Source organism: Globicephala melas, chromosome 12 (assembly GCF_963455315.2).
Source record: "Globicephala melas chromosome 12, mGloMel1.2, whole genome shotgun sequence".
Classification (NCBI taxonomy): domain Eukaryota; kingdom Metazoa; phylum Chordata; class Mammalia; order Artiodactyla; family Delphinidae; genus Globicephala; species Globicephala melas.
Genome location: NC_083325.1, coordinates 26693869 through 26945110, shown reverse-complemented (window position 1 = coordinate 26945110; position 251242 = coordinate 26693869). Strand labels below are relative to the sequence as shown.

The following is a 251242-nucleotide window of genomic DNA, read 5'->3' as shown; positions in this document are numbered from 1 at the left end:
ATGTGCCTCCTCATTGCCTAGAGTTACATTTCAGAATGACTGAATGCTGGAAATATCGTGTGGCTCAACCTTAAATATCTGACAGAAGCAGGACTCAGACCCAAGTCTTTCTGATTCTGGGGCCCATGTTATTTATCACTGCACTCACATGTTGCCCCACTCCGGGTACTCAGCAAACTCTTAAAGAAAAGTTGCTGATTGATGATGAATTAAATAATTTCTCTCTATTTTTACATTAAAGAGTCTCTTCTTTCAGCACAATCTAATACTGACACTGAAACCAAAGGTCTCCATTAGCGGATTCTTCTCTCTGTAGAAGTGAGAACTGAGCTGGGAGACAGCACAAATAAATTTCGCATGGCGTTGGCCTTGAATGTACTGATGAAAGGCATGACCTGGAGTTCTTTGGCTGGGCCCCGCAGGATAGCGCACTTGTGGCCTTAGAGGCATGGGACTGGGGAACCACTCAGAGAAAACTGTCAAGTGCACACACAGCAAGAATGAGCCTCCACCTCGGATGGCCTTGCTTGGCTCCGTAATCGTAGCCCTTTTAAGGGATCATAGCAGAGACAGCAAATTCCACATTAATCCACTTTTTAAGAATAGAAGAGATGTTGTTCAGTATGAGCCAATAAGCTGTCGTGACTCAAAATGGGTCACAGACATTGCCTTTTGCCCAGGTTGAAGGCCAAAAACATACTGGGCATTGTGTCCAAAATGGGAGTAAAGTAGTCTAAATCCAGACAGCTTACATCCTTGATTCTATGGCTTAGTCAAGCATTGTGTTCATTGGAAATAGAATCTAGATTTCCTCCTACTTATCCAAATCCTGAAGTATTTGTTTCAGACACAAAATCCTTGGGACAGTTATATATTTCCCTCTAAATGCTCTGTTGCTTCTTTCTAATAACATAATGAAAAAGCCTCAGTTAGACACTAATGGTAGTAAATTTTTAGTCAGGAAAATAGTATACGCTCATAGTTGAATTTTCAAATAGTATCAAAAGGTCAAGAGGAGCATCCACTCTGTGCCTGCTGCTGGACCAGGACTTTTATCCGTTTGTGATGTTTTCTCATGGATGAAACAAACTCATCCCGTTGTAGGAGACGGGCTGGAGAGTGTGACATGGAAGGTCTTTCTCTACCTCCAGGGACCTGGGAGACTAAGGAAGTCGTGAGAAAGAATGGTTCTGTCACAGGGTGATGCTGTGTCAGAAATGCTTTCCAACTCAGCCGTGCTGGATGGGAGGTCTGTTTTGGGAAAGTGGCTGAGAGTGTGTGTCACTAAACTTATGTATCATTGGTCAGAACTGTGTCACATCACCACTGCTAGCTAGATTGCAGCTAGGAAAATTGAATACTTAGTGTTCTTGTCTCTATGTTAGAGTAAAGCAAAGGAGAATCAGTGCTGACTGAACCAATTCTTGGTTAAGGCAGGGATAGGGGAGAGAAGACATCAGTTATAACCTAAACATCGGCCAGGTAGCCTAAACGTTAGTAATATGAAAACTGACCCAAGAGATGGGATAGGCAAATGAAGCTTCCATAGCAGCATATGCCTCCAGGGGAGACAGGTCCCTCCTGTATCATCCACAGAGGTTCTTTCTGCACCCATGCTGCACGCCTGCTGACCACAGCAGCTGCACTGAGCCGGGCCCCATCTTGGCCTTGTGGGTTTGGTGGTCAGGGGCAGGTGGCAGCACAGTGGGATGCTTTGGTAGTGAATTAGCCAAGGGGGGCAGGCGGCTTTTACTCTGAAACAGTGGCAGTTGCAGGCTCATTGAAAGTATGCAGCCACCTGTGGGGCTGAGCAGATTTTCTCTCTGTAAAACGAGGGCTAAATATTTGAACTGGGGAAAGCCCTGGGAGGAGTGGTAACCTGAAAGAGGCCAGAAGAAACTTCTTAAGATGATAAGGTGAGGGGGCTGGGGGTGGTTAGAGAGGTTTAATTTAATTCAAATAGCTGGATTTGAAGTTATTTTATACCCTATCTGGGTAAAGAAGGAAGACACCCATCACTGCCTTTAATCCTCAAAATATTCACTGAGGTCCATATTATTATCTACATTTTGTGGATGAAGAAATTGAAGCTGAAAAAGATGAAGGGGCTCGGCCAAGGTCACGTGATTGGCCGGTAGGTGGACACCAGTTTGGCCCGTAAGATGCGTTTTTACCACAAGCCATAGCATCTCAAGACTGAGACATGCTACATGCTAGCCTGAACGTGCTAGTTTAGGGGCTACGTGCCCAATTTTACCAGCATGAATATCCATTCCTCTGGGCCACCTGATAGCCAGGAGGAGCACATAGCTTGGCAAGGAGATCCTATTACTGTGTTTTGTAACAGGTATTATTAGGGCAGAGCGGGATGACCTAAGATGTGGAATGGAGTTTGTCCAATGTCTAGGAGCCATTCCTCTATCCTTAACCTTTCTCAAAATCATCAGGTCGAGTCTGGTTAGGCTATCATAGTAGAGCGAAGGTTCACTTGCCTTATAGGCAGCAGTTGGCAGGGACCCCAGTTAACTGTGTTCAGAGACTATCTCAAAATTGTTTCAGGGGTTGCCAGTAGCAGTGAAATTATACTAGGGTAGAGTTTCTGAACTTCATATTGTGACAGTCCTGTAGTCAGTGACTCCTTAAGTGCCTGCCTCACCATGAACTCCCTTTTGAGAAAAGTGCACGTAATTACATACTTTAGTGCTTGCCAACTCAGATGCCTACAAGGGTCAGGCATGTAAGTAAATCAGTGAAGCTGGTTGACAGTAGGGATATTGGAGACTATGTTGAACTGAGAGCTTATGGGCCTCTAAAGGGGTCACGGGTCACTCACTACTCAGTATCTGTTGACTGTGGCTAGTGTTGTCTGATATTCCAGGTTTTCAAGGGCAGCTGGAAATCTGGAATTTTACATGAAAGCTTTCTATTTAAAAATGTTGGTTGCACATTAACGTAAAAACAACACTGTGTAAGCTTTCATGCTCCACCTAAAGCACCACTGTGCCGCCTTCTGCTCTCCGGGGAGGAAATGTCATTGGGGTGATGGCAAGTCTCTTTAGCTTTTGCCCAGAAATGACCCGTGGGAAGCATGCTCTTCAACATGGAAGCCTAATACTAGAAGGTGACTGCTCGGCTCAGTCAGACCCTCGCTTTTGTGGAACTGGACCAGAAGATAGAGTTATGTCATAATAACAGGAGGAGAAGAAGCAGACCCTGAGACTTAATGCCAAGAAACCTTAATGGCAGCGCATTCAGACTGGAGGCCTGCTGCTGAGAGGCTATCACGTGATGGAACGGCTAGTGTTTTTGCTGTGTGCAGTGCATTGCTAGAGCTAATGTTTTCTGAATGAACATCAGGTTTTACTTAGTGTCCCGTTTTATCTTTACAATAAAACCCACTGCCCAGGGTAAACCTGAGTATGTCTGGGGATCTTGTAATTTCAGAGATGCTGGTCAATGCAGCAACCTGTGCCCAGATACATATATTTGTTTGTATTAGAACGCCCATTCTTCCTCATGATGATCGGCTCTGAAGACCATGTGATCCTGCCCCTCCTGCTGATTGGATAAGTGGGGACTACGTCAGCCAAGTTGAACCAATCAGATTTTACACCTTGTGAGTTCGAAATCTTATTAGTTCATTCATGATGAATGCTTGAAGAGATAATATAAACGCAGGACTTGAGGTTCTTCTGAGGGGATGGCCATTTCTAGTAAAATTCATTAACATAGTTTAAAAGGTCCAGCCCGAAGTGACTTCTGTTTCCTTTTCTAACCTCATCACTCACCAGTCTCCCTGACACTCCCTCTGCTCCAGGCGTCCTGGCCTCCTTTCAGGTCTACACAAAGCTGTGGTCATCCTGCCTCAGGGCCTTTGCACGTGCTATTCTTTCTTCCTGGTGACCAGTTAGCTCCTAGGCAACCTTTCAGATCTCAGCCCAAAGGTCACTTCTTCAGAGAGATCTATTCTTAAGCTTCAGGTTAGATCAGATCCCCCCATTCTTCCTTTGACCCTCATTACACACTTCTGTGGCACTATACATTTTCTGTTTCTTCATAACATTAGCTCACTATTGCCCTTCATTATGGTTTTCCTTCCTGCCTCTTTTCCTTGTCACAGAAGTAGTTAAGAGCATTACTCTGGGGTCAGATTTTTGGGCTCAAATCCTGGTTCTACTATTTACTAGGTAGGTGACTTAGCACATGTTTCTTAACCTCTCGTAATCTTAGTTTGGTCACCTATGAAATAAGGATAGTAATGATAACCAGAAAACTTCCTGTATTCTCATTTGGGGCAGCTGCTGAGTTTGAGTGATTTTTCCATCTTTTTGTGTGCCCTCATCTTCTACCTGCAAAAGACTAATGCTTTTTGGAATGTCATTTTAAACGTTTTTATTCCTAGAATTTCGTTCTGCTATTATGTAACAGGAAAGAGGTTCTGAGCTCGTTGTCAGGAATATGATGGCACATCAGAAGGCGAAAGAAAGAGTTTTTCCTTGGTATTTGTATTTCAAAAGCATTTGTATTTCTAAGCATTCAGAGGGAATCTGAAAGGATGTGTATGAACAGACTATCCCAGAGATTTGGGAAAATGCAAAGGAGGAAAGAGTCATAAACAGCCCTACTGAGCTTCCTGTAGTTCTGTCTGGCGTAAGTATGAAGAATGACCCTGAGTGTTTAGGAAGTTAGCCAGGAGAAAGCCTAGAGTCAAGAATGGAGACCATAGGGACTTCCCTGTTTGGTCCAGTGGGTAAGACTCTGTGCTCTCAATGCAGGGGGCCCGGGTTCTATCCCTGGCTGGGGAACTAGATCCCACATGCATGCTGCAACTAAGAAGTCTGCATGCCGCAACTAAGAGTCTACAATCCGCAACTAAAAGATCCCACATGCCGCAACGGAGATCCCACGTGCCACAACTAAGACCCGGCACAGCCAAAATAAATTAAAGAATAAAGAATGGAGACCATTCTATTCCAAACATGATTGAATCAATGATTGAAGACAGGAAAGGGGACCTAAAAAGGGAGACAGCTCAGTTGATGCCTGTGAGGTTAAATAAACCAAATCAGATGCCCTCATCCCAACCATGCAGGATGCAGTAGCACTCCATAAAATCCCCTCAAATTAGAGGTAACCCCTTTCAAAGGAGAGGGACTCCTCAATTTCTTAAGATTAAACCTCTAGTAATCTGGGAAACTGCAATAGAAATAAAGTCAAGAAATTAAAACAAACATATTTCTCACACATTTGAGCTTGGAGACTACCTTTCTGACATACTTTCTAAGGAGAGTATATAATGAGGTTTTTTTGGCACCATTTGATAAGAATCGCATCATTTTCCCTGTAGTTCATGATAGTTGTTCCAAAGGTAACCAGACCTTGTACAGCCCCTTGGGACAGTCTTGTCAGCAATGGCAAGGGTGACAGGTGACTATACCTTATTAACATTAATGACAACTCTGGCAAGGAAGGCCACCTGGGACCACTTTCCTAGAAGAGTGACTGGGTTTGTGGCAGGCACTTAAGAATTTATGAACTCCTTAGAGATAGGGTATCCTTGGGCCATGAGGCTTTGAGGAGAGATACAGGACATTCAAGTGGATTAGGATGCATAATAGAGAGTCCCATTGGGATCTCTGATTAATTTCATAGAGGTTTTGCTTAGTGCTTTCAGACGAACATTGTTAGAGATTTCACACTCTGTGTGAGGGTTGCGAGACTCTGAGGCAAGGTTGGGTGCCCATAAAGTGGAGGTTTCAAAACATAGGATTGGTGCAGAATGGAGAAATCTTAATTCGATTTTTGCTGCATTAATAGATTGAGGATGGTGAGATTTCCAGTCTTCTTGGTGAGGCCAGATGACAGTTGAAGAGGAACATGTATAAAGTAGAAAGCAATTAAGAGAGTGAATCATGTTATATGAAGGATGGCTGAAGGATCTGGGAATATTAACCCACAAGAAAGAGAGCTCCATGTGACACGATTGTCAGCTTCAAATATTCAAAACCCTGTCACTTGGAAGAGAGATTACACTTATTCAGTATGGCCCTAGGCCACATCTAGGTTCAGTAGGTAGGAGTTATAGAAAGGCAACTTTTAACACAGAGCAGACAACTCAAACAGAGATGTCTGAGGATTGGATAGACTGAGTTCATGGCCAAAAAAGGAAGTCAAGCGTAGGTTGACAGCAGTATCATAGAAACAAAGTGGTGCAGTGTATTAGTTGGGACTTCGGGATGGAATTGAGTTCCAGTTTTGGCACTTACCAAGTATAGGACACATAGTAAGTTGCTTCATTTTTCTGCTTCAGTTTCATAATCTTTAAAATGAAGAAAAGGCATAATTGTTGGCAAGGCTTAAATTAAATAATTAACTTTAGTTCTTAGTTCTTTAGAAAGGAGGTGTGTGTGTGTGTGTGTGTGTGTGTGTGTGTATGTATGTATTATTTGTGTGTGTGTGTTTGGCATTTCTAGTTCCTCTTAACCTGAAATTCTATGATTCCAAAGTCTTTGTAGAGAAAAGTTGAAAGAATAAGCTATTCTGCCTTCCTTAGGTACTGCTCAGTATTTTGAAATGAGCTTAAAAGCCTTTGGAAGTGCTCCAGTTTCTTATGAAATTGTTTTGATGTGGTTTTCTCCAATCACAAATTCAGTTTAGAACAGGTGGAAAATACTTAACTCTCATTCTAGTGCCATCTAAGACTGAAAAATATCCCTCCCTTCGCCTGTGCAGAATGAGGTATGAGGATGTTTTACCGAGAAGTTGAAAAAGACAGAGAAGGATGAGCAATCACAACTCGATCCCCTGGTTAATAGTACGATTTGGTTATGTTTACATATTAGACTTGTGTTTGGGGACCTCTGAGCCTCTGTGCCCGTTTATCTAATTGCAAACAGCACCACTTATGCGCAGCTGGTGATAAAGTACTACCACACAGTTGAATAGCTCTCCCAGTAGAAAATTATTATTTCCCAAGATAAAAGCTGGCTACATGATGCCAAAGCAATTCATCAATTCAATGACAAAAAAAAATCAGACAAACCACTCTTTTGGTATAGTGTAGGGTGAACAATTGGTTGATTGACTGGGTTTTGGCTGCAAATACAGCCAAAGCAAACCTAAAGCAACATTAGTTCATGGGAATTTTCATTATAATGTAATTTTTCTGCTGAACTTTCCAATTTGCTCTCAAGTTAACTGTGGGAGTCGAAGTTAGGTGTTCTCATGACCATTAAGGGTATTGTGTTTGTTTGCAAAGAGGAATTGTGGTTTTCATTTCCAATTTGATGGTACTGTGCCATTTTCCATGATAATTTATCTGGACAGGGAGGTTTGGTTTGTAAAGGAAGAAACTCTATCCTGATATCAATACACCGCAGAGGAGACATCTTAAAATCTCAGAGCAAGTGCTGTTTGAGTTTTGTTTTTCTAGCCACAAGTAAGGTGGAGTAGGATAACCCTGGGCTATGAAGTAAGAAGGAACTCATTCATTTGCTCATTTACTTAGCATATGTTCATTGAGCTCCTTTTAATGTGTCAAGTACTATGTGAGGCTCTGAGGATTCAGCAACAGACTGACAAGCTGCTTGCTCCCCTAGATGTTACAACTTCTAGAACAGTGGAGGTGGAGAGACCAGATAATGAACATACAAATACTCCTTAAATCTTGGCCTCTGTATTTGCTTTCTTTTCTTATTTTGTGCCCTAGGGTAAGTTATTAACTTATGCAATAGTGTCTCACACATAGCAGGGCTCAGCAAATGATAGCTTTCTCACCTCCTCTACTCCCTACCCTACCAGGCTGTAGAAAAAGAATAAACTGTCTCCTTTTCAGTTTGGTTGATGCCTTTCTTGAGGCCAGAAAAATGAAGATCCTTGTCATCTTATGAACTGTAGATTCAGGATGAATTGGGTTATTGTCTAATGTTCCTGTGAGGGTCTGTCTGTCTTTAAAGTCTTAGAGCTAATCAACCTTTTTTTTTTGGCTAGCCAAAGAGTATACTTCCAGATGAACTACTTTCAACCCATAAATGATTTTTTTTAAAAGCACCTACTGCAAATAGCTTGTCTTGACTGTAGACCCATTCTATCTTTTCCTGAATTTCCATCAGTTAAGGTGTTTAAGGAAAGATGTGAAAGGTAGTGGATTTTATAATCACTCTCCAGGAGGTAGAAGTTGCTTTGGGGGTATTGCTGGGATGACTGTGTAGTTACCTGGTTAGAAATTGGGACACAGAAGAACTAATGGTAAATTGATTGATAGGGAAATAAATATCATTATTAATAATTATAATTTTAAGTGCAAACACAATTTATGATGGATAAAATATGTAGCCATAATGCTGTTTCTCAAATAAAATATGTCTGGTGTTTCACACGATTGAACTGAAACAAATATTTGTACTACATTGGCAGCCCACTGGGAAGTTGAGGGAATGAATAAGATGTGAACTGAATATTCCCTTTACCCATCTCATTACCCTTCCCATGCTCCAGTACTTATAGTTTATCCTTCATCCTTAGTATAGATTTCATATGTGCTACCAAAATCTTTTCTCCTTGAAAACTGAGTACATCTATATTATATAGAGAAAACATTATTTGAAATCTTAACGTAACTCCCACTCTCCCCAGAAGATGCTTGTGCTTCTCTGATTGATAAATCAATCCAGCTCTTTAGCTGTGTTAATTGGACATGGTGCCAAAGGGAAATCTGGAAAAGCCTGGAAGAGACAACAGGGATTTTCATTGGAAAGGCAGAGTTATTGGTAGGAGGGAAAATATCCAGAAAGGATAAAGGAATCCAGAAAAGATGGAGACAGGGAGCCTGTTGGGAGAAATCTTGAAAGCTTGGGATGGGTTGAAAAAGATTTTGTGAGTAGCTGCCATATATGGAATACATAGAAAGAATGATGAAGGAAAGAGGATTTTAAGAAGTCTGGCTCTGCATTGAAAATGTAATTTGCTCCTGGCCTCTTTTTAGGAGAATACAGTAAAGACGTCAATTACATTCCAATTATTGTGGCTGCTGGGTAGGGCTGTCTTTTTTTTTTTTTTCCTTATGCAATACTAAGGAGAGATGGGTCCTCAGAATGACTTTATAAAGTTTAACTTTGATAAAGCATTTAAGCCATTCTGGCATTTTTTGTGCCTTAAAATGCTTTGTTTCTCCAGGCATCCTTTAAGACATTTCTTCCAGCTATAAAATAAATAAGTAACGAGATGTATTGTACAGCATAGAGCATATACTCAATAATATCGTAATATCCCTATATGGTGAGAGATGGTAACTAGATTTACCATGGGGATCATTTTGCAATGTGTAAAAATATGAAATCACTATGTTGTACACTTGGAACTAATATCATATGTCAATTATAACTCAATAATAAAAAGGACATTTCTTCAGTGTTGAGGAGAAATAGCTAAAAATCCAAGGTCTTTGAAGTTAGACAAATCTGGGTTTGAATCCTAACTCCTCACTTGCTAGCTTGTCTCCTAGGACAAGTTATGTCGCCTCAGTAAGCTTCAATTTCCTCATCATAACATGGGGTTAAGAGTACCTACCCTGTAGGACTGTTGTAATCACTGAAATAAAGGGACATCTAGAAGAAAACCTTGAAAGGATTGGGCTTCATCAGCCTGAGTCCCTTTAGGAAACAGATGGTCCATTCAAAGTAGGAAAATTTGAGGAAAGTGTGGTAGCAGGACTATTTTAAAAATGTATATGCAAAGTGTAGGAAAACCACAAAAGATAATGCAATACTCCATTTACAATAGCCAAAACATGGAAGCAACCCAGGTTTCCATCAACAGATGAATGGATAAAGATGTAGTATATATATGTATATATATATATATGTATATGTATATATATATACTACAGATGAATGGGTAAAGATGTAGTGTGTGTGTGTATATACACACACACACACACACACACACACATACACACACATACATGCAATGGACTATTACTCAGCCTTAGAAAGAATGTAATAATGCCATTTGCAGCAACATGGATGGACCTAGAGATTATTGTACTAAGAAAAACAAATATCATATGATATCACTTATATGTGGAATCTAAAAAATGATACAAATCAGCTTATTTACAAAACCAAAACAGACACACAGACAGAAAACAAACGTATTGTTACCAAAGGGGAAAAGCAGGAGGTGGGATGGGGTGGGATGGGCGGGATAAATTAGGAGTTTGGGATGAACAGATACACACTACTGTATATAAAATAGACAAACCACAAGGACCTACTGTAGAGCACAGGGAACTATGTTTAATATCTTGTAATAACTTATAATGGAAAATAATTTGAAAAAGAATATATATATGTATATGTGTAACTGAATCACTTTGCTGTACACCTGAAACAAACACAACACTATAAATCAACTCTACTTCAATAAAAAAATAAGATAGTGCATTACTCTTAGGGATACCAGCTCCAGGCCTGAAAGTCTGGGTAAAAGCAGTGTTTCCTGGGACTTGGAGACGGAGAAGGCTGTGCCGAGGGAGCTGCCAGAGAGGTGCTGAGACCTCCGTGAGAGATATTGCCAGCACTTGGCAACAACTGGGGGCCTGGGAAATGAACAGAGTAGCTTCCCTCCCTCCCTCTTGCTTTCTCTCCCTCCAATTCCTTCAGAATTCTCTAGTGGCCAAACCCAACTTGAATCCATTTGGTAAGAGAGTCCATTAAGGTCACAGGAAGTGATCTGGGGAGCAGAGTAGAGAGAGATGGAGAGTGGATCTGGGAGCAAATGGAACATGCCCAGCATGCTCAGTAAGCGTATTTCCTTTCTTTTTCTCTTTCGGAGACTGTAAACAAGAAGATGTCTTTCCCTTGGAAGAATAAGCATACAGTAGAGCTGCCACTAGCCTCTGAAAGACTGTGCCTTATATGTGAGTTCTATAGATTATGACACATCACAGACATAGCTCTGGAGTTGGAAACAAACACATATTAATCTTTATTTAAAGGACAATGGGAGAAGCACAGATGGTCTAGTGGTTGATTCTCTAAGAGAGTGAATGATGCAAAGAATCTGATATTCTGGTCAGACAAAAACAGGAGCTCTTGTTTCAATAGTGGCTTTTCAAGTTTGCCTCTTGGCATGAAGCTAACTCTGGCAGAGGGTATCATATAAACAGGGCACATGCCTAAGCATGTAAGCCAGTCACTACTTGTTGGATACATTTTCACCCTCTAGCCCATGACCCACAGTTAGCTGACAAAGCTGATGGCAAGGCATCTTTTCAGAGAATGTGTTATGGACCACTTAGATCTTTTCAAAATTTGTAAATGAGTTGAAGGTCACCTTTGAAAAAGAGTGCTTTGTCATCACTAGTGGTGCAGCAGGTCTTTGATTCATTCCACTTGTAAGCCTTCTGACCTTCGGGTAAATAACTCTTCTCCTGTCAACACATAAATAAATAAATAATCCTTCTCCTTTGCCTCTCATAGTGTGCTCAATGGTGGCCCCCCAAAAGATATATCCATGTCTTAATCCCCAGAACCTGGGCAGGTTACCTTATTTGGCAAAAGGGTCTTTGTAGATGTAATTAAGGTAAAAGACACTGAGATGAGAAGATCATTCTGCATTATCTGGGTGGGCCCTACATCCAATGCTGAGTATCCTTATAGGAGATATGCAGAGGGCAGGCACAATGAGAAGTCTATGTAAAGATGGAGGAAGAGATTTGTGTGATATGTGGCCACAAGCTGAGAATGCCAGCAATCACTGGAAGCTGGAAGAGACATGGAATGGATCCTTCCTTAGAGTCTTTGGAGGGAGTATGACCCCTGGTTGTGGACTTCTGGCCTCCAGCATTGTGACAGAATAAATTTCCATTTTTGCAAGCCGACAAGTTTGTGGTAGTTGTTACAGTAGCCCTGGAAACAAATACATTTCTTGTGAAACCATCTGTGCTGACACCTTGATTACTAAGCAGATTGAGTCTTCGCAGCCTGGAGAATTACAGAAATAGTGCAGAGAGAGAACATCTTAGAATACATATTTCTGACGATTATGAGAAGTCATGTCAAATCCAGGGAAGTTGTGCTATCTAAATTACACCTTAAGCACTTGCAATGAAACATCATTAAGTTGAAAGAGAGGCAGAAGAAAGAGCATTGGAGGAAGGAATCAAGTGTCCTGGATTCTATTACTGGCTTTATTATTCACTGGCTATTCGACCTTTGAAAAGTCATTCAAATAGTCCAAGCCTAGATTTTCTTATCTCTAAAATACTTGTCCCACCTACTTTACAGTGTTGGCAAGAAGGTTAAATTATACAAGGTGCTCTGAAATAGTAAAGTGCTATCCATTAAACTGAAAAGTAGTATATGATACATTTACTTATTCATAATATAAATACGATATGTACTTGCTCAGCTAAATTAGATCCTATAACTCAGAATTTGCCATGATTGGGAAAAGGGATACATAGGAGTCAGGAAATCAGGGTTTTCGTCTTGGCTCTAAAGACTAAAGAGCCAAGTAGTCTTGGACAACGTATTGAACCTTTTAGAGACACAGTTTTCATAATTGTTAAGTGAAGGAGTTTGACTGGATGATCTCTAACGTTGCTCCCATATCTCTCATTCTATAGAATTTTAAGAAAATTATGATTAGCAAGATGGTTCTCTCCCTTGGTGAATTTTTTTCTTCTCATGGATTACATTTTCACTAAATTCTGTCAATCCTGAACTTGTCTGCTGAGCTTCAGATTTATATAACCAAGGATCTGGATGTCACACATAATATCAGCTGAGAAACTCTGAATATAAAGGAAAGGAAAAACAAAATTTACTTACACAAGAAAAAAAAGAAAGAAAGAAGAAAAAGGAAAATAGAACTTATTGGCTCACTTAATTGGAAAGTCTATGAATAGAGTTAGTTTTAGCTACAGCTAGATTTATGGCTTAAATAATGTCATCTAGATTTACTTTCTTTCTATCTCTCAGTTCTGTTTTGCACAGGGCGGGCTGGCTCCATTCTGCAACTTCATATGGTATAATAGCGCTGTTGCATTATCTCTTAATTACAAGTATCAAGGAAAAATAAAAGTATTTTCCCAGATGCATAACAAGAATCTCTTTGCATCTCATTGGCTCTGATTGGCTAAAATGTCCATCTCTGAACCAGTCACCATGTTAAGAAGAAATTCAGTGTGCTGACTGGCTTAGATCTGGGTCATGTGATTCATTGCTAAACCAGAGATATAGTCCCATTGTACCAGTTGATTATAACATTCCAGTAATTTTCTGAGTTGGTTGTTAAACTGTTGGGAGCATTAAATTTGAAAAGGTGGGAGTATTCACACTACAAACTAGGGCTTTATTTGTTTACTTATTTTGGAGAGATCATTTACCAGCACATCACTGGGTACGGCCCTGCCCTGTCCAAGCAGAGTGGGTGAGGATAGGATCACCTTGTAAAAATGAGGCTGTTAACAAAATAAGACAAAAATAAATGCTGCAGTGGCAAGAAAAAAAAACAAAAACAAAAACCTACCACTATTCATTCACTAAAACTGGAAGCTCAAACTCAAAATATCTAATGCTGAATTTTCTCTTTCTCCTCAATCTGCTTTGTCTCATGGATTTTCCATCTTGATTGGTAACCATTACTCCAATCAGACACTCAAGTCTAAAATATGACATTTAATTTTTGAATGCTTTTATTTCTTTCATAACACAATTTTGCCTCCTTAGCATTTTTTAAACCCATCTCATCCTCTGTTGCTACAAGTCACTTAGACTTGTTTGATCTCTCTTTGGGATATTTCAGGACTCTTCTAATTTGTCTGCAGACCTTCAGTCTTACCTTTCTCAAATCTACCCAGCGTATCACCAGCAGGGTGATCTATCTAAAGTATGTCTGACCCAATTATTACTTCTTCCTAAATTTCTTTCCATTGCATAATAGATAAGGTCTGTGATGGCTTTCAACATGTTCACAAATTCTTCTCCCTTTAAGAGCTGGAGCTTAATTCTCTGGCTTTGAGTATGGGCTCAATGAATAGAATATAACAGAAGTGATGGTGTGTGGCTTCCATGACTAGGTCATAAAAGGAGTTGCAGTTTCTTCCTTGCCCTCTCTCTTGGATGACCCACTCTAGGGGAAGCCAGCTATCATTTTGTGAGAACACTCAAGCAGCACTGTGGAGGGGTCCATGTAGCAAAAAACTGAGGCCTCCTGCCAGCAACTATCTTGGAAGCGGAAGAGTTTGAATGACTGCAGTCCAGTCTGATGTGGTGACTGCAGCCTCATGAGAGATTCTGAACCAGAACCACCTAGGTCACTCCTGAATTCCTAACCCACTGGAACTGTGAGAAAGCAACTGATTATTATTTTAAGCTGTTAAATTTTGAGCGTAGCAACAGGTCATTTGGTCTCAGCTTAACACTTTATTTTTCCTCCATCACTGAACTTACACTTTACAAAACCATATGGATTTGTCTTCCTCATTATAGTCTGAGCTTCCTGAGGGCAGGTACTGTAATTCCGAGCTCACTGCTGTATCCCTGAGTAGTAGATTGTATTGCTATTTCACAAAGATGGCTGCAACAATATCTCCTATTTCAAGTATTCTTCTAGAACCTTGTCACTTCCCCATCCAGAGGTGGATTCCCTGTCTCCTCCCTTTGAAACTGGATGGAACTTTGTGACTGTCTCAAACAGTAGAGCTGAAGGGATGATATGTTATTTCCAAAGGTAGGTCATAGAAATGCCATGCACATTTGCTTCTCTCCTTTAGACCCTTGCTGTTGGAATCCAACCACTGTGCTGTGGGGAAACTCAAACAATCTGTAGAAATGCCCACAGGGATAGGAAGCATGGGCCCCAGCTCACAGTGGGAGCCAAGCTCCCAGGCGACAGCCAGTGCTAACTAGCCATGTGAGTGAACCATCCTGGAAGTCAATCTTCCAGCCCCTAGTTGAATCTACCAAGCCAATGCCACATGGATCAGAGATGAGCTGCCCCTGCTGAGCTCTGCTCAAATTGCAGCTTTGTGAGGAAGATAAATGATTGTGATTGTTTTAAGCCACTAAGTTTTAGGATAATCTGCTATGCAGCAGTATGTAACGGGAACATCCAGCACAGTATCTGTGACATCACAGGCATTTGACAAGCATTTGTAAACTGATTGAAGATCCTAGTTTCCTTATACAGCTACTTTCTGGGCACATTAGTACACGTGTCTTTCTTTAAACAAATCTTGAACTCATCTGACTCAAGATTTGTGTTCAAGCTGTTCCTTCTGCTATGAATTGTCTCCCTACTTTCCGTATACATTTACCTGCTCAAGTCTTATGCTTCTGAAAAAATGCTGTTGAAACTTCCTTTCCTCCCTTCCTTGCATCCTTTTAATAACTATGTCGTGAATGTCTACTATAAGCCCAGGATATCATATGGAGCAATATAGGCAAAATCCCCATCTTCCTGGAGTTTTACATTTCAGTGGGGATCCAGTCAACAAATAAATATGTCATTAAAAATTATACAGTGTATTAGCACCTTAAAGGAATTAAACAGTGTGCAGTAATAGAAAAAAACGGGGCGGGTGGGAGGGGCAGGAGGAATGGGGTCCTATTTTAAATGAAGTGTCTTGGGAAGATCTCTTTAAGGAGGTGATATTTGAGATCTGAACAATAAGGAGGAACAAGTCTGGAAGAAAAGACCATGGCATCCTGGGCAGAGAAAACAGCAAGTGCAAAGCCATGAGATGAGATCAAAAATGTTTTCTGTTGGATAAAATAAAGGAGGCATTTATGGCTGCAGGATAATGAGTGGAGAGAAGACATTGACTAGATGAAGTGGGAAAAATAAGCAGACACCAGATCACGTATACGTAGAGTCATGGAAAGGAATTTAGATTTAATTCTAAATACAAATGATATTTACTGGAGGACTTTAAAGTGGGGGAGTGCCACAGTCGGATTTGCATTTTAAGCTTACCCTTGCTGTTGTGCAGATAATGGATTTTAGGTTGGCAGGAAGGGGTGCAGGGAGATCAGTAGGGAAACCAAACTGAACATGAGATGGTGGTACTTTGGGTTAAGGTGGTAGCAGTAGATAGATAGATAAAAATGATGTATTGGGATAAAATTCGTGGCTATAACTTATAGGACTTGTTGGGGACTCAAGGAAAAGGAAAGGAAAAGAGGATTTCCGGCTTTGGTAAAGGGTTTGTACTTTATTGTAAAGCAGTGAGGAGCCATGGGTGGATTAGCAGGGCAGTGCATGCTCCACTTTCTTTCTTCAAGAAGTCTCTCTAGATGCCTCCTGATAGAATTAATCTCTCTCTCTTCTGGGTATTTATTCATAGTTTTGATTCTCACAGGGAATGTAGCATAAAGTATGGATTAAAAGCGTAAGGAATTTTGGGGGCTGAATTGATATGAGTTGATCTGGGTTCCACCACTACTTTATGTGAGGTGTAAGACTTGGAGAAGCCCATTCATCTCTGTGGCCTCAACTTCTCCAAATGTGGGTAGCATCTATGTTACAGGCTTGTTGGGTTCATTAAATGAAACTCTGGAAGAGAAAGATATACTTCAGAAAGGATAAGGAGAAGACCTAGATTTACATTAACTTTAAATTCACTTAATAACTAACTCTATCTAACATTTGTGGAGCACCTACCCTGTGCCTGATACTAGGTGTTTTACTCTTCATAACAACCTTGTGATTTAGCTACTTTTGTCATCCTCCTTTACAAACAGGCACAAAGAGCTTAAAAATGTACCCAAGGTCCTGCTGTAATGCTTAACTTGTATAGATTTGTCTTTCTATATCCCTATTTCTCCCCATTTCTCTCAGATAACAGGGAGTGTGTGTGTCTTGCTCACAAATTTCTTCCTTATCTCTGACACATGGCAGAAAGTAACTTCATGTATGCTGAGTGAGTGAACTTTCAGGCATTGACTCACATGTCAAAGTTGACAAGACAGAGGTCAGAGTTATGGGGTCTTGACAAGACAAAGGTCAGAGTTATGGGGTACTGGCTTTACTTGAGTGGGTCCACCCAGATGAGCTGGGGAGAGTCCTGAGCCAGACTAGCTTTGAAAGCTGATCAGATCCATGATGAGATCAGATCCTCATGTGGTCAGATCAGATCCCCCCTGCTGCCTCATCTGCAGTACAATGATAATGTGCCTAATTTACTTGTGCTGTTTGGTTTCAGAAGTGTAGCAATGGCAAAATACAACCTTTATTAACAAGACTACTGAGGGAATGGCGTATTCCGACTACTCAGGCAGAGATGAAAGCTCCTTTGTTTAAACCCTTTTGGAAAATCTCTATAAGATGTAGTGGCTGCTGTTTCGCCTTAGGAAGGACTGTGCAGTGAATATGATTTGTGTCTTGAAGTTGAAAAGCTGCTGATCCTCCTGTCTTACAGTGGTCTCCGTGCTTTATTCTAAATATGATTATTTCGCAGAGGAGAAGGTGGGAGGAGATTGGGCTAAACATATTCTTAGATGAGGCACTACCTTGATATGCTCATTTTAAAATAACATTATGATATGGGCTTATGTTCCTTCAGAATTAACACTGTCCCTTAAAAAATAAAGTGATGGAAAAAGGGAAAATTAATGAAAGATTCTGTTCCAAGTCTTTAAGTCTTCCTGTAAATATCAGCTTAATTTCTCCCATAAGAAGACTGTAAAATGATGTTTACTTATCAGAACTGGGCTTGCTCTGTGTGGTTTAGTATATGTAACATTTTCCCCCTGGTCTGTAGGGTACAAAAGAAGACAAAGGAGGTATTCACAGATGAGGGAAGAGTCGAGAAGGGACTGTTTTATATCCTTTAAAAGGAGTCTTGAGTGGATTTACCAGGAGAGCAAAGTGCCTTGCGATAGAAGGGGACAAGATGTGATTTTAGCAGGCACAGAGAAGGTCCTTCTGCCAAAAATAGACCCACCTGCTTGTGGATGTGTGGCATTCCTTTGACTGGAGACAATGCCAGAGAGGGCAGCTGTTCCCTCAGATACTCCTCCCACAGTCTGGCTGAGACCTGAAATTCCAGCCTTGAGCTTAAGGCTGAATTTTCCTCCACAATCTACCCTAAAGCATGTGCTTCTCACTTCCTCCCCTTCCTTCTCACTCTAAAACAAAGGTGTTACCAGCTATTTACACTGAAGTATGAATTATATAGATTTGTGCAAAGAACAGAAATTATGGAAGCGGGAGAATCCTTGGTTCCCTCCTCCCCACTTAACTCTGTGACTTTTGGTCAAGTCCTTAACTACTTATGCAGTAGTTTCTTTTTCTATAAAATAAGACTAAGCCAAACCAACTGGACTCTTGGGAGGGCAAAATAAGACAAATGTAGAGAACCAATTAGCAAAAAGCTAGAAACAACCCAAATGCCTATCGAAGGGAGGCTAGTTAAATAAACTTTGGAGCATCCACACAATGCCATATTATGTAGCTGTGAAAAGGAATCAGGAAGACCTCTGCGTCGTAATATAGAGTGACGGCTGAGACATATTGTTAAGTAACAAAAACAAAATGCATCATGGTGTTTGCACAATGCTATAGTTTAGATAAGAAAGGAGGAGACATAGTAAATACATACTTATTTGTAATTTCAGTAGCTGGATAAACCAAAAATTAATTAAAAATGGGATGGAAGGAACAAGGAATTAGAGGATATGGAGGGGACATAGACTTCTCTATGAAATTTATTTTGTTTTTTTGACTTTGGAATCATGTAAATATTTTACATAATTAAAAACAAAGTTAAATCAAAGAGAAAAGCAACCAAAACACAACAAGCCCTAAAACTTTAAAATAAACTGGAAAAAAGTGAACTTAACTTTATATCAATTCTGTGGCATACCCATCTCAAGAATTATTTCAACTGATTTTAAAAGACATATTTCGATTTTACATTCCTAGGGAGATATATCCTAAGGACAAAAAAAAGTATAAAGATCTCTTACATAAATGTTCTACGAAACAGATACAGACTCACAGACGTAGAGAACAGACTTGTGGTTGCCAAGGGGGAGGGGAGGTGAGGGAGGGATGGATTGGGAGTTTGGGGTTAGTAGATGAAAACTATTATATAGAGAATGGATAAACAACAAGGTCCTACTGTATAGCACAGGGAACTATATTCAATATCTTGTGATAACCATAATGGAAAAGAATATGGAAGAATGTATATGTATATATAACTGATCACTTTGCTGTACAGTAGAAATTAACACGACATTGTAAAGCAACTATACTTCAATAAAATAAATTTTAAAAAAGATCTTTTAGATTGAATTCTTTCAGCTAGTTGTTAGTGGTAATATTCACATTATTATTTTAAATACCATTATATAGAGAGCAAGATAAAGCAACGAAGAAATTAAGTTAATACACTTAGGAGATAAGGTTTTCAGAGTAAAAAAAGACAAACAAAATAAAAGAATTGAAGTAAAAATTCTGTAATCTTTGATTTGAATTAGAAATATCAGTATTTATGATTTATTTTTCTCTTTCTAAAAACTACAAATTTCCTAGTCCTGTCCACTGAAAAGGCCTAGAAGCATGACCAACTCAGTTTAAATGATCACTCTGGGTACCCAGAATGTAAAATCTAAGTACCACTTCCATCTTAAAGGGAACAGGGCTCCTTAGAAAAATGCCTAATTTTACTTCTGGGGAAGAAAGTGTTCGAGATGAATTAGGGGTATATTATTATGCCCCAGAGCAAGATTATATGAGCCAACTTGAAGGATTTCCCACTGGCCAAATTTGGGAAGAATGTAAAAACAAATAATGATTACAACACTTTGAAACACATCAAGTATGTAAAATCAACAAGTTAGTTTGGAGGTTGTGTGGGCACCAGCTCACTATTCTGAAAATAGACAAATAGACGGTAAGAAAGAAGCATCTACCCCACCTCTTTTGTTTCAGGTAATTCAACAATTGTTGAGAGAACATTCTTTATTGGATAATTCTAGCTAATAAATGCAGGAGGAATGATAGGTTTAAAAAAATCTCCATTCTTGGTGGAGATCGTTCTGCAACATACAAATGTATCAATTCAGCAGGCAGCCGCCTTAAACTTACAGAATGTTATCTGTCAATTAAATCTCTATAAAGCTGGACATTTTAAAAAACCCCTCCATTCTGATGACTCCATCCTAGTCATCAAAGTCTGCCAAAACAATTAAGCGAAGACCTATGAGAAACTTTACGATGGAAGTGGCCATGTGATGCTCAAAACAAAACAAATAGCAAAAGCAGTTTTATTACTACAACAGACAAGGTTGTAGCACAGAAATGGCTGTCTCTACTGTAAACACAGACGTGAGCTGCCCAATCATCGTGGGTAGTGGTAGGGAACAGTTGCAGGCTGTGGTCTCAGTTTGGCAGCGGGTAGGACCCACGTTTCTCCACCTCCCACTCTTGTTTCTTTCCGTCAGCGGAACGGGATGGAGAACCACCTATCGGAGGAGGGGGGCAGGTGCCTGCGCTGAATTCAGAGCCCTCAGCAGCTGGTGTTATCTCCTCTCACTTTGCCACGTCTTGCCCTGGAGGAGGAAAGAGTCTTGGTCTTGGACCCTGAATTTCTTTTTCCTTGTTTTTTACAGTCTTTATTGAATTTGTTGCAATATTGCTTCTGTTTTATGTTTCGGTTTTTTGGCTGGGAGGCGTGTGGGATCTTAGCTCCGCGGACCAGGGATCCAACCCATAACCCCTGCTTCTAACATGCTGTCCTCGGGAGGATCAGGTGAGTTGATGGAATTCAAGTGTTTAGCACATCCAATGCCTGGAGAGCTTTCCCAAGGCCAGAGACAACTTGTGGATCTCTTCATTCAGAGAGAATAGGAGCCAGGGGTTGTGTCCTTGCTTCTACATAGGCTTTATTTGCATACTCCTTTCTCTCTCAGAGGGACAATTGTGATTGGTCAATTAGAGCAGAACGCTGGCTAAGAGAACTCAGCCCAAATCAGTGAAACAGCAGTTACCGATTTTGATCTTTTGGATAAATCACTTTTTTCTCTTTTTACACTGGCTGTTTTTCTTCTTCAAGCGGGCCTTATTTTATTTCGTTCCAGCTTTACTTTTGAAAATGTCTCCCTTCTCCTCTTGTAACATTGTCCTTGGTTCCACTCAAAGGGAGCAAACTTAAGTCTTGTTAAGTCTATACATGTTAAAATGTTACTTAGGTAACATTTCACCAAATGTATCCTTGAGTTACCTAAAATCATTACTTACCTAATCTTAAAGCAGATGCATGATCTACTGCAAGGCCATATTTGCTACAGTACTTTATACCTCCAGTATCACTTGAATAGTCAAAGGCCTGTGATACAGCAATGGAAGAACACTTTGACAGCATTCTGTTCTTCAGGGGATATTGTTCTGTTGTTCTTTGGAATCCTCACATACTGAATACCCAGGGGCATTTTTTTCCAAATGGGCTATCAGATGGGGAACAATGGAGAAAAATGAAAATTGAAGCCTATTGAAAGACTATTTCGTGTGACTCACCTTCCACGCTTTACTTTCCCAAGTGTGGACCCGGCTCTGCCTTAAAAAAAAAAAAAAAAAATCAGTCCCAGCCTGGACTACGCAGTTATTTGCCAACTGCTGTCATCTAATGGTGATATGTAGTAATGCAGGATGAAGTAAAGACCTGGGGTGATTTTCTGTTCCCTGGAATACGGGTAGACTTAGACTTACTGATTATATGATGTCATTTAAAGGGTGATAGGAGAGCTGCAAACTCCCTAAACACCATTTGTACCTACTGATTGGTGCCAGGTAGATCAACATTGGGCTTTGATTTTCTAGCTCTGCATTTTGAGCCCATTATCTTTGGGAAGAATAACCCTGTGTCAATGGGATGCTAACATATCCCTTAGGGGCTCATATCAGCTGAAGACAGTAAGTTTCCTTCATGGCAGGTGCTAGAGTAGGATCAATACCCACCAATTCCTGAGGAAACAACCTCAACAGTCCCACATGTCACCAATATATTTTTCCTCTCTCTACTTTGGACAAATAATGTCACCTGCTATATCAGTAAACAAAGGATGTCATGACCATGAAGACATCAGCCCCTGAAGCTGCCCTGACTGCACTACATGGGCACCTACTACGTGCTGAGGACTTTGTGTATACCATCTCTAATCCTCAAAACAATTTTTATTCCACTTTAGTATGAAGACTCCAAAAACTCCGATTAAATGCATTGACTACAAACACAGTGTGTTATGTTGCATAGCTGTTATTTATCTTAGTTATGTTTATTTTACTAAAGAGGCCTGTCAGTTTCCTGCATTTAATGTCATTAATTGGGGGAAGGGGATCCAATTGCTCCCCCCACCCAACTTACCCAATTTTTTTCTTTTATTGAAGTCTAGTTCATTTACAATGTGTGTTAGCTTAAGGTGTACAGCAAAGTGATTCAGTTATACATATGTATATATATCTATTATTTTTCAGATTCTAAAAATATGGAACACTTCATGAACGTGCGTGTCGTCTTTGCTCAGGGGCCATGCTAATCTTCTCTGTACTGTTCCAATTTCAGTATATGTGCTGCTGAAGCGAGCCTCTAACATATGTTCTTTCAATTAAACCTATCCCTTCTAAAAGAAACTCAAATACTATTTCCTCTCAGCTTAATGCTGATGTCTGGGTAGATCAGATATTTTCTTCAGATGATACTCTATGTCTTTTGTGGGGATCTTGCCCACTTTCCATGGGGAAAAAAGTGAAAGCTTGGCTCCTTTTTGAGTCCAGAGTGGGATAAGTACCTTAGTTTAGACTAGTATAAGACATAAATTAATATATTACATATATTATGTTGCCATAACCAAAGATTTCCAGTTTTCTCCTGGCTGAAATTCTTTAAAGTCAAATCCTTTTAAAGTGAAATCCTTTGGTTCCTCTTTGAGTTGTGACTTCTACTGCAAATGTCCTCAAGAAAGGGAATACATTGTCATAGCTGTAGTGTCAATTTTGTTTAAATCTAAAAACTAACAGCTCTTTATTTGACAAAATGTTTGATTTTGGGTTGATCAATGGGGCAAAATGCTAGACATGGGGATGAACTAGATTTCCCATTATTTGGTCATATTAATCATGGACATTTTTGTTCCCTGGAAGCTATTCGTTTCCTTATTATGCAAAATTCTGCAACCCTTTCCTCCAAACCTTAAAATCAAACATGTTGTCTGACATTGGTTTTTGTTCCCCGCTCAAATGCCAGGGACGGTCTGAGATATAGTGTTTGAACGTCAAAGTGTTGGTTTTAGACATTATGATGGTGTGTAACACGAAGATCAAATACATTCAATCTCATGTCAACTCTGTTTAGCTGCTAGTGGTTGCCCCAGTTGCAGGGTTGAGGAGGATTCTGAAGCTGTGTCTGGGCTCAGCAGGAAAGAGCGATAAGTGATACCTGTCACAGAGGCTGCAACCATGGAGTTGTGGCACAATTTTAACCCTGTTTCTGAGGATTGGAGGATAAAGTATTTGAAACCAGAAATGATCAGGAAAATCAGGACCATAAAAGTGTTAAGTCTTTTCTTGGAAATCAATTTTTCTGTGGTTGGTGAATAGAATTGTGGAGATGCAGAGAGATAGGGAAACAAATGATTATTACGTGAAGGCTGGTGGGCTGATGACAAGACTTAGGAACTCATTGCTTTCCCCATAGAGGGCTCTAGACTTTGTAGGTCTGGTAATGGTGGAAGTGGTAGCATTAGATAGAGATGGTGGTGATATGGAAGGTGAGTGGAGAAGGAGCTCTGATCATCTCTGTTCTTCAATTTCAGAAATTTCTCTGATACTGACTGAAGGACACCAAGGAAGGCCAACCATGGAACTACAATATCAGACACAGTGAAGGTTTTCTGTTTTTTGTTTGTTTTTTGCCTCGAAGTCCATACTACGAGAACTGACTGATATTTTGATGACTGATTAGTTTTGAGTGTTGATATTTTTGGCTCCAAATCATATTTTGTACAGAAAATTCTAAAGCTATCAAAACATCCTTTGCCCTATGTCACGTCTCTAAAAGTGTGAGCTAAGATTAAACTTTTGTCATAAGGGAGGAAGCTATTTATTTATTTATTTTAAGTAGGTGTTTCTAAGTTATGTAAGTGCAAAAACAGTAATAAAATTTTATTTGGTGTCACATGACATTTTTCTACACCCTTAACCTTCAACCACTTGAATTGCTTAAATAAATTTCTTTGGCAAATAATAAGACCATAATGTTCCAATTATTGTTAGTGCTTTACAAATAAATCATATAAATGCCTGACATTTCCAACTTTGAAAAATGCCTGAGGATGGCTGAATATATGGTATATAAGCTCACCTACTGGTTGAAAATCCAACCTGTCTCTTTAAGGCTTGTAATTTGTTTATTCTTTTTCAGTGTGTGACATAAATTTTATGATTAGCAAAATGAGGCAGTATGTGTTGGAGGCTAAAATGACTTGTCTCCTCAATGAAAGAAAAAAAATCCAACAAGTCTTTGGGAAGAATAATAAACACTAAAGAGTAAAAATTGTATTCTTGTTCCAGATTTGCTGATAACATGTAGGTAAAGACTTGGTTTGTCCATGACAGCAACATATCTGAACAAGGCATGAAAATTCCATTCTGGTAATTCATCTTATGATGTACATACCTGATTTCAACGGGCTAGATTGGAAATCGAAAAGTATAATTGAGCAACTAATCATCTTTTTGAGAAGATTAAAGAGTATCACCTAAATCAGTGTTTTTTGAGATATTTAGATTGAGGCGCACTGTAAGAAACGCATTTTACATCACAATACAGAGAGTGCTGAGGACTTAAATAGACGCGTGCGCGCACGTGCGCGCGTGAAACAAAGGTTTACTTGAAAATATCCTTACTATGTGTACCTATATGGTGTTTTACATTTTATCTATTTCACTTATTTATTTATTTATTATTTATTTATTTTTGCGGTACGCGGGCCTCTCACTGTTGTGGCCTCTCCCGTTGCGGAGCACAGGCTCCGGACGCGCAGGCTCAGCGGCCATGGCTCACGGGTCCAGCCGCTCCGCGGCAATGTGGGATCTTCCCGAACCGGGGCACGAACCCGTGTTCCCTGTATCGGCAGGCGGACTCTCAACCACTGCGCCACCAGGGAAGCCCTATTTCATTTTTTTAAAAGAAGCTGATTACCATTGACCAAATTGGTTTCACAACTCCCTGATGGGTTGCTATTTCCCCTAATATGAAAAACAACTGGGTAGGTGATTTGAAATCTTACTTTTCACTGATCAATTGTTTTGGCATCATCTTGGTGCAGTTTGGGTGTAATGATCAAATTTGAATCACAGAGATTAAATCAAGTAATTCTGAATGAGAGGTACATGGAGGGGAAGAAATGAGAAGTCTGGGTTCAGATTCTGGCTTCCAACACTTGCCTTCTGTGCACAGCTAATTGAGGGCTAGTTTCCTGTTGTGACGAAGAACACAGATTCTGCAGTCAGACTGCCTGGGTCTGAATTCTGGCTCACACAGACTGCATGAATGAACATGGACGAGCTACTTACCTTCTTTGGGCCTCAGTTTCCTCATCTGTAAAATGGAAATAATATTACCCCTTTTTGACATATTGTGACGATTTAACATAAGGTGGATAGAGTAAGCACTCGATAGTAGCTATTATTATTGAACAATCCCATAAAAACGTAAGAATCAAGGTGTTTTCAAATCTGTGTCTATAATGTCACATGGATCAAAACTGGCATAGGGGGCTTCCCTGGTGGCGCAGTGGTTGAGAGTCCGCCTGCCGATGCAGGGGACACGGGGTCATGCCCCGGTCCTGGAAGATCCCACATGCCGCGGAGAGGCAGGGCGCGTGAGCCATGGCGGCTGAGCCTGCGCGTCCGGAGCCTGTGCTCCGCAATGGGAGAGGCCACAACAGTGAGAGGCCCACACACCGCAAAAAAAAAAAAAAACTGACATAGGTAATAGCTAATGTTTATTGGGTTTTTTTATGGAAAGATAGTTGATTTACAATGTGTCAACTTCAGGTATACAACAAAGTGATTCATATATATATATATATATATATATATATATACTTTTTCAGATTCTTTTCCCTTATAGGTTATTACAAAATATTGAGTAGAGTTCCCTGTGTTACACAGTAGGTCCTCGTTGGTTATCTATTTTATATATAGTAGTGTGTACATGCTAATCCCAAACTCCTAATTTATCCCTCCCCCCCCACACTTTTGTATACAAGCCACGTGCCTGGCACTGTGCAAAGCACTTTATATGCATATAACCTTTGCAACATTTTATCCCCATTTGATCTTCCAAGAGTATAACAAAGAAAGCATTTTAATTCTCATTTTGTAGTTGAAGAAATGCAAGCTTGGAGAGATCAAGTAACAGAGTTGGTAAATGATACGCTGGGGTTCTAGCTCAAGTGTGTCTGACTCCAGAGCCTGAGCACCTCTGTCTCTTAGTCCCCTTTGGGTCTGTTTTCCCCCTAAAGCCACATGACTCACTCCCTCACTTCATGTCTCTGCTCATTTTCATTCTATCCGTCCCAGATAAAACAGTAATGCCCTCTCTCACCCCCATGCTTCCTATCTGCCACATCCTGCTTTGGTTAGCACTGTAGCACCCAATCCCAATTGGCACTTTATATTTACTTGTTTATTTCTGGATTGTTTATCTTCCACTGAAACAGAAGCTTCATTGGTCAGGAGCTGCTGTATCTCCCACCCACAGAGTGCTATTTGGGGCACATCATATATGTTCAATAAATATTCTTTGTTGAATGAATAAATGAATTAATTGAGGTAAATGAAACAGAAGTCACAGGAAACTTAATATTAAGAAAACTTTACTTACAAATGTCATTATTTTTAGATTTGTTCTGAACGTTTTCAGGTGTATCTGATCTTTGTAATGTTTGGAATGTTCTATGAGCCATTGTTTCCCCTCGGAAGAATTGGGAAACCTCAGTTCATACATTGGGCTTTTCCCCCTATTTAATTTCACTTGGTTCGTTGCAAATGTACCAAGAAAGTGAAGTTACTGTTTGCAGTTACTGTACAGTTGAGAGAGAGGAAGAAGGCGTCAGAAGCCATCAGCTGCACTATCCTTTTACGCCACAAGATGGCGCTCCTATCATACAGACATTACCTTGTATTTCCCGCTCCCCACCCCCCCAGCTTCTTTCGCTCACCCTGCCTGTTATTTCTTTCTTTGTAATTTGTTTGTGTTTGTCTCTGCCTCTGCCTTTTCCTTGAAATTTTTGTTCTCCGTTTCTATTTCTCTTCTATCCTCTTTCTTTCCCTTCTATTTAGACCTTTATTTATTACCTGGGCAGTCTATTATATAAATCTCTTTATTGTTTAACATAAAAGGTGACTTTCATGTTTCTTGATCTTATCTTTAAAACCCACTGGATGCACCATAATATAGATTATATATTTATTCCTCTAAGGAAAACCAATACCTAATTAAGTTGCTTCTGAAGTCACTCATGTGACCGTTGACTGTTTTTTTTTTTTCCTTTGTTAGGTCAATTTTGTAAGTTTTTAAAGGAGTGTTAAGGCTTAAAAGTTATGGGGTCATTTGTCCCAAGTTCATACAGCTTCCAGGAAGAACCCGCTGACCTGAAGTCTACCCCACACTCCCTCTGCCTCACAGATGTCCTGCTCTTTGATTCCTTTAATCAATCCTAATATTCAAGGGAGAAGTTTAAAAAGTAGATTAATGAAAAAGACAGAAGGAGATGATTACTGACAACTGAGACAAAACCAAAACATGTAGGTCAGCTGCTGTGATCCATCCACTGTTTGTTTTTTGTTTGTTTCTCTTTTCCAGCATCCCTTCCTTAGGGGAAATGTTCTTTACCACTTTTACATAATTATGGTAGGACCATCAGGACCCTCAATCCTGGGGTTTGGTCTCCTTCAATTAGAGAATGTGTAAGTGACTCAGACTGACTAATCAGACAAACTTTTCTGTGTGGGCTCTATGCCTCTTAAAATACTTTGTGTGTCGGTGGGGGGCATTAATATTAGTGTGATTGGGGTTTGTAAACAGTTCCACAAGTAACTGTTTTCTTGATTGAATTAATTGAATACAAAGAGGAAATAACATTCTTTTCTGCCTACTGCTGTCTTCTTTGATGTGTCTTTCTTCCCTGTCCCTTGATAACAGCTTGGAAAAAATCCCATAGCTGCCAAGTCACTTTAACAGAAAGAAACAGTCTGATTTCAGGTATTGAAAAATATAGTCTGGTCCAAGTCAAGACTTCAATCTTATATCCTAATCAGAGTTGTTTCCCTTTCCCCTCCATCAAGCTCAGACTTGCTCTGTGGTCCACGGTCATATGACGGGTAGAGGCACCCCACCCTCGACTCTGCTGCCTATCAGGTTCTCTTCTTTCTTCTCCAGTTGTTGGGTCCAGGACGAACAGATGGGGAAGAGCAGGAGGGTGTCACACGCTTGGTGTCACACTGACCTTCCCAAGATGGCTCTATCAGAGACGCCCCCTGGGTTTTCAGATCCTTGACGTGAGCAATGCATGATACGATTGTCTCTGAAGTGGGTTCATCCATCTTGTTCTTTGTTCTCTGGGGTCCAGTCCCTGTCTCTGGACTTTTCAGCACCTTAATAATTGCTTCTCACATCTTGCCTTTGTTCTCTCGGTTTCAAAATGTTTCAGGGTGGTCAGTGATTTTCGATAGCTTTTTTCTTTTATTTGTTTTTTTATATAGCAGGTCCTTATTAGTCATCAGTTTTATACACATCTGTGTATACTTGTCAATCCCAATCACCCAATTCATCCCACCACCATCCCAACCCCCCTGCGGCTTTCCCCCCTTGATGTCCATATGTTTGTTTTCTACATCTGTGTCTCAAATTCTGCCCTGCAAACCGGTTCATCTGTACCATTTTTCTAGGTTCCACATACATGTGTTAGTATACGATATTTGCTTTTCTCTTTCTGACTTACTTCACTCTGTATGACAGTCTCTAGATCCATCCACCTCTCAACAAATGACCCAATTTCGTTCCCTTTTATGGTTGAGTAACATTCCATTGTATATATGTACCACATCTTCTTTATCCATTCGTCTGTCGATGGGCATTTGGGTTGCTTCCATGACCTGGCTATTGTAAATAGTGCTGCAATGAACATTGGGGTGCATGTGTCTTTTTGAATTATGGTTTTCTTTGGGTATTTGCCCAGTAGTGGGATTGCTGGATCATATGGTAATTCTATTTTTAGTTTTTTAAGGAATCTCCATACTGTTCTCCATAGTGGCTGTATCAATCTACATTCCCACCAACAGTGCAAGAGGGTTCCCTTTTCTCCGCACCCTCTCCAGCATTTGTTTGTAGATTTTCTGATGATGCCCATTCTAACTGGTGTGAGGTGATACCTCATTGTAGTTTTGCATTTTTCTAATAGTTAGTGATGTTGAGCAGCTGTTCATGTGCTTCTTGCCCATCTGTATGTCTTCTTTGGAGAAATGTCTACTTAGGTCTTCTGCCCATTTTTGGATTGGGTTGTTTGTTTCTTTAATATTGAGCTACATGAGCTGTTTATATATTTTGGAGATTAATCCTTTGTCTGATGATTCATTTGCAAATATTTTCTCCCACTCTGAGGGTTGTCTTTTCGTCTTGTTTATGGTTTCCTTTGCTGTGCAAAAGCTTTGAAGTTTCATTAGGTCCCATTTGTTTATTTTTGTTTTTATTTCCATTACTCTGGGAGGTGGATCAAAAAAGATCTTGCTGTGATTTATGTCAAAGAGTGTTCTTCCTATGTTTTCCTCTAAGAGTTTTATAGTGTCCAGTCTTAAATTTAGGTCTGGAATCCATTTTGAGTTTTTGTGTATGGTGTTAGGAAGTGTCCTAATTTCATTCTTTTACATGTAGCTGTCCAGTTTTCCCAGCACCACTTATTAAAGAGACTGTCTTTTCTCCATTGTATATCCTTGCCTCCTTTGTCATAGATTAGCTGACCATAGGTGCGTGGGTTTATCTGTGGGATTTCTATCTTGTTCCATTGATCTGTGTTTCTGTTTTTGTGGCAGTACCAAATTGTCTGATTACTGTAGCTTTGTAGTATAGTTTGAAGTCAGGGAGTCTGATTCCTCCCGCTCCATTTTTTTCCCTCAATACTGCTTTAGCTATTCGGGGTCTTTTGTGTCTCCATACAAATTTTAAGATTTTTTGTTCTAGTTCCATAAAAAATGCCATTGGTAAATTGATAGGGATTGCATTGAATCTGTAGATTGCTTTGGGTAGTATAGTCATTTTCACAATATTGATTCTTCCAATCCAAGAACATGGTATATCTCTCCATCTGTTGGTATCATCTTTAATTTCTTTCATCAGTGTCTTATAGTTTTCTGCATAAAGGTCTTTTGTCTCCCTAGGTAGGTTTATACCTAGGTTTTTTTTTTTTTTTTTTTTTTTTGCGTTATGTGGGCCTCTCACTGTCGTGGCCTCTCTCGTTGCGGAGCACAGGCTCCGGACACGCTGGCTCAGCGGCCATGGCTTATGGGCCTAGCCGCTCTGCAGCATGTGGGATCTTCCTGGACCAGGGCACGAACCCGTGTCCCCTGCATCGGCAGGTGGACTCTCAACCACTGCGCCACCAGGGAAGCCCTATACCTAGGTATTTTATTCATTTTGTTGCAGTGGTAAATGGGAGTGTTTCCTTAATTTGTCTTTCAGATTTTTCATTAGTGGATAGCTATTTAAAAAATCTTTTTTTATTGAGGTAGAGTTGATTTACAATGTTGTGCCGATCACTGCTGCACAGCAAAGTGACGTAAAATCTTTTGGCTTAAAGTGTGTCCTTATCATTTTCAAATCTCCACCTCCCTTTATGCTATTTTAACCTAATTTAAAATTACTTCTCTTTTGGAATGAACAGACTAGGTAGGTTTTAATGAATGATGTAACTTTTTTTTTTGTTTCCATATTACACAACTGATCACATCACTGTGTTATTTTATAGTTGACTCTATAAACACTACTTTTGTGAGGTTTTTGTGGGTTTCTGTTTTGTGTTCTGTCAGATCTTGACATCAAGATCAGTGATTTTTCAGCCTCTGTATAGTCATATAATCTCATTATACCATGATTTAATTACACAGACTGTTTTAACTGTGGGTGAAATTATGATTCTCATTATTATACCAAAAATCTGGCAAAGAGTAATTTTCCTATAGTAGCTAGGTTGGGTTCTGTTCCCCTACCAGAGTCATAAAAGACCCTCTAGTCCAACTAGACACTTTGGACTTGCATTGTGTTCAAGTTTTCTTTTTTTCTTTTTAATTTTTTGATGTATGGCTGCGTTGCGTCTTCATTGCTGTGCGCAGGCATTCTCTAGTTGTGGTGAGCGGGGGCTACTCTTCATTGGGGTGCGCGGGCTTCTTGTTGCAGTGGCTTCTCTTGTTGTGGAGCATGGGCTCTAGGAGTGTGGGCTTCAGTAGTTGTGACATACAGGCTCAGTAGTTGTGGCTTGCGGGCTGAGTTGCTCCACGGCATGTGGGATCTTCCCAGACAAGGGATCGAACCTGTGTCCCCTGCATTGGCTGGCAGATTCTTAACCACTGTGCCACCAGGGAAGTCCCACATTGTGTTCAAGTTTAATTACTGGGTTTAAATTGTCTTTTTTAAAGACTGGGCCTATGGTAAAATATCAATAATATGATTGGGTAAACAGGGGACTATCTAATCATCTGATTGTTACTTTAAGAGTTTGGTAATTGTTTCGACTAAAATGACTGATTTTCAACAGGTTATTTTAGAGTCAGCCTGACTCGGCCCGTGTGACCCTTCTAACTCCAGGACTCTAACTGCTCTCCTAAAGGGATGCCAGTAATGCCTTGGGCACACCACCTGCCCCAGCATCAGCTGCTGTTCAAATGGCTCTGTGCTCCCAGACGCTGCACCAGGTAAATTACCAGCTTCGTGTTCACAAGGTGCTGCTCTCTACAAGCCAATACCAGCACCTGGAGGCTTGTACAGATGCTGCTGCACAATGTTGGAAATCCCATGTAAAAGTAACACTTTCCTTGTTTTCATTTTTTAATGCATGTGTATAAACCTCTAACAGTCTACTACCTCTTAGGGTTTGAAACCCTAAAGACAAACAATATTTCTTTGCCCAATTTACCATGCCTTATAAACTTAGTGGGGAGGGAGACCCAGGAATTAAAGATAACATATGAAGTTACATACAATGCCATGTAACAGTGAATTGCAGGATTCACTGGAATTGCTCGGAACATGGGATGTTGTGCATTCCAAACTCTGCTAAACCAGGAGGCTTAGAGAGACCGTATTGGAATTCAGGGGTGCAAGATCCATGATTATACCATAAAGATAAGACAACTCTTGACTTGGAAACTACTTAGCAGTCTGGTTTGCTCCATTCAGTTCAAAGCAATTCAATTCCATTCTGTTTCATTCAATTCAATTTAGTGGATCCATTTTCATGGGTGTTTATGGCCCACTGCTTCTGTGCCAAACACTGAGGGGGATGCAAAGAAATGTAGAGCTAGGAAAACCTCTGCTGGTGCTGGTACCACTCCAAATCTACCCTCCCTTCTTCTCCACCCTGCTCTGCACCCTGGAAACCTGGTTTAGATGGACCACATCACTGTACTTCCTTGTCCTGTGGCTTTGGATTTTTTCAGGCAATGGAAGACGCCAACAGGAGATGGGGGTGGAGAGGAGGGAGAAGTTCAGGTATTCATTCCCTGACTCCCTGCTGAATTGCAGTTCATATCAGCTTTTCTTCTGCTCAGGTATCCTTCTCTGTGCAGCCCTATCTCTGAGTAGATCCTGACCGAGGCTCCCTTCTGTTCCCCTTTGTGCCTTGGGGTGGTAAGTGCTTCCTTAGGTACATGTCTTAGGATGCTGTTCCACCCTTGCTGCTTTCCTTAGGCTGTGCCCACAGTTTGGAAAAAATACACCTTTTATTCAGTTCTTTTTGATTATTCAGTTTGTGTCCTGCAGAGGACCATGCCAGATACCCTTAAGCAGCCTTCAATCCAAGTTTAGGAATTCGTTTATAGTCAAATCCTCATTATGTATTTATTATTCTTAGTTAAGTGACTAGGTGCTAGGTCTTGAGGATATAAACCCATGTAAATATGGCAGATGCAATTCTAACTCTCAGTGGAGCCTATGAGAGAGCACAGAAATTAAATCAGTGATTGCAAAATAGTATAATGAGTGTATGACAGGTGATGGAAGGGTCCATGGGGCCCTTGCCCTGTCTCAGGCGGGGGGCCTCCCTGAGGGATTGTAATAGATTAGACTGCAATCTGAAGAATGGGCAGACACTGATTAGGTGAAGGGGGAGGCAGATGTGATAGGACTGGGCATGGCGGAGCGTACGTTGGAAAAAGGGAAGACGTGTGTGGGGACCTAATGTGGAGAGTGCGACTAGTTGGAGATGGGTAAACATTCAGTGCAGCTAAGATGGGAGAGGAAGTGGAGGACCAAATGAAGGTAGACACTAAGGAGAAACCAGATGCCATTTCACAGCCCCGTGAGTAGCTTTGGAGCTTACCCTCAGGGTGCAGGAAATCACTGAAAGGTTTTTAAGCAATTGGGTGTGGGTTTTAGAAGGAGTCCTTGGGCTGCAGGGTGGAGAATGAGTTGGAGGAGAGTGGGAGGCAGGGAGCTGGAGGGCGACAGCTCACGGGGACAGGAATGAAGAGAAATTGAGGTGTCCAGAGGCATTTAGTTGCCTGCTCTGTATTCTAACTCTTTTTCCTCTCCCCATGATGGATAAGCCCCGGAGACCTCTATCCTGAATGGCTTAGTTGCTCGGATAGAAGCCTCAGAAACAAAAGGCTCTGGCAACATCAGAGTGGTGGAGAGGAGAAAGGGTGCAGAAGAAGTGGGTGTACAGGCAGATCTTGCAAACCAGGGAGCCATGTGAAGAGGGCTCTGCGGGTTCCACCAGTGGAGCCTCCTGGGCTCCTGGCCCCTCAGAGAGGAAAAGCTGCGTCCATAAGAAGGACAGCAGGGGGTATCCCAGGAGCCACCGCGTCCTTCCCCACCTCAACCTAGAAAGATCAAGTGCAGACCACGGCCCCCTCTCCATCTGAGGGCCTCCAAGCTGGGGCATTGCCTGGGGTTGGAGCCGGAGAGAGCCCCAAAGCAGAGAACAGACTCTGTTTTAAAATGAAAAGACTGAGTTTCCAAATCACTGAAAGAGTCCAGAAATTATGGACTCTGCCTAGGGTATCAACATGGGAGGGAAAAGGGAGATTTGACAAAATAAGAATGAAATGATTTCTTATTTATGCCCCATTGAGTTTAAAATTCTCAATAAACACACACACACGAATACATACAAACTTAAATGTGCAAAATTTAAAAAATCATTTATGTGTATGTATATATATATACATGTGTGTATGTATAGCAATATATGTGTTTATATGTATGTACATACACACACATTGTCCTGTAGATACTCACTGTAAAAATTTGGAAAATATAAACATGTAAACATGTTTACATGTATACATGTAAACAAAGAAGATGAAAATCATCCTATCACCTAATAACTGCCTTGCGTTTTATCATATAAATGTAATGTATTTTTAAAACACTTCCCCACTGAGACAAGTTATAATGACATTTTTTAAGGTGTTTGTTACATATTATTAAAGTGTTTGCTACAGAATTACTCAGTGCATTCAGTGTTGTAATAGTATTGATACAACTAAAAAACTTTTGTCAATGTGGTGTGTGAAAATAGAAACTCATAGTTTATTTAATTTGCATTTCTTTCATTATTAGAGAACCTGTATTTTTAAATTAGATGTATTCTTCCCCTATCTATTACTTCTGTGATTTGACTGTACGACTGTTGAGTATATTTTTATATTGAAGTGTTGATTAATATTTTTATTTCAGAAGAAATATGTATATACTAAGACTATTTATCTTGCATAATGTATTTTGGAAATATTTTTCCTGTTTGTCTTTGGATTCAATTCATAGTACTTTTTGTGCTACAGATGTTTTTAATAGGTATGCAGTCAAATATATCAATAATGTCCTTTAAGATGCTTCCTTTGTTTAACTTAGAAAGGCTTTCCCCACCCTGAGATCAGAAAAATCTTGCCTATATTTTATTCTACTTTGTTATTGCTTCATTTTTAAACGTTGAACTCTTTAATCTACCTTGAATTTATGTTGATATATGCTCAGTGGCAGAAATTTACCCCTCCCTCCCATAGTTAAACCGTTTATTATCAAGTAACGTTTATTAAAGTGTTTTCTGATTTAAGTCCATTAAGTGTATGTTTTTTCCCCCATTGCAGAGGTGGATATGATGTGGGGTAAAGAACATAGACTTGGCATTCCAAATGATCTGGTGTCGCATCATCTTGTTTTTCTAATTTGTTAGCTGAGACACAAGACAATTTACTTGAAATTCTCATTTACTTCATAGTGTTAAATAAGCCTAATAGTATCCCAGATGGCTATGAAGAGGATTCAATGAGATAAGGGGTCTATAATACTTCATTAGTAAGTGTTAAAGCATTTGGTTTTATGCTTTTGTGTGTTGTTTACTTAAAAGCATTCTGGGCTGGAGCCAGAAAGTCTGAGGACATTTACAATGCCATTCTTTTTCTAAGCACCTCAGTTCACTTTTTTCTGTGTTCAATAGCTGTTTATGTCACAGAGTTGGAGAGCTGTTTGTTTCATTTTAGTCTCAGTTGAGAATGATTCTCTCTTTCTCTATCCCTCTCCACACACACACACACACACACACACGCACGTGTATATATGAATGCGTACTTATATATATGCACATGCTGTGTGTGTGTGTGTGTGTGTGTGTGTGTGTGTGTGTGTGTGTGGAGAGAGAGAGAGAGTACTTTAAAGCCTGGGAAGTGCCACACAAATATAATGTACATTTACAAAGATTTCCTTGAAGATGGGAAGCATAGACCATCTTTAGAGACTAGTTGCATCCTTGAGTTGGCTTTATTAAACTGAGAAAAAAATGAACCTATTATGCAGCTGCTTGGTTTCAAGTATCAGAAACTGACTCTGGTTAACTGATGCAAAGAAGGAATTTATTGGAAGGATGTGGAATTACTCATGGAACAGAAGGGAGGCTGATGAACAGGACAACAGCATGCGTCTGTGTGTGCTGGGGGCAGTAGAAGGTGGATAAGTGGACTCTTTAGAGCAGGAACTGATAATGTGTCTTCCCCTAAACAGTCCTCTTCCTCAAGAAAAAAATCTGTGTTCAGTTTTTCTAATCATCCTGCTGAAGAGTAAAATTTGGGGGAGGGAGGGCTTGTGGCCCCAGCTTATGTCATGTGCTCACCCATTGGTTAGAGGTGGGCAGGGTGATTCGTGGCCAGTTGCCAGTCTGTGTCTAGAGAGGGTAGAGGGAACTCCTTAAAAGCCTATTGAGGTGACATTTGTATAAGAAGAAGGATATGATTATTGGGTAGCTTACATACAATAAATGTCACAAAGCATCCTCAGGCCTGTTTTCCTGCTCTAGCTTTAGGCTGGCCCAACAGAGAGAAGCAATCAGGAGAGGAGACCTAGAATAGAAGCCAAAAAGCTCTTAACCTAGCGTATCTAATGAAGTTCCAGCCCTAGGATGTAGCCAGCATTGCCCTTGACCCTGACTCAACAACACACTGCCTCTTCAAGAAGGTAGAGTATAGGTAGAGGTATCTGTGATGCTGATGCTGTGAGGCCCATGAGGTCCGAGCTGAAGGAAGGTTGGATATTGGGATACTGTAGCCTAGGAGCATGGCTGCAAGCAAGTGTCAGATTCCCCACAGCTGAGAAATGGCAGAGAGGGAACACAGTTGATTGCTGTCTTAGTCTTAAGACTCAAGATTTTTCTGCTTCAGCATAATTAAATCTCCTTAAGTCTGTTTCTAAAGAGAAGAAAAGAAATGGAAACAGGAATTCGTAAGGCTGCAACTTTCCCCCTGTGCGTATTTCCCTGGGAAGGTGATCCATTAGAAACAGAGGCAGACATGCCAAGAGCAATAAAGGGGCAGGCTCTGTGGGCTAAGCAGACTGTAGTTAAAGGCTTTCCCTGAGAATCCTGCTCATTCATTAATTCTAGCCTTGGAAGTGGGCCAAGCCGTGTGGTTTCACCACAGCAAGGGGCAAGATCCTAATGATTTAATGCTCTTTGTTGCCTTGCATTTCACTTTTTCTGGTAATGCACTTTGAAGAATGGAAAATTGAGTTTTCAATACTTGGTTGTTTGTTGAAGCTAAATCTAGAGGTAATTGAAGCCAGTTGAAAGCTGAGGGGAACAGCCAAGGTAAAGCTTCGAGCACAGAGGAGGCTGGAGGACTCAAGTGTGGTGCCTTAGTGTGTCATGCTATCGCCTTCTGTGCCATTTCTCCCTCTTTCCTGTGTTGGAAACTGTAGTGAAACTCGTGTTTGGAGGATCAGGTTATTCATTGGAGAATAAATTCCTTTCAACATTCTCTTTGGATAAATACTTTAGTGTGTACAGAAGACATAGGACCAGAGTAATAAATGGTTTCCCAATGGACAGTCAAGTGTCATCATTCTTTGCTTAAAAATCTTAAGCAACTAGAGTATGCTTTTTACTTTTTCTGGATAGCTGACCAGACCTTAATTTAATTAAATTTGTATTCCTATTTGATCTCCAGGAGCACATGAGAGTCATCTTGAGGAGATAAAATGCTTCTGTTTGATGTTGTCCAAGTAGATCAATAATCTGAGTATATGCAACACTTGGACTAGTGCTTGGCACTGAGTAGGTGATCTAAAAATATTAACTAAATGAATGAATAAGTTATGTTATGTTTCTTTTCTTAACCCATAAACACAGAGGAAAAATTCATTCAAACAATGGTGTGACTGAATAAGTCATTAAAATCTTTTAGTCTGGTCACCTTGTTAAAACAACGTTCTGATCTTCAGACTGTTTGGTTGTGTATGGAAGAGAGTGTGTGTATTTGTAGGTGAGAGATTATTGCTTATTTAGACCAAAGAGCCAACCAGCAAGGGGTCTAGTTCCTACGCCAATACCTACTGCAAGAAAAATGTCCTGACTTTCAACGTCTTTAGGTTGGCTTTGGCACTTGATTCAACTTGATTTCTGGCTAGGAGGGGAAGGAAGACTCTTTGGCAATGGCAGGACATTCCAGAGGAAAAGTTAGGCTTCTCTATTTTGCTCTTCATTCAATAGCTACATTTTGAATGTTTATAACACACAAACCAATATATTCGACATCCCAGCCAGGAACCTAGAGTAGATGTAGTTACCATTCAATACACACATACCTAGTTTTATTGTGTTTCACAGATATTGTGTTTTTTACAAATTAAGTGTTTGTGGCAACCCTGAGTTGTCAGATGATGGTTAACATTCTTTAGCAATAAACTGTTTTTAATTAAGGTACGTACATTTTTTTTTAGACACAATGCTATTGCACACTTAACAGACTACTATAGTGGAAACGTAACTTTTATATGCACTGGGAAACCAAAAACTTCATGTGACTTGCTTTATTGTAATATTTGCTTTATTGTGGTGGTCTGGAACCAAACCTGAAATATCTCTGTAGTGTGCCTATATATTCTTTGTAGACAGCTTTATTGAGATGTAATTTACATACCATACAATTCACCCGTTTTAAGTGTATAATTCAATGGTTTTTAGTGTGCTTACAGAGTTACGCAGCCATCATCACAATAGAATTTTGGAATATTTTCATTACCCCCAAAAGAAACCTCACACCAGTTTACACCTCATCTCCCCGCCACTAGTTCTTGGCAACCACTAATCTATAGACACTTCCAATCTCTGTAGACTTGCCTATTCTGGATATTCCATACAAATAGAATCACACATGTACATACTGCCACATATAAAATAGATAACCAACAAAGACCTACTGTATAGCACAGGGAACTATACTCAATATTTTGTAATGAGCTATAAGGGAAAAAATATGAAAAAGAATATATATAAAACCTTTATATATATAACTGAATCACTGTGCTGTACACCTGAAATTAACATGACATTGTAAATCAACTATTCTTCAGTTAAAAGAAAATGGAATCATACAATATGTGGTCTTTTGTGTCTGGTTTCTTTCACTTAGCATATAGTTTTTGAGGTCCATCCATGTTATAGAATGTATTAGTACTTCATTTCTTTTTATCGCTGAATAGTATTTGATAGTGTTCATTCATCAGTTGATGGACATTTGGGTTGTTTTCACATTTTGGATATTATGACTCAAGCTCCTACAGACATTTGTGTACATGTTTTTGTGTGGACATATGTTTTCATTTTGGAGGGAGTATTTACCTAGCAGTAGAGTTGCTGGATCACATAGCAATCCTATAGTTAACTTTTTGAGGAACTGCCAAACTGTTTTCCATAGTGATTGCATCATTTTACGTTTACATTGACCATGTCTTTATTTGAAGAAAAAATGAGAATCTGTTACAAGGCTTAAAGGATTTCTGTACTCACCGAAGACTTATTATGTTTATAAAATGTTTAGCACAGTGTCTGTCACATCAGATTTAATCCTCATAGTAATCCTATAAAAGTGGTATTGTTATAAAGTTCATTTAAAGATAAGAATGGTGAGCAGTGGAGAAGTTCAGCGACTTGCCCAAGGCCACACAGAATGTGGGATTCTTAATATTTGTCTATCTGGCTCCAAAACTAAGCTTTTAACAATTGTACTATAAAGCCTTTTTCCCTCTTTTAGTTCTGGAGGTACAAATTAGCATCACACTAATCACATGCTGGGTGAACAGGATAAACCTATTTGGGGGGATATACTTTCTGGAGCCATGGGCCACCCTCGTGATATAGGATGAGAGGCAGATTCTACCCACAGATTGATCATCATACTGTAGTGATTGATGGGCTCAACATATTAGAAAGAGGAAATTTCTGTCTGATCCATTATGCAGGCCCTAAATCTAAGAAAACAAATGGGAAAATAAAATGTCTTCTTACCTTACACAATCCAGGGAGTGCTTACCAAGCACTATGCTGAGTGAGCACATCGGTTACCCTTAGTCCTTTAATCTCCACAGCAACACTCTAAAGCAGGCACTGGATTTGTCCCCATTCTACAGATTGGGAAATACTGGCTTAGAGAAAGTAAATCCCTTTGCCCTTGTTGCACAGCTAGCAGGAGTGACAGAACTGGAATTTAAGCATATGCAACTTGGCTCCAATGCCTAGGCTTGTAAGCACAATGCCATGAAATCCTTTCAGAAGCAGCAACCACTGTGAAATTTACTCTGATATGAGGCTTCACTGTAAAAAATTGGTCTGTGGTTACTTTGAAAATAGAGGTTTTTAAATCTATGTCCAGTAAATGTAATTTTAGTTTTCAACTTCAAAGTAGTATATGAATAGAATTATAGCTTTTTATTCTTGACAGATGTCACCATTTGATGGTAAACTTTTAGGGAGAAATGTTGTGTTCCAAAAGCTGCAAGGACATTAAATCTTTGGGTCAAAAGCCAAAAACCTTTTTCTCTCAGTAGGGTGTTTTATTGTGGAATTCCTGGATAACCCACAGCAAGGATTATCTAGAAAGTGAGATAATCTAGAGACATCATACAAGCCAAAATAACAGCCCTTAGGTTGTCTTGCCAGCAAAGGCTGGCATCCTGGGGGACAGCTCAATTCTGCTACTGGGATAACTGGTAGAAGATATCCTTTGAGGCTGATCTCAGAACTTGGCTTTAGGGTTGCACGCTGAGTTGGAAGGGTCCTGGGAAGTTGTCAGGATCAGGGACTGGGGGTGGGGGGGCAGGTTCTGATCAGACACACACTCTAAAGGGTGTTATTATAAAGCCCATTTAAAGATAAGAATGTTGAGCAGTGAAGAAGTTCAGTGACTTGCCCAAGGTCACACAGAACAAGCTGTTTGATCCTTCTGGGTCATGTTTTGTCTATCAAATAATAGGACTCACTTCATAGAGTTGTTTTGAAGATGAAGTGATTTGAAACATGGACAGCATAGGGGCAATACTGAGCTCTTGGCTGGCTTTGTGATTACCAGTGTTTAGAAGCATGGACTCTGGAGACGGACAGACCTGTATTGGAATCATGCCTTCGGTACTTACTTTTTGTCTAGAGAAGACTGAAGACACAAATATTTGTGCTTCCATTCCATAGGACAGAATTATGCGCAGGAGGTGGCTGCCCAGCCAGGGTCTACATTCCCCATTTCTCCCTGGAGTTAAGAGTGACCACGTGTCTAAATTCTAGACTATGGAAAATTAGCGGAAGGGATGTGCACCACTTTCAGGTCTGGCCCACTAAATCTCCCATGTACCCGTCTAAATCCTCTTTCTCCTCCCTATTTTATTAGAATATACATGTTGACAGAGCTTCTGGCAACCTGTGTCTCTGACTTCCTGTTCGCCTACTCAGTATTATTATGCAAGCAAGAGTGAAACTTCTCTTGTGTTTGTGACATTACACAACTTCGAGTTTATTTGTTAGAGCAGTTACACTTGATATGTAACTTGGTTACACTTAAAGTTGGAGGAAGTTATCAAGAGGATGTGACTGCTGGTTGACCAGAGAGCTGGACCCGGGCAATCGGAGGCTCCTCACCCCCTTCTCTGTCCTTGAAATATGCATTCCACCCATAGTTCCCATAACTGGAGCCATTTCAAGGACTGAGCCTTGAGAGAATTTAGGTATCGGGACTATCTGCCTGGTATATTGACTGAAACTGGTTAAGGCCTCTCTCTGTATATATATATAAACTTTTAAGATTTTGGAAGGCGGGTGCTGAGATCTACGCATCTTGTAGCCACGCAAGACGAGTCTTGTATGTAGGTTCCCTTGATTATTACACCTGCCACCTACCAATCTGGAGGGCTCTGTCTCTTTCTTTGGTCTCCCTTTGCCCTCCATATATGGGGTCACTTTCAAATTTTACCCAAGAAGCTCCCGAGGTTGTGAACAGCAATTGAATTCCTTCAGCCAGGAGACAAGAAATGGGTCTTGGGATAGATGCACCCACAGAGGAAATCCCGAGTTGACCATCAACCTCTATGTGGGGAGGGGTGGCCAGTATGTCAGATGTTTGTGGACCGCTGAGCAGGTATTGGGATGTCCCAAAAATGTTGGCTGGTTTGATATGCTTGTTTGAGGAACTTCAAGAAGTTCTTTGCAGGAAGGCAAAGAAGGGAAATGCCTGGCTGGGCGGTGGGCTGACCTCCACTGTGGGCAGTCCTGTGGCCACTGATGCCCAACTAGAGGCTGAAGATCTTGTGAGAAGGTTGGAAGAAAAGCTGAGGTTGGAGAAGGACCTGCAGTGTCCAGTGCTCTGCTAGCTTTGGGCTGGCAGACAAGGTGGGAGAACAGGCTGATAAGTCAGAGACCTTGGTGTGCCATTTTGCAAAGCTGGGAGGGCGAAAGCTGCTTGGATTAAGGTCTGAGCCCTTGTGACACAGCCTGATTGGGATGCCAGGAGGCGGAATTCCTGGGAAAGTGAGAACAAAGAGGAAGATGCTGTGCTGGCCCCATGCCATCTGATTTCTAACACAAGGGAAAGCAAACGCACAGCAACAACCATGCCAGCCAACAGGGCAGTCCCTAATTCAGGAAGTGTTCATGATGAGAGAATATACTCCTGCTGAGCTTATCGGCTTAGCTGCCAAGTTCCAGCAAAAGGCCAGGGAAAGTATCCAGCCATGGTTAGTGCAGTTATGGGATACACTTGATATGTGACCTCGGGCAATTATTTATCTTTTCTGAACTTCAATCTGTAAATAGAGGGTAACTATACTTGTTTTTGCAATTTTGTTGTAAGGATTAAATGAGATCAAATATAGAATTTTCAACATGGTAAGGTTATTATTATTACTATTATTATCTGTATCCAAATTACATCCAAGAGCTGAAGAGTTAGAAGCCATTTAACAGTCCATTTACATGGCTGCTGTAAAAATTCTTTTTCTCTCAATTGTGTGCTGGTCCAGAGCTCTGAAGGAACAATGGAGGGAAAGTGTAACTATCCCTGTTATCATTGTTACCCAGATTGAGATCCTTTCTGCCTAGAATCTAAATTCTATGAGGGTTGGGATTGGGTCTTGTCTCTCTTCCACAGCAGCTAGCTGAGTTTCTGGTATACAGCAGGTGATTAACAAATGTTTCTTCGGCTTTTTAAATTTTCTAGTATTTATTATTTACTGTGTTCCCACCACCATACATGTGTTCTATTTTCTTGCATTATCTTCAAACATAGCATCTCATGTGAACCTCACAGCAATGCTGTAAAGTGAGCTGTATTGTTTTCCTATTACAGAGCTAAAGTAATAAAGCATTGAGCAGTTAAGTTACATGTGGGTCACATAGCAATGATGGAAGAATTAGGATATGATTCTAGGTAATCTGGCTTCAGAGTCACTCTTCTGCCTCTTGTAGATAAATAATGTAATATTTAGCTTATTGAGTACATATCATGTAAACGCTAAACTCCCTACATGTGTAAACTCATTTCATACTCATTGCAAGAACTGTACATTAGGTGAAATTGGGTTATTAAAAAATGCAAAAGGATGCCTTAGTGTGTGTGGTCTTTGGAAAAATACCCACATCAGAGGAAAAAATCTACCCATGAAAATTGGATAATCACATGGAGAAGAAAATTTGCTGTGCATCCTGTTACGAGAAGTCTTAAATTCTCATTCATTCCTTCATCATTGAATGAGCACCTACTGTGTGTCAGGCGCTGAACTAGATGCTGAAGATACAACAAGGAAGAAGTCAGTCCCTGCCCTGAAGGTCTTTTCTTTCTAGTGGGAGAGGGACACATATACACCTAGTGAACCTAAGGCATATCCAAGCCAGAGCCAGCTGAATTCCTTATGCCAGAACAGGTGGACTTAACATGGCCAGTTTGCACCATCGGAAGCAGCCTAATAGGAGGTAACCACTGTGCTTATACATAAAATGGATGATTTATGAGTGTTTTTTGGTTGTTGTTGTTGGGGGCAGGGAAGCAAGAAAAACAAATGTGATTTATAAGTATTTGTTGGGTTCACTTATTTTAACATTTCCTATATGCTCAGAAGACAGCATACATGGAATATATTTTCTTGGTTACATACTGAAGGCTCTGGCAGGTTTTCCTATTTACTCCTTGTTATGATGTCTGCTAATATTTGTTATACATTTGTGCAAAAACTGACAACAACAAAACACATACACACAAGGAGGACAATTCAAATGGTTTCTAATCCACATTTTTCTGGGAGTATATTTGCTATAAGGAAGTAAATTAATTCTGTAGGATTAAAAATTACAGACCACTAAGGTATATAGCACTGCTAATAAGATCTTTGATTTTTAGAGCACTTTGGAGCCCCTCAAGGCTTGCTGTGTACTTGTTCATCTCCTGCCCCATATAATGATTTTGGGAAGTTTGCAAAGCAAATAAAATTATGTTCATTTTCAAGGAAGCAAAATCTCAGAGAAGCTAAATTACTTGTCTCAGATCAGATTAATAGTAAGTTGCAGAATCATGATTTGAACCAAAATCTTTCTATACAACTTTGTTCCAATGCTGCAGTTATATTGATTTGAATTATGGCCAGAAACCAGTGTTTTAATAATTGTCATATATTTTTGTATCAAAAATTTTACGATTTAAAAAAAAATTCCTCCTAGACTAATGGTGCTTTGGGTATTTAAACAGATCCTGCAAGGGCATTAAAATTTTTTTTTCCTGCTTCCTACCCATCTATCAATTTAAAAATTGATGCTTTCCTTAGTCTTTTATGGAAATTATGTAAAAAGATTTTCTGGGTGAGTTTGCCCAGCTCCTGGCAAGGATTAGGTGTTTCAGACCCATCTACATCTCAGCAGCCCAGCAGTTTGACTGAAACAAACATGGGCAGCTCAGGGTAGGTCCTTCTGTTCTCCACCATGACAGCCATGATTGTACCTTGCTGACAGCTCCCCTGTGGATCTTGTTAGTGGGGGTCTGTGCTTGTTCATTGCTTGGCAAGGCACAAGAACAATCTTTCTAATCTTGGCATTGAGTTCTCCAGGAGAGCTGCATGAATATTTATGAGCCATCCACCCAATTTCCTAAGAGGGTAAATATTATGTTAAGTTTTCTTAGTGCATGGGTGCACACAAACACACACACACACACGCACTACTAAAGAGGGGCAGGAGGGAACTTTAGGAAGTGATGGACGTGTTTATGGACTTAATGCTTTCATGGGTATATATTTATCCCCAAACTCATCATGTTGTGTAAATTAGATACATATAGATCTTTACATGTCAACTGTACCTCTCAATAAAGTGGTTTTTAAAAATTAAAAAAAAAAGAAATACGTGCACTCTTGGCAATTCTTTTTCATTTTCAAAGAAGGAAGGCCACTGCAGTGTCTTCCATCTGTCTCCTTTCTATCTGTAGCCTGGAGCTCCAACTTCTTACCCTTGGACATTATTAACTATTTTCTGATAGTTTTCCCTGTCTCTGGTCCCTTTCTTCTCTGATCCATTTGCCACATTACAACTGGAGTTATTTTTCTCTCTGGAATCCTAGAACTGATTATATAATTCTCCTACCTAAAAACCTTGGAATGTTTAGTATATCCAAATCAAGATAAAGTCCAAATTGAAGGAATTCAGGCTCCCATGACACCCCAGTAATTGACCTTAAATGACCTTTCTGGGTTCATCACTACCACGTCACCTACAGCACTCTGCATTCTAACCACTGTAGCTTTCCTGCCTCTCCTCTATCAAAACCAACATTCTCACATCACAAATTTTTTCTTGTGTAGTTTCCCAGCCAAGAATGCATTTGGTCACCCTCTCTCCCTATAAAAATGTCTTCACTCATTTAAAGTCCAGTTTAACTACTTCCTATTGTCAGCTGCTTACCCTGATTATCCTTTAGAATTACATGTCTATACGATACGTTGTTACTTGTTCAGATGTTTAACATAAGTTCTTTGTTGCTTTATCAGGTAGCTAACTTGTGTCTATGTCATCCACTAGATTATGAGGGCTGGCTTCCATGGACATGAGTCGCACAGTACTCCGTGTTTAGAAGGACCTCACATTTAGTTGAATGTTATGTTATCATCATCTTGAAAATCTTAAGAATTTTCCAACAAGTGGTCCTGCATTTTCATTTTGCACTGAGTTCTGCAAATATTGTAAGTGGTGCTGTCCATACGGAGAAGAGCTATTTCAGATTCATCTTTATCTGTACCAGCACTATGCCTTTCTCCTAGTTGCTGCCTATTTTAAAATGCTTGTTGGAAAAACCATGGAAATGAGTAGTCAAGTAACTTGCTTAATTAAAACATGTCAAAGCAGAAAATAGGCTTTGAACCCATCCGAGAAGGCTGGCTATCAAGGGAAATAAGATATCCCAAGGTCTAGTCTCTATGGCATTAAGTTCCAAGGATGTTCCAAAAACCACATTTACTACTTATTAGGGAGCAACATATTTCTACCAGAAGCAAATAACAGGCTTCAAGTTGAAGCTACCTCTGGGACTGCCCAGTGAAGCTCTGAGCCATGGGATTGGAGTCACTTGTAAAGATGGGACGCAATGAATTTCCTTCCAAAAGCTCACATGATGTGAGAGATTCTTGGCAACTAGCCCACACATTTGGTTTCCTAAGGAATCATCTTTTGATTGTTTCTAGACCAAGTTGCTTCAGGGAGATGGAATAGAATTATTCCTGGAAAGGATTCCCTCTGAGTGAGAATGAGTATGAAGTATAGGAAGCAGGAGGTAGAAATCTGTAAAAAGAACAACCGTTTTATTTCTAAACAGCATAAACATTCCTCTCAGTCATGTCTAAATTACTATCCCCAAGATGAACACAAGGATTTCCCTTTACCTTTCAGAGTGTTTGAAATTTAATGTTCTTGCTCTCAAGAAAAGAGAATTATTTTTTTAAAGCAATTGCTAATAATTCCGGGTGGTTCTTTAAGAGACTATAAAGATGGTGATTTTTTTCAAAAAAGGGAAAAAAACTAGACTGTTTGGAGGGATACAGAGATTTTGTGTTGTGGTCTGGGGGAAGGAGGCACCATTCAGGAGAGCAAATGGGATCCTGTGATACAGTGGTGGGAAGCAACCATAGACAATATGTAAATGAATGAACGTGACTATTTTCTAATAAAGCTTTATTTACAAAAACTGATGGCAGCCTGGATTTGACCCTTGGGATGTAATTTGCTGACTCCTGCTCTAGAACAACTGACAATGATACACTGGGAGAAGCTGTACAGAAGTGCTTCTTTTAATACTGTTCATAAGAACAAGGATCTCAAATGGCCACATCACCAGTAGAATGGTTACACATGTTATTTTATATTCAATCGGTGGAATGCTAGATAGCAGTGAAAAGAAGTGATCTCCAGCCACATACATCAACGTGAACTAATTCTAGACACAGTGTGGAACAAGTGCAATAAGGCGCACATAACATTATTCTACAGTTCAGAGCAGGTAAGCCGACTATAAGTGTATTTAGGGATACATATAGGGGTGAGGAAAGGAAGGGAATGATTAAGAGGGGCTTGGAGTTACCACCACGGAGGAAGGGAATATGAGAATGGGTCAAGTTCTAGGATCTTCAAGGGTACTGGTCAGATGTATACACTGATGTGTATAAAATTGATGACTAATAAGAACCTGCTGTATAAAAAAATAAATAAAATTAAATAAAATTTTTTAAAAAGAAGGTGGACTTTCTTCTAGTCTTAGGTAGAGTCAAACCTTTTCAAATCTCATGTTTCAGACTCTTCTGATAGAGGATGATAAACTGTCTTTTACACACAGGTAGTTCAAGTGCAGTTGCATAGTACATAGTTAATACATAAAGTCTGAATTCAGAATCAGAGACTGAAGTGTGATCATTCCTTCATCACTCAATCTATCTCCTAAATCAGTGATTTAAACCCTTATATACAGGCTTCCATGATGGCACAGTGGTTAAAAATCCGCCTGCGGATGCAGGGGACATGGGTTCGAGCCCTGGTCCGCGAAGATTCCACATGTCGCAGAGCAACTAAGTCCGTGCGCCACAACTACTGGGCTTGCGCTCTACAGCCCGCGAGCCATGACTACTGACTGCCCGCCCCGCCCCCCCAAAAAGAAAGAAAGAGTACTGGTCAGTTCCATTTCTTAAGCTGGTAGGTTGAACAGAAATTTCAATATTTCCTTTAAGAAGCAGGGTTCTTCCTCCTCCCCTTCCACCTCCCGGGCTACGGCGGGCGAAGGGCTGAGCGCTGTTGTATTTTGTCCCACGAGGCGACCCCTTCTCCCGCGGAGGTTGCGCGCGGCGGCGGCGGCTGCCATAGCGGTGGTGGCCACGGGGACAGTGGAGCGCTGACAGCAGGCCTGGTCGCCCACCTGCCCCACCCTGTCGCCGGGGGCGGGGAAGAAGCACACAGCTTTAAAAACGCATTTTGGGGTAAATATATAGTTTAAGATAAAGTAGGGCTAAGTACACCCATCCCTTGGCCGGCGGGGTATTGGTTTCAGGACCCTTCACAGGTACCAAAATCCGAGGATGCTCAAGTCCCTTATATGCAATGACACAGTACAGAAGGCGCTCTTTATCTGCTGGTTCTGCAACCGCGGATACGGGGTGCTGACTGTAACTTTTTGAAGGCTTTTTAACTAGGAAGTGGCAGAACTGGGATTTGAACTTTGGTCTCTTTGGCTCCAAAGCTCAAAATCGTTCTACTCACTCCTCATGTTCCCGGGTTTAAGCCAGTATTATTTTATTGTAGTCCTTGGACTTAATCACGTCTTTATATCTACCGAGATACTACAAAACAGATTTGTACAGTCTCCATTTCTACCCGAATCAGTGGAGCCTGTCAAGTTAATTGGTTGTGACACTCAGCTTCCAGAATGTGTAATTATCAGCTATATTGAGTGGGAAGCTCAGATGACGGTTAATAGTACATGTAGACGGAAATCTGTGTGTTGCAGTAACTGAAGAACGAGCCAAGAATGTAACATTAATCAAAACGTCCATATAGTGTACCAGAAAGTTTCTATGTGGAAATGCAAGCCAGAGCGTTTCTATATCTATAAACATTCCTAATTATAATTCACAGTTAATCTCTGTGCATCTTGTTCTCCTTTGAACCGCAGATATGGAAGACCAGTATATCCAACTGGGCACAGATGGAAAAATATCCCTATCCCAGCTTCACAATGAAACCAGTTTTTGTGCTTGACACCTGCAGCAGCTGATAGGTGAGTGTGGCTGATCAGTCAGCTAAGCAACTTTTCAAATACGAGCAGCCAAAGCTCTGGAAATAGCATCAGGCACTTGATAATGTGTCAGGAGTTCTTGTACCACAGGCAGTGGGTGGAATTTTGCAGCCAGACAACTAGAGTTTGTGTTCTGCTTTTGCCACTTGAAAGATATGTGCTCTTGAGCAAATGACTTCGCCTGAGTCTGTATTCTCAGTGGTAAAAATTTGTAAAATAGCTCATAGTTTTAATCCTGGCTGCTCGTTAGAAGTTTTTTTAAAAACCACCAATACAATGAATGGTTTCATCTGCCCTGGAGCAATGACCAGTTTGGGGAGAAGAGGAGAGTCCTGGGTATTGGCATTTTTGGAAAGCTCAATAAATTTTATAAAGTGGATCAGAACTTCTGCCTAATGGATGGCTGTGTGACTCCTGCCCTGGAAGAGAGGACCTTACAAAAGTGTCTGTGTTGTTTCTCTCCTTTATGATGGGAAAGTGACATCCAGAGAGGTGAAGTGACTCAGCCAGTGTCCAAGCCAGTTAAGTAGCAGAACCAACTCTAGACCAAAGGTCTCCTAACCTGTAGCCTTATTATACTCATTAGAGAGACACTGGATCTTCAAGCTAAAAACACCAATGAAATAGTATACCTTCTCACTTTCAAAAATGTCTGGTTTGGGTGATAAATTATATGTTACTTATATGTTAAAAAATGCATTATAGGCAAACAAGTAAAACATACTAAGTGCTTGTGTTCGTGCATATGTGTGTGTGTGTGTATTTGGGAAGTACTAGCAGTGAGAAATAGGACTTGAGAAGTTTTGAAGAGAACTGGTGTATATTAGTCAGCTTGGGCTGCCATAACAAAGTACCATAGATTGTGTAGCTTAAATAACAAATATTTATTTCTAACAGTTCTGGAGGCCGGGAGGTCCAAGATCAAGGTGCAAACAGGTAGTTTCATTCTGAGGCCTCTTCTCTTGGCTTGTAGATGGTCATTGTCCTTCTCTGTGCTCATATGACCTCTTTATTTGTGGGAGTGTGGAGAGGGAGAGAAAGCAAGCTTTCTGGTGTCTCTTATAAGGGTAGTAATCCCATCGTGGATGCCTCACCCTCATGACCTCATCTAATTAGGTACTAATTCCAACTTGCAGGTCCCACCTCATGACCTCATGCAACCCTAATTACCACCCAAAGGCCCCATCTGCAAATACCATTATGTTGGGAGTTAGGGCTTCAATATATGAGTTTTGGGGGGGGCACAAACATTCAGTCCATAACAAATAGTATGTAAATCTCCTTATTTTCAGAGTGGTTTTTGCTAGACCAAAAATTATGTCTATTATACTGGTCCATGGAATATTATAAAAAATCCTATGTTAGCGATTCTCAGTCTTGGATGTAAATTAGAATAACCTGGGAGCTTTTATATTGTACTAATCCTCAACACCTCTTCTCCCAATAACTAAATCAGAATCTTGGAAGAGGGTTGGGGACCAGGGTTGAGGGTTACAGCCGAGGTTGGGAACCACTGATCTCTGGGCAGCTGGGCCCTGGAGTAGAAGGAGGTAGTCAATGACTTGTCACCTAGTGACAAGAAGGAAGTGAGACTTATATGCCATAAATGTCTGAATAGAAGGGGAGAAGTTTCTCCAAAATCATCCCTCCTAAAAGAGGAAGGATTATGTTCCAGTCCTTGCAAAGTTTCTCATGTTATTGGGCACTCTCTCATTTGCTGTGTTTTGTGCGATGTTGATTTTACATCTGTCTTAACGCTATGCAAATTCAGTGGCTTGGGATTGCTTTATATTTAGACATATATGATTTATATTATCACCAGGCCTTCCTTTCTTTTCACCACACTCCTTAACTGACACATTAGCAGGTTATGTACCGGTCCACAGACTTTCAGGACCTTGAGCAAGTTACTTCTCCTCCCTGGGCTTCAGTTCTTTTCCTCTCAAATAATGAGGGCATTGAGCAAGACTAGGGAATTGATAAAATTATAGAAGCCCCCAATCATAGTAACTCTAACTGTACCCTTTTATCTCTTCCACACATATGCCTTAGGCACACCATTTATATCATTTTATTTTTTCTTTATGTTTGCCATTGTTCACTGTGGAAGATTGTATTTTATTCAAAATACTTGCTGCCCCTCCTTGGGGGCAATTATACTTTCTCACCCTACTGAACTCAGGAGTGGATATGAGACCTTGATTTAGCCAATGAAAGGTGGGCAGAAGTGACATGCATCATTTCTGAACAGAAACTTTTAAGAGCCAGCTTATGTTTTTGCAACATCTCTTTTTTTCTTTGCCAGGAAATCATCAATAACCCAGATAGAAAAGTGACATATAATTTATTGTCCAAACCAGGCATTTTTGAAAGTGAGAAGATGAACTCTTGAGAGTGAAAAGATAAGCTATTAATAATTACTCTGGGACATAGACATAAGCTAGGACTGTGTTGGATAAACTGGAATGTGGAGTCCAGATAGAGGCTGCTTTGTCACCTTGGCTTCTGGAGAGAAGATGGCAGGGAGCAGGGCCAGAGCCGGCCCATAATGGACACACATGAGAGAGAAATCACCCTCTGTAAGTCACTAGGATTTTGGGGTCCATTGTTACTACAGCACAGCTCAGCCAACTGGTAACAGAAGTTTAATCAATACAGCTGATTGATGCAGAAAACTCATTGAAAAGTGGCCTTCTGTTGGCCTGAGTAACTGGGTCATTCAAGTGACTGTTGAACACTAAAGATATGTTCAGAGGTTTCTGGAGTTACTGGCAGCTTCTTCCAATTTAAAACAAGGAAAGCTATCCCCTACTGTCTAAATGGGCCTTGTTATTATGTCCTGGACAGACCAAATTTGAGAGTACCTGCATCACCCAAAATATCATTCCCAGGGATTTCTTTTGTAAACATTGATGTTGATTCATTTGACCAGTTTACTTTGGCCAAAGCTGATAGAATCATGGTAGAGACTCAAGTGTGAGCAATCTGCAGGCTGGCCAGCAGCCTACTTAGTGGCATTGTGTAAATGCTTTGCTAATCAGACAAGATATTACCACTGGAGTGTTCAGATCCTCCCTGGAAAATATCTGACCTAGATACATGAGGAGATAATGTAATGAGTTTGCAGAAGTTGAAAGTCACACAGAAAAAGGGGCAAAGGATATAATTGAGCCATGCTAACAGTGGTTAATAGAGCATGGTTTAGCAAACTCGGGCTGCTGAAAATACAAGCAATTTACTTCACTACTAGAGATGTTGCTAAGTGAAATCTGTGTATATCCTGATCTTGATGAGGCTGTCATGGTGGTTCTTCCTGGGTTCCCATGAAACTTGACTTCCCCTCTTCCTTGCTCTCCCTAATGCTGGTAGCACAGATAAGATCCTCGTCAGTCTTCCTTCTATGCGTCCTTTCAATGCCATCCCTTCTCCTTTCCAAAATATGAACCAGTATGTCCCTGTTCTTGAAACCACAAAATGTTCTAACACAGGCCAGAAAGGACAACAAAGGCTAATTACAAATATCGTAATTGACAATAGCAAAACGACACGTGTAAAGTTAAAATTCTTGTCTATTTTGAGAGTGGAGCTTCTGGGTCCAACTCAGCAAGAACCTTGCACCATTTGCCTTCCCCTAAATGAAACTGCTTTGCATTGGAATGGACTTTTACTTTGTCTGAATTTTGTTTTGTTTTGAGGGGTTGGCTCGAATCTCCTCATAAAAAAAGTATTTCATCTTACTTCATGTGGTTTGTCCCATATCCAGAGAGTATCCTTTTATATTGTTTCTGAGCCAATATTTCTTTTTCTTATGTCTTTAAAGCTGTTGCTTAGAAATGCTGTGGCTCTTTCCTCCTGGCCTCAGTTAGGAAAGGGATTCTTGTAACTAGAACTTCATTAGCATGTGAATTAACTCTTGCAGCACACAGAGACTTAGGTCATTGCTTAGCTTGTTGATCTCTTTGAAGCCCTATAGTATGTTAGAATAGGAAGTGATGTCAGAGATCCTTGGGTTTAAGAGTACTGAGGAGTAAACTTACACCTTTATAGCCACATGGCTAGTGAACGGCATAGATGGAGTAATGCTCAGGTGTATGGATTATTAATGCAGTGCTATTTCTCCAAATCAGATTCTTATTCTCCTTTGCAACTTTTATATTTGTTTAATTCATTCATTCATGCTATGTATACTTTCCTTCAGATACCTTTTCTAATCTTCATAAAAGCTATATATGCCAGGTAGAGTGCCAAGCACTGGGGTTACAAAGATAAAGATAACACAACTTTTACTCTTGAGGAATGGCAGGAATTGAAAAATAGACATCACAATTCAATGTATCAAGTGCTGTGGGAACTCAGAGTAGAAATCAACCAACTGGGCTGCCGGGAGTGGGAAAAAAGAGCTTTTGTAGAGGCAGTTACATTTAGCAGTATTTTGAAGAATGTGTAAGAGATTGACAGATGGGGTAGGATTGGGAAGAGGACAGAAGAGCAGCTTGTACAAAGGATCATGAAAGGAATGGTGCTGATGCCAGGTTGGCAGAAGTATAGACTGTGATAAGAGAAGTGAGCTAGATGCGCTTGGAAAAGAAGGTCAAGAGAGTGTCAGGCCTGACCTGTCATTTAAGGAGTTTGGAGTTTATTCTACAGGAAATGTAGATGAGAGATCCCTAAACAAGGAGAAAGGAGAGGTAGAAACAGAGGGACCAGTTGGGAAGATGGTACATACAATTATAAGGTAAAAAGTTCCAGCTCTCCCAAACTACCAGTGGTAGGTAAGGTTTGAGGCAGGGGGCTAAACTCAATCAATCTTGAAACAATGTATTATGGGTTGAAGGGGAGAAGAGGATGAAAGATAACTGAGGATATGAATTTTGGGGACCTGTGTGGGTGATGTCAGCACACTGTGAAAAAAAGGAGCGGAAAGAGCAACAAAGTTTGGGGCAAAAATGATCGGAGGTTTAGATCTGTCCTAAAGAAGGTGATGCTGAAGTGGTAGTTATAATTATTTGATTCTCATTTGCTGAAAAGGATCAAAATAAGATCTGGATTGAAGGAAGCAGTAATTAACATTTTAGTTTTGGTTCTAAATTTAAAAGGAGAGAAATAAAGATACTTGAGTGTTCTTCCAAATTTCCCAGGTTAGGTCACATAAAAAGAAGGAGAAAAGGAATTTAGGGCAGTTTGTACAGTGGCTAAGCATAGGAAAGGACCTTAGCTTAAAAACTGCATGGTCTCTAAGTTAATCACCTCTCTGCAATACATTCCAGGACTGTGATGAGGATTAGTAGAGACATCAGAAAGGAAAGTGTCCTAGACAACATAGGCTCTGCTCCATTGTGGTAAACAGACAAACAAAACTCCCCAAATTGCAGTGGTTTAAGATAACCAATGTTTTCTTTCACTTAATAACTTTATGAAAAAGATAGATCATCTTCATTTGTGGATAAAGAAACAGACTTGTTCAAGAGCATACAAGAGGGAGAGCTCTGAGATCTCTCATACTCCAGAGGCTGGGTATTCTCTTTCCATTCCATTGTGCAGAAATGCCTCTCACAAGGAGGTACCCCCAGTCCCAGACTATGTGCTCCTGGCCAGAATGGAGCTCTGAAGCTGAAATATCTACATTATTTTCTTTGTGTTTCCTAACTGTGAAGTTCTTCCCTGGGCAGAGAGGGAGGAGAGAATTTATCTCCCACCTCCTCTGTCTCATTGTTTCCCAAGGAAGAGGGCAGGGTAGGCCAGTGTCCACAGAGTTGACGGGGTAAGTTGACATATTTGGGTTTAAATCCTGATTAGCTGCTTGTCAGCTGTGTGGACCTAGATAAGATACTTAACATCTCTGTATCTCACTTTCCTTGGACTCTGTAATGGGAGTACTAATGGTATTTATTTCAAATGTTTGTTGTGAGGATTAAATGAAATAATACACCTAGAGGCCTTAGCACATTACTTAATGTATAGTAAATAATCTGTTCATATTTGCCACTATTATGATGACTGTTTTAGAAACTCTTGACCTCTTGCTTTCCATTTCTTTACATGATGATTTCCACAAACCATTGACCACAGAAAGCTGAATTGCAGACAGTTCAGCTTATATTTATGAGTGTTTTTTTGGAAAAAGGTGGTCTTTTGGGTATGGAGTATGAAAATGTTCTGTGTGGACGGGTGAATTCCAATCATACTTATGTTTATTCTAAAGTCACAGAGTTGGTTATATGGAATCCATGAGTCTTAATTAGAGGTTTGAAGAAGGATGTGGATTTTTTGTGTGTATTTTTTATGGAGGTGTAAAGTACATTTCGTAAACTGAACAAATCTTAAGTTACAACTTGATTAGCTTTTACCTAAAGTGAACGTATTTGTGTAATACTCAAGTGATACTCCCGATAAAAACAGAGAATGTTGCCCATACCACAGAATATCCCCATGCATCTCCTGGTCAGCCCCTTCCTCCACCAAAGGTAACCACTCTGTTGGCTTCTATTGCCCTAGATCAGTTTTTCCCCTCTTTGAACTTTATAAAAAAGGAATCATGGAACATGTATTTTTGATCACTATTATGCTTGTGAAGTTCATCCATGCCATTGTGTATAGCAGTAGTTTATTCCTTTTTATTGTTGTTTGATATTCTATCATATGAATCTACCACCATGATTTTATTTTCCAACGTTTATGAGCTTTTGCATTGTTTTCTCATTTTTGGCTATTACAATGACTACTTTGAATATTCTTAAATATACCCTTTTCTCTTATGTGGACACATTCCTTTCTATTAGGAATATACCCCGGAGAGGAATTGCTGGGTAATGAATATGTGTCTCTCTTCAGGTTTAGTAGATAGCATCGAATAGTTTCTAAAGTAGTGACAATTTTCACTCCCACCAGTGAGATAGGAGAGTTCCAGTGCCCTATACTCTCTAACACTGATCCATTCCATTGTTACTGTTAAATTTTAGCCATTTTAATGGGTATGTAGAACTTTTTGACTGTGATTTGAATCAGCAGTTCTCTAATGCCTTGTGACGTTGAGCATCTTTTCATGTGCTTATTGGAATTTAGATTTCCTCATTTATGAACTGCCAAAGTTTTTTACCTATTTAAAAAACTTGGGTTGTCCTTTCCTATTAATATAAAGTAGATTTCAAAAAAAATCTGAATTTAAGTTCTTTGTCAGATTTATGTAATGCAAATATATTTTTGTAGCTTTTTCACTGTCTTAGTGATATCTTTTGATGAATAGAAGTTCTTAATTTTACTAAAGTTCAATTTTCAATATTTCCCTTTGTGATAGTGTTCAGTTGTCCTGTTTTGTATGCTGGATATTAGACACTTGTGAAACAGCTACTGCTGCTGATGGGTGATTGGAATAAAAGGGAAGAGATGAAAATGGTTGATTAAACTGAAGGGAGTGAGGATATACTTTTGAAGCCAGAGGGGAAGAACATCACAAAGACCAGAGGGGTCACGATTTGAGGTCAGGGAGATACAGTAGAGCAGGACAACCTTGAAGAGACTGTAGAGGTCCCACATGGGCAAGGATATGATTACTCCTTTATTTTGCCAAAGAGAGACATTTTTTAGACTTTAACTTCAAGACAAGACCCTGGATAGAGTCCAGAGTTATAGTTTGATTTTTCTCTTTATTTTTATACTTGTGCCCAATCTATGGCAAGGTGGTACAGTGCTGATTCAAAGCTTCTGAAGTCTGAGAGGTTGCATATGGTGTAAAACCAAACCTAAATTGCTTTCAGGATCCAATGAATTAGCAGAGGTCATGTTCTCATGCATTATATGCTTAATAAATGCCTCTTCCTTTCCTTGTACATAATTATATTAACTTAAGTAGTAGCATGGGGGTGATTTAGTATTGTGATTGGGCGAAAGCCAAAATAAGGTTTTTGGTTTTTGGTTTTGTGCGTGTGTGTGTGTTCTTCTTATTTGTTTTATTTAAAGCATGGACCATAGTTTCCCTTTTATTTTAAAAAAGAATCTCCCATTTATTTAATTAGTATTACTAATTAGTATTACTAATTTTACATGTGTCACCTAGGTGCTTTCACATAGGTTATCTCATTTAATCTCCACAATAAAGGGTGTGTTATTGTCACTATTTTACAAATGGGGAAGTAGAGGCTAAGAGAGATGAAATTATTTGCCCAAGAACCCTTGACTAGTAAGATATTTAAGAATTCAGATTTAAGCTATATTTTTGTAATGAAAGTCTCTGTCACAGTTTTGAATTTTAGGATTAAGAATTATTCACTTTAAGGGAGGGTGGGAGAGAGACACAAGAGGGAGAGGATATGGGGATATATGTATACATATAGCAGATTCACTTAGTTATACAGCAGAAGCTAACACAACATTGTAAAGCAATTATACTCCAATAAAGATGTTTAAAAAAAGAATTATTCACTAAAATAGGCCTCTATTTTATTTTTATTTATGAATCACAACTTATATTTTCAATTGTTTGAATATTCTAGTACTATTAATAAATTATTTTTGTATTTCATAGGCTCCAGAATATAAGCATGAATGTGAAATAGAGCCTCACTGTATAAAATATAGCAAGAATAACTTTTAAACATACGCTGAACTCAATGGTAACCATATATCCATGGATAGGTAACTTTTTAGGAAGACATATCATGATAATAGGGGAAATTCTGGAAGGGTTCTTATACCTTGCTTGGAACATCAGCTCAATAGGGAGAAATGTAATATGCTAGTGTGATTAAGATCAAGTGTCATTCTATAATTACAGGGACACATATAGTCCCAATGGTCCCAGGGCTGACTTTTCCCTAAAAAAAGTAGTTGGGCTGGATTTTGGTTGTCAACTTTGCACTGCCGTCACTCTCTTCTAAGGTTTTCTCTGCTTTCAAGAAGCATATTTGAACAAGATTTCTTTACAAGATAGTTATGAGTTAGGATTTTCCAATGATAGGTATTTGAACAATACTTGGAAGGTACAGAGAAAGAAAGGCTGTTATTCTCAGGAGCTTACTGAAACTTCGCACTCATGATGGCGTCTCAGACATCTCTTTCAGCTCCTATTTTGTGGCTTGGATGACCAGAAATGGTAGATTTTCATACTTCTCTGCAAGTACCGTTTTACTCTTTGGTGGCCAGATGTGGAGGCATCTCCGATTTTCCCATGAGCTTCCACTTCAAGGACACTGTAGGCAAGCACAATAGTTTTCTGATTTCCCTGGGCCCTAGCATACCTACTTGTGCTTTTGCCTTAGTAACTCTATCTCCACTATTTTGAACAAGCCTCTATTTTAACGCACCACATTTCAAAGCACTCAACTAAGAGGTTGAGTCCTCAGCTAAAATTCTCAGTTGCTGACTTATGCTGATTTAACTAAGCTATTCAGCCTCTGTACCTCATTTTCCTTAATTGTTAAATGGGATTCAACAATTCCTACCTTAAAAAGTAGTTCTACAGGGAGACCTTCAAGATGGCAGATGAGTAAGATGTGGAGATCACTTTCCTCCCCACAAACACATCAAAAATACATCTACATGTGGAACAACTCCTACAGGACACCTACTGAATGCTGGCAGAAGACCTCAGACTTCCCAAAAGATATCTATTATTTTTTCCTTTTTCTCTTTATGTGAGTGTGTATGTGTATGCTTCTTTGTGTGATTTTGTCTGTATAGCTTTGCTTTTACCATTTGTCCTAGGGTTCTGTCTGTCCATTTTTTTGTATGGTTTTTAGTGCTTGTTATCATTGGTGGATTTGTTTTTTGGTTTGGCTGCACTCTTTCTTTTTTATTACTTTTTAATTTTTAATAATTTTTATTTTAATAACTTACTTTTTCACTTATTTTTTTCTTTCTTTTTTTCTCCCTTTTCTTCTGAGCCATGTGGCTGACGGGTTTTGGTGCTCTGGCTGGGTGTCAGGCCTGTGCCTCTGAGGTGGGAGAGCTGAGTTCAGGACATTGGTCCACAAGAGACCTAGCTCCAACTAGTGACAGGAACACAACCCCATGCATCAGCAGAGAGGCTACCTAAAATCATAATAAGGTCACAGACACCCCAAAACACTACCAGACGTGGTCCTGCCCACCAGAAAGACAAGATCCATCCTCATCCACCAGAACACAGGCACTAGTCCCCTCCACCAGGAAGCCTACACAACCCACTAAACCAACCTAAGCCACTGGGGACACACACCAAAAACAACAGGAACTACGAACCTGCAGGTTGTGAAAAGGAGACCCCAAACACAGTAAATTAAGCAAAATGCAAAGACAGAGAAACACACAGCAGATGAAGGAGCAAGGTAAAAACCCACCAGACCAAACAAATGAAGAGGAAATAAGCAGTGTACCTGAAAAAGAAATCAGAGTAATGAGAGTAAAGATGATACAAAATCTTGGAAATAGAATGGAGAAAATACAAGAAACGTTTAACAAGGACCTAGAAGAACTGAAGAGCAAACAAACAATGATGAACAACACAATAAATGAAATTTAAAATTCTCTAGAAGGAATCAATAGTGGAATAACTGAGGCAGAAGAACGAATAAATGATCTAGAAGATAAAATAGTGGAAATAACTACTGCAGAGCAGAAAAAAGAAAAAAGAATGAAAAAAATTGAGGACAGTCTCAGAGACGTCTGAGACAACATTAAATGCACTAACATTTGAATTACAGGGGTCCCAGAAGAAGAGAAAAAGAAAGGGACTCATAAAATATTTGAGGAGGTTATAGTTGAAAACTTACCTGATATGGGAAAGGAAATAGTCAATTAAGTCCAGGAAGCACAGAGAGTCTCATACAGGATAAATCCAAGGAGAAACACGCTAAGGCACATATGAATCAAACTATCAAAAATTTAGTACAAAGAAAAAAATATTAAAAGCAGCAAGGGAAAAACAACAAATAACATACAAGGGAATGACCATAAGGTTAACAGCTGATCTTTCAGCAGAAACTCTGCAAGCCAGAAGGGAGTGGCAGGACGTATTTAAAGTGATGAAAGGGAAAAACCTACAATCAAGATTACTCTACCCAGCAAGGATCTTATTCAGATTTGACAGAGAAATTAAAAAGTTTACAGACAAGCAAAAGCTAAGAGAACTCAGCACCACCAAACCAGCTTTACAACAAATGCTAAAGGAACTTCTCTAGGCAGGAAACACAAGAGAAGGAAAAGACCTACAATAATAAACCCAAAACAATTAAGAAAATGGTAATAGGAACATACATATTGATAATTACCTTAAATGTAAATGGATTAAATGCTCCAACCAAACGACATAGACTGGCTGAATGGATACAGAAACAAGACCCATATATATGCAGTATACTGGAGACACATTTCAGACCTAGGAACACATACAGAATGAAAATGAGGGGATGGAAAAAGATATTCCATGCAAATGGAAATCAAAAGAAAGCTGTAGTAGCAATTCTCATATCAGACAAAATAGACTTTAAAACAAAGACTGTTACAAGAGACAAAGAAAAACACCACATAATGATCAAGGGATCAACCCAAGAAGAAGATATAACAATTTTAAATATTTATGCACCCAACATAGGAGTACTTCAATACATAAGGCAAATGCTAACTGCCATAAAAGGGGAAATCACAGTAACACAATAATACTAAGGGACTTTAACATCCCACTTTCACCAATGGACAGATCAACCTAAATGAAAGTAAATAAGGAAACACAAGCTTTAAATGACACATGAAACAAGATGGACTTAATTGATAATTACAGGACATCCCATCCCCAAAAAACAGAATACATTTTCTTTTCAAGTGCTTATGGAACAATCTCCAAGACAGATCATATCTTGGGTCACAAATCAAGCCTCGGTAAATTTAAGAAAATTGACTTATCAAGTATCGTTTCCAACCACAACGCTATGATACTAGATACCAATTACAGGAAAAAAACTGTAAAAAATACAAACAGTTGGAAGCTAAACAACACACTACTAAATAACCAAGAGATCAATGAAGAAATCAAAGAGGAAATTAAAAAAATACCCAGAAACAAATGACAATGAAAACACGATGACCCAAAACCTATCGGATACAGCAAAAGCAGTTCTAAGAGGGAAGTTTATAGCAGTACAATCCTACCTCAAGAAACAAGAAATATCTCAAATAAACAATCTAACCTTGCACCTAAAGCAATTAGAGATAGAAGAACGAAAAAAAAAAAAAAAACCCCAAAGTTAGCAGAAGGAAAGAAATCATAAAGATCAGATCAGAAATAAATGAAAAAGAAATGAAGGAAACGATAGCAAAGCTCAATAAAACTAAAAGTTGGTTCTTCAAGAAGATAAACAAAATTGATAAACCATTAGCCAGACTCATCAAGAAAAAAAGGGAGAAGACATATCAATAGAATTAGAAATGAAAAAGGAGAAGTAACAACTGACACTGCTGAAATACAAAGGATCATGAGAGATTACTACAAGCAACTATATGCCAATAAAATGGAAAATCTGGAAGAAATGGACAAATTCTTAGAAAAGCACAACTTTCCAAGACTGAACCAGGAAGAAATAGAAAATATAAACAGACCAATCACAAGCAGTGAAATTGAGACTGCGATTAAAAATCTTCCAACAGACAAAAGCCCAGGACCAGATGGCTTTACAGGTGAATTCTATCAAACATTTAGAGAAGAGCTAACACCTATCCTTCTCAAACTCTTCCAAAATATAGCAGAGTGAGGAATACTCCCAAACTCATTCTATGAGGCCACCATCACCCTGATACCAAAACCAGACAAAGATGTCACAAAGAAAGAAATCTACTGGCAAGTTTCACTGATGAACATAGATGCAAAAATCCTCAACAAAATACTAGCAAACAGAATCCAACAGCACATTAAAAGGATCATACACCATGATCAAGTGGGGTTTATCCCAGGAATGCAAGGATTCTTCAGTATACGCAAATCAATCAATGTGATAAACCATATTAACACATCGAAGGAGAAAAACCATATGATCACCTCAATAGATGCAGAAAAAACTTTTGACAAAATTCAACACCAATTTATGATAAAAATCCTCCAGAAAGTTGGCATACAGGGAATGTACCTCAACATAATACAGGACATATATGACGAACCCACAGCCAAGATCGTTCTCAATGGTGAGAAACTGAAACCATTTCCTCTAAGATCAGGAACAAGACAAGATTGTCCAGACTTACCACTATTTATTTTTATTTTTAACATCTTTATTGGGGTATAATTGCTTTACAATAGTGTGTTAGTTTCTGCTTTATAACAAAGTGAATCAGTTATACATATACATATGTTCCCTATCTCTTCCCTCTTGCGTCTCCCTCCCTCCCACCCTCCCTATCCCACACCTCCAGGCGGTCACAAAGCACCGAGCCGATATCCCTGTGCCATGCGGCTGCTTCCCACTAGCTATCTGCCTTACGTTTGTTAGTGTGTATATGTCAGTGACTGTCTCTCGCCCTGTCACAGCTCACCCTTCCCCCTCCCCATATCCTCAAGTCCGTTCTCCAGTAGGTCTGCGTCTTTATTCCTGTCTTACCCCTAGGTTCTTCATGACATTTTTTTTCTTAAATTCCATATATATGTGTTAGCATACGGTATTTGTCTTTTTCTTTCTGACTTACTTCACTATGTATGACAGACTCTAGGTCTATTCACCTCATTACAAATAGCTCAATTTCGTTTCTTTTTATGGGTGAGTAATATTCCATTATATATATGTGCCACATCTTCTTTATCCATTCATCCGATGATGGGCACTTAGGTTGTTTCCATCTCCGGGCTATTGTAAATAGAGCTGCAATAAACATTTTGGTGCATGACCCTTTTTGAATTATGGTTTTCTCAGGGTATATGCCCAGTAGTGGGATTGCTGGGTCATATGGTAGTTCTATTTGTAGTTTTTTAAGGAACCTCCATACTGTTCTCCATAGTGGCTGAACCAATTCACATTCCCACCAGCAGTGCAAGTGTGTTCCCTTTTCTCCACACCCTCTCCAGCATTTATTGTTTCTAGATATTTTGATGATGGCCATTCTGACTGGTGTGAGATGATATCTCATTGTAGTTTTGATTTGCATTTCTCTAATGATTAATGATGTCGAGCATTCTTTCATGTGTTTGTTGGCAGTCTGTATATCTTCTTTGGAGAAATGTCTATTTAGGTCTTCTGCCCATTTTTGGATTGGGTTGTTTGTTTTTTGTTATTGAGCTGCATGAGCTGCTTGTAAATTTTGGAGATTAATCCTTTGTCAGTTGCTTCATTTGCAAATATTTTCTCCCATTCTGAGGGTTGTCTTTTGGTGTTGTTTATGGTTTCCTTTGTTGTGCAAAAGCTTTGAAGTTTCATTAGGTCCCATTTGTTTATTTTTGTTTTTATTTCCATTTCTCTAGGAGGTGGGTCAAAAAGGATCTTGCTGTGATTTATGTCATAGAGTGTTCTGCCTATGTTTTCCTCTAAGAGTTTGATAGTTTCTGGCCTTACATTTAGGTCTTTAATCCATTTTGAGCTTATTTTTGTGTATGGTGTTAGGGAGTGATCTAATCTCATACTTTTACATGTACCTGTCCAGTTTTCCCAGCACCACTTATTGAAGAGGCTGTCCTTTCTCCACTGTACATTCCTGCCTCCTTTATCAAAGATAAGGTGTCCATATGTGCGTGGCTTTATCTCTGGGCTTTCTATCCTGTTCCATTGATCTATCTTTCTGTTTTTGTGCCAGTACCATACTGTCTTGATTACTGTAGCTTTTTCGTATAGTCTGAAGTCAGGGAGCCTGATTCCTCCAGCTCCTTTTTTCGTTCTCAAGATTGCTTTGGCTATTCGGGGTCTTTTGTGTTTCCATACAAATTGCGAAATTTTTGTTCTAGTTCTGTGAAAAATGCCAGTGGTAGTTTGAGAGGGATTGCATTGAATCTATAGATTGCTTTGGGTAGTAGAGTCATTTTCACAATGTTGATTCTTCCAATCCAAGAACATGGTGTATGTCTCCATCTATTTGTATCATCTTTAATTTCTTTCATCAGTGTCTTATAATTTTCTGCATACAGGTCTTTTGTCTCCTTAGGTAGGTTTATTCCTAGATATTTTATTATTTTTGTTGCAATGGTAAATGGGAGTGTTTTCTTGATTTCACTTTCAGATTTTTCACCATTATTATATAGGAATGCCAGAGATTTCTGTGCATTAATTTTGTATCCTGCTACCTCACCAAATTCATTGATTAGCTCTAGTAGTTTTCTGGTAGCATCTTTAGGATTCTCTATGTATAGTATCATGTCATCTGCAAACAGTGACAGCTTTACTTCTTCTTTTCTGATTTGGATTCCTTTTATTTCCTTTTCTTCTCTGACTGCTGTGGCTAAAACTTCCAAAACTATGTTGAATAAGAGTGGTGAGAGTGGACAGCCTTGTCTTGTTCCTGATCTTAGTGGAAATGCTTACAGTTTTTCACCATTGAGGATGATGTTTGCTGTGGGCTTGTCATATATGGCCTTTAATATGTTGAGGAAAGTTCCCTCTATGCCTACTTTCTGCAGGGTTTTTATCATAAATGGGTGTTGAATTTTTTCAAAAGCTTTCTCTTCATCTCTTGAGATGATCATACGGTTTTTCTCCTTCAATTTGTTAATATGGTGTATCACATTGATTGATTTGCGTATATTGAAGAATCCTTGCATTCCTGGAATAAACCCCACTTGATCATGGTGTATGATCCTTTTAATGTGCTGTTGGATTCTGTTTGCTAGTATTTTGTTGAGGATTTTTGCATCTATGTTCATCAGTGATATTGGCCTGTAGTTTTCTTTCTTTGTGACATCTTTGTCTGGTTTTGGTATCAAGGTGATGGTGGCCTCGTAGAAGGAATTTGGGAGTGTTCCTCCCTCTGCTATATTGTGGAAGAGTTTGAGAAGGATAGGTGTTAGCTCTTCTCTAAATGTTTGATAGAATTCGCCTGTGAAGCCATCTGGTCCTGGGCTTTTGTTTGTTGGAAGATTTTTAATCACAGTTTCAATTTCAGTGCTTGTGATTGGTCTGTTCATATTTTCTATTTCTTCCTGATTCAGTCTTGTCAGGTTGTGCATTTCTAAGAATTTGTCCATTTCTTCCAGGTTGTCCATTTTATTGGCATAGAGTTGCTTGTAGTAATCTCTCATGATCTTTTGTATTTCTGCAGTGTCAGTTGTTACTTCTCCTTTTTCATTTCCAATTCTATTGATTTGAGTCTTCTCCCTTTTTTTCTTGATGAGTCTGGCTAGTGGTTTATCTATTTTGTTTATCTTCTCAAAGAACCAGCTCTTAGTTTTATTGATCTTTGCTGTTGTTTCCTTCATTTTTTTTTTTCATTTATTTCTGACATGATTTTTTTCCTTCTGCTAGCTTTGGGGATTTTTTGTTCTACTTTCTCTAATTGCTTGAGGTGCAAGGTTAGGTTGTTTATTTGAAATGTTTCCTGCTTCTTAAGGTGGGCTTGTATTGCTATAAACTTCCCCCTTAGAACTGCTTTTGCTGCATCCCATAGGTTTTGGGTCGTTGTGTCTCCATTGTTATTTGTTTCTAGGTATTTTTTAATTTCCTCTCTGATTTCTTCAGTGATCACTTCATTATTAAGTAGTGTATTGTTTAGCCTCCATGTGTTTGTATTTTGTACAGATCTTTTCCTGTAATTGATATCTAGTCTCATGGCGTTGTGGTTGGAAAAGATACTGATACAATTTCAATTTTCTTAAATTTACCAAGGCTTGATTTGTGACCCAAGATATGATCTATCCTGGAGAATGTTCCATGAGCACTTGAGAAAACTGTATTCTGTTGTTTTTGGATGGAGTGTCCTATAAATATCATTTAAGTCCATCTTGTTTAATGTATCATTTAAAGCTTGTGTTTCCTTATTTATTTTCATTTTGGATGATCTGTCCATGTGTGAAAGTGGGGTGTTAAAGTCTCCTACTATGAATGTGTTACTGTCGATTTCCCCTTTTATGGCTGTTAATATTTGCCTTATGTATTGAGGTGCTCCTCTGTTGGGTGCATAAATATTTACAATTGTTATATCTTCTTCTTGGATCGATCCCTTGATCATTTTGTAGTGTCCTTCTTTGTCTCTTGTAATAGTCCTTATTTTAAAGTCTATTTTGTCTGATATGAGAATTGCTACTCCAGCTTTCTTTTGGTTTCCATTTGCATGGAATATCTTTTTCCATCCCCTTACTTTCAGTCTGTATGTGTCTCTAGGTCTGAAGTGGGTCTCCTGTAGACAGCATATATAAGGGTCTTGTTTTTGTATCCATTCAGTGAGCCTGTGTCTTTTGGTGGGAGCATTTAGTCCATTTACATTTAAGGTAATTATCGATATGTATGTTCCTATTCCCATTTTCTAAATTGTTTTGGGTTCATTATTATAGGTCTTTTCCTTCTCTTCTGTTTCTTGTCTAGAGAAGTTCCTTTAGCATTTGTTGTAAAGCTGGTTTGGTGGTGCTGAACTCTCTCAGCTTTTGCTTGTCTGTAAAGCTTTTAATTTCTCCATCCAATCTGAATGAGATCCTTGCTGGGTAGAGTAGTCTTGGTTGCAGGTTTTTCTCCTTCATCACTTTCAGTATGTCCTGCTACTCCCTTCTGGCTTGTAGGGTTTTTGCTGAGATCAGCTGTTAACCTTATGGGGATTCCCTTGTGTGTTATTTGTTGTTTTTCCCTTGTTGCTTTTAATATGCTTTCTTTGTATTTAATTTTTGACAGTTTGATTAATATGTGTCTTGGCGTATTTCTCCTTGGAAATATCCTGTATGGGACTCTCTGTGCTTCCTGGACTTGATCAACTATTTCCTTTCCCATATTAGGGAAGTTTTCAACTATAATCTCTTCAAATATTTTCTCAGTCCCTTTCTTTTTCTCTTCTTCTTCTGGAACCCCTATAATTCGAATGTTGGTGCGTTTAATGTTGTCCCAGAGGTCTGAGACTGTCCTCAGTTCTTTTCATTCTTTTTTCTTTATTCTGCTCTGCAGTATTTATTTCCACTCTTTTATCTTCTAGGTCACTTATCCGTTCTTCTGTCTCAGTTATTCTGCTATTGATCCCATCTAGAGTACTTTTAATTTCATTTATTGTGGTGTTCCTCGTTGCTTGTTTCATCTTTATTTCTTCTAGGTCCTTGTTAACTGTTTCTTGCATTTTGTCCATTCTATTTCCCAAGATTTTGGATCATCCTTACTATCATTATTCTGAATTATTTTTCAGGTAGACTGCCTATTTCCTCTTCATTTGTTAGGTCTGGTGCATTTTTATTTTGCTCCTTTACCTGCTGTGTGTTTTTCTGTCTTCTCATTTTGCTTATCTTACTGTGTTTGGGGTCTCCTTTTTGCAGGCTGCAGGTTTGTAGTTCCCGCTGTTTTTTGATGTCTGTCTCCAATGGCTAAGGTTGGTTCAGTGGGTTGTGTAGGCTTCTTGGTGGAGGTGACTAGTGCCTGTGTTGTGGTGGATGAGGCTGGATCTTGTCTCTCTAGTGGGCAGGTTTACATCTGGTGGTGTGTTTTGGGGTGTCTGTGGCCTTATTATGATTTTAGGCAGCCTCTCTGCTAATGGGTGGGGTTGTGTTCCTGTTTTGCTAGTTGTTTGGCATAGGTTGTCCAGCACTGTAGCTTGCTGGTCGTTGAGTGAAGCTGGGTGCTGGTGTTAAGAAGGAGGTCTTTGGGAGATTTTCGCCGTTTGATATTATGTGGAGCTGGGAGTCCTCTTGTTGACCAGTGTCCTGAAGTTGGCTCTCCCACCTCAGAGGCAGAGCCCTGAGTCCTGGCTGGAGCACCAAGAGCCTTTCATCCACCCGGCTCAGAATAAAAGGGAGAAAAAGTAGAGAGAATTAGTAGAAGTATGAAGAAAGAAAGAAAGAAAGGAGGGAGGGAAGGAGGGAAGGAAGGAAGAAAGAAAGAAAGAAAGAAGCAAAGAAGGAAAGAAGGCAAGAAGGAAAGAAAGGAGGGAGGGAGGGAGGAAGGAAGGAAGGAGGGAAGGAAGGAAAAAAGACAGAAAGAAAGAAGATACAGTAAAATAAAATAAAGTATAATAATGTTATTGAACTAAAAAATAATTATTTAGAAAAAAAAGGTACGGATAGAACCTTAGGACAAATGTTGGAAGCAAAGCTATACAGACAAAATCTTACACAGAAGCATACACATACACCCTCACAAAGAGAGGTAAAGGGGAAAGAATCATAAATCTTACTCTCAGAGACCACCTCCTCAATTTGGGATGATTCGTTGTCTAAAGGAGGGAAGGAAGGAAGGAAGGAAGAAAAGAACGAAAGAACGAAAGAACGAAAGAAAGAAAGAAAGAAAGAAAGAAGGTAAAGTATAATAAAGTTATTAAAATTAAAATTAATTATTAAGAAAAAAATTTTAAAAAAACCATGGACGGATAGAACCCTAGGACAAATGGTGGAAGCAAAACTATACAGACAAGATCTCACACAGAAGCATACACATACACATTCACAAAAAGAGGAAAAGGGGAAAAAAATCATAGCTCTTGCCCTCGAAGCCCACCTCCTCAATTTGGGATGATTCGTTGTCTATTCATGTATTCCACAGATGCAGGGTACATCAAGTTGATTGTGGAGCTTTAATCCGCTGTTTCTGAGGCTGCTGGGAGAGATTTCCCTTTCTCTTCTTTGTTCTCACAGCTCACAGGGGCTCAGCTTTGGATTTCGCCCTGCCTCTGCGTGTAGGTCGCTGGAGGGCGTCTGTTTTTTGCTCAGACAGGACGGGGTTAAAGGAGCCGCTGATTTGGGGGCTCTTGCACACTCAGGCCGGGGGGAGGGAGGGGCCCAGTCTTACCACTATTATTCAACATAGTTTTGGAAGTTTTAGCCACAGCAATCAGAGAAGAAAAAGAAATAAAAGGAATCCAAATCAGGAAAGAAGAAGTAAAACTGTCACTGTTTGCAGATGACATGATACTATACATAGAGAATCCTAAACATGCTACCGGAAATCTCCTAGAGCTAATCAATGAATTTGGCAAAGTAGCAGGATACAAAATTAATGCACAGAAATGTCTTGCATTCCTGTACACTAATGATGAAAAATATGAAAGTGAAATTAAGGAAACACTCCCATTACCATTGCAACAAAAAGAATAAAATACCTAGGAACAAAACCTACCTAAGGAGACAAAAGACCTGTATGCAGAAAGCTATAAGACACTGATGAAGGAAATTAAAGATGATACAAACAGATGGAGAGATATACCATACTCTCAGATTGGAAGAATCAACATTGTGGAAACGACTATACTAGCCAAAGAAATCTACAGATTTAGTGCAATCCCTGTCAAACTACCAGCGGCATTTTTCACAGAACTAGAGCAAAAATTTCAGATTTGTATGGAAACACAAAAGACCCCAAATAGCCAAAGCTATCTTGATAAAGAAAAATGAAGCTGGAGGAATCAGGCTCCCTAACATCAGACAATACTGCAAAGCTACAGTAATCAAGACAGTATGGTACTGGCACAAAAAACAGAAAGATAGATCAATGGAACAGGATAGAAAGCCCAAAGATAAACTCACACACATATGGTCACTTTATTTTTGATAAAGGAGGCAAGAATATACAGTGGAGAAAAGACAGCCTCTTCAATAAGTGGTGCTGGAAAAACTGGACAGCTACGTGTAAGAGTGAAGTTGGAACACTACCTAGCACCATACACAAAAATAAACTCAAAATGGATTAAAGACCTAAATGTAAGTCCAGACAGTATAAAACTTTTAGAGGAAAACATAGCAAGAACACTCTTGGACATAAATCACAGCAAGATCCTTTTTGACCCACCTCCTGGAGAAAGGGAAATAAAAACAAAAATAAACAAATGGGACCTAATGAAACTTCAAAGCTTTTGCACAGCAAAGGAAACCATAAAGAAGACGAAAAGGGAGCCCTCAGAATGGAGAAAATATTTGCAAATGAAGCAGCTGATAAAGGATTAATCTCCAAAATTTTCAAGCAGCTCATGCAACTCAATATCAAAAAAAAAAAAAAAAAAAAACAACACAATCCCAAAATGGGCAGACCTAAATAGACATTTCTTCAAAGAAGATATACAGATGGCCAGCAAACACATGAAAGGATGCTCAACGTCACTAATCATTAGAGAAATGCAAATCAAAACTACAATGAGGTATCACCGCATACCAGTCAGAATGGCCATCATCAAAAAATCTACGAACAGTAAATGCTGGAGAGGGTGTGGAGAAAAGGGAACCCTCTTGCACTGTTGATGGGAATGTAAATTGATACAGTCACTATGGAGAACAGTATGGAGGTTCCTTAAAAGTCTAAAAAGAGAACTACCATATGACTTAGTAATCCCACTACTGGGCACGTACCCTGAGAAAACCATAATTCAAAAAGAGTCATGTACCACAATGTTCATTGCAGCTCTGTTTCCAAGAGCCAGGATATGGAAGCAACCTAAGTGTCCATCGACTGATGAATGGATAAAGAAGATGTGGCACATATATACAATGGAATATTACCCATAAAAAGAAACGAAATTGAGTTATTTGTAATGAGGTGGATCAACCTGGAGACTGTCATACAGAGCGAAGTAAGCCAGAAAGAGAAAAATAAATACCGTATCCTAACACGTATATATGGAATCTAAAAAAAAAAAATGGTTCTGAAGAACCTAGGGGCAGGACAGGAATAAAGATGCAGATGTAGAGAATGGACTTGAGGACACAGGGAGGGGGAATGGTAAGCTGGAATGAAGTGAGAGAGTGGCATGGACTTATATATACTATCAAATGTAAAATAGATAGCTAGTGGGAAGTAACCTCATAGCACAGGGAGATCAGCCCCGTGCTTTGTGACCACCTAGAGGGGTTGGATAGGGAGGGTGAGAGGGAGACACAAGAGGGAGTGGATATGGGGATATATGTATACATATAACTGATTCACTTTGTTATACAGCAGAAACAAACACACCATTGTAAAGCAATTACACTCCAGTAAAGATGTTTAAAAAAAAGCTACTGATTAGAAAAAAAACTGTATCAAGATGGTAATTGTCTATGTTCAAGAAGAAGCTACTTAATAAAGTACAGTAAAAACAAACAAACAAAAAAATTGTTCCACATTTGTTTATTCTTTCGTTTCTTTTTTCATGCACATATATGCATTCATTCAGTCACCCACAACCAAATGATGAATGATTTCCTTTCACAGCATTGCCATCAAATTACAACTTGGTCAAACTCCTTAATGTAATGCTTAATGACTGTTTGTGGTCTAACAGGCTTAGGGTAACCTTTTCTCTTCCATTCCCACCTCTTCCCACCCACCCACCCCCCGCCCCGATTCAGTCAGGAGTCAGTCCTAGTCAGGTCACATTCAACATGCTTTTCCATATTTTCAGCTTCTGCCATTCATATCCTTTTTTCTATTGTGTATTTTTTTAAACCCAGCATCCACTGTTCTGTGTTTTATTTAGATAAGTTGTATTTAGAGAATTAGTCCTCTTTAACTCTCAGTCTATATCATGTGGGCAGAGTTGACCCTATCCTTGGACTCCAGCCATAAGTACATGGCTCAATCCTGACCAGTCAGAGCAATGGCTTCATGATCTTGGTCACAGTGATTGGTTCAGGGATGGGCAAATGATACAAGCGGGGACATAAGAGGAAATCCACGGACTAATGAGCTAGAATTATTGGAAAAGAGGTTTCTTTACTCACCAGGCTCGCTAAGTTAATAGAATATAAGTTTGAAGCTGCTTGAAACCCATTTTGCTAGCTCCAAATGCGAACCTATCTGAGAATGCAGCCAAATACAGAGGAATGCTGAAGCAAGGCTGGAGAGACAAGCAATATCTTAATGATATTTTTTGAGGCGTTGGGTCCAGTGATTCTTAAAGTTGGGCACACCTCTTAAATATATCACTTACAAGAGGCAATCATTGTTTCAGCCAGTTTGAGAAAGCTTTCTGTTACTTGAAACTGAATAAGTTAAAACTGGTGGGCTTGTCTTCGTGAACACTGAGATGTCCCATTTCTTCTCATTTCAAGGTCTTTGTTTTTTTTACCGTAACATTTAGGAACTCAGTGTCCACTGATGTCACTATGCTGTGCCCCCTGTTATGGTTACTACTGGCTCTATCGGTGGAAAAACTCTACCTGAATGATTATCAGCAAAACATGTATTTATTATGCATGTCCCTGACTGAAGTTGGTGAGAGGCATGTTTATAAAATTAGACTTAAAATGAACAAGACTTACCTAATCTATAACGATTTCGCCAATTTCAAATCCTTGCTCAATTGCCTATTTAATATTCAAATCCTTGAAAATAAAAGCCATCAACTGTTGGGCACCATGTACAATCTGTTGTGCAATCTGTTGTCCTGCGATGGCACTTCTTACCTTTCAGTTTGTAACTGGATATTTAAAATGCAGTCAGAGTCTCAGTTCATCTGTTCATTTGTTTAACATTCGCTAAATGCCTAGTTGGTACACTGGGGACACATAGTGATAACACAGAGTGCTTGCCCATATGGGGCTAATGTTCTGGTTATAGCCTCTTGCTTTCAGAGTCTCATGCAGCAGGTGTATCTCTCTGTGCGTATGTGTGTTGCAATGTCAAAATTTATATTTTTGGCAGGGATTGGCAGGACATTGGCAATTGGCAGGACAATGTCATTGGCATTGACATTCATTTAAATAATCACAGGCATCTTAAAGCTCTAGGACTCTGGTCAGTGAAAGGGCTGCAGAATAGATGCTCAGAATCTTCTTTTTGTTGCAGTAGCTTTGTCACCAGGATCTCTGTCTCTGCCTTTCATAGAGGGAGTATTGCCTAGTTCTTAAGAATGCAGGCTTCCATAACACGCTGGATTCAGCTCTCAGATCCAATACTGTGTATACCTAGGCAAATTTACCTAACCCTGGTAACTCTCAGCTTTTGCCTTTGCAGAATGAGATAACATGTCTACTTATTTGGGTAGCTGTAAGGATTAAGTGAGGTAATGCATCTAAGCACTTTGCACTGTGTCTGGTAGTAGTCAATCCCAGCTAAATGACAGCTATTGCCTTATTCCTACCATTCTTATTATTTGACTGGGAAGGTAGTAGTCTGCTTGTCCTTCAAGAACCAGCTTAAATGCTCTGTCATTTTTAAGGAAGTTAGTTGTATAATTCTTCATCATTCATTCTGGTCTTACCTTTATTATAGTGGATATAATGATTTTTCCATAATTTTTTCTGTTTTCTTCACAAAACAGGTACAATGTCTTTGTTATCACTTTAACACCAATACTTGAAATTGTGTATAACTTATGGTAGACATTCATTAAGTTTTAAATGTAATGGAAACTTAATTTACTTTGAAAGGATGCTGTGACTCTGTTGTGCATGGACTTGTGTGGGTCAAGGGCAGAAGCAGGAGATAAGTTAGATTACTGCACAGATCCAAGGAGAATTGATGTTGGCACAAGCTGGTGGTGGAGGTAGAAAAAACTGGTTGTGTTCTGGATATGCTTTGGAACTGGAGCTATATATTTGGAAGAAGAAGAATGAGAATAACAAAAAAATAAAAATAAGAATAGTAAGACATTAAAGAAAAAAGCCTTCCTGTTCTGTGATGACTAATTCAAAGAATGAGTTTTGTTTGATGGTAAACTGATATGGCCTGTAGATGGCTCCATTTTCAAGAAACTTCAGGATTCTTTGTGTGTGTGTTCTAGAAAATTTCAGTGCTGCTGCATGTTTGGTTTTCCCAGACTGATATTATGGCTTCACTGTAAATTAATAAGCAGTTTTGTCTTTCTTTGTTCAGATAGAATTATGTATATTGGCTCACATATTTAACATAAATTCTTCATTTTTGAGCCACTATTTAAGAAGAACTAAGAAACTTGAGAAGCCAGGGAAACCTTGTGTAGGTTGCTTACTTTAATGGGTTTCAAAATGTTTTCATTTACTAATTCATTCACTTATTTATTGAATGACTTCTGTGTCATTCCAGTCACAATGTTAGAGGCAGTGAAAAATATTACTATGAATAAAAATATTTTTTCTGTCCATCTGTTATGCTTTAAATAAAAGCACCAAGATACATGGTTTTAGGTAACATTTATATTAAACATACACCATGTGTAAGGCACATTATCTTAGCACTTTAAATGCATCCTTTCATTGAAATCTTCAAAACAACCCTATGAGGTAATGTTGTTCACATTTTACAGATGAAAAAACTGAGGAACAGAGAGATTAAGTAACCTGGTGAAGTTCAACCTGGGAACTTTATTGTAGAAACCAGTCCTGATTTACCTGCCTCTGAGTCATTCTCTCTAAGCTTGTGCAGACCTGCAAAGTCTGAGCAGCAGGGATAGCTCCTCTGATCAATCCTCACAGAAGCCTTCTGTCCTTCTTTATTCCTTTGCATTCACCTCAAGTCCTACTTCTTTTGTAAAAGTATTCCAGATTACGTGAGTTTTTCGCCCTTCTCTGAGCTCTTCTGAGCTACTACTGCACAGACGCAGAAGAGCCTCTTTATTTGTGGTACGTGTGTCTAACAGAACAATGGAGAATGAGTCTAATCATTGAAACTTCCAAGTGGCAGATGGACTTTTCTGTAATTTGGGAAAGTGTCCTCTTGGAAGACGAAAGGGAGGCCTCGGTGTAGAGGAAACTCTTCCTAACGAGCTGACAGCTTCAGGGTGTCAAACTAAAAATCAGCTCAGGAGAACGTTCCTACCTAGTCATTTGCATTGCTTCTCTCTGGGAGTTTTTTTACTCCTTTTTCCTCTCTTGGCTCCTATTCTGACCTAATGAGTAATGGTAATAGAGACTGCTGATTCTCCATCACTATACATCTGTCTTCTTCTTCATTTTTTTTTTTTTTTTTTTTTGCAGTACGCCGGCTTCTCACTGCTGTGGCCTCTCCAGTTGAGGAGCACAGGCTCCAGACGCACAGACTCTGCGGCCATGGCCCACGGGCCCAGCCGCTCCGCGGTATGCGGGATCCTCCCAGACTGGGGCATGAACCCATGTCCCCTGCATCGGCAGGCGGACTCTCAACCACTGCGCCACCAGGGAAGCCCCTGTCTTCTTCTTTAGTAATAGAACACTGCAGTTTTAGCTAGACACATGGCTACACAAGTAACATCTACATATTCCCACTATCCTTGCGACCCCGTGTGGCCATGTAAGTCCAGTCCAATCTGATGAACATAGAAAGTATATATTTCTGTGCTTATCATTAATATGAATGTGTCTATGCTGCCATTACCCATTTCCTTCTTTCTGTCACTTGGGAGGTGATGAGAAGTGTAATGGTCACTTTTAGACGTAGAGTTGAAAGTTGCATGTCGAAAACATCAAAGCTGCCTGATTGAAGGACTGGACTGCTATGTAAGAGACAAATGAACTTGACTCTTGCTCAAGCACTGTATTTTGGGTCTCACGTAATTGAGTTTGTTTTCTACAATGAATATGGAAATCGATACTTAAAATTGGACCACTGTCCTGACATTTAGCTTAGCATTTGGTCTTAAGGAGTGGGGCACACATGGTAAGCTAGAAAGCTGGTGATCTGTGTTATGCTTTAGTAAAACGTTTGATAAAATTCTCAACTGCAATACCTTGGAAGGCAGGCCATATGTCAACAGAGTCTTTATCTAGCTAAATTTGTCAGAAAAATTACACTGTTGATGTGTGCTGGCTTCTTTTTGCTACATTTAGCAAAGTTCTATAAGAGAGAGTTGAAGTTGGGCTAGTTATTAGGGGTTGTGCTGATGAAACCAGTTTTACAGGGGTGGGCCTCAAGCCTTTAACACTTCCCTATCATTACATGTTATTCAGAAACTGGCAGATAACCCAGTGTCAAAGATCAGATAAACAGTATTGACTACCCACCTAAACCCACTGTTTCAAATCATCTCAAGGTAGAAACAATTATATTGAGAGAAAGAGAGATGGGAGGGAAACTTCTGGCTGTGGTTACGTATACAGGAACTAACTGAAAACAAATAGGTCAAATGCCTACAAAGATTATGAGGGAATATTACTACCAAAGAAACCAGAGCCTGGTCTGAAAAAGCTTTTGATTCTTTGATGAAGAGGCTCCCAAACACATACAATCTGTGAGTGGGATTGGGGCTAGTGTAGAAATAGAAGTTCTTATAATCTATGCCACTTAGAATTTATAAATCTAGCTAACAAAAATATTAAATAGTACTTTTTCTATTCTCCTACCTTGAAAAACATATCTTCATAATGACCTGGATATCCAAGTCAGAAACTAGAACCTGAAACTCACTTGGAGCTTCACTGTAACAGTGCATGGCTAGCCACCCCATGGACCACAATGTTCCTTGTTCCCCACTCTTCCAAGTCTTATTTCTATCCTGCATCATAGGGCCTTGTAAGCACATGTAGATGTTCTATTCCTCACGCCTGCATCCAAGATCCATACACAACCCTTGTCTCTTCCACCACCACAAGTAGCTTAAATGCTTAGCAAATTACCATTAATGGTACTCATGTGTCACACATTTCTGAGTAATGTCTCAGGGCTGCTTATTATACTTGGTTTCTTCTTCTTTCTCTCCTCCATTCTACTACTTCCTTGTTGTTATTACCATTACAGCCATCAGCAGCAAAAAATGCTGCTGCGCGTCCGGAGCCTGTGCTCTGCAATGGGAGAGGCCGCAACAGTGAGAGGCCCACGTACCGCAAAAAAAAAAAAAAAAGTATTCAGTGAGTACTAGTTGATAATACATGAAAGAATGAATGAATGCATGAATAAATGAATGTGTCTTCATATTGCTGGCTCTGTGCAATAAATTGGAAACTTATGAAGGCTTCTAGGGTTTCGCATCTAAGAGAGATTACACTAAAATTTGGATAACTAGATTAAAGTAGAAGGTTTAGAAATGTGTCATCCATGCAAAGACCTGAAAATGGGCAGCCCTGCTTATATTTCAAATTGCCCAGAAATACTTTGTTTTGCTTCAGTTCTAGGAAGGGCTCAGGTTTGGAGTGAGGTCACATTTTTATCAGCAACAGTTCACTTAATATTGCTTATACAAGCTTTCTAAAGCAATGACTAGAGCATATGTTTAGATTTTCCCAAGTGTTTGGACTAAAGAAACCATATATATGTTAGTGTAGTGATTCTCAGTAGTTATTCCAGAGGCTCCTAAGGTAAGAGGATCACATTGTATGGTTTAGTAACACTGAAACCTTTCCATGCTGCTGTCATTTTATCTTTGTTCTCTTAGAAAAACTCAGAATGGTACAAAACATATCTTTATTTTCACATTTCCAACTTTCTTTACACACATATACTGAAACCATCTGTCTAAATTGTGGCAAAATCTGCCAGCTCCAGATTGGCCTCATTAGTCATCTGAGAACACATAAACAGAGGAATTTGGAAAAATAAATAGACCTTGGATAGATCATCCTGGTCTGGGAAGATTTTTCTTCTTGCCAGACATGAAAAGGCACAGGTTTGCATCTTTAAAACATTTGGAGGAGTTTTTGCTCTAGAAAGTGGATAAAAATGTCTTAGTGACCCACTTGATATCCTTTATCATATGACCAAGTCACTTCAGCTACAAACCAAAGGGAAAACTAACATCTAAAGGAGTTGGCAAGGTCTTTCAGAGTGAAACTCTATGAATGTTGTTCTAATAGAGAGGAATATATCTAAGAGGTGACATGAGAGATAAGGAGAGTGTGAGAGTGCATGAAAGTAAATTTTGGACATTATCATCAAAGGTAGTGTTTTTCTAAGCTAGTCATAAGCTCACCTCCCCAGATGTTTGCATGTGCTCCTACCAGCCATCTCTTCTTTATGAATAGTAGTAGTTTAATTGTGAAATTGAACTGTCAGAAATATATATTGTGCAGTTGAATCTCTGCCACAATAGGAAGTCTGGTCATCTGTATTTTCCTTGGGACTAACGGAGCCCAAGGGACTAATAGATGTCCTAAGTAGGGAGAAGACTGCTAACATGGTATAAAATGAGGGGGAATTTTCTCCTTAATCTCCAACAAAAACAGCAACAAAAAAATCTCTTATCACCAGACTTCTGTCATGTCCTACATTTCATTATTTGAGATTCATTCTTTTGGTCCTCAAAAGTCTTTATTAGTCAGGATATTTGGGCTTCCCTGGTGGCGCAGTGGTTGAGAGTCCGCCTGCCGATGCAGGGGACACGGGTCCGTGCCCCGGTCCGGGAAGATCCCACATGCCACGGAGCGGCTGGGCCCGTGAGCCACGGCCACTGAGCCTGTGCGTCCGGAGCCTGTGCTCCACAGCAATCTACCTACAGGGAGGCTGGGAGATACAGTTCTGTTTCATGTCCGGAAAGTGAAAGTAGGATTAGTGAATATCTAGCTGGTTTCTGCTACAAAGACTGTTGGATTTTTGGTAGATTGGAAGCATAGGCATAACATTTTCCAGCTCTTTTTATTAATAGATAAAGGCTATAACCCTACTCTCTCAACTCAGGCTAACCTTTGTGTCTTGCTTTTACCAGTAGAATTAGTTGAAGTGGTGTGGTGTTTGCTAGTTCCAGAATCTAGCTTTCTAGTGGCCTTGTCACTTCTGTCTTTGTTCTCTTGGAATGCTGTCTTGGGACTTCCATGTAAGGATGTAGTCTACTGGACAATGAGAGACCACAGGCAGGAAAATCAAGTCACTCCAGCCAACAACGAGCATCAATTGCTCGATTTGCATACATGAGTGAGGCCAACTTGGACCTTCAAGCCCAGCTGACTCTTCCTGAAGGCAACTGCATGAGTCATCCAGGTAAAAGGAGAGGAAAAACTGCATAGCCAATGAACAGAATTGTGATAAACAATGAATCATCGTTTCACGTCACTGAGTTGGGGATGATTTCTTATTGTAACATTAGACAACTGATACAGGTTTAAATTTTTTCAGATTAAAATTTTCCACCTTTGTAAACCTCAAGCTAATGGCTTATAAAAGATCCTACTTTAATGTCATTTCTGGCATTTCTAATGTGTGTGTGATTTCATGATTGTATATGTCTTAGGCTGGGTTTCCCTAGAAGCCGACCTTGAGGAAAGGATGTGGGCATGAGTTGTTTATTTGGGAGCACTAGTGGGTGAGTGGGAAGTGATACAAGGAAAAGAAGGAAGCCAATGCAGGCATATTATTGAACTTGTTATTACTAGACAATTAGGTCTCAATTCTGTAGCAGAACTCTGGTGGATAGAGTAGATCTTACCTCAGAGTTATCCCAACAGAGAGATGAGTAGCTGAGGTATCTATCTACCAAATCCCATCAATTTTTGATAGAGAGATTTTAGGGGGTGAGGAGAGTGTCTTAACACCTCAGTACTTCTGGTCTGCTCTGCCTTGTGCACTGGCTGAGTGGACTCCTGTGATTAGAGAAGGCCTTCACGGGGAGAGTTACAGGGTTCTTGTTTAGAAAAATTCCACTTGCCCCTTTTTGAAGTATGAATGCTTATGGCATTTGGGTGGGGTACCAACAATAATGTTTGAATTTATCATCAATATCTGAATATTATAAATATTAATATCTAAATATATTATTTTTATTTCAAGTAGTAAATTGTCAAGCTAGATATAACTTGCAGTGAAAAATCTCCTTAAGTGTTCTTCTTGTTAAAATTTTAAAAGTCCAGTGAAATATAAATGTATATTCATTATTGGAAAACTAAAATGCTGCAAGTAAATTGTGATGATTTTGAAGTGTGTTAATTTTATGGAAAAAAACGATTAAGAACTTTAAAAGAGTTAAAAAGTAAAATATTGGAATTTAATATGAACATTGAGAGTGTTTTGGCTGGATAACTTGGAAAGGATACTATTTTTGAATCAAAAATGTATGTAATATTAAATAATACAAAACCAAATAATAGATTATATGATATCATATTCTGAAACTATCTGAAATTATCAAGTGTATTAGTGTCCTTAATGTTAAACAATGAACTGCTGAGAACTTCATTTAATTTTTGGTTACTTTCATGTATGGATTTTATGAAAAAACCTCTTGGAATAATTCACAAATAAAAATAGACTATCGAGTGTCCTTGCCCCTGTGGTGAGCCACAGCTGCCCTCCACCTCTGCGGGAGACCCTCCAACACTAGCAGCCATGTAGCTAACAGGATCTTGGTGCTCTGGCTGGGTGTCAGGCCTGAGCCTCTGAGGTGGGAGAGCTGAATTCAAGACATTGGACCACCAGAGACCTCCCAGCCCCACATAATATCAATTGGTGAGAGATCCCCCAGATATCTCCATCTCAACACTAAGACCCAGCTCCACTCAATGACCAGCAAGCTTCAGTGCTGGACACCCCATGCCAAACAACTAGCAAGACAGGAACACAACCACACCCATTAGCAGAGAGGCTGCCTAAAATCATAATAAGTTCACAGACACCCCAAAACACACCACTGGAGGTGGTCCTGCCCACAAGAAATAAAAGATCCAGCCTCATCCACCAGAACACAGGCACTAGTCCCCTCCACCAGGAAGCCTACACAACCCACTGAACCAACCTTAGCCACTGAGGCAGACACCAAAAACAACGGGAAATATGAACCTGCAGGTTGTGAAAAGGAGACCCCAAACACAGTAAGTTAAGCAAAATAAGACAGAGAAACACACAGCAGATGAAGGAGCAAGGTAAAAACCACCAGACCAAACAAATGAAGAGGAAATAGGCAGTCTACCTGAAAAAGAATTCAGAGTAATGAGAGCAAAGATGTTACAAAATCTTGGAAATAGAATGGAGAAAATACAAGAAATGTTTAACAAGGACCTAGAAGAACTAAAGATGAAACAAACAATGATGAACAACACAATATATGAAATTTAAAATTCTCTAGAAGGGATCAATAGTGGAATAACTGAGGCAGAAGAACAGATAAGTGACCTGCAAGATAAAATAGTGGAAATAAGTACCATGGAGCAGAATAAAGAAAAAAGAATGAAAAGAATTGAGGACAGTCTCAGAGACCTCTGGGACAACATTAAATGCACCAACATTTAACTTATAGGGGTCTCATAAGAAGAAGAGAAAGAGAAAAGGTATGAGAAAATATTTGAAGAGATTATAGTTGAAAACTTACCTAATATGAGAAAGGAAATGGTCAATCAAGTCCAGGAAGCACAGAGAGTCCTGTACAGGATAAATCCAAGGGGAAACACATCAAGACACGTATTAATCAAACTATCAAAAATTAAACACAAAGGAAAAATATTGAAAGCAGCAAGGGAAAAGCAACAAATAATATACAAGGGAATGCCCATAAGGTTAACAGCTGATGGTTTAGCAGAAACTCTGCAAGCCAGAAGGGAATGACAGGACATATTTAAAGTGATGAAAGGGATAAACCTACAATCAAGATTAGTCTACCCAGCAAGGATCTCATTCAGATTCGATGGAAAAATTAAAATGTTTACAGACAAGCAAAAGCTAAGAGAATTCAGCACCACCAAACCAGCTTTACAACAAATGCTAAAGGAACTTCTCTAGGCAGGAAACACAAGAGAAGGAAAAGACCTACAATAACAAACCCAAAACAATTAAGAAAATGGTAATAGGAACATACCTATCAATAATTACCTCAAATGTAAATGGATTAAATGCTTCCACCCAAAGACATAGACTGGATGAATGGATACAAAAACAAGGCCTGTATATATGCTGACTACAAGTGACCCCTTTCAGACCTTGGGACACATACAGACTGAAAGTGAGGGGATGGAAAAAGATATTCCATGCAAATAGAAATCAAAAAAAGCCGTAGTAGCAATTCTCATATCAGACCTAGGGACACTTGAAAATGGGATGGAATCTAGCAGTGGTTTTGCAGACATTACTACACTGGCGGAGGAAATTCACCTTCTGCAGCTCTTTAATTCTTTGAAAGATCTTGATCAATCCAAAAGTCCCAACATGATCAAAGCCAAAGACAACAGAGCCATTAAGGTGAATCAGGTGCAGCAAAAGCCAAGTGTCATAAAGGTTCCCTCTGCTCAACCAGGAAGAACAAACATAAAGCCTCTGAGCCTATCAGTGGTGCTACCAAGGCCAAAATCCAGCCAAAGAATCCAGAGTGCCTGTTAGGGGGAGAAGTGCTTCTATGCCATGCTGCAGTCAGGGACAGCGCTCCTGTGAACACGGCCAAGCATTCCAAAGGCAAACCTCAGAAAGCTGCATCCAGAAAGATCAGCAAAACGAAGAGCCACGGGCAGGAAAGGACCTCAAGGACCAGAGGAAGGAAGAAGGCTGAAGAGAATAAGCAGTCAGGGAACAAAGTCAAGGCAGGAGAGAAGCCAACAATTCTCCAGACGAAGCGAAGGAAGCAGCAAACTGAGCTTATCCAAGAGAGCTTTAAAAAGCCTCGAACCTCCCTAGGCATGTGCAGGCTGGGGTCTGTGAAGGTTCTTCATGCACTGGGGGAGAAGAATGATAAGAAAACTGAGCTCTCTTCCTGTCGGGTCTTGGGAAATTCAAGCAACCCTAAACACCCCCAGCTATCCAGCCATGGAGGCATACCCCACCTGAGGGTAAGAGTCCTGAGAAAACTCAAGTCGAAGCCCAGAAACCAGACAGCAGTGCTGAGAAAGAGTGTCCATCTCCATCCCAGTAGGAGCTGCCGCCTCCTGGGAAGGTCAAGTTGATACCTCTGCCGTTTTCTGCCTGGGACAAGCCTCAATCTCGACCTGCTCCTCGGAGGCCACAGTCTCTGTCCTCTCATTGGCCTGCTCTGGCTGACTGTGCCCAGCCTGCTTCTACTAACTCAGCTCAACCTCCTGCAGTGAGTTCATCCCAGCCAGCTCCTGCCTCTTTGCCAGTTCCTGCCAAACCATCTCAGCCAACTATGACTAACCAACCCAAATGGGTTGGACCGACCATACGCAGCCTAGTGTCCCTCAGTCTGCTGCTCCTAGGCCTGCACCCTATGGAACTTCATCTTGCACTTCTCTCCAGCGGGAGCCTGTTCCCCCTGCTGTGACTAAGCGCCAGTCCCCACCCAAGCTCCAAACCCCATTTCTACTCCAAGACTTCAGCGAGCAACCAGTTCCATGGAAGGAACCCAATGTTCCTGAGCCAGTAATGTCAAAGCCCATCGAACACGAGCAGAGGCCAGAGCGGGAGGCCATGAAGAGACAGGCTCAACAACAACATGAGAATGCTGCCAAATACACCTCTTTGGGGAAAGTGCAATTTTTCATTGAGAGGGAAAAAGAAATGGAAATTGCTGACTACTACGGATATGTAAAGTAAGAGCTGCTAGGAGTGTGGGTGCCACCTTGGGGACCAGCTGCTCTTCCATATACAGATAAGACAGGTATAAATTTCTCTATTTATTTTGATATATTTTAACACAATAAAACTGAATAAATAAATGTAATAGAATTAATAGGTAATAAAACTTTTGAATATTGAGATGCTGCCAATTGTGGCGTGATTTTTGTTTTTTGATGGGGTTGGAATCAAATTCTGCATGAGAAAGGGAGGACTGAAAGTTGGATGGGAGAATGAAGGAAATAGGTAAAAACTGAGGAAAGAGAAAGGAAGTTTGTCCAGGGCTAGGAAGGCCAAAAGACATTTATGGATTTATGAAAGGAAGCAGGAGTGGGGATGAAATGGAAGAAGTAAAAAGCATGGTCAGTGGTCAGGGGTGAAAGAACAAAATTTGAGTAGAGTTTAAGATGACAGAAGGTGAGTCTAGGTTCACTAGGAGAAATAGAAAAACTCTCTTGGGGAGGTTGGCCTTAAGTCTCACAACCACCAGATAGGTATTTAAGAAAACAGGAGGTTCAGGACACATCTCTGAAAGGTTTGAGTTGCCTTATCCAGGTGTGATTATAGTGGGGGGATAGGAAATCTACCAGAGAGGTGGCTAGGGCTCAGAGTTATCCTAGGGGCAGCTGACGACAGGGGCAGAGCCAAGGAACTGCTGCATCACGAGGCCCACGAGTAGGCCCTGGTATGTTAATCATGATGTACTCAACATCTAAGCTCCAGGGCAGCCAATGCACTCTTCAGTTAATCCTGGCAACAAAAGGCAAGGCCAGTATTCCTGTGCCACTTCACTTAGAGAGGTGCAGCAGAGGGCTGAGGTCACATCGTGTGTGCAGGTACAAGGCCTCAATTTGAGGCCCAAATGCCTCCAAAGTCCTCAGTATCTGCAAGTGCCCGCAGGCGGCCAACCTGGCTTTCAGAGCACAGCATCCTGAGGTTACTGGTGGATGAGATCAAACTTCTGGAGAGGCCTAAATATTATCTTGAGGGGCTTCCTCCATTGACCTGGGTGCGTGCCGCCTTCTGTAAACGTCACCATCAACTGAAACGCACGAGAAAAATCCGACGGAAGCGTCCACTCTCACGGGTGAGAGCGGTGGGGGCACGCACACTGGGCAGCCGCTCCAACAGCCACAGGACCCAGGAGCCCAGCGGTTCACGGGCTCCCTGTGAGGCCTCGTGGGGCAGGTCGAGGGAGTGAGGATGGGAGAGAGCGGCAGGGGTGGGCGTCAAAAGGAATGCAGTGGGGAGAAGGGAGGGATGGAGACAGTGGATAGTGACCACGGGAAAACTGGCAATTTTCATTTTCAAAATTAAGTTTTTGAGATGTCATTCACATGCCATAACATTCACCTTCGGAAACTGCAAATTCAGTGTCATTTTGTACATTCATAAGCCTATGCAACCATCACCATCATTTAACCCACCACGTTTTCATCACGCCACAAAGAAGCCCCCGTAACCATCAGCAGGCCCTCTTCATCCCCTCCTTCTTCAGTCCCTGCAACCATTAATTTCCTTTCTGTCGCTATGGTTTTGCCTTTTCTGGATATTTCATGACATAATACAAATGGGACCACTGTGTGTGGCTTCTTTCACTTAGCGTAATGTTTTCAAGTTTGTCCATGTCGTAACATGTGTCAGTACTTGATTCCTTTTTATGACTGTATAATATTTCACATATAACCACATTTAAAAATCCATTCATCCATTGATGGGCATTTGGGTTTTTTACACTAATAATCTCCATTTATTGACAGTTTATTCTGTGCCAGGCAGCACCAGGCTAAGTTACTGACCTTATTTCACAGATAAAGAGGCTTGGAGAGTGTGACGAGTTTGCCCAAGATTAAGAGCTAGCAACTGGGGGAACTGGGGTTTGAACTCAGGCGAACTTCAGAGGTAATAAATTCACATGACAGAACATTAGAAAAGGTCCACAAGGGTATTCAACGAAAAGTCACCCTTTTCCCCACGTGCCCCAGCCACACATTTCCCTCCTCAGAGACATCAGCTTTTGCCATGCTGTGGATCCTTCCAGAGAACTATTGATACCTCAACGTGTATGTATCACAATTTATTGACTAATCTGTCCCACTGATTTGAAATGTCACTTTTATGGTATAACAGATTCTTATACGTATTTATATTACTCTTTTCAGAGCTGTCCTGACTCTTTTTTGCCTATCTTTTATGTTTTCCATTTCTCTAAAATCCTTTTTATCTTGAAAAAACTTTTTCCTTTTCCTGTTTGTTTCTCTTAAGGCATTATGTTCATTCACTTGTATAATTTTATTTAAATTATTTACTTTTGGCGGTGTCGGGTATTAGTTGCATCACGTGGGCTCTTCGTTGCAGTGCGTGGGCTCTTCCTTGTGGCTCGTGGGCTCTCTAGTTGTGGCGCGTGGGCTCCACAGCACGTGGGCTCAGTAGTTTCGGCGGGCGGGCTTAGTTGGCCTGAGGCATGGGGGATCTCAGTTCCTCAACCAGGGATCGAACATGCATACCCAGCATTGGAAGGCAGATTTTTTTTTTTTTTTTTGCGTTACGCGGGCCTCTCACTGTTGTGGCCTCTCCCATTGCGGAGCAACAGGCTCCGGACGCACAGGTTCAGGAGCCATGGCTCACGGGCACAGCCGCTCCGCGGCATGTGGGATCTTCCCAGACCGGGGCACGAACCCGTGTCCCCTGCATCGGCAGGCGGACTCTCAACCACTGTGCCACCAGGGAAGCCTTGGAAGGCATATTCTTAACCACTGGACAACCAGGGAAGTCCTCACTCTTGTATTATTTTAAATTTAGTCCTCATTTCTGAATTTTTTTTCTTTTATTTTGAATTCTGTCCTGAGTTCTATCATCTTACCTAATTCTGGTTTATGCTGTTAGTTCATCTTTTTTTTATTATGGTAAAATATACATAAAACAAAATTTAGTATTTCAACCATTTTCAAGTATATAATTCAGTGACATTATATACATTCACAATGCTGTGTGAACATCACCACTATCCAAATTAAAAATAATTATGTCTAAAGATTGAGCAGGACCTCAGAAAGATGGAGGCAGCAGCATAGTTTCTGAATCTCTCCAAACCCTTTCATGGAAGATCAACTAAAACCAAACACCCATAGGTGGTAGTTATCAGCATTTACCATTTGCAGGACTGTTTCACCATCCCAAACAGAAACTCTAGAGCCATTAAACAGTAACTTCCCATTCCCTCCTCGATCCATGTTCTTTCATCTTTTCCATTGTTTTTCCTAACATCTTTTAGCCCACTTTGAAATAATAGGTTACAGTTTTGATCTGTTTTTTGGACCTGTCTTTTCCAACTTGATTTTATTGTCTGAAGAGATGCTATTCTGCTCCTCATTCTCTTTTTTCTTACACTACCTCTGTAAGGGATTTGATCCTAATCCTTTTATTGATTTTTGGATGAAAAAAGTTTTAAAGCACTTTGAAAAGGAGGTGTAAGGCCATGTGGAAACGTGTTCCTCATGGCTGTTTCATCAATGCTTCACTTATACTGTTTTGAAATAACTCTTTTCCAGGAGGCATAAACCAGTGGGCTTTATCATTGGACAGAGTGCAGGGAAACGACCCCACAAAAGCTGATCACCTTAGCAAAAATGATTTAGTTATGATTTCACCCAAGATTGGTCACCAACCAGCCTGGGAAACTCAATGAACCAGAGACAAGGTATAATGCCATCTTTCCTTCTCTCTGCCTCAGCTCTCAAGGATTGGTCACCTACATGTTATTCGTAATTATTAGTTGGTTTCTGTTCATAATTACTATCAGAAGACACAGCACTTATGGGCCTAATTACACTGCCCAGCTACGCACCATTCTTCTTCATTTTGGCTTCCTGTCCACCAGCAGGAACCTGATTTATTTTTGTTCTCCCCTCACCACAGCCCAGTAATTTTTGTGAATGACTCTCAGTCTCACCAGAATCTGTATCTCTCACTCTGCCCCAACATCCCACCCCATCATTCGCTCCCTGAAGTGTACTCTAGAAATTTAGGTAAACTGGATATTTTAACACGGTTCACCATCTCTTATGAAACCAGAAGAAGAGCAGCTATCTTATGAAACGACGGAGAACTTGTAAGGATAAAACACCAGTCTGCAGGAGAAAGGGAAGAAGAGAATGATGGAAATAGTTTCCGGAAAACTATTTTTACATTTTGTTTTGTTTGTTCCTGGTAAATAAATTGAAATCTAAACATTAAAAGAAAATCTAAACCACTAAATTCAATAATACAGGAACATAACTTTTTAAAAAAATTTCTTTGGCTACGCAGCATGTGGGATCTCAGCTCCCCAACTAGGGATTGAACCCACGCCTGCTGCATTGGAAATGCAGAGTCTTAACCACTGGACCACGAGGGAAGTCCTAGGAATATAACTTTTAGAGGAGAAGTTATAAACCCCTTGGTTATATGAACTGGAGATTTTTGTAAGAAGTCATATATTTTAAATGACTTGGAGCTTTAAAGAAAGGAAGGAAGGAAGGAAGAAAAAGGGACTTCCTTGGTGGTGCAGTGGATATAATATCAAAAATAAAGTAATTAATTAAATAAATTTAGAAGAAAAAAATCTCTGAAATCCACTCTCTAATTATTCAGGCTGTTATATCTCGCTATTTCCAGATACAACCCTTTCAAAACTTTTGGTAAAATGTTATCTTATGTCAGAGCAAATGAATTACAAACTTTTCTCTTTGTCCAAAATTTGAGAAATTCCCCTACACTTCTACCTTCAAATTTTATAAAAACGGAAAAGTAGTGACAACCCTTATACTTACATCCAATTGCATCATCTGGCCACATGCCTTCTACAGCAATCAAATATCTACAAAACAACAAAACGCGAATCATTTGTAAATAAAAAGAAAAGAAAATCAAGGTTTTGCAAAAAAGGTCCAATTTTGCTTTACAAATATAGATATAAAAATCCTAAGAAAATATCAGCACATCTAATCAATAATTATTAAAGAATGATATACACCAGGACCACAAAAAGGCGTTATTTCAAGGATGCAAGGGTAACAAAACTTTAGAAAATCTATTAATATAATTATTTACATTAATACAACAACTTAATTAATAAAAGAAAGAGAATAAAATACAGGACCAAACTGGCAGATGTTAAAAAGTTATCTGATAACATGCAACAGTCAGTCTGGGTGAAAATGCTCTGTACGCTAAAAACAGGAGACTTAATATGACAGAGTATTCATCAAGAACCAACAAATAACAAAAGACAAATCAGGACAAATATTAACATCATATCTAAAAAACCCTATCTAACCAACCATAGGAGCCAGAGACTTAGGAATCACCATCACTGACAGCTATTTCTCCCTCACCCTCATCCTCAACCCACCACCAGTGCTAACAAGGATACTGCCTACATACCTCTAGAATCTGTCCACATCTTTCCACCAAAATGACCACCATACCCTGGTCCAAGCCACCATTATGCCCAGTTTCTACAAAAGTCTCCTAACTTGTTTCCTCACTTCCACTCTTTCTCCCTGCAGTGTATTTTCCACTCGGTAGCAAAAGCAATAGGTTGAAAATGCAATTGGGTATGTTGCACACACTCACCTTCAACAGAAAAAGTTCAATGGTTTTCTATTAAAGTCTGAAACCTTAAACATAAGCCTGCACGATCGAGCTCCTGCCCACACTTGTAGCTCCATTATAATCACATGCTCCCCCAACAGCCCCACCTTCCTGGCCAGTTCACCAGCACAGCATATGCTTTCCTACTATAGGGTCTTTTGCTATTCCTTATGCTCAGAAATCTCTCTACAGTGTCCCTATCTGCTTAATACCTACTCATCCTTCAGATATCCACTGAAACATCCCTAAATAAACCTTCTCTAATCTCCAATCCTCCCTAAAATATGCTCTCATGGTACCATGTTCCTCTCCTTGGCACTTGTCAGAGATGTAATTCTACATGCAGTGTATGATTCTTGAATATCTATTCCCTCTCTGGACTGTTAGAATTCACAAAGGGCAGGTCAAGTCTCTTTACTCACAAAATGTCACGTCTTTTTGCTAGCACCCAGCACAGTGCTTAAACATAACACATGCTCAATAAGTATTTCCTGCATGAACAACCATAAATTGGTACAGTGTAGCAACATCCATAAAAAGCATAAGTGCATCAACTCTTTGATGCAGAAGTCCCATTCTGAGTGAAGTTAACTGAGACAAAGCATATATATTCAAAGGTGTTCACACAGCAAGGTTCATTACTTTGACGTTTTATAATATCAAAAACTTCGGACTTTTATATGTTCATCAGTGAGCAAAGGAACAATGCAACCTTAAAAAAATAAACAAATGGGACCTAATGAAACTTAAAAGCTTTTGCACAGCAAATGAAAGAAAACCCTCAGAATGGGAGAAAATATTTGCAAACGAATCAACAGACAAAGGATAATAAAATATATAAATCTCCAAAATATATAAATAAGTCATGCAGCTCATTATTAAAAAAACAAACAACCCAATCAAAAAATGAGCAGAAGACCTAAATAGACATTTCTCCAAAGAAGACATACAGATGGACACAGGGCACATGAAAAACTGTTCAATATCACTAATCATCACTCAACATCCTGCTGCACTTGATTCTATTATCATAATTAACCCACTTAGAGTCACTACATTTTTATCTTCCTAGATAACTGTAAGTTGCTACTGAACAAAGACTTCTACTCACCTCTGTATCCCCGTGCCCTAACAACAAACCTATAAGGCTCTCGGTGTTTACTGAAACAATTTATTTTCTGAGTCTCTACCAATTCTAGGGAGTGCATAGTATAGTCTCCTCCTCATTATCAGTGAGCCTGGCACCTGTGGGAGGGCCTTACAGCAGAGGAAAGTCACCAATGGATCATAACTAAGGTCCTGAGACTGCAATGGCAGACAGCATGGCGAAGTTGGCCCACTGCATGCAGAAGACCCTCAGAGGAGTCAGCATATGCAATGGACTACACTTGGTATAACATGTGAACAATCAAGGTTTACAAACGTGTTCTCATGCACTTGTAAGGATCTTCTAGCCCACGCGGAACAGACAGAACACACACAAAGTAGGCTGGAGGAAGGGAGTAGGCCAGCAGCTGCGCCCTAACATCTTAAGAGGTAACATTTCTGTGACTACAGTTTACACAAATCAGATAATTTGCCTCCTTTCTAGACACCCTGGTTATCACAGGCAAGGCCAAGTCTCTCAAGTTTTAAAGCTAAATTACAGGGAAGATCTGTGAATAGGGCTGAAGATACTTAAGAGCTAGTACCTGCATTAAGCAACCAGGTTATAGAATGAAAATTTATCTTGAAATTCCAGTCTCTCCCTCTCTCTCTCACCTCCTATCTCCTATCTTCCCACCTCCATCTCTATTCCTTCTCCCCTACTCCCTGTTTTATGTATATATGTGCATCATTTTATATATACACGGAATATTTACCATCTGTTAGATTTATTTAATAAAGTGCACACTCCTCAGGCTAAATTTAGAAAGAGGACAAAATGAACACTTTCTCATGAGGGTCAGTGGCGTTCCAAAGACAAAAGATTCCTCAGTCTTAAAACATGGCAAACACCACGTTCCTTCTGATAGTTAGATGCTAGAAAAAGGCAAGTGGATCCTTAAAATTCACACGCTATTAAGACCTACTATCAACAGAGTAGATCTTAAAGCAGAAACAAGAAAACACCAGCCTTTTAAGTTCTTCCTATCTGAAGATAAGAATAAGAGGTGGTAGTGTTCTTCCTCACTTGCACCCGAAGTGTAAAAGCGGCAAAAATATCTTCAACACATATATGATGAGGAAGCCGCTCTTCTGGTCCACTCTGTTTTGTTTTGCTTCTAGGGATCTGTCTCACTCCGAACCTTTGCTTTTGGTTTTCTCTTTTATATACGCTAAGACCCTGAGAGTCTTAACCTCTTCTTCCACCTCTCAACCAATAAATAGGACAAAAGAACATTTTCATTTTTTATGTATTTTTCCATTCAAATTTTTAAAAAAGAGATAAGTAAGCTATTTCAGTTGATATTTCTCACAAAAATCACTTTCCAAATTAACTAAATTGTCTGTGACCATAAACAGGAAAAACACCGTACTCTATTAGCACCATCTGACATTTCCACCTTAATGTTACCAAACACAACAGGCCTATTGTCAGAACTATCAAAAATGTTAAAAATCCCCAACCCAACTCAAAATGCATACCAAAGTTCAGGTAAAGGAAAAAAAAAACAAAAACAACTCACCGTTATCTTTATGTTCTTTCAGAAACCCTTTAACAGCACACTGGTATTTAAAACTAATGTCGTCATCTGGCACCTGATGCCCAATTGTACAAATTTTTAAATAAGGAATAGTTTCTGGTAAGTCCTGTAAGGCAAAACCATGAAAATATGTATAATAATATATATATTTCCCTTTGTAGGGAAAGAATAAAAAATTAGAGAAGGCAGAATATAAACCAGGAGATTACATTAAACTTAGTATGTCAGTCATTCTGATAAGAGCCATTTTTTTCCAAAGCTGCTTTAACCAATAATTATCACTTGATTTTCATTGAAACTGCAGAATGGACAGTTACTAGGCATGCAAAAGGAAAAGCAAATCTATGTGAATGAATGCACATGTAACTCAAAATGATATCAACAGTTCTACCTACATTTATGTTCTATCTTACATTTCAAGGGCCATAAAGCGGCTGTGATTTAAGGAGAAGAGTAGAATAGAGTCAGAAGAACTTGGATTCGAATTAGGAAATAGAGGCAATTTCAGGCATTGTTGAGAACTGGTATCCTTGGGGTGGGAGAAAGTAGACTATCAATAGAAGACAGAAAAGGATAAGTGAAAATTCTCTAGTTCTGAATTTAAATGGGAAGTAGCAGTATGAACCTATGACCTATTTTAAAAATATTAAAAACAAACATACATACTTCCTAGCTCTGACCACTGAAAAAGTCCAGAAACAACTGATGTCATTTCAAAAGGACTCAAGAGTCACTGAGAAGCTCCAACTGGCCAAAGATAGGGCCTCAGTTAGAATAATACCTGTAACGGAGTCCACGGTGATATGAATAAATAAATTTTACAAAACTGGTCACCACTGGAGGATATTTGTGAATCAACTCATTATATTGAAAACTGTTAAATAAAAGAAGAGAATCATGCCTCTACAACTGGGCAACCAAACAGTTGATGAGGGGACTCTTCTGATAGAAATATACCCAGCTATTAAGTGAAAAAAAGAACAACAGAATTAACCATTTTTTGAAGCCTCAACTGAATTAATGGATGTAGGTATGAATCATCAGTGATTACTAATATCACAGAAAGAGACAATTATATGTCTACATAGAAGAACACATCATCACCTATGGAACTGTCTTGCCAAAACAAAACAGGCAAGCTTCATTCTGATCAACTACCAATTTACAGGAAATAAAAGGATTGAAGAATATGTTAACAACACATGGAATGTAATCATCAAACTCTAGATGGGACAAATTACCTGGTTTCTTTAAAAATAAAATTCAAGGAGGAAAAAAGAAGTGAGAGAGACATGGAGGGAGAACCTAGAGATTAAATAAGACTTCAGAGACCTGACAATCAACGGCAAAGTGTGGACCTTATTTGCATCTAATTCAAAATTCTTAAAAATAATTTTTTATGACATTTAGGAGACAACTGCAAATTTGAGCACTCACTGGGTATTTAATATTAAAAAATGATATTAAGAAATAAAAGTCCTATATTTTAAAAATACATACCAAAAATATATGGGTGGGGCTTCCCTGGTGGTGCAGTGGTTAAGAATCTGCCTGCCAATGCAGGGGACACGGGTTCGAGCCCTGGTATGGGAAGATCCCGCATGCCGCGCAGCAGCTAGGCCCGTGAGCCACAGCTACTGAGTCTGAGCGTCCGGAGTCTGTGCTCCACAACAGAGAGGCCGCGATAGTGAGAGGCCCGTGCACCGTGATGGAGAGCGGCCCCCGCTTGCCGCAACTAGAGGAAGCCCTCGCACAGAAATGAAGACCCAACACAGGCAAAACGTAATAATAATTAATTAATTAATTTTTAAAAAATGTATAGGTGTAATTACAGGTTGTCTCAGAGCTGCTTCAAGATAATATGGCTGGATGGAGGGGAAGATGGCGGAAGAGTAAGACGCGGAGATCACTTTCTTCCCCACAGATACACCAGAAATACATCTACATGTGGAGCAACTCCTACGGAACACCTACTGAATGCTGGCAGAAGACCTCAGACCTCCCAAAAGGCAAGAACCCCCCCCCCCCCACGTACCTCGGTAGGGCAAAAGAAAAAAAGTGAGTGCTGGTCGGCACCGATCCTCTGTGCAGGAATCTCCCCGCTTTGCCCTCCGCATCCCCTGTTGCTGCACTCTCCTCCGTGGCTTCGAAGCACCCCCCTCCACCTCCCGCAGTCTCCGCCCGCGAAGGGGCTTCCTAGTGTGTGGAAATCTTTCCTCCTTCACAGCTCCCTCCCACTGGTGCAGGTGCCGTCCCTATTCTTTTATCTCTGTTTTTTTTCTTTCTTTCTTTCTTTCTTTCTTTCTTTCTTTCTTTCTTTCTTTCTTTCTTTCTTTCTTTCTTTCTTTCTTTCTCTCTCTCTCTCTCTCTTTCTTTCTTTCTTTCTTTCTTTCTTTCTTTCTTTCTTTCTTTCTTTCTTTCTTTCTTTCTTTCTTTCTTTCTTTCTTTCTTTCTTTCTTTCTTTCGAAGGTTCCAGTTTCTCCACTTCCTTGTCAACACTTAGTACTGTCCATCTTTCTTATTATAGCCATCCTAGTTGGTGTGAAGTAGTATCTCATTGTGATTTTAATTTGTATTTCCCTAATGACTGATAATGTTGAACATCTTTTCATATGTTTATTGGCCACTGTTATATCTTCTTTGGTGAAATGTGTATTCAAATCTTTTGTCCATTTTTAAATTACATATGTGGAATGTCTCACAATTTATTTAAACCTTTAATTTCTCCCACCAATGTTATATAGTTTTCAGTGTGCAAGCCTTGCACTTATGTTGTTAAATTTATTCCCTGATTTTCTTTCCTTAATTTTATTTTCAGATTGCACGTTGCTAGAATATAGAAATACAATTGATTTTTTTATCTTGTTGATCTTGTATTCTGCAGTCTGGTTAAACTTATTTATTAGTTCTAATACTTTGTGAATTCCTTAGTATTTTCTACTGATAGCATCATGTCATCTGCAAATAAAAAGTTTTACTTCTTCCTTTCCAATCTGGGTTCTGTTCTTTCACAGATATCTTATACATAAAAAGCAAGTAACTGCATATGTTTTCTTCTCTTTTCACAAAAATGGCAGCAAACTTTGTTTTTTGTACTTGACAGTACATATTGAAAGTCCATTTTAGTGCATAAAGTGTTCTCTCTCTTTTTTTAAAAAAACAGCTGCAGAAAAATTATAGTGGATTGCCAGTCAGATCTTCCTCACCACCTTTTCATACATATTGATTTAACATCATCATAGTCTTATAGTTTTATATTAGTAGCTTTTTACATTTTTTAATCTAAATCATTTGTTCTTTGTAACACTTCTATAATTTCAGAAATTTAGGTATTCCCTTTTCTAGATGGGGAAACTGGCACAGAGATTATGGCTTGCTCAAATAGAGACAGCTAGTAAAGGGAAGATCTGAGACTGGTTTAGGTCTTTGGACACCTGACTCAGAGCTTTTTCTACTGCCTCGGAGTTGCTGCTATTCCTCCTGCCTGATGTGTAGGGCCTGACAATTATCCCTTGTTTGATTTGGCCTATCATGCCTTTATTATTTGGGATCCTGACAGCACTTTTGGCCCTCCCAGATGTGCATTATATGGGAAAGCTGGTTCCACCAACTTGTCCTTCAACCCCTGTAACTCCGTCTTGCCCTCAAGTACGTAATGAGAAATTTTGTTGTTTTATTCAAATCTAGTTGTGACCATGTCAACTAGGAAAAACAAGGCTAACCTGGCAGGGCTTATTCTGCCAGGCTTAATGAACCTTGGCTAAAATTTCTCATCTTTTCTTTAACTTCTAAATGCTTGCAAATTATCAAATGTGTGATCCATGCTAGAATTTTACAGGTCATCATTATTAAACCCCGCAGTTTGCAATGCTTATATTTTTGAAAATTAAAGTAGTTCCTGTCCCCAGACATCTAACAGCCAGCTCTGTCTCCTCCAGGATCTGTTGCAAATTCCCTGAAGACCCTGAAATATAGTTTATCTAGTTTAGGGAAGCAGATATTCTGTTTCCTTTCCTGACTTGGGCTTGAATTTACTCTACCAAATATGCTTAAGTAGACAAGCATCTGACATTTATTCAAAATATAGATGCCCAGAGCCCTCACCTAGAAACTCCAATTCATTGTTCTGGGTTAGGACCCTCCCTCAGGAGACTGTTCTGATGAACAAGTTTAAGAAATACTATTTTATATCATATTTGTTCGACTATATTTTGATAATCTTTTTATCAGCCACTAACACTCCACCATCAACTCCCTTTATTGCTCTACTTGCTAAAAACAACCTTTTGGGCTCAAATCTTTAAGTGCTTTTTGCAATATTCCACTCATTCAGGACTTCTCATGGCGCCTCTCAGGTCTTTGGCATTTACCCTTTAAGTTTCTAAGTCAGATCTTACTGGAAAGCACTCTCTGCAGTTCATCACTCACTCTCTTTAGTTATCCCCTGCCTGCTTTATCTCTCATCAAAATTTTATGCTGGTGTCAACTCAGAATTTCACTCTGAAGGCACACCAGGCTAATCTTTCTCTTGCATCCTCTTCAGAGTTTTTTCAAGTCCTGGGAGCATAGCCAGTCTCTCCTGCCTTCTTAAAACAGCTCAGTCTCGTATCCAACTGCAGCAGCATCCCCCTCCCCATCCAGAAGTGTGTAGTAGCATGTTCACATCGTCACAAGCTTCCTGGCAACCTCATCTCAACAGTTTGAACTGAATTAGAAAGGGCTCTTGGTGATAGTATTTTCTTATCCCTTGGGTAACTGTGCCATTGACTACAGGTAATGATGACAGGATCTCTTGTTCTTCCAGGTGACAGACCATATTTCTTCTGACTCTGTTTCATCTTCTACCAGCAGCTTCTGGAGCTTGAGCTCTACCCTTTGCAACAAGCAAAATGTACATATGTTAAATAAGGGCATACAAGCAGGTAAATTAATTTAAACATTTCCATGGAAATACAGGTAGCTCTTAAAACTATGGTAAGATACTCAACCTCACTCACAATAAAAGAAATGAAGATTAAAACTATTTACAAGCAGCTTGTACAGCTCAATAACAAAAAAACCAAACAACCCAATCCAAAAATGGGCAGAAGACCTAAATAGACATTTCTCCAAAGAAGATATACAGACTGCCAACAAACACGTGAAAGAATGCTCAATATCAGTAATCGTTAGAGAAATGCAAATCAAAACTACAATGAGATATCATCTCACACTGGTCAGAATGGCCATAATCAAACAATCTAGAAACAATAAATGCTGGAGAGGGTGTGGAGAAAAGGGAACACTCTTGCATTGCTGGTGGGAATGTAAATTGATACAGCCACTATGGAGAACAGTATGGAGGTTCCTTAAAAAACTACAAATAGAATGACCATACGACCCAGCAATCCCACTACTGGGCATATACCCTGAGAAAAACCATAAAAAACAAAACCAAAAAGAGTCATGTACCAAAATGTTCATTGCAGCTCTATTTACAATAGCCAGGAGATGGAAGCAACCTAAGTGTCCATCATCGGATGAATGGATAAAGAAGATGTGGCACATATATACAATGGAATATTACTCAGCCATAAAAAGAAATGAAATTGAGTTATTTGTAGTGAGGTGGATGGAGGTAGAGTCTGTCATACAGATGAAGTAAGTCAGAAAGAGAAAAACAAATACCGTATGCTAACACATATATATGGAATCTAAGAAAAAAAATGTCATGAAGAACCTAGGGGTAAGACGGGAATAAAGACACAGACCTACTAGAGAATGGACTTGAGGATATGGGGAGGGAGAAGGGTAAGCTGTGACAATGTGAGAGAGTGGCATGTACATGTATACACTACCACACATAAAATAGGTTGCTAGTAGGAAGCAGCCGCATAGCACAGGGAGATCAGCTCGGTGCTTTGTGACCACCTAGAAGGGTGGGAATAGGGAGGGTGAGAGGGAGGGAGACGCAAGAGGGAAGAGATATGGGAACTTATGTATATGTATAATTGATTCACTTTGTTATAAAGCAGAAACTAACACACCATTGTAAAGCAATTATACTCCAATAAAGATGTTTAAAAAAAAAAAAGAAAACTATGCTCCAATGCCATTTGTCAGCTATCATATTGACAAAAATCTAAGTTTGATAGTATGTTTGTGGGAAAGCCTGTAAGGAAATAGGTACATTCTAGTAGGAATATAAGTTGGGAGTACAACCCCTATTTGGCAGTTTCTATCCAAATTACTTTGACCTGGGCTTCCCTGGTGGTGCAGTAGTTGAGAGTCCACCTGTCGATGTAGGGGACACAGGTTCGTGCCCCGGTCCGGGAGGATCCCACATGCCGCGGAGCGGCTGGACCCGTGAGCCATGGCCGCTAAGCCTGCGCGTCCGGAGCCTGTGCTCCGCAATGGGAGAGGCCACAACATTGAGAGCCCCGTGTACCGAAAAACAAAAATTACTTTGACCCAGCACTTTTACTTTAGGAGTTTAGCCTATAAATATACAGTGCATATGTGTAAAATGGCAAGTGTACAGAATTTACCACTGGAGTATTGTTTATTTTAAGCAGAAAAGTAAAATCAACTTAGATGTCCATCAGTAGCCAAATTGTTAAATAAGTTATTGTATGTCCATATAATGAAGTCCTACATGGGATGAGGAAGCTCTTGCTACTAATATGCCAAGATCTCCGAGATATATAGTTAAAAAGAAAAAGCAACATACAAAATAGTGTATAGCATGCTACTACATGTATTTAAAAAACAAAGGAAGGAAGAGAATTGCTTAAATATGTGCAAAAAATTCTCTGGAATCACAGGGTTATAAACTTAATGAATGGAGAACAAGAGTGGGAAGGAGGCTTTTCACTTTATGACTTCCTATATCTTTTGACTTTATAATACAGAAATCAACTTGCCCCTTGATTATTTTTCCCTTCGAGTCATGTCTTTACATCTGTTCACCTCTTCCTTACCTGGGTGACTGCCAGTAGGACTATAAGCACTTACTGTCCCTCTCACTTGGGACCAGAACTGAAATCCTTTTCCCATTGAATCCATATTAGTAGTTCTTTCCCTCTAATATCTAAACTGACAAATGAAAATCCTCTCTCCCTCTCTCTCTCTGTCACGTACACACACACCCTCCATCTCTCTATCTCTACCCTCGTCTTCCCTCTCTTCTTCTCTCTTCCTCATACCCCTTCACCCCACCCAAGAAGAAGCAGTAGCCTGCAATTTTGAAGGCTTAAATTTTTTTCCTTTACTGAAGTGGAATAAAAAATCCAACTCTAATGGTAATAGTGAAACTACCCTTCCTTACTCGGGTATCATAATAAGAAAATCATGTATATTACTTATCATAGTTAGGATACTTTAGGATGACAATAAGAGAAAATACAACTCAAACTTGTTCTAAAAAATAAGGAAATATAAAATCTCACATACCGAAATTACAATAAAACGTTGAAGAGGCTTGATGTAGTAAGTACAATAATATGATTCCGGGACGAGGGGAAGATGGCGGAAGAGTAAGACGCGGAGATCACCTTCCTCCCTACAGATACACCAGAAATACATCTACATGTGGAACACCTCCTACAGAACACCTACTGAATGCTGGCAGAAGACCTCAGACCTCCCAAAAGGCAAGAACACCCCCACCACGTACCTCGGTAGGGCAAAAGAAAAAAGAAAAAACAGAGACAAAAGGATAGGGATGGGACCTGCACCAGTGGGAGGGAGCTGTGAAGGAGGAAAGGTTTCCACACACGAGGAAGCCCCTTCGTGGGCGGAGACTGCGGGTGGCGGAGGCGGGAAGCTTCGGAGCTGCGGAGGAGGGTGCAGCCACTGGGGTGCGGAGGGTAAAGCAGAGAGATTCCCGCACAGAGGATCGGTGCCGACCAGCACTCACCAGCCCGAGAGGCTTGTCTGCTCACCCGCCAGGGTGGGCAGAGCTGGGAGCTGAGGCTCCGGCTTCGGTCAGAGCGCAGGGAGAGGACTGGGGTTGGCAGTGTGAACACAGCCTGCAGGGGGTTAGTGCACCACGGCTAGCCTGGAGAGAGTCTGGGGAAAAGTCTGGAGCTGCCGAAGAGGCAAGAGACTTTTTCTTCCCTCTTTGTTTCCTGGTGCACGAGGAGAGGGGATTAAGAGCGCTGATTAAAGAAGCTCCAGAGACGGGCGCGAGCCCCAGCTAAAAGCACGGACACCAGAGATGGGCATGAGATACTAAGGCTACTGCTGCCGCCACCAAGAGGCCTGTGTGCGAGCACAGGTCACTATCCACACCCCCATTCCGGGGAGCCTGTGCAGCCCACAACTGCCAGGGTCCCTTGATACAGGGACAACTTCCCCGGGAGAACACACAGCGCGCCTCAGGCTGGTGCAACGTCACGCTGGCCTCTGCGACCGCAGGCTCGCCCCGCACTCCATACCCCTTCATCCCCCCGGCCTGAGTGAGCCAGAGCCCCCGATTCAGCGGCTCCTTTAACCCCATCCTGTCTGAGCGAAGAACAGACGCCCTCCAGCGACTTACACGCAGAGGCGGGGCCAGATCCAAAGCTGAGCCCCTGTGAGCTGTGAGAACAAAGAAGAGAAAGGGAAATCTCTCCCAACAGCCTCAGAAGCAGCGGATTAAAGCTCCACAATCAACGTGATGTACCCTCCATCTGTGGAATACATGAATAGACAACGAATCATCCCAAATTGAGGAGGTGGACTTTGAGAGCAAGATTTATGATTTCTTCCCCTTTTCCTCTTTTTGTGAGTGTGTATGTGTATGCTTCTGTGTGAGATTTTGTCTGTATAGCTTTGCATACACCACTTGTCCTAGGGTTCTCTCCGTCCGTTTTTTTTTTGTTTGTTTTTTTCTTAATAATTATTTTTATTTTAATAACTTTATTTTATTTTACTTCATCTTCTTTCTTTCTTTCTCTCTCTCTTTCTTTCTTCTTTCTTTCTTCCTTCCTTTCTTTCTTTCTTTCTTTCTTTCTTTCTTTCTTTCTTTCTTTCTTTCTTTCTTTCTTTCTTTCTTTCTTTCTTTCTTTCTTTCTTTCTTTCTTTCTCTCTCTCTTTCTTTCCTTCCCTCCTTTAGAAAACGAATCATCCCGAATTGAGGAGGTGGACTTTGAGTACAAGATTTATGATTTCTTCCCCTTTTCCTCTTTTTGTGAGTGTGTATGTGTATGCTTCTGTGTGAGATTGTGTCTGTATAGCTTTGCTTACACCATTTGTCCTTGGGTTCTATCCATACGTTTTTTTTCTTAATAATTATTTTTTATTTTAATAACTTCATTATATTTTATCTTACTTGATTTTATTTTACATTATCTTCTTTCTTTCTTTCTCTTTTCCTTCCCTCGCTCCTTCTTTCTTTCGTCTCTGCCTCCCTCCCTCCCTCTTTTCTTTCTTTCTCTCTTTCTTTCTTTCTTTCTACTTCTACTAATTCTTTCTTTCCACTTTTTCTCACTTTTATTCTGAGCTATGTGGATGAAAGACTCTTGGTGCTGCAGCCAGGAGTCAGTGCTGTGCCTCTGAGGTGGGAGAGCCAACTTCAGGACACTGGTCCACAAGAGACCCTCCAGCTCCTCATAGTATCAAACGGCAAAAATCTCCCAGACATCTCCATCTCAACACCAGCACCCAGCTTCACTCAATGACCAGCAAGCTACAGTGCTGGACACTCTATGCAAAACAACTAGCAAGACAGAAACACAACATCACCCATTAGCAGAGAGGCTGCCTAAAATCATAATAAGTCCACAAACACCCCAAAACACACCAACAGACATGGACCTGCCCACCAGAAAGGCAAGATCCAGGCTTATCCACCAGAACACAGGCACTAGTCCCCTCCGCCAGGAAGCCTACACAACCCACTGAACCAACCTTAGCCACTAGGGACAGACACCAAAAACAACGGGAACTACGAACCTGCTGCCTGCAAAAAGGAGACCCAAACACAGTAAGATAAGAAAAATGAGAAGACAGAAAAACACACAGCAGATGAAGGAGCAAGATAAAAACGCACCAGACCTAACAAATGAAGAGGAAATAGGCAGTTTACATGAAAAAGAATTCAGAATAATGATAGTAAAGATGATCCAAAATCTTGGAAATAGAATAAACAAAATGCAAAAAACATTTAACAAGGACCTAGAAGGACTAAAGATGAAACAAACAATGATGAACAACACAATAAATGAAATGAAAAATACTCAAGATGGGATCAATAGCAGAATAACTGAGGCAGAAGAACGGATAAGTGACCTGGAAGATAAAATAGTGGAAATAACTACTGCAGAGCAGAATAAAGAAAAAAGAATGAAAAGAATTGAGGACAGTCTCAGAGACCTCTGGGACAACATTAAATGCACCAACATTCAAATTATAGGGGTTCCAGAAGAAGAAGAGAAAAAGAAAGGGACTGAAAAATATTTGAAGAGATTATAGTTGAAAACTTCCCTAATATGGGAAAGGAAATAGTTAATCAAGTCCAGGAAGCACAGAGAGTCCCATACAGGATAAATCCAAGGAGAAATATGCCATGACACATATTAATCAAACTGTCAAAAATTAAATACAAAGAAAACATATTAAAAGCAGCAAGGGAAAAACAATAAATAACACACAAGGGAATCCCCATAAGGTTAACAGCTGATCTCTCAGCAGAAACTCTGCAAGCCAGAAGGGAGTGGCAAGACATATTTAAAGTGATGAAGGAGAAAAACCTGCAACCATGATTACTCTACCCAGGAAGGATCTCATTCAGATTTGATGGAGAAATTAAAACCTTTACAGACAAGCAAAAGCTGAGAGAGTTCAGCACCACCAAACCAGCTTTACAACAAATACTAAAGGAACTTCTCTAGGCAAGAAACACAAGAGAAGGAAAAGACCTACAATTAGGAACCCAAAACAATTAAGAAAATGGGAATAGGAACATACATATCGATAATTACCTTAAATGTAAATGGACTAAATGCTCCCACCAAAAGACACAGATTGCCTGAATGGATACAAAAGCAAGACCCATATATATGCTGTCTACAAGATACCCACTTCAGACCTAAAGACACATACATACTGAAAGTAAAGGAATGGAAAAATATATTCCATGCAAATGGAAACCAAAAGAAAGCTGGAGTAGCAATTCTTATGTCAGACAAAATAGACTTTAAAATAAAAACTATTACAAGAAAATGAAAAAGAAATGAAGGAAACAATAGCAAAGATCAATAAAACTAAAAGCTGGTTCTTTGAGAAGATAAACAAAATAGATAAACCACTAGCCAGACTCATCAAGAAAAAAAGGGAGAAGACTCAAATCAATAGAATTAGAAATGAAAAAGGAGAGGTAACAACTGACACTGCAGAGATAAAAGAGATCATGAGAGATTACTACAAGCAACTCTATGCCAATAAAATGGACAATCTGGAAGAAATGGACAAATTCTTAGAAATGCACAACCTGCCAAGACCGAATCAGGAAGAAATAGAAAATATGAACAGACCAATCACAAGCACTGAAATTGAAACTGTGATTAAAAATCTTCCAACAAAGAAAAGCCCAGGACCAGATGGCTTCACAGGCGAATTCTATCAAACATTTAGAGAAGAGCTAACACCTATCCTTCTCAAACTCTTCCAAAATATAGCAGAGGGAGGACCACTCCCTAACTCCTTCTACGAGGCCACCATCACCTTGATACCAAAACCAGACAAGGATGTCACAAAGAAAGAAAACTACAGGCCAATATCACTGATGAACATAGATGCAAAAATCCTCAACAAAATACTAGCAAACAGAATCCAACAGCACATTAAAAGGATCATACACCATGATCAAGTGGGGTTTATTCCAGGAATGCAAGGATTCTTCAATATACGCAAATCTATCAATGTGATAAACCATATTAACAAGTTGAAGGAGAAAAACCATATGATCATCTTAATAGATCCAGAGAAAGCTTTTGACAAAATTCAACACCCATTTATGATAAAAACCCTGCAGAAAGTAGGCATAGAGGGAACTTTCCTCAACATAATAAAGGCCATATATGACAAGCCCACAGCAAACATCATCCTCAATGGTGAAAAACTGAAAGCATTTCCACTAAGATCAGGAACAAGACAAGGTTGCCCACTCTCACCACTATTATTCAATATTGTTTTGGAAGTTTTAGCCACAGCAATCAGAGAAGAAAAGGAAATAAAAGGAATCCAAATTGGAAAAGAAGAAGTAAAGCTGTCACTGTTTGCAGATGACATGATCCTATACATAGAGAACCCTAAAGATGCTACCAGAAAACTACTAGAGCTAATCAATGAATTTGGTAAAGTGGCAGGATACAAAATTAATGCACAGAAATCTCTGGCATTCCTATATACTAATGATGAAAAATCTGAAAGTGAAATCAAGAAAACACTCCCATTTACCATTGCAACAAAAAGAATAAAATATCTAGGAATAAACCTACCTAAGGAGACAAAAGACCTGTATGCAGAAAATTATAAGACACTGATGAAAGAAATTAAAGATGATATAAATAGATGGAGAGATATACCATGTTCTTGGATTGGAAGAATCAACATTGTGAAAATGACTCTACTACCCAAAGCAATCTATAGATTCAATGCAATCCCTATCAAACTACCACTGGCATTTTTCACAGAACTAGAACAAAAACTTTCACAATTTGTATGGAAACACAAAAGACCCCGAATAGCCAAAGCAATCTTGAGAACGAAAGAAGGAACTGGAGGAATCAGGCTCCCTGACTTCAGACTATACTACAAAGCTACAGTCATCAAGACGGTATGGTACTGGCACAAAAACAGAAAGATAGATCAATGGAACAGGATAGAAAGCCCAGAGATAAACCCATGCACATATGGACACCTTATCTTTGATAAAGGTGGCAGTAATGTACAATGGAGAAAGGACACCCTCTTCAATAAGTGGTGCTGGGAAAACTGGACAGGTACATGTAAAAGTATGAGATTAGATCACTCCCTAACACCATACACAAAAATAAGCTCAAAATGGATTAAAGACCTAAATGTAAGGCCAGAAACTATCAAACTCTTAGAGGAAAACATAGGCAGAACACTCTATGACATAAATCAAAGTAAGATCCTTTCTGACCCACCTCCTAGAGTAATGGAAATAAAAACAAAAATAAACAAATGGGACCTAATGAAACTTCAAAGCTTTTGCACAGCAAAGGAAACCGTAAACAAGACCAAAAGACAACCCTCAGAATGGGAGAAAATATTTGCAAATGAAGCAACCGACAAAGGATTAATCTCCAAAATTTACAAGCAGCTCATGCAGCTCAATAACAAGAAAACAAACAACCCAATCCAAAAATGGGCAGAAGACCTAAATAGACATTTCTCCAAAGAAGATATACAGACTGCCAACAAACACATGAAAGAATGCTCAACATCATTAATCATTAGAGAAATGCAAATCAAAACTACAATGAGATATCATCTCACACCAGTCAGAATGGCCATCATCAAAAAATCTAGAAACAATAAATGCTGGAGAGGGTGTGGACAAAAGGGAACACTCTTGCACTGCTGGTGGGAATGTGAATTGGTTCAGCCACTATGGAGAACAGTATGGAGGTTCCTTAAAAAACTACAAATAGAACTACCATATGACCCAGCAATCCCACTACTGGGCATATACCCTGAGAAAACCAAAATTCAAAAAGAGTCATGTACCAAAATGTTCATTGCAGCTCTATTTACAATAGCCCGGAGATGGAAACAACCTAAGTGCCCGTCATCGGATGAATGGATAAAGAAGATGTGGCACATATATACAATGGAATATTACTCAGCCATAAAAAGAAACGAAATTGAGCTATTTGTAATGAGGTGGATAGACCTAGAGTCTGTCATACAGAGTGAAGTAAGTCAGAAAGAAAAAGACAAATACCGTATGCTAACACATATATATGGAATTTAAGAAAAAAATGTCATGAAGAACCTAGGGGTAAAGCAGGAATAAAGACGCAGACCTCTTAGAGAACGGACTTGAGGTTATGGGGAAGGGGAAGGGTGAGCTGTGACAGGGCGAGAGAGAGTCATGGGCATATACACACTAACAAACGCAGTAAGGTAGATAGCTAGTGGGAAGCAGCCGCATGGCACAGGGATATTGGCTCGGTGCTTTGTGACAGCCTGGAGGGGTGGGATGGGGAGGGTGGGAGGGAGGGAGACGCAACAGGGAAGACATATGGGAACATATGTTTATGTATGACTGATTCACTTTGTTATAAAGCAGAAACTAACACACCATTGTAAAGCAATTATACCCCAATAAAGATGTTAAAAAAAAAAAAAAAAAAAAAAACAGAAGAGATGTTCCAACAAAAAAAAAAAAAAAAAAAAAAAAAAAAACTATTACAAGAGACAAAGAAGGACACTACATAATGATCAAGGGATCGATCCAAGAAGAAGATATAACAATTGTAAATATTTATGCACCCAACATAGGAGCACGTCAATATATAAGGCAAATACTAACAGCCATAAAAGGGAAATCGACAGTAACACATTCATAATAGGGGACTTTAACACCCCACTTTCGCCAATGGACAGATCATCCAAAATGAAAATAAATAAGGAAACACAAGCTTTAAATGATACATTAAACAAGATGGACTTAATTGATATTTATAGAACATTCCATCCCAAAACAACAAAATACACATTTTTCTCAAGTGCTCATGGTACATTCTCCAGGATAGATCGTATCTTGGGTCACAAATCAAGCATTGGTAAATTTAAGAAAATTGAAAATGTATCAAGTATCTTTTTCGACCACAACGCTATGAGACTAGATGTCAATTACAGGAAAAGATCTGTAAAAAATACAAACACGAGCTTCCCTGGTGGCACAGTGGTTGGGAGTCCGCCTGCCGATGCAGGGGACGTGGGTTCGTGCACCGGTCCGGGAGGATCCCACGTGCCGTGGAGCAGCTGGGCCTGTGAGCCATGGCTGCTGAGCCTGCACGTCCAGAGCCTGAGCTCCGCAACAGGAGAGGCCACAGCAGTGACAGGCCTGCGTACAGAAAAAGAAAAAAAAAATACAAACACATGGAGGCTAAACAATACACTACTTAATAACGAAGTGATCACTGAAGAAATCAAAGAGGAAATTAAGAAATACCTAGAATCAAATGACAGTTGAGACAAGATGACCCAAAACCTATGGGATGCAGCAAAAGTAGTTCTAAGAGGGAAGTTTATAGCAATACAATCATACCTTAAGAAACAGGAAACATCTCGAATAAACAACATAACCTCGCACCTAAAGCAATTAGAGAAAGAAGAACAAAAAAACCCCAAAGTTAGCAGAAGGAAAGAAATCATAAAGATCAGATCAGAAATAAATGAAAAAGAAATGAAGGAAACGATAGCAAAGATCAATAAAACTAAAGCTGGTTCTTTGAGAAGATAAACAAAATTGATAAACCATTAGCCAGACTCATCAAGAAAAAAATGGGAGAAGACTCAAATCAATAGAATTAGAAATGAAAAAGGAGAAGTAACAACTGACACTGCAGATATACAAAAGATCATGAGAGATTACTACAAGCAACTCTAGGCCAATAAAATGGACAACCTGGAAGAAATGGACAAATTCTTAGAAATGCACAACCTGACAAGACTGAATCAGGAAGAAATAGAAAATATGAACAGACCAATCACAAGCACTGAAATTGAAACTGTGATTAAAAATCTTCCAACAAACAAAAGTCCAGGACCAGTTGGCTTCACAGGTGAATTCTATCAAACATTTAGAGAAGAGCTAACACCTACCCTTCTCAAACTCTTCCACAATATAGCAGAGGGAGGAACACTCCCAGACTAATTCTCCAAGGCCACCATCACCTTGATACCAAAACCAGACAAGGATGTCACAAAGAAAGAAAACTACAGGTCAATATCACTGATGAACATAGATGCAAAAATCCTCAACAAAATACTAGCAAACAGAATCCAACAGCTCATTAAAAGGATCATACACCATGATCAAGTGGGGTTTATTCCAGGAATGCAAGGATTCTTCAATATACGCAAATCAATCAATGTGATACACCATATTAACATACTGAAGGTGAAAAACCTATGATCATCTCAAGAAATGCAGAGAAATCTTTCGATAAAATTCAACACCCATTTATGATAAAAACCCTGCAGAAAGTAAGCATAGAGGGAACTTTTCTCAACATAATAAAGGCCATATCTGACAAACCCACAGCCAACATCGTCCGCAATGGTGAAAAACTGAAACCATTCCCACTAAGATTAGTAAGAAGACAAGGTTGTCCACTCTCACCATTCTTATTCAACATAGTCTTGGAAGTTTTAGCCACAGCAATCAGAGAAGGAAAAGAAATAAAGGGAATCCCAATCGGAAAAGAAGAAGTAAAGCTGTCACTGTTTGCAGATGACATGATACTATACATAGAGAATCCTAAAGATGCTACCAGAAAAATACTAGAATTAATCAATGAATTTGGTAAAGTAGCAGGATAGAAAATTAATGCACAGAAATCTCTGGCATTCCTATACACTAATGATGAAAAATCTGAAATTGAAATCAAGAAAACAATCCTATTTACCACTGCAACAAAAAGGATAAAATATCTAGGAATAAACCTACCTAAGGAGACAAAAAACCTGTATGCAGAAAATTATAAGACACTGATGAAAGAAATTAAATATGATACAAATAGATGGAGAGATATACCGTGTACTTGCATTGGAAGAATCAACATTTTGAAAATGACTCTACCACCCAAAGCAATCTACAGATTCAATGCAATCCCTATCAAACTACCACTGGCATTTTTCACAGAACTAGAACAAAAAATTTCACAATTTGTATGGAAACACAAAAGACTCCGAATGGTCAAAGCAATCTTGAGAACAAAAAACGGAGCTGGAGGAATCAGGCTCCCTGACTTCAGACTATACTACAAAGCTACAGTAATCAAGACAGTATGGTACTGGCACAAAAACAGAAAGATAGATCAATGGAACAGGATAGAAAGCCCAGAGATAAACCCACGCACATAGGAGGAAAGGTTTCCACACACGAGGAAGCCCCTTCGTGGGCAGAGACTGCAGGTGGCGGAGGGGGAAAGCTTCGGAGCCGCGGAGGACAGCGCAGCCACCGGGGTGTGGAGGGCAAAGCGGAGAGATTCCGGAACAGAGGATCGGTGCCGACCAGCACTCACCAGCCCTAGAGGCTTGTCTGCTCACCCGCCGCAGCGAGCGGGGCTGGGACCTGAGGTTCCGGCTTCGGTTGGAGCGCAGGGAGAGGACTGGGGTTGGTGGTGTGAACACAGCCTGCAGGGATTAGTGCACCACGGCTAACCTGGAGGGAGTCCGGGGAAAAGTCTGGAGCTGCCGAAGAGGCAAGAGACTTTTTCTTCCCTCTTTGTTTCCTGGTGCGTGAGGAGAGGGGATTAAGAGCACTGCTTGGGGGAGCTCCAGAGTCGGGCGCGAGCTGCGGCTAAAAGCGCGGATCCCAGAGACAGGCATGAGATGCTAAGGCTGCTGCCACCGCCACCAAGAAGCCTGTGTGCAAGCACAGGTTACTATCCACACCCACATTCCGGTGACCCTGTGCAGCCCGCCACTTCCAGGGTCCCGGGATCCATGGACAACTTCCTCGGGAGAACACACGGCGCACCTCAGGCTGGTGCAACGTCCCATCGGCCTCTGCAGCCGCAGGTTCACCCCACAATGCACTCCGTGCCCCTCCCTCCCCCCGACCTGAGTGAGCCAGAGTCCCCAAAGCAGCTGCTGCTTTAACCCCATCCTGTCTGAGCGAAGAACAGGCGCCCTCCGGCGACCTACACGCAAAGGCGGGGCCAAATCCAAAGCTGAGTCAGGGAGCTGTGAGAACAAAGAAGAGAAAGGGAAATCTCTCCCAGCAGCCTCAGAAGCAGCGGATTAAAGCTCCACAATCAACGTGATGTACCCTGCATCTGTGGAATACATGAATAGACAACGAATCATCCCAAATTAAGGAGGTGGACCTTGAGAGCAAGATCTATGATTTTTTCCCCTTTTCCTCTTTTTGTGAGTGTGTATGTGTATGCTTCTGTGTGAGATTTTGTCTGTATAACTTTGCTTCCACCATTTGTCCTAGGGTTCTATCCGTCCTTTTTTTTTCTTAATAATTTTTTATTTTAATAACCTTATTATATTTTATCTTTATTTTATTGTACTTTATCTTCTTTCTTTCTTTTATCCTTACTTTCATCCTTCCTTCCTTCCTGCCTTCCTCCCTTCCTCCCTCCCTCCCTCCTTTCTTTCTTTCTTTCTTTCTTTCTTTCTTTCTTTCTTTCTTTCTTTCTTTCTTTCTTTCTTTCTTTCTTTCTTTCTTCTTATACCAATTCTTTCTTTCTACTTTTTCTCCCTTTTATTCTGAGCTGTGAGGATGAAAGGCTCTTGGTGCTGCAACCAGGAGTCAGTGCTATGCCTCTGAGGTGGGAGAGCCAACTTCAGGACACTGGTCCACAAGAGGCTTCCCAACTCCACATAATATCAAAAGGCCAAAAATCCCAGAGATCTCCATCTCAACACCAGCACCCAGCTTCACTCAATGCCCAGCAAGCTACAGTGCTGGACACCTTATGCCAAACAACTACTAAGACAGGGCAACAACCACACCCATTATCAGAGAAGCTGCCTAAAATCATAATAAGTCCACAAACACCCCAAAACACACCAACAGACGTGGACTTGCCCAACAAAAAGACAAGATCCTGCCTCATCCACCAGAACACAGGCACTAGTCCTCTCCACCAGGAAGCCTACACAACCCACTGAACCAACCTTAGCCACTAGGGACAGACACCAAAAAAGACGGGAATACGTACCAGCAGCCTGCAAAAAGGAGACCCCAAACACAGTAAGATAAGCAAAATGAGAAGACAGAAAAACACACAGCAGATGAAGGAGCAAGATAAAAACGCACCAGACCTAACAAATGAAGAGGAAATAGGCAGTCTACCTGAAAAAGAATTCAGAATATTGATAATAAAGATGATCCAAAATCTTGGAAATAGAATGGACAAAATGCAAGAAACAGTTAACAAGGACCTAAAAGAACTAAAGGTGAAACAAGCAACGAAGAACAACACAATAAATGAAATGAAAAATACTCAAGATGGGATCAATAGCAGAATAACTGAGGCAGAAGAACGGATAAGTGACCTGGAAGATAAAATAGTGGAAATAACTACTGCAGAGCAGAATAAAGAAAAAAGAATGAAAAGAATTGAGGACAGTCTCAGAGACCTCTGGGACAACATTAAATGCACCAACATTCAAATTATAGGGGTTCCAGAAGAAGAAGAGAAAAAGAAAGGGACTGAAAAATATTTGAAGAGATTATAGTTGAAAACTTCCCTAATATGGGAAAGGAAATAGTTAATCAAGTCCAGGAAGCACAGAGAGTCCCATACAGGATAAATCCAAGGAGAAATATGCCATGACACATATTAATCAAACTGTCAAAAATTAAATACAAAGAAAACATATTAAAAGCAGCAAGGGAAAAACAATAAATAACACACAAGGGAATCCCCATAAGGTTAACAGCTGATCTCTCAGCAGAAACTCTGCAAGCCAGAAGGGAGTGGCAAGACATATTTAAAGTGATGAAGGAGAAAAACCTGCAACCATGATTACTCTACCCAGGAAGGATCTCATTCAGATTTGATGGAGAAATTAAAACCTTTACAGACAAGCAAAAGCTGAGAGAGTTCAGCACCACCAAACCAGCTTTACAACAAATACTAAAGGAACTTCTCTAGGCAAGAAACACAAGAGAAGGAAAAGACCTACAATTAGGAACCCAAAACAATTAAGAAAATGGGAATGGGAACATACATATCGATAATTACCTTAAATGTAAATGGACTAAATGCTCCCACCAAAAGACACAGATTGCCTGAATGGATACAAAAACAAGACCCATATATATGCTGTCTACAAGAGAACAATTTCAGACCTAGAGACACATACAGACTGAAAGCGAGGGAATGGAAGAAGATATTCCATGCAAATGGAAACGAAAAGAAAGCTGGAGAAGCAATTCTCGTATCAGACAAAATAGACTTTAAAATAAAGACTATTACAAGAGACAAAGAGGGACACTACATAATGATCAAGGGATCGATCCAAGAAGAAGATATAACAATTGTAAATATTTATGCACCCAACATAGGAGCACCTCAATACGTAAGGCAAATACTAACAGCCATAAAAGGGGAAATCAATAGTAACACACTCATAGTAGGGGACTTTAACACCCCATTTTCACCCATGGACAGATCATCCAAAATGAAAATAAATAAGGAAACACAAGCTTTAAATGATACATTAAACAAGATGGACTTAATTGATATTTATAGGACATTCCATCCAAAAACAACAGAATACACATTTTTCTCAAGTGCTCATGGAACATACTCCAGATATATCATATCTTGGGTCAAAAATCAAGCATTGGTAAATTTAAGAAATTTGATATTGTATCAAGTATCTTTTCTGACCACAACACTATGAGACTAGATATCAATTACAGGAAAAGAGCTGTACAAAATACAAACACATGGAGGCTAAACAATACACTACTTAATAACGAAGTGATCACTGAAGAAATCAAAGAGGAAATTAAAAAATACCTAGAAACAAATGACAATGGAGACACGATGACCCAAAATCTATGGGATGCAGGAAAAGCAGTTCTAAGAGGGAAGTTTATCGCAACACAATCATACCTTAAGAAACAGGAAACCTAACCTTGCACCTAAAGCAATTAGACAAAGAAGAACAAGAAGAACCCCAAAGTTAGCAGAAGGAAAGAAATCATAAAGATCAGATCAGAAATAAATGAAAAAAAAATGAAGGAGATGGTTGCAAAGATCAATAAAACTAAAAGCTGGTTCTTTGAGAAGATAAACCAAATTGATAAACCATTAGCCAGATTCATCAAGAAAAAAATGGGAGAAGACTCAAATCAATAGAATTAGAAATGAAAAAGGAGAAGTAACAACTGACACTGCAGAAATACAAAAGATCATGAGAGATTACTACAAGCAACTCTAGGCCAATAAAATGGACAACCTGGAAGAAATGGACAAATTCTTAGAAATGCACAACCTGCCAAGACTGAATTAGGAAGAAATAGAAAATATGAACAGACCAATCACAAGCACTGAAAAAATATGAACAGACCAATCACAAGCACTGAAACTGTGATTAAAAATCTTCCAACAAACAAAAGCCCAGAGCCAGATGGCTTCACAGGTGAATTCTATCAAACATTTAGAGAAGAGCTAATACCTATCCTTCCCAAACTCTTCCACAATATAGCAGAGGGAGGAACACTCCCAAACTCATTCTCCGCGGCCACCATCACCTTGATACCAAAACCAGACAAGGATGTCACAAAGAAAGAAAACTACAGGCCAATATCACTAATGAACATAGATGCAAAAACCTCAACAAAATGCTGGCAAACAGAATCCAACAGCTCATTAAAAGGATCATTAAAAGGATCAGCTCATTAAAAGAATCAAATGGGGTTTATTCCAGGAATGCAAGCATTCTTCAATATATGCAAATCAAACAACGTGATACACCATATTAACAAATTGAAGGAGAATAACCATATGATCATCTCAAGAGATGCAGAGAAAGCTTTTGAAAAAATTCAACACCGATTTATGATAAAAACCCTGCAGAAAGTAGTCATAGAGGGAACTTTCCTCAACATAATAAAGGCCATATGTAACCAAACCCACAGCCAACATCATCCTCAGTGGTGAAAAACTGAAAGCATTTTCATTAAGATCAGAAACGAGACAAGGTTTCCCACTCTCACCACTCTTTTTCAACATAGTTTTGGAAGTTTTAGCCAGAGCAATCAGAGAAGAAAAGGAAATAAAAGGAATCCAACTCAGAAAAGAAGAAGTAAAGCTGTCACTGTTTGCAGATGATATGATACTATACATAGAGAATCCTAAAGATGCTACCAGAAAAATACTAGAGTTAATCAAAGAATTTGGTAAAGTAGCAGGGTACAAAATCAATTCACAGAAATCTCTGGCATTCCTATATACTAATGATGAAAAATCTGAAAGTGAAATCAAGAAAACAATCCTATTTACCACTGCAACAAAAAGGATAAAATATCTAGGAATAAACCTACCTAAGGAGACAAAAAACCTGTATGCAGAAAATTATAAGACACTGATGAAAGAAATTAAATATGATACAAATAGATGGAGAGATATACCGTGTACTTGCATTGGAAGAATCAACATTTTGAAAATGACTCTACCACCCAAAGCAATCTACAGATTCAATGCAATCCCTATCAAACTACCACTGGCATTTTTCACAGAACTAGAACAAAAAATTTCACAATTTGTATGGAAACACAAAAGACTCCGAATGGTCAAAGCAATCTTGAGAACAAAAAACGGAGCTGGAGGAATTAGGCTCCCTGACTTCAGACTATACTACAAAGCTACAGTAATCAAGACAGTATGGTACTGGCACAAAAAGAGAAAGATAGAGCAATGGAACAGGATAGAAAGCCCAGACATAAACCCACATACATATGGTCACCTTATCTTTGATAAAGGAGGCAGGAATGTACAGTGGAGAAAGGACAGCCTCTTCAATAAGTGGTGCTTGGAAAACTGGACAGGTACATGTCAAAGTAAGAGATTAGATCACTCCCTAACACCATACACAAAAATAAGCTCAAAATGGATTAAAGACCTAAATGTAAGGCCACAAACTATCAAACTCTTAGAGCAAAACATAGGCAGAACACTCTATGACATAAATCACAGCAAGATCTTTTTTGACCCACTTCCTAGAGAATTGGAAATAAAAGCAAAAATAAACAAATGGGACCTAATGAAACTTCAAAGCTTTTGCACAGCAAAGGAAACCATAAACAAGACCAAAAGACAAACCTCAGAATGGGAGAAAATGTTTGCAAATGAAGCAACTGACAAAGGATTAATCTCCAAAATTTATAAGCAGCTCATGCAGCTCAATAACAAAAAAACAAACAATCCAATCCAAAAATGGGCAGAAGACCTAAATAGACATTTCTCCAAAGAGATACACAGACTGCCAACAAACACATGATAGAAAGCTCAAGATCATTAATCATTAGAGAAATGCAAATCAAAACTACAATGAGATATCATCTCACACCAGTCAGAATGACCATCATCAAAATATCTAGAAACAATAAATGCTGGAGAGGGTGTGGAGAAAAGGGAACACTCTTGCACTGCTGGTGGGAATGTGAATTGGTACAGCCACTACGGAGAACAGTATGGAGGTTCCTTAAAAAACTACAAATAGAACTACCATATGACCCAGCAATACCACTACTGGGCATATACCCTGAGAAAACCATAATTCAAAAAGAGTCATGTACCAAAATGTTCATTGCAGCTCTATTTACAGTAGTCCGGAGATGGAAACAACCTAAGTGTCCATCATCGGATGAATGCATAAAGAATATGTGGCACATATATACAATGGAATATTACTCAGCCATAAAAAGAAGCGAAATTGAGCTATTTGTAATGAGGTGGATAGACCTAGAGTCTGTCATACGGAGTGAAGTAAGTCAGAAAGAGAAAGACAAATACTGTATGCTAATACATATATATGGAATTTAAGAAAAAAAACGTCATGAAGAACCTAGGGGTAAGACAAGAATAAAGACACAGACCTACTAGAGAATGGACTTGAGGATATGGGGAGGGGGAGGGGTAAGCTGTGACAAAGCGAGAGAGAGGCATGGACATATATACACTACCAAACGTAAGGTAGATAGCTAGTGGGAAGCAGCCGCATAGCACAGGGAGATCAGCTCGGTGCTTTGTGACCGCCTGGGGGGGTGGGATAGGGAGGGTGGGAGGGAGGGAGACACAAGAGGGAAGAGATATGGGAACATATGTATATGTATAACTGATTCACTTTGTTATAAAGCAGAAACTAACACACCATTGTAAAGCAATTATACTCCAATAAAGATGTAAAAATAAATCATAATATGATTCCAAAACAGTTTATATCACCTTTCATCTCTGCTTGCGTTGTCTTTTGCATTCATTCAGAGCACTATCTTCAACAAATATTTTTACATAACGATACTTGTTAAAAATGTGTCTCAATGATTGTTTTGAATATTTTACCAGATTTATTCATTTATTTATTTATTTTGCCACACTGCGCGGCACGTGGGATCTTCGTTCCCCGACCAGGGATCGAACCTGTGACCCCTGAAGTGGAAGTGTGGAATCCTAACCACAGGACCACCAGGAATTCCCTATTTTACCAGATATAGATATGAAAATTATAGATATTCTCAATTCGTTTTCTTTGCAGAATAGAAAATAAATGATTAATTTTTTTTAAGTTTTCATTTACTGACTTGAATATACCTGTCAATCGAGTCTCAAGGCTCTTCCCAGAGATAGTTGTGATCGTTTCCCTTAGGTATCTTGGAGATTGTGAATGGTGTCAGAAAACACACTCGAGATGTTGGAATGACTTTCCCAACTCCAAGTTCTAGCGAGGCTACAGTAGAAGAGGACAGTGATGTGACTTCTTGGTCAGAAGAAAAGATAGAAGAGAAAAGGCTCCTTACCAGTTATCCTGGGGAGAGAAAGTTAAGGAAGAATAAGCAGAGCTGCTGGGAAGGTCAGTTTCTAATTCTGCTTTCTTAGTAGAAAAACTAGTGAATTTCAAGTCTTTTGCAAAGCTAAGATTCTTTGTTTCTAAATGATTTAATGTTGACCCTATCTTTCCCCAGCACCACCTTGGCAAATTTTGAAAGTACAGTCATCTCTCCGTATCTGCAGGGGATTGGTTCCGGGACCACTCATGGATACCAGAATCCATGGATGCTCAAGTCCTTTATATAAGATGGCATAGTACTGCCCCCTGAACCCAAGGATTCTGTGTACATGGATACAGAGGGCTGACTGCATCCAACACTACAATTCCTGAGTCACACCTGCAGTTAAGCAGACTCCAGGGCCTCCTGGTGGCCGCTGACAGCTGAGTCCCTGAGAGCCTATATTATGCACGTCTCTGATGAAAAAAGTGAAAAATCTTCTTTTTTTCTTAAAAATAATTCCTATAGGAGTTTCATGGTTTGTTCCTGTGGAAAATGTGAATTCTGGTCCTAAGAAGGAAAACCTGCCCAAGTTTCATGACGCTTGTGTCTCCTGGTTTGTACCAGTAACCAACACCACACCTTGGAGGGAGCCACTACAGGAAAAGAACTGGCAAGGACAGCACATGGACAGCCACAGTTCACTAGCAGGCCCAGGCAGAGATCCACTGAAGCCATTTGTGAGAGCAACCCTACAGGTACAATGACATTGAGTTAATTTTAGCCATATGTTTAAGAAGGAAGAAGGGGCAAGATACAAAAGAGTTAAACCTGTGACTGGCTTTCTGAAGTATAGTCAACTGATCCTCGTTTCTAGCACCTCCACAGTTCATCTGTTCTCACACTCATTAATCAAAGGCTGCCTTACTGTTAGCCGTTATAAATTGTGCATCACCCTCAGTATCTGGGGCAAGGCACTAGAAGGGAGGATGTTGTGTAGCTGCTCATTGGGTTTGTAGATACATACCAGCACGTGGAGTGCAGTAGAGGCCTGATGTTTGCGTCAGCCTTATATTTGTTCCTGCATTTACATAACTCCTATTTCTGCTTAACACAGGGTTTTAAAGGCACCAGCTCTCTTCTTTATAAATACCTGGGGAGCTAAAGGAAATGTTTTTGTTTTGTTTTTAAATTTCATTTATTTATTTATTTTATTTTTGGCCGCATTGGTTCTTCACTGCTGTGCGCAGGCTTCCTCTAGTTACGGCAAGTGGGGGCTACTCTTCCTTGCTGTACACAGGCTTCTCATTACGGTGGCTTCTCTTGTTGCAGAGCACAGGCTCTAGGCACGCGGGCTTCAGTAGTTGTGGCACAAGGGCTTAGTTGCTCCGCAGCCTGTAGGATCTTCCCGGACCAGGGATCGAACCTGTGTCCCCTGCATTGGCAGGGGGATTCTTAACCACTGCATCACCAGGGAAGTCCAGAAAATGTTTTTTTTTAATGACGTATTTCTTTGAAGGGAAATTAAAAATAGCACAACGGGCCAAGCTTTATCCCATCAACACTGGGGAGAGTTGTCATTGCCACAGTCTTAGTTCTTGGCTTATTCCAAAGGCATTTCTCTGATCCCTCTGATTTTCCTACTGGAGCTTTCCCGCACAGGGAGTTGTTAGATAATTCTTCAACTCTAGATATTTTCTATAAGTTACAAACAGGCTTTCCAAACCTGTTAGGCAGGTACTGTTTTTTCTAGGCCCTTGGAGAAAAGCCTATATCATTAATGTGAGGTTGGGGGCTTTTTCTCCTCCTCAGGAATCACTGCAACTTCACAGACCTGACTTCATCTCCCGCTCTGGGGAACGGATAAAGCGCCTGAAGTTAATAGTCCAGGAGAGGAAGCTGCAGAACATGTTACAGAGTGAACGGGAGGCACTGTTCAACACTGTGCAAGAATGGCAGGGCCACCGGGACGCCATGCACCTGCTCCCTAAGAGAGGTATACTCTTCCTGTTCACTTTCCTATGACTTGGTAGAGAGGGCAAGGTCTGCTTCATGCAAGGCAGCACTGCTCAGTGCCAGGCTAGTTACAGATCAAAAAGTGACCTTTTGCTTGTTGAGACTCAAATCTCCTTAGGTAGCAGAACCTACCCAATTTAGCTCTCAGCATTTTCACAATCCAAATAAGCCCAGTTACTCTTGCTCTGTCATTACACTTTAAAAGTGAGAGTGTGCAGTGAGAATGGTGTTTGGGTTTGTTTTTGTTTGGGGGGTGCCACGTGGCTTGTGGAATCTTAGTTCCCTGACCAGGGATTGAACCCGGGCCCTCAGCAGTGAAAGCACAGAGTCCTAACCACTGTACCGCCAGGGAATTGCCAAGAATGGTGTTTTTAAAAACCAGCTCTGTCACCATGAGCAAGTTAGTTCCAAACGTATAATGTTTTGAGGGGCTTGGGGCTGATTCCAGGCTTGCCTTCCTCATAGGGTAGCAATAATAATAATAATAAATACTTATATAGCCCTTATGTTTTGTCCAGACATTGTTCTTGTTTAATGCTTCCAGAACCTCTCTGAGGTGACACTATGAATATCCCTATTTCACAGATGAGAAAACTGGGCCAAAGAGAGATTAAGTACCTTGCCCAAGATTTACACACCTGTTAAACTGGGATTTGAACCCTGGTGGGCTGGTGCTAGAGTCTATTCTCTTAACAATTATGCTAGATGTAAGATCTCAATAAAATAATATGTGAAATCCATGAAAACTATAAAGTACTACCTAATGCTTTCATCACAGACTTACCTGTAAACTGGTCAGTGTTTCAATGCACACTGTCTAGTCTGTGCCACAGTGTTGTGTCTTCAGAAGCCTCAGGCTGCTATCATAGTCATCATAGTCTAACCCTGGCCTTGGCCTTGGCCATTACTCACCACCCAGCACTGCCAGCTCAGGGTAGGGGTGCAAAGTCCCAGCAGCTCCCTCTCACAGTTCTTGAGCAACACAGCCTTCCTTATTAAGGCACAATCCCCTGTTACTGATCCCCTAAGTGTTGGGGACCCCTCAATGGGTCCTCTGCCTAGAGTCACAAATGTCAATTGAATGAGACCAGGTTCGACATAGCAGAGCATAGACTTTATTCATTGATCAAGGAATGGAGAAAGGAGAGCTCATGTTCTAAATATACTTTCTCCCTGAAGGGAGCAGAGTAAGGGATTTTAAGGGTTAGGAGGCAGATAGGTCATTAGGGCTTGAGGAAAGGGGTGGAGATTTTCAGGGGCAGCCGGGGCCAGCCAGGGCATGCACAGTCTTCCATGGTCCTTTGCACATGGCACAGATTGTGCCTAGCAGAGTACAAATGCCCCCTTTGAGCAGAGATCATAGCATGGTAACGAAGCAAAGGTAACTTTTGGACACTTCCAGGTTTCATCCGCGCACGCTTATTGTTATGGTCAAGTCAGAACTGGTTTGGGGGAGTTCACCACTATATATCTCTCAAAGCATGTATCTTTCAAAGTACAGCTGCAAAACACCTCTGCCAAATGCCAGGTACTTTTGAAACGAACACAAAGATAAATCAGGGCAAGTGTCCTTCAGCTCTCAGGGGCTGGTATGGAAACAGAGAGATAAATCAAGTCACAGGTCCTTCAGTTTTTAGGGGCTGGTATGGGTGACACCACCACTGCTACTCAGCCATAAAAAAGAATGAAATTTTGCCACTTGCAACAGCATGGATTAACCTGGAGGGTATTATGCTTAGTGAAATAAGTCAGAGAGAGAAAGACAAATACTGTATTACATCACTTATATGTGGAATCTAAAAAATACAACAAACCAGTAAATATAACAAAAAGAAATAGACTCACAGATATTGAGAACAAACTAGTGGTTACCAGTGGGGAAAGGGAAGGGGGGAGGGCCAAGATAGGGGTAGGGGATTCAGAGATAAAATAAATAAGCTACAAGGACATATTGTACAGCATAGGGAGTATAACTAATATTTTACAATAACTATAAATGGAGTATAACCTTTAAAATTGTGAATCACTATGTTGTACACCTGAAACTTACGTAATATTGTAAATCAACTATACCTCAATTAAAAAAAAAAAGACACAGTCCATTAAAAAAAACCCTCTTCTTCTTTTGCTTAGACTTCCTGGCTGCCCAAAAGAAAAGGCCTGTTGGAAAGAAGGAAATGATTCAGCGGTCTAAATGGTATGGCCAAAAGAATAAGTAACTATAAAAGTATAAATCAGGCCACCAAATGGTCAGGAGCTATAGCTTGGCCCCAGAATAAAGGCATTATGCTCTAGGTAAAACATTATGAGAGATAAAAAAAACAACAAACAATACATTATGAGAAAATTAGTTATAAAAATAGTTTCTCACTTATGGCACTAAAAAAGAAATGAAAAATAGGAGATCATGGTATGGATGCCTCATATATAAAAAAGACAAAGAATCGCCACTAATTTGTTTGCCTTAATCAGGCTTGTGTTTGTTAGAAACAAATATAAATAAAAAATATTTTTAAATAAAAGTAAATATCTGGGGCCTTACATCTAGGCAATCCTTTTACTAGGAATTGTATCCAGTACAATGAGAGATAGGGGAATAGTTTCCAAGACACAGTAAATTAGGCTTAAAAAAAAATCAAGTTTCAGAAGCATGTGTACACTGCCACCATTTGTATAGTCTTTAATAAAAAAGTATTTGTGCTTACATAGATGCATATACTTGTATATGCATAGACTATCTCTGGAAGGATACCCAAAAAATTGGTAATAGTTGTTGCCTTTGGGACAAGGAACTGAGTGACTGGGGTACAGAGGTTGGAGAAAGACTAATTTTTTACTTTTTTAAATTTTGTGCCTTTGCATTTATTAGCAATTAATTAATTAGAGATATGCATATATTGCTCATGAGACTGCCATAGAATAACTAAGTTAATGGTTGGTTACCTCTTAGGGGATCATTGGAGACTTCCTTTAATAAGAACAGTTTTATAGTTGGCATAGTGCTTGAAAACAATTTATCTTAGGTAATTAAAGCATTCCTCTTGAAGTCTTTTTACTCTCCATTTAGTAAACCATTTCCTTATAGGTATTTCAAAGGGATGCTTTAATCAAGTGGTTCTCAAAGTGTGGTCCATGGGCCTCTGGAAGTTGCTGAGGCCCTTTCAGGGAATTTGCCAGGTCAAAACAAATTTCAAAATACTACTAGGATATTATGTGTCTTTTTAACTGTATTGACATTTGTACAGATGATGCAAAAGTAATGAAGGGAGGACTAAAACTGCTGATGCCTTAGCACTATTTGGGACAGTGGACCAAACTGCTAGTCTAGTTGGCATTTTATTCTTCACAGCCACATGGCAGCAGTGTAATGGAAGTACACATAAAGCACTTCTGCTGCATACCAAGATACGATGATTGGTTCAAGGAAAAGCCTTGGTTTGTGTACTGAGCTGAACTAGCTGCCTTTTTCATGGAACATAGGTTTTACTTGAAAGAATGACTGATAAACTAATTATTCCAAATTTGGTATATGACAGATATTTTCTTGAAAATGAGGAAGTGAATCTGTCACTTCTCCAGGAAAACAGCTGACAGTATTTATTGCCAAAGAGAAAATCTGAGCTTTCAAGCAAAGAATAGAATTCTAGAAAACTTGTGTCTACTAATATGAGATTGACTATCTCCCAGTACTTAGACTTTTCTGATGAGATCAGCAGTGACATAAATAATTGTAATATTTTTCATATTATATAAGTAAATATGTCAACATTTAAACTACCACTTGTCAAGATTTGGTATAGTATCAAGAAAATCAGGGAATTCCCTGGTGGTCCAGTGGTTAAGATGACGCTTTCACTGCTGAGGGCGCAGTTTCAGTCCCTGGTCGGGAAACTAAGATCCTGCATCCCGAAAGCTGAATGGCCAAAAAAAAAGAAAATCAGCAATTATCTGAAAAGAATATTAAAATACTCTTTTCTTTTCCAATTACATATGTGTGTAAACTGGATTTTTTTAATGTACACTTTAACCAGAACAACATATAACAGCAAACTTAATACAGAAGCAAATATAAGAATTCAGCTGTCTTCTGTTAAACCAGACATTAAAGAGATTTACAAAATATGTATAACATGCCACTCTTCTTATTTTTGTTTTGAAAAGTATATTTATTTTATATGTTAGCATGTAACAGGCTTATTTTTAATAAATTAAGAAAAAAGTTTTTTATTGAAGTATAGTTGACTTACAATATTAGTTTCAGGCATAAAACATAGTGATTCAATATTTTTATAGGTTATACTCCATTTAAAATTATTACAAATAGTGGCTATGTTTCCGCATGCTATACAATATATCTTTGTTGCTTATTTATTTTATACATAGTTTGTATCTCCTAATCCTATACCCCTATTTTGCCCCTCCCTCCTTCCTTCTCCCCACTAGTAACCAGTGGTTTGTTCTCTGTATTTGTGAGTCTGTTTCTGTTTTGTTATATACATTCATTTGTTTTATTTTCTGGACTCCACACATCAGTGATGTAATACAGTATTTGTCTTTGTCTGACTTGTTTCACTAAGCATAATACCTTCTAGGTCCATCCATGTTGTTGCAAATGGCAGAATTTCATTCTTTTTATGGCTGAGTAGTATTCCATTGTATATACATACCACACCTTTATCCATTCATCTGTTGATGGACACTTAGGTTGTGAAATAAGTATTTTTTAAATTCTTTTTAAATGTTTTAATTTCTAATACAGTAAGTATCAATAGATAAAGTCCACATTCACCAAAATTGCCCTCAATTTTTAGGCGTATAAAGGTGTCAAAAGTCCAAAAACTTTGAGAATTATTGCTTCATTCTGAATGTCACAAAATTTAATTAATGGACATTACATAGTGTTCATTGTGTGGCAGCTAATAACACTCTCACCTCAGCAAGAGGAGTCCTTGCTATATGGGACTATGAAGCTTGCCTGCAAGAAGGTAGGGCATCTTCTGAAAGGTATCTGTGCTTTAAAATATAAGTATAGTTGTAGGGGTGGATTAAGTACCCATCTTCTAGGAAGAGACATGTTTTAAATTGATACATTTTCATTAGAGTACTTCTGTTCCATTTTATTTCTGATATGGCCCCCTTTCAAAGACGCCATCTACTTCCATGTGAGAATCATAGAATTGAATGGGATCTTAAAGATCATCTAGTCTACCTTTAACTTTTAGGAAACTGTAACCCAGAGAGAGGTTGCCAGGAAGTCAGGGCCAGAGCTGGGGTTAGAGTCCGGCAGCAGGCTCCCCACCCAGTACTCCTTCAACTGTATCATGTGGCGGACTTGGAGCTCTGGAGCTCTGTGTTACTCATCATCTTTTCCCAACACCTACCTCTACTAAAGATGTTTAAATGTTTCTGATAAGAGAAAAGATTTGGAGAAGAGAGAACCTGACTCTCTTAACTTGAAGCATTTCTTCCAGTGTGTCCTTTAAGAGAAGTGTTTTCACTAACTTATTAATGCGTATATTTGGGTATGCGCCAGGCACTGGACTAGGTACTACAAATGAAAGATAGTTGACTCCAGACCATGAGCAGACAGACAGTCCCAATAGTATGTAGTAATTGCTTTCAAGGATCCATTTACAAAATGCAATTTCTGGCTACTCTGATTAGCCCGACTCCCAGCTTTCCAGCCCTAGAATACAACCTTTACTGGCCCAAGCGGATTTTCTCTTCACATCACATGTTCTCCTTGGGATAACTTGTCTTTTTCCAATGGACTTTGTTATCCCTTCTCTCACCGTGACTTTTTTTCCAGCTTTACTGTGATATAATTGATATTTAACATTGTATAAGCTTAAGCTATGTAATGTGATGATTTGACATACATGTGTATTGCAAAATGTTTACCACAATAAAGTTAGTTAACACATCCTTCACCTCACATAATTACCATTTTATTTTTCTTGTTGTTGTTATAGTGAGAACATTAAAGCTCTATTGTCATAGCAACTTTCAAGTATACAGTGCAGTGTTGTTAACTACAGTCACTGTGCTGCATATTTGCTCCCCAGAACTTATTCATCATAAAACTGGAAGTTTGTACTCTTTGACCAGTATCTCTCCATTCCCCCATCCCTCAGGTCCTGGCAACCACCATTCTGTTCTCTGTTTCTGTGAGTTTGATGCTTTTAGATTCCACATATAAGTGAGATCATACAGTTTTGTCTTTCTCTGTCTGACTTATTTCATTTAGCACATTGCCTTCACGGTCCATATATGTTGTTGCAAATGGCAGGATCTTTTTCTTTTCTTATGGCTATTCCATTATATGTATATATATCACATTTTCCATTATATATATTCCATTATATGTATGTTCCATTATATGTAGATATATATATATCACATTTTCTTTATCCATTCATCCGTCGATGGACACGTACGTTTCCATGCCTTCACTATCGTAAATAGTGCTGCAATGAACATGGGGGTGCAGATATCTTTTTGAGATCATGATTTCATCTCCTTCAGCTATGTACCCACAAGTGGGATTGCTGGATCATACGGCAGTTCTATTTTTAATGTTTTGAGGAACCTCCACACTGTTTTCCATAGTGGCTGCACCAGTTTACATTCCCACCAACGGAGCACAGTCTCACCTCCTCACCAGCATTTGTTATCTCTTATTTTTTTGATAATAGCCATTCTAACAGATGTGATGTGCTATCTCATTGTGGTTTTCATCAACAGTGACTTTTTAAAATATGTTTGTTCTTCTTTGATCTCTTTCCTGACCTCCACTTTTGTGTTTTCATTTAGTGATTATCCTCACTGTGTCCAAAGTGGAACTACCCATTTTCCTCTCCCACACTTACTTGGGCCACCCACTCACCCACTGGAAAAGCTGGGGAGCTATTGCCTCCAGCTCCGTGACCCCGCACTGTACGTGCAGTCGGCTAGTGCGTCCTGGAGACTCGCCTTCATGATCGCTCTGGAACCCATTCTCCTCACTGCCTTGATGCGGGCTTAGCCTCCTCTCTTGGAGGACTGCTCTTCTCCCCCTTCTGCTCTTTATCTTCTCTAATCTCTTTTCCACAGAGCCGCTACATCATTATCAATGATTTCTTTTTCAGATTATAGAAAACTTTGGAAAATATAGAAAAAGTCAGAAAGAAGAAAATAAATGTCATTCATAATTCTTCCATCTAAACATAACTAACACTAGTCCTGTTTCTATGGGGATTTTGCAGAGACCTGTGTTAACACACTTCTTTCTCCCCAGATTGTTTATCATACTATATATACAGGTTTGTAGCCTGCTTTATTTTGCTTAACATTGTATTGTGAACGTTTTCCCATAGCATAAAAACTATTTGAAACATTTTATGCTTTGTAATAATTTTATTATAGCCCATAATTTGTTTAACTGTTCTTTTGTTGGAGATTTACATTATTTCCAGTTACAGTGTATTTATCAAATGAATGTTTGATCATGTTCCTCCCTACTTAAAATCAGTGGCATCCAGTCCCTGATAGGACAAAGCCCAAGGTTTTCACATGGCTATGAGACCTTCACCCCATCTGCTTCCCTCCTGTTCCCCTACACTATCTCCGTGAAGCCTTGACTCCATTCTTACCAACACTCCCTTCTCCCCACCTCCCCTTTCTGTTCCTAACTATTCTTCAAGACCTACCTCAAGCTTAGTCTCTTCTCTGGTCTTCCTTGACCTCCTTCAATCAGAATAAGTTCTGTTTCTTTTCCTATAACTCTATGTAGCATTTTGTAGATATGATGATATTGTATTTTCTTTTCCATTATTTTTCATGCTTAAAAATATGGTAGTAATACGAAGTCATTATCTTATATTGAAACCATACATTTTTCCATATAGAGTGAAAAGAAGTTCATCTCCACCCCTCATTCCACTTCTTTCCCATAAGTAACCACTATTAGCAGGATTTTATTATGTTTTTATCTGTATCCCTTTTCAGATCATGAGCACTACAGGCCAGGGTTCTTTGTGTCCAATTGTCTAACAAGAAGCAGGGCACACAACAGGCCCACAGCCTGTCTGAGGGACTGAGTGCCTGGAGAGCAGTAGAGCTTAGGGAGATGTGGGGAGGAGTGATCGTGTGCCTCTGTGGTCAGGTGGCCTCACTGCTTTCTGTCTTTCCATTGGTGCCATTTCTAAGGATTTATGAACAGCTTCCAGAAGTACAGAACAAGAGAGAAGAGGAAAAGTGGAGATTGGAATATAAGCCATACTGGCTGCAAGCCCAGCTATATAAAAAGGTCAGTCAGTCCTAGAGCAGGATTGATGAGATTTATCAGGGGAAAGAGAAATTGAGAAAAACACATCTGACCTGTTTGAATTAACCACATTTGGAGAGTGAACTTAAGCTCATAACGCATTGTACCACTACTAAAATTTAGAAGATAAAAGCACCTGTAACTAGAGTTCAAATCCAAAAATCTAGAAAGGCAAATCTGAAAAAGGCATCTTCCAGGGACTTCCGTGGTAGTCCAGTGGTTAAGACTCAATGCTTCCACTGCAGGGGGCACAGGTTTGATCCCTGGCCAGAGAACTAAGAGCCCACATGCCGCATGGCACGGCCCCCCAAAAAAATTGTTTAAAATTGTTTAATAAATAAATAAATAAATAAGGCACCTTCCAGGCATACATTTGGAATGAAACCAAATTTCATACTTGGGTGTCAGTTTAGACGCCATGCTGGAAATGCCCATACCTTTCAGAACTAATGAGTTTTCATCCAGAGTCCCAAATGATAGTTTTATGCCCCTTATGGGTGAATCATACACCACTAGAACTTTTTAAATAAATTGGAAAATGTCCAAGTGTAGCATACAAGTTGGCAGTTTGGGTACTCAGAGCCTTGAAGCCACTACCATTTCCTGCCCACAGCCCCAGTAGAATCAGTGGTACTGTAAGTTTTAGAACCTCACAGGCCAGGGGACTTGATACCAATTAATTCCTTGAGAAAGCAGATGGGCCACTATGCCTGAAGGTCCAGATCCTTCAGTGTTCTCATTTCTTTCCCAGCCCCCTCACTTCACCCCCAGAGGACTCTGAAAGTCAGAAACCAAGAGACGAGTTCATACCAGACTGATGTGGGATTGGAGAGCTGCTTCTGGAGCACATACTGCAGCTCAGGCTGGGCTCCCTCAAGTGGGGACGCCCCAGGCACTACATGGCCTGTCTGGTGTGTCAGCATCACAAGGCCAGGCCTCTTATTGTGCTTGTGTGTTTGTGAACTGATGGATGGATTAGTCTATTAGGATTATATTAATATTATATTTCTGTATAGACTATAATAGACTACAGATCATCTTCCCTAAACACTTCAGGAAGTATTTTTTGTATAATTACCATAGTTTCTGTAGCTGGGAAAGAGAAACAAGATTTGGGGAGAACGACACTGGTCTCTTCAGCAACATGTCTGGGGTGAGGAGTGGCTGTCTGCCTCTAGTGGCAAGAGTATCTAACCTCTTTCCTGCCTTTCTTTTCTTCCACAGAAAGTGACCAATCAATTCTTGGGGAGAAAAGTTCCTTGGAACTGACATAAGTATTTTCCTCAGAGCCTTGGTATTATATTTTATCAGCCTGGAGGAGCACAATCCTTACTTTTATGAGTCTGGTTTAATAAAACTTACCTTGTTGTCCATGTGTAATTTAGAAGTAGTAACCTTCTAAAGAGTCTTGGGTAGAATGATGACTAAGATTATTAATGGTTTAGGAGCAATACTTTCTCCACAGTGGCCTTGCCCACAGGGATGTTTGTTACAATGGTATTATCTTAATTCTAGGCAAGAGTAAGTCTCTTTTTGTTTGTGTTTTTATAGAAAATAACTTCTGATTGACTCATAGTAAAGCAAGCAGCAGAGGGTTATTTATTTCCCATCTGTAGAGGTGCAGGGAGCTATGCAGTGTCTCCCTGAGGTGTGTGGGGAACTTCAATCTAAAAGCACCAGTCAAGGAAAAGAAATACAGCATAACACGGTGAGAGCCCTTTTGTTGACTTGGTGTCAGGCAGTGTCTGGTTAGGGTAGCCATCAGGTGGGCCCAGAGACTCTCAGCAGACACAGGTGCCTTGGGTCCAGAGATACCTCCTAGCCTCATTTCAGCTTCCTTCGGGAACATTAGCCTTTAGTAGACACAACTCAAGAGGCAACAGAAGCTTGACTTAAATCATGGCCTGGCCCTGGCCAGTGGGATGTGGGTTGTGCCACTTCTAGGCCTAGTCCATGTCAAATCCCAAACTCTGTCCCTGGCTGCCTTCTTGCCCTTCAGCAGCGACCTTGGGGCCATAGCAGACTGATGGCATCATTGGCCCTGATCCTTCTCACGTGGATTCTTCTCACACTCCTTCTCCACGCCCTTTCCACATGACTTCGCATTTCCTCTCACTGAAGAGGCAGGGCATGACACCTGGAGATCTAAGGGGCGGCCCAGCTGAGCTCAGCCTAAGCTGCTGACCCACAGACTCATGAGCTAAAAAAATGTTTATCATTATTTTGTGGTGGTTTTTTATGCAACATTCTCGTGGCACTAGATAAATGAAACAGTAGCAACCCCAAAAACTGAATGGAGCAGAGCCACCCCACCACCAAGGCCATCGGGTTCCAATGTGAACAAGCAGTAAGCTTTTACTGTGTCGTCGCAGTGAGACTTCAGGGTTTGCTTATTACTGCAGCAGAGCCGATCCCTCCTAACTAATCCACAACGACACAGATCATAGGCCCCCTTCTTGCTCCAGTGCCTGAGAGACCTGAGCAGAGGGGAGACGGTAGATAAATTGAATTGCAGGGACAGCAACTAGCCTATAGCTTGTGGAGAAGAAAAACTAGCCCATCTTCCAGAAGCCGAGGCGCTGGTAAAGGGCCAGGGCAGAGTACTGCAGTGTGCTGGTGCTGTAGCCCTGGTGCCACACAGACTCAGACAGTCCTGACCAGGGCTTTTACTTATCACCTGACCACGGTGCTCCAGGGCCACACGTAGGTGAAGCAGCTGCAACTGCTCATTCCACAGGGTGGCCTTCTGAATGGGCAGCACTCCCACCATGCCCACCACCTGCCCCCCAGACTCAACCACCCAGAAGCAGGAGCCACTCTCACTGAAGTAGGATTTGGTGATGTCAGACATGTCTGTGTGCAAAGACATGACCTCAAACTGGATCCAGGGGTGTTCGGCAAGAAACCTCAGGGCAACAAGGAGGGCGGGGCTGGCCACGAAGTCCAGGACCCAGGAGCGAGAGACCAGGAATAGGGCAAGGGGCCCCTGCAAGCAAGAGCACAAGGGTTCGGGGCAGCTTTAGGATGTTGTGGAAGGTGGTGGGAAGGTGCTCGGTCATCACCTTGGAGAACAAACCCACGACCCATTTGCGATAATTTTCCTGGTATTTGTGGATTTGATAAGGAGCCATGGAAGACTTCTGTGTCTGGATCTCAAAGTTCAAGAGAGAGGTAGGAGTCCCTGTATGACTTCCTGGCAGCCCTGGGGGAGAGAGAAGAAGCCATGTGAGTGGCTTATCCTCCCACCCCCCAGAACCGGGGATGACCCTGCTCAAGGATGTGTCTTTCTGCTTCTACCCAAGAGGAAATAGGCCACAACCACTGGGAGAAGGTGTAGAGTCAGCAGAAAGGTCTGCATTTGGTCCTGTCTCCATGTATGACCTTGGGCATGTTCCATAATCTTCTCCAAGAACCTGCCTTCTGAAGTTGTTTAGAGGATTTAATAAAATAACATATACAAATCTCTGGTTATGAAGTACCCTCCCCTCTCCCTCTTTCCCCTTTCCCTGGCTCTCAGCTTCTCCATACATTGGGGTGGCACCATGCAGCAGCCAAGCATGTGTCCCTCTCCCAGGGACCATACACTGCAGTGGTCCTGTGTTTCCAAGTACAAGTTTCAACAAAGGCTTCTTCCCACTTGTTTGCAAATTTTCAGGCTGCTGAGGTAGCATAAGAGCCAAACACCAAAAATAGACCAGCCTTGAGAACCAGAGGAGGGTCCAGAGCTCCAGGCCACATCTAAGAACACTGTCCTTCCACCCATAGCCTCTCACCTGCTACCACAAGAGCCTTGAGTGTCCAGGGCAGCCGCTGCCCTCAGCCTCCAGCTGGCATCCAGGAGAGACTGCAAGGGCACGCTCCACGTCCAGGCCCTGGATGGTACCTCATTGGCCAGCTCCTGGATATTCGTTCATCATAAATCCCAGGCTCAAGTAGCTGGGCTATGATGGAGCAGGGAGTCCATTCTGCACTCTCTGATCACTGGGGAATCAGCCTGGAGGGGGCACGCAGAGTCTGGAACAGCTCAGGAATCCTTGCCCTTGTGGACGGCCTACACCCCACACCATGGCAGTTCACCCAGCACCTTGGTGCTCCCTGATGTCCACCCTCAGCCCCTCCACACAGCTGCTATGACCCTGGGGAATTTGCCCCTCACCCTGTGCTCTGTCATCACAGACCAGAGTCCAAGTCCCCTGGCTCAGCACACAAGGTGCTTCACAGCTGGATGAGGGCAGCAGGGACCTGGCCATGCAGGGCCTATCATCCAGGTTAGGAAGTTTGGACTCTATTCCAAGAACACCAGGAGGCCATTGCTATGTTTTTAGCTGGGGAGTAACATAACCAGAGGTAGGGGTGGGGTGTGTGGGGTGTGTCTATTACTCTGGCTACATGTGGAAAATGGATTGGAAGAGCCAGGAATGGAAGCATATATCCCCCTGCCCCCAGAGGCTAGCACAGCAGTCCAGGCAAAAGAAGGGCCTCCAGATACAGATATGCAGGCTGCTCGCTGTAAAAGAGCACCTCGCCCAAGAAGGCTAGTGGGAACTAAAGTCCATGAGCCCTGGCACAGAGCTGAGTCTGACCAAAGGAAAAGGCACCTTTTTCTTATTTGCTCAAAGGTGTCGCTGCTCACTGAACTGTGTTCCCAATAGGTTGTGTCTTTGTGAAGGGGGTGCCTTGTTCTATGTTCACAAAGGAGCCATCTAGGCTAGCAGGGGTCCTACGAGAGAAAGCAGTGACTTGGACTGGAGTTGGGCCATGGGTGTGACCTGGCCCACTTGGAGGTGCACTTTGGGGGCAGAAATGGCAGGAGTGGATGATCTAAGGATGAAGAAGTGGTCAGAGATGACAGCCAGATTTCTGGCAAGAGCATCTAGGAAGACGCTGGAGAGAGACCAGACTTGGGGAGACAGATCATGACCACCCCAAAGGTGCCATCCTGGCAGCTGGAATCCAGGGCTGGTGACGGAGACTGCTGAGGCCCAGATCTTTGGCACGCAAAAAGCCCACAAGGGTTTAACTAACATGAAGGGAGGGTGGTGAGCCATGGGTGTGTTACATTGTTTTCAGTACATTTTAATATTTTTTTAAATGTTAAGCAAAACTTGAAGTAAGAATCAAAAGAGAATAGAAGGCTCCAAAATACAGCTGAGTATCCCTAATGAGTCTATCTAATAACAACTAGTCAGAAACCTAATAGTCCAGCTGAGGGGCCAGAGGTCCTTGATCTGTCCCTGCCCTCTCTTTCCTGTATTCTCACCAGCTTCTGTGGCTTCCTCAACACCCAATAGCCTTGGTTTACATTCAAGCTTTTCAACTTTCCTCATAGCCATGAATAATGAGGAGGATTTATTGACATGAAAAATAATTGTCAAAATATAGCACCAACCTATAAAGGTTATAAAACAGTATGTTTTCATTCATTTTTGGAAAAATATAACAAAAGTAACTTATACACACAAGCATGCAGAGAGAAAAGTCTGAATGGTTACACCAAACATTGGCAGCATTTGTCTCTGGATAGAGGAATTATGGGTAATTCTCTGTGGAAGAAATGAAGTCTGGAAGTCTCAGCACATTCCAGACTCTTGGCCCTGCATGCAGATGATGAAACTGAGGCTTGGGAATCTACCTGTCTGCCTCAGCCAACTTCTTTATTTTATTTTAAATTTATTTTATTGAACTATAGTTGATTTACAATGTGTTAATTTCTGCTGTGCAGCAAAGTGATTCAGTTATACATATATGTACATTCTTTTCCAGATTTTTTTCTACTATGGTTTATCATAGAATACTGTATATAGTTCCCTGTGCTATACATTAGGACCTTGTTGTTTATCCATCCTATATATAACAGTTTGCATCTGCCCATCCCAAACTCCCAATCCATCCCTTCTCCACACCCCCTCCCCCTTAGCAACCACAAGTCTGTTCTCTATGTCTGTGAGTCTGTTTCTGTTTCGTAGATGAGTTCATTTGTGTCATATTTTAGATTCCACATATAAGTGATATCATATGGTGTTTGTCTTTCTCTTTCTGACTTCACTTAGCATGATAATCTCTAGGTCCATCCATGTTGCTGCAAATGTGCCTCAGCCAACTCTTTTTTTAAAAATATTTATTTATTTTTGGCTGCATCGGGTCTTAGTTGCAGCACGTGGGATCTTTGGTTGTAGCACACCGGCTTCTCTCCAGTTGTGGTGCACAGGCTCAGTAGTTGTGGCGCAGACTTAGTTGCCCCACGGCATGTGGGATCTTAGTTCCCTGACCAGGGATCGAACCCTTGTCCCCTGCATTGGAAGGTGGATTCTTAACCACTCGACCACCAGGGAAGTTCCCTCAGCCAACTCTTAAGAGTCTAAAGAGACCCAGCTAAGATTGTGAACTCCTAAAGGTAAGGCGGGTGTGTTATTTTATTCTATTATTTTAATTAACCATTTAAATGTGTACAATTCAGTGGCATTTAGTACATTCACAATGTTGTGTAACTACCACCTCTATCTAGTTCCAAAGCATTTTCTTTACCCCAAAAGGAGACCTGTTAGTCAGTAGGTAGTCACTCCCTATTTCCACCGCTCCCGAGCCCCTGGAAACCACTAACCTGCTTTCTGTCTCTATGGATTTACCTATTCTTGATGTTTCATTTAAATGGAAACACGTAATATGTGAACTTTGACGTTCAGCCTCTTTCACTTTTGTTCTCAAAGTTGACCCATGTCCTAGCATGTATCAGTTCTTCACTGCTTTTCACGGCTGAATAATGTTGCATGGTATGGACAGACCACATCTGTTCATCCAGTCATCCACTGATGGACACTTGAATTGTTTCCGCCTTTTGGCTATTGTGAATAGTGCTGCTATGAACATTCTGCACAAGTGGTTGTTTCAACGACTGTTTTCAATTCCTTTGGTATATACCTAGGAGTGGAATTGCCGGGTCATATGGTAAGTCTATTTTAACATTTTGAGGAGCTGCCAAACTGTTGTCCAGAGTTTTCCTTTCCCACCAGCAGTGAGTCTTATTTGGTTTTACTATCTGCCTCGGCACTATGCAGGTACATACAGGGAAGGAGAGACAGCTGTTATTCACTGAGATATTAGATGCCTGGCACTGTGAGAAAGCACTTTTCCTACGCTGTACTATTTGATATTGGCAGCAACCTAAGAGCTAAGGTTGATACTGTTTCCATTTTACAAATGGGAAACCGAAGCCCACAAGCCTGAGACATCCAACCCACAACCCCATAGAAAATGGCAGGGTGGGACCCAAGCCTTGGCAGCTCTGACTTGAAGGCCTGAACATTTTGCTTTTTCAGTACCACATGCTGACCCCATCAGGCAGCTATCTGACAAGTGAATTATTAAGTGGTGTAAAGCACTGTATTCCAGGAGAACCAGCTCTGTCTGCTGGGATGCAAGAGTCACCTACAAGCCTCATTACGCCCCTATCACCAGCGGTCAGACCATACTTGACCAAATTCCAATACGTGACTAAGGCTCTGTTCTTTCTTCAAGATCCAGTTTAGTGCTACCTTCTCCATCAAGACTTCTGACCCCTCCCAAGCAGATGGATCTTGTATCTGCTCCCTCTTTGAAGCCTTTGCACTTCTCATTAAGCACTTATATCACTGTTAATTTGTTACTTGCTTAACAAGTAACTGTTAACTTATTACAGTTAAACAGTTACAAGTAACTGGATAAATTATTTTATTTTTATATTGCCTATAGGAGCCTGATTATAATAGGTAATTATATTTTTGAAATCACTGTTATTCCCAGAGTTGTGGGACCTGAGAGCAGCATGTCAATGAAATCCCATGCTTGCATTTATGAAGAACACTTGCCTAATAGACCAGCTCAGTCCAGAAATGGGCCAATGAAATGGAAGGTAGACAAGACTCATAGTGTTTTCGAAGCCTCAGAAAGAGAAGGAAAATGACCTGGAAAGAACATCATCTCCCCTGATCTCTCATTGGGGCTCCCAATAACCTAGCCTCAGGTCAATGCCCTGGTCTCCCACTGAGAACTCATAACTTAGACGAATGAGAGGAAATAACAGCAAATTATTTCAAGGGGAAAGAAAGTGGACTAATAGGTCCTTGGCAGGATGTTCAGAAATCCTAGAACAATGATTCAGCTCTACAGAAATGTTTCTAATCTAACCTAACCTTTTAACAAATTTAGCAAAAGGGAGATGCTATCAGCACTCAAATTAGGATAACTCGAGCTGATTTTACAGATATAGATCACCAGAGGGCCAAATTATGAAGGTGTGGATGGGTAGAGGGGAACCAGACGTGTTATTGCTCAGAGGCCTGAAGTGAGGCGGAGGGAGAGGTGACAGGAGCCTGACCCAGGAGTTGAGTAGCACAGACCGCCCTGAGAGGTTCAGGGCCAAAGCCAGCCTAGGGGTCCTTGCAGGGAGAGGCCAGGAGAATAAATACCCTGGCCTCGTTCTCCTGCTAGCCTCCCCCCTTCACACACACTGGCCAAACCCAAGTAGAAGCCATGGGGAAGGGAGGACCTCTTGCTGGGTACATGGTAAGTCAGCCTCCAGGGCAGAGAGAAGAGTGGAGAAAGATGAAGGGTGACCTGGAGGGAACAATGGGAGACTACTGGCACAGAGGATATGAAAACAAGAACAGGCAAATTTGATGAATACAAACTTTGCTCATTGCACCCAATCAACCTAGAGATCTGTGCTTTACTCAATATTGTAACATGGAGTACAGATGGCATGTCAGTCAGCAAAACAAAGCCAGGAGCAGAGAAGCAGCTGCAAACCCAGCGCAGGTTCCAGGGCAGAGGAATTGACTACTGTAGTTTGCAGACAAGTGGAAAGGTCATCAAGGGGAAAAGCAGAATGAGAATGGCAAAAGGAGGCCTGAAATAACCTGTGAGCCATGAGGCTCCTTCTAAAAAGAAGGTGCAGGGCTTGGGAGCAGTTCTTGTAGTTCTTCTGAGTGTGTGGTGGGGAGGGGAATAGGGGATTAAAGACGATTTCACTGTAGTTACAGCCTTAGTTGTTCCCAAGACTGGGGAGATGGGGAGCAACAATGATTGCCTGGGTAACAGAGCCCCCTTCCCTCACCTTATCCCAGAAACAGCTGGCTTTTTACTTTAACATGTAACGCTTGACTAGGGAGCCAGATAAGGGTGTCCTACCAAACTGCATCCCTTTTCTGCCAGCACCAAAGTCCCTATAATTACAGCTTGCTTTTGCTGGGGAGCCTTTAGGCTCTGAAGCAAACTGGTTAATTTAGGAACAAAGAACGTTGTTCCTAAATTGCATCAATTATTTTAGAGAAAAAGCTTACGTTACCTTCTTTCCCAGGAAATGGCATTACTTTTTCTTTTTTCTTCGTCAGCCAAAGGCTCACAAAGAGTTGAAAACATTATAAATAGTTACAGAAATAACTATTTATAACACTTTCAAAACACTCTTCATAACAAACTAATAAACAGTTCAACTTCACCAGTAGTCTGACAACTCAAAATGGTGAAAGTGTTGAAAGGTTAAAAGGCATTGTTGGCGAGTCTGCTGAGACTGGCACACTTGTGCCAATTACAAGTGCAAAATTGCACCTTTCTGGTATTAAAAAATTTATATCCTCTTCCCTAATAACTCCACTTCAGGGAAGCTATCCTAAAGAAAGAGATGTGTACAGAGATTTATTTGCAAAAGCGAAGTGAAAAATTGAAAGCAATGTCATTGTATAAAAATAGAATTACATATGTGATGTTTCACATGGATAAAAACATGTTTGAGAGTGATGGCACGGGAAGAAGCAGTGTGATGGAGTCATTAGGAGCATAGAATCAGGGGTCACTCAGATCTGAGTTTTAATTTTGACCACAAGCACTTTGAGCTTTACAGCAGCTTTGACTCCCTAAGCTTCAGGGGAAAAGATGCCTTCATAATGGAGAGGTCCGGCAGAGGGTGGGGACCACCTTAATGAAGTGACCAAACTGTTATCACCAATGATGAGGCCAACTGACATGATGTGCCTCCCAACAATACACAACTGGAAGGACACGAAATCTATCTACTATCATTCCCCCAAATTTTTAAACTGACTCGAATCATGAACAAACTCATTCTGAAATTCTGAAACACGTCTAGGGTACTCGTCAAAGAATGTCAACATCACTTAAAAAAAAAAAAAAGAAAGAAAGATTGTTCTATGGGACTTCCCTGGCGTCCAGTGGTTAAGACTTTTCCTTCCAATGCAAGGGGTGCAGATCTGATCCCTGGTCGGGGAGCTAAGATCCCACATGCCTTGTGGCCAAAAAACCAAAACATAAAACACAAGCAATACTGTAACAAATTCAATAAAGACCTTAAAAATGGTCCACATCGGGACTTCCCTGGCGGCACAGTGGTTAAGACTCTGTGCTCCCAATGCAGGGGGCCCACGTTTGATCCCTGGTCAGGGAACTAAATCCCACAGGCATGCTGCAACTAAGGAGCCTGAGTGCCACAATTAAGGAGCCCACCAGCTGCAACTAAGACCCGGCACGACCAAATTAAATAAATATTTAAAAAAATAAAAATACTTATGAATAAATATTTATAAAAAATGGTCCACATCAAAAAAAATCTTTAAAAAAAAGATTGTTTTAGATTAAAGGAGACTAAGAGACATAACAACTAAACACAATGTAGGGTGAAGTGCCATGAGGTCTGCAATTTACTTTCAAATATTTCAGAAAAGCAAACAAATGTAGCAAAATGTTAACAAATAGTGAAATCACATGAAAGTCACATGGATGTTCATTGTATTATTTTCAGTTGTTCTGTAGGTTTGAAACCTTTTGAAATAGAGTTCAGAGACTAAATTTGCTTCCTTGAAGGTGGTAAAATCTCTTAGGGTTGTAGAGAGGACTATGTGAGGCAGTGCATATAAAGAGCTTAGCGCAGCACCTGCAAGAAACGCTAACGATGTGCTTTGGTACCTTATTATTTATGACCACAATGGAAATACATGTTTGTCCCCTAAGGATTTCTACCTCTCCATTCTCTATCATGGTGCAGGATCGCACTCCCCCACCCCTTTTGATGTTGGCACGGCCATGTGACTGGACAGTGAAACATGAGATAAGCGATATCTGTCACTTCCACATGGGAGCTTTAAGAGCCACCATGTAACTCACAGCGTAACTTCCAGCTGCGCAGTGACCCACAGAGCACATGCTGACATAAAGCCTTTGGCTGACTGGATTCCTGAGTCACTGCAATGAGTCTTCCTACTGATTCACAGTGGCTATGTGGAGTGAGCAAGACAATCTTTTGTCGTATGAAACCAAGGAGCTTTAGGGACCCTAAATTACAGCCCAATCTAACCTAGGAGTCCAGAAACTACTGCCCTCTGGTCAAATCTTGCCCATCACTTATTTTTGTAAATAAAGTTTTACTGGGATACAGCTGTGTGTATCATTTATATACTGTCTGTGGATGCTTCAGCGCTACAACAGCAAGAGCTGAGTAGGTGCAACAGACACCACATGGCCTGTAGAACCGGAAATACGTACTACCTTGTCCTTAACAGAAAAGTTTGCTGACCCCTAACCTACTCTATCTTGACTGACACAATCATATTTTAAGACAAAATAGAAAAAAAAACCAAAAAACCAAAGCATTTATAAAACATGACTTTTAGCTGTAAAACCTCGGGCAAGTTATTTATTACTTCTACAACCTTTTAGTTGCCTTTGTGTAAAATGGGAGTATTAACAGTATCTACCTCATATGATGCTGTGATAATTAAATGAATTCTTGCATGTAAAAACTTGGAACCAGGAGGCTTGGAACAGCAATGCTGGAGTAGCCAGAAGGAAGTGCAGGAATATGAGCTGAGGGATATAAAGTCATGAAAACAAGAACTCAGTACATTGTAGACACCCAATAAATGTTAGCAATTATTCCACTTACATAAAAATAAAATATATTTGAACAGAAACAGAAGACTAGAAGGCAGTAACAAATAACAGTAACCATGGTTATCTTTTAAAATATTAAGAGATAGGATCAGGAATGGTTTTATTTTTTTTCCTTTGTTACCATTCTGTGCTTTAAATTTTTCTACAACAAACATAATAGATTTTATAATCTGGAAAAAATAATGAATGGTTTTTATAATTGCTGAAAATTTTTAATATTTCTGTCATTTCACAAAACATCTTTTGTTGACATCCTACAAATGATACCATCCAATAACGTCCCAATTCTTTCTTCTTGTGAAGATAGTTTATATATCTGTAAAAATAAAAGACAGATTATGACATGCTGACATATTCATGTACTACTAATTTTCATTACACGAGCATGTATATGTGAATTAACTTATTACTCAATTATTGGGATAATGGTGTAAAATCACAATGTGTTTAAAGTTTGGAAAATAGATGACAATTCATCACTTACATCAAAAGTTTCAATTGCAGTTATGGTGATAACTCTCTAAACATAGAAATACATTTGTACCAGTTTTAAAAGCATACATCTAGACATTAACTTCATACTACATTGTGTAAGATATAGATATTTAAATGTACGGTGTAACATATAGATATTTAAAATTATCTATTCTTTTAAAAAGAATGCATTGGGCTTCCCTGGTGGCACAGTGGTTAAGAATCCGCCTGCCAATGCAGGAGACACGGGTTCGAGCCCTGGCCCGGGAAGATCCCACATGCTGCTAAGCAAATAAGCCCGTGAGCCACAACTACTAAAGCCTGTGCTCTAGAGCCCACGAGCCACAACTACTGAGCCCGTGTACCACAACTACTGAAGCCCGCGTGCCTAGAGCCCGTGCTTGGCAACAAGAGAAGCCACCATAATGAGAAGCCTGCGCACTGCAACGAAGAATAGCCCCCGCTTGCCGCAACTAGAGAAAGCCCGTGCACAGCAATGAAGACCCAACGTAGCCACAAATAAATAAATAAAATTATATATAAAGAATGCATCAACTAAGTTTTTAATTATGTTACATAACCCTGCATTTCCAATTCTTTGCATCTATATTTTTCAAGTAACTTTTAATTATATTAACCTTTCTTAAAAGTTAAAAATATATATAGAAGCATTGGCGTTCAGCAAACCAACAGTATTATTCCACATCTATCATGCTCTTTCTAAAAATACAGGCTTACAAACCTTTTTGACTTCCGTAATATTTGTTATTTCAGGGAGATTTTTGAGAGAAACTTGATGACCTTCTACCTGAGATGTTAGGTATTCTTGATTTATTTGTTTTTCTCCCTCTTCAACATAAGCAATCAGAACTGAAGTGTCATTTGCCGAGATACCAAACTTTTTCAAGGCCTCTGAAATCTAAGGGGGAAAAAAAGACAATAAAACCAGTAGTTTCAACATCTGAAATCTCTCCCCATTTGTGCTCTTTCCTGGTCAGATTCTTATTTTTCATATCCTAATGGTTTTCTCTGTCTACAGTTTTTCAACAATCCCTTCCTAATATCTACCAGCTCTGCCTCTTGAGTACTCCCTGCTCAAAGCTGCACTTCATTCCCATAGAGTCAAGCCTGGACTTGGCATGGCGCACAAACACCCACTCCCCCTGGACCTAAGTGACCCTCTAGCCATGCACTCCTGCCCTCTAGCCAGTCGGGACTGTTTGGGGCTCCCGTCATTTCATACTTTTTTGCCTGGGCTCACACTTTGCCCTCTGCCTGGAGTGCCCTCATCTTTCAAGGTCCAGTTCAAATGTCACTCCCCTTGCACTTTCCTCTTTACAGAATGAATTGCTTCTTTGTTCCCACAGATTTGCATTATTATTCCCATTATATCAATTATCTTAGGGCATTTGGACTTTGTCTTGTTCATCTGCCTTCCTCAGAAACATATTTGTTTCTTCTGCCCCTACAGCTGGAACAGACACAAGCTCAACAGATGTTTATGAATTGTACAGTCTCCTGAGTTATTTCAGTGATCTCAAAGAAACAATAGTAACCCAGTAATTTTCCCCCAGGTACTGCGGAATTCTATCACCACACATTTTATAAACTTTTCAAACATCTGTATTTGAAACTATGCCATGGGTTTCCTAACTTTTCTCTTGATGTCAGCACTTGATTGTGTTGTTAATAGTAGTAGTAATACTAAAACTTTGTCAGCAAAATTACATTTTTTTTCAAATGTGCCCCAGGTAGAATATTTTAAACTCAATAACTTTGATTACTATCAGTATCTCAAACCACAAACTCTTCCTATGCACTGGGTGTGTGAGCATGTGTTAAAGGGCTGTTCTAGGTCCCAGGCAGACTTCTGGTGTATGGAAAAGACATGGGTTCTATCCTCAAAGAGTTTATGGGGAGAACGAAAGATAAACATGATAACACACAAATATCCATGCCTAATTTTTATCATTAGATTTAAATCACTTAGAGTGATCTTCCTGACTCTATATGGTCAGGAAGGACAAATAAAACTATCCTCACTTAATTTAGCTAAACTTTAGTTTACTCATATGTGAAGTGACTCCAAAGCTTATTTGTCTAGTAAGAGGCAATACTAAACCTCAACTCTCTGTCCAGCATTCTTTCTTCACTATTATTTTTTTTTGTTACTAACAACAGGCTCCAACCCAACAATAAGTACAAAGGCTACCATGACAAGGTCAAAAGATATAAAGTAAGTAAATTCCATATTAATTACATTGTTATTTGGGGAAAGATTGAAAATAATTTCAGTAGATAGAGTTCTTGTCTTCATTTTTCCCAGTTTGTAGAGGTGAACTGCTTTGTTTGCTGCCACAAGTATCTGAAATGGATCGACAATCTATCAAAGAGAACAAAAAGAATTACATACAGAGAATCTGGAGTACTCTGAAGACATATGCCCTATATCATGGTAACTCCAGTGTCAGGCTGTTTTACTTCATCACAATTCCTACGGACTACATTTTCAAAATTTTCAAAATCTCAAGGGCCTACGGTGTTTAGAAAATCACAGAATTTTACAGCTGCAAGCAACTTAGGTAAATAGTAAAAAGTTTTAAAACAACACTTATTGAGGGCTATTATTATGGGAAAGGCCATATTCTCAACATTTTACCTTCATTTTCTATACTTCTCAAAACGACCCTATGATATCTGTATCATTATTCACATGCAATAGATGAGGAAACCAAGGCAAAGGATGAGTTGGAATTCCAGTTCTGTCACTTACCACCGAGGGAACCTGGGCAAATTCCTTAGTGTTTTATCTGTAGAAGCAGATAATCACCATACTTACTTCACAGGGTTGTTATGAAGATTAAGTGAGTTAGCGGTATATGTAAAGAACTTAGAACAATGCCAGGAACCAAATTAACACTATATAAAGGTTGGCTACCACTTGCTCAAAGTCATAATAAATGGCATATCTGGGATTTAAGTCCTGCTGATTCTACCACTATGCAATGTCTCCTTTACAGAGATTTTCTAGTTCAGAAGAGAAGATGGAGATCCAGGCATCTGCCATCACATCAGAGCTAGACCACCTTTCACATCTCCAAGGGCAGGCCCTGGCACTTCGGCTTCTAGTCACTGTTAAATTCAAGGCTGGCCAAATCTGATTCCACTCTACAGCTTGGACAAGAACTTTTTACCTGAAGATAACAATTTTAGGCTAACCTATAACGTCATGAAAAATCATCATATTCTTAAACTCCCCATGTAGTTCACTCATTCCCACGAGTACTTACCACTGTAGGATTTATTAATGAGCCATCAATGGCACCTTCCATGGCCTTTTTTCTCAAGTCTCCAGCATTTTTTACATCTTTAAATAACAGAAGGGTCACCCTGTATTCGGGAAATAGGTCCAGCTGATGTGTTAACTGCATTTCTTCGATAAGCAAGATTCTATTGCACAAGACCAAAAGACCAAAAGTTAACAACTGTAAGTCACTAACAAACAAATATCCTTACTAACAATTAAATATATTAAAGTAACTTGAATAATGAGATGTAGAACTGTTAAACTAGAAAAATCCACCCCAAAACATTTGGCATTCTCATGAGACACTGTCTTCCTAACCCTGCTGAGCTGTTTCTAGCTTCCTTTACCATTCCTGGGAAAGGATCAAGGTTGACACCTGGCCCCCTGGCTGTGCAGATAAAGCAGGCTCTGATGCATGGAAGAAGGGTAGCTTCCCAACAGACAACTAGGAGCAGAAAACCAAAAATTGTTTAGACCACAGGTTACTTATAGCATTAAGGAAACCTCACTCTAACTTGGTCTTTTTAGCTTTCTGATCTCACCATTTGTTTATATTTTAGCAGAACCTAGACACAAATATAAAGAAAATAATCTTATAGAAGAAAGTATGACACAACTCAAAGATATTCATTTCACACATGGGAATTTAGCCACGAGGGTACAATTCTTAAATAATAATACTGACCCTTTATAGACGTAAATTTAACAAGGACATAAAATACAAATAACTGGAAAGACATAATCTATCTTTGAAATGGAAAAACTAAGCACTGCAAAAATCTGATCTTTAAAACAATTTCAATTACAGTCCCAATGAGATATTTGGGTGAGGCAATTTTATAGGTTCATTTTATCCTTTCACCTAGGTTCCATTGCTAGCATTTTTCTTAAGGAATAAATTGGCAATCTGAAGATTTATGTAATAAGATGTCCTTCTCATCATCCTAAGAGTAAAAAGTTGAAAACCTACCTGACTAGTAACAGAGGATTGGTTTTTACTAAACAACCACTAAAAACTAGTCTTGAAGAGTAGTTAAGGATGTGTAAATATAGCAATAAATAACATTAAGTACTTCACATCTGATTGGAAAACAAAACACAAAATGTGACACAAATTGTGGGGTTTTTTAAAAGGTACACAAAAAGAAAAAATATTGAAAGAAAAATACAACAAAAAGTTATCCTTGACTTGCTGGAATTACATCTGATCTTTTCTGTTACAATCAGGAAAGAATAAAATTTGTGAATAACGTCCTAGCACACAGCAGTTCAACCTTTATTATCATGATAACGTCCAATGGAAAAAAAATAGATACAGACAGAATGTATACCCAATTATATAAAAAGATGCACTCAGAAAGCAAAAACATAAAGGAAGCACACCAAAGTACGGCCATCTTGGATAGCAGAATTGCAGGTAATTTTTATTGTTTTCTATAAAAAATATTTTTGTGTATATGTTCTGAATTTTCTGCAGTGTGCACACAAAATATAATGAGTACATATAACTAGGGAGGAAAAATTTTTTGTGGTTTTTGTTTTTACACTAGGGGAAAAAGGCCCCCTAGCAAACGTCAAATTGGTTTGTTTTGTTTTATATAATTCACTCAGGTCAGAAACTTCGAATCATCGTTGGATACTAACCTCTCACTCAAATCCCATATCTAATCCAAAAGTCTTGTCAATTTTTAATTATCATCTCGACAGCTCCAATTTTCTCCTATACCCACTGCCACCACCGTAGGCCACCATCTCTCATCTACATCTGTGACCTCCTAGAAGTGGTCGCCTCACCATTCCTGCCCTCCTACCATCCAACCTCCACCCACGGGCGTTCCAAACTCTATGATCTGAACCCTTCCTCCCTCTTCGGCTTCCTAGCGCACCCCTCCCCTGATCGCGCTCATTCCGCCACCGCCGCACTTGACTTCTCAGCTTCAATTCACCAAGATCCCGCCCCCACGCGCCCTCTAGGACAGGCAGTTCCCCTGATGCAATCCTCCCTCCCTTCAACTCGCCGGTAAGAGCCCATTTACCAGCACGCCCAGAACCCAGGACTAGCTCCCTATTCTACGAGCTCCTCTGTCACAACTTTGATGAGTCGCGGCCTTATCAGGATGATGTATCGTCAGCTGATACATCAGGGAGAGACTACGCAGATCATTGCCGGGCTGCATCCTAGGGCCGGGCCTCGGGAGGCGCTCGATAAACGAGGAAGCCGAGGATCACACCCGTTTTCTAGAAAATGGGTGCCGGGACTGCGTCTTCCGTTCCCGCCCGGCCAGCTCTTGCTCGGCGAGGACTCACCGTCGCGTCCCTGTTCGTCTCGTAAGATCTTCCCCACGGAAACAATGCCCTGAACTTCCGGAAGATCGCCCTCAGCTGCGCCCCTTCTCCGCCCTCCCGGCACACCCTTCTTCCCCGGCTTGAATCGCATCAGCGGACGCGAAGGAGAGCCGGGGCTCCGTCCACCACTTCCGGCGAGGGAGGAGGCGAGACTCCTCCGGCAGGGCCGGAAGCTGGGGGATCTGTGGGCTCCGCCCGGTCCTTAAGCACCTTGACTTTGGACGAGACGTCCTCAGTTTCTTCCTGTGCAAAGAAAAGTATTGGCTTCAATGAGCTCTACGTACGTCTCCGCTGCTCGAGATTCAACAGTTCTTTATCGAGGCAGGCGGGATTTAGTTTGCTTCTTGTTCTGGGTACGCTCACTGGGGAAGGATCTCCTGGAGCCGAACGCAGTCGGCGACCTACCTGAGGTACTTCAGAGAGAGGTGACAGTACGTTAATGGAGTCAACCTCTTCATCCAGCAGGCTCACAGATTTGACTTGTCATCCTTAAGTGTATCAGCCTCTAAAAGAGGAGGTAATCCGCTGAACAGGCTGTAGAGAATTATTTTCCATGTTTTTTATGCTTGGGGCTCATGTTGGTCAATACTTTTCTTTAAACAAAAAGACAGGTAAATAACAAATAGGGTGGATATATGCTATGGAGAAAAAAACAGAGGAAATGAGGTAATGTCAGGCCGTGGGTATTACTATTTTAAATAGGATGGTTAAGAAAGATCTCACCAAAAAGGGCCATTTGAACAGTGACTGGAGGAGGTCTGGAAGTTCTGTGTGTATTTGAAGAGCAGCATTCCAGGCAACAAAGAGTGTTCAAAGGCTGAGACAGATACGGCCTTAGCCTATTTAAGAAAGAGCAAAGAACCTTGTGGCTTGAGCACAGTGGGAATGTATATGAAAAAAAAATTGTTCTGACAGAAGACTGGAATCCAGATTATGTGAAGAACTCCAACTCAAAAATTATGAGCCAACCTAATTAAGAATAGGAGACATTTTTGAACACACTTCACAAAAGATATATGAAAGGCCAATAAAAACTTGAAAAAATGCTCAACATCATTATTCATCAGGGAAATACAAATTAAAAACATAATGAGATACTATTACATACCCGTAAGATGACTAAAATTTAAAAGACCTTAAAATTTTTAAATACCAAGTGTTGTCAGACATGCAGAACTAGAACCCTCACATGTTGCTAGTCCAAGTATAAAATAGTATAACCACTTTGGAGAAGAGTTTGGCAGCTTCTTAAAAAATTAAATGTGTTCTTACCATACCCAGCAGTTTCACTCCTTGGTATTTACCCAGAAGTGAAAATGTGTCCACACAAAGGCTTGAACGTGAATGTTCATAGTAACTTGACTCATAATAGCCCCAAACTGGAAACAACCCAGTGCCCAACAACACATCAATGGATAAACAAATTGTGGTAAATTAATGTCATGAAATACTATTCAGTAATAAAAGAAATGAACATACTTGCAACAATACTTGCAACATGGATGAATCTAAAAACATGCTCAGCAAAAAAGCAAGAAACTAAAATTATGTTACTGTATGATTCCATTTCTATAACTATAGGAATTGCAAATTTATTCTAGAGTGAATGAAAGCAAATTAGTGGTTGCTAGGAATGGGCAAGTGGGAGACACTGAAAAGAACCCCCAAGGGAACCTTTGCATTCACATGAAGCCAATGTTCTGTATCTTTTTTTTTTTTTTGCGGTATGTGGGCCTCTCACTGTTGTGGCCTCTCCCGTTGCGGAGCACAGGCTCCGGACGCACAGGCTCAGCGGTCATGGCTCACGGGCCCAGCCACTCCACGGCATGTGGGATCTTTCCGGACCGGGGCACGAACCCATGTCCCCTGCATCGGCAGGCGGACTCCCAACCACTGCGCCACCAGGGAAACCCCAATGTTCTATATCTTGATGTGGTGTTAGTTAAAAGGGAGTATGAATTTGTCAAAATTCATTAAATTACATACTTTTAAAGAGTACATTTTATAAAATTATGCCCCAGTAAAGTCAATTAAAAAATAGACATAGAAAAAAAAAGTTGTCCCAGTTCAGTGACTTGTCTGTGACCACCAAAAGCTGGAAATGACCCAAATGTTCATCAAGTGAATGGACAAACTGTATATCCATACAATGGAATACAACTTGGCAGTAAAAAGGAAATCAACTATTGCTACATAAAATAACATGGATAAATCTCAAAATAGTCATGCTGAAAGAAAAAAGCCAGACATAAAAATAGTGTATACTGTATGACTCCATTTATATAAAACTAATTTATAGTGACAAAGCAAATCACCAGTGGCTTGGGTAGGGGGCCTGGGGTGGAAAAGGAGAATTACAAAGGGGCACTAGGAATCTTTGGGGTAATATCAATAGATGTGTTCTATCTTAATTGTGGTAATGGTCTCATGGATGTATACATGTCAAATTTATCAACCTGTTCACTTTAACAGTTGTACAGTGTATCATATGTCAATTATATTTCTAAAGCTGTTTTAAAAATCACAACACTACATCTGTATTAGAATAGCTCAAAGAAATGAAAAAACTGACAATATAAGTGCTGGTAAGAATGTGAGCAACTGGAACCATTCCTGTGTCATGTGAAAATAACCCCCCAAATGAAACTGTATTTCTTGATAAACTGTTACTTGATGTCTCTGTATTCCTAAAAGGTATAAATATTTGTAGGATCTCAATGTCAAGTCAGTGGAAGAGCTCTGGTACTTCTTGGTCTCATATGTGTGGTTGAAAAATTAATAGCTATGACTGCCAGATTTATTAACAAATAATAAATATATGAATTTTATTATTTTAAAATTTTATTTATTTACTTTTGGCTGCATTGGGTCTTTATTGCTGTGCACAGGCTTTCTCTAGTTGTGGCTTGCAGATGCTACTTTTTGTTGCAGTGTACGTGTTTCTCATTGCACTGGATTCTCTTGTTGTAAAGCACGGGCTTTAGGTGCACGGGCTTCAGTAGTTGTGACTCACAGGCTCTAGAGTGCAGGCTCAGTAGTTGTGGCGTACGGGCTTAGTTGCTCCATGACACGTGGGATCTTCCTGAACCAGGGCTCGAACCTGTGTCCCCTGCATTGGCAGGTGGATTCTTAACCACTGTGCCACCAGGGAAGTCCCTATATTTATGAATTTTAAATGTGTTACATTTGTCTTGCTGAGGTCCTCTAGAAAGCAGAACCTGAGGCAAGGATTAAAATGCTGGTATTTTATTTGGGGTATGTAGGAACAGAGTTGTGAGGGTGAGGAACAGGCTTCACAATGAGACAAAAAGCCACACAGTTGTTTGGTATATGTGTTCACTCAGCAGGCTGGACTTTCTTTGGGAGGCTTGAAAGGAAAAACCATTCCTGAGAGTAATCCACAGAAGGGAGAAAGAAGCGGGAATTTGCCTGCCAGGCTTCCTCCTGTCTTACACGTCTCATTAATCAAGGCTCCTTCCATGGGAGCCAACTCCTCTACACTTCTGTTCATCATCTCACCCTTCTCTGGCAGCTCAGAAAGCCAGAGTTGTGGCCTGATATGTAGCATTTCCTCCAACTCTAACATGGAGGGATGGCTGAGAATGGAGAGGGCTTGGTATGGAGGCCCAGAGTTTAACTTGGGCTCTAGTCAGCTTAGAGAGTGTTAATTAGGTTTGCTGGCAAAGGCAAGACCAGGGACTGTGGTCCAGGTGGCAGATGGCATCTTCAGGGAGGAGGAGGAGGCTGAGGGAATCTGAGACCATTCTTAGAACCTGTGTTTCACATAACAGGAGATATAAATGAAATAAATGCTAAATAGTGATACAAGGTACCTTGTAGAAAAAGAGCATAATTCAGTAGGGGGGTAGGGCTGGGAGAGAAGGCTTTACTGAGGAGAGGGGGCTTCAAGAATGATTTGTTCACAGAGGCTGTAGGAGAGCCATTATAGCCAAGGGAACAACCTGAAAGACAAAGATACCGTGGCATAAACATGTACAATGTTGTGGTCAAGAAACGGCTGGCACACTGAAGAATGGAGTGGAACACAGCAGAGGCTTTGAAAAGTCAGCTGGGAGGCAGATCACACAGGGCTCTGACAAGGAGTTGGAAATGGATTCTGAAGGCCGTAAGCCATCAAAGGTTTCCAAGAGGGGAATAACATTAATGAGCTTGTTTTAGGACATAATTCTGGGGCAGTTGTTAGAATTACATTAGAAAGGTGGCTCAGACAGGATCTAGATAGGGCCTACCTCCATAGCAGGAGTGTTTGTAGTTGATTTTGTGGGTCCAAATCATGACTTAGGGCACTGAATGGCCTACAGTCCTGGGACATGAGGCATAAAAATCAAGCTTACCAGACTAAGGTTAAACCCAAAACCAACTTAAGTGGCAAAGTCTCATTACACTGGCTAGATTGAACTCATGCCTGTATCTCTACTCTTTACTTAAACCCTACCAAGAAGGTAAGACTCCTAAAGATTAAGAACTCACAAGAGGATGGGAGGGATGATGAATGGTAGACAGAGAGAGAGAGAGAGAGCAATAAAAATTTCATAGATATTAACTCTTAGAATGGAGAAAAATAAAACCTAATTGTGTGCAGCAAGGGGAAACTAAACAAAAAAGTCAAGGTGCCTGACCACCTTATTTCAAGTCTACCATACACTTCCATCAGCTCTGAGTGCCTCAATCGTAAGTACTAAATGACAGGCAAAGATCACCAGATATTTCAAGATCACATCTAACAGGAGAGAAAGGCATCAACAAACAGGAAAAAACAAAAAACAAAAACAGCTGACACAGGGAACAGAAGAAACTTAAAAATTGATAACTTTAGAGAGAGAAAAGATAATGCATTCATTTAAAAAATAAAAGAATGAAATGCCTGGGAAAAAAAACACTCAGAAAAGAAGAGCTAGCTCTTGGAGATTAAAAACATATAGCAGGGGGCTTCCCTGGTGGCGCCGTGGTTAAGAATCCGCCTGCCAATGCAGGAGACACAGGTTCGAGCTCTGGTCCGGGAAGATCCCACATGCCGTGGAGCAACTAAGCCCATGCTGAGCCTGCACTCTAGAGCCCACGAGCCACAACTACTGAGCCTGCAAGCCACAACTACTACTGAGCCCATGCGCCACAACTACTGAAGCCCGCGCGCCCTAGAGCCTGTGCTCGGCAACAAGAGAAGCCACCACAATGAGAAGCCCGCATGCCGCAACGCAGAGGAGCCCCCGCTCCCTGCAACTAGAGAAAGCCCATGTGCAGCAACAAAGACCCAGTGCAGCCAAAAATAAATAAATAAATTTATTTTAAAAAAAACATATAGTAGAAAAAATATGTATATAATATGTAGCAGAAAACCTAAACAATCAACAGAAGGGTGGACATAAAGCTGATAAAATTCTTGTGATTTAAAAAAAAAAAGAAGGAAAGATTAAAAATGGAAAAAATATATATATATAATTAACTTAGAGGTACATTTCAGAAAATCCAATAGTCAACTAATAGAAGTTTCCCAAAAAGAAAATAGAGAAGATAAAGTGAAAAGAAAATTTCCCAGAACTGATGCACATAGCCTGCCAGACTGGAAGACCTCACTTAGTATCTAGCATTATGAATTTAAAAAATACCCACACTAAGTCCTATCATGAACTTTCAGGACACCTGAAACAAAGATCCTAAAGCTTGCAGAAAGAAAAATTACAGGTCACAAATAAAAGTTCTGGAATCAGAATAGCACAAGGCTTCAAACAGCAACAATGAACTATGGAAAACAATGAATAAATGCATTTTAAAGTGCTTACCTACAATTGTACATTCTATCAAACTATCAGTGCAGTGGAAGAATAAAATAAACCCATTTCAGACATGCAAAAGCCTCAAAAAATTTACATCCCATTAATCCTTGGGAAACCATGGAAGGATATGCTCCACCAAACAGGGAAGTAAACCATGAACGCAGCAGCTGTGGATCCAGGAAACAGAAGAGGGGTATAAGAAAGGACCAGGGTGAAGGCAAAGAGAAATCTCAGGGCAAGAGCTATGCCCCAGGTGTAGAGAACAACCAACATGCCTGTCATGTGTTGAGCTGTGCTCCCGCAAAAGTCATATGTTGAAGTTGTCCTAACCACCTGGACTTCAGAATGTGACTGTACTTGGAGATGGCGTCTTTAAAGAGGTAAGTTTAAATGAGGTCATTAGGGTGGGCACTAATCCAATATGACTGGTATCCTTATAAGAAAAGGAAATCTGGACGTAGACACAGAGGGAAGACCATGTGAAGACCAAGGGAGAAGATGGCCATTTACAAGTCAAGGAGAGAGGCCTCAGAAGAAACCAGCCCTGCCAACAGCTTGACCTTGGACTTCTGGCCTCCAGAAGTGAGAAAATAAACATCTGTTGTTTAAGCCACCCAGTCCGTGGTACTTTTTTATGGCAGCCCTGGCAAACTAAAAACAGTGCCCAACCTAGAACAGGTCAAGAACAAGTCCAATCAATCCAGGAAAGATTTCAAACAAAAAAGAATCTGATGTGTTTACCCTATCCACACTGAGAAATGTTACAGTGGTGTTAGAGATCTGGAGGATGAATTAGTGATAGGTTCATAGGAAAAGACACAAACAAAAATGAAGGGGACAAAATGGTGTAAGAATGGAAACATACTCGTACACGATGGTTCAGAGGTGAATGATACTTACCTAGCAAATAACATAAACTTAGAATATTGATTTAACCAAAAGTTGGGAAATAACTATCCTGAAAAGATGAGGGGAACAGAAGTGTGTATGTGGACAGATGATGTGAAAGAGCTAAGTTCTCATCTTCCACAGTAGGAAGTCAATAGATAGTATCAGAAACTGAAAAATCGAGACGTGGTAATATACGCCTAGTATTTAAATATGGAGGCAAATATTAGAAAATAATGCTAAAATACTTTAAGTGGTTGCCTTTGGGTAGAAAATAATGCAAAAATACTTAAAGTGATTGCCCTTGGGGAGTGACAATCAGGGGATAGGGCAGGGGTGCTGATGGGAAGACTACTCTTTTTCATAGAAATCTCGGTAGAACTATTTGTATTTTAAACTATTGGGTTGGCCAAAAAGTTCGTTTGGGTTTTCCGTAACATCCTGCAGAAAAACCCAAACGAACTTTTTGGCCAACCCAATACTTACCTGTGTTTTTTTAATAAAAATAAAAAATTTAAAAGCTTAAACAGACCACTAAAGACCTTTAAAAAAGGTTGCTCGTCCCTTTACCCAGAGGACTTTCAGTGGTGTGATGTGAGAAGCCGGAAACACAGTGTGTTGAAGAATAAATGAGACACGAGATAGCAAAAGGAGACTGGTTTTCAATAAGCTGTGTTGATAAATGAAATGGGATGGGGACAGAGAGGACAACACGATCAAAGAAGTTTTTCAAAGGTGGCAGTGCTTAAGATGACACTTCTGCTGGCAATGTCCTCCTCAGAAACTGCTTGCCAAGGAACTCCTTAAAACTATTAGATTAGCTGGACTCTGGTGGTTCTTTTTTTTGCCTCACCAGTTGTCTTGCTGCGCCAGTATCTTTCCAAGGGAGAGTTCACGATGTATGCGAAGGAACAAATTCCACAGAGCAGCCTTCTGGCAAGAAGAACTCTTGTATCTCTGTTAAATGTGGCTGGCAGAAAAAAACTTTCTGAGCCACCGCCTAGATGAAAGGTAGCAACCTGACTGAGCTCATCAGACACAGACCAGGGAGTAGCTGAGTTAGAGAACTTCATTAGGGTCAGGTTCCACATGATGTTCATTTATAACACAGAACAGAGAAAACAACTATCATATGCAATATCAGACTTCCCATGATACAACACTTCAAAATCAGAGACTTAAAAAACGAAGCCAATTTGCCCAAGTATTCATCAAATATTTACCAAGGCTTATGATGTCATGACAGTTAGACCCTTTCTTGAGCAAACAAAGGTTTCTGGCTTCCTCTGCAACTAAAAATAATTAACACCTCCCACATGATCCAGCTGTGTGTTCCAGAGGTAAACTAGCAGAAGGGGCAACTTAGAAAAAGTCAAGGTCAAGGCACCATTCCACTGTGAGAGGCAAGTGGAGAAAGACTGCAGCAGGTTATGGTCAACAAAGAAGCAACAACACAAGGAGCCATGCAAGTCTCCCCAGATATTCCAGGCTTTAAATGTCGCACCCTATTCTGTTCATCAAGCAACATTTATAGTCTATAAAAGTTTTCAAGTTTTCTGAGTAGCTCCACACAGTTGATAACAATTACCCTGTCAGGTAAATTACCCAGCATTTAGCATTTACGCTTATCAGTTTGTCTCTCCTGCTCAATTGACAATCAATCCCTAAAAGTTTATCCAGTGTTACATGGCGTATCTGACAATTCAGTGAAAGGAAATTGGTCAAATCCAACAATAGACTGCCAAAAGAAAGAAATGTCTAATCACAAAAATACTACAACTAATTATAGATAGTGATTAGGTTCTAAAGAGATTATCTCCTAGGTAGATTTTAATAGAAATCTTGAACAGTTTGGGGCCGGGGTGGTGGGGGGGAGATACCCTGATGATTGGGTAATAACAGAACATGACAAAAACACTATAAATTTTCTGCACACACACACATACATACACACACACACACACACACACACACACACACACACACTAACATTACAAGTCTAGTCAGAAGGAAATACACCAGAAAAGGAAGATAGAATTTTTAAAAATAATTTACAAGGGATGTTCTTTATTACTTTTACCAGTTCTAAAATATCATCCTCCTTTAAAAAAATTTAAGACTGGAATGACAGATTATTTCCTTCACTGTTGTAAATACTGCAAATTTATCAGCGGAGCTAAGTATCAATATAATTTTTCCTTAAGCTTGAACACATAAGGGAGCACTAAAATAGATTGTAAACCTCATTTGACCTGATTTTATAAAAAGTCACTCTGGCTGTCTTCGGTCCTGTTCTGTCTCCAGGTAGATTTCCAGGGTAGGCTTGTGTCACTTGGTCCATCTATAATAGGTCGGATAGGGTAGTCTGTAGTAACTGCCAGGATACCACCTTCTGTTCTGCGCTGCTTGACTGCCATTTGGCTTTACATTCCAAGAGTACCTCCTGTGTAAACAGTCCTCTCCGTGGGGACCAGGAGGAGGAATATGGCCTCTCTGGTAAATGTTCTGATTCTGTGAAAATTTTCTTAAACAAAACAAAAGTAATACACCATTATTAGTTTAATAAATATATATAATAAGCTTTATAAAATTATACATAGATACTCTGGTTCTACTGTTTTCTACCTGCGTGATTTTAGCAGATAAAATTGCTTAATCTTTGGATTTCGTAGTTCTTTATAAAATAGAGCTAATAATACCTTCCATCTTCATGGATTGTTTTGAAGGTAAATTAAGATGATATACTTCAATTACCCACCACAATGCCTTGGCACACTGTAGGTTCCCAGAAGCCTTTCCATCTTTCCCTATAAATGCCCATACTATTCTAATCAGATACATTCTCTCCAAGTGTGGCAGGGTTGACATGAAACAGAATAAGCTATTTATTTTTGAAACCAGGAACCTACTTTCACTTCATAAGTAAATACATATATAAATTAATTATAAAATGTAGAAATTCTAACCTTGGCACATGCAGCAAATTTGGAAAATTAAAATTTAATTGTTTCAAAAGCAACATCAGTAAATCTAATACAATCATACAAAAGAAAATTTGGAAATCTGAGAAAAGCAAACACCCCCAAAAACCCCTCAATCCCACTTAATCTAAGTAAACTGGTTAATATTTACTTTTGGTCTTTTTCCCCCTAACATCTTTTTTTGACTGCTGAATCATAACCTATTATTTTCACTTATCATAAGTAAGCTATCACTTTCAATGGTTTTATAAAATATCATAGTATGGATATAATAATTTACTTAGCTATTCTTCATCATTAGAAATGCAAGCTGCTACCAATTTTTCCACTACTGTAAATAATGCTGGGATTAACATCCCAGAACATATACAACTGTATCCTAAGCATCTAGTCCAGAGTCTGATACATAGTAGGGAGTTTGAGAAATGTGCTGAATGATTAAATGCACGTAGATTTTTCCATATTTTTAAGTATTTCTGTAACCTCATGGTGGAATTACCAGGTATGAACATTTTTATGGCTATTACAGTTATGTTTCAAAAGGGCTATACCATTTTTTAGTGCCCTGGCAATACAAGCAACCTTTTTGAAATGTTTACATCTGCTAAAAATGCCAAAATATCTTTTTGAAAACTGAAAGTTTACAATGTGCTAAAGTACTTTATTAACTCATGTAATAATCTACAACAATCCCAAGGTATATGTTATTAAAATTTTATTTATAATATTATTAAAATTTCCATCTAACTGATAATAAAATAGGAATTTAGAGATCTTACTCAAGAGCATATACAGGGGGGCTTCTGGGAAGATGGCGGAAGAGTAAGACGCGGAGATCACCTTCCTCCCCACAGATACACCAGAAATACATCTACACGTGGAACAACTCCTAAAGAACACCTACTGAACGCTGGCAGAAGACCTCAGACCTCCCAAAAGGCAAGAAACCCCCCACATACCTGGGTAGGGCAAAAGAAAAAAGAATAAATAGAGACAAAAGGATAGGGATGGGACCTGCACCGGTGGGAGGGAGCTGTGAAAGAGGAAAGGTTTCCACACCCGAGGAAGTCCCTTCGTGGGTGGAGACTGCGTGTGGCGGAGGGGGGAGCTTCGGAGCCACGGAGGAGAGCACAGCAACAGGGGTGTGGAAGGCAAAGCGGGGAGATTCCCGCACAGAGGATCAGGGCCGACCGGCACTCACCAGCCCAAGAGGCTTGTCTGCTCACCCGCCGGGGCAGGCGGGGCTGAGAGTTGAGGCTCGGGCTTCGGTCAGAGCGAGGGGAGAGGACTGGGGTTGGCAGCGTGAACACAGCCTGCAGGGGGTTAGTGCACCACGGCTAGCTGGGAGGGAGTCCGGGTAAAAGTCTGGAGCTGCCGAAGAGGCAAGAGACTTTTTCTTCCCTCTTTGTTTCCTGGTGCACGAGGAGAGGGGATTAAGAGCGCTGCTTAAAGGAGCTCCAGAGATGGGCGCAAGCCGAGGCTAAAAGCGCGGGCCCCAGAGACTGGCATGAGACGCTAAGGCTGCTGCTGCCGCCACCAAGAAGCCTGTGTGCGAGCACAGGTCACTATCCACACCCCACTTCCAGGGAGACTGTACAGCCCGCCACTGCCAGGGTCCTGGGATCCAGCGACAACCCCCCCCCCCCGGGAGAACGCACGGCACGCCTCAGGCTGGTGCAACGTCACGCTGGCCTCTGCCGCCGCAGGCTCGCCCCGCGCTCCGTGCCCCTCCCTCCCCCCAGCCTGAGTGAGCCAGAGCCCCCGATTCAGCGGCTCCTTTAACCCCATCCTGTCTGAGCGAAGAACAGACGCCCTACGGCAACCTACACACAGAGGCAGGGCCAAATCCAAAGCTGAGCCCTTGCCAGCTGTGAGAACAAAGAAGAGAAAGGGAAATCTCTCCCAGCAGCCTCAGAAGCAGCAGATTAAAGCTCCACAATCAACCTGATGGACCCTGCATCTGTGGAATACACGAATAGACAACGAATCATCCCAAATTGAGGAGGTGGACTTTGAGAGCAAGATTTATGATTTTTTCCCCTTTTCCTCTTTTTGTGAGTGTGTAGGAGTATGCTTCTGTGAGAAATTTTGTCTGTATAGCTTTGCTTCCACCATTTGTCCTAGGGTTCTATCTGTCCGTTATTTTTTCTTTTCTTCTCTTAATTATTTTTTTATTTTTATAACTTTATTATATTTTATCTTACTTTATTTTATTGTACTTTATCTTCTTTCTTTCTTTTCTTCCTTCCCTCCTCCCTCCCTCCCTTCTTTCTTTCTACTTTTTCTCCCTTTTATTCTGAGCTGTGTGGGTGAAAGGCTCTTGGTGCTCCAGCCAGGAGTCAGTGCTGTGCCTCTGAGGTGGGAGAGCCAACTTCAGGACACTAGTCCACAAGAGACCTCCCAGCTCCACATAATATCAAACGGCGAAAATCTCCCAAATATCTCCATCTCAACACCAGCACCCAGCTTCACTCAACAACCAACAAGGTACAGTGCTAGACATCCTATGCCAAACAACTAGCAAGACAGGAACACAACCCCACCCATTAGCAGAAAGGCTGCCTAAAATCATAGTAAGTCCACAGACACCCCAAAACACACCACCAGACGTGGACCTGCCCACCAGAAAGACAAGATCCAGCCTCATCCACCAGAACACAGGCACTAGTCCCATCCATCAGGAAGCCTACACAACCCACTGAATCAACCTTAGCCACTGGGGACAGACACAAAAAACAATGGGAACTACGAACCTGCAGCCTGCAAAAAGGAGACCCCAAACACAGCAAGATAAGCAAAATGAGAAGACAGAAAAACACAGCAGATGAAGGAGCAAGATAAAAACACACCAGACCTAACAAATGAAGAGGAAATAGGCAATCTACCTGAAAAAGAATTCAGAATAATGATAGTAAAGATGATCCAAAATCTTGGAAATAGAACAGACAAAATGCAAGAAACATTTAACAAGGACCTAGAAGAACTAAAGAGGAAACAAACAATGATGAGCAACAAAATAAATGAAATGAAAAATACTCTACATGGGATCAATAGCAGAATAACTGAGGCAGAAGAACGGATAAGTGACCTGGAAGATAAAATAGTGGAAATAACTACTGCAGAGCAGAATAAAGAAAAAAGAATGAAAAGAATTGAGGACAGTCTCAGAGACTTCTGGGAAAACATTAAATGCACCAACATTCGAATTATAGGGGATCCAGAAGAAGAAGAGAAAAAGAAAGGGACTGAGAAAATATTTGAAGAGATTATAGTTGAAAATTTCCCTAATATGGGAAAGGAAATAGTTAATCAAGTCCAGGAAGCACAGAGAGTCCCATACAGGATAAATCCAAGGAGAAATATGCCATGACACATATTAATCAAACTGTCAAAAATTAAATACAAAGAAAACATATTAAAAGCAGCAAGGGAAAAACAACAAATAACACACAAGCAAATCCCCATAAGGTTAACAGCTGATCTTTCAGCAGAAACTCTGCAAGACAGAAGGGACTGGCAGGACATATTGAAAGTGATGAAGGAGAAGAACCTGCAACCAAGATTACTCTACCCAGCAAGGATCTCATTCAGATTGGATGGAGAAATTAAAACCTTTACAGACAAGCAAAAGCTGAGAGAGTTCAGCACCACCAAACCAGCTTTACAACAACTACTAAATGAACTTCTCTAGGCAAGAAACACAAGAGAAGGAAAAGACCTACAATAACAAACCCAAAACAATTAAGAAAATGGGAATAGGAACATACATATTGACAATTACCTTAAATGTAAATGGACTAAATGCTCCCACCAAAAGACACAGATTGCCTGAATGGATAACAAAAACAAGACCCATATATTTGCTGGGTACAAGAGGTGCACTTCAGACCTAGAGACACATACAGACTGAAAGTAAGGGGATGGAAAAAGATATTCCATGCAAATGGAAACCAAAAGAAAGCTGGAGTAGCAATTCTCATATCAGACAAAATAGACTTTAAAATAAAGACTATTACAAGAGACAAAGAAGAACACTACATAATGATCAAGAGATCGATCCAAGAAGAACATATAACAATTGTAAATATTTACGCACCCAACATAGGATCACCTCAATACATAAGGCAAATACTAACAGCCATAAAAGGGGAAATCGACAGTAACACATTCATAGTAGGAGACTTTAATACCCCACTTTCAACAATGGACAGATCATCCAAAATGAAAATAAATAAGGAAACAAGCTTTAAATGATACATTAAACAAGATGGACTTAATTGATATTCATAGGACATTCCATCCAAAAACAACAGAATACACATTTTTCTCAAGTGCTCATGGACCATTCTACAGGATAGATCATATCTTGGGTCAAAAATCAAGCCTTGGTAAATTTAAGAAAATTGAAATTGAATCAAGTATCTTTTTCGACCACAACGCTATGAGACTAGATATCAATTACAGGAAAAGATCTGTACAAAATACAAACACATGGAGGCTAAACAATACACTACTTAATAACGAGGTGATCACTGAAGAAATCAAAGAGGAAATTAAAAAATACCTAGAAACAAATGTCAATGGAGACACGATGACCCAAAATCTATGGGATGCAGCAAAAGCAGTTCTAAGAGAGAAGTTTATAGCAATGCAATCCTACCTTAAGAAACAGGAAACATCTCGAATAAACAACCTAACCTTGCACCTAAAGCAATTAGACAAAGAAGAACAAGAAGAACCCCAAAGTTAGCAGAAGGAAAGAAATCATGAAGATCAGATCAGAAATAAATGAAAAAGAAATGAAGGAAACGACTGCAAAGTTCAATAAAACTAAAAGCTGGTTCTTTGAGAAGATAAACCAAATTGATAAACCATTAGCCAGACTCATCAAGAAAAAAAGGGAGAAGACTCAAATCAATAGAATTAGAAATGAAAAAGGAGAAGTAACAACTGACACTGCAGAAATACAAAAGATCATGAGAGATTACTACAAGCAACTCTATGCCAATAAAATGGACAACCTGGAAGAAATGGACAAATTCTTAGAAATGCACAACCTGACAAGACTGAATCAGGAAGAAATAGAAAATATGAACAGACCAATCACAAGCACTGAAATTGAAACTGTGATTAAAAATCTTCCAACAAACAAAAGCCCAGGACCAGATGGCTTCACAGGCGAATTCTATCAAACATTTAGAGAAGAGCTAACACCTATCCTTCTCAAACTCTTCCACAATATAGCAGAGGGAGGAACACTCCCAAATTCCTTCTACGAGGCCACCATCACCTTGATACCAAAACCAGACAAGGATGTCACAAAGAAAGAAAACTACAGGCCAATATCACTGATGAACATAGATGCAAAAACCTCAACAAAATACTAGCAAACAGAATCCAACAGCACATTAAAAGGATCATACACCATGATCAAGTGGGGTTTATTCCAGGAATGCAAGGATTCTTCAATATACGCAAATCTATCAATGTGATAAACCATATTAACAAGTTGAAGGAGAAAAACCATATGATCATCTTAATAGATCCAGAGAAAGCTTTTGACAAAATTCAACACCCATTTATGATAAAAACCCTGCAGAAAGTAGGCATAGAGGGAACTTTCCTCAACATAATAAAGGCCATATATGACAAGCCCACAGCCAACATCGTCCTCAATGGTGAAAAACTGAAAGCATTTCCACTAAGATCAGGAACAAGACAAGGTTGCCCACTCTCACCACTCTTATTCAACATAGTTTTGGAAGTTTTAGCCACAGCAGTCAGAGAAGAAAAGGAAATAAAAGGAATCCAAATTGGAAAAGAAGTAAAGCTGTCACTGTTTGCAGATGACATGATACTATACATAGAGAATCCTAAAGATGCTACCAGAAAACTACTAGAGCTAATCAAAATTTGGTGAAGTAGCAGGATACAAAATTAATGCACAGAAATCTCTGGCATTCCTATACACTAATGATGAAAAATCTGAAAGTGAAATCAAGAAAACACTCCCATTTACCACTGCAACAAAAAGAATACAATATTTAAGAATAAACCTACCTAAGGAGACAAAAGACCTGTATGCAGAAAATTATAAAACACTGATGAAAGAAATTAAAGATGATACAAATAGATGGAGACATACACCATGTTCTTGGATTGGAAGAATCAACATTGTGAAAATAACTCTACTACCCAAAGCAATCTACAGATTTAATGCAATCCCTATCAAACTACCCTGGCATTTTCACAGAACTAGAACAAAAAATTTCACAATTTGTATGGAAACACAAAAGACCGCGAATAGCCAAAGCAATCTTGAGAATGAAAAACGGAGCTGGAGGAATCAGGCTCCCTGACTTCAGACTATACTACAAAGCTACAGTAATCAAGACAGTATGGTACTGGCACAAAAACAGAAAGATAGATCAATGGAACAGGATAGAAAGCCCAGAGATAAACGCACGCACATATGGTCACCTTATCTTTGATAAAGGAGGCAGGAATGTACAGTGGAGAAAGGACAGCCGCTTCAATAAGTGGTGCTGGGAAAACTGGACAGGTACAATTAAAAGAATGAGATTAGGGCTTCCCTGGTGGCGCAGTGGTTGAGAATCTGCCTGCCGATGCGGGGGACATGGGTTCGTGCCCCAGTCTGGGAAGATCCCACATGCCGCGGAGCGGCTAGGCCTGTGAGCCATGGCCGCTGAGCCTGCGCGTCTGGAGCCTGTGCTCCGCAACAGGAGAGGCCACAACAGTGAGAGGCCCGTGTACCCCCCCCAAAAAAAAAAAAAAGTATGAGATTAGATCAAATCCCTAACACCATACACAAAAATAAGCTCAAAATGGATTAAAGACCTAAATGTAAGGCCAGAAACTATCAAACTCTTAGAGGAAAACATAGGCAGAACACTCTGTGACATAAATCACAGCAAGATCCTTTCTGACCCACCTCCTATAGAAATGGAAATAAAAACAAAAATTTAAAAATGGGAACTAATGTAACTTCAAAGCTTCTGCACAGCAAAGGAAACCATAAACAAGACCAAAAGACAACCCTCAGAATGGGAGAAAATATTTGCAAATGAAGCAATTGACAAAGGATTAATCCCCAAAATTTATAAGCAGCTCATGCAGCTCAATAACAAAAAAACAAACAACCCAATCCAAAAATGGATAGAAGACCTAAATAGACATTTCTCCAAAGAAGATATACAGACTGCCACCAAACACATGAAAGAATGCTCAACTTCATTAATCATTAGAGAAATGCAAATCAAAACTACAATGAGATATCATCTCACACCAGTCAGAATGGCCATCATCAAAAAATCTAGAAACAATAAATGCTGGAGAGGGTGTGGAGAAAAGGGAACCCTCTTGCACTGTTGGTGGGAATGTGAATTGATACAGCTACTGTGGAGAACAGTATGGAGGTTCCTTAAAAAACTACTAATAGCGGCTTCCCTGGTGGCGCAGTGGTTGAGAGCCCGCCTGCCGATGCAGGGGACACGGGTTCATGTCCCAGTCCGGGAAGATCCCACATGCCGTGGAGCGGCTGGGCCTATGAGCCATGGCCGCTGAGCCTGCACGTCCGGAGCCTGTGCTCTGCAACGGGAGAGGCCATAACAGTGAGAGGCCCTTGTATCACAAAAATAAAAAATAAAAAAATAAAAAAATAAAAAATAAAAAACTACAAATAGAACTACCATATGATCCTGCAATCCCACTACTGGGCATATACCCTGAGAAAACCATAATTCAAAAAGAGTCATGTACCAAAATGTTCATTGCAGCTCTATTTGCAATAGCCCGGAGATGGAAACAACCTATGTGTCCATCATCAGATGAATGGATAAAGAAGATGTGGCACATATATACAATGGAATATTACTCAGCCATAAAAAGAAACGAAATTGAGCTATTTGTAATGAGGTGGATAGACCTAGAGTCTGTCATACAGAGTGAAGTAAGTCAGAAAGAGAAAGACAAATACCGTATGCTAACACATATATATGGAATTGAAGAGAAAAAAATGTCATGAAAAACCTAGAGGTAAGACAGGAATAAAGACACAGACCTACTAGAGAATGGACTTGAGGATATGGGGAGGGGGAGGGGTAAGCTGTGACAAAGTGAGAGAGAGGCATGGACATATATACACTACCAAACGTAAGGTAGATAGCTTGTGGGAAGCAGCTGCATAGCACAGGGAGATCAAGCTCAGTGCTTTGTGACTGCCTGGAGGGGTGGGGTAGGGAGGGTGGGAGGGAGGGAGACGTAAGAGGGAAGAGATATGGGAACATATGTATATGTATAACTGATTCACTTTGTTATAAAGCAGAAACTAATACACCATTGTAAAGCAATTGTAGTCCAATAAAGATGTAACAAAAAAGAAAAAAAAAAAAAGACCAAAAGACAACCCTTAGAATGGGAGAAAATATTTGCAAATGAAGCAACTGACAAAGGATTAATCTCCAAACTTTATAAGCAGCTCATGCAGTGCAATAAGAAAAAAACAACCCAATCCAAAATTGGGTAGAAGACCTAAATAGACATTTCTCCAAAGAAGATATACAGACTGCCAACAAACACATGAAAGAATGCTCAACATCACTAATCATTAGAGAAATGCAAATCAAAACTACAATGAGATATCATCTCACACTGGTCAGAATGGCCATCATCAAAAAATCTAGAAACAATTAAATGCTGGAGAGGGTGTGGAGAAAAGGGAACACTCTTGCACTGCTGGTGGGAGTGTGAATTGGTACAGCCACTATGGAGAACAGTATGGAGGTTCCTTAAAAAACTACAAAGAGAACTACCCTATGACCCAGCAATCCCACTACTGGGCATATACCCTGAGAAAACCATAATTCAAAAAGAGTCGTGTACCAGAATGTTCATTGCAGCAATTATACTCCAATAAAGATGTTAAAAAAAAAAAGATCACATACAGGGTGAACAGCAGAGCCAGGATGCAAACCCAAGTCCAGCCTGACAATCAATACACTGGACTACCTTGTCAAAAACTTGCTAAATTAATAGCAAAATAGCAAAAAGTATTGTTTAATTGTACTGAGGTTTTTCCTGTTTCCCATGTAAAAGTATGTTTGTGATTTATATGTTCAACCCCTTTGCAAGTTTCTCTACTGGAATTTTACCATTTTCCCTATAATTTGTATTTACTCTTTAAATAAAGCAACCTTCTTTGTTCTGAAAACTATACCACTATTACTGCAGCCTAAGAATGTAAGATCCTTTCTGACACTCACATCAAATTATTGGCTTAAACTAAGTTTAAGAATCAATGAAAATTTCTAAGTCCTCTTCCCAACTGCCTCTGAAAAATCACCTATTCCCCCTCCTGTACTTGATTTTCCGTCCTAAATGCAAAATATGGAACAAACAATACCTCCTGGTTGACACTGATCAGCAAGAAAACACCAGTTCTTCACATTATAATGTGTTTGCACTAATTTATAATATTAATTTCTATTTCAATTCTAGAAAAAGGGAAAGCAGAGATACCTTTCTGATTGCTGCGAATCTTGGGTCTGGGTACGGAAATGCCGAGATGTTGGGTAACCTGGGGTCTGATGTAGGTTATACTTCAGTCCTTGGTTAACAGACTTATTAGCTGTGTGAACTGGTTCCATCATACGCGCTGAGTCTTCAAAACCACTTGTTCTGGATACACTGGAATCCCGATTCCTCAAACAGAATGTTTCCACAAAATATTACTGGTCTGCAAATTCAGTAGCCAATTTAGTGACTATATTTTGGCCCGTGAAAATAACAATTCCATCCTCCCCCCATTCCTATTTGTTTAGGCTTCCTCGAGCAAGTAAACAAGCTATAAGAAGAAGGGATATGTGCAGCTTAAATTATATAAAAATAGATCTTCCTAACCACAAATATCACATATAAAATGCAACTTACTTTCTGATGGGACCATTCCGAAGGTCTTCAATGTAGTTTTGTCTTTCTAAGCAATGTCCACGGCTCCTATTGAATACTGAGGAACGGATGAATTGTTAGAGATAACTGTACAAAAAGCAAATCTTTCCCAGAGAAAGCAGATTAAAGATGAAATCCAGGGACTTCCCTGGTGGCACAGTGGTTAAGAATCAACCTGCCAATGCAGTGGACAGGGGTTCGAGCCCTGGTCTGGGAAGATCCCACATGCCACGGAGCAACTAAGCCCATGCACCACAACTACTGAAGCCCACGTGCCACAACTACTGAAGCCTGTGTGCCTAGAGCCCATACTCCTCAACGAGAAGCCACTGCAATGAGAGGCCCGCGTACCGCAACAAAGAGTAGCCCCCGCTCGCTGCAACTAGAGAAAGCCCGCACAGCAACGAAGACCCAATGCAGCCAAAAATAAATAAATTAATTAAATAAATTAAAAAAAGAAAAAAAATGCTGAAATCCACTGACTAATTATTCAGGCTGTTATATCTCGCTATTTCCAGATACATCCCTTTCAAAACTTTTGGTAAACGCTTATCTTATGTCTGAACAAATGAATTACAAACTTTTCTCTTTTTCCAAAACTTAAGAAATTCCCCTACACTTCTACCTTCAAATTTTGTAAAAACGGAAAAGTAGTGACAACCCTTATACTTACATTCAATTGCATCATCTGGCCACATGCCTTCTACATCAATCAAATATCTACAAAACAACAAAATTCGAGTCATTTGTAAATAAAAAGAAAAGAAAATCAAGGTTTTGCAAAAAAGGTCCAATTTCGCTTTACAAATATAGATATAAAAATCCTAAGAAAGTATCAGCACATCTAATCAATAATTATTAAAGAATGATATATACCATGATTACAAAAAGGCTTTATTCCAAGGATGCAAGGATAACACAACTTTAGAAAATTTATTAATATAATTATTTACATTAATACAATAATTTAATTAATAAATGAAAGAGAATAAAATACATGACCAAACTGGCAGATGTTAAAAAGTTATCTGATAACATACAACACTCAGTTTTGTTTTTTTTTTTAACACTCAGTTTTGATCAAAATGCTTTGTACACTCAAAACAGGAGACTTAATATGACAGAGTATTCATCAAGAACCAACAAATAACAAAAGACAAATTAGGATAAATATTAACATCATATCTAAAAAACCCTATCTAACCAACCATAGGAGCCAGAAACTTAGGAATCACCATCACTGACAGCTATTTCTCCCTCGCCCTCATCCTCAACCCACCACCAGTGCTAACAATGATACTGCCTACATACCTCTAGAATCTGTCCACATCTTTCCACCAAAATGACCACCATACCCTGGTCCAAGCCACCATTATGCCCAATTTCTACAAAAGTCTCCTAACTTGTTTCCTCGCTTCCACTTTCTCCCTGCGGTGTATTCTCCACTCTGTAGCAAAATGATAGGTTGAAAATGCAATTAGGTATGTTCCACACACTCACGTTCAACAAAAAAAGTTCAATGGTTTTCTATTAAAGTCTGAAACCTTAAACATAAGCCTGCACAATCGAGCTCCTGCCCACACTTGTAGCTCCATTATAATCACATGCTCCCCCAACAGCCCCACCTTCCTGGCCAGTTCCTCCAACACACCATATGCTTTCCTCTTATAGGGTCTTTTGCTATTCCTTATGCTCAGAAATCTCTCTCCAACGTCCCTATCTGCTTAATACCTACTCATCCTTCAGATATCAGCTGAAACATCCCTAAATAAACCTTCTCTAATCTCCATGATGAGATCAAATCCTCCCTAAAATATGCTCTCATGGTACCATGTTCCTCTCCTTGGCACTTGTCAGAGTTGTAATTCTACATGCAGAGTATGATTCTTGAATATCTATTCCCTCTCTGGACTGTTAGAATTCACAAAGGGCAGGTCAAGTCTCTTTACTCACAAAATGTCACAAGTCTTTTTGCTAGCACCCAGCACAGTGCTTAAACATAACACATGCTCAATAAGTATTTCCTGCATGAACAACCATAAATTGGTACAGTGTAGCAACAACCACAAAAAGCATAAGGGCACCAACTCTTTGATGCAGAAGTCCCATTCTGAGTGAAGTTAACTGAGACAAAGCATATATATTCAAAGGTGTTCACACAGCAAGGTTCATTACTTTGATGTTTTATAATATCAAAAACTTCGGACTTTTATATGTTCATCAGTAAGCAAAGGAAAAATGCAGCCTTAAAAAAAAAATAAACAAATGGGACCTAATGAAACTTAAAAGCTTTTGCACAGCAAAGTATAAACAAGATGAAAAGACAACCCTCAGAATGGGAGAAAATATTTGCAAACGAATCAACAGACAAAGGATTAATCTCCAAAATATATAAATAGGTCATGCAGCTCATTATTAAAAAAACAAACAACCCAATCAAAAAATGGGCAGAAGACCTAAATAGACATTTCTCCAAAGAAGACATACAGATGGCCACAGGGCACATGAAAAGCTGCTCAACATCACTAATTATTAAAGAAATGCAAATCAAAACTACAATGAGGTATCACCTTACACCGGTTAGATGGGCATCATCAGAAAATCTACAAACAACAGATGCGGGAGAGGGTGTGAGGAAAGGGAACCCTCTTGCACTGCTGGTGGGAATGTAAACTGATACAGCCACTATGTAGAACAGTATGGAGGTTCCTTAAAAAGTAAAAATAGAATTACCATGACTCAGCAATCCCACTGCTGGGCATATACCCAGAGAAAACCATAATTCAAAAAGACGTATGCACCCCAATGTTCAATGCAGCACTATTCACAATAGCTAGGTCATGGAAGCAACCTAAATGCCCATCGACAGATGAAAGGACAAAGGTCCGTGGACGGACCTAGAGACTGTCATACAGAGTGAACTAAGTCAAAAAGAGAAAAACAAATATTGTATATTAATGCCTATATGTGGAATCTAGAAAAATGGTACAGATGAACCGGTTTGCAAGGCAGAAATAGAGACACAGATGTAGAGAACAAACGTATAGACACCAAGGTGGGAAAGCGAGGCAGGGCGGGGGTCGGTGGTGGTGAGATGAACTGGGAGATTGGGATTGACATATATACACTAATATGTATAAAACAGATAACTAATAAGAACCTGCTGTATAAAAAATAAATTTTTAAAAGTCAAAAATAAATAAAAATAATAAATAAATAAATTAATTAATTATTTTAAAAAAGAATGAGGTTGGAAGACTGTCAAAACAGCACACAGATCACACACTCAAGCCCCGGAAGATGGGGAAATGCCTTAAGTCCCCCACTTCGGATGACATCTCCCTGCCTCACAAGTCTCAGTCCGACTGGGCTAGCTTCGGCAAGGGGACGGAGCTGGATCAGGAGCCGCTGCTGTCGTATCTGGATCAAGTTCCAGTTTTGGTCTATCATCCAACACCTAGCCAGACTCGCCTAGCAACTCAGCTGAGAGGAACAAAATAGGAAAGAATAGGCCTCATACAGCATCAGCCTAAAGGAGTTTATGACCCTGGAAGAAATGGATCAGAAAAAAAGCCTCTCTCTAGTTCCCTGGTGGTGCACTGGCTAAAGACCCCGCTCTCCCAATGCAGGGGGCCCGGGTTCGTTCCCTGGTCATGGAACTAGATCCCACACGCATGCCACAACGAAGAGTTTGCATGCCACAACTAAGGAGCCCACTGCCTGCAACTAAGACCCGGTGCAACCAAATAAATAAATAAAATAAAATAAAATAAATATTAGAAAAAAGATCCGGGAGTGTGTGATCTGTGTGATGGACTTTGTTTATTACAACCCAATTTGATTTCTGCTGTGTATGCAGATCACCTGGGCTGTACAGATGACTGGCTGACGAGATCCTTCACGGGCCCCTCCTGCATGGAGACAGTTGATGCAGCACTGCTTTTGTCCTACGAGACTAACTGAGCCAGTGTCTCTCACCTGACTTCAAGTGAACCATCATTTTTGGTGGTTTTGATCTTTTCTCGTTGAGCCCAAAGATCCAGGGATTAGGAATTAAGATAATGCATGAAAGTTTCCTAAAAATTCCTAAACGGCTGCAGATGTTGGGGAAAAGTACGTGATATTTTAGAAATTTATGGGGAAAAGTAGGATGCTATTTTTATGTAAAGCCTTCACCCAGTGTTTAAAAATATAATTGTATTTAGATCTTATTATTGCTCTAGTACATAGGAATTGTATAGTGTTACAGCAGCTATATATGTTTAAATTGTGTCGAAGATTAGGATACAGATAGTGGTTGTTTTTCCTAAGTGAGATAACTTTCTTCTTCCCCCTACCCAAATTCTTTTCTGAAGTTGCTGGCATTTGGGTCAAGGTTTTATTAAAAGCTACATTTGATAACATTGGCACAAAAAAAGTAGTTTTAAGCTTGTTTGCACAGTTCTTTTTTTTTTAGAATAAACATAGAGCATTTATTTTTTATTTTATAGGAACTCCACAAGTAAAGGTCCCATTGTTCTTTTGCTGTGATTGTTGTTACTATTGATGTTGCTGTTTTCTGTCTTTGCTGGTTCTTTCTAATCTACCATTTGTCGTTATTGGCATATAATCATCTCATGGTCACAAGATGGTTGCGGTAAAACCAAGTATCATATTCTCACAAAACAAGGAGGAAGCAGAAAAAGAGTCCAAATGGTCATTTTCCTAATGCATATTTATCTTTCTTCAGAGAAAAATATCATTCTCATAAGCACAGTAACAGCCTTCCCCTAATTACTCATTTGCCAAAACAGACTGATATGACCATTCATAAGACAATTCATGGCAAAGAGGCATATAATAATGACTGTCTTAGGCTAACAAGGATTTATCCACTAAAGCTGAATGCTTCACTCCTCTAAAAAATCATAAAGTTCTATGAGCAAGGAAGAACTACTAAGTGACTGTTAAGTAAACCATCAGAATTGTTTGTCCAAGACCATATGATTCATTTTTTCCATTGGAAATGGAATTCATTGCCTTAGGTCTTTTTAAATAGTGTACTATTACTGTTGGGGCTGGCTCTGTGCTTGAAAACCAGTTTATTTATAACCTGTTACAAGTGCTATATTTGTTTGCAGTTAAGAAATGCAGAGTGATCTCCTAGCTTGTAAGCAAACTGAGATTCATTGTCCCTCTTCTATAAAAAAATGAGTTAATGTGTCCAGAAACTAACTCTAGTAAAGTGGGGTTTAACATTACCCTTTCTTATGTGTTTCATCTGATTATTTTGGTTGTTAACATGGTGATAATTAAAAGTTAAGGTAAATTTTAAATATTAAGAATTCTGATTTATTGAGCTTGAGTTATGCCAACATGCTTATGTAAAAATGAAAGTGGCACCATGGTTAAACTGACAAACGTTTCTCAGTTGTAACAATTTTGATTTATTCTTTCCTGTGACCTCCTTCCCTGTTGTCTTCAACCACAGCAAAAGGATACTGCATGTCTTCTTATTGTAGTGCTGAGGTTACTGAAGTTATATAAAACACATCTGTCTGTTTCTTGGAAGGAAAGTCCTGCTAGTTGACTGACAATTGTAAGCAGGGAGAATTAAGATAAATGTGTTTCATGTTTTGCACACAAATGCAGAATTTGTATAATCATGACTTCACAGTTGTGATCTCAAAAAAGAAGGAATTTCTCCTTTATACTTTTCTTGCAATTAATGTAAGAACACTCTGAATCTCTAAGCTTCTGAAGTGTTAGAAGTACAGATGGGCTACTAAACATGTAGTTGTAATGTTTTACCCATTTAGCATGTGTTTATTTTTCCTTATGTACTCAAAGGTGACATATTTGTTCAGCTCAGTGATATTATAGCTAAAAAAATCATTCATTAGTAAAAGGAGAAGCAATCTCAACCTAACAAATCAGAAGTGTTTCTTATTATTTTATACTGAGTTGAATATTTGACTCAACACTTTTCTACATACAAAACACAAGTCTCTTGAAGGGTTCTTCATAAGTGCATTATAGAAGAATTTAGTATGTCATAAGCACTTAAAGATTTCACATTCAACTGTAGTAGTATCCATGTTGGTTAATTTTCTTACAAGCCCCATGATGAGTTTGAGAAAAATTGAAAGAATTAGAGTATCAGGTTCTATTAAATTGTTACATGTATCTTGCTTAAGTTTTTGTTCATTAATTTATATCCAACTACATAAAGCAAATTTGGGAAAAAACATATTAATAAATAAATAAGAATGAGGTCTCCAAATATTTTCATAGGAAGATGTCCACCATATATTAAATTATAAACCAGAATGTCTAAATACTATACCATTAAATCACATGTACTGTCAGTTCTGTACATCCAACCGTTCCATATCCTGCAGATATGGGAGGCCGACTATACTACACCATTTTACATACAGGACTTGAGCATCCGAGGATTTTGGTATCTATGGGGAGCCCTAAAACCAATCCCCTGCAGATACCAAGGGACCATTGTATATGCTTATATCTGCATTTTTTACGTCTGAAAAAATATGTGCTAAATTATTACTGGTGGTAACCTCTGAGTAGGGGGCAAAATTGCCTTAAACTTCATACATTTCTCTGACTGCATTTTTTTTTTTTTTTTTTTTGCAGTACGCAGGCCTTTCACTGTTGTGGCCTCTCCCGTTGCGGAGCACAGGCTCCAGACGCGCAGGCTCAGCGGCCACGGCTCACGGGCCCAGCCGCTCCGCGGCATGTAGGGATCTTCCCAGACTGGGGCACGAACCCGCGTCCCCTGCATCAGCAGGTGGACTCTCAACCACTGCGCCACCAGGGAAGCCCTTCTGACTGCATTTTTTGCATTCAGCTTACATTAGCTTACATTACTATTGCAAACAGAACAATTTAAACATGGTCTGCCTCTTGGGGTTGCAACTCACCTGCAGATGAGGTAGCCAGTCCTGTTTAAACCATGGGTACAGTGGACACCAATAAGTCTGTCTATAAAACAGGGAATATGGAATTAAGTAAGCGAAGTAGATACACTACAAAAAAGTTATACAATTTTTCTGAAGAGTAGCATTTATTAATTACCACAACACTACCACTATCCTGAAAAGGAAAAACTCTGAAGAAAGGAGTGTTTTTGAAGGAATGTACTATGAAGAATTAACTACTATAAAGTCAAAATTCATTGTCTCTGGGAAATTTTGCATAGCCTCCAATCAGATGCAATAGTGTGGACTGGAGAATGCCCATCAGGAACTGATTTGACTATAGAAAAAGGGGGTGGAAAAAAAAAAACAGGCTATCAGAAGAAGAGAATTTGTTTTTGAGTGAAACAAATGGAATGCCTTCACTTTTAATGCTCAATATTAAAAAGTACAAACGGTTTCTGAAGGGCTCTTGGGGTCCCAAAGCACTTCCATTCCTTCTCTCATTCACTGCTCCTCACACGCCACGGGTCTATGTGCCTGTGGAGACCTTGGTTAAGTAGCACCGTTCTTATTTCACAATGAAAAAGTAAGGCTTGAGACGTAAGCCCAAGCTGCACAGCAGGCCAACAGAAAAAAGACTAGAATCGAGTCTCAGATTTTTCCAACTACGCCACAGTGTTTCGTGGTCCAGCACTTAAAAAAAATTATAAGAGAAAGTAAATAAAAAACAACAACACGTAGCTGATCTCTGCAAAAGGTATGTCTGTGACTAGGTGGTGTCTGGCATTTGTCATCTCCTGCCTGGATTACTACCGCCCTGCAATTCTAGCAATCTCTTTTATTTCAACTGATCCTCCACATGGAAGATGTTATCTTTCTAAAATATAAACTTGGCTGGATTGCTCTGTTGCTTAAAAATCTTCACTTAGCACAGAATAAAGCCCAAGTTTTTAGCATAGCATTGAGAACTCTTTATAAACAAATATCAGTGTGTCTCTCCAACTGAATTATAAGTTCAAACTATGACTTACAAGGACCTACATCATCCACCTCCCTCCTTTGCCCCGCCAGTCTCCCCTGATCTCATTCTCTACTGCCCTGCCCTCACTCACTTTCCCCTGTCCAGCCACACTGGCTTCCTTACTATTCCTCAAACATGCCAAGCACAGTCGTGCCTCAGGGACTTTGCACCTACTATTCCTTCTGCTTCAGAACACACCCTCCCACCCCATCTCCACTCTCCCAGAACACACCCTCCCACCCCATCTCCACTCTCCCAGAACACACTCTCCCACCCCATCTCCACTCTCCCAGATAGCCAATGGCTTGTTTCTCACTTCAAGGCTCTGCTTAATCGACATCTTAATAGAGGGGACTTCCCTGATCACCTACCACATTCCCTCACCTCTTCATCTTCTTTTGTTATTCTCCAAAGCATTTACCGCCACTTGACACTCCATGTATTTACTTATTTATTTATCTCTCTCCCCCACTAGAATGGAAAGTACGTAAGGGCAAGAACTTTGTTCTGTTCCTACTTCCTAGAACAGTTCCTTCAACTTAGAAGGTGTTATACAAATATTTGCTGAAAATCAATGTATGACTTCTTTGCCCTTTCACACTACCCTCTAGTCACACCAGAGGCTGCCCCTCCAGAGCACAAGTTCAAGCCCTGTGCCTTCTGTACCTGTCCCCAATACCTGGGCTGTCCTTTCCTCATTCCGGCAAAATCCTCTTCCCCCAAGCCCAGCTCAAACGCTGTCTCCTCAGTCAGGCCTTCCTCAATTTCTCCTCTATATTGCTGCTGCACTTGATTCTTCTATTATAATTAACCCACTTATACTCACTACATGTTTATCTTCCTAGATAACTGTAAGTTGCTACTGAACAAAGACTTCTACTCACCTCTGTATCCCCGTGCCCTAACAACAAACCTATGAGGCTCTCGGTGTTCACTGAAACAATTTATTTTCTGAGTCTCTACAAATTCTAGGGAGTGCATAGTATAGTCTCCTCCTCATTATCAGTGAGCCTGGCACCTGTGGGAGGGCCTTACAGCAGAGGAAAGTCACCAATGGATCATAACTAAGGTCCTGAGACTGCAATGGCAGACAGCATGGTGAAGTTGGCCCACTGCATGCAGAAGACCCTCAGAGGAGTCAGCATATGCAATGGACTACACTTGGTATAACACGTGAACAATCAAGGTTTACAAACGTGTTCTCATGCACTTGTAAGGATCTTCTAGCCGACGCGGAACAGACAGAACACACACAAAGGAGGCTGGAGGAAGGGAGTAGGCCAGCAGCTGCGCCCTAACATCTTAAGAGGTAACATTTCTGTGACTACAGTTTAAACAAATCAGATAATTTGCCTCCTTTCTAGACACCCTGGTTATCACAGGCAAGGCCAAGCCTCTCAAGTTTTAAAGCTAAAGTATAGGAAAGATCTGTGAATAGGGCTGAAGATATTTAAGAGCTAGTACCTGCATTAAGCAACCAGGTTACAGAATGAAAATTTATCTTGAAATTCCAGTCTCGCCCTCCTCTCTCACCTCCTATCCCCTATCTTCCCACCTCCATCTCTATTCCTTCTCCCCTACTCCCTGTTTTATGTATATATGTGCATCATTTTATATATACACGGAATATTTACTGTCTGTTATATTTATTTAATAAAGTGCACACTCCTCAGGCTAAATTTAGAAAGAGGACAAAATGAACACTTTCACATGGGCGTCAGTGGTGTTCCAAAGACAAAAGATTCCTCAGTCTTAAAACATGGCAAACACCACGTTCCTTCTGATAGTTAGATGCTAGAAAAAGGCAAGTGGATCCTTAAAATTCACACGCTATTAAGACCTACTATCAACAGAGTAGATCTTAAAGCAGAAACAAGAAAACACCAGCCTTTTAAGTTCTTCCTGTCTGAAGATAAGAATAAGAGGTGGTAGTGTTCTTCCTCACTTGCACCCGAAGTGTAAAAGCGGCAAAAATATCTTAAACACATATATGATGAGGAAGCCCCTCTTCTGGTCCACTCTCTTTTGTTTTGCTTCTAGGGATCTGTCTCACTCCAAAACTTCGCTTTTGGTTTTCTTTTTTATATACGCTAAGAACCTGAGAGTCTTAACCTTTTCTTCCACCTCTCAACCAATAAATAGGACAAAAGAACATTTTTTTAATGTATTTTTCCATTCAAAGTTTTAAAAAACAGATAAGTAAGCTAGTTCAGTTGATATTTCTCACAAAAATCACTTTCCAAACTAAACTAAATTGTGACCATAAACAGGAAAAACACCGTACTCTATTAGCACCATCTGACATTTCCACCTTAATGTTACCAAACACAACTTGACACTAATGTCAGAACTATTAAAAATGTTAAAAATCCCCAACCCCACTCAAAATGCATACCAAAGTTCAGGGAAAGGAAAAAAAAAACAAAACAACAACTCACCATTATCTTTATTTTCCTTCAAAAACCCATTAACAGCACACTGGAATTTAAAAATAGTGTCATCATCTGGCACCTGATGCCCAATTGTACAAATTTTTAAATAAGGAACACTTTCTGGTAAGTCCTATAAGGCAAAACCATGAAAATATGTATTACTTCCTTTGTAGGGAAAGAATAAAAAATTAATTAGAGAAGGCAGAATATAAACCAGGAGAGTACATTAAACTTAGTATGTCAGTCATTCTGATAAGAGCCATTTTTTCCAAAGCTGCTTTAACCAGTAATTATCACTTGGTTTTCATTAAAACTGCAGAACGGACAGTTACCAGGCATGCAAAAGGAAAAGCAAATCTATGTGAATGAATGTACATGTAACTCAAAATGATATCAACAGTTCTACCTACATTTATGTTCTATCTTACATTTCAAGGGCATAAAGCGGCTGTGATTTAAGTAGAGTAGTAGAATACAGTCAGAAGAACTTGGATTCGAATTAAGAAACAGAGCAAATTTCAGGCATTGTTGAGAACTGGTATTCTTGGGGTGGGAGAAAGTAGACTATCAATAGAAGACAGAAAAGGATAAGTGAAAATTCTGTAGTTCTGAAAATAAATGGAAAGTAGCAGTATGAACCTATGATATATTTTATATTAAAAACAAACATACGTAATTCCTAGCTCTGAGCACTGAAAAAGTCTAGAAAGAACTGATGTCATTTCAAAAGGACTCAGGAGTCACTGAGAAGCTCCAACTGGCCAAAGATAGGGCCTCAGTTAGAATAATAACTGTAACGGAGTCCACGGTGATAGGAATAAATAAAATTTTACAAAACTGGTCACCACTGGAGGATATTTGTGAATCAACTCATTATTTTGAAACCTGTTAAATAAAAGAAGAGAATCATGCCTCTACAACTGGGCAACCAAACAGCTGATGAGGGGAATCTTCTCCTCGTACAAATATACCCAGCTAATAAGTGAAAAAAAGAACAACAGAATTCACCATTCTTTGAAGTCTCAACTGAATTAATGGATGTAGGTATGAATCATCAGTGACTGCTAATACCACAGAAAGACACAATTATATATGTCTCCATGGAAGAACACATCATCACCTATGAAACTGTCTTGCCAAAACAAAACATGCAAGCTTCATTCAGACCAACTACCAAGTTACAGGAAATAAAGGGACTGAAGAATATGTTACCAACACATGGAATGTAATCATCAACATCTAGATGGGACAAATTACCTGGTTTCTTTAAAAACAAAATTCAAGGAGGAAAAAAAAAGTGAGAGAGACATGGAAGGAGAACCTATAGATTAAACAAGACTTCAGAGACCTAACCATCCACGGCAAAGTGTGGACCTTATTTGGATCTAATTCAAAATTCTTATAAACAATTTTTTATGACGTTTAGGAGACAACTGCAAATTTGAGCACTCCCTGGGTATTTAATATTAAAAAATGATATTAAGGAATAAAAGTCCTATATTTTAAATGCACGTACCAAAAACGTACAGGTGTAATTACATGCTGTCTCGGAGCTGCTTCAAGATAATATGGAATGGGGTGAAACAGGTGGGGGTATAGATAAAACATGACAGCCATCAGTTGGTAAATAAGAAAGCTGGATGAGTTCATGGGTATACAAGGAACACTCACAGTATTTTTATACTTTTGTATATGCTTAAAATTTGTGATAATTGTTTAAAAACAAGACGACACTGTAGAAAACAGTCTGGCACTTTCTCAAAGGTTAAGCGTAGAGCTACCGTATGATCCAACAACTCTGCTACTACCTACGCTGCACATCTAACAGAACTGAAAGCAGGGATTTGAACAAATATCTGTACACCAATGATCATAGCAGCATGATTCACAATACCTACAAGGTGGAAAACAACCAAGTGTCAATCAACCGTTGAATAACAAACTATGGTCTATATACACACAATGGGATTTTCTAAGCCAAAAAAGAAACAGCATTTCGTTAGGTGCTATAACATGGATAAACCTTGAAAACATGATGTTTAGTGCAATAAGCCAGACACAGAAGGACAAATACTGCAGATTCCACTTACACGAGGTACCTAGAATAGGCCAATTCACAGAGACAGAAAATAGAATAGAGGTTACCAAGGGTTGGTGGGAGGGAAAATGGGGTTGTTACTGTTTGATGGTTACAGAGTTTTTGTTGAGGATGATGAAAAAGTTTTGGTTATAGACAGCGGTGATGGTTACACAACACTGTGACTGTACTTAATGCCACTGAACTGCATATTTATAAATGGTTAAAACAGATACTATTTCTCTATATTTTACCACAATAAAAATAAAGAGGAATAACTGAGTTGAAATTTCAATTCTTCCTTTTCCGAGAGTCAGTTTCATCGTCTGTAAAATTAGTAATTGTAGTTGTCTATCCTCTGAGCTTAGTGCAGAGTAAGCACTCAGCAGGAGATATCAGTACTACTTCCACTTCAACAGCAAAGGATTGTTGTGAAGATTAACTAAGTCAATGCATGTGAAAGAACTTTCTAAATGGCAAACTGATACAAATATTAACAAACATTAGGTGTTACTGTCTCCCAAGGCCATGGAACAGGTCAGAAGAAGGATAATTCTTTTGCACTGGAATGTCCTACATGGGTCAAGAGAATATATGGGTTCTGTACTATATCAGAAGGTATTAGGAAAAGAAAGCATAAAACTTAGAGAACAATTGTCTTTTACCGTGATGCTTAAACGTGCTCAGGCAACTGCTTAAAATAAGTGCTAAAGACATAATGGACATACCTTTCTTTCCTTTTAGACTACTACTATTTTTACTAAAAGTTTACTTCATTTTCAAAATATAGAACATGGAAGCTTATAGAATTTCTTAAGCATATCTAGAGCCTACTGCCAAATACTACAGTTCAATTCATATCTTTAATCTCATTTTGAAACAGCAATTACAAATGTGTATTTAAGGAAACCACTAGCTTCCCTTTTTGAACCCATGAAAGAAGGCCAGGATTCACCTTAGCATAAGATGATAACTACTGAATTACTATCAATTATTACAGTATCAGAAAGAAGGTCATTTTCAATTACGGGTTCCATTTACCTCTGGCTTATAATAGCGGCGAGTATATGTTAAGTCAATTATCAGCCCAAGTTCTTCATTCTGTTCTTGGATTTTGTTAAAAAGATCCAAGGGGGAAAAACATTCTTCTGGAGCAAGATTCTTTTCAAAACTCTGTCAGAAAGAATAAAATAAGAAAGAACATGTGTTTAAAATCCTTTATTATATTATCCATTTATTCAAACCCTGTGATGCTAACATATGAGATTAAAAGTAATGTCTCCTCCTCTGGAATTTACAAGCGATATTACAATCCTTTCTTCCAGAGAGATTAGAAGGAAAAAAATAAGTTCACTTCTATATATTTATTTCTAGGTTTGTTTATTTCATGTTGGTCTCCTAACCAGACTGTAAACTCCCAGAAGGCAGGGACCACATCAATTTTGCCTACCACTGTACTGTCAGCTCCAAGCAGAGTGCCAGAAATAAATACTTCTTGAATATCTACATATAGGAAGGATGGCTTTCACTGCTAAATATTCTTTCATGTATTTGGCTTATACATGTACCCTGTTCCATTGATCTCTTTGGTTATTCAAGTGTCAGCAACACACAGTGTTTGTTAAATTAGTAGACTAGTTTTAGAGCAGCTTGAGATTCACAGCAAAACTGAGCAGAGTACACAGTTCCCACTTATATCCGCTCTCCTTCATCCCACACAGCCTTCCCCATTATCAACATTCCATATCAGTGTGCTTCAATTGTTAGTATTCATGAACCAACACTGAAACATCATTATCAATCAAAGTCCATAGTTTACTGCATTCATGGTACAAGTAAGTGACTATTTCTTTATTTCTAGTATAGTCATCCCCAAACATTTACATACTGAGATACCTATTACTTTCTTAGAAATTACTTTATTCTTTATTTATAGTTAGGGCATTACATTGTTTTTTTAATTAAGTACAAAAGTAGGTTGTATTTATCTATGAATTCCATTCTGGATAGTAAAGGAGGTATTAAAAAGTATTCGCTAAAAAATAGGGAAAACGGAGTACGACGGGGTTGAGAGCTAGGGATCTATATGGTGAATTCAGATTTCTGGAAGCATACGGTATTAACTTTTGCTTACCTTTTTTAAAGGAACTTTGAAAGCAATGAAACGAGTCCCAGGCATCCGCTGTCCAACTGGGAGATAGTCTTTCCACCTGTTAATATATTTTTTGTTAGGCAAATTTTATGTTAGGCTGTCTCCCTGCATAGGATGAAAGCGCCTTGAAAATGGAAATCATATCCCTCTAGGGTAGGTCCCTGTTCTTTCTGCTTTGCATTTTGCTGCTCCACTTATCAACCCCACCTAGTAATAACCTATACTTCCCTTGTTCCTGTTGTCCCATCTTGATAACAGATAAAAGGCAACAAAACAATGCAAAGGTCTCAACAAATAAGGGATATCTAAAACCAGAGATGACCAGAACTTCTGTATCACTAATAAAACCTAGCCCGATGTTGGATACTAAGGTATCATTAATACATGAGTGTTGACTGAAATAGTTTAAACTCAATTTTTTCACTTCACAGTTTATTTTTAGTCCTCATACAAAACCTGATAATAAAATTCCTTAATGCTAGGAATCACAGTGAAAAATAATATCTGAACTGACTTCTGTAAGATGAGTTAGAACTAAGGTTAATTCAGTGTATCTGAAGCATTGAAAGTGAGGGCAAAAGTGGCACAAGATGGGGCCAGAGAAGCAGAGGATTCTAGACCACGCACAGTCTTAAAGGCCAACAGTTTGTTTTCTCTTCTCAAAACAATGTTTCTGAGCGATGTTTCTGAGCAATGTTCCAACTTGCTTTTAAGGTTTCTTGTATGAAGAATGGATTGGAAGATATATGGACACTAGTTAGGACCTCCTTGCAACAGACAGGCAAGTTCAGTATTAGGATGTTGAGGAAGAGCTGACAGATTCAAAAGAAATTCAGGAGATAAACTGAAGCGGGCTTAATGGGGTATGAGATGGAGGAAAGGAAGGTCTTAGGGAATTAAAGGGTTTACTGCACACATGAGCATCAAAATTAATCATTTGAACGTACAGAGGTAGATCTCTCAAGTAACACCGGTTAGGAAGCAACAGTACGCCCTTTATAATTCCTAGAGACAAAACAAATCAACTGTTTCAACGGAAAATTCGGCGGTACCGGTGCGTTTTTTCACTCAAACTTAGTTCCAGTTCCTCTTACTCACATTTTCTGTGCCTAAACAACACAGCTTGAGGAACTGAAGGGGATTCCATCCTGGTAATTAAGGAGGGTCCCCAACACTGACAGTCCCATCTTAAAAAGCAGTCCCCCTGCATTTTACCCGAGGAGCAATGGCCAGAGCCTCCCTTTTAAAACGATGGGGAGAAATCAGAACATCACACACTGTCCCTTTCAGCTACTGTGAACTGAGCCGCGAGACGACCAGTACCCCCCCTAGCACAGCGCGGACGGGGCAGCGCGCGGGGGCCACTGTGACAGGCGACAGCACAAGAGACGAAGCCCAGGCCCAGGGGCTCTGAGCTCCACCGGCAACGCCCAGGGGCCAAGGTGTATTACCTTTCCGGGATGTGGTTTCCGCCCTTCTTCTTGGCCGACGAACGTCCAGAATATCCGCGACCCTGACCCCAGCGCCCGCGGGCATGATGCCACTGGCTCATGTGACCCCCAATATGCCGCCCACCCAACGCCAAGAGTGCCAAAGTCGCCAACCCGGCGGCCCCGGTGCCAGCACAAGGCCACGAACCACAGGCACCTAGGCGTTACCTCACGCAGCTCGCGGACCTCTTTCTACTGCGCATGCGCCACCGCTCGTCGAGATGACGTCATCACGCCGGCCGACTGAGGCGCTTGATTAGTAAAGAGGATTCTGATGGCTGCAATTCCCGCTTTAGCCGGAGGGTGGTAGCAGAGGTCCATTAGTTCTTGTGTGAACCCTTCCGAATTCCAATAATAGGGGACATGGAAAGCTGTCCAACTCTCCCAGTTTCTTGTGTGGTTGTTTCAGATATTTAAGTGCTTACATTCACACTTTTTGTATCTTGTCTGTATTTGTACGTAACGGATATCCTGTATTTTATATAAGAGCAGCATACTATACATAGTCTACAATCTGTCTTGGATAGTGATTTTCCCAGTCAATTTTTGCATACATCCATTCTATTCTCTTTAATAGCTGCATAACATTACATAATTTATATGACCAGTCCAATATTGATGGACTTTTAGTTGTTTTCAGTTTGGGGTTTTGTTTTTTGTTTTTGTCCTCTGTTACAGGTAGGCTGCAATGTGAACATCTTTATACATGTATACAGCTATATATGAATTTCTACACATAGAATTTCTGCAATGAAAGAGATGCAAACTTAAAAAATTGAAAGATTTTTAATCAATCTAATCTGCCTAATCAACCTTGCAAAAATATTCTATCAGGGTGGACCAACTGAGATAACAGTTACGAAAGGGTTTTCCAATGTTTAAAATTCTCTTCCCACTTCAGAAATAATTACAATAAAATGTTACTCACTGGTGACAAAAAAAAAATTCTATCAACTTATACTCCACTCACAGTGAAACATTTATTGGGTTTCTATTATGAGCCTGGTATCATGCTGGAGGTTGACAGTATGGATTTACATTTTAGACAATACCAAAAAATGCCTGAGAGAGATAAGAGTGGAGCTCAAGTATAACATTTCCTCACATTATCAGGCATAGGGATCTGTACCTGTTAGAAAACCTATGAATCCTGCCACAAGTGGAACGGCAAAGAACAGCATGTCCTACAGTAGGTCTGAAGGTATAATAGCATACTAAATTCCATTGTTATTTATAATAACAACTGGTTTTTTTTAGTTTTAGTTTCTAATTTCTGAAAGTAACTTACATACACTGTTAGTAATCTTCACAACCATTTGAGCTGGGTCAACTGAGTCAGGAAGGTCAGAATTATTGAATGAATGAATGAGTAAAAAGACCACTAGCTTTAACATATCTGGGACAGTTATAGTCTAACCAGGTTTCAATCCACAAGCATTTATTTACAATTCTGAAAACTTCCACGTAATTACAAATGGGACAAGAGTAGTAAATTACTATTTGGATAAAAAAAGATACAAGTTAGCACAACATAGTTTACAAACTTACAATTAGGCACATTCAATTTGGTGCTAAGTCATAAAATATTCTTTTGCAATTTAAGAAAAATATCCAATAGACATGTAATGGCCAAAATGTACAAATGATACAAATATCTATAGACATGACAGTGTACAAATTGTGACATAAATCTATCAGAAACTAGAAAATCTATGTTGGTCCTATAGTTCCAGCTTGCTAAAAGATACAGGCTTTGGGTGGGAACACAAAAAAATCCAGACCTGGCCATAACAGGGTTTCCAGAAAGTATGAGAACTAGCAAAGAGTAGGCCTCTGGATGGGAGTGGGTCGAACATGAAATAAAACAATGCCTTAATGGGTATGTAGTAGGCTGGGATGGAAAATATAGGAGCAAGAGATATTTGGGGAATCAGGGAGCTAAGTATTTGACAATAACAAAATCTACCAGTATCTGATAGGGCCTCAGGTACCATGTAAGGGTTTGAGGGATTCCAGTATTTAATTAAATCACAATGTGACAATGGGAAGAATTAAGGACAGCCTCAGGGATAGATGAACTGGGGATGTTACACAAAGACTTGTCTCATTTAACCTGATGGGTTCAAAATGCAGGAAGTGGGTATACGGGACAAGACAATACCCTAACTGTAAGAATAAAGGTTTAGGTCAGGGTAGGGCCTGATGTTGCTAAGTGTTGAAATAGAGCTCTTTAGTTTCTTCCTCCTATATGTAAGATTCTTTAGAGGTTAAGATGATGCTCAACCTGCAAGCTAAAGTTAAATGGCTGGAACTAGGGAGAGAAAATAAGTTACATAGGCTCGGAACCAGGAAAAGCCTAACTAAGGGTTTGCCTAAATAGAATTGAATGTTGGGACTGAATATTTTAATATGTAAACATTTTACTGATACCAAAATGTGTCTTACCACACTTCCCCCAATCTCACACCACCCACCCTAACCTGCAGTAGCTACGGGTCCCTTGATTTCCATGGAAATACAGAGAAAAGAGACACTGATCTGGCTTGCAGGTATTCAGTAGTTGTTAGCCTCACATCACATACTAGCACCATGTGAGTAGGCCATCTGAAGTAGGAAGCTTAGGGGAAAAACCTTGAAAAACACTTAAAAGCTTAAGCCACATCTCTGTACTACAACACCTTTCACAATTTCTTCTCAGATAAGCATCATCCCCATCAGTGAAAAAACTCATATCTCATAATAGGAAAAACAGGCCTAAAAATTAAATGTGTGTCTTTGGAGGTCCCATCTATGGGACATCTTCCTGGTACTAGAAAAGTCCCCAGAAAGATCAATCTTTGCACCCCTCCCTGAAAGCTTACCACCAAGGAAAATGACTAGATCCATGGATTTCCTCCCTCAAACCAGCTTACCTCACATATAAATCATTAGCAACTCAGCCCTTACTCACATCACCACAGTCACAAGAGTGGTTAGGGAGCAAAGCACCAACCACGGGAACTAAAACAGAGGCAACCCAGGCCAAGCTGGGCTGATGGCAGATGTCTGCTCCTTACGCTTGGGTGCATAACGCGACTCACCGCAATGCCTTTTTCACAGACCCTTTTTAAAGTTTCTCCACAACATCGAGCAGGTCAAGTTCATTCATGATGCTTCAAGATAAACGATCGTCAAGAGAAAAACATGCAGTATGTCTTACAATGTTGGAGTCCTTAAAAATATGACAAGGAAATAACCATGCAGACAAAACCAGAGCATTTTAAAAAATCTGTGTTCTACAAACATACAAGTGAATGCCATTAATAAGGTACTATGAGAGAAAACAAAATGAGAAATATATGTAAGACTGTTCCCTTTAGTGTACAGAATTCATGGCAGTTGCCGCACTATTGAGCTACTTACATCTATGACTGTCTGTTTTGGTAATACTAAATGAGGCCAAAGTGTGTCAACTTGTTTCCCACAGAAACCAAAAAGTCTACATGAATCTCTTTTCTCCTGTGCCCTTTCACCTTATCTGCTCCCAGTTCTCCATGAATGTCCGCTTCCTTCTCTAATTATTCTCCTCTTCATTTTGCTTGGCCTTGCACCCACGCATACAAGACAGAGAATCCTAGAGGTCCAAGATTCTAGAGTGGCTGTTTGCAAGGGGGTGGAGATTACAGTAACTGCCACACTGTATATACTTCTGTGCAAAGAAAAAGGGACAGTATTCAGAATGTCTCTCACATATAAAGGAGCTGGATGGCAGGATACCTGTGTGGCCCAAGGAACTAGAGGCAGCAAATTATGGGCAAAAGAATTGCAACCAAAGGCTGGAAGAGGAAAGCTTTGCAAACAGCTGTCTCTAGCTCTTTGGTATTTGCTTCCAGTGGGCAGAGTCTGTTTTGAGAAGCATCAAGCACTGAAAAGAAGACTCCTGCTGCTGGAAGTTGACAGAAAGTAGCATCCATGAGGGTAAGAATGCAAGATCAAGGCTTGTCCTAGAAACAATGCCCATAATGGAAAAAAAAAAAGAAAGCAGAAGAGAAATGTAAGTCACAAGTCCAACCTGGCCCAGCCTAGCCCAGCCCAAGGAAGGTAGGAGTCAAGGAGACGAAACTGAAAGAGAAGAGCCTTGGACCACAACATTCTCCACAAGGTACACGCAACAAACTTCACCCTACGCTTTAACCAAGTTACAAGAAGAACTTCTTAATCCCTACTTTTTCTCCATAAAAGTTGCTATAAGTTCACTAATTAGACAGATATGTTTTCAGAACAACTGTAATAGTTCAACTAGATGGCTCTTTCCTTCCTAAGGATATTAATTAGTTACATATATATATAGCTCTAAGTATATGATACATAGAATATAATACTCTATAGAATATAAGTAACTGTTAGTTAATGATATTAATGAACGTCTGTAAGAAATGTTGCAATGATTTCCCTAATATAAGAGCCTGGGGGAGGTAAATCTGTCTTCTAGGATTTCCTCCCCAGAGCTCAGAAATTTAGGTGTTGTTTTAGCTCTGCTACACTCTCTCCACCCATCCCCGCCTTCCTGTTGGGGATCGGACCTCCCTATTGGCTATCTCGTACCTGTAAACTGCCTGCTTTGTGACATCATTCTCCTACCAAACCTACTACCACTTGGTAGAGTCTTGGGGTTTCCGTGGACTTGTCTGTAAATAAATTTGGATCATCACAAGTGAGCGGTGAACAGTGACAAGTGACCAGTAACCAGTGACCTTTGTACTGGACACATGCGCCATTCAGCTGCAGCCACTCAGACATCCTCTGGTGTTGTCTCTTCATCCCTCGTATCTGCAGTTGATGTTTCCTTTTCTTCTAGGACCATGTCAGGTAAGAAAAGAAACTTTTTAATTTTTTTCGTTAGATTTATTTTGCCCCTAAATTTACTAGTAGATTCAAAATAGCATGGAATAATGAGGGAAAGTATTGAACTAGAAGTCTGGAGACCTAATTTCAGTTTTGACTTTGGCATTTACTATCTGTGTGACTTTGGACAAATCATTGACTGTCTCACAAAGCCTGATATTTTCCTTATCAGTTACGTTAGAACACTACATTGCTTGATCACTCTGATCCCTTTCTTTTCTAATATTGAGCCTTAAAGGGTACCCTTGTAGAAAATGAAATCAGAGACTTCTCAAGAGTGTTTCAACAGAAACATAGAAAAGACAGGTGACATAGAAAACTAGCAATATATAGCAAGATGTTTCATCTCTAAAGGTCTCCCTCCACTAATATTTCGACTAGTTGTAAAGAGAAAATAGGGAGAGAGGATGGAGAGTACTGGGTTATAGGGAGGCACAGAGTCAAACGTAAGGAAGTTTAGGATTGTTTTCATCAGCACAGGCCAACAGGAAAAAAGAGATAGGAAAAAAAAAAAAGAATGAAGAGGGAAAGCATAGAGGAGCTCTCAAGAAAAATGTAGTTTGCAATGGAATGTTGATGGGAACCAAAGATTTTAAATTAAAGCAGAAAGAGCATAGAGTGAAATCTGCTCAGAGCAGGGCAAAACAAAGTTTATTGTAGCAAATCCTTATTTTAACAGACTAAGAGGAAAGTAAGGACAGAACAGGGTATCACCAGGAAAGGCAGCTTACCAGAAAAGTCATACTCAGTATTTTTTCTTTTATTGCCTCTCTGAATACAGTTGGCACTTGACAGTTTTGAATATAAATATTTTAGAAATATGTCCTGGAAATGATGCTTCCTATAAACAGGAAACCAAAGTGGTTATCTAGGGGTCTGCTTTTCAATGTTTGATTCTTTCTAATTTTTAAACTATGTAGACATTTTACTAATTAAAAATTTTAAATGATATCTTCTAAATTGAATCAGAAGGACTATTTCCCTTGTGTGATATGTAGGTTCTAAGGCAAGGTTGCTTTTCATCTTTACAGTTCTTTCCTTCCTAACACAGAGAGCACATTGATCAACAGCCATCGTTCGTTTTTAGATCTTAGCTACTTACGAAGAAAAAGATAAAGTCAAGCCCCACATGCCTAATTCCACATGAGGGAATTCGCTGGCGGTCCAGTGGTTTGGACTCGGTGCTTTCACTGCCAGGGCCATGTGGCGCGGCAAGAAAAAAAAATTCCACATTTATCTAGAACAATATTGTGGAATCCTTTTGATGTTTTTACATTTGAAAATCTTTTTTAATTGGATTCTAGTGATGATGGTTTTTTTAGGTTTTGGGATGTCATCTTCTTGGATGTTGAAGATGATTATAATCTAAGTTCTAGGATAAATAAAAAAACCATCTTGATACTTTTTAAGCTTCCTTTCTGCTTATTGTATATTTCTATTCTTTGAAATATATATTTCTACCAGGCTTAATACCTGTTATTGCTGGGTAAAAATATGAATGAGAACAATGATGAAATTCTTTTACACGTATTATTTTGCTGTCTGCTTTGTACCAGTTTTCATTGAAATACTTGTCTGCATATATTGTGGCCCCCTATACATTCACGTTGATTGAATTTTGTTGCTTGTTATGCATTTTTACTGATATATCTTCTGTGTCTGTATGTATTGGCTAAAAATCCATTCAAAATCACATTCTACCGCGTTTTTTGGTTAATAGTATTCACTAAAATAGAGTGGGCAAAATTCACTTTCATAATATTGCATGTATGGTACAGAATGTCATTTGTTAGTAAACTCATTATGCTTTGATACTTGCCACATACCCAAGTTTTCATTAATATCTATGTATTTCTTTTTCATTATGTAATATGTTTTTCATGATTTTTCTTTCTAGAACTTATTGTATCTTCCTCCATATAAATCATACGCTATATATCAGCTTATTCATGTATTAATTATTACTGCTATTATTATTGGTGGTGCTGTTATAACCACTTTATAGATGAGTAATCTGAAGTAAGCAGATAACTTTTTTGTTTCCAAAAGCACTTAAGAAATTCACTTTCAGGTAATCATTTTGAGGTAGGATGAGAAACCAGGCTTTAAGAGGGTAAAAATGACTCTTTAAATTTACCAGTTGGACTGAGCTATATGTGAACTCTAGGTAATAGCATGGGAACTCCACAAGCAAAGTGAGACACTGAAGATGACAATGATAATAGCTGTACTATTTTCTAACGGACAAAAAAAATGCCTATATTATAAGTTCTACTTCTCCCGCTTTCTGGCAGTATCATGCTCAGAGTAGCGTCCTGGCAAGCAAGTCAGGATACTTAGGCTCTGAAACCTGGTAAGGATACTAACATAATGAGAGAAGTTGAACAAGTCAACCTGACCTCTCTGAGTCTCAGTTTCCTTCTTCATGAAATGAGACTGTGAAAATAGAAGTTCTCTAAGACCTCCTAGTTCTAAAATGCTCCCAGTCTACGAAACAGCATAGAAGTCCATACTAGTTCAGGCTGAAAGGAAAGATAGGGCAGGAAGAAGGTTGCTTCCAGCCTAGAGAATAATGTCTGAGCCATACCACTTGGGTCTTCTGTGCCCAACATGGGAGCACAGGCAGCTAATACAGAAGAGTGTAAAACTGCTCAGTCCTTGCCACCATCATAACGGTCTGATTTTTGGTTTCTCAGTAAGTATTGACACTAGAGGTATCCGGATAGCAAGAAACTTAAGATAATGCTGTTCCTCAAACATAGTGAGAATTTATCAATCTCCCTGATGTTTTCATTACCCTCTTGTTCTTACAAAAAATTTCCAAAATCCATCTCTACTTGGAACTCTGAATTCTCTGCAGCACTCTCTTCCTGGGGTGAGCAATGCAACTTCCCTAACAGGAAGTGTCTGCAACTTCTCCAGAGTCTCTGCTCCTGCCGTCAGTTTGGCATCAACTATGGCTACCTCCTTCCAGACACTCATGGGTAGTGCCTACCTTCACCAACATTCTAGCACAACTATGTTATCTGGAGTTACTGACCAGAGCCAGACCTCCACTTCAGCTGCTTCCTATCCGGGTGTTCTTGACTGGGACATCACAGGAAGCACTGAAAAGAATTCTCCTTCACTCGGAGACTTTACTCTGGCAGTCACTGACCAGCACACAGCTGCTTCTTCCATGTTTACGGCAGCCCAGTATGATAAAACTGCAGACACCAATAACATGGTCCCTCTATATCCATCACTTTCTGCCAGGCTTGCTCAGGGAACACCATCTCAGATTCCAAACTAGGGACACAGCCTGTCACTTCCCTACCAGGAAGGAAGCCAGGTATATTACTATAACCAAGGCACATTGGGGTCTTTACTGAATGGAGAACTTGGCTCCTGCCTGCAATCCTATGGCTCTGTGTCATACACAGGAAGTAGGGCCTCTGTGCAACCAAAAGTGGTTATGGTACTAAAGGAGATTCAGCCCACAAATATCCAACCACCAGCTTCCACCTCTTGGAATCTACTACCCTGTGTCTGCTCAAGCCATCACAGAAACAAGTTTTCAAGGTGAGTACAAACAGCAAGAAAGTTGAACAATGAGGTCAGCATTCAAAAATGGGGTCAAATCTACAGCTGGGAAGTGGTGTACAGACAGGTAGAATTTAGGTCCTGAGCCTTTAATGACCACTACCTTTGCTCAGGGCTCTCTGGTTTTAGACTCATATAAGAACACCTAGGGCTTCCCTGGTGGTGCAGTGGTTAAGAATCCACCGGCCAATGCAGGGGACACGGGTTCGAGCCCTGGTCTGGGAAGATTCCACAGGCCATGGAGATACTAAGCCCATGTGCCACAACTACTGAGCCTGCATTCTGGAGCCCGTGAGCCACATCTACTGAAGCCCACATGCCTAGAGCCCGTGCTCCGCAGCAAGAGAAGCCACCACAATGAGAAACCCACACACCGCAACCAAGAGTAGCCCCCGCTAGCCGCAACTAGAGAAAGCCCGTGCACAGCAATGAAGACCCAGTGCAGCCAAACAAATACATACATAAAATAAATAAGTTCAAACAATAAACAAATTAAAATAAATTAAACAAACCAAAAAAAAAAAAAAGAACACGTAATGCATGGGGGAAAGTGGGAGGGACACTGTAAAGGTCATCTATGCTACACGTACAAGAACCCCGAGAGCATACTAATAGGTACCACATTTTTCACTGCTGCAGCCAATCATTCCCCCTGTACTACCACACTGTCTCACTCCCTTTCCTGTTCTACTGCTAGAGTCTCTTTGGAAGGTGTTTCAGAACTCTTGTTATGATAGTGACAGTTTAACTGTCCTCACTTCCTTAACTTATACCAGAATTTAAGACCTTGTGGTCCGAGATCCTGTCCAGAGCAAGCAGGCTAAGACTCTGTCTTTGTTTATATATTTCATCATGAAGGGTCTACTGCCTCTCCTAATTCATGGTGTGAAGTGTCCTTAGCCTCTCAGGAAAGTGGGGAGAATTGAAAGGACTCTATATGAGAATGCTAGACTTTGTAAAACATTTCATTTTTTAAAAATAAGACTCATTTTTAATTGATTTATAACAATCTTATGAAATACAAAGAAAGCCAAGAATCAGTGACATGAAATGATCACCAGTAAGAATTACAACAGTCACCCCTTATCTCATAGCATAGGGCACTGTCCATGATCCTTAAGAAGAGTTACTAGAAATGCCTTGCCCGTCTTGCCCCTAAACACCAACACAGCAATCATGTACCTTGAAAGGTACATGATTGCTGTGTTGGTGTTTAGGGGGAGCATCTCACTTACCAGGGACTGACTTCTACCTTGATTCCTTTGTAGGGATGGAGACTTCCCTGGTGATGAAACATTCCCTGGGATTGCAACCTCCAAGCCAGACATCTTGTGTGACACAAACTCAAGAACTCCCCAGGTCCTGCAGGAGCAGAAATATTCAGATACTTGAGAGTAACCCACCACCTGAACTTGGGGACATTTCAGGGACAGCTCCAGTCCAGAGTGCCAGTAGTCTCCTGGCCCTGCCTCCAGCTCCAAGCCAGAGACAAATAGAGAGTGAGCACTTGGAGGATATTAAAACAAAGCTTTCAAAGCCTCTGGATGCCTACAGATCCCAAGAGAAAACCAAGTGCCTCCACTACTCCCTTTAGAAATCCCTGATATTCACCAGCTCCTGGCCTGCACTGATGCATCCCCTTAGCCAAGAGGAGCAGCTGCTTCTGAAAATGCTGATCTGGGAAAGAACAGCCTGAGTCTTGAGGACCCAGGGACACCTGAAAATGGGATGGAATCTAGCAGTGGTTTTGCAGACATTACTACACTGGCGGAGGATATTCACCTTCCCCAGCTCTTTTTTTCTTTGAAAGATCTTGATCAATCCAAAGGTCCCAACGTGATCAAAGCCAAAGACACCAGAGCCATTAAGGTGAATCAGGTGCAGCAAAAGCCAAGTGTCATAAAGGTTCCCTCTGCTCAACCAGGAAGAACAAACATAAAGCCTCTGAGCCTATCAGTGGTGCTCCCAAGGCCAAAATCCAGCCAAAGAATCCAGAGTGCCTGTTAGGGGGAGAAGTGCTTCTATGCCATGCTGCAGTCAGGGACAGCGCTCCTGTGAACACGGCCAAGCATTCCAAAGGCAAACCTCAGAAAGCTGCATCCAGAAAGATCAGCAAAACGAAGAGCCACGGGCAGGAAAGGACCACAAGGACCAGAGGAAGGAAGAAGGCTGATGAGAAAAAGCAGTCAGGGAACAAAGTCAAGGCAGGAGAGAAGCCAACAATTCTCCAGACGAAGCGAAAGGAACACCAAACTGAGCTTATCCAAGAGAGCTTTAAAAAGCCTCGAACCTCCCTAGGCATGTGCAGGCTGGGGTCTGTGAAGGTTTTTCATGCACTGGGGGAGAAGAATGATAAGAAAACTGGGCTCTCTTCCTGTCGGGTCTTGGGAAATTCAAGCAACCCTAAACACCCCCAGCTATCCAGCCATGGAGGTATACCCCACCTGAGGGTAAGAGTCCTGAGAAAACTCAAGTCGAAGCCCAGAAACCAGACAGCAGTGCTGAGAAAGACTGTCCATCTCCATCCCAGTAGGAGCTGCCGCCTCCTGGGAAGGTCAAGTTGATACCTCTGCCGTTTTCTGCCTGGGACAAGCCTCAAGCTCGACCTGCTCCTTGGAGGCCACGGTCTCTGGCCTCACATCGGCCTGCTCTGGCTGACTGTGCCCAGCCTGCTTCTAACTCAGCTCAACCTCCTGCAGTGAGTTCATCCCAGCCAGCTCCTGCCTCTTTGCCAGGTCCTGCCAAACCATCTCAGCCAACTATGACTAACCAACCCAACCGGGTTGAACCGACCATACGCAGCCTAGTGTCCCTCAGTCTGCTGCTCCTAGGCCTGCACCCTATGGAACTTCATCTTGCACTTCTCTCCAGCGGGAGCCTGTTCCCCCTGCTGTGACTAAGCTCCAGTCCCCACCCAAGCTCCAAACCCCATTTCTACTCCAGGACTTCAGCGAGCAACCAATTCCATGGAGGGAACCCAATGTTCCTGAGCCAGTAATGTCAAAGCCCATTGAACACGAGCAGAGGCCAGAGCGGGAGGCCATGAAGAGACGGGCTCAACAAGAACGTATTGCTGCCAAATACTCCTCTTTGGGGAAAGTGCAATTTTTCATTGAGAGGGAAAAAGAAATGGAAATTGCTGACTATTACGGATATGTAAAGTCAGAGCTGCTAGGAGTGTGGGTGCCACCTTGGGGACCAGCTGCTCTTCCATATACAGATAAGACAGGTATAAATTTCTCTATTTATTTTGATATATTTTAAAACAATAAAACTGAATAAATAAATGTAATAGAATTAATAGATGAGTAATAAAGCTTTTGAATCTTGAGATGCTGCTAACTGTGGCGTGTTTTAGCTTTTTGGTTTGTTTGTTTGTTTTTGATGGGGTTGGAATCAAAGTCTGCATGAGAAAGGAAGGACTGAAAGTTGGATGGGAGAATGAAGGAAAGGGGGAAAAAGGGGTAAAAACTGAGGAAAGAGGAAGGAACTTGGCCCAGGGCTAGGAAGGCCAAAAGACATTTATGGATTTATGAAAGGAAGCAGGAGTGAGGATGAAATGGAAGAAGTAAAAAGCAGGGTCAGAGGTCAGGGTTGAAAGAACCAAATTTGAGTAGACTTGAAGATGACGGAAGGTGAGTCTAGGTTTACTAGGAGAAACAGAAAAAGTCTCTTGGGGAGGTTGGCCTTAAGTCTCACAACCACCAGATAGGTATTTAAGAAAACAGGAGGTTCAGGACACATCTCTGAAAGGTTTGAGTTGCCTTATCCAGGTGTGATTATAGTGGGGGAATAGGAAATCTACCAGAGAGGTGGCTAGGGCTCAGAGTTATCCTAGGGGCAGCTGACGACAGGGGCAGAGCCAAGGAACTGCTGCATCACGAGGCCCACTAGTAGGCCCTGGTATGTTAATCATGATGTACTCAACATCTAAGCTCCAGGGCAGCCAATGCACTCTTCAGTTAATCCTGGCAACAAAAGGCAAGGCCAGTATTCCTGTGCCACTTCACTTAGAGAGGTGCAGCAGAGGGCTGAGGTCACATCGTGTGTGCAGGTACAAGGCCTCAATTTGAGGCCCAAATGCCTCCAAAGTCCTCAGTATTTGTAAGTGCCCGCAGGCGGCCAACCTGGCTTTCAGAGGACAGCATCCTGAGGTTACTGGTCGACGAGATCAAACTTCTGGACGGGCCTAAATATTAACTTGCGGGGCTTCTTCCGTTGACCAGGGCGTGTGCCGCCTTCTGTAAACGTCACCATCTACTGAAACGCATGAGAAAATCCGACGGAAGCATCCACTCTCACGGGTGAGAGCGGTGGGGGCACGCACACTGGGCAGCTGCTCCAACAGCCACAGGACCCAGGCGCCCAGTGGTTCACGGGCTCCCTGGGAGGCCTCGTGGGGCAGGTCGAGGGAGTGAGGATGGGAGAGAGCGGCAGGGGTGGGCGTCAAAAGGAATGCAGTGGGGAGAAGGGAGGGATGGAGACAGTGGATAGTGTATAGTGACCATGGGAAAACTGGCAATTTTCATTTTCAACATTAATTTTTTGAGATGTCATTCACATGCCATAACACTCACCGTCTGAAACTGCAAATTCAGCGTCATTTCATACATTCACAAGCCTATGCAACCATCACCGTCATCTAACCCATCACGTTTTCATCACCCCACAAAGAAGCCCCTGTAACCATCAGCAGGCCCTCTTCATCCCCTCCTCCTTCAGTCCCTGCAACCATTAATTTCCTTTCTGTTGCTATGGTTTTGCCTTTTCTGGACATTTCATGACATAATACAAATGGGACCACTGTGTGTGGCTTCTTTCACTTAGCATAATATATTCAAGTTCGTCCATGTCGTAACATGTGTCAGTACTTCATTCCTTTTTATGACTGTATAATATTTCACATATAACCACATTTAAAAATCCATTCATCCATTGATGGGCATTTGGGTTTTTTACACTAATAATCTCCATTTATTGACAGTTTATTCTGTGCCAGGCAGCACCAGGCTAAGTTACTGACCTTATTTCACAGATAAAGAGGCTTGGAGAGTGTGACGAGTTTGCCCAAGATTAAGAGCTAGCAACTGGGGGAACTGGGGTTTGAACTCAGGCGAACTTCAGAGGTAATAAATTCACATGACAGAACATTAGAAAAGGTCCACAAGGGTATTCAACGAAAAGTCACCCTTTTCCCCACGTGCCCCAGCCACACATTTCCCTCCTCAGAGACATCAGCTTTTGCCATGCTGTGGATCCTTCCAGAGAACTATTTATACCTCAACGTGTATGTATCACAATTTATTGACTAATCTGTCCCACTGATTTGAAATGTCACTTTTATGGTATAATAGATTCTTATACATATTTATGTTACTCTTTTCAGAGCTGTCCTGACTCTTTTTTGCCTATCTTTTATGTTTGCCATTTCTCTAAAATTCTTTTTATCTTCTTTTTGATTAAAAAAATTTTTCCTTTTCTTGTTTGTTTCTCTTAAGACATTATCCATTATGTTCATTCACTCGTATTATTTAATTAATTAATTAATTTATTTATTTATTTTTGGCGGTGTTGGATATTAGTTGCAGCATGTGGGCTCTTCATTGTGGCTCGGGGGCTCTCTAGTTGTGGCGCATGGGCTCCAGAGCACGCGGGCTCAGTGGTTGCGGCATGCGGGCTTAGTTGCCCTGCAGCATGTGGGATCTCAGTTCCCCAACTAGGGATTGAACCTGCATCCCCTGCATTGGAAGGTGGATTCTTAACCACTGGACAACCAGGAACTCCCCACTCTTGTATTATTTTAAATTTAGTCTTCATTTCTGAAATTTTTTTCTTTTATTTTGAATTCTGTCCTGAGTTCTATCATCTTACCTAATTCTGATTTATGCTGTTCTTTCACGGTTTTTTTTATTATGGTAAAATATACATAAAAGAAAATTTATTATTTCAACCATTTTCAAGTATACAATTCAGTGACATTAAATACATTCACAATGCTGTGCGACCATCACCACTATCCAAATTCAAAATAATTATGTCTAAAGATTGAGCAGGACCTCAGAAAGATGGAGGCAGCAGCATAGTTTCTGAATCTCTCCAAACCCTTTCATGGAAGAAGATCAACTAAAACCAAACACCCATAGGTGGCATTTATCAGCATTTACCTTTTCCAGAACTTTTTCACCATCCCAAACAGAGACTCTAGAGCCATTAGACAGTAACTTCCCATTCCCTCCTCGATCCATGTTCTTTCATCTTTTCCATTGTTTTTCCTAACATCTTTTAGCCCACTTTGAAATAATAGGTTACAGTTTTTTTTTTTTGTTTTTGTTTTTTTTTGCGGTACGTGGGCCTCTCACTGCTGTGGCCTCTCCTGTTGTGGAGCACAGGCTCTGGATGCACAGGCTCCGGATGCGCAGGCTCAGCGGCCATGGCTCACGGGCCCAGCCGCTCCGCAGCATGTGGGATCTTCCCGGAACAGGGCATGAACCCATGTCCCCTGCATCAGCAGGCGGACTCTCAACCACTGTCCCACCAGGGAAGCCCTAGGTTACAGTTTTGATCTGTTTTGTGGACCTGTCTTTTCCAACTTGATTTTATTGTCTGAAGAGATGCTATTCTGCTCCTTATTCTCTTTTTTCTTACACTACCTCTGTACGGGATTTGATCCCAATCCTTTTTTTTTTATTGATTTTTGGATGAAAAAAGTTTTAAAGCACTTTGAAAAGGAGGTGCGAGGCCATGTGGAAACGTGTTCCTCATGGCTGTTTCATCAATGCTTCACTTATACTGTTTTGAAATAACTCTTTTCCAGGAGGCATAAACCAGTGGGCTTTATCATTGGACAGAGTGCAGGGAAACGACCCCACAAAAGCTGATCACCTTAGCAAAAATGATTTAGTTATGATTTCACCCAGGATTGGTCACAACCAGCCTGGGAAACTCAATGAACCAGAGACAAGGTATAATGTCATCTTTCCTTGTCTCTACCTCAGCTCTCAAGGATTGGTCACCTACATGTTATTCATAATTATTAGTTGGTTTCTGTTCATAATTACTATCAGAAGACACAGCACTTATGGGCCTAATTACACTGCCCAGCTACGCACCATTCTTCTTCATTTTGGCTTTCTGTCCACCAGCAGGAACCTGATTTATTTTTGTTCTCCCTTCACCACAGCCCAGTAATTTTTGTGAATGACTCTCAGTCTCACCAGAATCTGTATCTCTCACTCTGCCCCAACATCCCACCCCATCATTCGCTCCCTGAAGTGTACTCTAGAAATTTAGGTAAACTGGATATTTTAACACGGTTCACCATCTCTTATGAAACCAGAAGAAGAGCAGCTCTCTTATGGAACAACGGAGAACTTGTAAGGATAAAACACCAATCTGCAGGAGAAAGGGAAGAAAAGAATGATGGAAATAGTTTCCTGAAAACTGTTTTTACATTATGTTTTGTTTGTTCCTGGTAAATAAATTGAAATCTTCTAAACATTAAAAAAAATCTAAACCACTAAATTCAATAATACAGGAATATAACTTTTTAAAAAAAATTTCTTTGGCTGCGCAGCATGTGGGATCTCAGCTCCCCAACTAGGGATTCAACCCCTGTCTGCTGCATTGGAAGCACCAAATCTTAACCTCTGGACCATCAGGGAAGTCCCAGGAATATAACTTAAAGGAGAAGTTATAAACCCCTTGGTTATATGAACTGGAGATTTTTAGTAAGAAGTCATGTATTTTAAATGACTTGGAGCTTTAAAGAAAGGAAGGAAGGAAGGAAAGAAGGAAGAAAAAAGAAAAAGGGAGTTCCTTAGTGGGCAGTGGATAAGACTCCAAGCTCCCAATGCAGGGGGTCCCGGGTTCGATCCCTGGTCAGGGGCCTAGATCTCACATGAATGCTGCAACTAAGAGTTCGCGTGCCACAACTCAGGAGCTGCAACTAAGGAGCCTGCCTGCTGCAACTAAGACCCAGCACAACCAAATAAATTAATTAATTAAAAATATATATATTAAAAAAATAAAAAGGAGGTGTGATTGAGAATTGCTTTTCTAACTTCACAGAATTTCTGTTTGTCTGTTTTTTTAATGTAGTATTCAAAAACACAGTGGCTTACTTTCGGAGGTTTCCTGGCTCTGCTGCCCTCCCTGACTTTTACCAAGACATTTCCCTTTGTGCCTGTTTTTCCTCCCAAAAGTTTCTCTTCTGTGTGGGTCACATCCTGGAAAGGAGCTCTGGCTGCTCAGTTTGATGATGTAGAAGGGCTAGACTACTCCATCCCTTTAGACTATTCTGGGCCCCTTGTCCTTACTCACGTTAGAGTTTGGTAAAATCTCTCCCAGTCAGCTGCTGTTCTCATATTGGCCCACAGTGCTTTCCAATGAATACCTGCTGGCATTTTGAAGGACTCCTGTCTTCATGTCCATCAGATGCTTGCTCCTGTCTGACACTTCCTTTGGTGCAGATGCTGGGACCAGGCAGGTCTCTGTGGGTGGTGGTCTGACACACCCTCTTGTTTTGGGGTTTCTAGTTTCTCGATAAGTGTTACCCATGGGCACTTGGTTTTGGTTGATCTAGTTCCATGAGAAGGTTTGGTGAGATTCAGATGATGTGCAACTGCCTCCATCTTTCTGAAATTCTGCTCCATCATTTGCCATAATTACTTGAAATGTGAGCTCCTATAATTTTCAGTTTCCCGAAGCAGAGCCCCATTTACACTACCCTCGTTAGGACTCTGGGTCAGAAGAGGCTTTCTGAGTCTCCTCTGTCTGATGTCTCATGTGTGTATTTGCTCAGTCCATGTTTTGAATAGGAAGTTAAAACACAACAATCTAAAGGGCTCATGGGTTGGGGGACATTTGGCCACCATGAGAGGTGGAGTAAGCCTGTGGGCAGGGGGAGAGTCTGAAGGCAGGTCCTGGTCAGGAATGTGTATCTTTTCCTTCCCTCTTTTCCTTCTCTTTGATTGACTTTCCTAAGCATGTACAAAATGGAATCTCCAATCTGCCCTCCTCCCCAGCAAAAGACCTGGTCCATGCCCAGTTTTCTTCATCTCAGTTCATGGTAATATCATTTTTTCGGTTGCTCAGGCCAGAGACCTTCAAAATCACTTGACTCCTCTTCTTCCCTGCCAACGATGCATCAGCAAACTCTGACTGCCTTACCTTTGAATTGTATCTAGAACTTGTGCACTTCTAACCACTTTCCTCCATTTCCACATTAGTCCAAGCCCCCATCATTTCCTGCCCAGATTACTAGGATAGCCTCCCAACTCAGAAGCTTCCCAAACTTTCTAGATTTACAGAGCCTTTGGTGTCTCACCTCTAGGCTAAAAGCAATACTTAACAGTCCCATTTATTAACTAGTTGGGTGCCAATAATTAATAAGCATTTATGTTTGCAGTAGGCTGGATAACGACCACACAAAGAGATCAGATCCTAATTCCTCAAACCTATAAATATTACTACCTTATTTAGAAGAAGGATCTTTGCATATGTGATCAAATTAAGGATCTTGAGATGGGGAGGTTATCCTGGATTATCAGGGTGAGCCCTAAATGTAATCATATGCGTCTTACAAAATGGAGGCAGAAAGAGATTTGATAGAGACAGAAGAGGGAAAGGCAAAGTGACCATGGAAGCAAAGACTGGAGTGTTGCAGCCACCAGCCAAGCAATGCCAGCAACCACCAGAGGCTGGCAGAAGCAAGGAACGAAAACTCCCTCAAGAGACTCTGAAGGGAGTGTAAATCCTACTGACACCTTAATTTTGTCCCAGTGGTATTGATTTCAGACTTCTGGCCTCCAGAACTGTGAAAAAATAAATTTCTGCTTTTTTTTTATTCTATATATTTTAATGAATTTAGTCACAGAAATTACTCAGTTGCTGACAATTGTTACAAATGCACCTAAAGCCCCTTTATTTATAGCAATTTAACTAGGACAAAACATAAGTAGAAATACATCAGGAAAGTATCATTTCACATTGTTTGACTGAATACACAGCACTTTGAAAATTGAAGAGTATGGCTCTGTTCAATGTCACCTTAAACGTGTGTGAACAAATACCTTATAGTATATCTGTAATTTATTATTTTCACTTATGTTCCACACTTGTACCTTATTAGATTTCTGTCACCCTCAAAGAATGCAACAGAATATTAGGAAGAGGCAGTTCCAAACTCATAATAAATTTTTTAAAAGAAATTGAAATGGTCCCTTGCTTAATTTATACTATGAAATACAAGTGAATTTTCAAAGGCAGTGGAAAACTTAATGCAGGAAAAATATGAAGAATACTCCAAGTTTTGACTTTGAAAATGTTTAGGTAATGTAAAATATAAAATGATTCACAAACAATACCTTAACTTTATTGTACCATACATCATGTAGTGCATGCTGTATTTATCAAAGCATATTTAATTTTGAACTGAAGCTTAGCATTTCATTATTTTTCTGTACTGTACAGTGAATAATACTGATAAACTTCTGCTTTTTAAAGCCACCAGTTGTGGTGACTTGTTAGAGCAGCCACAGGAAAAATGCCCCATTTGCACAATGATACAATGCTCCAACAACTAGGTAGACGTTTGAAAAATAATACATGTGAATTAAAAGGAAAATATTTTTATTTCACTCTGAAATAACCACAATTACTTGCTAATGGAATGTGGGGGACTGTTGGGCACTGTACAACATCTCAAACCTTAGAATTAAATTGGGTGCTGCCAGACTCATTTCCTGCTCCACACTGATCTTCAATTAGTACTTGACTTTTGTTACAACTACTGCCCAAAATCCCAGGTTCACAATCATATGACAGCATTGAAAGGAATATAGCACAACTAATGCTGAAACTGTGAACTACCTACCAGCTAGAAGCTCACGTGGTATCTAACAGATGTCAAATATTGCTGTGAATCCTTCAAAAATTTTAAATATCCTGCTATAGGCTGGTGAATTTATGTGGTGTCCTGGGGGGCGCCCCAGTGTACCTTGTGAACCACAGTCCTGACTGGCGTTCCTATTCCCACCCTTGCCTGCCTAAAATTTGTCAACACAGCCACTGTAATGATCCTTTCAAAACATTAGTCAGATCCTGTCCTTCTTCTGCTTGAACCCTCCCACGGCTTCTCATTTTTCTCAGTGTCAAAGCCAAGGTCCCTGCAATGGCCTATGTGGCCCTACCTATATCGGGGGTCAACAAATAAACAGCCAGACAGTAAAAATGTTAGTCTCTGTGAGCCAGATTGTTTTTGTCTCAACTATTCAACTCGGCATTGGTAGCATGAAAGCAGCCATAGAAAATATGTAAATGAATGGGCATGGCTGTGTTCCAATAAAACTTCATTTGCAAAGACAAGTAGTTTGCTGAGCCCTGATGTACATGATCTATTGCTATGTTCCCTGTCACTCATTCCACTCCCATCATGCTCAGCCCTTGCTGGTCCTTAAGTACATCAGAGAGCTCCTGGCTCAGGGCCTTTGTACTTGCTGTTCCCTGCCTGCTGTTACCTCCAAGTCTTTACTCAAATCTTTCCAATGAGGGTTTATCTGACTACACCATCTGAAATTACAACTGTCCCCCTGCACTTCTCCTTTCCTTCAATCTGATTCCTTTTACAGAGCCCACTTCTCCCATGGTATTTAGAATCTTCTAATATACTATGTAATTACTTATTTATCACATAATTGCTTGTAATCCATCATTCCCTCACCCATCGCTAGAATATAAGATCCTTGAGGGCAGGGTTGTGTTTCTTTTTGTCTGCTTTGTTGGCTAATATATGCCCAGTGCCTTGAACAGTGTTTGGCACAAAGTAGGTACTCAATAAATAGTTGTTGATTGAATAAATGAATGAATAAATGAATGTTTTTCAAGGAGTATAAATACAGCAGTATGCAATTCTTTATCTTGCAATCAAAGTTATAGTGGTTGGTCATATGGCAATATTTTTGTAAATAAATATGTAAACCAAATATAAAATGATAAAATCCCTCAACCCAAACTGTACAACTCAAATAGTCCTAAAGTTTCTTTTCTCATTTAACTCTTGTTGAAATTTTCAACCTTGAGAATGGCACTCTTACTTAAAACAAAAGGCTCTCAGCTATCAGGAATAAATCGTATAACTCACAGCTAACTAGCAGGCAACAAAGGAAGAAAATACGTCTAAAATAAAATTGACTGCTTATGCACAAATTTAAGCATTAATTGTAATAATACACACACATTTAAAACCTTTACAAGCATACATTAAAAACTCATTTTCCTGGGACTTCCCTGGTGGTCCACTGGTTAAGAATCTGCCTTCCAAATGAAAACAAAAAAGAATCTGCCTTCCAATGCAGGGGACACAGGCTTGATCCCTGGTCGGGGAACTAAGATCCCACATGCTGCGGGGCAACTAAACCCGTGCCTCAGCTACTGAGCCCACATGCTCTGGAGCCGATGCATCACAATTAGAGAAGCCTGCGCACCACAACGAAGACCAGGGCAGCCAATAAATAAATAAATAAACAAACATTGTGCTTGCATGATACATCTTTAAAAAACAAAACAAAACCTCATTTTCCCAACTAGATATTTTTCTTGGTGACAGGAGACACTATTCTTCAAAACAAACTACAGGTGGAGCCCCAAACCTCAGATTCACCTCAATGTTACTAGTTTTACTGTAGCCTTCTCAAGGAACAACTTCTTCATGAGGTAATTCCAACTCCAACTGAAAAGGAACATAATTTCCATGCATTCATAATATACACATGTGTCATACATATATTTTTGTCCCCATTGCTTTTCACAGTGACCCTTAGAGATTAAACACTCATTTTCAATACAATTTTATTGGCATTGTGACATTAAAAAGTTAGTGTTATGTCCTTTGCTAGGCAAAAAACAGTTGTCTAATATCTCAGGCCAACAATTTTGTGTAGAAAGTAACATAAACAAACTGAAATTTTCAGAAGGAGCTTTCTTTTCCCTGATTTAGAAACCCTGGTAAGTTTAGCCAGGTTTTCAGATCAGCAGTCCCTCTTTGAATGTTGGATTTATGTGGGTGTGATAGAGGGGCTATCTGGCAGGAAAATCCTACTCAAAATCAAAATAGTAGTTCTTTCATAAGATTCAAGATTTTAAGTTAATAAGACAATGAGGCAGAAGATCTTTTTTATTATAGCAACTATTTTTAGAGTTTAAAGAAATTGTGGGTATTCTTCTGGACAGCAGTAGGACAAAGCAATTCAATTACTGGGTAATACAATCAGACTCCAAAGCAAACGGGTTTCTATTTCAGTTTTAAAGCATTTAGTACTTGTTAAGCACACCCATTTATGAAATAGTATGTGTAGATAAATAGAAAAGTACTTGCCAATTTTGCAGAGGTCAAAAGCAAGCAAATTCATTGATATTATATAGTGGTCAAGAACAAATGTATATTGATATAATATTTCTAGACAATCTTAAATATTAAACTTTGTTCTTTAGTCTACTAATATTTTTTAAAATTTATAAAGCTGAATACTATACATTGGAGCAGGGACAAATTCAAAGGTAATATTTAACAAAATTCAGACTAGAAATTGAAACAGCTTTAAATATTAAAACATTTAATGAATATTATGATGACCAAGAACTAATATTGCTAAACTAAAACAAATGTGCACCTGCTTCTTATGTGATGGTAACCCCATGAACAGAATCAGTTAATCCATGAAAACATACAGAGAAATTTCTAGTAACAAGCTGATGAAGTCTTTTCTTAATGAAGATTTGAAAGGCTTTCAGTTTGAAAAGGTAATAGTTGTAGAAGATATGCTTTTCAAATTTACGGGTAAAATTTTGTTGTAACATATGCTAAAAAAAAATTAATGATTTAACCAGTATTCAAAAAAGAACGTGAGGGGCTAAAGTGGTGTGCTAAAGTCTACAAAATGAAATTTACTTTTAGATCCTACTAGTGGAAACCACTAGAATGCTTGCTCCCCAAATACTCTTCCTCTGGAAACCTTGCCACTAACAAGGATGGACCCTAACAGCCAATGAGTCTAATGTGACCTACCTCTCTGGCCACAAAGATTTAAAACAGAACTGGACATTGAGTTTCTGAATGTGGCAATGAACAAAATTAAGGTGAAATCAAGAGCTGAGACTTGAGTAATTTCTAAAAAAATAAGGGAATGGAAATTTAGAGAAAGTAAATTTCCACATAGAGAAGACCCGAGGATATGTATTTAGCAATAAAAATAAAAGTAAAAACACAGCTCATCTCCTGGTTTTCCAATGACTTAGTAGTATATATAGGGCATTGATAGACTGGTGGGATAGTGTTCAACACCCAATCAATTCTGATAAACCTCATACAGTTTTCTCCAGAGAACTGGGACAAGGTAGCTTTTTAGGACTGACATAATCATTTAACATACCTCACAAATGTGAAGGACATGAAGGCATGGGGTAAACATGAAAGTTGCCAGTCTAATTCCAATAAATGTATGATTTATGTAATAGATTTTATCTGATTCCATACTTTCTAAGCTTTTCTAAGGGATGTTGTATTACAACTTGTGTAGCCTTTCACATGGTGGAATGCATCGGTGGTTAGTGCAGACATTTTAGGTTAGCGCAGACGTTTACTGTGTCCGCGCTAACCTAAAAATAAAAGCTGGCTTGGTCGTTGGGTCCTTTAACTATTTGTTTCCCCTTTCTTCCCCGTTGGTTTTGTTTTACCAATGTGGCCGCCGACCCGCTCTCTCCTCATTGGTGGGTTTTTCCGCAGGTGGCAGCTCTAGCCCCGCCCACCAGTCGCCGCCCCTTGCCCTAAGTTCTTGAGAATTAACCGATAGACCAGAGGGAGGGGGCGGGGTGGGCGCCGGATGTGACGTTTCCGGAAGCGCCGAGTGTCGACCGCGGGGACAGGTGGGGAAGGGTACCGGGAGTATGGTGGGGCCGGGCTGCTGAGCGTGGTCGGACTCTGGCGGGGAGCGGCCACCGTGAGTGTGGGGCCTGCAGCCTTCTCCTCCCCGCGACCCCTGCCCGGCCTGCCGCGCGCGAGGCCCCTGACGGCTCTGGTTCCCAGCCGGGCCCAGCGCGTCCCCTCCTACCGCACGCGAAAGACCCGAAAACCTTTGCTGATTTTTGCCGGGTGTTGACAACTTGGGCTTGAGTGCCTTCGAGAAGGGGGCGTCACGCAGTTGTCAGGAGGTCCCTCTCCACTGTATATGCCTCCTTCGCTCGTTCCTGCTACTTCCTTTCGCCTCCTCCTCATCTTTCCCCCTCGGTTCTTTACGCCACCTTCCCCCCTTATTTACGGATACTGCATCTCCTCCCTGGAGTGTTGCTCAGCTTGTAGCTCTGGGCACCACTTCCTGGCCTCGGGAGGGGGTTCCATTCTCTACCAAAAGATCCTCTACCAAGAGGGACTGAAGAGCAACAAGCTTGCTCTGCTTCAGTTAGCTTTGATGGGCTTGGCCCTGAGTTTAGTAATTAGACAACTTGGGGAGGTTTTAGATTTGCTAGTAGCTTTCTGAGCCCCTAAAAAAGCTCCCACAGGAGATGGAATACCTCTACATCCCTGGTAGTCCCCACAACTTTTGTACTATTAGGGTGTTTGAGAAGAAGGTCGGTGGAGGAAGTGTGACCTAGAGATAGAATTGGCCCGGAGAAGACCATCTCTGAGGGAGGGGTTGGAATGGAAAACAAAAGCAGTGGATAGACAAATGAAACTGAAATGTCAGGATTTCTGGGCAGATAAGAATCCCGACTGAAGCAAAAGATCTCTGTTGGGAATGAGTAAGGTTTAAGATTAAAATGAGGCCAGTTGACACAGAACCTTGAATTCCAAAATCTGCTGTAGCTTGTATATTCTGCAGCATGCTGGTTAGGATGTGCTGTAATTCAGTATGTATCCAATTACCAGAATCTTTTTGGAAATGATCGTAGAGTGGTATCTGATTGGAAGTTGGAGTCTGATTCTAACAGCAACAAAAACTGCAATCTGAGACCCAAGGAGGGAAAACTTCCAGGGTTTTTTGTTGGTTTGTTTTTTGCATTTCAAGTTACCTTTGTGTCCTTTTGTTATTCAGAGAGTACTTAGTCTTTGAAGATAGATTTGAATAAATTGTTTTCTAGGTCTAAATTCCTTGCCCTGAAATGGTGAATGATGTTGTAGGTTGACTGGAATAGTGGTTTCATGAGCAGAGTTGGGATAATGAACATTCATTCCCACACCATGTCCTCTAACTAACCGTGTGCTCAAGTCAGTTACCCTCAGGTTAAATGATCAGCTTGAAGTCAGTTATCATCATGAAAGTTCATTGAGTATACTCTGCCAGGTACTGGGGTGGATGGAAGTGGGTAGCTGGGAGGAGAGATAATGGAAAAAATATAAGATACTGGCCCTCTTTTTGTGATGCCAAGGGCAGGGCTACCTAATGACATGGAATGATTAGCATTAAGAGAGAATTGAAACGCTAGTGGCTCATTATAGTTATACTCTTTGTACCACCTAATTACGGTGCAGGGATTATGGGTTTTTGAATCTGCCAATCCTTTCGTCCTTGTGATATGGGCTTCCTTGAGGGTCTCAGGCTTCTTGTGGGAAAGAGACCTTATTTGATATGAGCTACAGCATGTGTATGTTTCTTTTAATTTCTTTGTAAGGTAGAGGTTTGTGGGAAAAACACGGTGTACTAGGCTGTGCTCGGCTAATGGGGGCCTTGGTGTTGATGCCATCTTTTTTTTTTTTTTTTTTTTTTTTTATGTTTCAGAACTTCTTGGTCCTGATGTCTGACCGTGGAGATGTGAGCCTCCCACCCGAAGACCGGGTGAGGGCTCTCTCCCAAATGGGTAGCGCAGTGGAGATAAACGAAGACATTCCACCCCGTCGGTACTTCCGCTCTGGAATGGAGATTATCCGAATGGCATCTATTTACTCTGAGGAAGGCAACATTGAACATGCATTCATCCTCTATAACAAGTATATCACGTAAGACGCCTCCAGTTTCCTTTTTCTTTTCCGGTGACTGATGCCTCACTCATTCTGTCCCTGTGCTCGTTTATTTCAGCTCAGAATTGCTAAAACTAGAGAACTTTACAGCATCATTATCATTAATCATTTTTGCTAGCAGCTCCTACATATTGGCTGTCCTTGACATTCAAAGACATGAGTACTGAAAGTGTTATTTTCATGACTCAGTAATTTCATGAGTAAGAGACCTAGCTCTTTGGCTTGTGCCCACATGGCCCAGCTGTTAGACAAGAGAGTTGGTGTTTAAACTATACATGTTTTGTATTGATGAATGTTTTTCGCTGTCCTCTCTCTATTAAGACAGCCAATCAGAGAATTATTGTTGAAGTTTAACAGAGCTCAAATTCCTCACCTCTGCTTATTTTGTAGCAAATTGAATGACTCAGGAAAAAGTTTTTTTCTTACCCTTTATCATAAGCATAAAAATCATCAAATAAATAGTGATCACCTACAGTTTGTATAGCTCGTCATAAGACCTTTCCCTTGAGTTGCTTAGCCTCTTGCAGCAGAAATTAAAGATTTCAGTTCAGTTAACAGGAACAATTGCTAAAGCCCCAGTGATATTGGAAAAGATGTCTAATTTAGGAAGGGAATAATGTTAAAGGGTCTCATTTATAATTTCTAGTTTTGTTCTTTCATGATACCAGGATCTTAAAATAATAATAATTACAGTGTATTTGTATGGCTCTTAAATAGTTTGTAAAGTATTTCACCTGCATTATTTCACTTGATCTTCACAGTTCTGCGTACATTGAGTAAGGCACATCATCCTCCCATTCTGCATAGGAGGAAACACCCTCCGGATTTAGTGGTAGGCTTTGTTCCACAGTTTGGAGTGACAAAACCTGGATTTTCTTAACTCTTAATTCAGGATTCATTCTACAACATAGGTCCTGTTCTTTTTGTTTTCTTTTTGGTAATGTTTAATAAATTGAAGGTAGTCTTTTGAGATCATAGTCTTGAGCCACACTAATTTTTGGTTATTTTTTATTGTTTTTGAATAGGTAACATGTGTGTGTAGTACAGAATTCAGAAGGCACAAAAGGGTGTATATTTAAAAACTAAATCTCCCTACCACTCCTCTTTTCCCCCAAACCTTTAGCTCCCCTCCCCAGAGACAATCACTCTTATTAGTTTCTTTTTTTTTTTTCTTTTGCGGTACGCGGGCCTCTCACTGTTTTGGCCTCTCCAGTTGCGGAGCACAGGCTCCGGACGCGCAGGCTCAGCGGCCATGGCTCACAGGCCCAGCTGCTCAGCGGCATGTGGGATCTTCCTGGACGGGGGCACGAACCCTTGTCCCCTGCATTGGCAGACGGACTCTCAACCACTGCGCCACCAGGGAAGCCCCTTATTAGTTTCTTATATGTTCTTCCAGAGATGATGTATGCCTATCAATTATATGATATTAAGTTTTTGATCACATGCTACTCTAAAGCAGAGTGTGTCACCTTTGGTGTTAATGACATTTGGGGTTGAATAATTCTTTGTTGTGGGGAGTGTTCTGTGCATTGTAGTGTGTTTAGCAGCATCTTTGGTCTCTCTGCTCGCTAGATGCCAGTAGAACCCTTTACCCCCTAGTTGTGACAACCCAAAATGTCTCCAGATATAAACTAATGCTTTTTAAGAGGCAAAACTGACCCAGTTGAGAACCAGTACTCTAAAGAAGAGTAGGTGTGAGAGTGGATTGCCTAGAATTCATATTGTAAATTTAGAATGGAGAAAAGGGACTGCTATTGTTTTCTTGTTAAGTTTAGAGATAGTGTCTGTTTCCTCAGAGATCTTGCATCCATCCATACCATAATGTCCTGTTATGTGGCCTCAATGTTGATAAAGTTTCGTAGAAGTATAATTATATTTCTGCCTCTCTTTGCTTTCATGGTTTTTCACTCCTAGGCGCAATGGGCACAAAATTTATTTTCCTGAGAAGTTTCTTGCTATTGTCCCACTCTTCATATACTCTGCTGCTGGTAGAATTAGTATTCTTGTATATTTCCACTATTCTTGTAGGTAGTTCTCTCAGAATGAGGGGCACAATTCTTTTGGGAAATCGTAGTTGAGAAAGTTCAGTAGAATCATGGAATCACTCTACCAGGTATTTTCTGAAGGGCCCTCTGGGTCTTGTTGTCCCACATAGAAAGTGCTTTGAGGGTGAGGACCGTATTCATTCAAGAAATATATATTACATATACCTACTATCTACTTGACACTGCAGTAGGTCCTGAATACGTAGTAAGTAAACTGGCCCCTGCCCTTATTCTTCTTATGGGAGAAGACAGTATACAGGTAAGCAAATAAATATACAGTTCACAAAATGCGGAAAATGCTGTGGAAGCAACAGAGAGTGCTGGGACAGGGAATAACCAAGGTTATCTAATTAAATAGAGTAACATCTGTCTGAGAAGGTAAGATTTAAACTGAGACTTGAAGGATGCCATAGAGTTGGTCATTCCAAAAGCATAAAGCAGAGCATTTAAAACGGATACAGCTGTGTATTCAGAAGCTCTCAGGTAGGAAAGACCTTAGTGTGTTCTGAGGATTGAAAGATCATTGTGTTTGGAGTGTAGCAAGTGAAGAGGGAGAATGACTGCAGATGAAGTTGGAGAGGCAGGTGGGGCCAAATCACGCAGAATCTTATAGGCCAGTGAGGAGTTTACATTTTATCTTGAGAGCAATAGAAAGCCATTGAAAAGTTTTAAGTGAGGTTGTGACCTAATCTTACTTATATTTTAAAAATTAAATTTTGGCTGCTATGTGGTAACTGGTGGAGGGAGTGTCAAGAGAGAGGCTGGTAGGTTGAAGGAGCATGGTGGACTGGAAAGGAGCAGACGGATTTGGTATTCTGGAGATAGAGTCCATGGAACTTACTGATAATTTGGGAAAGAAGATGGCATCAAGATTGACCTCAGTTTCTGCCTTGAGTAACTTAGGATTTGCTGGTCCATTTATTGAGATGGGGAGAGTGGTGTTGAAAAGGGGTTGGGTAATGGGAAGATTCAAGAGTTCAGGCCTGATTTTTTGACCTGTTAAGGTGTAAAGTTTAAGTTACCTGTGAGATATCCAAGTAGAGATGTCCAGTAGGAGGTTGGATGTAGCAGTCTGAACTCAGGGGAGAGTTCTGGGTTGGAGATACAAGCCCAGGAGTACTCAACATATAGTTGGTTCTGAAGCCATGAAAACTGCTGAGAGCTTGTAGTGCAGTGGTTCTTAATCTGGGGTCCAGGAACCCACAGGGATTCATTGATAAAATTCAGGGTCCATGAACTTGGTCGGGAGAAACTTTTCTTGTTTTTACTAACCTCTAACTGAAATTTAGCACTTCCTTTAATTTTGAATATAGGCGTCAAACCACAGTATTATTAATATTTGTAGTTTTGTCACCAGTAGAAATCAAGATATTTTTATATTAAATTATGATTGTTGCTGGTATCTCAAAATAACATTTATACTTATCACTACTTCAGAATTACAGTACAGAGTTATTAAACCCACAACTACATCCTGTTTTTTAATGTATTAACAATGCATTAATAAGTAAGCACATATCACAATTTTTTAATATTTTGAAAACTGCATTACAGTAGAATTGGGCTTTTTGTAATGTTTCATAATTTATATTATATCTTTAAAAAATTATTCTGAGAAGGGTCCATAGGCTTCATTAGATGCCAGAAGGATCCATGGCGTATTAAAGTATCAAGAAACCTTTCCTCGAAGGAAGGTTTGAGAGGTAGGAGGAAATCTAGGAAATCCATCACTTTGTCATGGGAGCCAAAAGAGGTCAGTATTTGCAGGACAGTGGCCAGCTGTGTCAGATGGGCAAGATTTGGGTTTGATGTCATGACGTGGTCAGTAATCTTGGTAAGCAATTTCACTGGAAGGATTAAAGATTGGAGTGGGTTGAAAGGTGAATGGACAGTAAGAGAGTAGAGACTGTGAGTATAGTCCAGAGATCAGAGAACTTTTCCTGTAAAAGGGCCAGATAGTAATTTTTTTTATCATCTTTATTGGAGTATAATTGCTTTACAATGTTTTGTTAGTTTCTGCTGTATAACAAGGTGAATCAGCTATTCATATATTCCCATATCCCCTCCCTCTTGCATCTCACTCCCATTCTCCTTATCCCACCCCTCTACACCTAGAGAAAACACCGAGCTGATCTCCAACTGCTTCCCACTAGCTATCTGTTTTACGTTTGGTAGTGTATATATGTCCATGCCACTCTCTCACTTTGTCCCAGCTTACCCTTCCGCCTCCCCGTGTCCTCAAGTCCATTCTTTACGTCTACATAGAGACTAACCCTTGGGACCAGAAAGTAGTGGTCTATTTAGTGGACACATCGCTGCCAGACACAGATGTCTGGATTCATGATTTTATGTCAGAGTATCTGGTAGAGCTTTCAAAAGTCAATTAATCACTGCTTCTGAGACCTTGACAACTGATTCAGATTTTTTAAGCAATAACAAAATGTAGTAGGCTTTAAAAAAAAAAAATCTTACCTCTGCTACATAGGTCTGACTGCTGTGAGGGATTGAAAAGAATATGCCTATGTTTGATGAAAGATATTTAACAAGTATTGTTTTAACAGAGTTGACTTTTCAAAGAGAACTGCACTTGAATTATTACTATAATATTAGAATAAAAATGTTTATCAATAAAAAAATACTTCAAGCTTTTTTATTTGTGTCCTGCCCCTATTTCTTCAGAAACTTTTTTTTTTTTTTAGATTCCATATATATGTGTTAGCATACGGTATTTGTTTTTCTCTTTCTGACTTACCTCACTCTGTATGACAGACTCTCAGTCCATCCACCTCACTACAAATAACTCAATTTCTTTTCTTTTTATGGCGAGTAATATTCCATTGTATATATGTGCCACATCTTCTTTATCCATTCATCTGTCGATGTACACTTAGGTTGCTTCCACGTCCTGGCTATTGTAAATAGAGCTGCAGTGAACATTGTGGTACATGACTCTTTTTGAATTATGGTTTTCTCAGGGTATATGCCCAGTGGTGGGATTGCTGGGTCATGTGGTAATTCTATCTGTAGTTTTTTAAGGAACCTCCATACTGTTCTCCATAGTGGCTGTATCAATTTACATTCCCACCAACAGTGCAAAAGGGTTCCCTTTTCTCCACACCCTCTCCGGCATTTATTGTTTGTAGGTTTTTTGATGATGGCCATTCTGCCTGGTGTGAGGTGATACCTCACTGTAGTTTTGATTTGCAGTTCTCTAATTATTAGTGATGTTGAGCATCCTTTCATGTGTTTGCTGGCAATCTGTATATCTTCTTTGGAGAAATGTCTATTTAGGTCTTCAGCCCATTTTTGGATTGGGTTGTTTGTTTTTTTGATATTGAGCTGCATGAGCTGCTTGTATATGTTTGAGATTAATCCTTTGTCAGTTGTTTTGTTTGCAAATATTTTCTCCCATTCTGAGGGTTGTCTTTTGGTCTTGTTTATGGTTTCCTTTGCTGTGCAAAAGCTTTTAAGCTTCATTAGGTCCCATTTGTTTATTTTTGTTTCTATTTCCATTTCTCTAGGAGGTGGGTCATAAAGGATCTTGCTGTGATTTATGTCATAGCGTGTTCTGCATGTGTTTTCCTCTAAGAGTTTGATAGTGTCTGGCCTTACATTTAGGTCTTTAATCCATTTTGAGTTTATTTTTGTGTATGGTGTTAGGGAGTGTTCTAATTTCATTCTTTTACATGTAGCTGTCCAGTTTTCCCAGCACCACTTATTGAAGAGGCTGTCTTTTCTCCATTGTATATTCTTGCCTCCTTTATCAAAAATAAGGTGACCATATGTGCATGGGTTTATCTCTGGGCTTTCTATCCTGTTCCATTGATCTATATTTCTGTTTTTGTGCCGGTACCATACTGTCTTGATTAGTGTAGCTTTGGAGTATAGTCTGAAGTCAGGGAGCCTGATTCCTCCAGCTCCGTTTTTCTTTCTCAAGATTGCTTTGGCTATTTGGGGTCTTTTGTGTTTCCATACAAATTGTGAAATTTTTTGTTCTAGTTCTGTGAAAAATGCCAGTGGTAGTTTGATAGGGATTCCATTGAATCTGTAGATTGCTTTGGGTAGTATAGTCATTTTCACAAGGTTGATTCTTCCGATCCAAGAACATGGTATATCTCTCTATCTCTTTGTATCATCTTTAATTTCCTTCATCAGTGTCTTATAGTTTTCTGCATACATGTCTTTTGTCTCCTTCGTAGGTTTATTCCTAGGTATTTTATTCATTTTGTTGCAATGGTAAATGGGAGTGTTTCCTTAATCTCTCTTTCAGATGTTTCATCACTAGTGTATAGGAATGCCAGAGATTTCTGTTCATTAATTTTCTATCCTGCTACTTTACCAAATTCATTGATTAGCTCTAGTAGTTTTCTGGTAGCGTCTTTAGGATTGTCTATGTATAGTATCCTGTCATCTGCCAACAGTGACAGCTTTACTTCTTCTTTTCCTATTTGGATTCCTTTTATTTCTTTTTCTTCTCTGATTGCTGTTGCTAAAACTTCCAAAAGTATGTTGAATAATAGTGGTGAGAGTGGGCAACCTTGTCTTGTTCCTGATCTTAGTGGAAATGGTTTCAGTTTTTTCACAATTGAGAATGATGTTGGCTGTGGGTTTGTCACATATGGCCTTTATTATGTTGAGGTACGTTCCCTCTATGCCTACTTTCTGGAGAGTTTTTATCATGAATGGGTGTTGAATTTTGTCAGAAGTTTTTTCTGCATCTATTGAGATGATCATATGGTTTTTCTCCTTCAGTTTGTTAATATGGTGTATCACATTGATTGATTCGCATATATTGAAGAATCCTTGCATCCTGGGATAAACCCCACTTGATCGTGGTGTATGATCCTTTTACTGTGCTGTTGGATTCTGTTTGCTAGTATCCTGTTGAGGATTTTTGCATTTATGTTCATCAGTGATATTGGCCTGTAGTTTTCTTTTTTTGTGACGTCTTTGTCTGGTTTTGGTATCTTGGTAATGGTGGCCTCGTAGAATGAATTTGGGAGTGTTCCTCCCTGTTTTATATTTTGGAAGAGTTTGGGAAGGATAGGTGTTAGCTCTTCTCTAAATGTTTGATAGAATTCGCCTGTGAAACCATCTGGTCCTGGGCTTTTGTTTGTTGGAAGATTTTTAATCACAGTTTCAATTTCAGTGTGTGATTGGTCTGTTTATATTTTCTATTTGTTCCTGGTTCAGTCTCAGAAGGTTGTGCATTTCTTAGAATTTGTCCATTTCTTCCAGGTTGTCCATTTTATTGGCATATAGTTGCTTCTGGTAATCTCTCATGATCCTTTGTATTTCTGCAGTGTCAGTTGTTACTTCTCCTTTTTCATTTCTAATTCTATTGATTTGAGTCTTTTTCCCTTTTTTTCTTGATGAGTCTGGCTAATGGTTTATCAATTTTGTTTATCTTCTCAAAGAACCAGCTTTTAGTTTTATTGATCTTTGCTATTGTTTCCTTCATTTCTTTTTTATTTATTTCTGATCTGATCTTTATGATTTCTTTCCTTCTGCTAACTTTGGGGTTTTTTTGTTCTTCTTTCTTTAATTGCTTTAGGTGTAAGGTTAGGTTGTTTATTTGAGGTTTTTCTTGTTTCTTGAGGTAGGATTGTATTGCTATAAACTTCCCTCTTAGAACTGCTTTTGCTGCATACCACTGGTTTTGGGTCATCGTGTTTTCATTGTCATTTGTGTCTAGGTATTTTTTGATTTCCTCTTTGATTTCTTCAGTGATCTCTTGGTTTTTAGTAGTGTATTGTTTACCCTCCATATGTTTGTATTTTTTACAGTTTTTTCCTGTAATTAATATCTAGTCTCACAGCATTGTGGTCAGAAGAGATACCTGATATGGTTTCGATTTTCTTAAATTTACCAAGGCTTGATTTGTAACCCAATATATGATGTATCCTGGAGAATGTTCCATTAGCACTTGAGAAGAAAGTGTATTATACTGTTTTTGGATGGAATGTCCTATAAATATCAGTTAAGTCCATCTTGTTTGATATATCGTTTAAAGCTTGTGTTTCCTTATTTATTTACATTTTGGATGATCTGTCCATTGGTAAAAGTGAGGTGTTAAAGTCCCCTACTGTTATTGTGTTACTGTCGATTTTCCCCTTTTATGGCTGTTAGCCTTTGCCTTACGTTCTGAGGTGCTCCCATGTTGGGTTCATAAATACTTACAATTGTTATATCTTCTCTTTGGATTGATCCCTTGATCATTATGTAGCGTTCTTCTTTGTCTCTTGTAATAGTCTTTATTTTAAAGTCTATTTTGTCTGATATGAGAATTGCTACTCCAGCTTTCTTTTGATTGCCATTTGCATGGAATATCTTTTTCCTCACTTTCAGTCTGTATGTGTCCCTAGGTCTGAAGTGGGTCTCTTGTAGACAGTATATATACGGGTCTTGTTTTTGTGTCCATTTAGCCAGTCTATGTCTTTTGGTTGGAGATTTTTTTTTTTTTCTCCTTCAACAAATATTTATTGACCATATATGTGACAGGTCACTTGGGATATTACAATGAACGAAACGAAGTCTTAACTCTCATGGAGCTTTTATTCTAGTGTTGAAGACAGATAATAAAAATATATTTTTCAAGTGTTATTAAGTGCTATGAAGCAAAGAAGGGAGCAGAGTGACTGAGAGGTTCTGTTCAATATAGGGCAGCCAGAGAAGGTGACAATTGCTCTGTTAATATTAACAGTATTAATCAATATTGTGCAATAAAATTATCAACTATTAAGCACTTTTTTTGGTGCCTGCAAGAATAAAGATAACAATATTTGAGTACTTCTAGTTCAAGGCATTATTTAACTTACCCTTACAATAAATCTGAGGTCGGTATTATTATTATTTCTAATTTACAGTAGGCAAAAGTGAGCCTTAGAGAGGCTCTTTCAGTTATCTGTTGCTGTGTAACAAAGCATCTCAAAGTTACCGACCTAAAACAACAACTTATTTGCTCATAATTCTGAAATTTGGTCAGGGCTTGATGGGGCCAGCACATCGGCTCACATAGATGGCTTGACTGGAGCTGAAGGATGCACTTCCAAGGTGGCCTCATAAATATGGTTGGCAAATTGGTGCTGTAAACTGGAAGCTTAGCTGGGACCACTGGCAAGGGGCTTCACTTATCTTCCACATGGCCTCTCCAAATAGCAAGGTTGGGCCTCTCACAGCATGGTGGTCTCGGTGTACTTAGACTTCTTAAATGGCCACTAACTTCTTAAATGGGCACCCTAGGGCACAAATGTGGGAGCTACCAGGCCTTCTTAATACCTGGGCTCAGAAGTCTCAGAATGTTTTTCTTGCCATATTCCATTAGTTAAAGGTCACAGAGCCAGCCTAGATTAAAGAGGAGGGACTACTCAGGGTCATGAATGCCAGGAGGCTTGGTTCACTGGGGGCTACCAATGTAATTGAATACTACAGTTTGCCCTTTGGTCTCTAATGATTTATGTTCCTCCTACACGTACAATTATACTCACATATCCCACTACTTCCAAAAGTCTTGTTCCACTTTTACATTGGCTCAAAATCTAGGATCTACCTGTAATCTTAGCTCATGGTACTAAGCACCTCCCTGTATGTTTAGGCCAGAATCACTCATTCTCCTTAATTCCTCTCACTTTCTCCTTCCACTTCAACCAAGCAACCTATATCATTGACTTTACTTCCTAAATATCTCCCTAATCCCTAATCCTAACCCTAATCAGTTCACTTCCTTCCTTTTCCACCTCCTCAATTCTAAGCTACCATAATTGCTACCTGGGCTACGGTGAAACCGGCAGTTGTCTCCGTCATTCTCTCTTGCTCTTCCTTAATTCAGTGATTCTCAATGAGGGTTGATTTTGCCCCTTGGGGACATTTGGCAATGTCTGGAGACTTTGGTTGTCTGAACTCCATGTGTGGATACGTCTAGCGTGGAGATGCCAAGGATGCTGCTAAACATCCTATAATGTATAGGACAGCCCCCCACACAAAGAATTACCCATCGCAAAGTGTCAATAGTGCTGAGATTGAAAAACCCTGCAATCTTTTCTTCACCAAGTATCCAAAGGTCTTTTTCAAATGTAATCATGTCAACACTCAGCTGAAAAATCTTTGCAAGTCTTCCTACTGATTTTAGGTTAAGAATGTGAACCCCTTTTTTTCTGGTGCATAGGGTCCTCTATAGGGTAGCTCCTACCAGGCTCTTTAGCCTCAGCTTGTGCACTCATCTCTTTGCTTTCTGTGCTCTAGCCACTTGGGCCTTCCTTCAGTCCTATACATATTGCATCTCACTATGGGACCTTACTCACGCTCTGTCAGAATGCTCTCCCTCCTAACACCCCCCATCCTGACCCTAATTCTAACTGTAACAGAAGAACGAGTGCAGGTGTTGGGGGGAGCTGGCATCTGGGAGAGATTCAGAGGCTCCATATTGATGATTCTGGAGTGCTGAGTGAGGCCACTAAATATACCTCTCTGCTCTCCACTCATTATACAGAATCTTTTTAAAAAGGCATGATGGGACCCAGTGGGGAGGCTTGCAGCTGAATGGAGCAGTGAGGTGGGAGCCTGGCATTGCTGCCCTGAGAGGTGCACTGAGCAGTGCAGGCCCTGGTGGCTCCCAGGCTTCTGGTGCTCCCTACATGGGAATACAGTGATCCTGTCAGAAGCAGAGACTCCCAGGATCTTTGTTAACATTACCTGGCCTTTGGTTGGAGAATTTAGTCCACTTACATTTAAGGTAGTTATTGATATGTACGTTCCTGTTACCATTTTATTAATTGTTTTGAGTTTGTTATTGTAGGTCTTTTCCTTCTTTTGTGTTTCCTGCCTAGAGAAGTTCCTTTAGCATTTGTTGTAAAGCTGGTTTGGTAGTGCTGAATTCTCTTAACTTTTGCTTGTCTGTAAAGGTTTTAATTTGTCCTTCGAATCTGAATGAGATCCTTGCTGGGTACAGTAATCTTGGTTGTAAGTTTTTCCCTTTCATCACTTTAAATATGTCCTGCCACTCCCTTCTGGCTTGCAGAGATTCTGCTGAAAGATCAGCTGTTAACCTTATAGGGATTTCCTTGTATGTTATTTGTAGCTTTTCCCTTGCTGCTTTTAATATTTTTTCTTGTTATTTAATTTTTGATAGTTTGATTAATATGTGTCTTGGCATGTTTCTCCTTGGATTTATCCTGAATGGGACTCTCTGTGCTTCCTGGACTTGATTGCCTATTTCCTTTCCCATATTAGGGAATTTTTCAATATAATATATATATATATGTATAATCTGTATAATCTGTATATATATATATGTATAATCTGTATATATATGTATAATCTGTATAATATGTGTGTATATATATATGTATAATCTCTTCAAATATTTTCTCAGTTCCTTTCTTTTTCTCTTCTTCTTCTGGGACCCCTATAATTCGAACGTTGGTGTGTTTAACGTTGTCCCAGGTGTCTCTGAGACTGTCCTCAATTCTTTTCATTCTTTTTTCTCTATTCTGCTCTGTGGTAGTTATTTCCACTATTTTATCTTCCAGGTCACTTATCCGTTCTTCTGTCTCAGTTATTCTGCTATTGATTCCTTCTAGAGAATTTTAAATTTCATTTATTGTGTTGTTCATCATTGTTTGTTTGCTCTTTAGTTCTTCTAGGTCCTTGTTAAACATTTCTTGTATTTTCTCCATTCTATTTCCAAGATTTTGGATCATCTTTACTATCATTACTTTGAATTCTTTTTCAGGTAGACTGCTTATTTCCTCTTCATTTGTTTGGTCTGGTGGGTTTTTGCCTTGCTTCTTCAGCTGTGTGTTTCTCTGTCTTTTCATTTTGCCTAACTTACTGTGTTTGGGGTCTCCTTTTTGCAGGCTGCAGGTTTGTAGTTCCCACTGTTTTTGGTGTCTGCCCCCAGTGGGTAATGTTGGTTCAGTGGGTTGTGTAGGCTTCCTGGTGAAGGGGACTGGTGCCTGTGTTCTGGTGGATAGGGCTGGATCTTGTCTTTCTGGTGGGCAGGTCCACGTCTGGTGGTGTGTTTTGGGGTGTCTGTGGCCTTATTATGATTTTAGGCAGCCTCTCTGCTAATGGGTGGGGTTGTGTTCCTGTCTTGCTAGTTGTTTGGCATGGGGTGTCCAGAACTGGAGCTTGCTGGTCATTGAGTGGAGCTGGGTCTTAGCGTTGAGATGGAGATCTCTGGGAGAGCTCTCGCTGATTGATATTACATGGGGCAGGGAGGTCTCTGGTAGTCCAATGTCCTGAACTCAGCCCTCCCACTTAAGAGGCTCGGGTCTGACACCCGGCTGGAGCACCAAGACCCTGTCAGCCACACGGCTCAGAAGAAAAGGGAGAAAAATAAAATTAAATTAAATTTAAAAAAGTTATTAAAATAAAAAATAATTTTAAAAATATTATTAAAGTAAAAAATTATAATAAGTAATAAAAAAAGAGAGCAACCAAACCAATAAACAAATCCACCAATGATAACAAGCATTAAAAACTGTACTAAGATAAACATAAAAATCAGAAACTAGTCTGTTCCATGCAGCAAACCCCAAAGTCTACAGTTGCTCCCAAAGTCCACGACCTCAGTTTTAGGATGATTTGTTGTCTATTCAGGTATTCCACAGATGCAGGGTACATCAAGTTGATTGTGGAGATTTAATCTGCTGCTCCTGAGGCTACATGGAGAAATTTCCCTTTCCCTTTGTTCACACAGCTCCCGGGGTTCAGCTTTGGATTTGGCCCCACCTGTGCGTGTAGGTTGCCAGAGCGTGTCTGTTCTTCACCCAGACAGGAGGGGGTTAAAGGAGCGGCTGATTAGGGGGCTCTGGCTCACTCAGGCTAGGGGGATGGAGGGGTACGGAATGCAGGGCGAGCCTATGGTGGCAGAGGCTGGCGTGTGTTCTCCTGGGGAAGTTGTCACTGGATCACGGGACCCTGGCAGTGGCGGGCTGCAGAAGCTCCAGGGAGGGGAGGTGTGGATAGTGACCTGTGCTTGCACACAGGCTTCTTGGTGGCTGCAGCAGCAGCCTTAGCGTCTCATGCCCGTCTCTGGGGTCCGCGCTGATAGCGGCGGCTCGCGCCCATCTCTGGAGCTCGTTTAGGCGGTGCTCTGAATCCCCTCTCCTCGCACACCCCGAAACAATGGTCTCTTGCCTCTTAGTTCCAGACTCTTTCCCAGACCCCCTCCCAGCTAGCTGTGGCGCACTAACCCCTTCAGGCTGTGTTCACGCCGCCAACCCCAGTCCTCTCCCTGGGATCCGACCTCCGAAGCCTGAAGCCTGAAGCCTGAGCCTCAGCTCCCCGCCCCCGCCCGCCCCGGCGGGTGAGCAGACAAGCCTCTCAGGCTGGGGAGTGCTGGTCGGCACCGATCCTCTGTGCGGGAATCTCTCCACTTTGCCCTCCGCACCCCGGTGGCTGCGCTCTCCTCCACAGCTCCGAAGCTTCCCTCCTCCGCAGCGCCGAAGCTTCCCCACCTCCGCCACCCGCAGTCTCCACCCGCAAAGGGGCTTCCTAGTGTGGGGAAACCTTTCCCCCTTCACGGCTCCCTCCCACTGGTGCACCTCCCATCCCTCTTCTTTTGTCTCTGTTTTTTCTTTTTTCTTTTGCCCTACCCAGGTACGTGGGGAGTTTTGCCTTTTGGGAAGTCTGAGGTCTTCTGCCAGCGTTCAGTAGGTGTTCTGTAGGAGTTGTTCCACAGGTAGATGTATTTTTGATGTACTTGTGGGGAGGAAGGTGATCTGCCATCTTGAAGGTCCTCCCTGTCAGTAGCTTTTCAGTCAGCGATACTTCGTTTTCTTTTCCTTCGTGCTTAATCTAGTTTCATTTGCTCACAGGGTGTCCCGTGCAGAGGTCTTGACCCCAGCACTTCAGACCAGAGTTCGTAGGGCAAAGTGGCTGCACCCAACACCAGTAAATATTTTTGGCTTTGCAGGCAATTTGATCTCTGTTGCAACTTCTGCTTTGTAGTGTGAAAGCAAGCCATTGATAATACACAAATGAATGGGTGCCGCTGTGTTCCAATGAAACTTTATTTATAAAAACAGATGGCCAGCTAGATTTGACCCGCTAGCCGTAGTTTGCCAAGCCCTGGCATAGACAGCTCTTTGGAGAAGTTGGGCAGGAAGTAAAGTGGAAAACTGAGGAAGTAATTGAAAGGGACAAGGAGTACATGAATGTGCGTGTGTACATGTACGTGTGTGTGTGCGTGCGTGTGTGTGTGTGTGTGTGTGTTTTAAGATCGGAGATTCTAGAGCATACTTTTTGCTGATGGAAAGGATACTGTGGAGAAGGAGAGGCTAACGGTACAGAAAAGAGAGTTTCAGTGTAGAAATAAACTCTTATATAGGCAGGAGGGAGTAGGATTAATGGTACACGGATGCTTAAGAAGTTGTTTTTTTTCTGTGATTTGGTGTTACTTTGAGTGATATGAGTATCAGTGTTAACAACAAGACCGATACGGGGAGTCTGTTCCTGTATGTGGTGTTCTGCTTATAGGACCATTTAACATGATGAACTAGGCCTAGAGGAGAGTTGAGTGAGAGGAGGGTAGAATGTATTACTTAACTTGTTAGATTTGGGGTTTAATTTGGGACTTTGTTGGATTGGCTAGACCTGGATCAATAAATGTAGCTACCTTCATTTTTCCTGCAGATATCTTCAAGGCCCTAACTCTGATTCTGTGAACTGACAAGCCCTAGGAGTTGCAAAAAAACTAGCTCAGTATTCTTGGTCAGTTTTTCTACCGCAGTTTACTTGGTATATTCCTGTCAGTTAACAACGGCTCACTTTGGCAGTTATTACACTGAGGAGAGAGGAGGGAAGAGGGTAGGCCTCTACCTCACCACTCTTCTGCCTCCCCCCCACTATTGAGTCATTGTTCTAGACCTTTTGCATACTTTAGCTCAGGATTTTAAAGGCATGTTTGTTCTTTTCCCTTGAGCAGTTCAGGCGTCTTAATTATCTCAAGCACATTTCCCCCCTCAGAGGTTTCCCCTACTGTAGGAATGCTTTGCCTTTTGCAGACCCCAGTATAGAAGAAGGATCTTCAACATATTAAATCAGTGCATATTTTCATGGTGAGCACAGACAGTAATCCAGGCGGTGGATTCTTTCGCAGCTTTTTATGGTCATCGACTAGGCTGCATAGAAGAGAGTTACAGAGGACTTAGGATATTCCTGTCTGCTGTGTGAGCCCCCTACAACACAGACCTGCTTTCTGAAAATGGCCTGTCACCTGTGTTGAAAATGTTTACCACCAGGATTGGGGCTTATGGACTGAAGAGGGTTTTCATTTGTGCTCATGCTCACTTTGCTGACTAACTTTTAAGATTGGAAGAAATTAGAGCCCTTAATACATCCATGTTATAGAATTTCTGCTTGACTTTTTAAATTATTTTTACACAAAAGTAATATTTGTTCCTGATTAAAACAAATTTTTTTCAAACCATACAGCAATGGAAATATTAAAGTGAAAAGAAAATTCCCATCCACCAGAGGTAATCACTGTTATGTTTCTTGTGTGTTTATGTGTTTGTTAAGAAAATATGCCCATGCAAACACATGGGCTCATGTCTTTATCCTTTTTTCTTAAAGCCTGAATGAGATCATACAATATACTATTTTCTACAATTTGCTTTCTTAACAGTCATATCTTTCTGCATCAGGACACATTGATCCAGCATCTCATTCTGCCTTAGGGCTGTTTCTTCTGCCTGGAACAGTCTTATCCCAGATATTGTCATGGCTTACTCTTCCAGTCCTTACTTAACTGGTACCTTCTCAGTGATGCCTTCCTTAGCTGCCCTATCTAAAAGCTCAATCCCTTCTCTGTCACTTCTATTCCCCTTCCCTATTAGTGACTTTTTCCTAGCACTGATTATCTATAATACTTTTTATTTTATCTTATTGTCTGTTCCCCCACTGTAATGTACACTCTCTGGTGGGGAGGAATTTGTGACTGTGACATTCACTGCCAACTTGCCAGCCTTTATAATAATTCCTGACCCCACAGTAGATTCTCAGTAAATATTTGTTGAAGGAAAGAGTGAATGGTTATGTTGTTTTTCCACATTTGGGTACACCATAATTTATTAAATAATCCCCTACTGATGGTCATTTAGGTTTTCAGGTTGCCCTACTTTTATGAACAATGCTGTATTGAACAGTTTTATACATATATTTTTGTATTATTATAGGATAAATTCATAGAGGTGGAGTTGTGAGTTTAAAGGATATACTTTTTTTTTTTTTTTTTTTTTTGCGGTACGCGGGCCTCTCACTGCTGCGGCCCCTCCTGCTGTGGAGCACAGGCCCCAGACGCACAGGCTCCGCAGTACGTGGGATCCTCCCGGACCGGGGCACGAACCCACGTCCCCCGCATCAGCAGGCGGACTCTCAACCACTGCGCCACCAGGGAAGCCCTAGGATATACACATTTTAAATTTTGAATACTTGGTCTCCCACTCCCCTTCCTCTCCTAAGGAAAAAGGTATTATCAAATTACAGTCCTGCTAAGAGTGTGTAAGGATACCCATTTCTCTATGCCCTTGCCTACACTGACTGTAATCAACTTTTAAGCCTTTGCCAATCTGATAGATGAAAATGATATCTCATCTTAATTTGAATTTCTTTCATATGTAAGTAAAGTTGAGTACCATTTTATATAATTATTTACCTTTTTATTTACTTTTCTGTGTACCTCTTTTTTTCTATTGTTCCATTAGTTTGTTTTGCTTGTGTTTCACCAACGCATCTTTGTTTGCTTTGGTACATTTCCTGTCTGTAGGCTGCAACCAGATATAACCCAGAGAACAGTATACATCTGGGCCACAGCTATTCTCTGCCTAGAAAATTTCTAACCCTGGTGTTAACATCTTCATCTCTTCTTCTTGCTCACGTTTTTATTTATTAGTAAAAGCAATCATATAAACATACAGCAGATGTTGGCTATGTGCTAGGCACTGTGCTCAGCATTTTATTTATTTTTAAAAATCTATTTTAATGTCATAGCAGCCCTATCAGGTAGTACTAGTTTGTCTCTGTATATATAATTTATATAGAGAGAGAAACTGAGGGATGGTGCTGGAGATCACACAGCTAGTAAGTGCTTAAAGCCAGGATTTGAACCTAAGCAGGGTGGCTCCAGAGCCTGCCCTCCTAACCACCAAGCTCTGTTGCCTCCAGTGTGGGCAGTGGGTTATGCTGCCCATTCTGTTTTCAGGAGATGCTTCTGCCCATATGTCCCTATTCAGAAAATTGACTACAGTTACTGAAACAAGAGAAAGGTATTCATGTTCAGGTCTGGGAGTTTTATCTTATAAGTTAGTTTTCATTACATGGTTCAAAACCAAAATAATAAAATGAAAGGTATATAGTGAAAATTTTCACTCCCACTCTTGTCACATCTACTCTATTTCCCCTGTTCTCTATTTTTGCTAGTTTCTGTATATACTTCCTGTGTTACTTTATATACTTATAAACAAAATAAATGAATATATATACATGCACACAGGCATACCTTGTTTTATTGCACTTTACAGATACTGCATTTTTTACAAATTGAAGGTTTGTGGCAACCCTGCATTGTCAGATGATTCTTAGCATTTTTTAGCAATAAAGTATTTTAAATTAAAGTGTATATGTTTTTAGACCTAATGCTATTGTACACTTAATAGAGTACACTGTAGTGTAAACATAACTTTTTTATGTACTGAGAAATGAGAAAACTTATGTGGTTCATTTTATTGCAACATTTGCTTTATTGCAGTAGTCTGGAACCAAACCCACAATATCTCTGAGGTGTACCTATATATAATTTTCCCCTTTCTTACATATAAGGTAGCATGTTATATATACTTTTTTGCACTTTGTTTTTTCACTCAGCTCATCCAAAGGTTTTAAGACAATTTATTCATCAGATATTTTTTCAGTGCCTCTTTATACAAGGCACTGTGCTGGCTTTAGAGGAATATACAAAGAAGCATGAAACAGAAATCTCTGGCCTCAGGGACTTTACAGTTCTTCAGGCTGAGAGCATAAATAAAAATAAAGTGTGGTGTTTATATGACATGTTACTTTCTTGACTGATTGAGGCTTCAATACAAAGCACACTTAGCCTGCTGAAGGTAGTGAACGTGTACCTTGGTCTTTCGAGTTACTGAATAATAGGTTTCTTGAGCACAAGATCTATGCCTTATTTATCCTAATATCCTCTTCAGGACTTTATGGTTGAAAAATGAATCTGTGCTTGTTTTAAGTATAGACTTCAAGGAAACTTTTAATTCATTTTTCATGAACCCAAAGGACAATTTTTAGAATTGTTTTGATTTTGGAATTCATCCCTGCCTGAGGGGTCTTATGAAATTGGATTGAAATGAAATTTTCATGTGCCTAATTAGAACAGAAGGAGGATGGTTCATCTATAGACGGTGTGTTTTGGTGGGGATCTTCTTTTCCCTTTACTGAGTTTTCCTCCTTTGTTTCCTCCTACCCATGGGGAGAAAGTGAAAAAGAGTCAGTTAATCTCAACTACATAACAGTGTTTTGTGGCTGTGGGCAAGCTACCCTCAGTTTATTTGTTTTGGGTCTCAGCTTGTGTTTATTACAACGTAATTCTATTGAAAGACATCTTTGTTCAGAACCCCTCCAACAGTTCTGGACATTCCAGGAGCCATGAGGAGGCAGTACGATATAGTAGTTGAAAGAGTAGACTCTGGAACCGGCCTGCTGGCATTGAATTCTGAACCCTCCGTTTTGGCTATGACAAGTTACTGAACTTCTATTATTTTCACCGTCCCCAAGTAGACATCATAAATGTTAGAGGTCTATGAATTGATTCAGTTTATTTTTCCCACTGAGCTTTACAGCCAAGGACAAGAACTGAAAGAGGAAATCTAGCACTTAATGTTTCTCTAAGCACTTTTCATCAGAGATCATAATACACGTTACACATGGAACATGCACATATTACACACATATAACACATGAACTGTCTAAGCATCTCAGTGCTTAATCTGGTGCAAGGAATATTCTTCTTTGATGGAACATGAATCCCAAAGAAGAAAAGCCAGCATTAAAGGTCACACAGAGTTAGAAGTAGTAATAGAATGTGGGTTTTCTCTTAGCCTCCTGTCCTTGGCTGCCAAACTGTTCTCTGAAGAATGATTTGTGAGAGGCCTTTTCCTTTGGAAGCCTGTTACTGTCACAAGAAGAAAAGAATCTCTTTGGAGGTGTATTTTGGGGCGCAGGATAGGCTTTCCTCCCCATCGTTTTTGTTGTAGGAGTCTGGTGCTGCTGCACATCTGATTTGGGAGAAGAGGGAAACACTCTGTTGCTCTTTACAGGGCTAGAGATGAGTGGGGAACATGGCCTGTCAGGGTGTTCCTGTTATCCCTGCATGCCTGGAAACCCATCAAGTAGTCTCTGCAGGGTAAGGGAGTTGCATTGCTTCAGAGTCTTTTGGACATTTGGACATCTTCTTTGCATCACAGTCAATCTGATCTGTTCCCTTAGGCTCTTTATTGAGAAACTACCAAAGCATCGAGATTACAAATCGGCTGTCATTCCTGAAAAGAAAGACACAGTAAAGGTGGGTCTTCACTTTAACTGTTGCCCATCTAAAAGCTTCAGAGAAGCACAAACTAACTCCAAAATATAAGTAGCAGTATCTGCATCTGAGCATCATATCCTGCAAATAGGAGATAAGGCCATTTCACTAGATCAGTTACGAAATATCTGGTATGGTAGGAGGTATTTTAAATTAAATTATTTAAATTTAAATTATTATTTAAATGTTTTTAGAAACATTGTTGCCATTGCCAACTTGATTTCAGTCTTTTTACTTCTCTACTTAATTAGCGGGCAATTGTTCTAACTCCCAGTTTTTGATTTTGTGTCTCAGAAATTAAAGGAGATTGCATTTCCCAAAGCAGAAGAGCTGAAAGCAGAACTGTTAAAACGATATACCAAAGAATATATAGACTATAATGAAGAAAAAGTGAGTATGTAATAGCAAAAAAAAAAAAAAAGGAAATTATTTTGGTTTCTTAGGCTGTGACCTAGGATTCTTGTGATTTTAATGTGATATTTTACTTTATTGGCAAAGACCAGAAACTCAAAAAAGGTGTTTAGGCTGAGGATTCTAATACAGATTTAGCCTGTTTATCTAAGAGGATGACTTGAGGGACAGAATATCTATTGCTTGTCTGCTATGTCTAGAGCTAGAACCTAAGAACAATGAAAATCGCACTAAAGTATAAGGTTTTTAGATCAGAGAATTTGGGATATTTGATACACATTTGATTATATCCAACATAGGATATACCTGTTTATAATAATTGGGGTTTTTTTCCAAGCTATTTTCAAATGATTCTTGTTAGGAAGAGTCAGTTAAAACACATGAGAAGCTCTGAGACAGTGTCATTGGTCTGCGTCAGGTGAGAACACACACTGCAAGCACTTGCACATTCTTTTGTACACTCTACTGAATTCTGTTCTGGACTCTGATGTTGAAAATTAGCAGAGAGGTGAACAGCTATGTATTTCTACGGTACCCTTAGAGTACCTTAGTGAAATGAGTGAAAATGAGTGAAAACCTTCATGAAGGAGATTATTCCTTGATGTTTCTTAGTAGTTTAAAATGTCACTCTATATTGGACCAATCACCAGAAAAATTTCAGAGGCTTCATTCAGGGTCAAAATTCAACAGAGACCCCCAACATGGCAGTTGTAAGTTTAGATTTGGTTCTGTTTCACAGCCTTACTTGGGATACAGAATGTATACATGGCACACCAGAGGCTAAAATTGTATGATACAGATTATGAGGTGCAGAGAGTAAGTTGCCTTGAGATTTTGGTAAAGAAGAAAATGCATTAGTTAAAGTCATTGGGAAAGGGTACCAAGAGGATCAGGACTTTAACTGTTTTTGAAGAATAGGTGTATGGTAGTTAGATAGACAGGAGCAGCAGCTGTTCCATGGGTGTAGAGGTACTAAGGGAAACATGAATTCTGTGTTGGGAACTCACGCTAGAGCAGAAGTACATTTGGGGCAATCTCCCTGCTGAAAAGCCTTGTCCTTCTAAGATGTGAAGTCACTTGAGTATAAAGTGTTAGCCTAACTCGTATTCATTCTTTGTAGAAGAAGGAAGAGGAAGAATTTGCCCGAAACGTAGCCATCCAGCAAGAGCTGGAAAAGGAAAGACAGAGGGTGGCACAACAGAAGCAGCAACAGTTGGAGCAGGAACAGTTCCATGCCTTTGAGGAGATGATCCGGAACCAGGAACTAGAAAAAGAACGACTGAAAATTGTACAGGAGTTTGGGAAGGTGGACCCTGGCCTGGACGGCCCACTGGTACCTGACTTAGAGAAGCCCTCCCTAGATGTGTTCCCCACGGCACCTGTTATATACACACAGCCTTCGGACTGTAATACAACTGTAAGGCCTGCCAAGCCACCTGTAGTGGATAGATCCTTGAAACCTGGAGCATTGAGCAACTCAGAAGGTAGTGAATTCATTTGCTTCCGTACTCTTCTATCTCAGCTGCAACCAAACAGGGTGTCATTGCAGGAGATTCAGCTACAACTACCTCCATGATACCACTCATTAGGCTCTGGTCACAGAAATCCATTTGATTAGTATTACCATACTGTGTTCTATCACAGCTATATTATAAAGTGGACTTTGCTTAAGACATATAGTTTACCTGGGCCAGGTCGATTTTCTGAAGAGCTAATAACATCCTTGAAAGTCAGACCCTCAGCTTTTAAGGGTTATACAGAGATTTGAAATGTTCAGTGAACTAGAGACCACTGTTGACCTTTTGTAAAGGAAATTTGAGATTTATAGTACCACTTTACAGTTCAACCACTGACCTTTAAATAATAAAAAAGAGCTACTGAATTGTGCTTGCCCTGCAAATGTTCCTAATTGGTAAGGAGTTTAGTCAAGGTAAGTATTGTATGTAGTCAGTGATAATTCAGTCTAGCCATAAAAAACTGTTGAGTCTTTCCTCCTCTCACCAATGTATGGCTATCTGAGAAAATAACAATAGTGGCAAAATGATGAGTATGCCTTGATTAATAGAATAGATCTTTTTGTTAGGAATTGTCTTTCAAGTAGTCATGTAAGGAGTTCAGCTTCGCAGAAGATCCACTTAAAAGCACAAGGTAAGAGTGGGCAAGGGGTGCTGGACTCTTGAAGCCTGGCCTTCAGGTTTCTCCCCATGTACTAGGCAGGATTGTCTCTCACTATTATTCCTGAATAGCTCAGAAACTTCTTTTAAGCAGTAGTTTACCTTTGTGTTAACTTGAATGATTAAAGCCTCTTTTCTTTTCTTGAAATAACATACTCCCAATGGCTGTAGCAAGAGGTTGGAGAAAAGACTTTACAGCCCTTTTTCTTCTGCCATAAGGATGAGATCCCCATGCGCTACCTACAGTTGCGGGACCCCAGTGATTTAGCATTGCTCTCCCAGGGCTGCCAACTCTGAGGTCTGCTTGGGGAGGCTGTGCCCCATGATCTCAGACATTTCTTCTTTCTCCATTACAGCTCCTACAATCGATGGACTGCGCCACGTGGTGGTGCCTGGGAAGCTCTGCCCACGGTTTCTCCAGTTGGCCAGTGCCAACACTGCCCGGGGAGTAGAGACATGTGGAATTCTCTGTGGAAAACTGGTAAAAGACAAATGCTTTCCTGAGCTGAGACTGTTTCTTCCCCCTTGGCCTCCTGTGACTCTCAGAGAAGATACCCAGGGTCAGTTACTCTTTGTGCCAATCCTTCTGCCAAAGAGCCATGGGCAGCGTAATGCAATGTCACCTTGATTTTAGTGACCCTGTATTTGATTGATTTTCAAAGTCCCTTGAACTGAACTGATTATTTTAATGCCAGTGGTAAGAAATACCTAATTCTAAACTTGGTAGGAAGATCCTGTGTATTAGCTTTTGAACACCGACTTTATGGCAGGACCTGGGAATATGAAATATGTAAGGCACGGAGCATGTGTCCGCAAAAAGTACCCCAGCACTTTGGAGAGATGGGAGATATACACCAAAAGATAGATAGTATGTTGACTAGTATGTACAATAAAGGCACTAGGAATTATGAGGAAAGAAGGATCATTAAATGGAGGTGCTTAAAGAACCCATTACTAACTGCTGAATAAATAAACACCTAAGGTGGAATAGACTTCAACTGAGCTTTAAAGGATGGGAAGGGCTTAGGGAAATAGTAAAAGGAAACTACTCTAGACATGAACAAAGGAAGAGAAATGGTACTATACCCAGAGCTTCTTAAGAATCATGAGTAGACCTGTTTGGCTGCAGCAGGAAATTCCCACAGGGCTGTGGGCATCTGTGGCTTTGCAGAGGGCCCCAAACAATGTACTTGGGCAGTCAGGGTTGTGAACATGACTGACATAAGGGACTCACCTCACTTAGAAGACTGATGCTGGGGGGAAGGGCCTTCGCTTGTATAGATGTTTAACTTTCCACTGCTGTGACAGAGTGGGGTTGCCTAAGTGCCAGGGAATTGTGATGAGCTGTTTTCTCATTTGACAGATGAGGAATGAATTTACCATTACCCATGTCCTCATCCCCAAGCAAAGTGCTGGGTCTGATTATTGCAACACCGAGAACGAAGAAGAGCTTTTCCTCATACAGGATCAGCAGGGTCTCATCACACTGGGCTGGATTCACGTAAGCAATTCCGAGCTCTCCAGGGGTTCGTCTCCTCTTCTCACATGATATTATAAACACACTGCTTATTTTTGGCTTGGAGCAGAGTGAATTGTATCCAGACTATTTAGATGGTTGTACTTCCCTCTGTTGGATGCAGACTTGACTTCCCTAGCATACGTAACTGCTTGCACCACAGTATTGATTTCCGGGCATTACTTAGGGCTTTTTAACTTAAAATTTTTTAATGGAAATGAACCTGTTTCCCTAAAGTCCCAATTCCCCTGTGAGCGTGAACAGTGATAGGATGCTAGCCTAGAGTATATGTGGACCTTGACGGTAGAGGCTATGCCTTACTTCGTACAAATGATGTTCCTGAAAGGTATATAAATCAAAATATTTTAAATGAGCCAAGGAAGTTAATTCAGATGCCCCCATTTGGTCTTTCTTAAAGCAGCCTATACCTTTACATAAATCAGAAGGGCCACGAATATAGGAGATTTTCAAGTGTCTGCATGTCTTAACAGTCTTCTGGTAATATTCAGGTAAAATATAATTCCATCCCTAAAGATTACTTCTTAATTTTTCTTTCTATTCCTTTTCAACCCCTCATTCTCATAGACCAAGCTGCTTTCCATATTGTGTGACAGGGTTACATAAAAACAAGGCAGCTCATTTCTGGATTTGGGAAGATTGCACACACTTGTATGTTAGAATTTGGGAAATACTGACCTGTGAGGCAGTCAGTGTGCCTCTGTCCTTTCATAAATATTTGCCTTTTATTGTGTATCCCCCATTATCTTACATGGGGAGTAGAAAACTTGTACCTTATCCGCCAGGGGATACAAATTTGAGTAAGATATGATTTTAGTCTCATAAAGGAGACTGACATATAGACAAGTCATAACTCTTCATGTGAGGCAGAATGTGCCAAGTGCCTCAAGAGGTGCAAACAGCCCTGTGGAATTCAGAGGAGGGAAGGATCACACCTGGGGTGATTTTCTAGAATTTTGACGAGGTGAGCCAAGGGAGAGTTCCATATGGAGGGGACAACACTGGAATAGGCAGACTGTGATCCTGCAGCTTTGAGTGGTCCAGTTTTCTGGGGCTTATGGTTCATATCAGGAAACAGTTGTAGGTAAGCTTTCACATGATACTTTAGGAGCAGTGTTCTGGAGGGTTTTGGGTGGACAGGCAGGATAGTTCTGCTTTTTAGTGAGGAGGTTGAAGCAGGGAGATCATTTAAGAGGTTAATGTGATGATAAAGTCTAATAATGATGAGAGCTACGGTGATAGCAGTGCATTTGGGAAGGAAGAGATAAATGTAGGATTTCAGAGGATGTGGGGAATGAGTAAGAGAGGATGATGAGTAAGTGATGACTTAGAGATTTCAGGCCTGACTCATGGGGGTGGCAATGATTAATCATCTCATAAGCAGAAACAGAGGCTCCAGCAGGAGAGCTTACTTGGAAGCGGGGCAAATGGTGTCTTCCGTTGTGAGTATTTGACATTATATTGGTGGAGGTAATTATCAGGCAGTTGGAACTTGGGAACACGGTCTAGGTGGGAAAGAGAACCGGGAGACCTCTGCATACAGCTGACCTTGGAAGCCTTGGAACTGGAGGAGGGTGGAGAACAGGAAGAGATTCACTGGCAGCTTGAAGGACAGGCCACTTAGGGGAGCGTAGGGAGTAGTCAGTCATGAAGTGAGATGTCAGAGAAAGGTGAGGGGAGTGTTAAGGCGCAGATGCCAAAGGAGGAGGAACATCTTAAGAAGAAGCTTCAGGATGTTAACTATGTCACATGCTGCAGAGAGATGAAGACTTGTATGAGCCCTTTGGATTTGATGAGGTCATTGATGACCTCAATTTAGTGGGTTTTATGCAGATTAAAAAGGTTTAAGAAGTAATGGATATTGAGGTTGTGGTGATAGTGAAATATATACTGATTTTTTGAAGAGCTTAACACTGACTAAAGGAAAGGAAAGAGATGGAATGGTGGCTTAAGGAATAGCCAGGTTGAGAGAGTTTGCTTGATTTATGGTTTAGTGTGAAAATGTGTTCTGTTTTTATTTTGATTTTTTTTAAACCTTTATATTTGAAATGTGTATAAGAAAGTACATAAAATAAACGTGCACTTTAATGAATCATTAAACAAACATCTGTGCGCATACATTACCTAGGTCAAGAAATAGAGCGTCGCCAGAAGCACACTCCCACCTCCATGTCCTGCCCAGTTACCCTTCCTCTCTGGTATAGATAGTCCCTCACTTGACATTTCTGGAAATTCTTTGCTTTTCTTTATAGCTTTACCACCTAAGTGTGTATCCCTAAACCCAATAGTTTAGTTTTGCCTGGTTTTGAACTTTATGTAAATAGAATTGTATAATATGTATTTTTTTGTACTTGCCTTCTTTTGCTCAATTTTCTTTTTTTTTTTTTTTGCGGTACGCGAACCTCTCACTGTTGTGGCCTCTCCCGTTCTGGAGTACAGGCTCCGGATGCGCAGGCTCAGCAGCCGTGGCTCACGGGCCCAGCCGCTCCGCGGCATGTGGGATCTTCCCAGACCGGGGCATGAACCCGTGTCCCCTGCATCGGCAGGCGGACTCTCAACCACTACACCACCAGGGAAGCCCTTTTACTCAGTTTTTAAGGTTCATCTGCATGCTTGTGTATAGTTGTCTGAACATTTTTTTAAAAAAATATATATATTTATTTATTTATTTTTGGCTGCGTTGGGTCTTCGTTGCTGAGCGCAGGCTTTCTCTAGTTGCAGCGAGCAGGGGCTACTCTTTGTTGCAGTGCATGGTCTTATTGCACTGGCTTCTCTTGTTGCAGAGCATGGGCTCTAGGTGTGCAGGCTCAGTAGTTGTGGCACACAGGCGGGCTTAGTTGCTCCGCGGCATGTGGGATCTTCCTGGACCAGGGCTCAAACCCGTGTCGCCTGCATTGGCGGGCGGATTCTTAACTACTGTGCCACCAGGGAAGTCCCTGAACATGTTTTTAAGCCCAGTGAGCTGGTGGAGTATAGTGGAGCCTGTGCAGCAGATGTCAGAGGTCAGGAGAGACAAGGTAATGGAAGATAGGAAAGTATTAAATCAGAAGTACAAAAAAGGAGTCATCTTCATATGGGGGAGAAAACACTCACTCCTCTGAGACAGAATTGAAGGAAGAAAGAAAGATACCGAGAGATTTTTGAGGTTATAATTGGAGGGGTTGAGGGAACTCATTTTAGGTGATCTTGCTATCAACAAGGTTGAAGTCTAGATCCACTGCTCAGCAGGAGGAGACAGATAAGTTTAAAAACTGGAGAAGATGGGGAAAGTTTGGAATAATTTCTGTTTAGACTTCAGGTAGATCTTAGCCACAAATGAGTAAAAGAATTTTTAATATCAGTGGGGGCCTAGCTAGGAAGAAATTTAGAGCCTAAATTGATAGTATTCCAGCTTTTTTTCCCCATGATATTTCTGTAGCATTCCTTCCTAACTTGGGATTGAAAGCAAACAAAAGCAGACCATAACGTTTGCTCAGATCTTAAAATTGGCAAGAGGAGAAGGCAAAAGGTCAGTTCTTCCTTCTGTACCTTGCCAGCTATATAAATCAGGTTCCCTGGTCAAAAACTTTGTATGGTCATGTTTATCACCAACTATTGTGTAACCCCCAACTCAGTATTCAAGGCACTCCTTCACCTTGTCTTACCTGGCATTGCTCTCCTGTGGCTGCCCTACTCATCCAGGCACCCAGGCTACCCTGGGCATTCACTCTCCTCACTTATTTCTGCTCCTTTAGTGTATTGTTTTCTCTTCATAAAAATGCCTGCCTCTGTCACCAGCATGGTGGACACAGTGAGCGTAACTGTTTTTTCAAGAAACTTGACTGTAAAGGGAAGGAGAGAAGGTACAGTAGTTAGTGGGGAGCAGAGGCTCAAACAAGATTTTTTGGTTTAGTTTAACAATTTTTTATTGATCCCCTGCTATGTATCTGTATATCGTCTTTCTAGCTAACCCAACTTTAGATTGGAGGCCTTCATCAGCTTGTGTAGGTCTTATTTGTTCTCAGTTAAAATTCCAGGCTGTAACCATGGGCTGTAGGGTGTTGGCACAGGCTGTTTGTCCCTAACAGTCTATAGGATCATATTCGTATTAGGTAGAAACTGTTTCTCCCTTGTGGTCATGAAAGTTCTTTCCTTCCCCATGCAGACCTGTGTGTAGATTTACTGTCAGCACTCAGCTAACATGTTCCTGTATTGCAGACCTCTTCCACAATGAGCTGGTCACAGCATTCTATGCAGTTGTGCTTCTCAGATTAGGCTGCACATAAGAATCATTTAATGAGCTTTAAAGAAAAAAATTTCCTTCTCAGGATGGATATTTCCAGGGTGGGGTGCAGGAGCCTGTGCTTTTAACAAGTTCCTCAGAAGCTTCATTTTTTGCACAACAGGGTTGAAAACACTGGTCAAGGGCACATATTTCTTTTCTGTGCTTTTCTGTCAGTAAAGATTGGTGGTCTTTTTGAGTCATATTGGGTCTTTCTTTTTCCATCCTTGTTATCTCACACCCCCTCTGAGATGAACGTAAGTCTTTATATGGTCCATTTGTGTACAAAGAGTGTGATCAATGAAACATTAAATAACTGTGGGATTCCAGTGGTTAGGACTCAGTGCTTTCACTGCTGTGGCCTAGGTTCAATACCTGGTTGGGGAACTAAGATGCCACAAGCCACGAGGCGTGGCCAAAACAAAAACCATTAAGTAACTGAAAACAGATGAGATAAACAATGTAATTTAGATGGTGCTTTAACTGATTACCCTCAAAATTCAATATCTTGGTCTTTTTCTCAAATAAGACAGGGTCCTTTGTGTGATTTAACTACCCTTCTGAAATCCCAGTAACCCTCTGCCTCTCATATCCTTGAAAGATATGCTTTAACCACAGGACAGCTTTTGCTACTTTTGCCTATAGAGCCCCAGACTCATGCTTGACCTTTTAACCCCTCCATCAGGAAGAAGAATCATTCATCTAACTGTGCTTTGTTAAGTCCTTGACTTCTACTAGGTTGTTGTATTGGGCAGCATGTACTGTCTGATCCAGTATGGGAGACGCCATTGTGTTGAGAGAGCTTGTGAGTAGCCAGATAAGTCTTGATGGTCAATTAGAAATTGAGTCTCTTCACATACTCATGTTACACTATACTCGTTTACAGTGCTGGGAAGGAGGTTCATTACTTATTATGAACTTCAGGCATATTCCTCATGGCTGCTAATGGCTTTGTACGTAAGGAGATCGTAGCAAGTTATTGAGAATTGCTTGGCTCTACCTTCCTTCATGGGCCAGGCTTGACTGTGTATTCTCGCTGAAGGGGTCCCTGCCTTTTTTTCTCTTCTCAGACTCATCCCACGCAGACCGCCTTCCTCTCCAGTGTTGACCTACACACTCACTGCTCCTACCAGATGATGTTGCCAGAGTCGATAGCCATTGTTTGTTCCCCCAAGTTCCAGGAGTAAGTACATAGGGTGTGGTTCAGGGTTTTGCAAGGAGATAGCCGGGGAAAAGCCTCAGAGGAAACATTCTCCATTCTTAAGACCTTGTTCTCTATAAAATATATAGATTGTGGTATTGATTGGCTTTTTAAAAAGGCTTCCTTTTAAGTCCTATATCCTGATAAACCTACTCTAACTTGTTTACAAAAGTATCCAAGCAACAACCTAGATGCTTTTATAAGAAAAGGACATAAAAAATTTGAAGTGTTTGACTTGAAGCAGTAGGAATTTCAAGAGATTGATATCAGATTAGAAAATTTCAAAATCCAACAGATTATCTCCAAAAGTTACTTTTTCATTCTAAATCCTGTTATTTACTATGAATTCTCCCAGTAAAAGTAGCGTAGTGGCGGTGATGAGTCATTCTCTAACTGATTCATTCACCAGAGAAGAGACCTATGAGCCAGCATACTTTTGAGGCTGTCTCAAAGTGAGCTCTTCACTGCTCTGTGTGTGTGTTTGTGTGTGTGTGTGTGTGTGTGTGTGTGTGTGTGTGTGTGTGTGTGATTGAGGGGACACCTTTGCTTGATTCTAGATCTGCTTTTTCTTATTTCAGAACTGGATTCTTTAGACTAACTGACCACGGACTAGAGGAGATTTCTTCCTGTCGCCAGAAAGGATTTCATCCACACAGCAAGGATCCACCTCTCTTCTGTGTATGTATCTATGTAGAAGAAATCGGAGCTGTGCTTTAACCAGGGAGGACAGTAAGAGCTGATGAGGCACATTGTCCTTTGTGACACACATAGAAGATCAGCCTTGTCACTTATTTTTCCAAATCTTCCTAATAAAAACATACATGGGAAGCGGTGTGGGATAGGAAGGAGTTTGAGTCTTAGCTCTGCTACTTAAGGACTGTGTGTCTTTGATCAAGTTACTTAACCTTCCTGGGCCTCAGCTTTCTCATCTGTAAATGAAGATGATAATAATAATACGTACTTGAATAGGGTTATTGACAGGATTAAATGAAGTGATGCACAGAAAGTACCAAGTGCAGTAGCTTGCTTATTAAATGTTAGGTTTTTTCCTTCATCATCATCAGTTGCTAAGCCTGCACTTCAATAAGAGATTTGAATTCAAAAGAAAAAGCCACTTAAGTATATTTAATTGTGGAATATTGCTTTTAATTTGATTTTAGATAACAGGGATTTTTATGACCTTATTAGAAAGTTTTTTTCCCCAAGTGGTATTCTGTGAGTAAAAAGTTTCAGTTGCTGATAAGTATGTTTCAATTTTTCCCCTCAAATCTAATGTGATAGTATTGCTTCACTCCATGCTGGCCATGGAGTATTATTATTTCTTTTGGGTTTCCTGAAAAGTGACCAATATGGAAAAGGGAGTTAGACCCTTGTCACATAAAAGAAACTGGGGGTGTTTAGGAGAGAACCCCAGGGAGCATCTGAGAACTGACTATAAGTGTTAGAAGAATTGTTGTATAAAAAGGTATTGGGTGTGACTCCCAGAACTAAAACTTAAGACCCTGTGGGATGACAGTTTTCAGCTGAGTATGAGAAAGAACTTTCTGACAGACTTGTTCACAAATAGGTTAGCCTGCCTTGGAATATAATAAATGTCTAGGTACCAGGATGTTGAAACAGAGGCTATACAATCCCCCAGAAATGCCTAGGCTTTCAGTTAGGATGAACCCTTATGCATGCCAAGAGGGAGTATTCCCCATGTGAGAGTAGGTGTACTTTATTATCTGGTTGACATAATAACCCAAAAAACTGCAATGAATTCAGCAGTTATTTAAAATAAATGTATATTTTATGAATGACTCTAGAATATACATACATTTGAAAAATAAATGAAGGTATATGGGCCCACATTGATTCAGGCTACAGCCTATTGATTCTGGGTTGGTGGAAGTAATAATTCCCAGACCCCTTACCATAACAGCCATTTAAGTAGCAGTCTGGCTGCCAGCCTGGGAACCACTAGCCAGAATAAGCATTGTAAATAGGAGTTTTTTTTTGTTTGGGTTTTTCTTAAACATATATATTTATATATCATGACAATATACAAAAGATATAAGAAGTTAGGCAGTGAGCTGCTTATTGTAAATAGCTTTTAAACTTGCTTTTCAAAGATAAGAAAACACACAGGAAGTTAAGTAAAAGATATCTTCCATGACTTCAACAAGTAAGGAGTTTTAAAGATGACTTTTCAGAATTTTCCAGGACTTTCCCTTTCTTTCTTTTTCCCTGTTGCAGAGCTGCAGCCACGTGACTGTTGTGGACAGAGCAGTGACCATCACAGACCTTCGATGAGAGTTTGACTCAGACACTTCCCAAGAACTATAAAACCGTATCAGTGTACTGGTAGCCCCTTAATTTAAACTTTCCAGAAAGCTCTGGAAGCTTTTTAAAACAGAATAGAACGTATCACCTGGGGGAGAACTGATTTTCTATTTCTGGTTTGAAAAGAAATAATTGAATATGTTTTTTAGGCACATCTGGAAAATAGCATGATCATGCTAAAGCAACTTTTCAGTCTGCCTGTAACTAAAAAATTAAGTTGAAAAAATGTTGTAATGAACACTTATATACCCTTTGTTCTAGATTCACCAATTGTTAACATTTTTTCCCCTCTCAGAGATCCTTCTAATTTCTCGGCCAACTTGTTTATTGTTTACCTTTGGACTAATTAAGGGCATCTATGCAGAAATTTGGAAGCCATTTAGAAAATCTTTGGGTTTTTCTGTGGTTTATGGCAATATTAATGAAGCTTATCATAAGGCTGAGGGAGAGCTTGCTGTGTTTGACCAGATGGTGAGGCCCAAGAACCCTGAAGAATGATTTTGTCAGGAGTTATTGTTATTTAACAAATATTTAGGGATATTTTTTCTTCTACAATAAAATAACAACTATATATTTTTTTGTGCTCTAGAATGATCTGTTGGATCAAGCATTGTCTAGAGAGGTTAACTAAATGGTCTGGTTATTTGGGGAAAGGTGAGGGGAAAATGGAATTTGAGATGTACCAACATTGAAGGTATGTCCCAGTTCACTTTTAATTGTTCAGTCTTTTCTCTCTGCCTTTTGCCATCTTCCAGGACTGTGAAGTCATCTCTGTTCTTTTGGTGCTATCTCAAGTCGGTCATCCCATTCACTTCCTCCTTATGCCCTAAAAGCTTTCAGCTGAGGATAATAGAGCCTTTGTTTGGAGTACCAGGTTACACTCCAAATAAATGATTATATTCCCATGCCACCCCACCCTGCTGGTTTTATTGTGTTGGCTCTTCCTTTCTGACTTAGGCAACATCTAGGAAGATGTTTGAAGCTGCAGTTGATTCTGTATTTTTTCTGTGAGCTGAGCCTAGTGTTATAAGGTGGCCCAGAAATTAATGGTATTGTTTGTGTCCTCTCTGGTCAGGGCAGGAGAGTAAATGCCTTGGATAGGAGAATGATTTCTTTTTGTATCAAAATTCTGTGGTAAAGAAAATTTGCAAATGTATGAAGTTTTGCTTCATCTTAAAATTTTGTGTCCCGAATATATTCAGTCTTTATTGCTTAGGTTAGCAGCCCTTGAACTTTTCCCCCAAAAGCCAAGTGTCTATATTCTTGTTTTTCTCATAAGTTCTTAACTCCAAAGATACTAGAAGTTCTTTGTTCTGCAGTTTCAGAGTAGGTGGGAATGTGGAGGTAGGTGGGTCTGGGCAAGGGAAAGAGAACCTCTCTGGTCACTGCCCTCCTTTCCTGCCGTAGCCCCAGAGGCAGCCTGGACTGCTCCCTTTGCCCTTAACAGTCCTACAATTGCCTGGCCCTGCACTTTCCAGGAAATTCACCCCTTCTTTCCATTCTCAAGGCTGCTGCTTAGTTTAGGATCTTATTACCCCTTACTTGAACTATTGCAATAGACTTTTTACCAGGTCTCTTTGTTTTTAGTGTTTCTTGACTCCAGTCTTTTCTGCCCAGTACAGTCAGGAGAAGTTTCCCACATTACAGCCATCCTCATGTTTCCTCACTTGCTCAAAAACCTACAATAGCTTTCCACTGCTTAAAATCTAAATTTAGCCCTTATTCCAAACCTTCTACATATGGCCACATAAAGCTCTTACCCCTGACTACACATTCAAACACCTGGGGAGCTTTTTAAAAAATACTGATACTCACACTCCACCACCCCCCAACCAGTGAAATCCAAATCTCTGGAGAGGGACCCCAGACATTGTTTGTTTCTGTTTTTGTCTTTTAAGCTGCTAGGATTCTCAAGTGCAGCCAGGGTTGAAAACCACTGTATTAGTCATTTATACTGGGGAGTTTTGAACTGATTCATCAGTCTCTGCACATCATAGACATTCAGAAAATGTTTGTTGAACCAAAGTGAACTGTATCATAGATTGCAACCACATTGATCATTTACTGTTTACCAGATCGCCACATTTTCTTGCCTCCACACCTGTGCAGAAGAAATCTCAGTAAATGGATGGGTGCGGGAAATCAGTCTGCAGTTGTCCTCTTCAGACCTGCTACAGTCTAGCCACGAAAGTGGTACTTTGCACAGGCCAGCTTTAGTGTCTCACTTCACCCTACATCTGTGGAAGAGACATGCTATCAAGCCAGCTCACAAGGAAGCAGGGAGACTGGATAGGGCAGTGAGAGAAAAGGAGCCAGAACTGTAGGGAAAGGAGGAAAGGAATATTGTGAATAAAAGGAAGTCAGACCACAAAACCTGAGGAAAGAAGCTTGTATTGAAAGGGTAAAAACTACTTGATAAAGAGACTGACTTCTGGGCTCCTGAAAGCCTTTCCACTCTCCCAAGCCACACAAGTGCGATACTTACTGGTCTGGACTGAGTGGGGAGAGAGAAGCAGTATCTGATTGCATCCCAGCTGGCCTCAGAGGCACAGACCCTCCAAAGTGCCGTGGGCCAGGTGCAGAGACGCTGGTGAAGACTCTGCTGGGGGTCAGGGCAGGCCTGGGTTTTTTCAGCTGATTACTTCCACATACTCCTAATTGAATACCACCAAAGAGGAAGAAAAAAGCCACTTAAGCCTTATAATGCTCTCTTGGGTGCCAGACACCTTAAAAGCCATGGTGGGAAGCATTCACTAGTGGGGGGGATCATTCCCTAGTGTCATGGTGGATACTTGTTGTTTGAGAAGCAAGGGTTTCCACTTCCATTTGGCACCCCAGAGTTTAAAATCATAATGCCTATCCCCTTTGACTTTGGTCACCTCTGGGTTTCAGTTACCCCAGTGGAAGGAGCTTTTCATGTGGGGGTTGACAGGACTGGAGACCGCTAGGAGCAAAGCCTCAATGACATGAGGGCCCCGTGAATCCTGTGACTTTGGTCTGCTTCAAGTGGATTTTGAGAACAGTTTTCAGATCAGACCAGATGTTGTTCCCTAGAAAACAGTCCAGTTTGTATTGTGCCTCCCAGCCCCTCCCCACTATATCTCAGTATATTAACCCCACCTGGGTTTGGAGACCAGTTTGTTCAAGGATCTTTCAAGTGTGTGAGCCCGGAGTGGAACTTCAGAGGCAAGGCTTCTTTCTTTTTGTGAGGAGCTTTGCTTGAGGCACTGAGAAGGCCTGTTTGGAACACTGGAGCATTATCCTCTTGAGAGGAAGTGCCAGGCTGAACATTAAAGACTTTGCTTCTAGGCTCAACTGTTCATTCACCAGGAAGTCACTGAACTTCCCAAACTTCTTTAAAATTCTGTGAAGTGGGATCAGTCTAATATACCTACCTCGAATGAGGATAGAATGAACTCCATATGCAACTATGAGAGTTGTAAAGATGCTATTCAATATAAAGATTTAAGCTACTTGTTATTTGTATCTCTGCAAGTGTTAGAGTTGAGGTGCCGTTACTTCCACCTGCGAGACCTCTACCTCCTCCAGCTTCCAGCTAGAGGACTCCTCAGATAGATTCACATTCTTTATCACTAACAGAGCCTCAGCTCCAAATATCTTTTCTGGTCTGCCCTGATGTTCTGAACTGGAAAACTGAGAACCTCAAGAATCAGAAGAAACATTCCAAATTTCTACTCATTTCCCTTAAGACCCAGAGCAGAGCCAGGACCTAAAGAGATTGCACCGTATCTTTTAACCCTTGGTTCCATCCCACTCTTGTTTGAACCTCCCACTTTTGTTGTTCCAACTATTTCTTGAGGTGAAAGAATTGGAAGAGAACTTTGATCCTCTTCACAGAAGTCTTTATTCTTTAGTCGAGGGTTGAATTTTTTGTTAACCTTTGCCTACTTGGGGTTAGAAGTGGGCCTTACTCTTACAGGATAAGCCCCGCATCATTCATTGTGCCTGCTGGATCCAGAATCCAGCCCTGTCGCACTGAATAACCATGGACTTTTGTGTCCTTTGGTGATTAAACCTGCTTCCCTGAGGGCTTGGTTCAAGTTCTACCATCAGTGTCTTCTTGAACTGATAAATTCACTCAGGGCTTCCTTCTTTGAGCTCTAGTGGCACTTGTGGCCTGTTTCCCACAATTTGGTATGTGTTTTTTTGCTGTTTTGCAGTGTTTTCTTATTGTTTTATGTGAGTCAGGTCACTGAACTGTCATGTAACCTCATGTCATGTAAGGATAGGACCATGTTTGCTTTCTAGCACTGTGTTGAGTGCCTTTCGGTCAGCACAGTACTTCCTTACTTTCTTTTGCTGAGCCCTTCCTTGAAATAATGTCCGTGGTGTTGAGCCGTGTGTTAGAAAGCCAGGTGGACTTGTGCCCTAACCTCCGCCTTTGGGAAGCCATCTTACTGCCTTGACTCAGACATTGTATCCTGAACCTGTGCCGCCACCCCAGTGTCACCTTGTGCCAAAGGTCTGAATACAAGCAAGAGCTCTCAGAAGAGGGAGCCAGCATTTAAGCTCCTCTTCCAGCTGCCAGGACAGATGACTGTGCTACCCAGCAGGGTGGGCGGGGGAAGATGTGCCTGGACTAAAGTCTGAAAGGCGGAGGTCAGAGACGTAGGAGGAAACCAAGAGACAGTGGTGACAAAGTCACTACTATCTCGTCACAGAAACCAAGGAAAGCAACAGTTTAAAAAAGGGGGAGGTGAGTGGTACCAAATGGCTCAGGAGAGGTTTTCTGGGCTAAGGACCAAGATGAGTCCATGGGATCTAGCAGTTAGCAGAGGTCTTCCCTGACAACCCCATCTAAAACACCTCCACCCTGGGACTTCCCTGGTAGTCCAGTGGTTAAGAATCCACCTTCCAATGCAGGAGACACGGGTTCAATCCCTGGTCGGGGAACTAATATCCCACATGCCGCAGGGCAGCTAAGCCTGTGCACCGTAACTACTCAGCCCATGCGGTCAGGAGCCCATGGACCGCAACTAGAGAGAAGCCCGCGCACCACAACAGAAGATCCCACATGCCTCAGTGAAGATCCCGCATGCCACAACTAAGACCTGATTCAGCCAAATTAAAAAAAAAAAAAAAAACTATCTAAAACCAAAACCAAAAAAACCGTCTCCACCCCATCATTCTACCGCATCTTCTTTACTGTCTGCATACTGTCATTAGCTAAAATCATCCTGTTTATTTCTAGCATATATATATATACATATATAGAGAGAGAGAGAGAGAGAGAGAATACTCTGTGAAAACAGCAACTTTTGTCCTGTTCACTCTTGTATTCTCAGCTCCCAGAACAGTGCCTGACCATAAGATAGGAATAAATGCACAGACTTATCCAAAGTCACCAGCTAATAAGTGGGACAGCTTTGGTTTTTTAAGGAACAGAGCAATAAATATGCACACAGTTTGAATAATAATTTTAAAGATTTAAAATTTAATTTAAAACTTAACAAATTTAATTTATTTTAATTAAGTAAATTAAAGTTAATTTGTTTAACCTTTTATGATTATAGAAGGTTACCTCTTAGAAGGTAAAAGAAGAAAAGCATATGAGAAAATAAAAACTACATATGTAGCCATTTGTCTTTATTTAGAGATGAGTGATAATGCAGTATCACAAATTGAAACTTCTGAACTTTCTACAAATTATACAGAGAAGGAAATTTAGAACCTTAAATGCTTTAATATTTAATAAGAAAGAATCAAAAGGTATGAAATAAGCATTTGACTCAAATTAGGAAAAAGAATAACAAAATATGCTAAGAAAGCCAGGAGGAAGGAAAGGATAGCAGATATTGCTGAATTTATAAATAGGAATCTTGGTAGATAAATTCACAATGTTATTCTTTGAAAAAATAAAGTAAACAAAGAGGAAAAAATATATATACAAAATTAGAAGTGAACAAAGGGATACAACGAATGCATATTTTAAGAAAGTCCTATTATAACTAAGCTAATGAATTTGCATCTCAATGAAATTGTTAAGAAACAGATCTCCAGAACTTTTTCATCTTGCAAAGCTGGAACTCTGTACCCATTAAACCACAACTTTCCTTTTTCCCCTCCCCCGAGCCCCTGGCAACCACCCTTCTGTTTTCTGTCTCAATGAATTTGCCTTCTTTAGATACCTTATATAAGTGGAATCATACAGTATTTGTCTTTTTGTGACTGGCTTATTTTACTCAGCATAATGTCCTCAAGGCTCATCCATGTTGTAGCATGTGTCAAAATTTCCTTCCTTTTTAAGGCTGAATATTCCATTGTATGTATATACCACATTTTGTTTATCCACTCATCTGTCAGATGACACTTGGGTTGCCTCTACTTCTTAGCTAATGTGAACAGTGCTTCTGTGAACATGGGTACATAAATATCTCTTGCTGTTTTTAACTGCTGCAGAGCATAGGAAAATAAAAAAACAAGCATATTTCATTTTTGTGAACACAACCTAATAAATCATATACACATATATTTCACATCAACCTCAACAATACAGATGCAAATTTCCTAAATAAAAGCATTAATAAATTCATCAATATAGTGAAGGAATAATGTATCATAACTGCCAGCATTTGTTGTGCATCCCCATTTAGAACTTGTACATGACCCCCCAGCTAGTAAGTGGTGGGCTAGGATGGCAGCCCAGGTCTGCCCAACCCTAGAGCCCATGATGTATTTGATGAGTTTGTTGAGAAGGTAACGTTGGCCCCACAAAAGAAGTCTACTAATATAATACCTCACAGAAGAAGGTCAAAAGAAAATAAAGACCCAAGACTCTTTCACAGATAATAATAAAGTATTTGACATGAGAATCAACATTTATTCTTTATTTTTCAAACTCCCCTAATAAATTAGGAAAGAAAGAAGCTTTGTTAACATGATAAAATGTATCTTCTGAAACAACACCCAGCATCATTCTTAATAAAGAAATAATGTTAGGGACAAGACAAACCCTTTCTAACTACTGTTATCTAACAGTGTTCTGAAAGGATAATCTAGCCAATGTACTGAAGCAGAATAAAGAGTATACTGGAAAAGAGACACAGTTTTTGGCTGCAAACTAAGTATCTACCTAACAACCTAAGGATAGGGCTTCCCTGGTGGCGCAGTGGTTGAGAGTCCACCTGCCGATGCAGGGGACACGGGTTCGTGCCCCAGTCCGGGAAGATCCCACATGCCGCGGAGCGGCTGGGCCCGTGAGCCATGGCCGCTGAGCCTGCACGTCCGGAGGCTGTGCTCTGCAACGGGAGAGGCCACGGCAGTAACCTAAGGATAATCAATCATTAAAAATGGTTAGGCCTAATAAGAGCAACAAAATTGTCCACTAAAAGATATATATATATATATATATATATATATATATACATATAAAACTTCTTTGTAGCTTTCTAGTACAGGCAATAGCCAGTTGTGATTGGGAAAAAAAAATTCTCATTCACCCTAGCAACCAAAACTATGAAATACCTTGGAACAAAATTAGCAGAAAATCTTCAGGACTTACATAAAACTAAGCTGTACAGAGGGACATGAAGAAAATAAATGGAAAGACATATTCTATATTCCGTGAAGGGAAGATTTAATGCTTTAAAGATGTTAATTCTTTAATTAAACCATAAATTTAAATGAAAGTCTACAAAAATTTTATTTTTTAACTTGAAAAGATTATTCTAAAATTAATCTGGAATTGGGACTTCCAGATGGAAGTGGTTAAGAATCCACCTTCCTGGGCTTCCCTGGTGGCGCAGTGGTTGAGAGTCCGCCTGCCGATGCAGGGGACGCGGGTTCGTGCCCCGGTCCGGGAAGATCCCACATGCCGCGGAGCGGCTGGGCCCGTGAGCCATGGCCGCTGAGCCTGCGCATCCGGAGCCTGTGCTCCGCAACGGGAGAGGCCACAACAGTGAGAGGCCCGCGTACCACAAAAAAAAAAAAAGAATCCACCTTCCAATGCAGGGGATATGGGATTGATCCCTGGTCAGGGAACTAGATCCCATGTGCATGCTGCAACTAAGAGTTTGCATGCCACAACTAAGGAGTCTGTGAGCCGCAACTAAGGAGCCTGGCTGCTGCAACTAAGATCTAGGGCAACCAAAATAAATAAATAAAAATAAATAAATGATTTTAAAAATAAAATTAATCTGGAGTAAGTGAAATAACCATTTTTCAAAATTGAAAGATGAAGAGTGTTGGGGGAAATTTTATTACCAGGTAATTCTTATAATAAACTTATAAGTTAAAGTAATAGCATACTGGTGGAAGAATAGGTTAAGAATTAGCAAACTTTATTGTTCAAGGAGATAAGACAATGCTGTAGATGGCATGGACCGTATCTTGATGGAATTTGGTGTTGGTATGATGCCAGTGGCTTTTTTCAAGGCAAAGTGAGGTGAAGAGAGGAGACAGAGGGGTAGAGAAGCTAACTACAGGGAATGAATGAGAAATAGCTAAGAATAGTCTTACTTTCTTTAGTCTAGGTGATGTTTTCACTTCTTTCACCCAGTAATAACCCATTACTATTTGTCCAACACAAGTAACTTCCTATATTCTCACTCAGGCCTAGGAAGAAGAACAGAAATAACCCGTGGGCCACTGTGGGAGTTCTTTTTTGGAGTTGCCGAAGGCCACAGAACTGCAAATGAGTGGTGTCAGACTTCCCAACCCACACTCAACCACGGTGCGATACTGCCTTCCTAAAATATGTATAGATATAAGCATTCATTAAAACTATGGGAAAGAAATACACCAAAATATTAATAGTAGTTTTCTGTAGGTGATAGAATTATGGCATGATTGCTCTCTTTTTCTCCCTTTATACTTTTTTGAGTTTTCCAAATATTCTACAGAGAACATGAATCATTTTTATATTGGACAGAAAGGACAATGCCTACTATTTTCAGAAACCAAAGCTCCACTGCCCCTTCAATGTGAGAATCAAGCCAAGACCTTATTCTTGGACGGCATCAGTGAAAGGGCCTTAGGAATGCTCTTGGGCACAGCAGCAGAGGCATGTCATATATGGAAACCTTCCATGAGGGTGACCTCACCACTGGAACCCATTCAAAATAAACCTTGCTGCAAGGGCTAGCAGCAGAGATCTTTGGACAAAACCTGGAGGATGGAAAGCTAAGAAAGAATTGACCTAAAGAAGACAACCTCCGGGCTTTGTCCTGAAGAACTCCTGTGCATCCATCTGGGCTTACTGGCAGATCTCCCCTGTGCTCAGTTCCTAAGGAAGGATTACTTTACCTCACCTCGCCCTCCTACAAAAACAAACTCCCACAGAGGCCCAAGGGTTATTTCTGTTTTTTTTTTCCTGGGCCTGAGTGAGAATATAGGATGTTATTTGTGCTGGACAAATAGTAATGGGTTATTGATGGGTGAAAGAAATGGAAACCTCACCTAAACTAAAGGAAGTAAGACTATTCTTAGATATTCCTCAGTCATTCCCTGTAGTTAGCTTCCCTACCTCTCTGTCTCCTCTCTTCATCTCCCTTTGCCTTAAAAAAAGCCAATAGCAACATACCAAAGCACAATTCCATTAAGATATGGTTCATGCCATTATAGCATTGACCCCTTTGCCACCTTGAACAGCTCTTAACACCCCTGCCTACCATGCTTAAACATCTGTGTCTAGAACTTCTTTCATCCAGCTTAGTCTTCTATACCTTTCCATTGGCTTAGGAGTTTTAAGTTATTTTTAATTGAACCATAGTAGACTCAGGATAAGTTCACACAAATATTTTACTTCCCAGTCCCAGTGTTGCTCTGCAAGCACAAGGCCTCTGATATGGCCCTAGGAGCTTCAACGTGGCCTAGGAAGAGACCATATAATGAGAACAGAATCCTGTGTTGGTTTGAATTCTTTTCATTGTGCTTACAGAAAACTCAATTCAAACTGGTGTTCAGGCACAGCTGAATCCAGTGCCCATTGTCATCAAGGCTCATTTTGTGTTCTTCTCTTAGCTCTTACATACTCAATATATGTTCATTTAATTACATTTTTCCAATATGGTACTTTTGACAGCTATAGGTTTATAACCTATTGTCTTGGTAAATCCAGCAGGAAAAAGAGAATTTCTATGTCCAACAGTTCCAACAAGTCCTGGCATTGAGTCGTTGGGTCATGACTTTGGTCATGACTTCATCCTTGGACCAATCACTGTGGCCAAGGGGATGGAATGCTCTGATTGACCAGGCCTGTGTTGTATATTTATACCCCATCTGAACTATATGCACTAGGAGTGGGAGAACATTCATTCTCCAAAGAAAAATCTTGATGGCATTAAAGGGAGGAATGGATGTTGGGCAGGCAAAAGCAACAGATATCTACAATAAGTGCCTAGAAGAAAAAGCTAGGGCACCATCACCACTGTGGGCACAATGACCCAAAGTGAGCAAGCTAATAAAACGCAAATGAAAACACCAAGTGCTGTTGGCTTTAGATAACAGCAGCTGGACTATGGGGTAGTAACCTTTCACTTCCCAAAAGGTGGGTCACACATCCAGACCATGGGTCATTTATTTAATTTGCATTTATTGAACACCTACTGTGTGCAGAGCCCTCTTTAAAATACACAGGAAGTAAATGTTATACTCTCTGTCTTCAGGGAGAAAATAATGGAATAAGATAAACTATACTCCCATGAATTAGCACAAGACCAATTTCTTCGTATCGATTCGTACACAGAATGAACACCAAATCTGTTCGTGATTACTGAGGGAACCCAAGTTAAGGAGAAATGAATGTTTTCATCTTAATTTATTTATACTCTTAATTTATTTATACTCTACTTAGGTAATTTAATTTATACTCTGTAATTTTTTTGTATTCCACTTTTAATTCTCAACAAATATTAACTGTATACCTACTAAGTGCCAAGCCCCATGCTAGAGTCTGGATACCTAGTAGAAACATTTTCCAGGATATGTAAAATACTACAAAGAGAAAATAAATTGAATGTAGAGGCAAAGGTATATAGAATACAAGGATACAACAAAGCAGATTCAGTAATAGAGCAAAAAAGTAAACCATGATCACTTCCATTCCCACCATGGATAGGCCACATGATACGTGATGTCATAAATAATATAAACATTTGTATAATAAAGCCAAACAGCACATAGAGGGTTATGTATTTCCATATAAAAGATGGCATCTCACTACAGCACAATATGTAGTAAAAGTAATTCTACTGGAATGCAGGGAGTGGGGGCAGGCCGTATAGTTCAGCTCAGATACCTAACTTCTGTAAATCTGGTTTAACCTAGGGATGTATTTTGTAATATCTGAGAGCTCGGGTGGACTGCATGGATTTTAAACAACTCCAAGTTTCTCTTTGGTGACATTTTAATAAATATTTAGTGACAGTGAACTTGGAATTGTAATCTTTGGCAAGTACCTGGAGTTTAGCTGCCATTCTTTTTTTTTTTTTTTTTTTTTGCGGTACGCGGGCCTCTCACTGTTGTGGCCTCTCCTGGAGCACAGGCTCCGGACGCGCAGGGTCAACGGCCATGGCTCACGGGCCCAGCCGTTCCGCGGCATGTGGGATCCTCCCGGACCGGGGCACGAACCCGTGTCCCCTGCACCGGCAGGCAGACTCTCAACCACTGCGCCACCAGGGAAGCCCCCATAACTGCTGTTCTTTATTGGCAGCTAAGTAAGATCCAAGGCTGTTGACTTTCAAACTTTTTTTTTAACACAGCTCACCAAGGTGGAGTAAGAGAGCCCACGGGCCCACTTAGTACATTGATTCCCACTTTACAGCAGAAAAGGTACTTGCAGTAACCGCAAAGGGATTTTGTACAGCAAATTTGGGGAATCAAATTTTGAACAATATGGTTGTCTCCTCATTTATGAACTTGGGAATAACATGGGACTACCTACCTAGGTAATAATTTTGATCTGTAGCCCTTTTCTGTCCATAGTTTACTAATAAAGACTGTTTTGTATACAGACCATTCCTTTTCCAAAAAAATATATAAAGCCATATCATCAGAATAAAAAAGGGTATCTCCATTTCTTTTTTTTTATAGCAAGGGGCTATGCAACTAACTCATCCAAAGATACTATCAGGTTTTTTTGTTTTTTTTTTTAATGAGTGGAAAAGTACTGGTGTCAGAACTCAGCCTGGATCAGCCCTCAGGAAATTCCCCCCATTCTGGCCCATGAACTTCCTAGGTGTTATTCAGCGTTTCGTCCCACACGAACTCGCTTTCCAGGTAACCACTCAAAAAACTCTTCTGGAGTCTGCCCTTGTTGCCAGATTCCATTCTCACCACAAGATATTATTGAAGTAAAATATATGTTTTCGTTTTATTGAGATATAATTGACGTATGGCACAATATAAGTTTAAGGTGTATAACATAATGATTTGACTTATGTACGTGAAAAGATGACCACAGTAGGTTTAGTGAACATCTGTCATCTCATATAGGCAGATGAAATAACTCACTTGGGAGAGTGTTAGACTGAAGAAATAGAAAAAATTCTTTTCCTTGTCATGAGAATTCTTAGGAGTTACTTTGGAGAGTTGTTACTCTTAACAGCTTTCATTTATAACATAGAACAGTGTTAATTATCTTTATTATGTTGTACATTACTTCTGCAGTACTTATTTATCTTATAACTGGAAGTCTGTACCTTCTGATCACTTTCATTCGATTCCCCCCCTCCCCACCCTCTGGTAACCTCAAATCTAATCTCTTTTTCTATGAGTCTGTTCATTTGTTTACTTTTGAAGAATAAGCGACCTATAACAGTTCCTGGTATACAACATAGTGATTCGATATTTCTATACATTTCAAAATGATCACCATGATAAGTCTAGTTGTCATCTGGCACCATACAAAGATATTAAATAATTATTGACTATATTTCCCACATTGTACATTTCATACCTTGACTCACTTATTTTGTAACTGAAAGTTTGTACCTCTACCTTCCCTCACCTATTTTTCTCCTCCCCTTCAAAGTAAAATATTTTAAGACAGTGAAAAAATGTATCCTAAACCTTAACTTTTGTGAAGTCCTGAGTGGTCTCTTACTATTTTGATTTTTCACAACTTTTTCATTTGACTTGTTAAAGGTTATTTTGGCTACCCAAGAACATTTTGAAAATTAAGGCTGATTCTAAGTTATTTGCATTATGTTATGGGAGAACCTCACTTTCAGAACACTACTAGTTCTCAGCTAATACCAAATTGCAAATATATCTTTTCCCTCAGCGCTAGGGGAGGACGTAATGCTGCAGTTAAGAGCCAGCTCCAAAGCTAAACTGACCTGGGGTGGATTCCTGGCTCCCTCACTGGCTGACTGTGTCACTTCAATAAGTGCCTTACCCTCCCCAGCTTCAAAGTCCTCAACTCTCTAAAATGTGGAAAATACCACATTTAGATAAGGGAATGCATACAG

At 40.2% G+C, this 251242-nt stretch overlaps 5 protein-coding genes, 1 non-coding gene and 3 pseudogenes across 11 annotated transcripts; 5 read left to right on the top strand and 4 right to left on the bottom strand.

Annotated features, from left to right (window-relative positions):
- Positions 1 to 22490: 22490 nt before the first annotated feature.
- On the bottom strand, positions 22491 to 22593 carry LOC115850079 (U6 spliceosomal RNA). The gene has a single exon (XR_004038235.1). It is a non-coding gene; the product is annotated as a U6 spliceosomal RNA (small nuclear RNA).
- A 25839-nt stretch (positions 22594 to 48432) lies between these two features.
- Positions 48433 to 128355, top strand: LOC132598245 (putative ALMS1-like protein). Its single transcript, XM_060309605.1, has 8 exons — positions 48433 to 48535; positions 49228 to 49332; positions 116570 to 116773; positions 117219 to 117448; positions 118503 to 118686; positions 120840 to 120903; positions 126894 to 126993; positions 128236 to 128355. Exons 3-8 carry the CDS (start codon positions 116620 to 116622, stop codon positions 128278 to 128280), a joined length of 777 nt encoding a protein of 258 aa, XP_060165588.1. The 5' UTR covers positions 48433 to 48535; positions 49228 to 49332; positions 116570 to 116619; the 3' UTR covers positions 128281 to 128355.
- LOC132598279 (uncharacterized protein C2orf78-like) lies at positions 79109 to 83663 on the top strand (annotated as a pseudogene).
- Positions 128356 to 129535: 1180 nt separating the features above from the next.
- Positions 129536 to 130142, bottom strand: LOC115864186 (putative N-acetyltransferase 8B). Its single transcript, XM_030877714.2, is given in 2 exon segments — positions 129536 to 129991; positions 129993 to 130142. Coding segments are annotated over 2 exon segments (606 nt in total).
- A 7469-nt stretch (positions 130143 to 137611) lies between these two features.
- TPRKB (TP53RK binding protein) lies at positions 137612 to 145196 on the bottom strand. Of its 4 annotated transcripts, none has more exons than XM_030877589.2 (5): positions 145040 to 145196; positions 142716 to 142875; positions 141686 to 141808; positions 140168 to 140344; positions 137612 to 139267 (listed from the first exon to the last, which is right to left on the bottom strand). In XM_030877589.2, the coding sequence occupies exons 2-5, from the start codon at positions 142854 to 142856 to the stop codon at positions 139181 to 139183; spliced, it is 528 nt and encodes a 175-aa protein (XP_030733449.1). In that variant the 5' UTR covers positions 142857 to 142875; positions 145040 to 145196; the 3' UTR covers positions 137612 to 139180. The 4 variants fall into 4 exon arrangements, with proteins under 4 accessions (XP_030733449.1, XP_030733448.1, XP_030733447.1 ...); XM_030877588.2 differs by lacking the exon at positions 145040 to 145196 and adding an exon at positions 144769 to 145033; XM_030877587.3 differs by lacking the exon at positions 145040 to 145196 and adding an exon at positions 144377 to 144744.
- An 8455-nt stretch (positions 145197 to 153651) lies between these two features.
- Positions 153652 to 180987, bottom strand: DUSP11 (dual specificity phosphatase 11). Of its 2 annotated transcripts, none has more exons than XM_030877590.3 (9): positions 180762 to 180987; positions 179293 to 179368; positions 178200 to 178331; positions 175088 to 175211; positions 171632 to 171692; positions 165382 to 165428; positions 164691 to 164766; positions 164280 to 164468; positions 153652 to 154285 (listed from the first exon to the last, which is right to left on the bottom strand). In XM_030877590.3, exons 1-9 carry the CDS (start codon positions 180860 to 180862, stop codon positions 154090 to 154092), a joined length of 1002 nt encoding a protein of 333 aa, XP_030733450.1. In that variant the 5' UTR covers positions 180863 to 180987; the 3' UTR covers positions 153652 to 154089. The 2 variants fall into 2 exon arrangements, with proteins under 2 accessions (XP_030733450.1, XP_030733452.1); XM_030877592.3 differs by having other exon boundaries at positions 153657 to 154285; positions 164280 to 164462.
- LOC115864115 (RING finger protein 11-like) lies at positions 168009 to 169228 on the top strand (annotated as a pseudogene).
- A 4561-nt stretch (positions 180988 to 185548) lies between the features above and the next one.
- Positions 185549 to 204418, top strand: LOC115850795 (uncharacterized protein C2orf78-like; annotated as a pseudogene).
- STAMBP (STAM binding protein) lies at positions 204122 to 238383 on the top strand. 2 transcript variants are annotated; one of them, XM_030877595.2, is made up of 10 exons: positions 204122 to 204185; positions 206036 to 206253; positions 225816 to 225891; positions 226204 to 226299; positions 227441 to 227804; positions 228851 to 228975; positions 229858 to 229995; positions 235360 to 235472; positions 236069 to 236168; positions 237726 to 238383. In XM_030877595.2, the coding sequence occupies exons 2-10, from the start codon at positions 206051 to 206053 to the stop codon at positions 237780 to 237782; spliced, it is 1272 nt and encodes a 423-aa protein (XP_030733455.1). In that variant the 5' UTR covers positions 204122 to 204185; positions 206036 to 206050; the 3' UTR covers positions 237783 to 238383. The 2 variants fall into 2 exon arrangements, with proteins under 2 accessions (XP_030733455.1, XP_030733454.1); XM_030877594.2 differs by having other exon boundaries at positions 204175 to 204259.
- Positions 238384 to 251242: the final 12859 nt, after the last annotated feature.

Coding starts and splice junctions, on each gene's coding strand:
- LOC132598245 (XM_060309605.1), top strand. CDS start 116,620: ATGACTTTCCCAACTCCAAGTTCTAGCGAGGCTACAGTAGAAGAGGAC. Junction 117,449..118,502: donor TTGTGAGAGCAACCCTACAG/GTACAATGACAT, acceptor TCTCCTCCTCAG/GAATCACTGCAACTTCACAG. Junction 118,687..120,839: donor GCACCTGCTCCCTAAGAGAG/GTATACTCTTCC, acceptor TCTTTTGCTTAG/ACTTCCTGGCTGCCCAAAAG.
- TPRKB (XM_030877589.2), bottom strand. CDS start 142,856: ATGCAGTTAACACATCAGCTGGACCTATTTCCCGAATACAGGGTGACC. Junction 141,809..142,715: donor CATTAATAAATCCTACAGTG/GTAAGTACTCGT, acceptor TCTCTTTGATAG/ATTGTCGATCCATTTCAGAT. Junction 139,268..140,167: donor ATATTACGGAAGTCAAAAAG/GTTTGTAAGCCT, acceptor TTATTTTTACAG/ATATATAAACTATCTTCACA.
- DUSP11 (XM_030877590.3), bottom strand. CDS start 180,862: ATGAGCCAGTGGCATCATGCCCGCGGGCGCTGGGGTCAGGGTCGCGGA. Junction 165,429..171,631: donor ACTGGCTACCTCATCTGCAG/GTGAGTTGCAAC, acceptor GTTGTTTTGTAG/ATATTTGATTGATGTAGAAG. Junction 164,767..165,381: donor GCCAGATGATGCAATTGAAT/GTAAGTATAAGG, acceptor TCCGTTCCTCAG/TATTCAATAGGAGCCGTGGA.
- STAMBP (XM_030877595.2), top strand. CDS start 206,051: ATGTCTGACCGTGGAGATGTGAGCCTCCCACCCGAAGACCGGGTGAGG. Junction 206,254..225,815: donor CTCTATAACAAGTATATCAC/GTAAGACGCCTC, acceptor CTGTTCCCTTAG/GCTCTTTATTGAGAAACTAC. Junction 228,976..229,857: donor GAATTCTCTGTGGAAAACTG/GTAAAAGACAAA, acceptor CTCATTTGACAG/ATGAGGAATGAATTTACCAT.